We start from the raw sequence: 257,207 nt of genomic DNA, 5'->3' as shown, positions 1-257,207 counted from the left end.
AATCAGGGGTCTCAAACTTGAGCTGTGGGCCACTGCTGGCACTCATTGGATGGCCACTTTAGTGTTCAAGTAATACAAAAAAAACCCCAAACAAACAAACAAACAAGAAAACACCCGCCAAACTTTTTGAAAATGTGGTGTTTTATTTGCTTTTCTAAATTTTTTAAATAGTTTTATTTAAAAAGCAAAAATAGTTTTTTGCTTTTTAAATAACTTATTTTAACATTGCACTCAACAACCAACAAATCCTTCCCCCAAAAAATGTAACTTCATGGGCCAAATTGCATCATATTTCTTCAGGCCAAGTAAAGGTGATGTGGGCCACAAGTGGCCCCCACTCCGCACGTTTGAGACCCCTGGTTTACATGGACTAATCACAGAGCATGCCTGTTTTATGATTATGCTATGCTGCATACACAGTTTGTTATTAATATCAAGGGAAAACAGTCATTACACATTAAATAAATCTCTTTGCACTATGTGGCCAGTATGTTAAAGTGGAGCTAAAAGCAGACTCAGAGGAGAGAATAATAAAGATTTTAGTGAAGGTAGCTGGGTGAGCATCTGGCTGAATAGCAGGGTGTGTAAAGGAAAGGTTCCGACCTTATATTTCCAGTGATCCAGAGGAGAGCAGGGGCATAGGCATGTGAGAGCGGTGAGTTTGCAGGCTGACTTGGTGAATTTTGACAGCAGCGACCAGCATCTTGGTGATTGTACTGCAGGTGAGTTGAATCAGAGTCTTTGGCAAGAGAACTGAGGCACAAAGAGACGAAGGTAAGCACGAGGCAAAAAACATGAACAACAAGTAGCATGAAAGCCTGGTTACCACCGTGAGGTAGCTGACAAACTGGGAGAGTGAAGGGCTGAGCTTGTCTTAAATGTCATTCTGCTGATTGCCATTGATGGATCACTGGCTGCAGAAGACCACTGAGAAAGGCTGCAGCAACTGCTGCGACCCCACTCCAGTTCTGCCGGAGGTTTCTTCCTGTTAAAAGGAAGTTTTTCCTTCCCACTGTCGCCAAAGTGCTTGCTCATAGGGGGTCAGATGATTGTTTTTTTTTTTTTCTCTGTATGTATTATTGTAGGGGCTACTATACAATATAAAGCGCCTTGAGGCGACTGTTGTTGGGATTTGGCGCTGTATAAATAAAATTGAATTGAACTGAATTGAATTGGTGGGAGAAGCAGGTGAGAAAATAGGGCTACACCCTCATAGGTGGGCACAGGAAAACACAGTGCCCAAGTCAAAAAGACACCAGACACTCAGTTTTCTCTTGTTCCTTCCTTACCATTGCTAACTAACATATTAAATGTATTGCCAAGCAAACACTTGCAAATTAATGTCAGAGTTTCACCTCTGATACTGCTGGATAAACAGAAACTCACTCAGGAACGAGGTCACACAGAGCTCTGGTTTACACTCGCCGCGAGGGAAGCAGTTGTCTCCAGCCCACTTCAACTTGCTTCCCCCTGCAGGTTGCTGTTATTGTTTAAACACAGGAATATTCATAAAGCTTGTTGCTGTGTTAGCTAAGACAAATTACTATATATGTTTACAAAGTGTGCTGTGCAAGCGTGGTTATACGATGTGAGTGGTTATACGATGTGAGTGGTTATATGATGTGAGTGCAGCCCTCCCAGGATGTTGTTGTTATCTTGTCCTGCCAGGTGGTCGTGCACATACTCATATGCGTGGGTTACACAGGGAGCAAACAAAAGCATTCTAGCTTTTTAAATGGCAACACATTAACCCTAACATTTATAGTCTTCTATTCTTACTACAGCTTATCATTTGTCAGTGCTTCTCTTTACATTTCTGTCCTCATAATTGTGCTTATTTTTATTTATGTTGTGTTTGTCTCGTAAGTTTGTATGTTTATTACATATAACTGATGTGTAATTTCTTTTTAACACCCTTTAAATTGAAAAGCTAGATTAAAAATGAGCACATAGAAAGTATATTGTTACAGTTGTTTTTATGTTTAATGGGGTTTTTGCACATTTGTCGACCTCTGTGGGCAGCTAGAAAAATTGCATTTCTTTACAATGTTGTGAAACCTGTTGAACTTTACAGCTTTTTTGGACAAGTGTCAGGCAGTTATGTGCTATTCCTTAAGATATGTGCAAAAACAGACTCGCAGACTCTCACATTTAGAAGGGGTTTCTTCAGGGGGCGTATGTGATGTTTGATTTGGCAGATTTTTACACCAGATACCCTTTCTGACACAACCCTAAAGGGATTTGTGTTTTCTCTTTCAAAGCAAACACTGCTCCTGAACAACATGCTTGTAGTACGGGCTATTCTTTTGTAAAAAAAAAAAAAAAAAAATCTGTGTTATTCAAACACATCAAAACCATCAGATTCATGTGGTCACAGAGCAAGGTCATGATAAAAAAAAAGTAATGCTGATGGAAAATCAGAAACGGAAACAGTAAACAGGGACTAGATTACAGTTGCAGTATTTTCATGTTGTCCTACAATAAAGTGTTTTTATATATGTGACAATCACCATGTTATGCATGTAACCTATTGTATAAGATAAGATTGTGCCACTTGCTGTGTAAGATACAATAATTAGGATTAATGTGCGATGTTTGACCGTGTCATGACCTATTGTGATAAGAAAAAGCCAAAGGGTCCTGACTGGCCACTGGCCAGGACCTTGGCTGCTACCTGACCCTGCAGCTGTGTTTGGCTGGAGGACGGGTGGGAAAGTTACCCAGCAGCAGGGGGCGGGGATACTGGTACCTATATATAAGGACACCCTTTCTTCCTGCTGCTTCTTTCTGTCCATCTCTGTGTTGCTCTGCTGTCTGTGCTTAAGGCTGTACACCCCAGGGTTTTGCTTTGCTTGCTTTCTGCTATGTAATTCTCTTGCTAAATGTCTGTATGTATTTTTCCTGCTGTTCATGTGATTCAATGTATTAAACTCTGTTTCTTGAATTCTACTTTTTTCCAGATCATCTTTTTGAGTGCTTGATTTTAATTGGATCTAAAAAAAAGTTGGATCTCCACATCGTTGGTGGGATAAGGTTATCAGGATAGCTTCAAAATTTGCAACCACAGCTTGTCTGATTAGGTAGAGGATCAATAGGGTTCCCATAAAACAGGGGGACACTCCCATAGGGTTTAAAATCTTGGACTCTCCACCATTTGGTCTTAGAGCTGAAAAAGCTTCTCGGATGAGAGGTGAAACGTCTTCAGAAACCTAAAGAAGTCCAGACGCCTTTCTTTCCAAACTCCTTAGAGAATGCCCTGGATGACTGAGAGCCTTCACAGACAAAATAAACAGAAGGCAAATCAAAAGAAAACATCAACCCAAAACCATTAAAATAGTTATTGTTATATAAGTATTGAAGACATAAACAATCGCACTGGCGACCAAACCAACGAAACCAAAATCTAAGGAACATAACCAAACTGAGAGTATTTCATGAATTTAACATTCAAAAATACTTCTGTCATGGTCTCCGAGACTCTCACATATCCTGCCTTTTTCTCTCTCTTGTTTTTTTCAGTTTTTCTCTTGCACCTGTTTTTGTGGGCATTGTGTTTGTATTCATTGTATCTAACAAACCTGAAAATAAACCTACTTAACTTTTCCCAGTGATCAGCAACAACTTATCTTTATAAAGTTTCAGTCATTTTTGTTGTTTTTACAAAGGTTTGTTTTTTTTCAGTACTTGATGAGTATTTTATTTGAGCATATATAGTGTGATATAAAATAATAACTTCATAAAAATGGGTCTGCCCTAATTCAGTTTGAACATGTACTCACAGTTCCTGAAATCCTGTTGTAAAAAGAAGGAAGAAAGAAAAAAGAGAAGTGAGGAAGAGAAACTTTAAGGATAAAGGTCAGCTGAGACCATGGTGGAGAGAAGAGTGGTGAAAGACCACACAAAAGAGGTAAAAAAACAAACATTTAATGCTTTTTGTGGAAAATATATTTTAAAACACTAAATGAACAGCAGGATTATATAAACGTGTGAACTGTGTGAACTGGTCAAAAAACTTGATAGATGGAAGCCACTTTTTGAATTCATTAAATGATACAGATGACCTAAAGTTACATGGAATATGACAGAGAATATGCAGTAGTAACAGTTTGTGTGTGTTTACCATAAAAACTTTAGGGTAATGGTGTTGGCACAGTCGGTAAAATGAGTACATAACTATGGAATAACCAAGCACGCAACATCCTGTATTGCGATGTGTGATGTAAAATGTTGCATTTCCTTTGTTCTAATCTCTCTTTACTTCATTTGCTGCAATAAAGTTTGTCTCTGGAGGGACAGACTGAACGTGCTGATAATCAAGTCAGGATGTTTGTTCTGATCTGGGCAACTTTCCTTTTGCGTGTGTGTGCTGAAACAGGTTTGATTCTTCTTCTTTATATTCTTCTAATTCTGCTTTATTAGTGTTTTGTTTTATGCGGTTATGTGTGTGTGTGTGTGTGTGTGTGTGTGTGTGTGTGTGTGTGTGTGTGTGTGTGTGTGTGTGTAGAGTAAAAGTGTTTTTTTGACATGTAATCAGATTATAAGTATAAATTCATGTAACAGAATTTAGAGATCACATAAATTAATAAGATCACTGTCACCTGTTGACTTGTGCATTATACAACTATTCAGATGAACCAAATATTCTTTTCCTCTTTTTTTATCTCCTCCTTTGTATTAACAGGCACATCACAACAATGTAATGGAGAATACTGCATCACACTTAGTGAGAGACTAACAGCAGAGGCTGGACTCTGTGTTGTGATCCCATGTTCTTTCACTACTGGTTTTGGATTTACACCCAAACATATAGTTTGGTACAAATGTGGACCATATACAAGATGTGACTATGATTATGAAATAATATTTCACAGCAAAAACAATATCCCCGTTCGGTATGGCTTTGAAGGACGTGTGTCACTCTTAGAGCCTGATATAAGACAGAAGAACTGCAGCATCATCATTAATGATCTCAAAGAGTCTGATTCTGGATCGTATCGGATCAGAGTTAATGGTGAACTTTATCGGAGAGAAGATGGATTTGCATCTATTCAAAAGACAACTGTCTTAGTTGAAGGTACAAAAAACTGCATCAAAAAAGGATGTTGAGAATAAATCTTGGTTTTTGTGTTACTTTATTTATTAGTTTTTTTGTCTCAAGTATGAACTGATTTTGCACATTTATTTACCCCTGTGTGCTGTTAGAACAAAATACAAAGCTTTATGTTCCACATCTACCTGTTTAACATAATTTCCTATAATTTAAGCCAAAATATAAGTAGTTGATGAACTTCAGGCAGTTAACCAGATTATGCTAACGTTCTGTGTTTCCACTAGGTCTTAGTCAGAAACCCAGAGTTAAGATTCCCACACTGACAGAGGGACAGCAGGCGTCACTGACCTGTGTTGCTCCTGGTCTCTGCTCTGGATCTGTTCCTGAAATCACCTGGACATGGAGAGGAGCAGGAGGGACTGAATCTTACATTACAGGAAACAGCACTGCTTTCAGGACTAAAAATCTAACTGCTTTCACACAAAGACACATTTCAACTCTGACTTTCAACTCCTCTGCTGAACACCACAACACCAATGTCACCTGTAAAATCCGCTTCACTGGGGGAAAAACTACAGAGGGGGATTCAACTTTAAAAGTAAACTGTGAGTATTTTCACTATTTAATTGTGTATGATGAAATCTTTTGAAAGCAGTGTGCTCTCTTAGTCAACTGGTCTTGCAGGAAAGAGAAAAAGAGAAGCTTCATTATTGTGTAATTTGTATTTTTGTGTAACAGATGTGAAGGAAGTTAACGTCACTGGGGGCACAAATGTGAAGGAGGGTGAAACTCTGAATCTGACCTGCAGTGTTGAAAGTTTTCCTCCATCTCTGATTATGTGGTCTAAACTTGGTTCTGATATAACCCTGCACAATGACACTGGATCAGCCACACTCTCCATAATTAATGCTACAACTGAACATTCTGGACAGTACGTCTGTACAGCAAAACATATGAACAATACCCTGCAGGAAAATATCAATATAACAGTAATATGTAAGTAAACAACTTTGTGCTTTTAAACAGAGATTTTTTTTTCACTCAGGTATCTGAAAATATGAGTTCAGAGAAATTAAACAACTGTATTCAGACACTTTTAAATATGAAGCTGCCTCACATCTATGTGTTAAAGAGCCATTGGAAACCATTTCTTATATTTTAAAATAACAGGCACATTGTGCTTTGGATATAATGCTTGGCATTGCTGTCATAAGCTTCCAGCATCTATCTTAATGTCTTTCTTCATTGCTCATAACTTCCTGTCACAGACAGCAACACTGACATCTGCTAATGGTGGATGGTTTTGTCTGTCCTAACATTTAACTGACCTTGCACATAATAGAGTACAAATAATTAGTAAAACTGGCTAATATTTCTGAAGCCAACTAGCAAGGGCAACAACATTTATTATAGAGTCGACAAACAGAGATTTGTCACCTCGCCAACCGTCTGTGTACCTACATCCCAGATGTTTGGTTAACATGGCGCCAAATATCCCAATCAACTCGTTGTATGTGTCAGGGTTTCAGGTTTTCTTTTAATTTACCACCAGGCTGTTTTCTTTTCTTTTTTAAAAAAAATCTACAATAATTCTTTGTGATTTTTTTACCTCCTTAATAAACCGAATCTGTAGACAAGTACACTACTTTCCAGGGCGCACTGTGGAACACTTTATTATATGTTATGTGTAGGTCCTGTCTTGTTATATCCTGTATGTACCTAAATGTTGTGCATCTGCACTTTATTGTTGTCTATGTCTACGCATGGGACAGTGTGAAACGTAATTTCAATTCCTTTGTATGGCAAGTACATCTGAAGAAATTGACAAATAAAACTGACTTTGATACTTGATACTGTGCCACAGATAAAATAAAACTCGAGATCACTGGGAATATAACTGTTAATGAGGGAATCACAGACCTTTACAGTGAAAATTACACTGACCTGCACAACACTGCATCAGCTACATTTGTCATCCAGAATGTGATAAGAATATTGTGGACTGTACATTTGTACATCTGTACAGCAAAACATTTGAAGACAAATTTGTCTTTACCTGTTTGAATGGTTTTATGATGGTGGTTAGGATTACCATGGGGAACAACTAAACTATGTATTACTTTTTCCCTATTTATTTCAATTTGTTTCTTCCTTCTAAAAAAAACTACTGTAATGTGCCCCACAGATATAAGGACACCTCAAATCATTGGGAATACAATCATAAAGGAGGGAGATGTTCTGAATCTGACCTGCAGTGTTGAAAGTTTCCCTCCATCTCTGATTATGTGGTCTAAACTTGGTTCTGATATAACCCTGCACAATGACACTGGATCAGCCACACTCTCCATAATTAATGCTACAACTGGACATTCTGGACAGTACGTCTGTACGGCAAAACATATGAACAATACCCTGCAAGAAAACATCAACATAACAGTGATGTGTGAGTAAGCAATTTTATCCTTTAGACAGAGCTTTTATCCAGTCAGGTAAATAAAAATATCAGTTTAAAGAAATTAAACAACTGTATTCAGACACTTTTAAATATGCCAAGCTGCCTCAACATCTATGTATTAAATAGCCATTGGGAACCATTTCTTATTACTTAAAGAATAGTTGAAAGTAGTTGAAAGTAAAGAATACTGAAAGTTGTGGCACATTGTGCTTTGGATATAATGCTTAGCATTGCTGTCATCAGCATCTGCCATCTCCTGTCAAAGACAGCAACGCTGACATTTGCTAATGGTGGATGGCTTTGTCAGTCCTAACACTTAACTGACAGCACAGACCTTTACAATGAAACTGACCTGCACAATGACGCTGGATCAGCTACACTTGTCATCCCAAATATGATAAGAATATACTGGACAGTACATCTATACATCTGTACAGCAAAACATCTGGAGAAAAATTTGACTTTACCTGTTTGAATGGTTTTATGATGGTGGTTACCACGGGGAACAACTAAGCTGTGTATTATTTTTTCCCATTTTATTTCAATTATTTTCTTCATTCTGAAAAAAAAACTACTGTAATGTGCTCCACAGATATAAGGACACCTCAAATCACTGGGAACACAATCATAAAGGAGGGAGATGTTCTGAATCTGACCTGCAGTGTTGAAAGTTTTCCTCCAGCCCTTATCATGTGGAGAGATCTTAGCTCTAAAGCAAACAACAAACATAGTGGAGCTTACACTAACCTGCATAATGACACTGGCTCAGCTACACTTGTCATCCAGAATGTGACAGCAGAAGATTCTGGACAGTACATCTGCACAGCAACACATCCGGACACAACTGTAACATCATCTGTCAGTGTGATTGTGTCTTGTAAGTAGATAGCACTAGTGTTTAATGTGAAGTTCATATTTACACTTAAAATCATACCTTACATTGTTTATCTTTCTGATCATGTGTTTTCAGGGTTTTCAAAGATACAGAATGGCTCTGGATGTGTGCTTCAGGCAGAGGTTTTGACCTGTGTGTGTATCAGTGAAGGGTTTCCTTTACCTACCATCAAATGGCCGCTCCTAAAGAACCACAAAGAGTACTCTATCAAAACGACTGTGTCAAACCACACAGTCAACAGCACTGTCAGTCTAAATGTAAAAAACTATGGTAACAGCACTGTTGAATGTGTGAGCAACAATGAAAAGGGAGAAGCAAAAAAAAATCTCATGATTCAAAGTGTGTCCAATACAGTGGGTATGTATTTTCATTTTCATAAATGAGACCTTTGCATTTCTAAAATCATTAGAAAATTGACTGTATATAATTGAAAGCATCTGTTTCATGTTGTTCCATTTGAGTACAGCTCACTCACCAGTTTTGATCCTGGGATATCTGGAAATCATCATTGCCTTTTTGATTGGAGTAGTTCTTTCTGCAGTTGTTTGCTGTTTGATTAAAAAATGTTCAAGGTACGACACTTATTTTTTTATATTTTCCGTTTTTTTAAATAGATGTATTTACACTTGACTTTAATAATGTAAAACCCTTTTATTCAGAAAAAAAACAAAGAATTCTGGAAATTTGGATGAGACTTTGGAGATGGTAACAAGTCAAGACGATCCACAGGTATTTATGTTCATTTGGCTTTTTTTAAACATAATCATAAAGTATTTAATTGTGCACAAATTTCCTCAATACTGAAATATACATATTTAGTCTTTTGGTTTTCTATATAGTTTTAACGTACTAAAAGAGCTGCAAGGATAAACAAGTACTGGAGGTAGGTTACTGTGTATTCATGATGCCTTTGAACTACAGTCCAACCTCTATCAGTCTGTTTCATCAGCATTTGCTTAAGGAAAATATATCCAATAAAAGAGGACAGAGAAAAAGAAAACTCATCTTGCTTCAAAGTTTTGCAATTTTAAAGAAACAGGGAGAGGTCAGTACCAAAATTTAATTGGTTCTTTTCATAAGCCCACCCTTCATTTCTCCACCAAGTTTCATGATACCCAAAAGGGTAAGTTTTGCATAATCCTCCTAAATCACTGAAAACAGATAAATCAACATAATCCCAGTTATTCTGATTAAGATTATTTCATGAAAACACTGTGGACTATAACATAGGAATGCTGAACCACATATAGGTCCATAATTTGTTGGATAAAGACAGAATTTCTGTAGTTTTGCCTCCGTACACAGCCACATCGGATTGCTGCTATTTCAAACACCACCACTTAAACTTAATGGAAAAATGTAAGGAATGTGTAAGCATTGTGAAAAAGTAATTTAAGTTTGAATCCACCTGATTTTCAACCCACAGAAAAAAGAACTGCATGATTGCATGATTTTGACATAGCAGTATTGCAGATTTCCCAGATAGACACAATCTAATGTGCAATACTGGGTTTTTGGAGGCTGGTAATTGACTTGTATCATTTACGTTGTACCTAGCACATATATGATGGTCAAGAAACACAAGACAATCAGTCCGACCCACAAGAAGAAGTTGAAGATGAAGGTGTGGCAGCAGAGAAAGGCGTGCCTGAACTCAGCAGTGCTCCGCAAGAAGTGGAGTATGCAGACATTGATTTTTCCCTGTTGAAAAGAAACAGCAAGTCAGAGAGAAAGCAAGAAAGCACAAAGACGGAGTATGCTGAAATTAAGAAAGCAATAAAAGGCAAATGGGAAGATGAAATGGTGACGGGCGAGGAGGAGGAGATGATGACAGAGATGGACTTGAAACAGTCTGAACCAGAAAAGGAGAAAGAGGAAGACGAGCCAGTGTACTCCACTGTGAATGATATAATCGAAAAAATTTCCCTCGGATGAATGTTCTTTGATCTGATGGTTTTGTGTATGAATAATTCCACTTTGAACCATTTTCATCACACTGTGATCACCACACCTCTACATCTTAAAGTAGGGGCTATGCAAAATAAGGACTGGAGCTGGGACATCATTTTCTTAATCCCTCTGCTATTTTGCTGCCATGTTTTTGGTTTAATAACCTTTTCAGGTAACATTTTAAATGTTTTATAATGCAAGGGTAAGTGTGCCTCTTTGAACTGAACACATTTGCCTAACATGTAAAAGGTCCCCAGTCAGGACCAAGAGAAGATAGCAGGCACAAACCAAGCCTCAGGGCATCACAAGCTAGTGTACTCCTAGTTTACGTCCCAATCCCCATTAAATAGGAGTGTTATGCCTTAAAAATCATCAGGCATAAAATCTGAGCCAAATCATATCAGGTGTGGCAATACTAACTTACCTAGATTGTATAAGGATAAATACTTGCTTTAAACCTCCATCAGGTGAGCACTTTTTAATGGCCAATATTTTTCTCATTCTGGGAAAATGTTATTCAACAAATTCTTCCCGGGATGCTTTTCTCTCTGGACATTCTGTCATAGCTTAATGAGATTAATAATTTTGAGTATGAAACATACTCATCTACTGTAGGTTAAATGCAAATTTTAGATGTTTGATGTTGGAACAAATTTGTGTTTTCAACAGCGCCCTCACAGAATACTCATTGATAGTTTCAGCATGTAGACCTTGCTTTTTACTTTCTTTGATAGCAAAGTTTCTCCAGGGGAATTTAAGAGTGGTCAGAAGAATATTAGTTAACTTCATAAACTATAAATCAAAAAAGCAGCATTATTCTATGCATGCACACAGGTATGGCACCAATACGTTTTAAACAGTATCTGCTTATTTTTCTGTTTGTTTATATCGCTTTTTTCCCCCCTCTGCACATTTGCTACACTCACCAGCAGAGGGCAGAGTTAACCCTTAAGTCAAAGTGTATCTTGTGGTTGTGAGACTGTGAACCTGGTGCTTCTGCACTGACAGCTTGTATATTTTGTCTGGTCCTGCTTGGTGAGGTAAAAAAAAAAAAAAAAAAAAAAAAAGGTTAGATTTTCTACACCTCTGTTTCTCTATTTAAATTGTGTAAAACAAGCACATTTTAAACTGTTAAAATTCGGCCATATTTTACTCACCTGTTTTATATCATTTGTATTTTTTTCTGTGTGTCATTGTGTGGTGTAAATGTCTTCAACTTTTTTAATTTAAATAATTAATATCTAATTTAATTAGTAAATAATTAGTAAGCATGCACAAATCACACTTTGTATTTGTTTGATTCCTTATGTTGAGTTATGCTGGACTAATTCCTGACAGTGTCTGCAGAACACTCCACCAAGGTCCAACTGTCCAACTGTCATTGTGATCCACTGATCTAAGCAAAAGTAGTAAAGACACAAATACCATTGCAAATTCTAATACTACAAATTATTGCAATCATATTGCCTGCTGACTGTGGGTTAGTGGTAGTGATGGGCAAAGTGAGGCTTTGTGGAACACTGAATCAGTTGAAGCATTTAAGCAGGATTTGTATTGAGGATTAAAGATAATCTGACACCCATCTCCACAGTGACACACCACCCACTCTTTTGCTAATCATCACATTTTGGTAAAAGCTATCTGTGGCACAGACAAGCCCTGCACACACACACACACACACACAACGGCGCATACTCATTATTACCACATGTTTGGGTGGATGGATTTTTTTCCGTTCTGTTCCGTTCATTCACAGTAGCAATACTCCGGCACATGGGAGTTAGAGCTGAAAATTTGTGCCTGTTTAAGTTTTCTCCTTGAAAGCAGAGGCAGTTTCTCTTGAGATAATTTAATACATTTTCAGCACAATGCATTACTCTCTCTTTCTGTGCTTGTGGAAGTCATTGGAGTCAGCGGGGGAGCTGGTCCCAGGTAGGGACTACTTGCATGTCCCCACCCCAGGGAAAAGGGTAACATCTCCTGGGTCTAGGAGCCGATTGTCCCTCTGGGGGCGAGGGTACCTGGACCTGGGGTATAGAGTATGTTTGGGGTGTGTAAGGTGTCCATTTCTGTTTGTCTCCACGTTGGGTGAGTGCTGAGTATTTGCATATGTGTTCATTAGGGTGGGAATGCATGTTTGTGTCTGTGTGTGCCTGTTTGTCTGTGTCTATATCTATGTCTAAATCCTGTGGTAAATCATGTTGCTTCATTTTTTTTTTTTTTTTTTTTTGTGGAAATCAGGTCCTGTTTGATTATGGAATGATATGAGGCCTGAGTGAGGCAGGAAGATATTTTACTCAGAATTATGGAAGTTGAGTCATACTTAGAGCTGTCAGCAAATGACCACCAGATATTACAGCAAGAAGATGAAAGTTCAGGCAAAGGACAAAGCAGGTTTTGAGGAGCCTGAGAAGTCCATTATGGATAAAAGGAATTGTGTAAGCTAGCGCTCTGAAGTTATGGGATTTGGTTTGTAAAGCCCATACAGGACACCGGCCTGCGAAGGGAATCTTTCCATGGCAGCTTTGTTGAAATCTATTTAAGAGAGCTCTCACTTTCCAGAGGGCTTTATTATTTCCCCCCTTATCAGAGACATCAAGGTCATTTGTTACTTTGACAGGCTGCCAAATGCTGAAGAATCTGTCTCAACTTATTGACCTGCTACAACCAGGAACCATTAAATTTTAATCTACTGATGAATGTTTCAGTTCTACAATGTTTTCAGTTTTAATGTTGCTTTCAGAAATGAGCATCTCCCTCTTGTTTGTGTGCTCATTAGTTTTTTTTCTAAAACCTTGTTGCTTGTTTTATGTTTGAGATCAGAGGTCCACTTATTTGGTGGCTGTGGGCTGCATTTCCTGTTTTCATGTTTTATAAAATGAATAAATAAATAAATAAAATTTCAGGCCATTTGAAGAGTGGCATTAATGCTACTTTCCCCTCAGAAATGAGCACCACCCTCTGGTTTGTGTGCTCTGATATTTTTTTTCTAAAACCTGGTTGCCTGTTTTCTGTGTGGTGTAATCAGACGACTACATGTTTGGTGGTTGTGGTTGTGGGCAGCGTTGTCCTCTTTTCATTTTTCAACTAAAACAAATCAATAAAAACTCAACCCAATTTCAGTATGTTGAAATTGAATTCATAAAGACAGGACAAGCAGAATTTAACGTACTTTAGCATAGATATTTTGTGTGTGTGTGCATGTGTGTAAACTCAACTGAAAATTTGTGTGTTTCTTCTAAATATTGTAATGCCTAAAAATTTCAGCGCCTATAAAACAACAACGTGAAGTATGGACACTGTGAACATGTGAGGAAAAGTCCCACTTTTCACTACAACAGATGCTGAGTAAATGTTTTGTTTTGGAAGAGGTAAAATAACTGTACATTTATGAGATCCCACTAAATGAAAATTAAGACTCTTTTTGAAAAGAAAGCCCACGTGCTCTGGTACAAATGTGACCTCAATAGAAAAAGAAATGGTGGTTGACGTAGCGTTCTCAGACTCATGTCTCTGACAGAGAGGAAAAATGTATTGCTTGTTATTAAGAGGAAATAGGGCGACGTTAATAAAGTTATTGATACTCCAACAACTCGAATTAAAGTTTCACATAATGACATAATGTGACAAGAAGTTTTAGCTCTGCATCTAGTACCAAACCAAGAAAAAATAATCTCCAAGAGAGTACAAAAAAAACTTCCTGGGAACATGTTGAAGTGCAAAGAGAGGTAACAAAGGAGGAGGAGGAGGAAGAGAAGAAGAGTCAGTTCAAAGCAGACACGCTGCAGAGATCAGTGTGTGGACACAAGAGCTGGAGATTCACACAGAATGAGGGTAAAACACTTTTATCCCATTTTAAATTTCATTTCTTCTTAGTATTCTCTCTTCAGTACTATCATAAAAAAGTATTTCAGAATGAGCGGTGGATACTTAACTTAAGAAGTCCAGAGCTGGCAGCTTTTATTTAGTTATTTTTAACCTCTCCACACTCCAGATATGAAGAAGTGCTTTAAATTTTGATATTTCAAGATCCCAGTCAAGGTTATTGATTATATGTAACTACAGAAATAATACATATATCATTGTAATAACTTGGATTTATTTTATCATCCAGTGAACTTTCTGTGTGTTTGTGCTTTGGAAAGAGAGACTGTATCCTGTGGAGAGAAGCCGTGCTGTCTAAAGTGTCAAATCAGAATGTTAACTCTCATCTGGGTGATTCTGCTGTTCGCTGATAAAGGTATAGAAGGAAATTTTATTTAAATCTAAATTTACAAAGTGTAAAAAAAAAGGAAAGTAATGGTAATATGTCTTTTAACTTCTTTTTCATTGCATTGGTTATCTAAATAATACTGGCCATATATTACTCCAAATATCATTAACAATGGCAGCGAACTGCAGGCATTTGATTTTTCACAAACTCAGCAGACTCTCTCCTTGTTCGTCTCTTTTATTTTTGCATTTTCAGGTTTGACTAGGAGCACTCCTCCAGTCTGTACAAAGAGCAAAGACAATGTCACGTTAAGTCAAATAAATATAACAGCAGAGGCTGGACTATATGCAGTGTTACCATGTTCTTTTACTACAGACGATGGGTTTGATGCCAAAAGTATAACTTTGTACAAACATGGTAAAACAATATTTGACTCCAGTGATGATCAAAAAAACAACTCTGAGTTTCAAAGGCGAGTCTCACTACTGGAGTCTGACCTGAAGATGAAGAACTGCAGCGTCATCATTAATGACCTCACCGAGACAGACTCTGGATCATATCAAGTCAGAGTGTCTGATAACAAGACGGAGCATGGCTGCACATTGAAGTTCACAGTCACAGTTACAGGTATCAAATCTTACAGCAAATACCTTCAAATTCCTAATAGTGATAGCTTCACTAAATTATAGAAAGGTTTATTAACCACATCTGTGTCACGTCATGAGGACATTTTTGTTTTATAGTAGATGCTTCTATATTTAAATATGAAACTGAAACGGTTCTTAAATCATTACCACACAAAAAATGTTTTTTGTGAAAAAGATGCAGATTAAACAAATCTCACATAAATGATAGCTGTTGAATCTGCTTTTGTCAGGTATGAACTGATGTCTTAGTATACCTCAGTGGGGAGAGAGCTTATATTTGTCACAGAAAATCTTGTACTTAATACAGCCACTTTTATTCCAAATCCCAGGGGCCTCTTACATGCTGTGCTAGAATCCCATCTAGGAACCCTACATCAGATTCTGACTTGTTTAAGTCATCATTCATTTGTTTCTTCATTTTTCTGGCACATTTTTTCTTAGATCTTCAGGAACTAAAGATCAGTGGAAGTACAGTTGTGAAGAAGGGTGCTACCCTTAATCTAACTTGCAGTGCTGACAGTTTCATTGCATCTTCTATCAACTGGATTAAATCTGACTCCAACAAAAACTTGAACAGAAAAAATGAAAATAAAAACACAAAAGGCAATGGGTCAGCCTCGCTTACCATTTTTAATATGACACCAGAACTTTCTGGACAGTACAAGTGTATAGCAACACACAAGAACAAAAACATTACGAAAACCATTGATGTAAAATGTGAGTACATTTTTTCATATTTATTAATAATAAATAAAATCCTGTCCTACGCCATCAAGCTGAAGCCACATATGGAGGACATTTCTGTTCATGTGAGTTTACTGTGGATTTGACCTAATGTTGAGATTCTTTTTCAGTATTTGCAGCTGGTCCAAGAATTTTGAATAGCTCTGGGTGTGAGGTTCAATCAGAGGTCCTGAGCTGTATGTGCATCAGTGAGGAGTTTCCTCCACCCACCATAAAATGGCCACATTTAAAGAGCCACACTGAGTACTCTGTAACAACCAACGTGTCAAACGCCAGAGTCACCAGCACCATCACTGTGTTTCTAAAACACTATCACTACACCACTATTGAGTGTGTCACCAGTAAAGATAATGAGCATATAAAGAATGAAGGTAAGCAGTTAGAACTAAAGCAAACCACTTTTAAGACATTTCACTCCCTTTTTTAGGTTTTAGGCAATGTCTTGAACAAGAAACATAAGTGAGCACGTTTCACTCTTTTGATTTCAGATGTATTCAAACAAAGAAATGAAGAACCAAAAGTTAAGACTGCAGCATTGAGGGGGTTTCTGATTGGGGTCATTGTTTTAGCAATCATTGGTTTTTTGGTAACACGATGCTACAGGTACAATAACATTTTTAAATATACGTTTTTTATACTCTAACACTTTTTTGGTGTTAATCAGTGGATTTCTTTTTGTTTGTTTTTCAAGGATTCATGCTAATTCTAACATTAATCAATTAACCTGAACTTTTGTACATATCTTATAATATATCCCAGTATCCAGTTTTGCCTTCACTATTGTTAGCACCATTGTTACAAGCTCATCTTTACTTGCTCAATTTTTTCATAAAGTTTTAACTCATGTAAAAGCTTATAAAGGCAAGTTAATAATTGTCAATAAATTGTGATTCTTAACTAATCAGGACAATATACAAAAATAAAGCATTTTAAAAAATTACATGTAGGAATCAATATATTTTTTGTCTTTGAGGAACCAAAGTTATCACAGAAAACACTCAAATTATGTGAACTTCTTGGCTTTGGTGGGGTCTTCAGTAATTTTCATTTCTATTAATTAATTTCACTCCAGAAAAAATCAGAGTTCTGAAAACCTGTCTGAAGACCTGGACGTGGTGACCACTGACGCTGTTCCACTGGTAATGTAAATTCTTAGTCTGACATTATGTGAATATTACACTAGTATTGTATTAATTAAATGTTCGGTAAAATATAAAGCTATACTCTTTCTGTCATCTAATTACATTTTACAGTTCTCTGGTTTTTACTAGCTAACAAAGGGCCTGTGATTTCTGCAATTGTCTGACAGATGGATGCTGATAAAGCAGCAACAAATAATAGGATCCATGAACCAGGCAAAGTTAAAAGAGAAGCTGAGTCTACTGCATAATCAGTGCCCGTTAGTGATGTGGGACCAAAAGAGGTTGAGTACTCTGACACTGACTTCTCTGTGATAAAGAGGCATAGAAGATACAGGATACCAGAGAAATGGAGTATGCTAAAATTAAGACAAAGAAGAGAAAATGATGGGGTGTCTGCCTTTTTGTTTGATTATAGTTTTCTCTTGTTTTTCTTCGTTACCAACTCCTTTTTAGTGTCAAATAACTCAACGAACTAACGCATTAATGTTGTGGTTTGGCCACCCCTAGATGGGCCATAACAGGTGGACAGTGCCAGAAGGCTGATTGGTGTGATCAGTCCTCATATTTCAGTTGCCAGCTGGGACCAGAGAAAGGAAAGCTGCACTAGCAACAAGTCAGCTGAACAGCTGCACAGTGCAATTTTAAAAAGTTGCAGATGAAACGTAACCAGCCCTTTAACAGCCTGTACATGTGGGTCCTTTGTGTCACAGATTATTATTATTTTATTTTGGTTTTGCTTTGCTGCTGGTAAATTGCTTTAATAAAATATTCTGTTTAAGTTGTGGACATTCTCTTTTTAACCGTTTGTGAAACATTAAAGGTAAAATCCTGAGTATTAATCCATTCTACTGTGAATAGCTCTTACAGGTTACTTTAGCCCTTTAGAAATAACAGACTGTTGAGACCCTCTGTCCAGGCCCCTAAATTTAACCCAGTTAATTACCAGCTAAGTACACCGATCTAGAAGAGACCTGCCATTAACGGATGTGGCTGACGGCGGTTGGGCCTACAAGGCTATTCCTGTCCCTGGTTTTTCGAGACAAGCGGGGTAGAAAGTCTGATGATTTTGAGGCAGTTAGAACTGGGCGAATCGCCTCATCCACATTCGTTCTATCTAAGCTCTGTATCGACCGTTGGGTAACACTCATAGGTCAGACTGTAGGACTCTTTTAGCAGAGAGACAATTCAGGCTTCCTGTATTGGGTGCTGGTCCCACCAGATCGACGTCACCTCTTATGTTTCACTATATCTGTACTATGTCTGTAAAGTCTCATTGTTCGGTTTTGCATTTTTAAAAATACACTCACAATATACTCAGGAACAGAACTTTCTTTGTCAGCCAAGTCTTTTAGATAGCATTTGAGAGTGGGCAGAAGTCGTATCAGGTAACCTCATAAAGCTATAAAGCAGGAAAAGCAGCCTTATTCTATACATGCGCACAGGGATGAAATCTTTACTACTGATGAAGACAAACTGTATTTAGATTGAAACAAATGTGACCTTAAAATAATACAGTGTAAACAGGAACTTAGAGTGACTAAAATGATACTATATGGGGCAACACAGTAATCTTAATAATTGTCCAGAAACTTTTGAGAACACAGTGTAAATCCCCAAAATTTTGCAACCCAGCAACCTTAAAATCCCTCCCTAGCAAAGACAGAAGTTCTTTCAAATATCTGTGGCAGTTTCTCTTTTCATATTAATAAAACTCATAATTAAATATGTGGCTATTATTTTCTTTATTTAAGTGGCACCAAAAACAGAGCATTCACATAGATGCATGTATCACAGTGATATTAGATGATTGGGTCTAACTGAATCTGCAGAACTCCCAGAATCTTCCAAATATTTCAAAGCTTCACACTTGATACTAAAAATAATCCCTGACTTCATTGCTGTTAAAATGTCACATTAATGGTGGTTTTAGCTCTAAGTGTGGTGGCAGTGTAAGAGGAAATAATGGCGGGCAGAGTATAGAACAACTTCCTGGAAACACGTTAAAGATGCAAAGAGAAGTAAATTAAATAAATAACAGCAAAGGCTGGACTGCGTTGCTTTGTCACGTTCTATTATTACAGAAGATGGTTCTGATGTCATTTGACACAAAGATCATGGAAGCTCTAAGAAAGACCAACTCTGGATCATATCGAGTTATTATTGTTAGTAAGATGAAGAATGTCTGCATGTTGATTTCTGATGCAAACGTCACAGTTACAGAAATCAAAAACTTACTGCAATACTCCCAAAAAGTTGATTCTGAGAAACGTTTCATCGCCCATCCAAGTGACTTCTTTAGTCTCAGCTGACTGCAGTGTGGACCGCTGGTCATGACAATTTCCATATTAATGATCAAGAAACTGACCTCATATTTAGCAATGAGACGCTAAATGTTTTCTCTTATGTCTGTGTCATTCTGACTCGCTCTCTTCACGCCCAGATGATTTCAGGAGAATATCCAGAGCAGTGACCAGGAGCAGTTGAGGTATTGTTTCAAACTGTTTAAATATCTGTAGATTTAAAGACAAAGCTTCTACATAAATGCAGTTTCATGTTTGATCTGTATATTGTGGTATGAATTAGTATAATCTGCAGTTACTGTTCTCATGAGAACTAAAGTATATATTTATGTACTTCCTAAATAGACATCAGTATAGTTTCAGTCTGGCCAAACGTGTTCTCAGAGTTTACCACAGTAAGACACTATAACAGTCATCTGTAAATTCACACAATTTTTCTGTAGGTTGCAAAAGAAAACTTAAAGAAACTAAAACTACTGCAAGCACCTCTCCAGTGTTCTGTTTTTGTGGAGATGAGAAATAGCCTGAAGGCCTGAGCTGGACTTGTGCAATAGCAGGATTTCCAGGTGTCCAGCAGAACACTGGCATCCCTCAACAGAGAGGCACCAAATCTAGAAATAGCTGAAATTTTCTGTGGCCTCAAAGTACACAGCATGTTTACTAGGGTGGACAGAACACGGAGAAGGGAAACAGTGTTAAGAGGTGAACAACACTCAACATATGGACCAAGTCCTGAGCCTTGACCTTGACAGCTTCTGAAACTTGAAAACAAAAACAGTGAAGGTGTTCTCGTCCACTGTGGCACAATCAGAGGTGGCAAAAGTACAGAAATTCTTTAATTTGTAATATTACAGAATATAATATTAGTAAATGAGAAAATAAATGAATCTAAATTCTAATTAAAATTCTAATAAATGTACTCAGAATTAATCTGTTATTTAAAATATACATTTTCTGTTGCCTACATGCTGTTGGGTGACTTTGCCTCCACACCAAAAAGCTGAAAAAAACAGTCAGGGGTTAAAGTGAAATTTGGCAAGTGGGGGAACAGTACGATCTGTTGTAGTGGCTCAGTGTGGGTAAAATACTCACAACTCACAATAATTTCTAATGTGAGCTCGAGTAGATTTTCTAAATCTCCTGTTCTCACAGTTTACCACAGTAACAGACTATAGCAGTCATCTGTGAATTCACAAGATTTTAAAACTGAAGAATAGCTATTACAAGTATAATAATTATCACATTTACTTTGAACTTAGGATTTTATTGAAGTGATAAAACAAAAACTGTTACATGAAGCTACTGATTTTGCCTGATACAGTATACAGACATATGTGAAATGTACAGATGCTTTTTTTGCATACAAGAACGTCTCCACAAAGATTCACACAGTTTCACTTTGGTTATGCTTTTGTTGAAATTGGAGTTAATATGTAGATTTGTTACATTTATTACACAGTATAGTTGACAACTCAAAGTTTCCTTGTATTAAATGAAGTGGAGTAGCATAGCATTACATTAAGATTGCATGTCTTGATATCTTTAGCTAATCCCCACTAAGGACTGCCACTTACAAGGAGCCATCACATGAGAGTGTGTTTTATGAAAACCTCTTTGCCAGGATCTACATCTATATTAGAAACCCTGTTATTGTTTTATTTAGACTGCATTATACAGCACAGCCTAATATCTGAATAATTTTCCTTTTTTGTAAGTGCTGCAACAACACATGATCATCATTGTCCCTTTTTTCTGTCTTTATTTCAGCATATTCTGTTTCTCCTCTCCTTCCTGGTTTTTACTGCAAGACGTCATTGTCAACGTTCTCCACCTCTTTGGTGCCATGTCATCATCGGCACCAGCGATGCATTCTCACATGACCACGTTTCTTCTTCAGCTGCCTCTCGCTCATGGGTCCCATCTTATACTGTTGTTTGATCAGCATCCAGCTATCAGACACATTACAGGATAATTTGTCAGCTAATAAAAGTCAAGCATCTGTATAATTAAGCTACATGACAGAAGGCTAACTAATGATATGCATTACCATTGGTACTGCTTCAGTGGTCACAGTCTCCAGCTTTTCAGACCTCCTCCAGTTTTTTCTGAGAACAAATCAATTAATATGAATCCTTCTTGCAGAAGGTCCCAGAGCAGCTCACAGCAACAGCAGGTCATTCACATAAACTGAATGTTTTCTGTGATCACTCTGTTTTTGTTTTTTTCATTTTTCGGGGGAACAAATTATATCTTGAATCATAAATTCCAATTTATCCTTATATGTACATATGATATGTGCATTACTTATGTATACTGGTCCCATTAGGTAGGAATTACAGCATATTGGAAATGACAGATTGCCAAACTAACTATACATGATTAGCCCAAACATTATGACCAAATGAAGCATATAAACATTATGCTAACAATGGTGAAATCAAAAATCGGCATATATTAGAAAACGTGTGACTGACAGATGTCGTCCATAACTGGTGGAACATGGTGTGATATTTTAAAACCTGTTTCTTGTGGCTGCAAGCAAAGAACAGCATATAAAGCACACACACACACGCACACAGACATATACACATGCTGATATACACTCATCCCCCCTCCCCCTCCAAACGCGTTCGACGCTTATTCCCTTCCAATGCTGACGGTGGAGCATGGAGACCAGCACATAGGCTGCAGGCCCGGATGTACTGTCTACATTGGATGTCTCTCACCCTTTACCCATCCCTGTTGATTGTCATGTGTTTCTTTGGTGTATTAAGAGTTTTTTTTTTCATGTGCTATGTGCAGAGGTGTTTTTTTCTGTTCTCAAACTGATCTCCCTGTTGGAGCTCAGTCTGGGGGGAGTTATTTTTTTCTCCTTATCTTTCCTCATGTTGTGCTTTTCCATGTATACCTCTCTGACCTGTCTTCCCCATGTGATGTTTGTGTAATGTATGTATGGTCGGAGGGTAAGATGGCACCGCCATTGCGTGCAATAGGTCGGCAGCCTTAACATGAAATTTCCCCTTGTGGGACTAATAAAGGTATATCAAATCAATCAAATCAATCAAATCAAATCAAAAAGCAGCAACTGTCAAAATGTTTTGGTTCATCAGTTTTGTTATTATATTGTATTAAAATAAACCAATGTGTGGATGTTTATCGCTAAAAAAACTGCATTGTGATACAATGAAAGTGATCATTTGCATCAAATATATAGGAACATTTCTTTTTTGTAATATAATAGGATTGATGTTAGAACTAGATTAAATTCTTAGATTAAAATAATCTATATATTTAAAAAATAAAAAAAATAATCTTCGCATTCCAAAATTAAACTCTGAAATGTACCTGTTGGATTTTGTTACCAAAAAAGCAACGACTGCTGAAAGAATGATCCCAATAAAACAAATCAGAAAGCCCCTCAATGTTGCAGCGATAACTTTCGGGTCTTGTTTGTAAAGATCTGAAATCACAAGGTTGAAAAATGTTTTTTGCTTATGTTATATAAAACATGTAAAAACAGGAAGTGAATGTCTTACATTTTTTGATAGCTCTAGGATAGCAGATTTATAAATACTTACTAACTCCGTTTAACTTCTTTACTGTAATGCTGTGATTTAATTGTCCAATACTGTTACCGCTGACACATTCAATAGTGGAGTTGTCTTAAATTTGAGTATAGGGGAGATATTTCACTCGTAGATACTTACCGTTATTTTTTTCTTCAGGTGATGATGAATTAACATTGCACTCCTTTATTATAAGGCTGACATTTAATGAGGTATTTCTAATACTATTACTGCTGACACATTCAATAGTGGTGTTCTGACAGTGATCGTGGGACACAGTGATGGTGCTGGTGACTCTGGTGTTTGACACATTGGTTGTTACACAGTACTCAGTGTGGCTCTCCAAGTGTGGCCATTTGATGGTGGGTGAAGGAAACCCCTCACTGATACACACACAGGTCAAAACCTTTGACTGAGCACTACAATTAGAGTCATTCAAGATTCTTGGTGCATCTGCAAAAACAGAAGAAGAATCTCAGCATCAAACTTACAGTAAACTCATAGGAACATAAATAGTCTTAACACATCGCTTCAATATGAGAATATCTGATACTGAAGACACAACAATGCAATTAATATTACATTTACTTTCCACATTTTAATGAAAACTGTTTTTTCTTTTAAGTAAAAATGCAAATAATAGAGAGGATAAAATATAATGTCAGTTATGAAAGTTTTACACTTACAGTAATAACAACAATATTACTATAATTACTGCTACTACTACTAATACTGTAATAATGATAAAATATATTTTTGCTAAGAGTAATACTCACACTTGACATTAAGAGTTTTTGTCTCATTTGTTGTGACACTTTTGAAGGTGACCTTACAGGTGACCTGACCACCGTTGTGTTTAGCTTGAGCGTTAAAGGTCAGAGTTGACTTGAAATCAGTCTGATTCTTAGACTTGAATTCACTGTTGTTTTCTTTGATTTCAGATGGGTTTTGTCCTGATCCACTCCATATCCAGGTGATTGTGGATCCAGGGCAAAGAAGAGGAGTGCTGCACGTCAGTGTAGTCTGCTCTCCCTCTGTTATTTCAGGAATCTCTAGTGTGGGCCTTTCACTCAGCTCTAATAAGAGAGTATATGAAACAAGAAATTATAATCAGCATACAGAGCACTGCTAATTTAAAGTAGACATATGATACTTTGTTAGGTGTCTTAAATTGTAAAAAGTACAAGATAAGGCTGAAAAGTTCCAAGACAGATACAAGCTCTGTCCCCAGAGAGGTATACCCAAACATCAGTTTATGTCTGACCAAAGGAAAAGACTAAAGGACATTGAGCAGTTTCTGTTTTTTGTTTTCACTTTAGCTGACAAATCTGATGAATGGAAGACACAGGACCTTCATTACAGGAAGATGTTGTGCCTTTGTGTTAATCTGAGCATCATGTTTATTCACAAAAATCTTTGGAGTGGTAATGATTTAATAACCCTTAAACTCATGTTAAACAAACATGTACTAGTGCCATAATGCAGCTGTAGTTAATACATCTCATTGTAATTTAGTCAAGCTAACTCATTTAAATCAAACATGATAACATAGTGACTGTGCATGGAGTATCAGTGGTAGGTTTTGATACCTGTAACTGTGACTGTGACGTTTGCATCAGAAATCAATGTGCAGTGAGTCTCTGTCTTAACAACAACGTGATATGATCCAGAGTCCGACTTGGTGAGATTATTGATGATGATGCTGCAGTTCTTATTTTTCTGGTTAGGCTCCAACAGTGACACCCTCCCTTGAAACTCAGAGTCAGCTTCAGTATTGTTACTGAAGTCAAATATTGTTTTAGTTATGTTTCCATCATGTTTATACCAAGTTATATTTTCAACATCACCATCGTCTGTAGTAAAGAACATGGTAAAACAACACACAGTCCAGCCTGTGCTGATACATTTCTTTCACTTTGTGGGGTTCTGCTGTTGCTGTTTGGACACTGAGGAGTCCCAGAACCTGAACATGCAAAAAGAAAAGAGACAAACCAGAAGAGAAGATGCTGAGTTCATGAAAATAAAAATGATGGTAACCAACACCATCAGTTTACATCATTTACAATGTTTGTATTTAAAGATGCCTCTTTTACTTTACTTCTGCTGTTAACTGATATGACTTAGATAAGCGATGCAGTACACAGCTGTTGCTTCCCATTTTAATTTAGTAAATGACAATTTCAAACACCGCTGTCTTTGAAACTGCAGTTTTCCTTCTTTTGTAGTTTCCTTAAACTCATATATTGATGAAGATTGAAATAAAGTTTCCTTCTATACCTTTGTCAGCGAGGAGCAGAATCACCCAGATGAGAGTTAACATTCTGATTTGACAATTTAGACAGCACGGCTTCTCTCCACAGGATAGACGCTTTCTTTTCAAAGCACAAACACACAAAAGGTGCAGTAAAAATATAGAAAGTTCAGTGGCTGATAGAATCACATACAGGATATTACACTTACATATTTACTGCTTTAATATATTTCATGTGACCAATAAACTTGGCTGAGATCTTGAAATATCACAGTTTAAAGCATTTCTTGATATCTGTGCCATCGAGAGGCTAAAAATTATTAATGGAAATCTCCCAGCCTCAGACTTCTTCAGTTAAGTATACACCAATCATTTAAAACCATTTTTATGAAATTACTGAAGCAAGAATACTACAGAGAAAAATGGATGAAAGTGTTTTACCCTCACTCTGTGTGAATCTCCAGCTCTTGTTTCCACACACTGATCTCTGCAGACTGTCTGCTTTCAACTGACTCTTCTTCCTCCTCCTCCTCCTCCTCCTCCTCCTCCTTTGTTACTTCTCTTTGCACTTCAGCAAGTTTACAGGAAGTTTCGCTTTACTCTGCTGGCCATTATTTCCTCTTAGACTGCCACCACACTTACAGCTAAAACCTCCTATCACATTATGATGTTAATGTGAAACTTTAACAGCAGTGAAATCAGAGATAATCTTGAACCTGAGGTGCTAAGCTTTCAAATATTTGGATGTTCAAAATGGTTCAATTGTTTTACAAACAATCGCCTGACAATCATATATTGTAATGCATTGTAATATATAGATGCATGTTAATGCTCCGCTTTTTGGGGCCACTTTGATCTTTGAAATAACTTCTGTATTTGCAAGAGGAAGATTTGCTGTTTTTCAAAATGTTTGTACAAAAGAAGTCATTTAGATGAGTGATGAAATGTTTCTCTTACTGAAAACTGAAGGAGAAGCTGAACAGACTAAACTCTCTGGGATTTACACATTCTTATTAACATTATTAATAATGTTAATAATGATCACTTTATTCTCTCTAAGTTCCTGTTTAGACTTTACTGCTTTAAGATTACAATAATTTCTGTATAAATACAATTTGTCCTTGTCAGTTACTGACAGCACGAACTAATGAAACCTTCAGACAGTCCCACAGTGTGGGACTGTCTGAAGGTGCCAAAACCTTGCAGCACGGTGCCAAAACCTTGCAGCAGGCTCTGGATGCTGAGATGTAGACAGAGCGGGGCTCACAAGGGGGCCCTAGCCACCCTCAAAACTGGAACGAATGCAGGGGAATGCAGGGTCTGAACCGCCCTGGGAGCAGGAGCAGGAAGAGAGACATGTTCTCGGATGATCACAAGAGGAGAAAAACGATCATTTTCAGGAACATAAAAGTCCTTGATGAGAACCTCAGAGTACAATTGTTATGGAAGCAGGCTGATAATGAGCATTCTTCTGATAGTCCAGCACGGGTTCACAATAAACAGTATTAGATTTTTCTGGGCTGCGAACAGCAGTCTTTGCGTTCCACGGAGACGGTGGAAGCATGCATTGAACAATACAACTCTTATTTAAATTTGTTTGATGATCTGAATCATTTAAGTGTGACAAAAATACAGATAAAATTGGAAACCAGGAAAGCAGCAAACACTTTTTCACACCACTATACTTGAACGTTCACCTGAACGATGGACTGGAGGAGCAACAATGATGCTGTGTGTAAGCAGGGGATGAGCAGATTCTACTTTCTAATGAAGCCCAGATGCTTTAATGTGCCCAGAGAGTTGTTGGAGCTCTTCCATGCCATCTTCCTCTGCTTGTCCACCACTACCATGTCTGATTGGTTGATGTCATCCATGCAGAGGAGGTGGTTGATGATTGCTCTGTTCCGTTATTGCTGTGAAATATGTTTCCTTTCCGTTCCTGTTATAAACAGCTTTATGTTTTCCACTATTTACATACAGTATACTCATTAATTGTGCACAATATTTGACTTTTTTGTCAAATGGCATTTAAGAGTGGTCAGAAGCCATATTAGTTAACCACAAAGTGAAAAAGCTGCAACAGCTTTTTTGTTAAATACATTCGCACAGGTATGGCACCTATGTTTTTAAAATGGTATCTTCTTTATTTTCCTGTATATTACTCTTTGTTTATATTACTTATTAGCTGCTATTTTGTTTCCTATGTAAATTCTTCCACTCACCTGTAGGGGGCAGAGTAAACCATCTACAGCACAGTAGTCATATGGTGTGGTCCGAGCCTGGAGCCTCTGCACAGACAGGTGCTGTATACTATTATACAACCTTATGTAATACTATTACAAAAGTTAATACTATGCATAAATGAACCCATGCACCCATATTGGCACTGAGTGAGAAAAATTATACTTGTGTGTTAAAATAGACAATTTATCGTTGTCAAAATGTTCGCTTAATTTTCAATATAAGAGGCTGACAAATTCTACCCAATTAAACGTGATGACACCAGCTCATATATTACATTAAGCTATTCACACATTTATTAGAGGTTGCAAAACTTCACCACTGCATAGGTCAAAGGTAGCTGCTTGCACGAATGATCTGTGGGGTTATTTTTTTCGGTGCAGGCTTGTACAACCTGCCAAAGCTAATACATGAGCTGGAGAAGCTGAGGGACTATATTTTTCAAAGTTAGGCTTTCCGTCTTCCTATTTTTTTCTTTATTACAGTGGAAAGATGAGGCGATATGCAAATTTAATGATGAAAAAAAACACTTCAGGTACAATAGTTTATAGTATTTAGTGATATTTCTTTTGCATATTAAATGTTTTAGGTTGAGTTTCCCTTTATGATTCTGTTGAAGTTGTTCTATATGTCAGGGGTTACTTCCCCTTTTAGAAATGTACTGCATGAATACTCTTGACTTACAGTATCGCAGTGAGCAATATGTCACCCTTTGAAACAGAAAGCATGTTTGAAGGATATGTTAGTTACATCTTTCTTACCTCTGTCACACTGTGGGACTGTCTGAAGGTTTCATTAGTTCATGCTGTCAGTAACTGACAAGGACAAATTGTATTTATACAGAAATTATTGTAATCTTAAAGCAGTAAAGTCTAAACAGGAACTTAGAGAGAATAAAGTGATCATTATTAACATTATTAATAATGTTAATAAGAATGTGTAAATCCCAGAGAGTTTAGTCTGTTCAGCTTCTCCTTCAGTTTTCAGTAAGAGAAACATTTCATCACTCATCTAAATGACTTCTTTTGTACAAACATTTTGAAAAACAGCAAATCTTCCTCTTGCAAATACAGAAGTTATTTCAAAGATCAAAGTGGCCCCAAAAAGCGGATCATTAACATGCATCTATATATTACAATGCATTACAATATATGATTGTCAGGCGATTGTTTTTAAAACAATTGAACCATTTTGAACATCCAAATATTTGAAAGCTTAGCACCTCAGGTTCAAGATTATCTCTGATTTCACTGCTGTTAAAGTTTCACATTAACATCATAATGTGATAGGAGGTTTTAGCTGTAAGTGTGGTGGCAGTCTAAGAGGAAATAATGGCCAGCAGAGTAAAGCGAAACTTCCTGTAAACTTGCTGAAGTGCAAAGAGAAGTAACAAAGGAGGAGGAGGAGGAGGAAGAAGAGTCAGTTGAAAGCAGACAGTCTGCAGAGATCAGTGTGTGGAAACAAGAGCTGGAGATTCACACAGAGTGAGGGTAAAACACTTTCATCCATTTTTCTCTGTGGTATTCTTGCTTCAGTAATTTCATAAAAATGATTGTAAATGATTGGTGTATACTTACTGAAGAAGTCTGAGGCTGGGAGATTTCCATTAATAATTTTTAGCCTCTCGATGGCACAGATATCAAGAAATGCTTTAAACTGTGATATTTCAAGATCTCAGCCAAGTTTATTGGTCACATGAAATATATTAAAGCAGTAAATATGTAAGTGTAATATCCTGTATGTGATTCTATCAGCCACTGAACTTTCTATATTTTTACTGCATCTTTTGTGTGTTTGTGCTTTGAAAAGAAAGCGTCTATCCTGTGGAGAGAAGCCGTGCTGTCTGAATTGTCAAATCAGAATGTTAACTCTCATCTGGGTGATTCTGCTCCTCGCTGACAAAGGTATAGAAGGAAACTTTATTTCAATCTTCATCAATATATGAGTTTAAGGAAACTACAAAAAGAAGGAAAACTGCAGTTTCAAAGACAGCGGTGTTTGAAATTGTCATTTACTAAATTAAAAATGGGAAGCAACAGCTGTGTACTGCATCGCTTATCTAAGTCATATCAGTTAACAGCAGAAGTAAAGTAAAAGAGGCATCTTTAAATACAAACATTGTAAATGATGTAAACTGATGGTGTTGGTTACCATCATTTTTTATTTTCATGAACTCAGCATCTTCTCTTCTGGTTTGTCTCTTTTCTTTTTGCATGTTCAGGTTCTGGGACTCCTCAGTGTCCAAACAGCAACAGCAGAACCCCACAAAGTGAAAGAAATGTATCAGCACAGGCTGGACTGTGTGTTGTTTTACCATGTTCTTTTACTACAGACGATGGTGATGTTGAAAATATAACTTGGTATAAACATGATGGAAACATAACTAAAACAATATTTGACTTCAGTAACAATACGAAAGCTGACTCTGAGTTTCAAGGGAGGGTGTCACTGTTGGAGCCTAACCAGAAAAATAAGAACTGCAGCATCATCATCAATAATCTCACCAAGTCGGACTCTGGATCATATCACGTTGTTGTTAAGACAGAGACTCACTGCACATTGATTTCTGATGCAAACGTCACAGTCACAGTTACAGGTATCAAAACCTACCACTGATACTCCATGCACAGTCACTATGTTATCATGTTTGATTTAAATGAGTTAGCTTGACTAAATTACAATGAGATGTATTAACTACAGCTGCATTATGGCACTAGTACATGTTTGTTTAACATGAGTTTAAGGGTTATTAAATCATTACCACTCCAAAGATTTTTGTGAATAAACATGATGCTCAGATTAACACAAAGGCACAACATCTTCCTGTAATGAAGGTCCTGTGTCTTCCATTCATCAGATTTGTCAGCTAAAGTGAAAAACAAAAACAGAAACTGCTCAATGTCCTTTAGTCTTTTCCTTTGGTCAGACATAAACTGATGTTTGGGTATACCTCTCTGGGGACAGAGCTTGTATCTGTCTTGGAACTTTTCAGCCTTATCTTGTACTTTTTACAATTTAAGACACCTAACAAAGTATCATATGTCTACTTTAAATTAGCAGTGCTCTGTATGCTGATTATAATTTCTTGTTTCATATACTCTCTTATTAGAGCTGAGTGAAAGGCCCACACTGGAGATTCCTGAAATAACAGAGGGAGAGCAGACTACACTGACGTGCAGCACTCCTCTTCTTTGCCCTGGATCCACAATCACCTGGATATGGAGTGGATCAGGACAAAACCCATCTGAAATCAAAGAAAACAACAGTGAATTCAAGTCTAAGAATCAGACTGATTTCAAGTCAACTCTGACCTTTAACGCTTCGGCTAAACACAACGGTGGTCAGGTCACCTGTAAGGTCACCTTCAAAAGTGTCACAACAAATGAGACAAAAACTCTTAATGTCAAGTGTGAGTATTACTCTTAGCAAAAATATATTTTATCATTATTACAGTATTAGTAGTAGTAGCAGTAATTATAGTAATATTGTTGTTATTACTGTAAGTGTAAAACTTTCATAACTGACATTATATTTTATCCTCTCTTATTATTTGCATTTTTTACTTAAAAGAAAAACAGTTTTCATTAAAATGTGGAAAGTAAATGTAATATTAATTGCATTGTTGTGTCTTCAGTATCAGATATTCTCATATTGAAGCGATGTGTTAAGACTATTTATGTTCCTATGAGTTTACTGTAAGTTTGATGCTGAGATTCTTCTTCTGTTTTTGCAGATGCACCAAGAATCTTGAATGACTCTAATTGTAGTGCTCAGTCAAAGGTTTTGACCTGTGTGTGTATCAGTGAGGGGTTTCCTTCACCCACCATCAAATGGCCACACTTGGAGAGCCACACTGAGTACTGTGTAACAACCAATGTGTCAAACACCAGAGTCACCAGCACCATCACTGTGTCCCACGATCACTGTCAGAACACCACTATTGAATGTGTCAGCAGTAATAGTATTAGAAATACCTCATTAAATGTCAGCCTTATAATAAAGGAGTGCAATGTTAATTCATCATCACCTGAAGAAAAAAATAACGGTAAGTATCTACGAGTGAAATATCTCCCCTATACTCAAATTTAAGAAATTTCAATACCTGTTTTCAGCTTTAGGTAATCAGCGCGGTTTATCTCCTTTGATTTCAGACATATTCAAACAGTTTTTAACAATTATTCAAGAGCTGAAAGTCATCATTGCAGTGTTGACGGGGTTTGTGATTGGGATAATCCTTTCAACAATCATTGCTTGTTTGGTAACAAAATCTCGCAGGTAATATTACATCTATATGTTATTTTCTATTTTTAACATCAGTGTTTTTGTATATTTTATTTTATAAAAAGCAATATTATATTTTCTGAAATTTACATATTAATGCTCACCATTTTCCTGGTATAATCGAACGATTTCTGTTTGCACACATGTAAATTTCTATTAGCTCATTTTTATATAAAGTTTATTATATACTGTTAGAGGTCCTAAATGGTGACTTAAATTTTTATACCAGAACTTTCCACACATAAATCCCATTATATATGGGAAAGAACTGAAACACATATTGTAAAATATCAAAATTTTCAGATATTGTATTGTCACCATTATCATGCTGCAATCATTATTTACTTTTTGTGAGTTTTCATAAAGTTTTGGCTTATCTTACGTCATCAGCTTCTGAAAATTAAAACTGAGACACATGCCATTATATTTATATGTAAAGATAAAGTGCATTTTTTGATTCAAGACATTTTTTGGGCTTTTAACCTGAGAAAAACAATTTCTTCCCAGAAAAAAGTGGAAGAGGTCGGAAAATCCTTCTGAAAACCTGGAGATGGGGACTTCTGAAGCTGGTCCAACGGTAACTTAAATAACTAGTTAGCCTTTGGTAACATATCTGAATATCATATTTGTTTTATGATATTAGTTTGATTTTAATTATATTTTTGCTAAAATATTAAGCTTATTTGTTTTCTGTCATGTAACTACATTATTAAATTTTCAGTTTTTTATAAGCTGTTAAATTACCTGTAATTGCTGCCTTGTGCTTGGTAGATGGATGCTGATCAAGCAGCAACATATGATAGGATCCGTGAGCCAGAGGACGCTGAAGGAGAACCTGAGTCTGTTGCGCAATTGCCATCCAATGGAAACTGCAGAACAGAGGTGGAGTACTCTGACATTAACTTCTCTGCACTAAGACCCAAGAATCCTGAAGAGGCAGAAAACACGCAGGATGCCAGAGACACCGAGTATGCTGAAATTAAAAGAGAAGGACTGAGACAAGAAGACGCCCAAGAGGACAGTGAACTGTTGGAGGGCAATGAGGAGAATGAGTTGATGAGTAAAAAGGACAATGAGGAAGGTGAGGATGTGGCGCTGTATTCCAGTGTGGAGGAATTAATGGGTTAATTATGAGAGGTGTGAAATTTGGAGAGATTAACTGTGAAGCATCACACAACCATTACAAACAGAAGATACATGCATACTGCAATCAACGTATGCACTGAGAATTGTGTGTGCTGTGTTAGATGAGATGGCATTTCTGGGATTTTTCAATTACCAAAAATATAAGAATGTATGTAATATAAAAGGACAAACGCGTTTCCACAGGACTTACAAAAATGGTAAAAATATCAGGCTATGGTGTTTAATGTGGTCTAAACAGAATAATAGTGGGTCGACTAATCAGATCCAGGTGCTGACAAAAAGGTTTTCATGAAATATCCTCTCATGTGACAACTTCTATCTTTGGTATGTAAGTGGCAGTCGTTAGTGGAGACCTATGGTGGCTATGCAACTGTACTTATTTAATACAAGGAAATCTTCAGGTGTCAGCCATACTATGTAAATATTGTAATAAATCTTCATATTTACTTCACCTGTTCCACAAAAACATAACAAGGTGAAACTATTTAAATCATGGGTGTCAAACTCCAGTCCTCGAGGGCCGGCGTCCTGAAACGTTTCCATGTGTCCCTGCTGCAACACACCTGGATAACATTAGTAGGTCATTTGCGAGACTCTGTAGCGCTTGACTGCATGCTGAGATGGCAACCCCTAACCCAAGTCAAGTAAATGTAAATAAATGAAGTGAAAAATGTACGTGTAAAAGTTCTTTTATTGCACTGTGTTCATTCACTTATGAGCTGCTGTAACATGAATCAAATAGCTGAATTCCCACCTCAGCATGCTAATGACCTACTAATGTTATTCAGGAGTGTTGCAGCAGGAACACATAGAAAAGTTTCAGGACGCCGGCCCTCAAGGACTGGAGTTTGACACCTGTGGTTTAAATCATGAATATAAATCTTAAATCTTTGTGAAAAAGTTTTTGTATGCAAACAATATTCTTTACATTTTGCATATCTCTGTATGATACAATTAGCAGCTTCATGTAACAGTCAAACATTTCATCACATTAATAAAATTCAGTCATAAATAAGGTGAATGCAACTGAAATCACATTCAAGCTCAGAGTGAGAATTTATTCAGTTACATTATGAAGTTTGCCACAGTGGAGGAGGGGAGAGATCACCTTTGCTTTGTTTTAAACCATAAAAAGCTAAAGGAAAGCTCACCCTGGTAAAGCTTTTGTACAAATTCAGACCACGCATGGCATTTTCTAGTTTGACGCCTCTCAGTCTAAGGTTGTCTGTGTTCTGCTTCACTGCTGTAAATACTGCAATTGCAAAAGTCCAGCTCCACCCTTCAGGCTACTTCTCTACTCCACAAACACTGGACTAAGGGGGTCATAATATTTAGATTTCAGGTTTCTTTTACAGCTTAAAATTGTGTGACTTGACAATTGACTGTTATAGTCTCTTACAGTGTCAAAATGTGAGAACAGGAAGATTAGACCCAGTGAAAACAGAGTGATGCCTAATAAGGAAGGATATAAATGTATTCGCCTGTAACTGTTGTGAGAACAATAACTAGTTCATGAGTACTGTACATAGGTGACAGATGTAAGTAGATGAATGCTCAATCTTTGTGTTTGAATCTGCTGGTATTTAAAGCATGTGTTAAATAATATTGTTTTAATCATATATTTTTTAATATGGTTTTTATATATCAATAATCTCACACCATCGTACTTTAAACAGTATGCACTGTGTTGCACAAAGTAAAAAAAACAAGCCAGCTATTTCACAGTTTAAAGTGCTGATGCAAAGTGAAGATACGGTTGTTGTTGGTTGATTGGTTTCTCAGCATGACAACAATTTGTTTCTCCTGTTTTTAGCAACTGTTGCGTACTTCCCTTTTTTTTGAAAAAAAAAAGGTTTATGTCACTTATAGTCAGTGCTACAACAAAAATGCTTACTTTTTTAGTGCTCTTTGTTACATTTCTTTTTGGCATACTGTGATACCCTGAGATTGAGGAATTACTGTAATGTGAGGAGAAGAGCAGTTATACTCTGCAGTAAGTGTGTGTGCAGGTTTTGGTTTGTAAGTTTTTCAAACCTGCCGTTAAATTTTTTTTTTTTGGGGGTCCAAAATTGATTCCCATGAGGACCGCAGTAGTCAAATACTGTCACATCAGTATGGAAAATATGAATTTGTAACATCCTGTAGCGACATCTGTGTTAGGCCTGTTTCCTGTGCAGTTTGCTTCCTGTACATTTCTTGAGCATTCTTCTGTTAATAAAACTACTGAATTTTGAAAGGACAAAAAAAAAAAAAAAACTGCCCTCTTGTCTCTCCTGAGAACATTTCTCAACATTATTTCTCTTTCAGTACAATTTTGACCTCATCAGCACTGTTTTCAGAAATATGTAACACACTAAAATTACTTAAAAATTGCAGAGGTTATTTTCTTTTTTCTTGTTTTTGCTATTGACTATAGCACTTTAATTAACTGCTATTTAGTATAGCGGTTAATTAAAGTGCAACACTTTGCTCTTATATGCATATGTAAGAATGACATACTTCTTATTGCTGCAAATAGCATTTCCTCTTTCAGGGGTTAGGTAGAATTTCAGAAGCCTTGCCATCTTACATTTGAAGAAGTCTGTCAATAGTAAATACATTTCATGATATATTAACAACATTTTCAAGTCTTCTGTCCCTAATGTATCCTTCTTCTTGAACATTTGCCTTTTTGTTGAGATTTGGTGTTGAGTTCAGTGCATGGCTTCTCTGGAGGCAGCAGTGTGCAGTGTTGTTGGACTGCATTATATTATTACTGGACACTTCATGAAGTACACGTTGCTTTTGGATCAATCTTTTGATTTTGAAGTGTTGTACATTCAGAGATGTTCTTCTGCATACCTGGGTATAATGAGCAGTTATTTGAGCTACTGTTGCCTTTCTATTAGCTCAAAAAAGTGTGATCGCTGAGCTCTGACATCAGGCGAGGATGTTTTTAGCCACTTTCTGGATATTTTCTCTTTTTGAGACCATTTTTATGTATCTTTCTGTACACATTAAAGACTATAAATAGTGTAATTCAATCAGGAGCGTCCTTAAAAATGCTGAATAAATAAATTATAAAGATAGATAACTTTGTAGGGGTGTAGGGTGGGGTTATGTTAACCATAAATTAAAATTTGTCTTCAACATGGATGAAAATTGATAACAAGTCTCATAACTAGAAAACTATGATTCTTATAACTGTCTTAACGCTGTCTTTATATTTATATTTATGAGGAGTAAAAGCCAAACTCGTGTCTTGTGGAGGAAACCTGTCAGCGAGCAGGTTTAGTTCAGAGTGCGCCACCCCAATAACTGACTCAGACGTTTGCTCTATTTCTGCATCAGAAAACCCACAGTTTCCCTTATTTCACAGTTAACAAACTCAGGTTTGACTTAAACGTGCTTTCTGGAACAACAGGTCTGACTTTTAACGGCTTTGACACAGCACAAATGGCACTCAAACAGCTACACAGTGTGACAGCAAAAGTAGTCTGGACAGTGCATCTGCAAGTAAAACATAATGTTTTTCATCATGTAGCCTTAGCGCCGCATTTAAATATACAAGTTACTTTTACTTTAAATAAATAATATTGTGGTCACCTATTCTGCTCCATTACAACTCCACATATTTATTCTTGCAGTCTATTAGCATGAATCATACTATAACATAATCACTGTTTGTCATATAATGAGCTTTGATGCAGTGTTTAGAGCAAACATTTTCAGCTCCTTTCCCTTTAAGACTACCTGCCATTTACCGTAACCTTTTCTTTTCATCAACAACAGCTTTTAATAGTACGTCAGGACTCTTAGCAACAGAGCTGTGTGCAAGGCACACAGCTCTGTTGCATTCACATCATTATATATGATCAAGACTAGAGAAAAAAATGTGTGAATGTGTGTTTAGAGAAGTGTAAAGCCTGACATTGTGGCTCACAAGGATTGCTTGCACATAAGCTGACCTCATTATTTAATATTGATCATGTCTGATATCTATTTTGAACATTCACCATTGTGAGTCATTCTACATGACCAAAAACAAGGAAAAGCATCACAGGTCTGCTTTTGAGGTTTTATTTCCTTCTTCGGTTTCAAGCTGAATTTAACATTTTAATCTCATCTGTTACAAGCCCACTGAAAGTAGCCAGGGTGTTTATGTAACAATATATAAAGTCACATTTTTACAGATGTGCAGTAAGAGTAAAGACTATGAATACGGATGATTTCAAATGGAGATAAAACTGACTAGAAGAATGAAACCTGAGCAGTCACTCTAATAATGACTTGCACAACATACGTAGCTCTAAAGCAATATATCACAACCCAAATCTATGCATGTAAATGTCTCTTGAAAGGAGACTTATGGCTACCTCCGCCTTTGATGTTGTGATTCAGCGTGTTTGCACTGCAACCAAAGATTCTGCAAAGGCCTGACCTTTTTCTTCAAAATGCCACTATTAAGGAACTACACTCAATCTGCTGTAATTTCTGTCCTTCTTGAACCACGAGGTCAACAGCACCGTCATCCTTACTGTAAAAGATTAAAGCAGAACTTCTGCTGTATGTGTGAGTGGAAATGAAAAAGGGAGAAATAAAAGGGAACCTCACCACAAAAAAGTAGAAGAAGGCGGTCCCTCATCATCATTTCTAAATATATCTTCTTCTTTTTTTTTTACCACCACTGTTTCTTGACATTAGTTTGACAGTTTTTAAAATCTATATCTTTAAAAAGGAACAAACCTATTGTATGTAGAAGGAGAAGCACTTCAAAGGAAGAGGAAGAAGGTGATTAAAAAAGGATTCCATAAGTCTGTTCAAGTGTGACAATAATTAAGAAATGTTACTATGTTGTACTTTGACAGTTGTTGCTATAGTGTAGCTATATAAAGGAATACATTGCAAAGACAGAAATAAACAAACAACAAACTGATGACTTATGTCAAGAAGATTGCAGCAAAATGTGTTCCGTGTTATTAAAAGGCTGCTGTGGTATTTTACTCTATGTTGACATCTAGTGGCTTTATTAGGAAACTGTTGTAAACAGCAGTGCAGGAGCCTATGTGAGGGGTTTTAAATGTAGCAGGTGATGAACGGCTCACTATTTGTCACCTCTCAGGTGAATATGGCTGATTCAACTGAGAGGTGTATTAACAAATCACTTGCGGACTTCTCAAAAACTGATATCTCCTTGTTGATAAGCAAAGCAAGATACAGGAAAAAGACAATGGGCCAAAGAGAAGGACAATGGTGAAATTTAGAAAGGAGGCGCAAAGGAAAGACCAGAAGGAGATGGTGAAGAGGAGATCACAGGCGAGGATGAGGAAGTATTTTAACGCTATGGAGCAGTAAAGTGAGGTGAGGACAAAGTTAGTCACCTCAATTCAAATGACTGGGGTAGTTATAAAGCTTTCAATTTCAAATCTCATTTTGTTTAAGCCTACACAGTTTACACAGGATTGTCGCACTGTATCGGGGTCTATGCTGGACCTGAATATTAAAAAAAACACACAAAGTCCATGTTAAATATCTTAAACCTGAATTATTTCAAATGGGCAGCAGGGGCCAATTTGTGTGGTTGCAAAAAAGAAAAGATGTCCAGTTATTTAGAAGTCTATTTTCAGCAATATTTTTATTTAAATGGAAAAGACATAAGTCCGCAATCCATCTTCTTCTACTTCCACACCTATGACCAATTTAGAACCACCAATTAACCTAAAGCCTTGCATGACCTTAGACTGTAGGAGGAAGGGGAACATGCAGAACATGCAAACGCCACACAGAAAGGCCCCAGGCTGGTTTCAAACCTTGGATTTTTAGCTGGGAGACAACAGTGCTACTGAGAGCAGCACCGTGCTACCCTGTATGTCCTTTTTGTTAAGTACAAAGACACAGTAAAAAACTGTGGATTTATAATATAGAATTTCATTTCCTGCATATTTGCAGTTCTGTATTAAGATGGACTAGTGCACACTGTACAGGTCTGCATGAGCTGGCATATCATATCAAGACATAAGTAGCATGCAAGATCATACTGTGGTTCTAACCCTTTCACGCATAGTGGTCACTGCAGCTGACAGCTATTCAAAGGCTGTTTTTTTTGTAATTGCGTCAGTGTTGATACTTGGACATAAACCACTACATTGGACACTGATGTGTGACTCCATATCTTGCCACCCAGTCAAAACATATGTTGTCCACCTAAGAGGACATGTAAAAAACTCTTTGAAAAGTACGTTTAAAAAAAATGAAGTTCAAAAATGTTGTTTGCATGCCTAAAGATGAATAAAAATACTTAAGAAAAAAAATCCTGATTGAGGTTGTCTTAATGCATGCATGAAAGCGTTAAAAAGACTTTAAGCTTGACTAAGAAATGTATGTTTGATTAAAGTGAAGATCAAAGTTCATGTTCATGCACTATTTGTGCAGGGGGCTATTTTGAGAAATTTGCTTTTAATAGATAAGATCAATACCGCAGACACAGGCTCACGGCTTACGTGTGGTATTGCAGAGACAAAAGCTACTACTCTCTGTCTGTCTGCCCAAAGTTCAGGACTATAGCCACACATTTTGTTTTTTTAATCCACACAGAAACAGAAATGTAAAAAACAAACAAGAAACAACAAAAAAAACCGTAACACATTAACTACATCTTGCCCAAAGGTTTCCTAGCAACCTGGCTGTAATGTCAAGGTGTCACTGCACCCAGCCGTGACAGTAAGTTATGGTTGAGAAAGTCTGGTGTAGAAATAAAACAATTGTCCCCTGCTGTCAAATAGATGAGGAGTAACTCACAGATGAAACCTAAAATAACATCTGACGCTTAGCAGGTGTTAGTTATTTTGCATACAGGGTTCCTCTAAAAATAAGAAGGGGGAAACTCTGTAGCATTTTTCATGACTTTTGAACACGTAGCGCTGCATAGCTGTAACAGTTTTAATGGTTGTTCCTCTTTATTAGTAACGCCAAAAAAGAATTTAATAAATGAAAGAAAAATGAAACTGTCATGTTGCTCTTTCACTGTGTCAGCACTGATAAAGAAAGAAGCAGAGGTACAGAAACAGATGCTGAACTGTAGCATTACCATGAGGGCATCCCCATATCATTCAGGTGTTGTTCTATATACACTAAATGAATCTGCTGGGTTAGGGCTTAACCTCAGGTTTAATTTCCAGTCAGATCTCATAATCTGTATTAAAGACCACTATAGGGGAATATTCATAATCTTTATTATTAGTTTCTTAAGTGTAGGTTCAAACTGTGTTTTGCATAATGATGGTTTACTTTAGTCAAGGTCATGAACACAGTCATGTTACAGTGCAAAAGATTCAATCCCAATTCAAATATAGTTTATCGTTTTAAAATTTATGGCAATCAGTGGACTTTTGGTAGTATAACGTCGTCCTATTTTTTGCCTGACATAGGATTATAGCTGCGCAACAGTCCTGGGTCTTCTTTGACATATTTCTTTCAGAATATGATGCACAACTGCGCAACATGTTTGCAGCTGGTGAAACATCTGGACTGTTAGCAGGCCGGTTTTGCACCCAGAGTCTTTAGTAGTTTAGCATCGTCTTGCTAAAATATGCAAGGCTTTCCCTGAACAACACATTACATACATGGGAGCATTTGTTGCTCTAAAACCTGTGTATAAGTTTCAGCACTGATGGTACCTTTCTAGATGTACAAGCTGCCAATTCCACAGGCACTAATGTACCTCCATCCCATCAGAGATCCAGGCTTTTGAAGTGAGCACTAATAACAAGGTTGAGTGTCCTCTTTAGTATGCAGAAAGTATTATCCATTTTTTCTAAAAAAGAATTCTGAAATAGTTCCTACAGATATATCACATATATATGCATGTATAAAATATTAAGCTGTAATAAAGAAATTCTTGCCCAGATAACAGTAATTATTTGGACATTTTGCTTATTTTGAAATAAAAAATATTACGCCATAAATAAATCGCCATTACAAAGTAAGTTATACAGCTGTATCTCATTTATATTTGGGGAAATGCGTCTTTCTTCTAGCAGGCTAACATATGTTAGCCGCTGGCTTTGCACATTCTGTTTAATCATGTATGTGCTTTAAGTGATTTTGGATTAGGGCTGAGCTTACAGGATTAGAATGTTCCACTAGCTGGATGGACCCTTAAATAGCTCAACCTGAAGCTGTCAGTGCTTCAGAGCTGTAGGAGAATCGCTGTTTGACAGCAAAATATTTCAACGATAGGACCATTTCTGTTCCAGAGGTGCAGGTAGGTGTGTGTAGTATTGTTCAACGGAATTAACAGCAATGTATTTTTAACATTTCAGCATTTCTCTTCATCATTTTTATTCTGTTAAGTATTTATTTTTTTATACCTTTGTGGGCTTTCAACTGCTTATGAAAACAGATGAGATTTCCTGTCAGTGAAAACAATTTCCTGCATGTTTGTATATTGAACCATGAGAAAACAGAGGACTTATTTATTGATTATACCTTAAATTAATACTGTAGTGAAGATGGAAGAAAACATAAAACTGATGTTTTTAAATTATCAATACAAACTGTGTAAAGCTCTTTAGTAAGTCGTTTTCTCCTCCTTTCTGTTACCCCAAAGTTATTATTGTTTTTGATAAATCGTTGCTTTTTCAAAGCTACCCTTTATCAATTTGCCAGCTGTAATCATCTCTATTTTTATACTTTAGAAAGATAATAAAGTGTTTTAGAGCTGTATTTTTTTTTCTAATTGTACTTTTTGTCTTTCTTTAGCAATGGCTGATGTTTTCAGAGGCCTAAACCTCCTTGAAACCCTTAAGGAATCTATTGAGAGCAATAGGTTATCAGATGTTAAGGATGCAGTGGAAGACCTCCTTATCAGCAGGATCAATTTGGGTGTGGTGGGGGACCGTGGGGAAGAAAAGGCCTCCTTCATGAACTCCCTCCGTGGTCTCGGGGCTGACGATGAGGGAGCAGCTCCTTCTCCAGCCTCTGTTGCTCCAGAGGGTGTAGCAGGCTACCCTGACCCCAAACACCCTGACTTTCGCCTGTGGGACCTGCCACCTGTTCCAGACATATCTCCATTTGAACCAGAGGGCTACATGGATAGATACAAGTTCCTCCGCTACAATGCGGTCTTTATGACATCCACACAGACAGTCCAACCCAACAGTGTAGATGTTTTCTTGGAAGCCCTTTCCCTGCAGCGACAAACAGTGTATTTCATTCTCTTAGCTTCAGTTAAAGACTCAGAAAAGATCCTGGAAGAAAAAAAGAAAGCCAGTCTGGAAGTGCTGAAATCAAAGGGTATGGCACAGCCTAAAGTCTACCTGGTCGGACCAGCCGCCCTGGAGAGGTTCGACTTCCCTACTCTGTTAGCAGATATGAGTAATGATCTTCCAGAGATCCGAGCACACGCCCTTGTCTTAGCTCTACCAACACTCACCTCAGCTCTGGTCACTCAAAAAAAGGAAGCATTCAAAGCACTAGTATGGGCAGCTGCCTCACTGTCAGGTGGGCTATCAGCAATTCCTGTTCCCCTTGTTGCATCTATGGTGGACTCAAGTATAGGAGTGCGGATCTTGACCAAAGCACAGTTATCTCTTTGCCTGGATGATGAGTCTGTGGAGCGATTAGCCCGACAGCGAGGCATGGAACCTACAAAACTTAAAGAGTTACGAAACTGTGTGCTGTCAGTGGAGGTTAGCAAGGGTGAAGTGAAAAGGAGGTTGGCGGCAGCAGAGAAGGACTTGGCCACAGTTTCATCGAAGCTGCTGGAGATGGCGATGCCTAGAAATGCCCGTTCGGTCAGCCGCTCCTTTGCTGCTATGCTGAAGGCTTTAAACAGTGCTATTGATGAGATGGCAGCTGATGCTCAAAACATACTAGCGGCTGCTCATGCAAAGGGGAGATGAAGGCAAATTTTTTTTCTTTATGTTATGTTCAAAAGTGTATATTTTTCATTTATAATACAAAAGTACACTGTTAATACTATGTAAGCATAAATTCTACAAATAAACGCCAAGCACTTTAAGATTCTCTGTGCCTGTTATCAATAAATACTCAGAAAACAGAAGCTTTCACTTTTAATAACAATGCTTTAAATAGATGAAGTGGGAGGAACTGACTCTGTACTGTAACAAGCTTGTTGAAAATTTCACCTTCAGATTCTCCTCTAGCTTGACTAGGCATGCAAATATTTTCAAGATTTTAAGTCAACCGTGAAAACTTCCTTATTGCTACTTTAGAAGAGATCATGCATTCTACATACCCTAACTGGATCCTCTAAGGTAAGAAAAAGCTTATATTTGTACTCTTTGGTCTGAAAACCTCTTCCTTGTTCCTTTTAGTGCCTATTTCAAGTTGTCAGTAAGTATGTAATCGCTGTCTGTACAGATTCATCACCACTGCAATGGTTATTGTCTTTTTTTTTTCTTTTTATAGAAAAACTGAAGTTTTGAGTTGAATTATTTCTGATCTGGATTTCCAGTTTTCCCTGGAAACATTACCCTTTCATTGTTCTTTCTTCTTATGTGTGTGTAATGAATTGTTAAATGCATAAGTGACGCAAAAGTACTCTATCAATAAGCCAACAGCACTATAGTGATGATTTAAAAACTATTTTTTCTCCAAAGAACAAAATTAAAATTGCACTGCTGTAGGTGTGTGAAAAAATGACCTAAGTGTAACCATTTAATTAACTATAAGGTTTCAAGAAGCAACAGCTTTCTGAAAGCTGTAGCAAACAGGAACAAGAAAAGATCCTGTAGCTGATTTGCACTGAAAACAAAAAGCTACCTTGTTATAAGTTGTAAAGCTTACATTATGACTCAGTTGCATTACAAATATTCTTTGTTTTTTGTTGCAGAAATCAAGCTTTAGTTCTATGTGATAATGAAAGGTCACAGCTTTGGGTGGTTGATTTTGCTGTTTCTAATACAAAGTAGGTGTTTCATTACTCCATAATAAGTGCATTGTTTCCTTTTAACATCTGCATTAGGGTCACATTTATTAACGAACTTTCTCACTGGTTTTTGTCATCGCTATAGGGTTTTCTTGTGAAACTCATCCTAAAAATCCCTTCAAATTACAAGACTCTAACTTGACAGCTACAGAGGGGTCCTGCATTGAAATCAAATGCCAAGTCTTAAAATCTGTCACTGATGCTCAGGCATCCTGGTTTTGGATGAAGGATGCAGTTTGGATAAATGGGAGTTTTAGTGCCACTACTATTTTCAGTTCTTCTGAGTCAAAACATCCTGTCAATGCACACTTTGCAAAAAGGGTGAAATATGTCGGCTCTTTATCTACAAGTTGGAAAAATGCTCCTTCCCAATGGTGTAGTATATTGATTGACGACCTGAATAAAACTGACACTGGAAACTATTCTTTTAGATATGTAGGAACATCTCAAAATGATATTTGGACTACTCAACCATTTATGAACCTCACAGTCACAGGTAAGCGCAAAGATCAGAGTGCTGAAAGATATACCGTTTTCATATTAGATATTTTAAAGCAATTTGAAAGATACAAAAAACAATGCCTTTTTGTAACTGAAAAAATTGCAACATAGAAATGCGTACATAAAATCTGGTCAGAAAAAAAGTTATTTCACATATTTTATTTCATTAAGATGATAATAATGAACAACATCTTGTATGAGAACTCAATTTTCTGCACCTTATTGGCATTCTCCTTGGAAATATAAGTAAAGCGATCCCTTAGGTGTCATTCGCTTGAACATAGTACAAATAAACAATACAGCCATATGCATACTAGCCATATTTAGCTAACACCCGATATTCTAATCTTCATGAATTTTAACTAAGCTAGTGACATCAATGTATGATCCTTCAAGGAGCAGCCACATATTATTTGTTCCTAAAACAAACATATTTGTAGTGCTTGTATGTTATACTTTTAGATTTTATCACATTCCTGTTGTCTCTACATTTACATTTGCAGAAAATCCATGTCTGCTCACTTTTGAGGAACCAAAAAATGTGACTGAAAATGGCAATGTAACACTTACATGCTCCACATTAAGCTCCTGTACTTCAGGCCTAAAAATTGAAGGTCCTTCGGCATCACTTTCCCAAAGCAAATCAGAGAACCCTAAAAAGACCACACTGAGTTTTAAAGTCACTTGGGAGGATGATGGGCATATGTTTTCATGCCAAACAGAGAACAATACAGATCCATGTTTGATTCGGAGTATCAGCCTCACTGTAGGATGTAAGTTCATAACCGAAAGTTTATTAATGTCATTTCTACTGAAGTGTGGACCTAATTACTACTTTTGTAAAAGATATGAATGATGTTAAAGAGTCTGAGGACTAAGGGAGTAAAATTATTACATTACTTTATTACAAAAATTGGATTATTAAATAATACAAATTTGAACATTTTGTTAGCAGCCATTATTTCTCTTATAAAAAAATGAATCTGTGAAACATCTGTTACTACTGTGTCAGAGTCAGATTAGAAGAAAGTGATAAAAAAAATTAAATTGATTTAAACAGATCTGCCACCAGAAAATGATCTTGTTCTGCTGCAAGGTGAAAAATAGAAAAGTAGTGTGTTTCTGTTTTTTCTAACTCATTTCAGAAAACCTGAATTGGTACAGTGTCACACCTGCGTTGTAATAAATGTGATTAGGTATTTTCACCTTGCTGCATTTGTGAATATATGGATGTATCTGAAATCCAATACTTGTTCTATTCTGTATATTTCATTTGTATAAACAATCAACACACTGTGTACCTGTATACACACTATTTGCTAATCTGTATCGATTTGCCTTTTGAACAGATGCTCCCAAAGACATGTCTACAACTATAAGCTCTAACGTTGTAAAGGAAGGAACGTCTGTCAGTTTCACTTGCTCTGCTAAAGGCCAACCTGAGCCCACTTTTAAATGGACTAAAGATGGTCAAGATCTTGACTCAAATGCCAATTGGATGATCTCATCAATTAATGCATCACAGAGTGGATCATATACCTGTAAAGCTGAAAACAAACATGGGAGTAAAGAATCAGTGGTGACTGTCATGGTTATTTGTGAGTATTGTTTCACATTAATTATGTTAATCTATTCTTACAAATTTTTAGCAAATGTCATCATACCTGAAGGCCTTTTAATGGGTTTGTATCTCAGTGGTTTAAGCTTATGTTGGTGCAGTTTAAGATATTGTTGTTGTATTTGGCATAAGCCTTTATTTTTTATGAGAATCCTGTATTTTATCATTTTTTAGTTCTGATTTATCAGCCCAGTATTTTCAGCGCTGATTATTACAATGAATCAAACTTACCAAATACTGACATCTTCTGTTATAGATGCCCCTGATGTTGACATAGAGATTTCACAGGAGTCCAAAAGAAGTCCAAAAACGATTATACAAGGAGATAAAGTCACTTTTACATGTTCTGTTAAGAGAAGCTACCCAAAACCAGACTCTTTTACTTGGCAGAAAGACAAAACACATATTGATTCAAAACAGATAACTGTTGTTGAAAACATACAGCCAGAAGACAGCGGTAATTACACATGTAGTGCCCAGAACACTGTGGGCTCTGGATCAAAATCTCTTCAACTTACAGTAGAATGTAAGTTTTACACCTCTGTGTTCCATATATCTATGAACATAACAGAGAAGAAAAAAAAAAGATTAGTGCTGATGCTGTATTGACTGTTTCAGTATCAAAAATATTCCGAAAACTATTTATTGTTTTCCAGACAAACCAAGGAAAACCAACATTTCTATCCATCACACAAGTGTGAAAATTAATACAGCCGCCACATTCACTTGTTTAACTGATGCAAATCCAGCCCCTTCAAGATATTCCTGGTTTCATTATAAGCAGACTGACCTCTCCCAGAAGAAGATGCTCATGGTTTTCAAAGAAACTCTTCCCTTAGAAAAAGTAAAAAGAGCAGATGAAGGATGTTATATATGCAACGCGAGCAACAGCATTGACACAGGGGACACTAGTAAGCCCGTGTGCATACAAGTATTGTGTAAGTACTCTGCTGATATATTAAAGTTTCTCTGCGCTTTGTTTTAGAACAGATTCACTTTATCAATCAGTACCATCACAGAGAAAAAAATGCATACATGCTTTTTCAGATCAATGTGATTATTATTGTTGTAGCATAGTGTTAGATGAAGCTGCACTTGCCTAATGATAATTACTTAGTATGTTAACTGTCAAGCAAACTAGTCAGTGTTAACTTAGATATTTTAACCCAAGTAAAAGTTCAAATTTTACTTAAACTGCAACTTTTATACAAAGAAAATAAAAACATACTGCATCATTTAGTGAATGCTGGTTCAGAATAGAGCTGACATTCTGTTGGAGAGATCGTGGCTCAAGAGTTGGGAGTTCACCTTGTAATCAGAAGATTGCGGGTTCGAGCCCCGGCTTGGACAGTCTCGGTCGTTGTGTCCTTGGGCAAGACACTTCACCCATTGCCTACTGGTGGTGGTCAGAGTGCCCGGTGGCGCCAGTGTCCGGCAGCCTCGCCTCTGTCAGTGCGCCCCAGGGTGGCTGTGGCTACAATGTAGCTTGCCATCACCAGTGTGTGAATGGGTGTGTGAACGGGTGGATGACTGGTTGTGTAAAGCACTTTGGGGTCCTTATGGACTAGTAAAGAGCTATTCAAATACAGGATTTACCATTTAAGGACTGATCTTGTAATATCATTCAGCATGTTAAAAATGATGCTCACAGGTGCTTCCTCTCCACAGTTCCTCCCAATAATACCCATCTGTACATGACTGAGTTGGTCACTGAAGGCGAGCCTGTCGAAGTCAACTGCACTGCTGAAAGTTTCCCATTGCCAACTTTCACCCTGGCAAGATATTCTAAATCAAATTCTCAGAGTTTACCTTTAAACAACTCCTCCTACAAATTTAAGGCAACTTCAACAGACGCAGGCTTTTACACCTGCAATGCCTCAAACAGCGAAGGAAACCAGTGGAGCTCAAAAAAGCAACTGGTGGTGAGATGTAAGCAATTGAGTGATGCATGTCTTTGTCATATATATGTTACATCCAACACAATTATATTCTGATAATATTCAATCATCTAATAACTGGACAATAACTTAAACTGAAATGTAATTTTAGTACAATTTCTCAGGCAGTAAAGTTTAGCTGTTCCATACTTTCAAGCTCCTATTTTTTGTTTTTTTTTTTACAAAAGACACATCATCAGCTCAGGAAACAGTGTTCAAGGTTCAAGAAACGTGAGGCATTGTTGTAATATATTAACTACTGTTGTTTTTCTTTATTAGCAGGTTAGATTATTTTACTGCTGAATTTCGGCTATAATAGAATTTGAGTTGTAAATAATTTAAATATTAAGGTTATGCTTTCACAGAAAGACCTTGTGATTAAAAACAAACAAATAAAAATATCATCTCATTTCTTTGTTTATAATTTGCGTTAAATGCAGATAGCCCCAAAGAGGTGAAAATAAAAGCTCATCCTGATCTTATTGTAAAAGAGAATGAGTCATTAACACTGGATTGCAGTGCCAACTCGTACCCATCAGTAAGCTCCTTCACCTGGATGAAGATGATCGATGGGACGACGGAAACCACCATAAGCACTAGGACACAGCTCATTGTGAATTCTACCAGTGTCTCTGACAGCGGGAAGTACCACTGTACGGCCATAAATGAAATTGGAACTGGAAAATCAGAGCAAGTTGAAGTTAAAGTTAAGCGTGAGTACACTTGAATATTTCAGTCATTGTTTCTCACCAACAACAGAGTATTCACACGTCTGATACTTTGCTTTGTAATTATTTACTCTTTTCATCTAAACTTCAAATATGACATGGACTCTAACAAGTGGTTGATTTTACTGGTTTGATTTGAACATCTTTTAGTTTTTCATTCTGGGATAAGTAAAATGCTTTAGAAAGTTCATTCAGGTTGTGCCACATGTGCGCTTTGGACCAGCAGCTAAGGGACATGAGAAAGGAACATTTCTAACTCTAGATGAAGCAGCTTTGAATAGAGCAACTGTACACTATTTAGCTATTCTGTCTGATTTTGAAGTCATTATTTTGCGTTTCCTTTTCTTCTTTATTCCTCTGTTTAGATGGTCCAAAATTCACAAAGATTGAAAAAGTAAAGGAAGAAACGATTAATGATGTGACAACAGTGACCCTGAGGTGCATCAGTCAGTGCTATCCTGAAGTCACACAATATTCATGGTACCAGAGGATAAACAAAAAAGAGAGCAAAAATGTAGCAAACGAGAAGTATATTTCAGTAAGATCAGACCAGCCTGGGGAGTACTACTGCGTCGCAAAAAACGAGATTGGTGAAAGATCATCTGAGCCAATCAAGCTATTTGACGGTGAGTGAATTCCAAAGGCATGGACCCGTATCTCTACTGTGCATTATTTAATAAGCTCAACTTACTCATGTCCAGGTATTTACAAATCAGTGCCTATTATCCATCACCTACTCCTGCATAATGTCTGTGTAATCAAAGTAAACATGTGTCAGGTTACCCTTATTTGAAAAGTACATTTAAACAGAACAAAGAAAAAAAAATTATACACACAATGTGTGTATGCCCTTAAAAGTAACACTGCCCATTGAGCTGTCTTGGTGGAGGTTTGTGCTCTTTGGGTGCATTTTGTTCTTCTGTGCTATCTGTTCGCAAATCTTTCTATACAGGGAGTGCAGAATTATTAGGCAAATGAGTATTTTGTCCACATCATCCTCATGTTGTCTTACTCCAAGCTGTATAGGCTCGAAAGCCTACTACCAATTAAGCATATTAGGTGATGTGCATCTCTGTAATGAGAAGGGGTGTGGTCTAATGACATCAACACCCTATATCAGGTGTGCATAATTATTAGGCAACTTCCTTTCCTTTGGCAAAATGGGTCAAAAGAAGGACTTGACAGGCTCAGAAAAGTCAAAAATAGTGAGATATCTTGCAGAGGGATGCAGCAGTCTTAAAATTGCAAAGCTTCTGAAGCGTGATCATCGAACAATCAAGCGTTTCATTCAAAATAGTCAACAGGGTCGCAAGAAGCGTGTGGTGGAAAACCAAGGCGCAAAATAACTGCCCATGAACTGAGAAAAGTCAAGCGTGCAGCTGCCAAGATGCCACTTGCCACCAGTTTGGCCATATTTCAGAGCTGCAACATCACTGGAGTGCCCAAAAGCACAAGGTGTGCAATACTCAGAGACATGGCCAAGGTAAGAAAGGCTGAAAGCGACCACCACTGAACAAGACACACAAGCTGAAACGTCAAGACTGGGCCAAGAAATATCTCAAGACTGATTTTTCTAAGGTTTTATGGACTGATGAAATGAGAGTGAGTCTTGATGGGCCAGATGGATGGGCCCGTGGCTGGATTGGTAAAGGGCAGCGAGCTCCAGTCCGACTCAGGCGCCAGCAAGGTGGAGGTGGAGTACTGGTTTGGGCTGGTATCATCAAAGATGAGCTTGTGGGGCCTTTTCGGGTTGAGGATGGAGTCAAGCTCAACTCCCAGTCCTACTGCCAGTTTCTGGAAGACACCTTCTTCAAGCAGTGGTACAGGAAGAAGTCTGCATCCTTCAAGAAAAACATGATTTTCATGCAGGACAATGCTCCATCACGCGCGTCCAAGTACTCCACAGCATGGCTGGCAAGAAAGGGTATAAAAGAAGAGAAACTAATGACATGGCCTCCTTGTTCACCTGATCTGAACCCCATTGAGAACCTGTGGTCCATCATCAAATGTGAGATTTACAAGGAGGAAAACAGTACACCTCTCTGAACAGTGTCTGGGAGCTGTGTGGTTGCTGCTGCACGCAATGTTGATGGTGAACAGATCAAAACACTGTCAGAATCCATGGATGGCAGGCTTTTGAGTGTCCTTGCAAAGAAAGGTGGCTATATTGGTCGCTGATTTGTTTTGGTTTTGTTTTTGAATGTCAGAAATGTATATTTATGAATGTGGAGATGTTATATTGGTTTCACTGGTAAAATAAATAATTGAAATGGGTATATATTTGTTTTTGTTAAGTTGCCTACTAATTATGCACAGTAATAGTCACCTGCACACACAGATATCCCCTAAAACAGCTAAAACTAAAACAAACTAAAAACTACTTCCAAAAACATTCAGCTTTGATATTAATGAGTTTTTTGGGTTCACTGAGAACATGGTTGTTGTTCAATAATAAAATTATTCCTCAAAAATACAACTTGCCTAATAATTCTGCACTCCCTATATACTGATGTTCTGTCTCTTCTAACCACAGACACAGTTATGAAGATTGTGGAGGCCTGCTCGCTTTGTCTTATTTTTCTAATTGTATGCATACTCATCTTTTTGTACAGGTAATATACAAAGTAAATAACAAATAGTTTCCATTAGACAAACGTGTTCGGGTGATTGGCCTGTATGACTGCTCTTCTGCTCCTTTGTTTACAGACGCAGAAGGAACAATTTAATTCAACAAAGAACTACAAATGTGTGGTCCTGGAGTAGTTTTCTGGTATTAACTGATATGTTAAATCTTTTGAATTGTTAGTGAAATGAAACAAAAATGATGCATTTCCATCTGTAAACTTAATCAGGGTTCCTGGAATGGAGTCAGCAGGAGCAGCGGGAATCAGAGTGGTTTGGCCGAGCCGTTCAGGAGCAGAGATGACCTCTTGCTAGACCAGTCATGTCAACCAAATGCCCAACGACCCCAGCGTCATCCAGACAGCACGTAAGTCTGCAGCAGCTCGCACTGTCCAGCTCAGAACAAGGGACACATTGTTGGCAGGGGAGCTGGGTGCTGAAGCTCACTCTTTCATCAAAGCACCCATTTAACATCATTCAGTTATGAATGGCACACTGAGAGTCTGCTCAGCTTTTGAATGGTTCTGATTCTGAATGTGCATTTTTTATTTTTAACATCATTATTTTTTTACAGGACTGCATCCAACGTGAACACTGTTTACTCTGCTGTGAATCTGCCCAAAAGCAAACAGGTGATCCAATCATATCAGAGCAAGCTTAACAAAGACAAATCCATTTACAAATGAATAAATAAATGAAACTTTAATAGTGACAATATTAAAGTATAATGAAAGTATACTGAGAATTGGGTATATTTCAAAGATTGCTCATTGCTGTTTTACTGCACAGCCTCATTTCATTAAACAGACTTATAAAACACTGCACAACTGGAAAAATTAAATGTATATATTATATACATTTAAGTTAAACATATATTGTTAACTCTTAAATGTTATTAACTTCTAATTATGCCAGTGAAAAAACAACCTAATGTTTTATAAAAATCATTCAGACAAAATTCTAAAAGTAAAAATATAACTTGAAGCTGAAGCATAAATACTTGAACAAAATGTCTCAGTAACTGGCAAAAGATTGCAAAGAGGCTATTTGATTCTATTTTATTTGATCTTATTTTGTATTCATTTATTTATTTTTGTCTGCACACAGACAATGTAGGAAGGCAATAACCTTTATTAACCACTAAAAACATGTTTCCGTACTTTAGGGGCTCTGTAGAAAATAATAAAAGTCGAGTAGTTTGTAAAGTTTTATCTCCACTAATCCAGCCTTTGTATGCTGTCCCTTACTGTTAATATATATCTGTCAGTATAGTTATTAATTATGCTTCATTGTAAGGCATGAATGAACTGATTCAGTTGTTACTGTACATTCATTAACAAGCTCTCTCTGCATTTGCTCAGGCTGCCTCTGCACAAAACCCAATCAAAGGTGGAAACATGGGAAATGATTCTCTCAACTACGCTTCTGTGTTCTTTGTGAACAGAAAAAAGTGAGAATTCAGTTTTGCATATAAAAGGAGCCTAAATGATATTTTATTACATGACTTCTTTTATGACTATATGTTTTTCCCAGTGATCCAGAAGAGGATGCTGAGTACTCTGTGGTGTCAAAGCCAAAGAAGTCAAAAGTGGTAAGAAACTTCAAAACGCCTTTTTTTCATGTATCTCATTCGGTTTATTACCTTATTTCACTGTATTTGTATTGTATTTGTATATCATATACTCATTGTATATGATATACAAATACAAATAAAAATCATTGTAGCAAGGAAAATTAAGTTAAGGCAAAGTAAAGAATGAAAATGATCTTCAACAAGGGTTATTTTTGTACATCAAATCAAGACACTGTCAGAAATTATGACACCGTTTTGTCACTTTTTGTCATCTAGACAGAACAAGAAGGGCAGGAGGACTATGAGAACATCGGCGAAGAACTTCCACCCAAACCTCCATATACATATAACTTTGACTCAGACACAGATACCAGTGAAGATGAAGTAGAGGTCAACTATGCTCATGTGAACTTTAAACCAAAGTCTGGCCACCAGCGAGCAAAGAAAGACTCCAACAGCAGTGAAGATGAAACTCAGTACTCTCAGGTCAAAATTTGACTAAAAATGCTTTGATCCTATTCAGACATCTCTGCCAGTTTGTGCCATGGATGTTCTGAAATATATTTGCCAGGCTAACTATACTGAACAAGGCTTTCATCACTTGAGTGTTTCTTTTTTCCTTCCTGGGATATAATTTTAGCTTTCCTTTATGTATAGTAATAAGTCCCCACAAGTACACAAACCCATCTTTTTATCACAGATGTAAGACTGTTGGGGAAGTGTATATGGATAAGTTATAAAATGAAATGACTGCTGTTGTAAAATTGTGCTCCCATCCTCCTGCTGAGTTTTTTAATGTATATATCTGTACTTTACTGTATGCATAGTTCAATTTCATAACCTGCTTTGACACAAGCTGTTGTTTGATGGCAAACTTGACTGCAGGGTCAGTTACTTGTGTCTTTTAATCACATAATAATTACGCATTACAAAGTTGTCAATAAAAATAAGTGCCTAACAAGTTTTAGGTTGTACCTGCTTCTTACACACTGAACAAAGGGTTTTTTTCAGAATTACACAAAGGTTAGTCATAAGCATATAGTTAAAGATTCAACCTCAGCATACAGATATGTCTTTTTTCTGTCACGCAATTTTTACTAGTAAGACAGGAGAAGAATTTACAGACGAGGATCAAAACCAGGGCTGGAGGGAATGTCCAAACTCCTGAGCTTCTGCTGTCAATTCCTCTAAAGCTAAGTGACCACTTTTTCATTAACCCTTCCTATAAGTCCCTTAGCATCTTTCTCTTGTCCCAAATGAGCATCTGTAAGTGTTTCTTCTTACTTTGTATCTCCTCCATTGCTTAGTGCTTCTCGGCGGATCTCAGAATACACACCAGTCTTAGAGGCCAGGCCTTTGATCTCACCTTCCCCGAGCTTGCCCTCTGACCTGGCCTGAAGTTTAGCAAAGTCCACATCAGCATAATGGAGAGAGTCTTCCTGGTATTCTGCTGCTTCCTCCTCAAGAACTGCTTTATTGACATAAATCACATCTGCCTTTGAAGAGTTAGTCTACAGAGAAACCACAACAGTGTGTTTCAGTAACACAGAAAAGATGTTTTTTTCTCTTTCAATGATGAGGGTCACTTTAACTGCATTTTTTTAAGAAAATATGTTTTAGCATAATATATTCATTTTTACTATGCAAGAAAATGCTCATTTTATCATTCAAACAAGACACACTCTTAGCTCAGGGAGTCAGAATATGTTTTTGGGATCTAAAGAGCTTGGAAAGAAAGGCATCTGGACTTCTTTAAGTTTCTTGAAGACGTTTCACCTCTCATCCGTGAAGCTTCTTCAGTTCTTTCCAAGCTCTTTAGACTTGGTCTCTAGACTACAATGACCTGGATGAATGAGAACCTTCTCAGACAATATGTCTTGGGTTTTCTTTTGCTATTTGCTAATATTGTTTTGGTGTTTAAATCACACTGACACATTGGCATGTACACAGGAAGAGCTGGAGGCAAGCTCATTCTACCACAAGTGGGTTTTTTTTCCATCTAACCCATATATATGCAGCAACATAAACTCACCTCATTGGTGACTAAACAATCTGAAATATCCACAAGTCCCTTGTCAAGTGAAACGTTGTCCTTCCTTTTCCTGCAACATTGAAGCATGCTTTAGGAAAAATACTTTCTCCTGGAAAATTCCTTCCCACGAGGTTAAAAACTCTAAAAGTCATTATACCCCTTGATGTAGTTTTGATTTTGTCATAAAGTCATGCATTACACGTGTGTGGTTTCAACTTCAAGGTGGACATAGAAACTTTCTTTCAGCAGATAAACTTTCATCAGGAGGCTGTCTTGTTAGTAATGATTTGTGGCAGCTGTGGTTGCTCTATAATTAGCCAGCTTCTAAAAGGAACCTTGAAATCTGTCCGTTATATGCATTTTTGATTATATATGATGATCGTAACCTACTTTGAAAATGTCTGGTACCAGTGTTCTGTGTTCCTCACCTGTAAAGGCATATCAGTAGTGGTATGAAAATCAGCAACATCCCCAGTGCTCCCACTCCAGAGCCAATCAGCAAAGAAAGAGTATGGAGGACTTTAAAAAAAAAACAGTCATATCAATCACTAAAAGATGCAAATGACACAACAGAAAAGCCAAATATAAAGTGAAGCTTACAGATTTCTTTACCTAGCTGAGTTTCACTGGAGGATATATTGAAAGCCATACTATCAGACCCCAGGGAGTTGCTGCTCAGGCAGACCAGAGAGGGCATGTCTTGGCCCAGGTAGTACAGAGTGATGACACTCCTTGCGCTTGTGCTCCCCAGATTTACTTCCCGAATTGGGATATCAGCAGAGTGATTGACAAGCTCGCCAGCCAGCTGCCAAACCAGGGAGGGAAGCGGGTTCCCCTGAGTGTTACAGGTACATCGGATCTGGGACAAAATCTTGACACAGCGGGAAGAAAATAGGATCTCTGGAGCAACTGAGACAAAGAAGGTAATGGGTTAACAGAATAGGCTTATGGGCGTTTTTCTTGGGGAAACATAAAGGCGTCAAAGGAAAGAAAACAAGAAGAATAGTCTTACATGTGACATCAATGCTGACAGGCTCTGAGCATTCAGCTCCATGGATATTCAGAGCTTCACAGTGATATTGATCATCTGAGAGTTTTGTCACATTGAAGGTGAAGTCTTGCTCAAAGCCCACCGCTTCCTTTTTTCTTCCTGCCACCTGGAACCAGGTGAAGTTCACCGCTGCTGGATTGGCGATGCTTGTGCAAGTCAGAGTCACAGAGCTGCCATCCAGCACAGGACCAGAAGGATCAACAGACACTGAAGTGTTTTTAGGAGGATCTGCAAGGAAAATAATGTTCCTTGTTAGTAATGCATCCAAAGACTTTTTTAAAACTTCTGTGGGAATGCATATTCAGCCTTTCAGAAAATATATAAATTAGGATGCTCTGGTGCAAGTTTTAGGACAGAAAGTTATTAATTGATATACATAATACTTTTTTCTTATTCCATTGTTATTCATATTATTCCTTTTTGATAGAATTAAATGTGTTTTGCTTTGGGGCGCTTTTAATCATACTTTTCTGTGCTCTTACAGCTTGATGAGGACACAAATTAAACAAAACAGCTACACATACATTGAGACACTGGCACACATGTGGACACAGTGGAACTCAGTCATGATGGCCTCAGAAGGATTTTGAGGTTGTCACGCAATATGACAATGTGTTACTGTCCATAGCTCAGGCACTAGTGTTGCCCTGTTAACAAATCTTGGCCCCAGATCATGTTGGGTTGAGCACAGCTGGATATACAGTAGAGCCATATTCAGGACGTGAGCACACTGGAGACATACAGTTCTGTTGTTTGTTTTCGGTGTAAATCAATGTCTTTTCTGTGTTAAATTAGCTCACACTGAATGTCCAGCTGAATTGCTGCTGACGTTTCCTCTCCCAGATCATTTTTGGCTGTACAGTGGTAATCGCTGCTGTGGCTGGTGTCGGCACCGTCTATGACCAAGACTGGTCCGAGCTCCTTATCCATCTCATTATCTCTGTACCAGGTGTAGTTGGTCACTGGTGGGTTAGAGTGGCTCTTACAGATCAGAGAAACAGAGTTGCCCTCCAGAACTGGACCAGTGGGATCGATGATTACTGTTGTTTCCCTCGGGGAAACTGGAAAAACAAACGAGCATGGGTTCAGTCTATGCTGTGATCCAACATTTATAATCTGTCTTTATTGTTTCAGTGTCACTTACACTGTACGTCAATCTGAGTGACAGAAGAATTCTGGCTTCCATATCTGTTACTGACGCCACAAAAAAACTGACTGTCAATTTCTGACACTGTGGCTGAAAACCTCTTCTTTGATCCCATCACTGACACCTGATCTCCATTCACTTTGTACCAGGTGTAGCTGTCCACGGCTGGATTTGCATTAGTGTTGCAAGTCATGGTCACTGAGCTGCCTTCTTTTACAGGACCAGAGTAACTGACTGATGTGTTTTTTGGAGGATCTGAAAGATAATTATGAAATTGCAAATACACAATCTATCTGCACAGACGAATCATATATCAGATGATAAAATCATGTTATGGTATGAATGCAAACAACAAAAGAAAAAGTGATAAAAAATACTCACAAAGAACACTTAGCGTCAGAATTTTTTCATACAGAAGGTCACTTTTCCCAGCTTGTCGGTTATAGAGGGCAGTGCACGAAATCTTTTGTTCATTGTGAAGGTAAGAAGCAGTGAAGCTCATCACAGAGGTCGCAGGATTAGCTTCCACTGCCTCCTCTGTGTCACCTAAAGTGGGTGACCATGTCAGAAGTGGAGGAAGAATAGGACAGTGAGAAACAGCGGAGCAGGTCAATGTCACTGCAGTTTCTTCTTCTACCTCCAGGCTTGATGGAGTTATGGTAGGTTTAGGCAGTGAATCTGAAAAGTAGAACAATACAGAAATGACATAAGGAACTAAAATGTAGTAAGGATGTGACTATACGTGTACAATAGCAAGAGGACGGGACAAACTTTGAGTGGTGATGAGGACACTTGAAGGAAAGTTAAACTTCAAATCATTGTCACACTGCAGTCTGAAGTAATAGTTGTCATGGTGGCGTGCTGGCATATTGTTGAAGATGGTGGTGCAGTCTTTGTCATGCAGGATCCCAGTCAGGGTTCCTTGCTGGATATTTAAGCTTCCACTTGCACCGGTGAGGCTGGAATCAAACACCGGAGTTCTACTCCAACCTTTCTTCCAGATAGCTTTACATGAATCATCCAGGAATTCCTCCCATTCTGGGGGCAAGGTGAATCTGCAGCGGATCACCACACAGGATCCACTGAGTCCTTCTACAGTCTGAGACAAGAAGACTGCCCAGTTTTGGCATAAGCTACCTGAGTTGAAGCAGCAGAAATATGACATTAGCTAAGGTAAAGTAAACATTCTAATTACTGCCAGCGTAAAGGTTCTGCATTTGCATCTACATATGAGGAAAGACTGATACGTTCCTGGCAACATCACTGAAATTAAAATAACATACCTTGAAGTAGACTGCATATGAAGAAAACCTTTATAGAAACCATCATATTCGTCTGATGATCCAAGTGAGGTACTGGAAACAGAGCAATTTTATTGCTTGCTATAAATTTTTTTTGTATGGCTAACATTAAACATGAAAATGCAATTTAGTCTTTAGGACAAGCTGAGAGCTTTCATTCTACAAACTGCTGCTGTTATGCTAAAAAATAACTGAAATATTGTTTTAAGCCTACTTCATTGTTTCTTTATTTATTCTTTATTTGCATATGGTAATTTCCCTTTTTTTTTTTTTTTTTTTTTTTTTTTTTTTTTTTTTAAATGGTAACACATAACCTAAAAGGAGAAGGTAAAATAAAAATGCTCTATGATCTTATTCTTTCTCTTTATCCCAAATGGTATTTCATATAATATTCATTAAAGTAACAGTCCTACCTTAAAAGCCAACAGAAGTGTTCAGCATACAGTGTCTTTTCTGGAAAGAAAAAAAAAGTTTTAAAAAAATCATTTGAGGTCACAAATCCTGAGATCATTTTAAAGTATACAATGATAACATGAATATTAATAACGTTAAAATTAAGGCTTTACCAGCATTAAAGCATCAGTGGTAGTAATCCAACAAGTGAGTCATGCCAGACTGGCAGTGTGTCTGGATGTCGCGCTCAGCTCTTGTCAGATGTGCCCAGGGAGTGGCGTACAGCACAAGAGGGTTTTGATACTCTCTCTGTATTTCAGCTGTCTCAACCTAGTGCAGAATTGTGTACCAAAATCAGTATAAATCAAGGTGGAATAAAGAGAAACTCAAAATACACTTTGTTGGGTTCAGCTGCTCATTGCTTAATAACACAGATATCTAATCAGCCAGTCGCACGACAGCAAATAATGCATAATAATTCATTTGATCCCACTGAGAGCTTGGAATGGGGAAAAAAAGGTAAATTATGTAACTTTTAATTTGACATGATTGTGGCTGTGAGATGATCTGATGTTAATAATCTATGGCAAAAAGAATAAAGACAGTTCTAGCACACAAGTTCTTCCTGGTACTAGCAATGCGTACCTAATAAAAGGGCTGGTGAGCATACACAGTGATGTCCTGTGCAGGTAGAAAACTGATTTTCATATGTATACTGTATTGTTCTCTTATAAAAACGATTTATTATCCTACCTGTTACCAGAAGCAGAAGTCATCAGTGGACTCAGTGGTATTTATGGTTCTACTGGGGTTCAAAGGGAAAAATGAAAAGCTTTAAAGACAGCTTCAGAAAAAAAAGAGGGAACTTTATGTGGTTGTGCCGCTGATGTCAAAGGAAATGTCATCATACGTAAAAATGCCAGAGGAGCAGGAAATTGCACAAGGGACTTTGTTAATCAGATAAACTGTATTGCTAACAATAAGGGTTTGTTATGAGTTTGATCACAACTTGGACTTTCGATGGACACGTCAAACTGAAAAGGATGCTCAGCAGGTTAGAATGACTGAGGATGGAGCTGGAAAGGTACAAACAAAGGAAATCGAGTGTTTTGACAAGATTAAAGGATAAATTTAGAAAACGAGAGAGAGGAGGCTGGGTGGAGGATGGTTAGTGAATAAGGATGTGCAGAGGACTACTAGGGAGGAAATGAGGTTATGAAAAGGATGTTCATAACCTCAAATCAGTTATGAAGAGGATGAAGAGTGGAAAGGCAGACAGGCCACATGATACATATGCAGCTGTCTAGGAGAGAAGACATTGGACTTTTTAACCAGACTCTTTAACACAATCTTGGAAAGTGAGAGCATGTCTGAGGAATGGAGACGTACAGAGGTGATACTTTTCAAGAGCAAGGGTGATATACAAAACTGCAGTAACTACAAAATTCAGCAGGAGCAAGAAGTGTGTGGGCAAGGGAGACACGTGGAAAGCTCAACATGTAACGCGCAGAGGTACAACAACACAATTTTTGTTTGTTACATACACAGTACAACATATAGTGAACATGCAGTGAAATGCTTGTGTCCTGAACTACGGACAGGCTGCAGACGTAGCTGCACCACTCATGGCTGGTTTTTAGCATGGGGGGTCTAGCCAGGACCCTTACTGGATACCGAACTTGCGATTCCCACTCCAGAGGTGTGAAGTCTTACTACTACACTAGGTAGTGACGGTGAATGAGTTTTAAGTATCTGGGGTCAACCATCCAAAGTAACTGACAATGCAAAGGAGAGGTGAAGAAGAGAGGTGAAGTAGGTGGAGTTCAGTGTCAGGTAATGAGTCAAAGGGAAGGTTTACAAGTTGATAGCAAGACCTACTGTGTGGTTTGGAGACGGTGACACGGATGAAAAAACAGCAGGCTGAGCTGGAGGTGGCAGAATTGAAAATGCCAAGATTTTCACTGGGAGTGACCAGAATGGATATGACTAAAAACTAGAGTGAAAACTCAGGTTGAGCAGTATAGGGACAAAGGTAGAGATAGCTTAGACATTTCAACCTTACAGAGAAGTGATAGTCAATATCAGACGAAGGATGTTGTTGATGTAGTGAAGGAGGATAATGCAGAGGGTTGGAGTAACAGAGGAGGATGCCATGATCTGCTGTGGCAGCCATTAAAGGGAGCAGCCGAAAGAAGAAGATGGCAAACTGAATGATATCTGTAACTTCCACAATCATTCAGCAGAATTATTTATTATTGCAAATATCTCAAATAAAAATTTACTATGAATAAAAGCAGAGAAAACTTGATTTATTTTATGAATAAACTTTTAATAGTGCATAACGGTGTATGTCTTCATTTACTTGAAAATCAAACCCATAAAAATTTCTGAATAATAAATAATTTTAAAAATGTAATTTACAATGTCTCTTCAATAAAAACAGAAAAAAATTTGGACATTTTAATGGTAACATCTGACAATATAAAGCAATCCAACACAAATTACAGCACAAAACAGTCACAGTGTTTAACCTCAACGTGCCTCTGACAGTCTAATTTAAGTACACTTATTTTTGGACTGTTACAGTGGAATGCATAGTATTGCACAGGAGCTGTTATTAAGTTCACCACCTGTTAGTGTATTATTGCGTAGTGTACATCAGTCTTGTAATGCTGGATTGTGACCAGCAGGGGGAGGTAAAGCTCAACATAACACCTCCCAGTAACAGACACCCATTGTGCACGCTGCTCAGTGAAGCTACTTGTGGTTTGCAGCTGGTGAACCTCTGTCCCCATCAATCACTCTGTCAGTAACAGTTTCCACGACTCTGTTTAACCACATCTGTATCTCATGCACTTCATTCACATATTCATGAGTCCAGGTACCGAATGAGCTCCTGAGGTGGATCTTCAACAAGATCGGCCCTTAGACAGCAGAGAGGGAAACACAACCCCCCCTGCGCTGCCTGCTCAGAAGCAAGGATTTTAACTTCAAAAAGTTAATAACGACTATGCTCGTCTGTTGCTGTGACAATAACATCCATCCAGATCCGCATGGACACTGCACTGGAAGCCACCAGAAAGAACAGACGGTCATATGTCTTCACACAGAACGTCAGACTGGGCCGTGGTGACTGAAAGGAAGGCACAGACAATGATACCATCATCAGCTGATGAAGAAGCAGCTTTTTCAGCTCAGTGGTGATTTTTTTTTGTTTGTTTGTTTGTTTGTTTAAGATATACCAGTCAAAAAATGTGGACACCTTCTCATTTAATGTTTTTACTTTATTTTCGTGACTATTTACATTGTAGATTCTCACTGAAGGCATCAAAATTATGAATGAACACAATTATGTAGTAAGCAAAAAAGTGTTTTATGTTCTATATTCTTTACAATAGCCACTCTTTGCTTCGATTACTGCTTTGCAGACGTTGGGCTTTCTCTCAATGAGCTTCATGAGGTCGTCACCTGAAATGGTTTTCCAAAAGTCTTGAAGGAGTTCCCAGAGATGCCGAGCACTTGTTGGCCCTTTTGCCTTCACTCTGTCCATCTCATCCCAAAGCATCTCGACTGGGTTTAGGTCAGGTGACCTCCATGTTCACGGTCGGAATCATGCATGTAGAGACCATCCGTTCATCTTTTCTGCGTTGAACAAAGACACAGCGGGTGGAACCTAAGATCTCAAATTTGGACTCATCAGACCAAAGCACAGATTTCCACTGGTCTAATCTCCATTCCTTGTGTTTCTTGGTCCAAACAAATCTCTTCTGCTTTTTGCTTAGCAGATATTTGACCATAAAGGCCTGATTCGCGCAGTCTCCTCTGAACACTTGATGTAGAGATGTGTCTGCTACTGGAACTCTGTGTGGCATTTATCTGGGGTCTAATCTGAGGTGCTGTTAACTTGTGTTTTCTGAGGCTGGTGACTTGGGTGAATTTATCCTCAGCAGCACAGGTGACTCGTGGTCTTCCTTTCCTGCGACGGCCCTCATGCGAGCCAGTTTCATCGTAGTGCTTGATGTTTTTTGCGACTGCACTTGGGGACATTCAGTACATTCAGTTTGAGCAGTTTTCCAGACTGAATGGAAACTGGCTTACTTAGCTGATTGGTTCTCGCCATAATAAGATTCTAACAGTTGGCTGTCAGCTGTGTACCAACCTGACTACTGCACAACACAACTAATGGTCTCAACCCCATTAAGAAGGGCAAGAAATTCCACAAATGAACCCCGACAAGGCACACCTGTGAACTGAAAACCATTTCAGGTGATCATGAAGCTCAGTGAGAGAAGGTCAAGGGTTTGCAGCGCTGTCAACAAAGCAAAGAGTGGCTACTATCAAGAATCTAAAATATAAGACACATTTAGAGTTATTTATCATTTTTTTCTTTGCTACATAATTCCATTTATCGTGCTTCATATATTTGGTTCTTCAGTATGTATCTACAATGTAGCAGGTAGTAAAAATTAAGAAAAACCATTAAATGAGAAGGTGTGTCCAAACTTTTCACTGTATATATCCGAGTAGAACCTGCTGCCCAGCAGAACAAAATGTCTGGTAATAAGAGATTAATGTTATAATAATGTTTGTATTTTTTAACCATCTTTCTAATTTCTGTCTTGCAGCATTAATGTTGCCTCTATTTGTTGTGCAGACTGATAATCACCTGTTTCACACAACTATGAAAAGAACAGGATGTTCCGACCACAAACTATTTCCCTGAGGATTTTCTTTTCCTCATTTAGGCCCCTGTAAGAGGGTTGACACTATTACTTTCTTAGAAGACGCCAGTGAGCACCAAATAAAAGTTTTAGTAAGCAGCACTGTTACCAGCAACCTACCTTTGATTTCTAGTCTATTCAAATATGATGGTACATGTATCATGTCATATCATATAAACAAAACTATTTGGAAATTTAAGGTAGCAAAACAAATTCGCATTCAAACACAAATGTATATCTGTGATAGTCATCTTAATTCTGCTTGAGTTGTGTGTTTGTGTTAACTGTACGTTTCAGGAGAAAGAAAATATTTATTGGACTTTCTGTCTGCGCTATTGTAATATATTTAATAATGACTATAAATATTGGTCCTGGAAAACATTCTGTAAAGAGATTCTAGAAATAATTTTTGAAAGAGTTTTGGGGATTTATGACTGGATTACACATCAAGAGATACTTTAGAACCTCTCCAATACGAGTCCAGTGCAGTTTAAGCTACATTTACAAACTGTTATCCTTCTGATCCAAAGTCCGTGCTCAGGAACACATGAAAAACTTCACAGATTTATTTAAAGCCCAGCTGTGTAAAATGTGAGAACTCACAGAGGTGCCTGTTCGTAGATGGTCGTAGTAAACTTCCTCTATTGCTTGGAAATAAATGACTCCCTTTAGCTTCCTTTCATCACAGTCTGCAGCAAAGGGAGAGGCAAGAAAGGAACTTTAGAACATTAATATTGAATATTTAGGTCATGGTTAATAAAAAAAAAAAAAATCCCTTGTTCTTTCTACAAACCACAATAAAAAGTTTTTAAAAAATTATAAATTTTAAAAAATGTTTAGAATAAAACTTTGATGTGATGTAATCTTATAATAAGTCTGACAACCTCCTAGCGTGACAGAGAATGGTTCATTCAAACAAAGAGGCAAACACAGAGCCAGTGAGCACACCCCTCCAACCAGTCTAACCTGTATAGTAGGCTAGTCGTTTGTGGTCCATGTCAAACAGGAACCATCTCTTCTTCCAGGTTTTGACCCTCCCCCCTCGTTTGGTCAGGAAGCCCGCACAGCGTCGTGACGTCAGCCGCAGTTCCGTGCAGCCAGTCACTCCATGACCCAGAGACTCCACATGGGCCCTCAGGTCAAAGTTTGGAGAGAGGAAGAGGGGCAGGCTACGCTGCTGGAAGACAAATGGACTTTAAAGATGCTTGAAAAAAAAAAAAAAAAGTCAATTTACCATGGTAAACTGACCAGTTCCTATTGGTGTTTATAATGGTTACACTTGTTTTGGGTCCCCAAAACCCCAAGAATGAGTAGTTAAAAATGTAAATGTATAGGATGCTGGAAATAGGTTAGTTATAAAATCTGAAAAATGAAACAGAATAACAAGAAAACCGGTGACATAACCGTCAAAGATTGCATTGTCTTTTGGTACAGCCAAAGAAACATTCTGGGAAAAAAATTTGAACTGGTGAAGAAGATTTATCCATTCTTTTCTGCTTCTCCTTATCAGGATCACAGGGGAGCTGGAGCCTATCCCAGCTTTCATATGGCGACAGGCAGGGTATACTTTGACTGATGTACACCGGGCTAACACAGAGGACAGACAACCATTCGCACTCACATTCACACCTATGGGCAATTTAGAATCACCTGTTAACCTACCCCCATTAACTGCATGTCTCTGGACTTTGGGAAGGAGTCAGGGTACCCGGAGAAAACACACGCAAACACAGGGAGAACATGCAAAGTCCACACAGAAAGGCCCCAGCCCGTTGGTGGATTCTAACCTCTTGCTGTGAGGCAACAGTGCTCAAAACTAATCTAACAATCCCGCGTTACAGTTTCCTGGAAACTCATTGTATTGTGGGTAACGTCGGCATCATGTCTTGACAAGAACATCGAGAATCCATGGATTAAAAGGAGTACATATGCATGTCTGTTGCATTAGGTTGGATCATTTTATAAAAACAATAAAATATTTTTTCACTGACTTAAAGTTTGAATTTCATTCATACCTCAGAGGAGGTTGGGGAAGAGATGACCCTTTGTTGCTCTTCAGGTTCTGGCTCTGGTCTTTGTGGGGTCTCTGGTTCTGGTGGTTCTGTTCTGGAAGAGTTAAGCTCTCTTTGTCTTCTCTCCTCCAATAGCAATCGTCGCTGCTCTTCCTGAGTTCACACACACATCAAAACAAATTATTACCCAAACCATTTCCAAGGTAACACAGTAAGACGGAAGCGATACTGGTTTAACCCGCTGGAGGTATGCATCCAAAAGCATAAAGGAAACTGAAATCAGTGTTACACTCTAAATCCTTCCATTCCTTTTTTGAAATTCTCTGAAACTCTTAGTCATATGGCTGCACATTTTTTAGTCTCTCAACTGCCAGTGCTACAAACATGCATTACAAAAGTCCAAACATCTGCTGTCTACTTTCCTGGAGCTGAGTGGGCGTCAGTAATCAGACAGGCGTATCTAATTCAGTGTGTCGCTGATGATTAGAGGTGTCAGCGAGTGTTTCCCACAGCAGGTGACTCACCCGCTCTCTGAGCAGCCTCTCTCTCTCTGCTTTGGCTTCCCTCAGTTTCTTCTCAATCTCAATGAGATCCAAAAGGCATGGACTGTGAGAAAAAAGGAATAATATAATTGAGTGCAAAAGCCTTATACAGTTAGTTTAAATTTTTTTTAAAAATCATTATTCTTTAGAAAATAATCCAATTAGCTGCATTTGTTTAACAAGTTATCGGTAGGTGTCTGTGAAGGTTCTCAGTCATCCAGGTCATCGTAGTCAAAGGAATTTGCAAAGAAAAGCGTCTGGACTTCTTTAAGTTGCTTGAAGACGTTTCACCTCTCATCCGAGAAGCTTCTTCAGTTCTAAGGTCAAATGGCCGAGAGTCCCAGATTTAAACCCAGTGGGAGTATCCCCCCAAAGAGGGACAAAGGACCCCCTGGTGATCCTCTAATCACATCAAGCAACTTAAAGAAGTCCAGACGCTTTTCTTTGCAAAGTTATCGGTAGAATTAAATGGAAATATGAAGCATAATTAATCAGACTTAAGCTTATCATCAGCAAAGATTGAGTTAGTGTTTAACAGGATGTGACAATGCAAAAGGCCAAATCATGACATGTGCTACATCATGAAGTACTCCTGAAGCCCATCATGCAGTATGTCCAATACTATTCAATGAACAGACTTGTAACACCAGTGCAATCATCTCAACAGACACCTAACCTTATCTTATGCTGCTGCGCAAGCCCCATGTTCATTTGCAAATGTTTTATCGTTAACAGACAGCGCTACACCCCGTTTACTCCCAGTAACACAACACAGTACGCCTGCAACTGTTGCTGCTGTTATGTGCAAGTTCACAAAGTCCACACAGACTTGCTGACGTCGTTTGTTAGTAGGCCAAAAACATAAAACAATCTGGTCATTTTGGCCCAATCTGCAATCCATCCTCTGACCATTATTCCAACTGGAAAAATTTATAATGCATTTATAATAAAACTCCTCAACCAATTACTGAATCTAATATGGATAGAAAACAAAACAACAGCCGTGGGAAAATGGTTACTAGCAAAATGTGGTTGCTCCCACTTTGATTTTACACCCAACATGGTTTATATTGTGAGTTCATGCAATTTTGGCCTGATTAAGAGGGTTTCTTGTTGCACTTTGCTGCCACAATGTGTTTGAAAGTATCCTAATTTATCAAAAATGGTTTTATCTGCTATAGTAAAGACATAACAAACAGAAACTGTGGTCATGGAGCAACCTGATGCCAAGTGGTTATAGTGCCTTGTGTGTCTGGAAATATACTCGATGACCACAAACCAGGACCCACTAATTAATAGTGTCAAATTATATATATATATTTTTTTTATATTAAAAATGTGAATTATGGCACAAAAACCTTCACATGCTACATTTCTCCATTCAGTGGGCCCAAATAAAAGCAATTAAAATCCATTCTGGTTGCATGTAAATATAATTACCTAGTACATGAACTTTTAAAAATGCATTAAAGAGCCCAATTTGCTTTTTAAAAAGTGAAGACACTGACCTGGCAGCACGAGAGCTTGTTGTACTATTACATGGAGTTAGGACTCCACCACCATTGCTGGTCCCAGGTCTGTGCCCACTGCCGTGCCCACTGCCGTGCCCATTGCCGTGCCCATTGCCGTGCCCACTGCCGTGCCCACTGCCGTGCCCACTGCCGTGCCCATTGCTCAGTCTATGGGAAAGGACAGGGGATGTGAAAGCCTCTGGGGTCTGGCTGTCAGGATGCATCCTTACCAGCACTGAAAGTGGAAGGAAATAAAAAGAGACATGTGAGAACAACATGCATCAGTCAGCACAAATAGCTTTTTATAAGATTCGGCGTGAGAGAAATCCGTCATGTGGTATCAAAATGTTAACTCACTCATTTTATATTTTACATACAAGAAGAGTCAGTTATGATTTTCAGGAAGAGACTTAGAGGATTAAGAAGAAGAGCAAACTCCTGACAAGATGTGACATGACCCTGAAGATCCGGCTACTATTTAATGACAGATAGATGGGCATGTGAAAAACAGATACTACTGGGGAGATTTTAGGCTTAAGTATATGGGTGATTCTCAGGCTCATCTGGCCCGCACAGGCAAAACCAATGTAATAACGACCTGCCAACTCTACTGACACGCCTTTGATTTGACTAAAAGGGAGGGGACTGAGCAAACAGACCAGACAAAATGAGCACAAGGGTGCAGAGAGAACATGTTTATTGTTATATATCACAAACATCTCAGCCTGAGCAATCAGGAGGACAAAGCAAGATAGAAAAAGTGGACTCACCCTGTGCTGACACCGGCCTGTCGTTCAGTCTGTTATTGCGATGGGAGCTTCGTCTCCTGGGCAGACTGACACCTTCTTTGCTTGGATCCTAAAAAATAAAAAGACAGTGTACTTAAAGTACATTCAAAACACAGACACTGTCATCTCAGATCTTTCTGTTAGCTATCAGCACATGTTTTGGAAATCAGTAATTGAATTAAAGCACAAATGTCAACATCAGACCAAATGATGAGGTTAACTGTTGGAGAAACAAAAAAACACTGGGTTTTTTTTAGTCAAACAAAGTTGACTGTAATGACTGAAAATGATATCTGCAGCCTAATTTAAACTTGTGCTGAAACCTCTGTGACAAGCTGCATACCTGAGGAGGCTTGTGAACCGTCAGAGGAGAAAGTGACATCATGCAGGGAGCTGAGCTGGTGATGTCAGTCCAGTCGGTGAGCGGCGTCTTGTCTTTGCGAACCTGTTTGAAAGCCAGGTTTAAATCCCAAACTTCAGTAAAGCATCTGTGATCAACACTGACTACAGGGCACAAATACTATCTGTTCATTTTCACCAACTGTAACCGTAAAGCAAAACATATAGATTAAAGAAAAAAAAAAAAATCTCTACATACCACGTCTGCCTGAGAATTAAAACTTCCAGGAGGGATTGTAATGAGTTAAAAAATTATCACAGCTCCACTATCTTCCCCTCTAACCCTCCCTCTCCCTGCTTGACTCACAAACACATGAGCAATTCAGTCACTACATGCGGTCCACTGTTTAACCCTTGTCCGTCTCTTTCACTACTCAGCACATGCTGGCAGCAGAAGTGTGGCTGTTAAACATCTGCTGCACATACATGAGTGTTGTTTTCTCAGGGATTTGGTAAATATTCAAATGCTTTCTTGACACAATACGATCCAACTGTTTTCACAAATAAATATACAAATATACAAAGACACAAACAGCACAGAGCACTAAAATTCCCAACACATCTGTGACAAGCAAACCACATCCTGCATGCAGTCATATTAAAGTCATACACACTTGGTCATGTTGTCTGACATTGCCTTCTCCCTCTCTCCTCCTCTGTACTGCCACTCCCTTCTGCCCCCCCTTTTTCAGTCCCCTCTTTTATTTACAACAGCTGATGAACTTCACATTAATCCAGTTTCATGACGGACGCTATTTTAAAGCCCTTCAGCCACGCAAATCAACTCGAGTGCAGTCATTCTACTTACCACTCGCTGCAAGGATGTGAAACTTCTCCCAGCTTGCCTTCTCTCCCTCTCAGACATCCACACATTCACAACTGCAGCACCCTCCCTCACGTTGCTTACTCCTCCCCCTCTACCCCTTTCCCTCCCTCCTTCTTGCTCTCTCCCTTTCTCTCTCCCCTCCCGCTCACTCTCGCTTCCTCCCTCTGTTTGTCTCATTTTCCCTTTTACTCATCCGGATCTCGTCTCCTGCTCTTTTTTTTTTTTTTTTTTTACTGGTGCAATCATAACTCAGATTAAATGCAAGCCACTGACTGTGTGATAAAGCCACAGCATAGTTTAATGAGTCACTGAGTAAATCACACACTCTGGGGCAGAAAGTATTAATAATGAAAACACATAACACACGACGGTGTGGACTATACTCAAAGCTGGATAGATGTTTTATGAATCTGAACTAAAAAGAAAGAAACAGATCATGGACACATGTTAGACTTTCTGAAATCCTTCACTACTCACCACAAGTGATATGGATTCAGTTTAGTTTTGCTAGCAGTGCAACTCTGTTGCTCTTTGTTAAGTTAAGCTCAGATTGAATAAAAACATATTTATGCACTTAAGGAACTCTAACCAGTAATAGAGTTAATTTGTTTCTGGCTTTTAATACCTAACTAAATATAAAGGTTTATGCTACTGCAACAGCAGCATTTATCTGGAGTCAATCTTCTCTCTACATCACAAATAATATTGACTTTCGTGTAACTTTGTTTTTGTCTTTTTCGCCTCATGGTGTTAATGGTTGTTTTCTTTAATCTGCGAAATACTCTACTTCAATCACTAACTAGCCACCAACTTTCTCTGCTGCTTGTTTCTAAGGAGTTAATCCACAGTTTACCTAGGCTTTATTTAGTGCCTGCTGGGGCTTGAAATGGGGCTGATGAGAATAGTGCAAGTGAACCAAAAACTGCCTGAAAAGTGTAGTCTTTGTCTGTGAGCGGTGGAAGCCCAACTGTTAAGATGAATTTGTAGAAACTGTCAGGAGTAGATGTGGGTTTGAATTTCTACCTTTTAACAAGTCTGGGAGGTTTGGCAGTTGGCCCACCATCCATACAAATCTAGTAGACCAGTCGCATGTGAATGCCAATGTGGTAACCTATACAAATGCTATACAAATTCAGGGTAGTAGTGGGACACCTGCTCGGGGGTTACACCTTCCACCTCCTCAAACAGGTTTTAAAGCTATTTTTAGACCTTTTCAGACAGATAATGCGTATTGGCCTTATGTAAACAAGTACGTTATAATGAATAACCTGTTCATTTGCAGCAGTTAAAAGATATTAAAGCAATGAGGGGATCTGTAGGGTCATGTGATAGCTCTCTGCAGGTTTGTCACTATGAACACTATAAACTGAAATCTGCAGACAGATTCAGTGCTGCTTAAAAAAAACATTTAACTCATATCTGAACTCACTTCCTGGTTTACCTCATTTATTATACTTTGTATGACAAACACTCATTATTAGATTTCTTAATCAAGGACACTACACTGCTATAACACTAAAGTACATAATAAACCATGAAGTAAACTGCACAAGGACTGAGTTCAGAAGTCTAAAAATTCAGAATTATTATTGTAAATTTACCCTTTACACTGTTAGGTCCTCTAGGTGCCACTCCTGTCATCTCAGAACAGTAAACTAAGACTACAGTTCTCACAGCCTCACCAGAAGAAAAACAGAAGATCAGAAAACTGTTGCTGGCCTGATGGGTCTCGATTTCTGCTCAGATTGTGGGACGGTGGGATCAAAATTTGGTGTAAATAACATGAAAGCATGGATCCATCATGCATTGTATCAGTGGCTCCGGCTGCTGGTAGTGTAATAGTGTGAAATGTGCTGTAGCTATATGATGATGCCATCTCTATATGGGGTGTTTCAAGCACCTTGTTGAATCTATGCCACTGAGAATTAAAGGCATGATGATGTCAAATGTAAAAAACTCAAATACAGCCACCATCATTAGGAGGAGCTAGCTTCCTGCTGTTTCTTAACCAAATAATCAAATACTGCTTCCAACATATGAAACATCAAGAACAGATAAGACAAAAAAGAAATAAACAGATCGGCAGAACAGAAAAGTAACAGAACTAATAAATCACATCACAATAGAAACTACACCAGTTAAATAAAGACCAAAGGTTAGTAAAACCTACAGTTTGACAAATCCCACATACCATTTGAGTGTGTATGAGCTCCCTCTTCTCTTTCCTCAAGGCATTCATCTCTCTCTCTTTCTCCTTTTCCATGTCCCGCAGCTGTCTCTCTAACCGGTGGACCTGCTCCTGAAAATTCAGACAATCATTCCCATCAGTGCGAGCTGGCATATGGCTTCCGGTCCTCCGAGATAATGTCACGTGCTGTTGCTGATTCATGTAGCTGGCCTGAGTTTACTTAATCTTTTCATTATGCTGTGATGTAATATTGAGTAAATATCCCCCGATGTGACCGTGCATATGTCGCTGTGAATAAATACAGGTCACCAAGCTGAGTCGATCTCTTCAGCCGAGATGCGATGCAAATCAAATGGCCATTTTGCAAGTTAATGAGAGGCACAAGACTGACATAGGAGAGCAGGATTGGAGGAGCAACTCAAATGAATATAGGGCTGATATAAAATCACCACTTTAGGTCAGCAAGTGTGTCACAGTAAAAGAGAGTGAGAGATGTCATGTGCAGTGAGGCCACAGTGCAGCTGAGTCAACTAGCATCCCTCTCACACAATCCCAGCCTTCATCTCCGGGGCTGCGCTCCTCCTCCTACATTCTGAAGCTAATTGAGAAACAACTGAACATTATTTTCATCATCTATGTTTATGGAATTGTAAATGTTGGAGGAAGAACAGCTTTTTGGAACAGCCAGCATGAAAATGTAAGTTGAGACTACCGGTATACAAAAATTATAAGAGGAACTTATCATAATAACATACATTTGAGTTCACAAAAGGCTTTACTGACCCTTCACATGAGGGTTTGACCATTGCTTTTAAGTAACAAAACTATTAAGACTTTAAGTTTGGCACTCCTTTAGCTATCCTAGCATGTGTTAAAGACAAAAGAAGGGGTTTAATACATGTCATGTTTGGTTGGTTCACTTTGAAATATCTCAACAATTACTGACATGCAAACACAAATTTTCCCAAGAGCATTAATCCCTCTTTGGTGATCCTCTGACTTAGATTGTCAGCGATGTTGTTTTTGTGTCATTCTGTGCAATTGGTGCGTTTCTTCCCTTTTATAAAAAAATATTAGACATAATCTGTGAGAGAGTGAGACTATTCAGAGTACAGACTTCTAAATGAGGCATAAGATAGCCTAATCGTCAAGCACGATAACAAGTCAGGATGAGTTTTCAGTCAGTGTCATCATCAGGTTATATTACTAAACACATACTGGCTGCTAAACATCAGCATGAGATCATTACTGGGGTTTGAACATGTGAACAGGTAGCTCAGAATAAGCAGCACCCAACCATGATAGAAAAATGACCTGACAACACAGAAACAAATTGCACTAGGAATGTAAGGTGAAGTCCAGACTGCTGGTTTCCAAAGTTCAGTTACTGAATTAGAAATTAAAATAGTCCATAAATCAGAGTACACACGCCCAACCTGTCAGTTGAACAATTGAATTTAAATACAAGTGGCAACATGTTACAGATCTTTTGAAACTGCTATGGGAATCCTGATCTGCAGAGTTTTGTTGTTTTAATGTTGCTCAAGGGCAGGATAGCTAATCTCTTAAAAAATACCCTCACAGATAAGCATGCTTTCAAGCATTTTTAGTCGACAATATTATCTTTCAGTCACAATTGTGCAACCCTTCTTCTTCCATATCGCCTCATCTTGTTTAATCTTTCCAGACTCTCCTAATCGTCTCTCCACTTTGGCTTTCCATGTGTTTTGCTCTATAAGTTTTCACTCGTGGTGGCCTGATTAAGCTTCTTGCATAGCGCTGTGTGACATAATCAGGGTGACATTTTGAGGTAAAGAGTTCAAGCTTGTGCCAAAAGAAGGAGAGCAAGCCTTAAATCCGAAAAAAGAAGCATGAACTGTAACTGCAAAGAGAGGTTATGTGTACAGCAGAACAAGCCATCTAATGTGGTGATTGATTAATTTCACTTTTTAATGTGCAACAGCCCCGAAATGCTATACGAGTCAGATTTATCACTTTGTTGTTTGATGCCAACAACTCTGTGATTATTGTAGGAGGAGCACAAATTTGTGGTTCTTCCGTTCACTTTCTGGTCGGTCTTCACCTCATTTTAACTCTCAAAAAGAGGAAAACAGATTTCAGCAAAAGCTGGGAGCATGGTGCAACAAATTTTAGAAAAAAAAAAAAAAACAATCTTTATGTGTCTCTAAAAGAAGCATGAAGACTGTCCAGACTGTGATCAAAGAAAAATGTGACCTAATTCTATAGATCTTTTGCAAAACTGTTGTATTGGTTTATATTCAAGTTTTGCTTGTTCCTATCATTTCATCCACTTATTGTATGCACAAGTATGACACCACATGTCTGCACTGAAGTGGAATTTATGTGAGAGTAAACACTGAAACAAAGCACGTGACTCCCTGATAACACTTCAAGGAGCAGCTGTGTAACCGTCTCAAAAACTCTCTCAAAGACGCGCTGTTTACCTGTGCAACGTTGACCAAAAGCTTCTGGCATGAGATTTCCTTTTCAAGTTCTCCTTCACTCTCTCCCTCCTTGGATTTGCTCTCATCCTCTTCAACAATGCCAGTCTCTCGCTCCAGAAAATTAAACTCCCAATCCTCAAAGGCCCGAACTGATGCCTCCATCGCCTCCTTCTCCTGAAATGAAGACAAAAAAATATTGTGTAAATAAATGTGTTTTATGAGGTTACAATCATCTTTGACCTTTTTATTGTGAACTGCTTGCTAAAATGTGTCTTGTTCTGGAGCCTAAGAGAAGGTTTCTGAATGTAACACCCCCAAGAAATTTATGTGGGAACAATCAAAAGTGAATGGATGGAGGGGAGATACAAAACAATGCCTTTAGCACTCTAGTACAGCAATAACTATTGAATAAATTGACTGGTTGATTGATGGAAACATTCCATGGTTCTGTTTTATGCAGTCCAGCCACTGGTTTTTCTACTTATATGCTTAAAACAATAACCCTCCACACACAGGCACACATCCAGATGTTAGCACTGTTAGCACCCTGATTTAATACACCAATCAAGATTATGATAATAATAATAACATAAATAAGAGTGAACTCTTTACTGGATTTTTTTAGTGCAGATATACTGTATGAGTATTGATTTTGATCTTAAAAGGCTGATTCATTCTTTTACAGAGATATTTTTAACTTTGGCAAGCCTCGTTCCATCGTCACTTTACAAGACTAAAGAGGTTAATAGAGAGAAACCAATCGACAATGCTACACTTCCTTTGAGAAGTAGTTTAACACCTTTTATTACACAGCCAGTAATATCAAACTGACAATTGCTGGCACAATGCTGCTACTCATAAAAGCCAAATTAGCTTACTTATAATCTCCAGATTATTTGTATTTCTTTATTATCATTATCTCACGATACTTCTCAAACATCTTGTTGTGACTCTTTAGCGCACAATCAAAAGATTTGAGTACGTACTTATGTGGACAAAAGTTAACTGAACCTAAGAGCTTCATTATTCTCAAGGTTTGGCAACCGGAGGCACGCTTCCAGTACAAGCACAAAATTCAATGCTTCACTGCCTATTGAAACACTCAACAGCCTCATAACTGGAATGCCTGCTCTCTTGCTGCTGTGCAATACGTACTTAAGTCCTGTTTGTGTGCATGCATGCAGCTTTTTGTCTGTGAAGCAACTTGCGAAAAACCTGTTTTCTAGAAGCCCTTTCCAAATAAATCTGACAAGTTACCACAGAAAGGAACCGGCTACCGGACAACACTAAACCTGTCATTAAACAATGCGATTTAAACTAAAAGGTTTCTCATCTCGTTCTGTTACATTCACAGGAAAAACACACATCCTGTGTTTTGTTTAGGTGTGGGTAAACATTAGCACTTCAGGTTGAACAGGTACTGAACAATCACTCACTGTGTATTCAAGACAATATTATGTGCAAGACTCAGCGCTGTCAACGCACCTTGTATCTGACACACTGTGATATATCAAAACAGCACACCAAGCATTAGCTGCAGTTATGTTTTATCTAGATAGCTGCCATCGAGACACAATCATTAGGATGTTTCTGTATCTCTCTCAATTAAAAAAAAAAGGCAGGATTAGATATTTAAAACAGAAAATTGCTCAAGACTCAGATGTGTTTTTGGGTGGTACTGGAAATCTTGAGCATGCAGTTTTTAAAAATGATTTACAACCCACACCCTAAAGTAGGAAACAGACGTTTGATTACCACAACTTCAAGGAATCTTATCTGGCTAAAGCCTGCTGGTCAGTTTTGTGTTTGTGTTTAACATATTTTGAAGAATCATCATTGAAGATGAAACGATAATGATGCTGGCTCTGTTGGTTTTGCAGATGTTTTGATTGAAGAAAAAAGAAAAAGAACACTGTGGATCACCCAAATGAGTAACTGTAACTGTCATCCTCCACCCATGCTGAAAATGTCCTACTCGCCTTCTGCAGCTGCAGCATTAGCTGTTCTCGCTGACTTTCTGGCTGACTAGGGATCAGCTTCTCTTTCTCTTTGCACCTCCTCTTCAGCTCCTCCACCCTGCGTCGCTCCTCTTCCAGACTCTCTCGTTCCTGCATTTACAGACAGTTAGAAAAGAGCAAGGAAAAAACTGAATGCAAAACAAAAACTCTCCCTGAAAAGAAACAAGAGCAACAGGTCTATTAACCTTTGTTTACAATGAGGGCTGGATATATTTATCTTGAAAACATCTCACAGTGTTTGACATCTGACAGTCAATGCATGGGAGCCGACTTATCACTGACATGATCTTGTGTTGACTTTAGTTGCACATTACTGAGCCCACATGCCAGTTTCTTCAGGGGGTGGAAGCCCTACACTAAGAGACTCGAAGTGCAGGTGTGGCATTGGGGGTTAGGGGTTAAAAAAACCCAGAACATCTGTAAATTTTTAAGCAATGAAAAAGAAAAAAAAATACTAAAACTGTATTAGATAATATCACATGTATCTTTTACCTTTTGTCTGTCTGTGTGTTTGTGCTTCTCTCTTTGCTCGGCCTCCTGCTGTAGATCCTTCAGCTTCTGCGTGTGTTTGTGCAGCCGGTCCTTCTCTGTCTGCAGCTCTCCTTGTAGCAAAGCAATCTCCAGCTGCAGCTAAGAGGGTAGAAGACGCGACCGAGGTGAATCATACTGACCTGAACTTATGCAAGTCAGAGTTGTGCATTCCTTTATCGTGACTGTATTGGAGTTTAGAAACGGCGTTGCAATTTCAATGTGCATGCATCAGCAGAAACATCAAAACCACTTTTACAAGTTTCGCAATTGATCTGATAATTCCAAGTCAATTTTCTCAATCAAATGACTGGAACATGTTAACCCTATCAGCTCCTTAGCGACTTCATCTGGCAGTTTTTTGCATGGTAAAATAATGTTTTTGTCCAGATCATGTGACATGCTCACCTCAATGTTTAGCTCTTCCTTCTGCTGGTCGATCTCTGTGATTCGCTGTTGGAGCATGGAGGGTGATGGCAGGACCCTCAGTGAACCCACCTCCAACTTTTTAATGGAGGTCTGACAGAAAGCAGGAAAAAGAATGAGCAGACAGAGTGACCACATGCAAGCTGTTAGGCTGGGAAGGGCTCAGACCAGGAATGATGAATCATTGTTTTAACCAGGATTAAAAGGTCTAACAAACGACTACATCACCACCATAGGCAGCTTCCTCTCCCTCACCTTCTCGCTCTCTGCGCAGCTACTTTCTGTATCGGACTCTGCCCCTGAGGAGGCGGGACTCTGACCTTCAGTCATTCTGGTGATCCACGGAGGCCGCACACCCTGCTGCCACTGACTCCTGGAGTTTTCCATATTGTGTTGGGGCATTTCTATAGTCTGAAACAGAGGAGAGAGTAAATGAGAGCTGGAGAGCGTGGGGTTGGGGGGGGTTTCTGGTTGACTTTAGTGAATATTGTAGTAATCTAATCTGCTGCATGGCTGAAGGCGTGTGAGGGATCAGGTGACAATTTGCTGAGGGGATAGGATGGTTGAATAAAGCAGCATAAGCAGAGAAGTCCCCTCCAGCTTCCAGAAAACAGTCTGTGAAAACACCTTGCTTTGAAGAGTGGAAGTGAAAGAGCGGAGTTAATATCCTCTGTGCGTGGTGGTTTGTGGTTGGGTTTCAGGGTCTCTCTCTTAGCGAAGGACTATCAGTGTGTGTAGACACAAGCGTGATAAACAACAGTATGTTCTGCTGTAGCTTCAATGGCCATCGATTAGAGTCTATGAAAGGAGAAAGATCAGAAAAGGCTTTGAAGTACTGTTATATTGTACTTTATTATCTTCTCTGTCACATTCATGTGGATTTACTGAAGAAAATATTGTTATGTACAGAGCATATAATGTTCTACATCAAAGAGCTTAGGAACATGTCAGCCTAAAGGCCTACAATATCCTAATCTCTTCATTATGTTTTGTGCTTTCACCCTCATCTTTGTGGTTTCCCTCTCTCTCTACATACAAAAAAAAACTAGCAGAAACACCCATGTGTGCAGAGGCCAAAACAAATTTGTGGGAAAATACTTTTGATTGCTATTGTCCAACCTTTTCCCACCATCTCCTCTCGCCCTCTGTGCCCTCTTCCTTTCCCTCCATGCAGACCTTATTAGGTTGCAGGGAATGCACGCTGAGCAAAAGTAGAGATAAATTTAAGCCAAGATATGAGCGAGAGCTTCCAAACGACGACTGGCACACTGACATCCAGAGAGGGGGAAAAAAAAGCACTGGGGAGAGATGAAAAGGCATGGACAGAGAGGTACAGAGAACAGCAAGGGGGTGGCGCATCTCATTTCTAGTGACATAATGGATGGAAAAAAAGCTGATGTGTCCTACATGTGGCTATAGATTACAATAATGTTCATACAACATACGTGTTACTTCTTGACAGTGAAAAAGTGGAATTTGCACCTTTAAAATAAAGACTAGATCACTGTTTGTGACTCATCTACCTTTTTAAGAATGTGGTCTGTGGAGGAAACACAAATAAATGTAAGCGTTATCTTTTGATGGGGTATGTATACAGGGTATTTCCCTAAAATAAACTGAAACTGCACTTTCTGTTTCAGGAGTGATATTTTACCACTTCCGGTACCTAAAGGAGAAATGTGACTGATGACTATTAATGGTCTGTGACGTGTGTAATTTTCCCCATGCAGTCAGAGTTTACAGTATGACACTGATATACAGGCTCCCATGTGACAGAAGCTATTAAAAAGAATAATAATAACATACATTTTACATGAAAACAGAAAAACAAACAAATAAAAACACCAAGAACCAGCAGCACAATGAAAGGAGGTCCAGACAACTAAGCAGAGTAACAAAACTTTGACATAGATTGAAAGTTAATATTTTGTAATATTATCTGTATATGCTTGATTACACAAACATTTCTAATAAATTTATGTAACAATATCGAATCATTAAACTTTTTATTCACTAATGAAGTCATCTATTAAGATAGTGATTCAGCATTTGTCGGGACAGGATAACGGTGTCCTGGTACCCCCAGGACAAGGGTGGGTAAGAGTACTACAAACACCCAAAGGCTGACACTGGTCTGTAATCAAATCAGGCGGAATATGCTGGTGTCAGTGGCTGACATTTAGGTGCTGTGAAGAGCTAAAACAATTTAACATACTCAAGTTATTTTCAAAAATTTCTTACATGGTTCAGTATTAAATAACAGAAATATAATAATAATAACAATAATAATAATAATAATAATAATAATAATAAAAACATATTAGTTTTAGATTTTGGCCAAACTGTTGCTTTAAACATACGTATCAGCCTAGAATACCTACAAGCACCTATCACCATAATGCAGTCTTGCACAACACCTCATGTAAGACCTGATTGATGAAATGTTCATGAATAAAAACATCTGTAAAAAAAACCCTGAACATTAGAGGCACCATAAAAGAAATCAGTATCCTATATTATACTGGACTACATAAATTGTTTGGCCTCTAAATAGGAGTATACTGAAGTTTTTACAGAAAAAATGCAAGCCTTGTAAAGGAGCACTGACACTGAATTTTAAAAAAAGAATTAAGACAGGATGCTTTGTATCACAGTTCAGACAATTACAGTAACACACACACACACACAGAAAGTTAATGTGTAAAAAGTTGGGTCCTCGCTCTCTGACCTTCTGATGCCCAGTGAAAGCTGTTAATTTCAGGGAAAACAGGACAGGGAGAGTGTCACAGTGAGTTACATCATAATCCAAACAAACATTAGTGCAAGTGTTTGACCTCTAACTAAAGTCCAGCTAGATACCCTATCAATGCTACAGCCAAGACATACAGGAGTAAAGTCCAGGACTCCATGTTACCACGGTGGTTTGTATAAATGAAACAATCAAAAAGGCAAAAGAAACACTAATGAAACAAGACAGAGTGAGACAGCAAAAAAAAGGGGAGCAAAGTTCTGCCCGAAAGGCAGATCAAAGAACAAAGCAGAGTTTTGTGCCCAAAATAATTGGACTTGATTACGGGGAGGGGAGCGCCTCTGGAGAATAAGATGGCAGAGAGAGGGAGAACGACCGGAGATGCAGTTCAGGATTAAGTGGGATCGCGTGTGTATGTGTGAGTGTGTATGTGTGAGTGTGTGTGTGTGCGTGTTGTGTAAGGAATCCCCAGAGCAAAAACAAAAACATAAACCTCAGAAGTCAACCTGATCATATAAGGCAAATACGTTAACGTTTATCGGTGCCAATTATCAGTCACAGATCACTTATAACCAAAATCTGATTCACCACAACACAAACAGTGTAAAGGGGTTATGCCTGTTCGACAACATATCAAGCAGACATGAGAAAAATGCTGCTCGTGTCACTTCATCTCACACGGCATGTGTGTTCGCTTCAGAAAAGTTTTATCTTGCTCTTTTACTGTGATGCTTCTCACTTCGTTTGACCCCAGCTAATCCAAACAGAAGTGAGTCAGTATGTGGGTTTGTCTCCAAAAGTTGAATCTGTTCATCTGGACGTAGCGTTTTGTGGGAGAAACGTTTCGTCACTCATCCAAGTGAAATATGTGGGTTTGTGTCCCGATTAATGACTAACCAGCAAATTGGATTTTTTCTGGAACATTTCATTTGCTACCACTGTCTGAATTTGAAGAACTTATAGCAGTTTTGGTAGTGTCTGCGTTTCTGTGTGCTGGAAGCAGCTAACATAGCCTTGAGCTACAAGACTTAAGCAGAGATAAGGAGGTCACGGAAAACTGGTGAGCTCACACCTTTCCAATCCTGCACACCTTCAATCCCAACCAATGTTGACTCATAGCACATTACTTGAAGATATTTATTAGACTTTGCACAGCTCCCTCTGGAGCCAGAAAAGCTTTTATACAACTTGTCCGTGTATGCAGAAGCACTCCCAGAGAGCTGAGACCTTGCTGTGTAACAATCTGTGGAGTTTCTCATTAAGTCTGAAATCCTGAGCCAAGGTGACCTGATGATGCCATAAGTGCTGTTTTAATCAAACTGTAAATGAGTCAACGCTGATATTATATAATGTTAAAATCAACAGCGCTCCCCGTGACATGTAAATTTAAGAATAAAATGTATGCCTCTGACCCACTGGTGCAACAAACAAAGGCTAACCATATCTGAATTCAAATAACCTGTTCCTGAAATGCTGAAACTGGAATATTCTTTGTTTTGCTTATTCTTCAATTCAGCCGAGACTGGAGGCCACCCAGGGTTCTGCCCAAGATTTCTTCCTGTAAAAGGGATCCTCCCAACCCCACCACCAAAATAGGGATTAGCAAGATCCCCCTTGGAAGTTACACGTTCACTACGTATACACACAGTTTACACAAATGTACCACTTCATTAACAGCTCAGATTCCCCACATAAACTGAAACTTTAAGAACTGTAATACCTACAGCTTAATAAAACAGGGAGAGATATGTCTGTCAGTAAGACCCTCTACTATGTGCATGTGTGAGTGCAACATAATGACTGGCTTGTATGTTTCTGTTTCAGCTGTGGATCATATTTAGTAGCACTGCTGGATTTTCTCTCCATAATAATAATGTAAGATCTTTATATGACACATGTAAAGTGCCCTAAGTGAGTATTGTTATGAAGTGGAGCTTTATGGTTAAAACTGAGTGTAACAATTGAAAAGAAACTGAATGACGCTATCCCTCCCTCTCCTCCTTATTGGGGTTCAGGTGTATAAGCAGAGATGCCAAGACCTCCCTCTCTCCAGCCACCTCCTTTAAGTCATTCTAGGGTACACTGAGGCATTTCCAAGCATGCTGCGATACATAATCTCTCCACCATATCTTGTGTCTGTTCCAGGGCCTTCTGCCTGAATCAGACACATGCCCAAAACACCACACATAGGATGTGCCCAGCAGGCGTCCAAGTCAGATGTTTGAATTACCTCAACTAGTTCCTTTTGACATGGAGCAGTAGCAACTTTACCCTTTCCTAATGATCAAGCTCCATCCATTAATTACCATCTTATCATGGGGGAGCAGTTTGCGTACCTGCTTGATCCCAGGAGTTATGTTTTCTGGGGCAGTTTGCCCCCCAGTAAGGCCTAAATTGGTCCTAGGTGTGCCCAGACTAAGAGGCATTCACGAAAAAAAACACAACCTTAGGAAGAAATAGTCAAGGTCAACCGCTAATCGGCCTGCCATAGGGTTATCAGTGCCCCACCCCGGAGCCTCATGGACCTGGTTCAAGGGTGGGGTGCTTGCAGGAGAGTGGTTGTCAGGCCTTAGCCTATGGGGTCTCGCCAGGAACAGCACAAAAGCTGTGCACCCACCACTTGCACGAGGAACACGGAGCATGGAGCTGATAGCAGTTTGATTCCTTGTTGATGGCTCTAAGGAACTGAATACAGTATGCAGTGTGGAGGAAAACCCTTTTGTTTTTTCAGACTTTTGACTCTATACTCCGAGCTGTCTGTGACAGGTTTACAATTCATTCCAATAACACTCCAAAATGACCTTGTCCTCATCCGGACCCCTCATTAGTAAGTGGCTAACGAAAAGTGTGGGGATAACCACAGTGTACACAAAACCATAAAGTCAACACTGACAACAGCAATATTCCACTAGCTGTTCATGACAAAAGAGCTCTGACCATGGCATGCCCTGTGTGGGTGTGAATGCTGATTACAGCCTGTCACTGTGTGTTCAATGCAGGAGAGCTATAGAGAAAACATGTCACATGAGCCGCATGTGAGCTAAAGTGCCCTGTATAGAGCAGGGTAGCTTACAAAGCCAAATTAATCCACACGAGGAAGGCTTAGAGGTGAACTCACTCAGTTCATTCGTAATATTATAACAATGCAGGTCTGAGCAATAAAAGTGCAATCAGTTTCAAACTAATTTTACAGACATAGTTTAAAAAAAAGTGAGAAGCCAGATTCTTTTGAATGGGTAGGAGCTGACCCAGCAGTTAATATTTGCTCAGGCAAACAACATTTGTAGGGAATTTATAGGATTTTATATACTAAACTGGGTATGATCAAAACACCTAGCTATGCAAGTTTTTAGAGCAGAACAAAACAAATATCCCAGTAAAGTAACTAAAAACAGCTCCTCTTTATCGGCAACAGCTTTAAAATTTAAGCTCAAAAACGTCATCAATTCTGTCCATTTAAAGGATCAGTAATTTATGAAATCAGTTTGGCTTTCCAAAATATACATACAACTGCATGGTACTGCCCTGTACATTGGCATGACACAAATCAGAAGTGCATGTTCAATGGCGATGATAAAAGGCTTCTTCAGTTAGTTGCTGTCTCTCATCTATTGAAGGAATAACACCAAAACCAGCCATTAAGCCTTGCAACCTATTAGGACAAGTCAAATATTCTCTTTATTAGTCACAATTACAGATTGTGGCTTCCATCACACAGTCCAAATCACCAGACCTTATAGGGTTCTGCTCAATGGCAGGCCTGACATCATTACATCACTATTTTATTCATAGAAGGTTTCCAGAGAGCAAAAGTAAATTTCCTATTTTATTGTCAAAAATGCAAGCACAGAAGTCCCACTTTTTACCACTTCCTGGCACTGGCCCTGCTACACTCTCTGGCTCGCAGCAAAGGAAAAAAAACAACAACAAAAAAACCACTTAAAGTGATGGTCTCATTTTAGAAGAATGAATTTTGGTTGGAAAATCTTTTGTTTAGTGCTACAGTGCTGAGCCAGAGTGCAATAGGTACTGCTTTATATGTGTGCAATGCACATTTTAAATGTGCTATGCACACTAATTTAGCCTTCATGAAGCAGAGGAAAAAGTATTTCTGGACATTTGGGCCAAAAGCATACTGCAGTTTAACAGAGTGAACCCTGTGGATGACTCTGCAGCAATCTCTGGATCTGCTGCATGTGACTTCTGCTGGCTCAGCACAGAGGACCAGAAAGCTGTCATCGCAATACAAGTTTCTGAGCAGGAAGAGCAGGTGAAAGCAGTCCTGGCTGTCAGCCAGCTGTTAGTGTGGAGCTGTCTGTCCTGCCTGACACCTGGGTGGCAACGAATATAACAAAAGCGGTGATGCAGCTAAAACAACAACAACAACATAGACTTCTGCATCTGAATTATGTATTTCACTTATGAAAAATGGGCTGACTAGAGGAGAAAGAAAACTGGGAAAAGCAACTGTTACTGGAAATTTCACTGCAGAACCACTGTGTTGTTTACACATTCCAGTGGAAAAGTTCCTGACCAGCTAATGTCAGTTTTAGATATTTTTTAGTGATGGGAATGGGAACTTGACAAGTTGAAGATTTTTTTAAATCAGTTTCAGTCGTCATTCATACATTCCAGGTTGTGGGAGGCATCCTAGAGAATGAAATGCAAGGCTCTTCTCCAGAACTTGGCTTCAAGATCAGAAAAAAAACAAAGTAGAACAAACAGATAAGTGGTTTCTGTAGCCAAGTATGGGCACAATTTTAAATGCTTTAATCCAGTGCCAACACCATGACAAAGTATTGTTGTGAGTACTTCAAATACTGTGTTTGAGAGATATAAGATATCTAATATAAGCTCTCTAAAAACATAAAGGAATCTATCTAATATGAGAAATAAACAGACAAGATTATGAACTTAAATTCAGCTATTTTAGGCAACATTGTTTTGTTTTCTGAACTTTTATATGGGTTTTTTTTTTCTGCTTGTAATGAGTCCTAACTGAGCAGAAACATGGTAAATTATTTTAAATCAGGATACTATTCAGGGTTCAACATTATTCTTCTCACTTAAAGATAGTTTCAACAAGTCTAGCTCTATTCACCGAAATGCAACAGTTGAAATCAGCAGAAGGAGAGAGTACATTATAAGAAGTTGAAAAATATATTGATGCATCATCTTCAATGTAGTGCCGTTAGTTGGGCAATCAGTTGGTTCTAAGCTTTGGTAATTTACAATGAGTAAACAAAAGGAAAGTGAAAATCATGTGCCCAAAAGAATGTGGATTTTCCACTCTTCTCAGTTTTTAGAGTGTTTGTAAGGCTAAAACTTTACTGCAGAAACTGATGAAATTATGATTGTCATGTTACCCTTCTTTTAGCCAGACTTTAAAAAGATACCAGATTTTGGATTTTGAAACCCACGTGTCATGATGGCAGGAATCCTCATTTTCAAGATCCCGATTTTGTGATCACTGTCACACAGTGTATTAGAAGACGTTACTAATAACACCCATCGAGCTTTGTCGCTAGTTCACAGCTACACTCGGACTAAAATACTGTATATCACAAACAGAAAGCTCGCTTTCTCTTAGCCACACAGCCATCTAACTGTTGCATTAAGAAGACCCACACATTAGAAAGTCAAAGTATAAAGCAAATGCAGGCATTAAGGTATAATGTGAGAAAATCTCTCAAGGCCCTTGTGATTTATCTGCTACTGTGTTTCAGCTCCTGGCATCAAGGCAAGTTCAACTGTATTCACAGCAGTTCCTTTGGTCTGAGTAAACTTGTGGGAACTGTGATGCAAGAAGGAGTTATCCTTTAATGACTACCCGGGACACTGGGCTCAGACACAGATTTGTCAAATGTGCATTCAGACAAAACATGTGTGATTGAGACAGGGGAGTAAAAGCCAAAGGCAGAAGTCTCCAGACAACAAATCCTCACAATCCCACCTCAGCCCGCTCTCCGACCCAGTGTTTACTTTGAGTGCTGATGGAACGATAAAAGGGGAGGTATCCCCGGGTCGTTGTAAACAAAAGGGGGAAATTGATATAAACTCTGAGAAATTTGTCTCAGAAGATATTGCTGTGGATATTTTTACAGATAAGACATGAGTCAAAGCGTGGGATGAAACATTACGAAACATTATCATTTTATTATCACAGCCCAGGTTTCAAGCAGCAGTACAGTTTTGCTTTGTAAATGCATCCGACACGAGGAAGCTGTATTAATTCCTCTTTGGTTCTGAGTGAGACTATAAACTCTAGAGATGGTTGCTGGTAAGTTGGTAACAGCACAATAATGTCAGGATTCAGGTTTAAACACAGCTTGCTGTTTAAGGCTCTCTGCCAAGAGCAAAAACGGTGTGCTGGAGAGGTCTGCTGACTTGCTGCTAAACAACAAAAGCGATTCAAAAACAAAAATACGGTTCTTACCTGATAACGTGGTCCAACTTCAGCAAGACATGCGGGTCCTCTGACGAGTCATAGCATAGTGACAAAGGACTAAGTCGGAGGGGAAAACACGAGAGTTAAAAAAAAAAACAGCGAAGCGTCACTTCAGTAAACTTTTTTTTTAACGCCGTTTCACTTTCAGGTACTGTCAGCGTTACTTTGACCTCGCCAGCTGCTGCCTGTGTTAAACCGACGGGTCACTTTATCGCATTTTTCTGGTGTTTTATCTTCACCTGGTTTGATTCAGTCCCTTCCCAGCAAAAAGAAAAATAATGACAGATGAGCGCGAGCGGTTTGTCGGCACCAACAGGTGAAAGCACGCGGAGGAGGGCGACGACAGAGAAGGCGGATACCGACTAATTAAAGTGTTACGGCTAGCGGTAGTCACAAACCAGTATCCCTTTTGTCTCGACAGACCTCACACCCGGTTTCTGCGCTGTGGAGACCTCAGGGAGAGTTTCGTTCAAGTCTGGCACAGAAATGGGATTTCTATTCTGGGAACTGACGGGGTTTCTCATTGTGAAGTGATCTGGGCATGCTGCCAGACTCTGCGAAGTAAGAGACTACTTAAATACATTTGATGACATGCTCCTGTGGGAATAATATAATAATATACTGATACAGAAGAGGCTGAAACAACTGCAGAGGGTCCAACTTAGTTCTGAGAAGCATGGCCGGATTGACTTCCAAGGGGGGCCCTGGGTATGAAGTAGCAGTGGACACCAACTGGATTTGTCACAAAATTAATGAAACAACCAGTTTATTCTAATAATGTGTGCTTCTGAACAAAAGTTGTCCAAACTTGCCCCACGTAGTTTCGTTTAACTGAACACAAGTTTAATATCTATTGACTTGTCCAGGTACAGAGAGTGAAGAATTTCCCCTTTTGAAGAGTTGGGGTTTTTTTTACACCCTCTTAATAAAACTATCTGGTTGAGTTTTGTGCAGTTAAAGACCTTGGTACAATCTTGTGATACTTGGTTGGGTTCAGGAAAAAGGTCGTGGTTTGGGTAAAAATGCAATAGTCGCGTTTTTTTCTTTGGAAAGTTTTATTTTCTTGGTTGCCAGGGTGACACTAGCCCACTGCAGCAGACAAGAAATTTCACACTGAAGTGCATTAGTCTCAAAGTTGTGCTTAATGTAATGAAAAATAAAGGTGGCAGTTTATGTGCATGTACACGAATAAACAGATTGCTTTTTCACGATTGTTTTGAGACTTTGATGAACCTGCACACAGACGACAGATGATTCATGGGGTATGATAGCTAATAATTTTGCTTCATTTGATGCATAGTCCCAGCAAATTAATCAAATTATTTCAACCCAAATCATAAGGAGGGGTCTCTGGTCATCTCTACATTTTGGTAGCCTACCCTTGCAGGGTAGGGAAGGAAGGCTTCATTTTGTTGTAATATACCACAAAGACATAAAACCTCCATAAAGTGTCATCAGAAGCGTGTCGACAAACCACAGGGTTCTACATGATCTCGTAAAAGTTATTCTTCTGCTATTTAGATTTTAATAAGCAGAAGTTTATTAAAAAGAAGGACCTTGGGATGCCAATATGTTCTCCAGTAAAACAGATTTGGGGGTGTGTGGAACATAGAAATCATACAACACTAACACATAAACAGTTTAAAACTACATGTTGTTCACACTTTAAATTCCTAAAAAAGTTCCTGAAAATAGTAATACAGATACAAATGATGACGATCAAAACACAAAGGCTCAAAAACTTAACCTTGTGCTACAAAAAATAACCCCTTGACCTAAATCACTGAGCATATGCAATAAACAGTGCTGTAAGAGCACTACATATGTGCTTTCTGGCAGATTTCTACTCATCCTAGTAGAGACTGAAATACCATAAAATATTACATCTCTGACATGTTACTGTGATACAGTATGCTACTTGGTGAGCAGAAACTACTAAAATATCAATGTAAACACTCTAGTTACTTATAGAACATAAAATAGGACACTGAACTCTGGACCTACACACCACTGATTTACTTCAGCATGTTATATGGTGACTTTTCCCAGAGGCAAAATCCACTCCCTTCACTCTGAGGGCTTTATCACCCTGACTGGCCTCTTTACACTTCTTCTTGTGAATGAGCCGATGGTGTAATAGATTCTTTCCAGTGACATGTGGCTGTGTGAGAGAATGGGCAGCAGGTTAATAGTGACACAGTGTAAGTGGATTGAGAGGGAGCGATTAAAAAAAAAAAACCACTGGCTGGCAGATGGGCGACAAAGACTGGGTGAAAGGACAGCTGGCACATTGCGTCCCAGCAGCAAAAGAGCAAAGACAACATTTTACGTGGTAAAGTAACATACCGTCAGCCTGATGGCAACAACAGTCACATACACCTCCTGCTTTGAATAAAGAACAATGCAAGTGTCTGTCAGCGAGTACACGAGGTGAGGCAGAATAATAATAATGCTGTTTGTCTTAAAGGCTGACAGAAAGAGCTGTTAGATGGTGTGTGTGTGTGTGTGCACGTACGCTTGACAGTGTTAACTTGCATGAAATAAAGCAACACCCAGCAAAAGTAAAGTTTTCTCTAATCTACATGTTTTCCTTTAATATCAGGAACATCAATAGGAAGTGCAGATAAAGGGAATTGGATCCAACTCGTCAGATTAGTATAATGTAACAGGACCATATTTGGACTCTTATCATTAGATAGAACTATCTAATATCTTTTTATACGTCTATATGTCTCTGATTTTATTGTATTATTAACTCAAAGTAACAGGGTACTATGGTTCAGCGTTTAATCTGGATTGATCACACAACCTTAAATACCACACATGCTTCGTAATTCTCCTATCATTGCATCTTGTTTAGGTTATCTCTTTGTAAACAGACATCTCTGCACATGCTGCAATACAAATAGTGTTCTATTTGTATTATTGTATTATTAAGAAAAGTTTAAGGGCTATTCATGTGATTAAACTGCACTTCCATAAGGTAGAGGTACTCAAAAATGGTCAGACACACATTTTGAGTATTAGTCCCTATTATGGATTATGCAGATGTAACTAACGTTTCCATAATCTTACTCAAAGCATGTATAATATTGCATACAAGACCACTTGGGACAGATGATAGATGCCAATTGTTCACTTTACCAGGATGGTTGTCCTTCTTTAGCAGGCTATTTGAGAATTAAAATACAGTAGAACACCATTTTCATTCATCTTGAACTCTGTTTTGTTTAATGACGGTCTTTGAGTATGAAGCATTGATATGTTTTTCAGACTACTGCACATTAAAAGTGCCAAACCACTTAGAAATGCCAGACGTATCAACAATAACAATTCATCTTTACAAATAATACAGCTGTTGTGCACTTTCCTCGAGCTTCACACACGTTTTCTGTTAAATAGTTGTAGACAAACAATCATCATCATCGCAGTTGATTTTCAGACTTTCTCAGAGTTTAAAGATTCCATCCATAACTTCAGAAGAAACAATAGAAGATACAAATCACATGGAGAATTCTTTGAAATCCAGGCAACTGGAATGAAAAAAAAAAAAAAGGTGTGGGCACTTGAAAACAAACATTTTGACTCAGGCCCCCAGAGTCTCAGGATCACTCCTCAGATGATCACACAGCTTATTCCCACATGCGCAAGTTTCTGTGACTGAGTCAGAGGGCAGCACGCCCAAACAAACCTGTCATACTGGCTGATGATCTGTTAACTATGAGAACAGCTCGCACAGTCATTGGGAAATCTGGAAGCAGGTCTGATTCCTGGCATAAGCTCACTTTTTTATACCTTACTTAGATAATATTAAACGTTTAAAAATTAAAATTCCTGTTTGACATCTAAGAGATCACAAACAGATGGCAATGACAAGTTGTGCAAGGAAGACTTGCCTTTATTGATTGTGAATGCAAATAGTGTAGTTTTATTTTCCTGCTATGCAAAAAAAGCCATTGCCTGCAGAAGACTGAAAGAGTGTGTGTGCATGTGTGCGTGTCCTTGGCTAGGGGAGACCGGAATCACTGAAAAGGCCATGTGGAAGAACTCATTTGTCCCAGTTAAGCATTCATGAATACTAAACCAAACCTTGAATGGAACATTCCTACCCGAGTTTTCCTGCTCATAAATTTCCCTCCCAATTCACGATAACACATCTGAATGGACTACTTACATAAAAATGTAAACAACTTTACACCATTAACAAAGTATACTATTAGTGTTTTTAAAATGCATTCACAAACAGCTCAAATAAACATAAATATATTTTTTTAAATATAATCTCAGTGGCTTAACTATAAATTATCACAACAGTTCAAAAATTAACTTTTCCATTTACACAGGGAACCACCATAGATCACTTTATGATAAGCAGTTTTGATTAACAAGTAAATATCAATCATTTTGTAGTCGTGCATATGGCTTTATCACAAGCCTTTTTCATGCATTCAAACGTGGTGCAGTCCACAAACCAGATTAGCAGGCACTGAAATATCTGCAAAAGTAGAAGGAAAATATGTTTTTAGTAAATGTGACACAGCTCGTCAAACCATCTTCTTTGGCACATGACTTTGAATTGTGTTTACTAGCAGAGGTGATTGTTGGCTGAAGTGCTGATGCCACTGTCTTTCATACCTATTTTTTTAGGCTTAGGGAGGTTCAGGTTGTTCATGAGCTCCACAAACTCCTCCATGCTCTTAGTCAAGCGTGGGTTAAACTTGCGCTCCTCGCCCACTGTAGAAACCGTCTGACCTGAAACACAAAAACAGATACAGACCAGTGTGACATCTTTAGTCTTTGTGGTTCTTAATTCTGCCAGATGTTAAATCTGATAAATTAAAACATTTACAGAGAAACAATGTGCTTCTGATACACAACACAAGCACTGTAAAAACTTAGAAACAACATGTATACTACATCTGTACCAGTTCCTATGAGTGGGAAACTAATGGCCGATGTGGCAGAGCTTAAAATCTGTGCTGTTTAAAATTATTGACACCAGTGACTCTTAAGATATTATAAACATTTGCGTGTGTGTGTGTGTGTGTGTTTTCAGCCAACCTAAGTAGTCATGTGCTGGGTAGATGAGGCACTCATCAGGCAGGGTGAAGATTTTCTCATGGACTGAATGGTAGAGCTTTTCTGCACAACCTTTAGAAGAACGGTTTTAAATCAGACAATTGCAATGGAAAACATATGAAACACTGCCCCCTTGTGTTCATTTAGAAGAACCACAAGAGAGTGCATGCATACCCTGCTGGAAGTCTGTCCTGCCACAGCCTCTAATGAGGAGAGCGTCACCAGTGAAAGCCATAGTCTGATCCCCAGTTACCAGCGTTATACACCCGTCAGTGTGTCCTGGTGTCTCTTTCACAGTCAGAGACTAAAGAAGAGAAAATGTAAATATCAAATCAAAGCATGTCAAATCAGTTTTATCAAACAACTGTATACAACACCTACAAACACTATTATAAACAAAGAGTGGTTTTCTTCTTACGTGTCGTCCAAAGGGGATATTGTCTCCCTCTGTTAAGTGGATGTCAGCAGTGGCACCACTGAATTTGGAGATGGCACTCTTCAGTCCAGCCACTCTTTGCTTCATCAGGCCAGTGCTTGTTATGTGGTCTGCGTGGCAGTGGGTGTTAACTACCAGAAAAATCACTGCATTTATCACCAATTGAATGATTTAATATTGATTTTTGGTATAAATTATGAAATGTGTATATAGGTGAGACAGTCAATGTCCAGTTTATTAAGTACACTGGTTTCATCGCTCGTTATCGCTAATACCTAAGCAGCCAATCACATGGCAGAAAATTAATGCGTTTATATATGTAGGCATATTCAAGCCAACTTACTGGAATTCAGACTGAGCATCACAGTGGGGACCAAAGGTGATTTAGGTGACTTTGAATGCAATACGGTTGATCGTGCCACATGGGCTTGTCCACTACTCATTACAACCAAGTTATGTGGAAGATGTGGGGGAGATCATGGATGTACAGCTGACAAATCTGCAGCAACTGCGTGATCTTATCATGTAAATACAGATCAAAATCTCTGAGTTATGTTTCCAGCACCTTGTTGAATCCATCCCATTAAGAATTAAGGCAGTTCTGAAAGCTAAAAGGAGTCAGACATAGTACTAGCAATGTGTACCTAATAAACTGTCGAGTCAGCGTATACTTTAAGTTTGGCCTTTTTTAATTATTATTTTTAGACATATCCCTGCAGCCTTGTCTGCTATTGTCTACACTAAACAACGGTCACTGGGCAAGGAACGGACACAGTTATTTCTTGCTCACTGCCACAATACAGATTAATCTAATATTACATTTATGTTGCCCCTAATGTAAATGTATTTACAACGTGGAGAAGATAGGACACAGATTTCATAAAACTGTCATAATTTATCTTTTAACTCTACCCTGGGAAGGTAGATACCTGCCACTGTTAGATTGAGTCCAAGTTCCTTTATGAGCTTCAGGTCCCTGTCAATGGTCTCCAGCACAGGATCAATGATGACAGCCTCCTTGGTGTTCGTGTCTGCAAGCAGGTAGGTGTACGTGCTGCTCTCTGACTCAAACAGCTAAATGAAAAAAAAAAAAAAAAAACAGAAAATTGAAAGAAGCACAGGTGTGAGTCAGCAATAAACAATAACAGGAAAGGCACAGTAAACATCGTGTCCTCACCATACTTAGACAGGGTGTGTCTGAGACACCACAAAACATAGTAAGAGAGAGAACAGATCACGGTATGAACTACAGTCAACAGTCACTTTATTAGGTATATCTTGTTAGTAACACCCCCTTTTTGGCTTAAAAACTGCCTGAATCCTTTCTGGCATAGATTCCACAAGGTTCTAGAGATATATTGCACCATACTGACGTCATATCATCATAAATAACTGTAGATTTGTTGGCTGAACATTTGAAATTCGAATCTCCTATTTCACCACATCCCAAAGGTGCTCTACTGCATTGACATCTGGTGACTATGGAGTTTATCTGAGTACAGTAAGCTGATTTTCATGTTCAAGAAACCAGTTTAAGATGATATGAGCTTAGTGACATGCAGTGTTATCCTGCTGAAGTCAACCATCCAAGAATGAGTATGCTGTCGTCAAAGATGGATGGATAATGATGAACAACATAACTCAGGCAGCTGTGGTGTTTAAGCGATTCTTTTAATCGATGGTTTTGTGGGACAATCCATTTAAATCAGCTGTTTCTGTGACTTTCACATAAGCTTGTCTGCCACCAACAACCATGCCACATTTAAAGACACTTAGATCACCTTTCTGCCCCATTTTAATGCTCGGTTTTAACTTAAGCAGGTCATCTTGACGATCTACATACCTAAATGCACTGAGCTGCTGACATGTGATTAGCCGATTAGATATTTGTGTTTGTTCAACAAGCAGGGCTCCGTAAAGGGGCTGGTGAGTATCTCAGTAATCAATGCAAAATGTTTACTTCTTAAACATTTACCAAGTTACCCATTAGTTCTGCATTTATGACCATCTCAAAAGGAAATTGCAGTTGGCGACAGAATCACTTACTGATATACTTGCTCATTGTGATGTGTCTGGGCATATCACACAACAACTTCAACAATTGTTAAACAAGCAGGAGTTTTCTTTCTTGAAATGCCTTTTTTTAAAGATGGCATGTGATCATTTTATCAGTTGCTGTTTCAAATATTAGAATAAAAAAATGTAGGGTCATATGATGCAGCAATTTTCATCACATGATGCATGCACATGACGTATACTTCATTAAGCATTCCCATGCAAAGCTACTTTCTACATCTATATGTTTTTTAAGACACATACTTTGTGTCTTCAAAGTCCGTTTTGCAGATGTAGGTAGTAGGAATAGTGTAGCTATATGAATCATAAACCTGCTACCTATTTTTGTCACTTACTACAGATTAAGAGCAGTATATAAAGTCATTCAGATATCACACTGCTTCAGAGCAGGACCAGAAACAGTAACATAAAGCAATAGTAAATGTGGTTTTTAAAGGGGTCATTAAGTGATTTAAATATATCATGTATACTTTACACTGTAGCTCCACTACTTTTATTTAAGTAGATCTAACGCTTTTTTTAGCCATTATGGAAAAGAAACTTCTTCAAAACTTTTGGGACTTTTGATCAGCCGTCATTTCCATGTAATACCACTTTTATCAGGATGCAGGACACCACACAAGAGTCTGAAAATCCAAAATTTGTTTGGATAGACAGCTGAGCACAAAAATCCACCTGAACTTTAAAGGAATTAATGCAGAAAGGAACTTCATGGAAAGAAAACAAGATGCTAACGGCTAAAGCTACCGAGCTAACTTCCCACAACCGCTGGTACAAAAAAACTACAAGTACTCTTGCCTCTTTGTTACCACATGGTTGTAAACAAACAGGAGCAAGCCATCAAAATATGCCGACAGACTACCTGTCTGAAGAGGAGCCCTTCCGTCTTTGCCATCCTGGCTCAGTGCGATCAGCTGGTAACCCGTAGCGTCTGAAAAACAGTGCTTCAACCGGGACAGACGCATCTGTTTCGTTTCCTAATTCGAGTCCCCGGCATTTGTCCTGAGTCGTCCCAGGAATGTCAACAAGCCACACCCAACAACAATCGTGGAACACTGACCACACCCACCTACCTACTTACCTACTTCCCTAACATTGGTGGGTTTTGATATGGGCGACATAGGCCATTGCCCAGGGCGGAAGCGTGGTGGTGGCTGCATCATAGCATCGGCAAAAAAGTTGTTCGCACCCACGCTGCCCCGACATTATGTCAGCGCATTTTGGGGATTGCATGGGCACCGATCGGTTTTGCATTGCCCATTTGCGAAGAGTAAGGGCGCCCGCCATTTACGAGGTACGGCTGCTGCCAGCTGCACAGGGAGGAGAGGGGCGGGACGGCGGGGGATTCTCTGGTTGGCTGGAGCGGCACCTAATAACCAGCTCACAAAATAAAACTAAATAGCAACAAACCAACAAACTAGGGCTGTCCGCGTTAACGCCGTCATCACGATTAAACCAATCTACCATCTGGAGCGCAGAATGACTTAAAATCCCTGAAATGTCTCTGTCGACGCATTTCGGGCAGTTTGTCCATTCTGCGCTCCGCTCCAGATGGGTTGATTGCGTTAAAAATGTGTGAATAAGGGTGAAGCCTAAAGAAGCCATATTTAGTAAGAAATCTTTATGATTTTGGAGGTTTTAGTTTGTCAGTAGAACATGACTTGGCTAAAATGATTTTAAAAGTGAAACGTGTAGAGACTGCTTGTAAGTCACTAAGTGTTGGAGAATGAAAGGACAGCCAGAAAACTTAAAATAAATGAAATGTGAAATAATATTAATAATAATAATTAAATGGATTTTATTTAAAAGAATTTAAAACTTTAACAGACCCTGTTTACACAATAGTAGTCATAACAGGAACCAGTAAGGTGGCCACAGAATAGTTCATTAAATCCAGAAAGTCCAAGAGAGGCGTTTTCTTTTAGTATTTTAAAGGTAACACAAAGTGTAGATATGTGTGTCTATCACCAAGTTTGCATGAAAGAGACTCTAAAACATTTGTTGAAGGCTGATTTTAATATGTATGAGATTTTATTTTAAAGGTCTATAAAATGTGGTGCCATTTACACAATAACAGCTTTGTTTTAAAACTCCTTCACACACACCCATAGGATGAGCCATCATGAGCATTAAACTGAGAAAGTGTGGCATCACCACATACCTGTGGGGAACAGTTGCTATGAAAAACAAAATAATAGTAATTAAAAAATAATATTAAAAAAGTTTTTTTCTAAATTACTTAATGATTGAAATCCAACTGAACAACATGAAAAAGTACACCATCTTTCAATTCTAAGCTTTTACATATCACATTATAATTATCTGATCTCTAAGAGTTCATGAAAGTAGATGAAATATAACCTCAGATGATCAACACAACATGACATATCACTCAGTGTCATTATTTATTTAACAGAATCTAAACCAAGTTACAAAGTTTTCATAGTAAGCTGTTATTTCCTGCTATGCAAAAAAGACCTTTCCTGCACAGAAGCTTTCATGAATACTAACCTAACCTTGAGGAGAATGCTCCGATATGAACATTCCTGCTCATAAGTAATTCATAACAAATCATCTGAAAAATTTGCTTAGATTCAACAAACTCTATTAACGTTTTTTCTTACATAGAGATATTTAAAATGTATTGAAATAGCAATTCAAGTATATACCTTATATATATATACCACACAGAATCATTAAAAAGCGCTTTATAGTAAACATTTTGACCAATTTCCCCCAAAATAGAGATGCAAATGTTAATTACTCTACAATTATGTGTTTTCATTATTATCCTCTTGTCGAGCACATTCAGTCCACACTTTTAGTCTTGCAGTCCACAAACCAGATTAGCAGGCACTGCAGTTGCTGCAAAAAAATAAAAAATAAATAAAGTGCTTTTTTCTAGAAAACATAGTTGGTTGCAGAACTGTAAATATGATAGTTTATTTTTTTCTTACCCATTTTTTTGGGATTGGGGAGGTTCAGGTTGTTCATGATATCTGCAAACTCCTCCATGGTCTTTGTTAGGCGTGGATTAAACTTGCGCTCCTCGCCGACTGACGAAGCCATCCGACCTGAAACACAAAACAGATGGAGACCAGTGTTTCAGCCAGATGCTACACCCTGGACATGTTTCCAGCCCATTTCAGAGCTAGAAAAAAATTGAGCTGGGGCACAACAGCTGCCCTGTAAAAACTTAAAAATAGAACATACTATACAGATTGCAGAGCACCTGCACCGATTCCTGTCAGTGACTAATGAATTTAATTTCGCAATTCTATGCTTTTATATATGATGTAATACTTACTACAAAATACACAATAGTACTACATAAACCATTCCCTTAAGTGACTTTTTAACATGTATAAACATTTGGGGGTGTGTTTTCAGCCAACCTAAGTAGTCATGTGCTGGGTAGAGGAGGCACTCATCAGGCAGGGTGAAGATCTTCTCATGGACTGACTTGTAAAGCCTTTTGGCACAACCTTAAGTAAATAAGGCAAAGGTTAGACAACTGCAAAGGAAAACTGATATTGTACTCCCCCCTTTTCCAACAAGAATAAAAATCATAGAAATGCAAAATGAACAAAAACACAAGCATAAAGCAAAAGTATGCGTACCCTGCTGGAAGTCAGTCCTGCCACAGCCTCTAATGAGAAGAGCATCACCAGTGAAAGCCATAGTCTGATCCCCAGTTACCAGGGTTATACACCCATCAGTGTGTCCTGGTGTCTCTCTCACAATCAGGCACTAAAGGAAGGTAAAGAAGTGTCAAGGCATGTTAATTAAATAGGTTTTATCAAGCAAATGCAACAAAAGGTTTTAGGTATTTGCAAAATAACTGTAATAACTTTGTTTGCAATAACACGATATTGCAAACAAATAATGTTTTTCTTCTTACGTGTCTTCCAAAGGGGATCTTGTCTCCTTCTGTTAAGTGGATATCAGCAGATGCACCACTGAGTTTGGAGATGGCACTCTTCAGTCCAGGTACTCTTTTCTTCATTGGTCCTGTGCTTGTTATGTGGTCTGCATGGCAGTGGGTGTTAACTATCAGAAAAATAAAGATAATGTAGGTCAATATAAAGCTGGAGTATAATTGAGCCTTGTGGTACACCCTCCAATCAGTTTAGCGAGTAGGGGGTTGGACACTTTTTTCCTTTTCAGAACACCTTTGATTCCTCGTCACACAGATTCACCGAAGTGTAGAGATTTTGGTCCATGTATGTAGGCATTTCAGCATCACACCGTTACTGCAGATTTGTCAGCTACACATCCATGACGCTAATCTCCCATTTCACCACAGTCTATTGAATTAAGACCGAGTGACTGTGGAGGCCATTTGAGTACAGAAACCAGACTGATAAGATTTCAGCTTTGTGACTTGGCGTATTATGGTGATTGAAGCAGCCAGAAAATAGGTACACTGTGATCACAAAAAGATCGACATCAGTAACTCAGGTAGGCTGTGGGGTATAAACGATGCTTAGTTGGTAGTAACGGGCCGAAAGTGTGTCAAGAAACTATCACTCACACTACTATACCACCATCACCACCAGCCTGAACTTTTAATAATAGGTCGTTTGATTCATGTCGTTTATTTTGAACTAAACATTCAAATGCCACAGCAAGGTTTGTTCCAGTTTTCCATTGTCCAATTTTGGTGCAAATTATAGTCTCGGTTTATGTTCTTAGCTGACAGGACTGGCACATAGTGTGCTCGTCTGCTGCTGAAGCCCATATGCGTCAAGTTCGATATGTTCTACTCTTTTTGCGTAACTTGGTTGAAATGTGGTTGTTTGTTGCCTTCTCATCAGCCCAAAGGAATCACCTTTCCCCTTTTCTGATGCTTGGATTGAACTTCAGGAGGCTATCTTAATGATGTCTACATGCGTAAATGCATTGTTTTTAAATATGTGTATTTCCAATTTGGAAAGATATATGTATTACAATATCATTAGCAGGAGTCCTTTCATACAAATAGCACTACCTACACTTAACAACGTTTTTGGGTCAGAAATAAACAATCATTTCTGAACCAGGTAAAATATTTATGCTGCTCCTAATTTCTATTTACAGGCTGAGAAAGATGGGATTCTGTGTTAATTTATGTAGATACCTGCCACTGTCAGTTTGAGTCCAAGTTCGCTTACGAATTTCAGGTCCCTGTCAATGGTCTCCAGCACAGGATCAATAATGACAGCCTCCTTGGTGTCTGCGTCTGCCAGAAGGTAGGTATATGTGGAGCTCTCTGACTCAAACAGCTAAATGTTGGAGGGGAAGCACAAAGCAGCACTCAGCAATAACTAACAATAAATGGGAGTGGTAGTAAGGGTCACATTATTATCATTTCTCCTCACTTGTGTTTATAGATAACCTGTGCTTTGTGTGTCTACGTTAGACAAAGAGAGAAATTTTCACACGAATCTTGAAATACAGTATTGCACTTTGTACTCCACCACAATCAACAAATAATTTCTATTTTAGATTAAGATTATAAGCAGAGCATCAAGTAATTCAGATTTGTTCTTTCATCAACTTAAAAGTAAGTTAACAATATGATATGCATCTCTGAAGTGGATAATTTGAGCAGGTTTTCTTTCACTTAAGGTACTTTATGGTGATGCTTTTCAGACAAAAACACTTTTTATATTATGTTTTCTGCACTCCTACTTTCACTTTAGTAGAATATATAAACATATAATATATATAATATATAATATATAAACTTCCACCACTATGTAAACTGGTTAATCTAAACTCAACAATTTTGAACAATATTTCTTTTTTCAGGACAGATCGTTTTAAACAGGTGCAAAACATCCAAATATGAGGTGAACTTACCTGTCTGAAGAGGAGTCCCTTTACCATTGCCATCCTTGCACAGTATGAGCAGCTGGTAACCGGCAGCGTTTAAATTGGAACAAAGACACAAACTCTGGGTTGCTGTGTAAAGCATGACTATTTAAAACCCTAACCACACCTACCTGCCTACCTACATACCTGCCTACCTGCCTTGGTAACGCCCCCAAATTAGAATAATTTTTTAGAAGTCATCATGATCAAAAGGAAAAACATCATGTACTGCACACTATCTTTATGATCATCTTCAATAGTATTATTGTTAATAATATTACTGATAATAAGATAAAGAAGAATTTTAAACACTTTTAAGTGTTTTACTTTTATAAAAGTTAGACTTAGAAAAGTATGTTTGGTGTTAGAGCTTTTCCCCATATACATTTTTCAGTCACATTTCTCCTTATATTGGCTCTCTAATTAAACTAATTTTAATGTAAAGTCACTCAAGGTCACAGACCACTGCGGCTCGCCGTTTTATTGGGAACAACCGCAACCATCTATTTAACCTCCTAAGACCCGAACTCTTCCACGGCATGCATTTTTCATTTCTCTTTGATATTTGGGCATATTGGGGCCCAATGAATGTAAAAACAAAGAATTACCTTATTTTTTTTTACTTTATTTTTGTCTTTAAGAAAAATAAGAGCCACATAGGAGAATATTCGTTTAAAATTTTGATAGAACTGTAGCAGTATAATGTCCTCATAAGTGGATATCAGGCCCTTGTAGTGCCAAATTGAGTATTTTGGTCTAAATAACCCAAAATCCCAAGATGTGGACGCCAGGTCCTAGGAGGTTAATAATGCTCGTATCAGTACATCTTTTTTTTTTTTTTTTAGCTATTCACTGACTGTGAACTTGATCATAAATAGCATGCTCTGGGTCAAACAGAGATAATTTGACTTTTATTTCAGATCACACAGACACAATACTGAATCGTAAATTTTACAATATGCTACTCAAAAGCACATGTAATGTTGCATTCAACACACACTGAATGGACAGTAGAGAGAGGCGTTTGCTGAGCAGGCTGTTTGAGGATTGAAATACAGCTCTACACCATGTTCATTCAACTTGGAATTTATTTAATGACAGTATTTGGTGAATATGAGACATCCATATTCACTCATGTTTCAGGCTCTATTACAGTTGCTTTAAAAAATGTTACATATATTAAATGTAACTATGATATTCCATAAATGACTGGTAAATCTGCACTTTCTGCAAATAATCCATACAAGATTTTTATTCAGTACTTGCAGACTTCAAACCATCATCACCACAGGCATTCATCCATAGCAGCAAAAGACATAAAAAGTCTGAGTTAACCTGGCAGGTAGTGTTCCCCCATGAAGAGAAGACCAGAACTGATACATACAACTGATGTGGTGCTCTTTTAATCACAGGCAATAGTAAAATTTATATTCACATGAAATCACTTGTTTATGAACATTTTGATTCTGGCCCCCAAAAACCTCAGGCTCAAACTGTCACACAGCTGCAAGTCTGTGTGGCTGAGTCAAAGGGAAGCACTCTAAAACAAACCCGTCTTACTGGTTGAGGATCTGTTAAATACAAGAACAGCATGCCTGGGTCATTGCAGTCTGATTCCTTCTTTTAGAGCTAGAGTAAGTAATAATCATCATTTTCAACATATAAAAGGAACTTGTGAGTTCATAATGCTATGACATGTTGTGCAGTAACATCGTAGCTGTTATTGATTTTGAATGCAAACAGCATAAGTTTTATTTTCCTGCTATTAAAAGAGGCCACTGCTTGTGGCACTGTGAGTGTGTGAGGCCTGACTACACGACACAATTGTACCTTTTAAGCATTCAAAAATACTAAACTGAACCTTGAGTGTAACAATCCTATCCGAGCTTTCCTCTTCCTCCCCAAATTTACATATAATAACAAATCTGAATAAAGTCAACTTACTTTTAAATTTACACAGTCAACAAAAGAAACCATTACTGTTTTTTCATCAAATACAGATATTAATTATTTTGAATATCCAAAATAGAAGCAGATTTATTTCAAGTACAATCGATCAGTAGCTGCACTATAACAGCAATTAAAATATACCGTTTAGATTCAGACACAGAACCACAATAAAGCACTTTATGGCAAGCAGTTTGAATAATTCTGCTAAAAAGACACAGAATGTCTATCACTGTGCAATGATGTCATTATTATCGTCTTTCGTGCAGCACATTCAGACATGGTGCAGTCCACAAACCAGATTAGCAGGCACTGAAATATCTGCAACAGAACAAGGAAAACAATGTTTATGGTAAATGTGACGCCCAGCACGTAAAACCTGTGGTGACGTCTCATAGGCACGAGAACTAGAAATGTGTAGATGAGATGGTTAGTGAAAGGCTGTAGATACTATTTTTAAATACCTATTTTATCCGGCTTAGGGAGGTTCAGGTTGTTCATGATCTCCACAAACTCCTCCATGCTCTTAGTCAAGCGTGGGTTAAACTTGCGCTCCTCGCCCACTGTAGAAACTGTCTGACCTGAAACACAAAAACAGATGTGGACCAGTGTGACATCTTTAGTCTTCGTGGTCCTGATTTTTGTCACATGTTAAATCTAGTCAATGAAAACATTTATAGAGAAACAACGTGCTTCTGACACACAAAAGAAGCACTACAAAAACAACATGGATACAACATCTGTTCCAGCTCCTTTTAGTGGGAAATTAATAGCTTTAAGTTTTCAATGCTTTTAAGCACAAGCTTAAAATCTGTATTACATAAAAACACTCACACTAATGACTCTATAAAATACATAAATGTGTGTCTGCATGTGTTTCAGCCAACCTAAGTAGTCATGTGCTGGGTAGACGAGGCAGTGGTCAGGCAGGGTGTAGATTTTCTCCTGGATTGACTCGTAGAGCCTTTTGGCACAACCTTAAGAAATGTGAGAAAACTTAGAAAACTGCTCAAGACAATGGCTGTAATACTGCCCCCTTGTGTTCATACAGAAACACTACAAATGAAAATGAACAAAAACACAAGCATAAAGCAAAAAGAGTATGCGTACCCTGCTGGAAGTCAGTCCTGCCACAGCCTCTAATGAGAAGAGCATCACCAGTAAAAGCCATAGTCTGATCCCCAGTTACCAGCGTTATACACCCATCAGTGTGTCCTGGTGTCTCTCTCACAGTCAGAGACTGAAGAAGAGAAAAGACAAGTGTCATGTTAAATCAGTTTTATCAAGTAAGCAAAACCAAACAGGTATGCAACACCTACAAACACTCCATCATAAACAAAGAACTTTTTTTTGCCTTACATGTCTTCCAAAGGGGATCTTGTCTCCCTCTTTTAGGTGGATATCAGCAGATGCACCACTGAATTTGGAGATGGCACTCTTCAGTCCAGCAAGTCTTTTCTTCATTAGGCCAGTACTTGTTATGTGGTCTGCATGGCAGTGGGTGTTAACTTAAAAAACATAAAAAGAAAGTTGGAATACGAGTCAAGATTACTGTATATTTTAATTTGCATATAAGAAGAGTCAGTGGAACACAGATCACTGCAAAATTATTTCATAATATTTACTCTTAGGTATTATTATAATATAATATATACATATACATGCATACGTGTATGTATATATGTATGTATATATATACACATTAACGTATATTGGCTCAGGGACAGAGACTCAATTTCAATTTCCCCCAGAAAACAGACGTTTAAAAAGGGAAATACAAACAAACAAGTCCACTACTATATTTATTTTGGCCTCAAGGGTAATAATGAAGTATGTTTTCATAAAGTTCATTCAAGCTTTAAGTAGGGCTGATCTGAAAATGCATCTTAGTATCAGGGTTAGGAAGATGGGGCACATTTCCTTAAGTTGTTATGTTTTAACTAAACTTTGGGAAGGTGGATACCTGCCACTTTTAGACTGAGTCCAAGTTCCTTTATGAGTTCAAGATCCCTGTCAATGGTCTCCAGCACAGGATCGATGATGACAGCCTCCTTGGTGTCTGTGTCTGCCAGCAGGTAGGTGTACGTGCAGCTCTCTACTTCAAACAACTAAAGGAAGGGAGGAGGAAAAAAAGGTGAGTACACAGGTGTGACTCAGTAATAAATAAAAACAATAGCGCAAGGGTAACAAGGGTTACATACTCATTCATAGATAATGTTTGTAAGCGACCAAAAAACTGAAAGAAAGAACAGATTATAATATAGAGGTACTTGTTATCGTATAAAAACATCCGTATCAACTGTGTCAGGAAGCAAGAAAACATTAAGGGGTCATAAAAATGCCCCTAAAAGATTAGCTGTCAAGTTTTAGTATCCCCCATCCATCTAAATTTAAGACGAAACAAAACTGCGCACAGTTCAAAGGGTTGTTTGACTCGAAAATGAACCACATAATTCACCCAATAACCTAACTTGGTTGCGCATTAAAAGAACTAAAATTAAATGCTCCTTAACAGAAATATAACAATGAGCTAAATGCTACCTCACTTCCTACTTAACGCTGTAAAGACGGTTGCTAAAAATCCTAAAGAAAATGTCGTTTTCTTCCTGAAGACAGGAGGATCCAAACAGGCGCAAAATGACAAGGTATAATCATCTATAACCTACCCTACCTGTCTGAAGAAGAGTCCATCCGTCGTTGCTATCCTGGCGCAGTAGGATCTGCTGGTAACCCATAGCGGCTGAGCTCCAGTGCTCAAGCCGGGGCAGAAGCGCCTGCTCTGGGCTGCCGCGTAATTCAAGCCGTCAGCGTTTGTCCTGAGCCGTAGCGTCGAAGCCAGGGCCCGCTGAACGGGCTTCACTCTGCTTATTACCGAACACATAGTCGCCGATTTGTCCTGATTTGAACCTCTTGATAACGGGCAACACTACCGCACGTACGCGTAGGGTACCGCAGAGAGAGGCCGTGGGTAGTAGCACTATGAACTCTGTTACCTGCCGCTTATCACACTGTCTGTCAATCAGTCCTTGGAAAAACAACAAAGGGACTTCAGTGTCGTTTCGGAGCTCCACTGTCACCAGCTGCTTTTACGGGCTGGAGCCATGCCAACTTGTTTTGTTATTAAGCGGCAAATATGGGTAAGTGAAGCTGCCGGCTAACTTCCTGCACAGCTGAGTACCGTCTTCGCCTTCCTCGGTGAGACGCATGCGTCCTGGAATGAGGGACTGGCAATGTACACACCAACGTAGCAGCGGCCTACGTGACTATTGACATTTACGCTATCAGGCAAGTACACATCGTCCAAACACAACCTTGTATAAAACGCTCAGTCATCCGCTTTAGTGGAGTCATACACATGGAAAACAAACAACCAAAAAAAAAAGCTTTGTGATGAGCTACATGAAAACAGTATTTGCTCCCTTTGTCGATTTTTTTTTAGTCAAACTTGCATGTTTCATATGTAAATACAAAATCCATGTTTAACTGATGATTTCATTGGCAGAAAGAAATGCAATCAAGTGTTTATGATATCTGGCAATTAATCTTTTATATCACCATAGAAGAGTTTTGGCCCTCTCTTCTTTAAAGAATTGCTGTAGAAAGTGCTTAAGCATGAAGGGCTGGTTTAAAGTCATATCAAAGCACCAAAGTCCAGACAGTGACTAGGGCACTCAGGCTTGCTGGTGAGTTTCCGATTATTGCCCGATCATAACTCAAATGCCTTTGATCTTCAGGGCACGAAATGATTCCTTTAGGATCTTTTGGGAGAGAGCAGAATTCATTGTTCATGAATACTGGAAGTTCTCCAGGTGCTAAAGTAGTAAAACAGTCCCATAGCATCAAGCTACCACCACCATGTATGACTGTTGCTATGATGTTCTTTTTATGAAATGTTGTGTGAGTTTTGTGTCAGATGTAATGGGATTTGAACCTTCCAAAAATGTGTCTCAACAGTCGACAGAACATTTTCACAAAAGTCTTGGAGATATTCAAGATGTTTTTTGGGAGGGTTTTTGGTCAGCTGTGGTTTTTGCGTTGGAACTCTTTTTCCCACTCTCTTTTGTATTGTTGAACGATCAATCACTGACAATAACTGAGGCAAGCTCCTGACCTCATGAACAAGCTGCTGATGTACCTTTGGATTAATTTTGGCAAGTAGTTGGCTACATATGGCCCATAGACTCTAATGAGTTTGCAACTCCTGTTATAAGGCCACTGAACACACTTAAAGAGTATGAGAAACCCATTGAAAACATAATATAAGTTTTCAAAATGTAATTATTATTCATTTGTTTTGAAATAATGAATAATTGGTTTTATTTATAATATCTGGTTCATCTAGTCTTACTTGTCATACTAGTCTTTAGTACTAATAATTATATAACACAATCGAAGGAAAAATATCAGAAACTGTTTGGTTCTACAGTTTATCAGTACTTCAAATTTAGCTAACATAGGTTATCAGGTTATTTTCATCTAGTGTACCTTGAACCTGAAAAGTCGCACTAATCTATACACCAGCAATTAAATTTGGTGCACTTAGACACTAAAGAGGCGCCATGCACTGTGATAACTGTTAAAATTTGTGGTCAGCAGCCGCGATCAGACAGGTTATACAATCCCATTTTCACTTTGATTTATTTGTTGTTCTGTCAGCTACACTTTCATGCCAGTCCTGATAAATTTTTACAAATGTATCATTACTGGCAGTAAATTTCTACCACAGATAATAGTGACATTGTACACCAGTAAATTTCTACAACTGTCAATAGTGACAGTGCACGCTATTGTAGAATGAACAACACTGATAGGCAGATAGATACAAGTCGATCTTTATTGTCAGTTATCTCAGTGTCAGATTTTGAGGTGTTGAGGAAACAGCTGTGGTGGTCTCGGCCGAATCCTCTGCTTTATCCTACAACAAAAAATATTAAAACAACAAGGACAATTTGAAAAACTTTATTGTATATTTCGCAAATGACATTAATTTGTTATAATGCATTTTGGCTATGAAAAGTCCTGCAGGGTATAAAAAGTAATCATATTTCCTGCATTTTACTGATGTATTCTTTTACTAATGCATCTAGTTTGCCTCCATCCTTTAAAGAACTAATATGTATTGAAATGTTGGTTCTACAGTATAACCTTCAACAGGATTTAACATTTAACCTTTAAGTTTTTTTTTTCTTTTTTACTGCTGAAGTTTTATTATCTGCTATATAGCCAAACTGCTTATCTGTTAAGGGTCGTAGTTCAAAACGAAAATAGAAAAGCATTTTTAGATAGACCGTGACACAGATGCAGTAAATAAACTATCAGAACTTTGACTCTGAAACAGAGCGACAGATAAAGATAGCTTTTACATTTACAAGCGGTAAGGAAAAGTGCTTCCCATACCTATGTATCTATGTATCTTTCAATCCATTGAAGCAGTTCAGTTACTCTGCTGTAGACGCCTGGTTTATTAGGCCGTGCACATCCCTCTCCCCAACTCACCACGCCTGCCAGCTTCCAATCCCCTTTAGATGTCTTACACACAAGTGGTCCACCACTGTCCCCCTTAAGAGAAAATCATTTCACAAACAAAATTTGTGAACATCAAATGGGAGAAACCCAACTCTTGACAGATTGTAAAGTATATTTTAAAAGTATATAGCTTGTAAAATATATTTTATATTGTTCATGAACCTGTGCTAGGTTTGTGGAGAGGAGATTTCATCTCTGTGGGTGTGTACCTGGCAAGAGTCCACCCCTCCGTCCATGCTCCCAGCGCAAATCATTCGAGGAGTTATCAAGAGACCATAGACACTCAAGTCGGAGCAGATGGATTGAGCTATTACCTTAACATGAGCCTGCCTTAACTCTTCCGACACATAGCCTGACGAAAAATGAAATGAAAAAATCAGCAGCAAAAAGTGAATGAAAATAAGTTTGAAAGTTTCAGTTTCAAAAAATAATGAATGACGGGAAAAAGAAAAAAGACTTTCTTTTCATTCTTAACCTCCTAGGACCTGGTGTCCACATATGTGGACATCACATTTTGGGTTATTTAGACCAAAATACTCAATTTGGCACTACAAGGGCCTGATATCCACTCCATAATACTGCCACTGGTCTATCGAAATTTTAAACAAATATCCTCATTTGTGGCTCTCAATTTTCTTAGAAACAAAAATAAAGTAAAAAAAAAAAATCAGGTAATTCTTTGTTTTTACATTCATCGGGTCCCAATATGCCCAAATATCAAAGAGAAATCAAAAATGCATGTCGTGGAAGAGTTCGGGTCTTAGGAGTTTTTTATTTCGGATTTTTTTAATCTAGTAATTAAGTCTAACATCTTAGCTTCAATGAGGATACTGTACTGACAAATATGGCTCTTTAAAAAGTTTTTGCACTTCTGTTTCCAACTCTGAAACTATGATTTTGAGTTTTTGGAGGGTAAACATATAACAATAACTAGAAAACTATTTGAAGCTTAAATTATACTTGTGTTATCAAATCACTTTCTTTTAGAGACCAAAAGACCATAGCTCAGTTGTTAAGATCACAAACTGTAGCAAAAGTATCTGTCTTTCAGTGCAGTGCACCTTTGTTTTCATTTACGTATCCCCAGCCTGTGATCCAGCAGTCTGATCCACCAAGAAAGGACTCGGTTGGACTGGGTAAACAGACCGGTCGGACCCCACCTACAAAGAGCAGCAGTAAAGTGACAAAAGTTAGCTCTCTCTCATAGTTATGAAACCACATATTTCCTTTTTTTCCCCACCAACGTTTATGATTGTAATACATGTTTTTCTCTTGACTTAAAAGTAAGTTTCACTTCTTCTGTAGATTTGTTTTTTGTTAGGTGTTTAGTTCGTTCTTTCTTTTTTGTTTTAAGTTTTGGTAAAAATTAAATATTTGTTTTGGCAATATGACAGCGATTTCAATGATTAGTGCAGTAATGTAAGTGCCCCTAATCTCCCCTTCAAGCCCAAAAGGGAATACGCTTCTTGAAATATTTAATCTGTCCTGACGTTAATCATAATAAAAGTTTAAACAAGTGTCAGGTCACATTAAGTTCTTTTTACGAGTCAAATGTAAGTAAATACAGTTATAAAAGGAGTCGGTGAAACCATTGAGTAGATTGTGTGACATAAATCTGGCTAGTTTACATACATTTAACAAGTTACTAGACTCTAGCCTTCATTCAGTGTAAAGAAAAATAAATGATGTGGTTTTCTTTGCACTGATGAATGATAGCGTAATCTGTCTCTTACTTACTCGTCATGTCCATGTCAATTATGGTGCGCAACAGTCCCACGTCATAGTCATTGTCCTTAAAGTCAGGGTGGTAGAGGATCTGCAGTGCCCTGTAGTGTTGCCCCAGAGAGCTGTGTCCAATGCTTACAGTGCCTGCCACCACTGTCCAGTCAGCTACTTGAAGCATGTTATTTCTGCAGAAGAGTGACAGAAAAGTTTGTAGATAGAGTTCGGTTTAAGAAGCAATGTATGTGCCCGGTAATTTTCACAGATTTTTTTTTTCCATTTTTTTTTTCATAATACCACTACAACCTCCAGCATTATTACATTCACAGTTTAGGCCTCAGCCACAGCCAAATTACATGTATTTCTATTTTCACTTTAGCTTTGCAAACATTAGGAGCTGCTTTTGGTTTGTAGTTGTGCTCAGAAAATCTGCACCCATTGCTCATAATCCAAATTGAACACTCACGGAGAACAGAGAGCCCCTTTTACAAAGCTCCATCTGTGATGTGACCAATAAGCTCTTCTGCAAAAGGTGCAAAAAGGTGTTACTTCACCTTTTACCTGCCTTTGACTTGAACATAACAGGAACACAATGTTACCTTGGACTGAACAGGTGGTCGTGACTACAGCCTTTGCTAAGTGACTGTACCAGTAACTGAACTCGTAAACACTTTTTTTTCTTGTCATTTCTCATGTGTCTCTTACTCAACAAAGCAGTGTGCTGCAGTGATCACCCAACGAGGTGAGATGATGGCACCACCACAGACGTGTTTCCCCTTCCATTGCATGCTGACTTGCCAGCCCCACTCGTTCTTTGTAGCTAAGGTTCCTCCAACAATACGCTGATCTTTGCTGACCAGAACTGAGCAGTCTGGATATGAAGAACACAAAATCAAGCAAACAGACAATGAGAGCAAAGAAAATAAACTGCAAAAGCTCTTTAAAAAAAAAAAAAAAAAAAGATGATCATAAAGGTGGTTTAATTAATTTTAAGAATATTAGGTGTTTAATGTTAGAAATTATTATGGTAATATTCTAGTAAAACCTTTTCCATGAAAAGACTTAGAAAAGCACAGACATAACTGCCAGATTCTTGATGGATATGTAAGTAACATCTTTTGTTTGAGAGAGATAAGCAGTAAATTGGAGTGGCAGTGAAGATTGCCATCCTTGGAGCTTTGGAGACAAAAATGCATTAGTTACTATGAAATTTGCATTCTTTACCTGCAGTCATATTTCCTGTCTGGTTCACTGGATTCTTGGACAGAATGGGCCTCTGGGTTGGGACAGTGCAGCTCCCTTTCCCACCACAGAGAGGAGGTGATTCGCCCACCTCAGAGGGAAACAGCAAGAACTTAACTAATTTGAAGATAGAAAAAAAACCATTCAGATGACACAGTACAATGTCTCAAGTGGATAATGAAACACTAACATTAAAATCTCCTCATACTGAGATCAGTCTTAATAGCTGCTGGATTCAAATTTGGAACCTCAGCAAACCATTTTACTCTCTTTGCGTTTTTGTTTCACTTTTTCCAACAATGTAATTTATTTCCCAGAAGGAGGCTTCATAGAGGATTTAATAACTGGCGTACTGAATGTTCAGAACTAATTAACTTAGTTTTTTTTCCCTCATTTCATTTCCATTTAATCGTAATCAGAGAAACCTATTATGTATGCTCACCGATGTGTTACAGAAAGCAGTAAGGCTGAATGATATAATTGGGTTTTTATTACAATTATTTTACTAAAGTGGCATATTATGATGTAGGACATTCTAAGTTTTTGACTCTTTTTGCATCTGGCAAAAAGTCTGCAGACTTAAAACTAGATTTTCTTTTTGCAATAGGAGTGGTAACTGCATGATGAGATGAAATGAGGTTTGTTTTTTAAACACTAGAATTCAATGTGCTATTGATGTACTGGAGGTACCTTGCTTTTCAGAGTGGGTTACCTAAAAGAGCAGAAGCGATAATCACTTTTATGGTGACAAAGATTCCCACAAACATTAACAGGTCACGAGATGTACAGGCATGGGATCTTGCATCTGCAAACAAACAATAAATAACAAGAAATATTAAAACTTTGCAAGGAGCTCTAAGACATCCTGTCTTCATCAGCTTTCTTTATTGACTTGGCCAGTTGTAGTAAACCAAACTAACTGTGAGTATCAGTTTGGTTGTCATATCATCATACTTCAACAAATATGTGCATTTTGGAGATCTCTTTTAGATTTAATGATAACCATGCACATTTTCTTAACAACTGAGACTCCAAATGAGACTTGTAGGGGGCTGGAGTCTACAGGGTGGGCCATTTATATGGATACACCGTAATAAATGGGAATGGTTGGTGATATTAAAGTCCTGTTTGTGGCACATTAGTATATGTGAGGGGGCAAACTCCTCAAAATGGGTGGTGACCATGGTGGCCATTTAGAAGTCGGCCATCTTGGATACAACTTTTGTTTTTTCAATAGGAAGAGGGCCATGTGACACATCAAACTTATTGGTAATGTCACAAGAAAAACAATGGTGCGCTTGGTTTCAACGTAACTTTATTCTTTCATGAGTTATTTACAAGTTTCTGACCACTTATAAAATGTGTTCAATTTGCTACCCATTGTGTTGGATTGTCAATGCAACCCTCTTCTCCCACTCTTCACACACTGATAGCAACACCGCAGGAGAAATGCCAGCACAGGCATCCAGTATCCGTAGTTTCAGGTGCTGCACATCTCGTATCTTCACACCATAGACAATTGCCTTCAGATGACCCCGAAGATAAAAGTCTAAGGGGGTCAGATCGGGAGACCTTGGGGGCCATTCAACTGGCCCATGACGACCAATCCACTTTCCAGGAAACTGTTCATCTAGGAACGCTCGGACCTGGCGCCCATAATGTGGTGGTGCACCATCTTGCTGGAAAAACTCAGGGAACGTGCCAGCTTCAGTGCATAAAGAGGGAAACACATCATCATGTAGCAATTTCAAATATCCAGTGGCCTTGAGGTTTCCATTGATGAAGAATGGACCCACTATCGTTGTACCCCATATACCACACCAAACCATCACTTTTGTTGTTCCAACAATCTTGAGGAATCCATCCAATGTGGGTTAGTGTCAGACCAATAGCGGTGGTTTTGTTTGTTAACTTCACCATTCACATAAAAGTTTGCCTCATCACTGAACAAAATCTTCTGCGTGAACTGAGGGTCCTGTTCCAATTTTTGTTTTGCCCATTCTGCAAATTCTGTGCGCCAATCTGGGTCATCCTCGTTGAGATGCTGCAGTAGCTGGAGTTTGTAAGGGTGCCATTTGTGAGTAGCTAATATCCGCCGAAGGGATGTTCAACTAATGCCACTCTCCAGTGACATGCGGCGAGTGCTACACTGTGGGCTCTTGCTACGCTGTGGGCTCTTGCTGAATGAAGCTAGGACAGCCACTGATGTTTCTGCATTAGTGACAGTTTTCTTGCGTCCACATTTTGGCAAATCCAACACTGAACCAGTTTCACGAAACTTAGCAAGCAGTTTGCTAACTGTAGCATGGGAGATGGGTGGTCTCGTAGGGTGTCTTGCATTGAAATCTGCTGCAATGACCCGGTTACTGCGTTCACCAGATATCAACACAATTCCGATCCGCTCCTCACGTGTTAACCTCTTCGACATGTCAATGGCTGTGAACAAAGAGAACCTTGTAAATAACTCATGAAAGAATAAAGTTACGTTGAAACCAAGCACACCATTGTTTTTCTTGTGACATTACCAATAAGTTTGATGTATCACATGGCCCTCTTCCTATTGAAAAAACAAAAGTTGTATCCAAGATGGCCGACTTCTAAATGGCCACCATGGTCACCACCCATCTTGAGGAGTTTGCCCCCTCACATATACTAATGTGCCACAAACAGGACTTTAATATCACCAACCATTCCCATTTTATTATGGTGTATCCATATAAATGGCCCACCCTGTATATTAGCTATCACAGGGTGAAAGGCAGGCCACCAATCTGTCACAGGGTTAACTCAGAAAGACAATTTTAGAAACATCAGTTAGCTTTGGATGTCTTTGGACTGTAGAGGAAGCTGGAGGAAACCCATGCAGCCACAGGGAGAACGCACAAACTCCACCCAGAACCTGCCAGAGTATTCAAATCCAGGATCTTTTTGCTGTGAGGCAACAGTGCCACCCTATGATAATAACATATCTGGCATCATTTGACTATTATGTAAAACTGCTCTCTGTAATTTGAGTTGTATTGTTATTGTGAATATACAACCATCATTATTAAACATTTATTGAAATGTTGGTTCAGCCAGTCGAATCTGTTTTACTTGTCTTAAATGTTTTTGGCTGTGTAAATTCTTCTGTGTGTAACTTAATGTAGTGATGCATAAAGGTCGAGGATAGAAAACACTTGTGCTCAAAGCTGTGATTATAGGTTTGAACATACGGCAAACAGGTGGTGTACCCATATGTTTAGGCTACATTTACAGCTAAAGTACGAAGCAGTTAAACTATTTATAGTTTATTATTTAAGTGTGATATAAAACTTAAACCAGATGACGAGGGTGATCAGTGTGAAGGTGAATATGCATCTTTGGGACAAAAGTTCTGCTCAGACAACCTTAAAATCCTGAGGACAGAACACATCCATAATATGTGAAGCGTGAGTTGCATGAAATATAAGTAAGACAAAAAACAACAATGTTGAAATCAATTTTGTGCTTCACTGATACAGTCAAGATGGATTACTAGTGAAATGTGAAAACTCTCCCTGGTTTTTGATAAAAGCCTCCAAGCTGCGTTCGCATTGAACAAATGGTAACGTTTTGGCAACTAAATCATCAACTCCAGTAGATAATTTATGCTTTTTCTCCAAAGAAACCATTTTCTTGTTTAACATATATAACACTGTGATGCTGCCTACTGTAGTGTATTTGTAATACTATGATGACAGCACAGTATAAAAAATACAGACTGAAAAAGTCTGGCACAAGTTTTTTTTTTAAATTAAAATGGAAGAGAATGGAGAAGCTGATAAGCTGAGCTTATCTTCAACTATACATGCCTGAAGGGGAGACAAATGAGAGACTGAAACCCAAGCGATGAATTCTTTATAATTCTTTGCGAATCATGATCAGATAAAAAGATCAGATGATGGAGTAGGAAAAAAAAGGCAAAGAGCTGTTTAACATGCTGCATGGTACTCTGATTTACTAAAATATGTCATTTTTATTTTTAAAGTTTAATTGCAAGAAATTGCTGCATTATATATTCACAGCCTTGCCAAAAGCTAATGCCAGATAGCATAGATGCATAAATAATTAGTTATCAATACAACTGACAGCAGATTTAAAATTAGAAATGAGTTTTCATTTATTTTTATTTTTATTCTTATTTTTTATTTTCTTCTTTACTTTTTTCTTTTCTTTTCTTTTCTTTTCTTTTCTTTTCTTTTCTTTTCTTTTCTTTTCCTGCTTTCTATTTGCCAAAGGCAGTCCGAGAGAAAAAAAATCCAGTCACCACAGTAAGAGACCTTTAAACTATTTCATGCACAACGGCACCAAGGCCACTTTGAGGTCAAAAAGTGATAAAGAAAAAAGATTGCACAGGAGCAATAGCTCACATGTTATTACTGAGAATCTAAACAGCTGCCTCAGCAGTCTCTGTGTTAGAAAATCTATGTATCTCATCAAAGTTATAGTAAATTGCCAAATGACTGTGGATAGAAGCGGGAGCTGGAGTGAGAAACATATGTGCTATTTTTCAAAATCACATTAAGGCTGCTTCGTCAGGAGGGGTTCAGAGTATGCAAGAAGAAATTGCAGATACTTTGAGAAGTGAGAGAACAGTGTGCAATGGAAACACTGCTTTAAGGAGCACCACAGTTATTTGTTCTTAAGAAGAAAAATCTGGCAAGACAAGACAAAATAAAAGCTTGAATGGAACAGTGTATAACACCTTTGAAGAACCGGTGAGGCACATAATCACTGTATCATAGTGTGTGTGCAACTTTAGGTTCTAGTTAATGAATTTTGAACACATATATTATCCTCTAAATCAGCGAAATAGTCTCCTCACACACTTTATGATTTATAATAATTTTCACTTTTAACCTTTAGGATGTAAGATACATTCATGATTTATTCAACCGGTGTTTAACAGTCAATATGTGCAGTGCAGTGTTAATGTGTAGCTCATCGATGTGTTTGTCTTCAATCAATCTTCAAATGCAAAAAGATTTAACTATTTACTACAGAAATATAAGTGATGATTGATTAAATATTAGTTAATTACCAGTGCACTGGTAATTAAAAATGTCAATTATAATGACTAAGTCATCTTTTGGAATTCATACACTTTGCTAATAATATTGATTTAAATCAATTTCCTCCCATAAGTTACACCTCACGTGTAAATGGCATCTGACGCAAGTACTGTTCCTTGCGTCAATGTAAAGCTGCATCATTCAGTTTCATTTTGAACATATCTACTTATCTAACTTTTAGGTTTAAAGCAAATGGGTACAGTATATCTTCTAAAATGTCAAACTTTTCCGTATCTGACATGGTGGTATTTTTGTAAAATCTTTGTGTAAATTTGTCTAAAATGCTTTCAGGATTTAAGGAACAGTTTGTCTCCACTTTACAGCCTCCTGTGAACAAAATAAACTCTATGAAGTAATTTTCTTCAAGCTTGTGGAAGGAATAAATTGGCCTGCACAGAACCCTGATCCCAAAGAACCACTGAAACGTGACCAATCTTCTCTTGTAAGCAAAATGTATTTCTTCAGCTATTTTTGTGAAATTTATTTGAATTTGAGCACAAATGTGAAGACAATATAATAAAATAAAATACAACCACATACATTTCACTATCAGTGAACTTCTGATCCTGTGTCAGTTGGGCTCAACAATCTTATGAAATGCTTTCTCAGAAAAGGAGAGGCTGTTACACCAACAGATAAAGCCTGCTGCACCGCAAGTTTATAGATTGCATGTAACTGCAACGCTTAGCACTTATAGAAATGTTAGTTATGAGCAAAGCATGTTGGCCCCGTGTTTCAATGTGTGATTTTTCCTGGCACATAATCAAAACTGTACATTGAAGTAACGCCTTTAATTATTACCATACCTGGCACTCCACCATGTAGCTCTTTTGGAAACATGATACCTATTGATGTGTCCTGCAGCGGACCTCCATCTGTTTGAATCCTCTGCTGAACTTCTTGAGGATTATCACTACAAGGAGCTGCTGATGTCACATTTTTTTGATCTTGGGCTTCTGAGGACACTGAATGAGGAGGTGATGCTTCAAGAGGTTCTGGGGTTTCATCAGAAAAGGGCAGATCTTCTGGATGTGGGTTTCCATTAGTTGTGGGTTTAAACTGGGGCATGAGTGTGAGGACTGTAGAAGGGACCAAAGATGATATACTCAGTACTTCATGACTGATTGGACTTTGAAAAGATGTTGATGCCCAGTGCTGAGGTGATGAAAAGTTTGGTGTGTCCGCTTGATGACAAGAGCTGTTGCTGTCTTTCTGAGCCTGAAAATCCATACTTTTTAAGTCTTTTTGCAGACAAACACAGAAACCTTGGCTAAAGCCTGGAAAATGAACAAAGTTATGACAAAATGTGACCTTTGAATAATGCATCTTTAAGAAATACTCTGACATTCTGACCAATTTTGACTGCTAAAATTGACACATATTATAATGTATATTAGGTTTACAATGGGCAGTTAGACTGCAATATATACTGAAACTATTAATTATTGATCTAAAAACCACCGAAACGCAGGCATGGTGCGAGAAAAATACTAATTAATCCACAGAAAAGTTATTCAAAGTTATTCAAAATGCAAAGTAAGATCATAGCACTCTTAAAAATTAGTTATATTAAAAATATGAGTGGATGCAACTTTTCTGTGATAAATGTGTGCAAGAAAAGACACCTGTTACCCACATTGTTCATAACACAACAACTTCTGTGACTTTCTTGTGCGTCAGTCTCATTAACATATATTTTCAAGAGCGCTCACCTGAGTGTCACCCATGCAGATTTGCATGTATTGGCTTCATTTGTATGCATGGGATTATTTATCCACGCGCCTCCTCCACTTATTAAACCGGCTTGTACCACAGCCAGGAAAAGAAATGCATCACTGGGACACCGTCAGTGACAAGACTCCAAAGGTGCCTGCTGGCTCCTGTGCATCTTTAATCCAAAGATATCTGCTCTCCTACTGTGAATCCATCCTCTTCAGCTCACGCAGGTTACAGTTTGTCACTCCCGCTCTTGTGATTCTGCAGCTCACCTCGTCCTCCCACTTAATCCTTTCATTGTGTCACACCCTTCAGCACCTTTCTCTTTCTTCTTCCTCTCCTCTCTACTCTTCCACCTTCTCTAACTCAGGTTTTTCCTCTGGACAGAGCAGGTGAGGCTGCAGCAGTCAGGCCAGTAACAGATATGTTGTTGCTGGCAGTCTATGAAATATGCATGGGGATAATTGTGCGCTTAGGTCAGAGTTTAACAACAGAAGGTAATCTACATCATACCAATGAGCCTCTTTCACTCACAAGTAGGCCACTGTGTGAGTACAGACACAAAAACATAGTTCAGTTTCATGCAGATGAAGTAGATATGTATCTAAGAATAAAGGTCCCATGAATCTGAAGAGGCAGGATTGTTTCTGTGTGTCTTTTTGTGGTCACTCTTTTCAGTGGTATTTTGTTCATCCTATCAAATTACGGCGTGAGAGGGCGCAGAGTGGTGGCAGCGACAACTGACCCGTCGTAGTGTTACCTCACCTGTTCTAGGTTACACTGACTTTACTTCTGGGAGCAAACATGGAACATCGGCATTGGACACGTAGACACATAACGCCTCAGCCAATCATCAGGCTTGAATGTTTCACTAAAGAGAGGTAACAACTGAACAGTCATGCCATACAAAGTAATCATTTAGGTTAAAAAAAAACACAAATTCAAAATTCAATTAATAACTGTGCCGCTGTGGTTTTAATTGTATGAGTCTCAAAGATTTCAATTTGTGCATGTAAATGGAGAATCTCCCTCACATACAAAAGTTAGTGATCTATAAGGATCATGAATATTTCCGTCGGGACTGACATGTTTGACATATTTTGTAGCTATGTGGCTACCTTAGAAAAAACGGAAAAAAAGTAACAAAAGGAAGCAAACAATTTGTAAATTCAAAATATAGACCCTACAAAATACGATCCTCTTGAGATATCTTGTTTCTGTGTTATTTAGCTGAGCATACTGTCACTGCTTTCTCTACTGTTGGAGCAACTATTGTGAGTTTATTTTTTCATCAACTGTTTGTTTTATGTAATGTTTCATGGTTTGGTACTGCTTAGAAGCGCTTGCTTGTTGTAAATAGTTGGAGTAGTTTTATTGTAGTTTTTTGAGGAGCTTTAGTATCTCTGCCTGCTCATGAGACTGACAGGATGCATAAATAAATAAAGCATGCACACTTTGTTTGTTTCTGCATTCCCGTATCGCCTTATTTACTCCATACAACTCGCACCAATCTCAGCTTGTCAAACAGACATAGCTCTGCCAGCTTCACCTCCCAGGGGTATCAGTCAGAGGAGGAGTGAAGGAACTCGTGTTTGCCATCTTAGCAGTGGCCCTCGAGGTACAGCAGCATTTTCGACTTAATAGTATCATTTTTTTTATCCAGTGAAGAAAGACACATCAGCTATTTAAATGACAGAATGGCAGAGTTACTGTCAGGAAGCTGCAAGTCAAACACACAGTGTGTTAAACTTGGGTTTGTTTTTCTATGACTGCCAAACTCTGACAATTGGGATCTTGAAGCATTTCTTTTATTAACTACACGTAATTGCAGAGATACATGTATTTGTCATTTGTTTTCTAAATTTCTTACATTGAACACCGAAAATATTCACACAATGGATTTCCCTTCTTGGTATTATTGATTTAAAGGAACAGGATTGACTCTTGACTGGTCTTGACTTGAGGTGAAGGCCTATTTTGGAATGACGGTCAGCGAACAGGGGTCGTGGACTGTGACACCAACTATCAGTCGCCTACAATGCACCCTTAAGATCTGGTCCCAGGTTAATCTAAATGAGAAGTCCTGTTGCCTTCAACGAAACCAGTCATGAAAATGAGTCATTACAACTATCAGGCTATCAGAAGAATTCACAATATCCCATTTCAGGCCAGCTAACCTGCAGAGATTTCAGAAAGTTATAACCCAAGAAATACTTCATGCATGAACCTCCCTGAAAAAACTTTGTGGGGTTCAGAAGTTCTGGAAAGCAAACTGCTTTCTTCTTTTTCACCTCCTTTAACCCTTAGCACAAAGGACAACATGCATATTTCTTAAAATATCAAATGATCCATTCATTTTCTTGATCATTTGTCCAATTTGGGGTTTCACAGCATGGCACACCTTAGACAGATCACAAGTTTATCACAGGGCCAACACAGAGAGACGGACAACTATTCATGTTGACATTTACTCTTCCCAATTTAGAATCACCAATAAATCTAACATGCATGTGTTTGGACTGTAGTAGGAAGCTGGAGTACCTGGAGAGAGTCCACCCAGGCACAGTGAAAACAGGCAAATTGCACACCAAATGGCCCCAGCTGGCTGATGGATTTGAATCCAGAACCTGCCTGTTGAAAGTGATTAAACCAAGTGTTTCAGGGCAGAATGTGGGTGTGTTTGAGTTCAATCAATACTATAAAAGATATATTCTATGGATGGAAGTGCCAGGGAATCTTTTAAATAATACACAACTCTCCTAAATCTTTTGAGAAGAGGCAGTGCACACATATATGCAGGAAAATGTCCGTGCTGCTAGAAAACGGCTCATTCAAAATTCTCAGTGTGCCCTCACAGTCCTGTCTCACTACACAAGACTTTACACAGTCACCATCCCTGTGCCACTGACACAGGATGTAAGTTGTACTTTACAATCAAGTAGGGAAAGCACTTGCCTATACTGTGGAAGTGATTGTATTTTTTTCCACTGTAATTGGAAAAAAAAGAGTAGATTTTTCCATTGCATAAGATGGTAGTGATTTTAAAACAACACAAGTAATGAATGAAAATGATTTTTATTTGATTATTTGTACATCCCACAAAACTTTAAAGCGACTATTTACAACACTCACCTTTACATTTATAAGCTACTTATTTAGAGCAAGAACTGTACATATTAAAATGCATGAAAGCTGTCTTGACTGTTACTGCTCAATCGCCAAATCAATCATTGTTACACAATGCAACTTAATCGGGATTTTTTAAAAGAGGTATGAAATATTACTGATCGTTGGATGTCTGAGTTTTAAGCTGTTTTCCCCCCTTTCCCCTGACTTATTCCAGTCCTCTGGGAAAGACAAGCACATGTAAACTGATAAGGTGCTTTGTGTCAGTGATACAAGAGAATACAAGTACAAGTTAAGTCTTCCAGTAAATTGGAAAAACAGTCAAGTTTCTTTGAGTCCAACTTACGTTACGTTTTTGAGTCAAGCCGGTGCTCTGAGATTCCGCGTCCTCAGTAATTCTCTTGACAAGCGTATTATCTGTACAACACAGCACACGTCTTCTTTTCTTTGAATATCTCCCGCCTGTTTGTGTTTCGTGCACCTGTCTTCTACTTGTCACACGCTTTTTTGTGATTGCCTCCAAAGTTTCTTTCTTCAGTCTTGTGTAAGCTGTTGGTTGCATTTCTCTCGTCATTCACTTTCTGAAAAGTTTGTCCCACTTCAACTTATCAGCTGTCCGCTCTTTTGTCTCACTTCCCGTCTCTGCACATCAAACCTGCCACACTCTTCTTTATCTTTGCTTTTTACTCAGCTCTTTCTCACCTCAGACCTCAAATCGATGTCGGCCTTTTATTTATTTATTTTTTTTGGACAACTGACACTTCTCATCTCTTTGGCCTAGCAGTGCAGGATCTTGATGAAGGCTTTGCGAAATTCAATGTTGAAAGTGGTGTATATGACAGGGTTGACGGCACTATTGAGGTATCCCAGCCAGGTAACGGCGCTGTACAGAGAAGGTGAGATGCAGCAGCTTCTGCAGTGGGCCTTTAGTACATGGGTCAGAAAGAAAGGCAGCCAGCAGATAATGAACACACCTTTGAAAGAAAGACAAGATGGGGATTACGTCTTTGTGTGTGACAGAAATCATGCAAGGATGTAATTTATTAAATATCTTGTCTAATTGTACATTTGTAGTTTGCACACCCTCATAAAACCACCGAGTCAGTAAATACACAGACAGAAGATATCATCTATCCCAGTTTCAGAGTCAGAACCGCCAAGTCTTATAAATCACACAACAAATGAGCTTGGCGAGAAAAAATACAATCAAGTCAGAAGTCATAAATAATGAAGGCCGTAAAAACTGCTGCTGTGACTGTTAACATTTATCACTGTTTCTCCAACTGAAATAAGGAAAACTTGCTCCAAATTTACATTTAAAATCTTTCATCTGGAAAAAGCTAATTATTTTCAGCTATTCAGAATAGAGCCCTCAGGACACATTTCATCTAGATTTTTCTTCATTCTGCCAAAGGTGATTGCATTTCTTTTTACAATACAGAACTGGCTCAGGGGATTTACTGTACAGTAAACATCTACAGTCACCTTTTATATATTAAAAACATGTCATGATCGCTGGTTTTAACCTATATTTTTGGTTTAATTTTGAATGAGTCTTTTATTGTTCTCTGTATGCAATCTCACCAAACTGTTTTATACATTTTTGACTATGCTATTGTAAAAATACCAAAACAAGATGAAGGCATCTGGCAAATTTGATGATACATGGGACAAGCTACAATTTGACTAGCCTACAGCTAAGAGGCCACTCTCTTGTGGAGCCATCTCAGAAGACAGACACGTTGTCTGCTTTTAAAGATTAAGAAACTTTCCTTTTTCATAAAGTTTATAGTTAAAGCTCGATTAGATGTCCATGAATCTTCCTTTAGTTATGCTGCCATAGATTCAGACTGCTGCGGGACTTAATGTGATGCACTGAGCACTTCTTCTACTATCACCTCTTTTCACTCCCCACAAGTTTATATAGAAGCACACACATACATAGACCAAAAAAGACAACAAACAAACAAACAAACAAACAGGACAAAGCATGGAGACAAAGAACAAAGAAATATCATTAATCAATGTCATCATATTTTTGTCTAATCTCTCTCATAGTGAGTTTTGTCCTGTTTCTCTGTGTTTTACTTTTTCTCTTCTCATTAATCTCACTTGCTTGATTGTTGCGGTTTTCTACAGTACTAAATACCTTATAGTATGCATCGGCACTATATATATAAACCTTAATTAAATTAAATTAAATTAACTTTGTTCTGTGAGCTTAGATGTGTTCTGTGCCTTCACTAGATACAGAAGGATATCTTGAAAAACAATGTCATAGAGACTTAGGAGGTGTCTGGAGGTGGATTTCAGGTAGAAACACTTTGTGAATGCACCAGTGCACAGTGTGACAAACTACAAGTGAAGATTGAGCATGCACACATGGTGCAAAGAACACCTCATCAATAAGTCTGCGTTTCCCACTGCTTACCGAGCACAATAGCAAGCATCTGAGTCGCCTTCCTCTCCTTCTGCTGTGACAGCCTCCCTCTCACCCTTTCCTTGGTGATGCCCCATTTCTCTTTGCCTGCGCTGCGCTCCCTCCATCCCTCACGTCCCCTCATGCCATCCTCAAGGGTGGGAGGACGAGGTGTCAGAGCCGATCGTGTCACGGTTGAGGGGAGAACAGGAGCAGGTCCAACTGAGATGGACAGGGAGATCCGGGGTCGTCCAGATTTCGAAGAGGCCTGAGGAGGAGGGGGAGGAGCCAGACTCTGCTCATTCTGTGGCAGGAAATGACCTGGCTCCACTTCAAGAGGGTGAACCACCGCCTCTTTAACCAGGCTCTGTGTGAGAATTACATAAAAAATAACAATAAAAAGAGAATCTGTTTGGACTGAGTTCTCGCTTAGGTTATGACCCTCACCACTTTCTTGCGCTGTGGGGTTGCAGAGGCAGGTCTCAGGATCAGGGTGCACAGCTTCACATCTTCTGGTTGTGTGCACTTATTCTGAAATGGAAGAAAGCCATGTACATTGAAAAGAAAAGATAATGCAAAAAAGAACTGGAAACTGATAACTCAAAGTAAACTATATTTGCTGGTAGGACAAGAATCTAGTGTCATCTTATAGAAATTACACTGTGCATGAGATGAAGTGTGTATATCTGAAGTTACAAAAGTGGTTTTTGAAAAATCATGAAGATTGTTGTTGACTTCATCTAAACTTTCTATCTCGTTAAAATTGCAAAATGGCTAGAAGACAACTCAAACTTGACTCAAGCTTGATAAACATTAGTTTGGTATGAAATCTACCTTCCTGTGTCGGTGACCTTCTCCTGCTTCAGCCGCACCTTGCGCAAGCAAACCGTGTCTGCGTGGCGGTGCGGTGCGTCTGCCACGTTTGCGCAACACCAGGCAGATCTGCGCATACACCAGCAATGTTACAATGAAGGGAACGTAGAAGGAGGCCACAGATGAGTACACCACAAATGCCGGGTCTGCAAAGCTGCACGTGGTGCCTTCACGATTAGCTAATGGACAGCAGAAAAAAAGAAAAAGGGCAAAGAACGGATATAGTACAAAACCTTTAGGGATAATTGTAAGATTTATCTGTCTATGTGTAAAGTACAAAGTCAAAAGGCAAGAACCTAGAACCTAGGACTTAAACTGGTACAGCATTTAACTATTATCAGAGCAATTATAAAGATAAGTGAGATGGTATTCAAGTAATCCTAAATAGGAATCTATGGCTCTGCTACCCAAAAACTGATGAACAGTCCAACTCAGAAACATGAATCAGTTCTGTTGCACTGATGCACAGTTGAGGTTGGCGGTGGGCAAATCTACTCTATGATAATCATAGTAAAGATGTATGGAAGAGTACAACATATTCAATTATTCTGTAATAGATAGGTGCGAGTTCTCAGAAAGGGCTCACTGAAAGCAGCAGCATGCAGCAGCATGGTTAAGAGCTTGGAGGCGCTTACGACTGCAGTGAATGCTCAAACTAACACCTCTGAGCGTATGTTGGATTACATCAGGAACGAATCCACCCGAAACAACAACTCAGGGAGGAAGCTGGACTACATCTCGGATCAGTTGGCTGCGGTCGTGAGGTCTCAGGATCTGCTCTGTGAGCAACAGAGTGACAAGATCTCGGGATCGATGGCTAATAACATCTTGGAGAAACTCGAAGCTATAAAAAAGGAGATTGAGAGACCAGTGTCGGACTGCTAAAAAACAGCCTGAAATTCTTATGAGTTGTTTGCAAAAGAAAAATCACCATCATTATACGGCTACCCCTTCGGCGCCAGCTGCGGGCTCAAGGCTGGAGCCGATCAAAAACAATCCCTGATAACGACTATGTTGTGACTGTTCCTTCCCATCCCATGCAAGGCCACCTGAGTTGGCTGGAAGACTGTTTACTTAGCCTGGCAGGGCGAAGGACACTGTCTCAGCTTGACTCTGGACATACACACACAAATACACATACACTGATATGCACTCACTGATCCCCTTCCCCTCCCAACGTCTTCGAAGCTTACCTCCCCCATCAGGTGGACATCGGGTCAGCTGGAGGCGCAATTCTGCAGCGGTCCCAGATCAGATGTGCACATTGTGTTGATTGTGTCATATCCCCTACCCAACCCTGTGGCTTGTCATGTCTTTCATAATGTTGTGCTGTGGTGGTTCATGTGCTTTTTTTGTGCAGAGGAGTTTTTTTGTTTCCTGCTCCCGTGCTGTCCTACCATGGAGGCACAGCATGAGAGGAGGTCTCTTTTTTTCCTCTTGTACTCTCCCGCTGTTGTGTACATTTCGGTGTTCTTTCTGTAACGCTACCGATCTCCGACTTGTAACCCCAAGTGATGTCTGTAATGTATGTAAGGTCGGGGGGGGTCCCCATCTCACTGCAGGGCAACCTGCTAGCGACAAATAAAGCTGATTCTGATTCTGATTCTGATTAAAGGTGCTGTTAACTTTGGTCATCTGTTTCCACTCCTTGTCAGCTATAATAAACATCTGTTGAATTTACCATTAAACTCATTCATTTCTTCTTGATCTTCAAACCTTTTGGAGCGCTTTAAGAACACCATGTTAAAAATGTTAACTCATGAAGTGAAACGCTGTTTTCATTGGAGTTTCATCAAACCCACATTTGCAAGCCACCAATGATGCAACGTGATCCTTTACACACAAACGCTGGCGCTGGAACCGAATGAAAAGCAATGCACAGAGCACCTTTCAAATGCCGTGCTGTAATCTACGAGCAACACATTTCTGTGGAGAGAGAATATTTTTCACAGTTTGACTTACATCATTTGGTGTCTTGCTGCATTTGGACCCACAACTGAGGCTGCCGGATGGCTCTTGCTCACCCTCGCATTACTTTATGTTTTCCCACTTATTCTCAAGTGGCCGCCTTTGAGTTCAGTGCGAGTGCTTTGAAAGCTGAAGTCCCTCATCACCAACTCGTGCTCACTGCTTAGTGAGATGGACTAGACAGCACCAATTCCCAGTGTTTATAGATAAGGAGGTTGGGGTGTGCCTGTACCTAGAGGTGGAGCTGGACTATGCTTCTCTACCTCATAGCTGTCTCCAATAAGTTTAGCTGCTGGGCACCTTCCTTCTGCTACTACTGTGAGACAATTTTAGCCACTGATGATTCCAACATATGGAAATGTCACTGAATGCACAGCATATTATTTTTGTTTTTGAAAGATGAATAATCAAATTTAAGACAGTTTGGATAGACTGTGTTTGTATAAAAGAAGAAACAGTTCACTGAAAAAGTCAAAAAGTATCAGATGGCACTGTTACCAGTGTTGTTCAGCCCAAACAGTAAAGGGCAGGAGATGGCAAAAGAAAGGAACCACACAACCGAAATCATCACCGCCACCCTCCTCCTGGAGCTGTATCTGGTGTTGTAGAGCAACGGCATTGCCACCGCTGTATATCTGCAACAATACATACACACAGACACATTAGCACGCCTCCTACATGTTCACTTATGGTTCTTGTGTCTTGACATGCACGTCAATGCAGAGGAAACAATAGGTGCATTTCTGCACCTAATTAAACCATCCTGCATATTTCATAGTAAATGTGGAGCCCAGACAAACAAATTCACTTTTCTCATTAAAAACAAAAAACTAAAGCTATGAAAGCTTGTTTCACAGTCTAAAGGACACAAAATATAAAACTGCAAGCACATCAAAAACTATTTTGAATTGTTTCTTGTGAATGCAGCTCTTTAGTGTCTGAGCTACCTTAATCCCAAATGTGAGTACGGGGTCAAGTATAAAAACAGAGAGCCATCAAAGGATTTCTTTGTTGTTCAGATGTTATAATATAATACAGTATTCCAATGTCCCCAAAGAGGCACCGACAACATGAAGACAAGTCAAGGACAAAGAAGTGTCTTGCAGAGCTTGACATGGCTCTCCAACATTTGGCAACAACAAGATTTAAGATATAACAATATCACAAGTACTGTAATTTAGTGTGTTTGCATGCTAACAATTTCTACTTAGCACTACTGTGCTTTAAGGGTTTTAATGTATCATGACAATTGTAGTAAAACAAAGACTCTAGTGTAAAACTATAAGTGTAAAAAAACAGTTAAAAACCCCATTTTAGTTTACTGAAATTAAAAAAAGCAAAAATTATATGGGATACCTAAAATATGAAATAGTCTCTTGAGTTTTAGATTCCCAGTTTAGTCATTTATTTTGTCTGGCATGAGGAGCCATTAATAGTATTATATAGACTGGGGCGTCAACATGACTGTGGGTAAAGTATGTTACACAAAGCATTTTGTTTGGATGGTAATACCTAATCTTGCTCCTGATAAATACCCCCTGGATTATAATAAAAAACTGAACTGAGATTTAAATTAAAAGTTGTTCTTTAATATTATCCTTAAGTTCAATTTCAGAACATGAAGCCTGAAGTAAAATACTAAATAATGACTCCACACTAGCTGCACAAACATTATTTAGATTTGTCCTATTTCTTATTTTGCAAAATACACTGGATGAAGTTGCATAAAAAGTGCTAGAGTTCATTAAATCAAAGCACTTAACCTCAGCTCTGTGTCCTTGTAATGGGTCACTTTGGGGGCTTTAAGCCCTGACAGCTTTGCTACTGCATTATATATAAATTACTCTCTGTGGATTCAACAAAAACAATTTAGAGACTATCCTTAGATGCAATGACAAATTACACAAAACCAAAGTGGTGCAGTCTAAATGTGTTACTTTGTCGGAGGAATTAGGACCCAATTGCAGACTGTCTGCCCGCTGGGTGTCTGGCCACCTCTCGCCGGACCATTAAGAGGGCATCAGGTGGAACACTTAATCAGGTTTTTTTTATATGTTTAGAGATGACTGGAGCAGAAACAAGTTTTTATTTGGCTACTCAGTGACAGCTGGATGATGGCAATGCCTTTAGTTAAGTTTTTAGTGGGGTTTGTATAGGTAATGTATGTAAACGCATGCTCTTTGGTTAGCTTTTTTTGTGTAGCCCAGCCAAGACAAATAAAGGCCAAGATTAGGTGGAAGAAATACCATACTGATTTACTGTCATGTTAGTTGGTTAAAAATGTAATTTTAAGTAGTTTATAAAAGAATAACTTGTTCTCCTGCTGAAGGGGAATTCTCAAGAGGAAGATAAATTGTTAGAATGGAAGTGAGATGAGCTCAACAAATAAGAGGAGACACAAAGAGAAAAGAGAACAAACAACCAGTAAAGGTGATAATGTGAGAGTAATTTTTAGGCAAGCGTCCACCTGTCGATGCTGATGGCGCAGAGGTTGAGGATACTAGCTGTGCACATCATGACGTCCAGGGTGAGCAGGATGTCACAGTGGATGAGGCTGAATCGCCACTCTCCCACCACCTTCAACAAAGCAAATAAGTTTTACTCACTCATAACTCACTTTATTTTATTAACCTGGTGTCATGTTTTGTACATTTTTACTCATGTGCGGCAAATCAATATTAACCAGGCTGGTTCAAACTTTTGCTTCAAATATTTAATTTGTTTTTTAATAGTTTATTAAAGATCATTACTTCCTTTTGAAATTTAACTAAAAAGACTGTCAAAACGAAAAAGACAAAGGATTTGCCTTTACCCTAATAAATAATGCAGAAATAAGTATTTTGCACTATAACAGTGATTGCTGTGCACCAAGGGATTTTTAAAAAAAATCAAGTTAGTCCCTTGGATCTAAAAAACCAATCATGATTCTTGACTAAAACAGAGTAAAACAGTATTTATAATTACTAAATAATTAATCAGTAATATAATCAATAGCCAATCTGATATGTGACAAAAGTATGTGTTATTTAATAGCCAAAAATGCCGAAACACTCATTGATCCGATCTTTCTTTGAATAGTTTATAATAAAATAAAGATAAGTAACCGTGTAACATCACGCTGACTGGTCTGGTAAATGTGAGTGGGTATTTTTTTGTTGTTTGAAGTTCAAAAAGAGGACCCAACTACAGAACACAGAGGCAGCACCTACACAAACAAAAAGGATAACTTTAATTAAACTCAGGACAAACAAAGGGAGATGGTAGGACAGAAAGTGCCTGGAGAACTGATGACAACTAAGACAAATTTCAGAAGTCAAAAAGAAAAAAAAAGAATAATCAAGCAGAATAACTAACAGAAAGAAAGGAAAAAGAGAATAAAACAAAGGAAGCATAATAAGCAAAGACACACAAGGGAAGCTTTTTTTTTGTTTTGTTAATAAAACACGAAGGGCAAATCAAAACGCGAGAAGACCTGACAGGTTATTCCTAAACAATATTCACATTATTAATAAGTCATATTATTTTCTTGATTTCTATACAAAATTTATCCATGGTGTCATTCTGTTAACTTCATACTAATGAAGATGTATTTGTATTATTCATTTTCAACCAGCAGTCCACAAACCAAAGCTACGGAAATTACTATAAGATGCCAGACAAAATAGCATATGGGAAATTCTGGAAGGCTGGTTATCAGTCGGCTTATATTCTTCAGAAAAAACTAACTTTTCTGCTGATTATCTAATATATTATTGGTGTCATTTGTTTTGTGTTTGTTCAAAAAAGGCTGAAAACTACCAAACAGTCTTGATTTCCATTGCATCTAATGATTTGATTCTCTCTTTTTTTGTCTTTCTTCAGAACCACAAAACATAAAGCAGGAAAAGAAGGGAAAACAAACAGAAGTGCACACACACCTCCAGGTATACGCCCCAAGGCATGACCAGTGTGGCCAGCAGCAGGTCAGAAACAGCCAGTGAGACGATGAGGTAGTTGGTGGTGGTCTGCAGGGCACGTTCTCGCGACACCGCCACGCACACCAGCACATTACCAAACACCACGCAGAAGATCAGGAGGACTAACAGCACCGCATAGAAGTTGTATGGCGGAGACGAGGGTGATGCAGAGCTGGTGCAGTTGGAGGAAGTCAGCAAAGAGGAAGAGGATGTAGGGAAGGATAAAGGGGAGTACGAGGGGTCATTGGTGACATAGACAGAGAAATTATGTTCAAGGGAGGAGAGAGGGAAGGAGGGAGAGGAGGTGTCGTCTGACTTGTTGAGTAAAGTCATCTTGCTCCAGTGAACATGGTCAGGCTGAAAATTAATGACACAAAAAAGCAGGAGAAAAATAATTACTGTGGGGCCCTTCATGGCCCACTGTGCATTTGATTCAGTCTTTTAAAATAGATCCAAAGACGAGTGGCTACTTTTTCTGACAGGAAAGGAGAATGAGGGAAAGCTTATTATTGGAACTTTGTCTTTGGTCTCACCTCAGACAGACAGTTTTGTAACCACACAAAGGGCACAGAGTAGAGGAAAAGCATTGGAGGTAACAATACTACTCAGGTACACAGCAAAAGTCACCTGAGTTTATCTAAAACTCTCATGCTCTTAAACAACAGCAAGTCTGCAGCTGCCAGAGCAAAAACTAAAACTGTCGAGAGCAGATTATGGTCCGTGTTTTGGGTTATAAATCAGATGGAAGCCCCACGTTTTCACTAATTCTTTTATTTACAGCATGTTTTAAGTGTGATATAGATTCTCTGCTGGGGGTATATTTTTTATATGTGTAGCTTACTAAAACCACATGAAGCACAAACTGTGCATTGCATTGTCAGAGGAATGTGTTTAAATTAGTTTGATGCTGCAGAAACTGTATAAAATGTTAATGTACTTCATTCTAATCTGCTGCTTGAACTCTTTTACGCCACTGAAACTGCAACTATTGGAACACAGGATAATGTCTCTGTCAAATGATCCATGAATTCAGCTTTTAGATTGGTGCGTTGCTGCCAAAATGACACCTTTCATGTAAACGCATAGGGGAAATTAGACACGCACAAGTTAAAGCAGGTCATCTACTAATCGGGAGATCGATCGTTCAGTTCCTGCCTGCTCCAGTCTGCATGCAGTATGCTTGTGCAAGATACTGAACCACACGTTGCTCTCCAAACCATCCATCAGAGTATTTGCTAGAAAGCACTTTAGTGTAGAAAAAAAAGTGCTTGTGTGAATGAGGTATTTTGTTTAAAGCCTTTTTAGTAGAGGAGAGTGCTATATAAGAACCAGTCCACTTACCACTTACATGTGTAATGTAATACTGACTGGACATCCTGATACTCACTGACCAGCATGCTTCTGAATTAATGGCAAGACAAACACACTTCATATATAAACTATAATTGCACTGTGACAGCTTATAGCATTTATAAGCTGTATGGATGCTCATCACTGACTATCAGTATTCTGTTTGTTCTGACATGCCTTCCACCCATTAAAGATTTAACAAAGTCAGTCATATTTGATCAATTATGTATGTATTATCAGTGTTCAATACACAAAGGTTTTACCTACATAACCTGTCCATAGCATAAAAAGAATTACTGATGATAGGTCAGTGAGAGAAACACTAATCCACATGTGCAATGCATGCATTAGTGTGTTGGGTGAGCTGTGTGAAAACATTAGTTTATTAATTGCCTCGTTTTTGTTTGTATTTTTAGGATGCATTATTCACTGACTGCTCTCTATAAGCCATGCTCTCCCTTGGCGATATTGATGCACAGTGGTACTGTAATCCACAGCTAGTTGATGTAATTCAATTTGAAGGGTGAACTAAGGACGGTGCAATTCTTTTGACCAAAGGGCCATCAGGAGTAGGGTGTTTGTTCAAGCTGTCGCTCAAACCCAGTTTGTGGGCTGTACAGAATAATTCATGAGAAGTTGCCCAGAAATAAAGTAATGCTCCATATTTTTGGGGGGAAGAAATGTGGATTGTTGTCAGCATACAGATGAAGTGCTGAGAAATTGATTTTTGCTGCACAAGTTTTGCATCATAATGTTGCAATCTTTCTGTTATGAGAAAAAAAAAAAACCCTATCAATTAGGTTTCATGTGAAGACTTTATTCTAATGTAACACTGAAGCTGATGGCAGGCTATGTTCTGTAAAAAGATGCAAATGACAAGCATGTTCTTTAGGAATCTTTGTTTTTAGGGGAATCATTAGACTCAGCACCCCAGTATCCTGAAATGGCATGTAACACTCATTTGTGTGTCATTGAAAGAATTTATTGTTTGTCGCATGTGGTTTCCAACCCAGTAGTGTCGACTGATAACGATCTTAATCATGAGCCGCACCCTAATCCTTACCATAAAATGACATCTGAGATCTCAAAACATAGCCACGACTCATGAAACAGCAGGCTATTAGACACAGCAAATGAGCTTAAATGAATTTTAAACCCATTTGAAACAGAAAGAGAACTTTTTCTGTTGTTTTTGTTGCAGTTTGTTGCAGAAAAAAAATCTTAAAACCAATTCCAGAGGGTGAGAGAACAACCTTAGCTTTGTCATTTACTAAAACAGACAAATATTTAGCTTTAGACAAAAAAAGGAAAGCAATACGCTTAATCAATGAAAACATTAGTAACGACACATCTCATCTAAACCAGCCTTTTCTTTGAAACCTGCGATTAGTAACCTGGTACTGATGTCTTTTTGCAGAGAGGAGACATGATATAGATATATGAGAACTTCTCTTCCCCGCGCTTATAAGTCTTTGGCTCTCTTCTGTTACACTCAAACACAGAGGCTGTACGACAGCATGCAAAAAGCTGCATGAAATATTTATCGGCAACAGGAAGTTGAAACGGACTACTGAGTGGCAGCATCACAGTTTGAATTTTCCTGTTAGTCCAGAGGTCATGAATGAATTCAGTGAGACTTTTACCACCTTACCACCACCCGCTCCAGCATGTGCATTACATTACAATAACTGACTGAATCTGACCTCTACTCTGCATTGTTAATCAACCCATATCCTAGACAAGTTCAACTGAAATAATCAATAGACAAACTACTGGCAACAGCATCTAAAAACATTCTCATGTGTATTGATTTCACAAGATACAATCAGAGATCTATATAGCAAATTTCCAACCGCCTTGACAATATGGAACTACAGGGAGTGCAGAATTATTAGGCAAATGAGTATTTTGTCCACATCATCCTCTTCATGCATGTTGTCTTACTCCAAGCTGTATAGGCTCGAAAGCCTACTACCAATTAAGCATATTAGGTGATGTGCATCTCTGTAATGAGAAGGGGTGTGGTCTAATGACATCAACACCCTATATCAGGTGTGCATAATTATTAGGCAACTTCCTTTCCTTTGGCAAAATGGGTCAAAAGAAGGACTTGACAGGCTCAGAAAAGTCAAAAATAGTGAGATATCTTGCAGAGGGATGCAGCAGTCTTAAAATTGCAAAGCTTCTGAAGCGTGATCATCGAACAATCAAGCGTTTCATTCAAAATAGTCAACAGGGTCGCAAGAAGCGTGTGGAAAAACCAAGGCGCAAAATAACTGCCCATGAACTGAGAAAAGTCAAGCGTGCAGCTGCCAAGATGCCACTTGCCACCAGTTTGGCCATATTTCAGAGCTGCAACATCACTGGAGTGCCCAAAAGCACAAGGTGTGCAATACTCAGAGACATGGCCAAGGTAAGAAAGGCTGAAAGAGACCACCACTGAACAAGACACACAAGCTGAAACGTCAAGACTGAGCCAAGAAATATCTCAAGACTGATTTTTCTATGGTTTTATGGACTGATGAAATGAGAGTGAGTCTTGATGGGCCAGATGGATGGGCCCGTGGCTGGATTGGTAAAGGGCAGAGAGCTCCAGTCCGACTCAGACGCCAGCAAGGTGGAGGTAGAGTACTGGTTTGGGCTGGTATCATCAAAGATGAGCTTGTGGGGCCTTTTCGGGTTGAGGATGGAGTCAAGCTCAACTCCCAGTCCTACTGCCAGTTTCTGGAAGACACCTTCTTCAAGCAGTGGTACAGGAAGAAGTCTGCATCCTTCAAGAAAAACATGATTTTCATGCAGGACAATGCTCCATCACACGCGTCCAAGTACTCCACAGCGTGGCTGGCAAGAAAGGGCATAAAAGAAGAAAAACTAATGACATGGCCTCCTTGTTCACCTGATCTGAACCCCATTGAGAACCTGTGGTCCATCATCAAATGTGAGATTTACAAGGAGGGAAAACAGTACACCTCTCTGAACAGTGTCTGGGAGGCTGTGGTTGCTGCTGCACGCAATGTTGATGGTGAACAGATCAAAACACTGACAGAATCCATGGATGGCAGGCTTTTGAGTGTCTTTGCAAAGAAAGGTGGCTATATTGGTCGCTGATTTGTTTTTGTTTTGTTTTGAATGTCAGAAATGTATATTTGTGAATGTGGAGATGTTATATTGGTTTCACTGGTAAAAATAAATCATTGAAATGGGTATATATTTGTTTTTGTTAAGTTGCCTAATAATTATGCACAGTAATAGTCACCTGCACACACAGATATCCCCTAAAATAGCTCAAACTAAAACAAACTAAAAACTACTTCCAAAAACATTCAGCTTTGATATTAATGAGTTTTTTGGGTTCATTGAGAACATGGTTGTTGTTCAATAATAAAATTATTCCTCAAAAATACAACTTGCCTAATAATTCTGCACTCCCTGTAGTATAAAAGGTGGGTTTGGTGAGTAAATCTGATCAACGTTATCACCTTGAATTTAAATTTATGTCTTTTAGCCTTGATGTAGCCTAACTGGTGCAAGGGAGCCAGCCCAGGACAAGTCCAACATAGTATGTCACTGTAAAATGCATATTACAAACTAACCTTTTTAACCTGCACTAAACTGCTTAACACATATTTTATGCAAGCACAAAATTACGATATTATGATTCAGTTAGTTTTAAAACATTCAAGAAAACTTGATTCAGCAACACATAATGCATAGATCCAATATCTGATTTAAAAACTCCAAAATGAATAAGCACATGACATAGATTTAAAATTCCAGTTTATAAAATTGCAGTCCTTTCCTTTGAAAATAGTTTCATTTTCCTCCCCTGTCCTCTCTTACAATTTTCTGTATCACTCAGGGTTTCACAATAACATGTTTTTCCCACTCTGATTTCGCCTGCCACTTTAAAAAGATTATTCCATTCATGCTTCCACCTCTTCTGCCTATATACTGAAGTACCACAACCACAGGTTTATATCTGCATGATGTGTTCAAGGTGTAAGCAGGCCATGGGATGTCATTATTTTCTTATTACAGAGAAACTATCTCCATGCAGTCACTGGAAGCACATGAAAAATTCATTCATTCGACAGTATGTATTAGCCTGCCTATCAGATTTTATTGCTCATTAACTTAAATTGTCAGATTGATGTTCTGGATTGATCTGACCCATTGTAACCTCTGTATTTGTATATATAGTAAATACTGTAAAAAATGCAGAAAATCAAAATGTTATTTTTATTCAAGACAATTTGTAGACACAGCTGCAACATAAATTGTAATAAGATGATTGACAGATCATGTAAAAACTCTTTAGTTGCAATCTCACTTGCACACTAGAGAATCACTTGTTTCCAGTATAGATTCTTAGCCATTTTCCTTGACATCTTTACTTGTTTTTGAGCTCACTCTCTCAACACCAAACACTTAAAGCAAGAATATTTAATTAAAACATTTGTTTTTCAAAACTAAACAACTTTCCTGCAGTCATATTTGAGCAACTGTAATAAACCCAGCTCATCTCACCTCAGTCTCTTTCACAAATTAGTTTAAAAACATCAAAGAGCAAGATGCCCCAAGACAGAGTGCAAAACTAGGAAAAAGCTATTTGCCAGTGACGGCTGCAGTGCTTCAGTAAAGCTGCTGACGCACTGCAGTAATAAGAATGAGAAGATGAAGTCTTCAGACAGTGCTGTGGCATATTTTGCCCCAAGCAACTGATTGTTTATTTTATTTTATTTTTTCTTGAACTGAATTACAAAAGTTACATTCAACGTCGAATACTTTTAACACAAATTATCAAGAAAAAGATTTAACTTGCGAGGAATATTTCATGACTAACAATCACAACATAAACACTTCCCAGAAGCTTTATTCACAGAATTATCTCCTGTTTTTAAGCAAAGTAATTCTTGTTTTGCAATCCAAACACAAAGTGAGACCTTGGGCTAAAGATGCAGAAGAGTGTAAAGAATCAGCTATGTCGTTTTAAGAGAGGGAGTACATCACATTGATAGCTGGGAAAAATAATACCAAAGTTTAAAATGTTGCACCTACTGCAACAGGGTGGTGAAAAAAACAAGCCTCAAGGCCTAAAATCATAAGTAATGTGTGGTTGATGAAAACAGTGTTGCAAACATGAAAACTCCATGTGACCATGACAGACTCTTCTATAAACCCAGATAATGGCCTTTCATTAACTCTAACATGCCTATTCACTCAAAAATGTGTCTGGGCAAGACACACATATGTATTCATTCCGGGTTTTTCAATTAATGATGATAAGAAGATGTAATTATAAGAAATGTTTATTTTTAATTAATATCTTTGTGGAACAATCCCTATAAAGAACATTTAAGTCCAAAAACATGCCTATCTAAGAAAAACAACATAAAATTCAATAAAAGATTTATTTGCACAATTTAATGTTTTTATACACTTCTGAAAAGATTATTTTTATTCATTTTGTTATATTATTTATTTCAGTGTTTGTGAATACCACTGATTTCTCAACCACTTTCTCATAAAACAGTCAACTTCTGCAATGTGAACCTTAACAAGATATTAATTAATATGTTTACACAACACTGAAAAAAATACAAGCAGAATACAAAAGGAGAGCCTTAGTGGGTTAAAGTTATGAATAAGTAAGCCTATTTGGCTCTGTCTAGTACATGTTGTTTGACCTACTGCCAAACTAAAGTGATGCCTTGGGCAGATTTCAGTGATTGGAATTAAAAGGCCGCCATTAATCAGTGCATTAGTTTTACTTCACATTAAGGTGCAATCATCTCTGCTACCATAAACTCATTTTCACAAACAAAAGCAAACCATGCATACATAAGTACAGCAGCCTGGTTCCCTGAGATTCCCACTTAGTACAAGCTAAACAACTTCTGTGAATGGATGTTTGTATAACTTGCATATTTATCATCTTAAATTGAAATGATAAAGTAACTTCCCAGCTCATCACTTTGTCCCAGTGGTGTATATTTTCTCTGATTAATTTTATTTACACTCACTAGCCACTTTATTAGTGCAGCAATTCAAGTCCTCGTCCACACAGCTATGTAATCAGCCAATCACATGGCAGCAACTCGATGCATTTAGATATAGAAACTATGTCAATACACCCTGCTGAAGTTCAAACTGAGCATCTGAATGAGGAAGAAAGAGGGCTTTGAATGTGGAATGGGTTTTGGTCCCATATGGCCAAATAAATCAAGGGTTTCAGAAACTGCTGATCTACGGATATTTTCCTACACAACCATCTTTATACTTTCTAGAGAACAATCTGAAAAGAGAAAATATCCAATAAGGACAGTTCTCTGGGCAAAAACTCCTTGTTGATAACAGAGGTGAGATGAGAATAGATTGCTTTGAGCTGCGAAGAAGGCAACAGTAACCAATAACCAGTTGTTACAACCAAGGCACACAGAAGAGCAACAAATCTTGAAGCCCCAGCATACTAAGTATTGTTGTTGGCCAGGTCCATCTTCTGCTTCAAATAGGATAACATGCCATGTCACAAAGCTCAAATCCTCTCAAACTGGTTTCTTGAACATTACAATGGGTCCACTCAGATGGAAGATTCACATTATGGATCTGAAGCTGACAAATCTGCAACAACTGGGTAATGCCATCATCTCAATATGGACCAAAATCTCTGAGGAATGTTTTAAACACCTTGTTGAATCCTTACCACAAAAGATTAAGGTCATTACTAGTTATGTGTGCCTCAGAAAGTGTCCTGTGAGTGCATTTACTCACTATAAATGACAATTACAGCCAGAAAAGCCTCCATCCTCTTCTGCTAATCCAGTTCAGGGTCACAACTGAGCTAGAGCATATCCCAGGGTGAGAGGTGCCATACACTGTACAGATTACCAGTCTAACACAGAGAGACATTCACACCTACGGCCACTTTAGAATCAACAGTTAACCTTATGTGCACATCTTCGGACTGCTGGAGAAAACCGGAGTACCCGAAGAAACTCACACAGACACAGGGAGATGATCCAAACTCAACACAGCGAGGAATCCTGGAATCAAACCCAGGTTCATCTTGCTGTGAGGCAACGGTGCTAACCAGTGCGCCACCATGGCACCCTATTTTTTGACAAACATAGATGAGCAATGCCACAAAGCATTGAAAATGGAAATATTTTTAAAAAAGTGAAAAAGTGTAGAAAAAGTGGAAGGTGGTTTGCAATCCTTTGCAGTTAATATTTTTGTAGTAAAAGACGTCTTACTTGACTAACCTTAATACAATTAGGAGTATCACAACAAAAATTAAAGTTGTTTACAGATAAAAAGCTAAAAATGGGGTGGTTTTCAGATTTGTACCACAGAAGTATCTAATCCTGATTTTAGAATATGAGCGCATTTGTCAAAATGTAATGAGACGGTTATTTTCATGCAAGAAGCAACAAAGTGAGACACCCCAGATGTTTCTCGCTAAAAACACACGGCTGTGATTAAAGCAGCTGTTATGATGCAACACCTTTGACAGTGTTGCTCATTAAAACCTTGATTTGTGCAGATTCACATCCATGATGGGAACGAAAAGTCGAATCTGAGTCTGAGCAACATGAGAGCCATAACCCTCGCTCTCTCACATTCATAGAAAATTTTGTGAAAAAAAAAAATGGTTGCACTAAAAAGTCGGGTCATACATTTCAAATTCAGAAAGAAGCATCAAACAGGCACAATGTGCTTGGAGATAAAAACGTGTGAGGCCACTACATGTAAAATAAAACAAGAGCCAATTTAATAAGGGAAATGAATTCAAAATGTGATTAATCTCATTTATTAGTGAACTTAATTTAGTATTACTGTGGTGGTTTTTCAGCTGTTTTATTATGAACTATGACAAAGTAACCAGCTTCATCTCATCTGCCCCCAACCCAGCCTCGGGCTCTACATTTGGGCCATCATTTGCTTCAATGGACCACATGTTTAAACATTCATGAGTTAAAATGCATAATTAAACATGGATGGAAACCTGTTTTCCCATATGGTGCGATATAGGATGTAATGAGACTGATGTGAAAAGACATGAGTAAATTGATCCTGCAGTTTACATTTAGTTTAGTTTGACTCTAATTAACAGCGATAAATAAGCACTGGTAACAGATGTTATTTTTTTTTAATATTATGAACTAATGATACCCAATTGTTGCTGCAACAGTCAAGTTTGTAACTTCTAGTTGGACTATGTAATCAGATTGCAAGTAGCAGTTTTACTACATTTTCTAATCAGCTCACTCTTTCAAAACTGTGCTGGCGGATGCCCTTGTTGTCCCAACTCAGTAGCATTCACAAGCCTTTTTCTCTCTTATCTCCCTCTCCTCCTGCCCAATCTCCTGTTTCTCTTCCTCTGCTGGTTGCTCCTCTCTGGAGACACTTGACAGGTCTATTACATTCTTGGCCTTGTCTGCCCCCAATTCAACTGCAAAAAAAGGCGCATAGAAGAGAAAGAAAAAAAAATATGCGTTCAAATTTTCTCTCAGCTTTGCTAAGGCTGTGAGTTGGCCTGCTATAAATCTTTCATTTCTTTCACTGAGAGGGAGGAACGAGTCCCAGCCACTGGGAATGGTACGGATGTTCAGCTGCAGTATAATCAGCTCTCTGCTGAGATGAGGCCAGTAAATATTCAGCGTCTTAACCCTACTTCAGCTCCCAATTACTCCCTGAACTCCCTCGGCTCCTTTTTTCATATGTTTTTAACGAGCAGCTATTGACTTTTGGAAATAAATAAAAACAGAGCATGGTCCATTTGTGTATTTTGTTACACAGTGGAGAAAAAATAATCATTTTTAGTACTTAATTAAGCCACAGAAGACATATATATATATATATGGTGGGGGTTTTTTTTCAATTTGTTTGCTTGTTTAAGAACAAAACTCTAACTCTACTTAGAGAAGTCATTAGTATATTAGTGGTGCAATAGGGATTCACAGCCCCCTTATGGTAATATATGATCAGTCAGTAAGTACTCAATAAGTAATAAGAATCTTGTGTGTGGTTAGAAATACCAATAAATTGATTAACAAGTGGGAGAAGGAATCATTTGCACCAATGTGGCACATGAGAAGATGTGATCCCCAGGGTGACGCTCCACACCAAAAACAAACATCTTTTATTCAAGAAGCAATTCGACATCTTCTCCATCTTTTATTTAAAATGAGAAACTGCAGCGTTTGGAAGCCACTTCTAAGCGACTGCTGAGGATAAACAGTTTCAGTGTGAACATACTGATAACAGCATCCTCTCCATTTCGTTAAGAGTCAAAGTGAGCAATGATTTGTCACAGTGCCCATATGGCACAAACATTTAAAGTGTTAACAGAACCAGGGTTAGCTCCTGTTTACAGACTTAACCACATGTCCCCTGCCAAATCTACAAATTTTCACCATTCTAAAATGCACATTTGAGGGAATACAGCATTACTGAAACACATCCTTCAGCTGTTGAGAGAACTCCAAACAAATATAATGCCACTTTCCAACCACTAGAGGGTATCCCAAATGAGAACTTCACATATACAGTAAGATCTGTTTCTGCAATTCATGTGGAGACAAGTTGATTTTATTTCTGCAACACGCAAAGACTGACGTAAAAAAACTATAATAAATGAAAATATGGTAAAGTTGACAATCATGCTCAGGCTCTCCAATAACATAATCAAACTAAGGTGAGTAAATAGATTCATAATTTCAAGCAACCTATGGAAGAATAGTAACATAATAGGCTAAAATAAAATTACAAACATCTTACATATCTGAAAATACATCCACAGAAAAAAAGAACGTAAGCTATATAAAATGTACATACTGTTAATCATACAACTACTGGAATCTTTTTATAAGATTTTCTTTGACAGGATTATTATGGAACAGAGTGAATGAATATGTAGTTTTTGCCATCAGCATTATTATTTTTTTTAATAACAGAAACACGAAAACGTCAGTATATTTATGAAAAAAATAAAGCATTAAATGAGCAATAATACGAGACATACTATTTGAGGCATGCCTTCATTTTATTTTGAATTCCGGGTAATAAGCACTTATACACTCATATGACTCCAAACATGTATTAACCCCAAATCCAAGCAGTGATCACCCTGTCCCTACTGGCGTTCATCCGCACAACGAACTTGTCAATCTTGTATATTGGCACCAAGAAGAAAAAGCAAGAAAAATCACAGAAACGCGTTGAAGGCATGGCAACAAGTTCCCCTTAAGATGCTGCCAGTCCTATCTGAACTGACAGAGGTTTCTATATTTAAAAAAATAAATAAAACAAAAAAGAATAAATCTGCTTTTCAATTTGCTTTAAAGCGGTTACTTACCCTATGGTGCTTCAGATGCTCACATTTAGCTTCGCTCCCCTCTCAGGAACAGCACCGGCGAGAAATTGGCTGTCCGTCCGCGGCATCCAATCAACAATTTACGGCAGACCTCCCCCCAGATTGACCTCAGTCGGTGGGCGTAAACACCATCAGGGGTAAAGTCCCCCTCCTCTGTCGGGTCAGTGCTGCGGGGGTCTGACAGGAGATGGAGGAGGATGGAAACAGTTTGAGGAGAGAAGAGGAAGACGAAGAGGAGAGGAGGGGGTCGTGTAGGTTTTCACAGTTTCAGTTAAGAAATAAATCACAGAACCAACTTGCGCTCACAGCAGACAGACTGTAATTCCATTGGTTCAGGTTGATATTAGTGGGCGGAGCAAAACCCAAATCGCACCTCGTATTTATATTTCTGTTCTATGATTTTAACTGTGTGGTTTGTGCAATGTTGTTTTCTGCAACTGCATATTTTAGTTTACAGCATAGGGTAATTTTATTAATAATGAGTTACAGTATTTTAATATCATTCCTTCTAATATTTAGGTTCATCATTATAGGTACTTGGAGAAGATTACTTTGGTTTCTACTATCCCGACGATGAGACTGAATGTAGGTCAGGATGCAGAGTAGGTTAAGTGCATAGTTTATTTTTTTTAAATTTATTATTATGTTTCCATTAATTTATATTCACCACCCAGCCCTAAGAAAGAAAATGGTGAACACTACTGAACTAGAAATCAGGGTTATAATAGTACTATCCAGTGTTGGGTGGCATTACTCTTAGTTTGTTGTTATATTCTAAGCTCCTATTAAAAAGTACTTTATTCTATTCCAATTTTATTTTATTTATAACGGGTCAATTCACAATATTTGCCGCATGGTGTGTAATATAGATTATAGATTAAAGACCCTAAGCTATTAGAAAGAGAAGAAAAACTCAACAACCAAATGCCACCTCCCACGAGGAAGCATTTGGCAGCCGTGGTGAAGATAAAACTCCCTTTTAACAAGAAGAAACCTTCGGCAGAACCAGGCTCAGCGAGGGGCAGCCATCCACCATGACTGTTTGGAGGTGAGGGGAAAGAGAAGGAGAGCAGCAAGAGACATGACAAAAAGCACTCTATGGGAGAGAGAGTTCAATAATTACTAAAGATTAAATGCAAAATTGGTGAAGAAACACAAAGAGAGTGAAAAGAAATGCTTAGTCATGGGAAGTAAGCAGCAGTGGGATTCTTTACTGGTAAGAATAAGATCGTTCATTTACCTCATGAGAAACAGCTTCAGCCAAACAAAAAGCTCCTCCTCAGCAGGCCTTGCAACCAGTGTAATGGGAATACTTGCAGGTACTTCTTCATAACGTAAAGCTCTTTAACAGCCGAGAGACATTTTTTATAACCCCAGCACAGAATGATGTGAATACATCTGTCCTCTCTGCCTTCACATTAGTTGACCTGACTGACACAACCATACCTTCCAGTAGTACTAAAGTCTATCTTTTTATATTGTATTTATTATTTATGTGTACCAAGGACAAGAGACAGAAATACTGCATTTTTTTCTTTTGTCACAAGAAAAGAAATGTGGAAACATATTTAACAGAACTCATCTGAAAATGTAACTAAAACACGGATAACAGAATATTACCTGTTATAACAAAAAAATAATCTGAGTATTCAAATGCATTACTTTGGAACAGTGTTGAGTGTGGAACATTATACCAACTCTATTATATTTAGATGGAGAATTAGATAAGATCAACAAGAGCATCATATACTGGATGTCTTTTAAATATAAACTAATAACATCCTAAGCCAACAAAAACAGATAGGAACAGTAACTTCCTCGAGGTTGAGCAATCTCAAGTTCCTGGAACTGTTCCAAAAGAACAGAGTTCCTGGGCCAATTCCCTAAAAAAGAAAAAATGCCAGTAGAATCCCATAAAAAAGTGCCCAGTTTTAGAGCAGGACTAATTATGTTTGTTTTGTTTTAGCCTAATTCTTACAGCTAATGTCTGCTTTTATTACAAGTCCCCAAAAGCTGATTCTGCTCGTCTGGAAGTAGCCTTTTCAGTGGGAAAACGCTACGTCCAGAATCAACTTTTTGGGATTTCCTTACCTGGATCATTGTGCATCAAGACATTTTATTGAAGTGGGATTTTTCTTTTGTTTTTCTTTTTTATTATTATTATTTACTCTTTAACTCTTAAGGCTTAAACTTATGCTTTATCGCTGGATACTCTGAGTGAGAAGCAGTTTCCCATATAGGCCGATAGAACTAACTGGAGTCAACTAAACTGGGTCTCTCTTTTCTGTGTTTGTGTTTTTATGAAGTTATCTGACAAATAGCAAAGCATGCTTTGTTTTTAGTCGCAGAACAGCCTATCCAAGAAATCACTGCTTAAGTTTTGGTAAGTAAGGTATTGGAAAATATAAAATAAAAAATACTGGCCAATCTCCTTCCAGGAGGAAGAACTGAACCTCAGCAGCCTTCTTGAAATGCTATCTGCCAGTTATTGACATTTTTAAAAAATTAATTTACATTCAAAAATAAATAAATAACATTAATGATAACAAATGCACAAATACTGCATGCATAAAATAACCCATTACCTCTGATCTAATTTTCTTTCTTCAGGATCCTTTGAGTGTCGTGTCTCTTTCTTATAACATTTCTAATATGGTCACTTCTTGGTTTCATAAAATCAAAATGGTGACTGATGAAACGCGCTCAGCAAACCAATAAGTGACATCTGAATAACAAACTGTGGGACAGACTGGAGGAAATTACTAACTTGTGCAGAAGAACTCAATACTTTATTCAGTCAGCTGCTTTTCATAAATATGCATAATGCTATTTATAGGATCAAGTAAAAAGGTTTGATTCACTTTTTTGACATGTAAATGTTAATATGAAGCAATGAGTTGCCTTATATGAATGCTGATGAAATTCTGCTTTTCATTTATTGTGATGGATCACTTTTAATGATAGGTTTAAAAAAATGCTCCAGAGATTTGGAGTCGAACAGAAATAATAGAGTCCATATGGCAAATCTGATTTAAAAGTGCCATGCAGGAGAAACTGCCACAGCTGTCATGATAAAAAGAAATCACAGTGGAACCGTCCTTCAGGCTGGTGAGTCTTACTATCGCTGTGAGCTGGGAGGAAAGGGGAAAACCTGAGTGGAAAAAAATCTGATCTATGATCAAAATATAAATGACAAGTCAATAAGTTTTAACAAGAATGCGGAGCGGTTACCTAAAAGGATAAGTATATGGATCTATGAAGCAACACATCAATGAATCAATCATAAATACAATATCAAATATGCATATGGCTTTGACTGAAGTGACGCTCAGATCATGAATCAGCTGTCACCACCAGTGCAAAAAAGAAAGTAGTAGTACACTTCTTCAGGTACTGTCAGGTGCAGTTTTGAGATACTTGCACTTACATGAGTAACTTCATTTTATGCTTAGCCTCTTTAAGGATTAAAATAAACACAGAAGCACCAGGAGCAACATTAAAGTGACAGATGAATGAATGCATCACCAATTATAATAAACGAATATACACTCACCAGCCACTTTGTTAGGTACATCTTTCTGCTACTGGACTGGTGGACTCCCATTTGCCTTCAGGGCTGCCTTAACTCTTTGTGACAAAGACTCAATAAGGTGCTTGAAACATTTGTCACAGACTTAGACCCATATTGACATGATAGCATCACACAGCTGCTGCTAATTTGTTGGTGGCACATGCCAAAGGTGATCTACTGGATGGAAATCAGGTGACTGTGGAGGCCAGTTCAGTACAGTTAACTTGTCGTCATGTTCAACAAACCAGTGTGAGATGATCGGGGCATGGGGCATGCTGGAAGCAGCCATTAGAAGATAGGTACGCTGTAGTTATAAAGCACTGGACATCGTCAGCGGCAATACTGCAATACTCCGCCCATTCTCTTTAAACCCTGTAACACCTAGAAATGGTCATGTGGTCATCTCTGAAATACTCAGATCAGCCCATTTGACACCAAAAACCACGCCACATGCAAACTGACCTAAATGACTTTTATTCTCTATTCAGATTGAACTCTAATCAGGTCAGGATGACCTGTCAAATGTTTGTATTAACGAGAAGTTGAAATAGCCGGTAACAGTATGTTTGGACTTTGTACTCTAGCTTCCTCCAAATTAACAATCCACCCCAAAATTCTGACTAAAACAACTGGAATTAATATTTTATGAAAGTTTAACATTTTTAACGACCCATCAGTTCAAAACCTCAGCTAACTCATCGATAAGCAAACTTCCTGGAAGAGCTTTTCAACATCTTTTCTTTTTTTTCCCTTCTATTGAGTGAAATCTAATATATGAGAAATGCATTTTCTGTCGCTATTGTTGATAATCTGTCGATCACTCGGGAATTTGTTTCGTGTGTATGTGAATTAATCTTATTGGTTTAAGAATGATTTTGCCATAGTAAGATTGTTAAACAGTTATCTAAGAAAATTAATTAAAACAAATAGATTTTCAGGGCTCTAAAGAGAATGAAACAGCAGAAAGAGAAAGGTGAGAGAGAAAAGCAGGATATTTAGAGAAAAAACATCCATCCCCTTAAGCCAGTACTGCATGGCACAGATAAAGAGGACTAGGTCTATATAGTTAAACAATATTTGGCAGCCAGAGAAAAAAGTTTTTGTCAGGAAAAGTCATTGCCAAGATTCACAAGAGATATAAAAATGCTCATGGGAACGAATGGATTTGCCAGGAAGAAATCAAGGTGACAAGAGTAAGGTGGAAACCGCTATTTAACAAAGTCCACCTGTCAAATTTGACAGTTTAAAAGCAGCCAATCCTTCCCGCTGTCTCACAGACAGCTTTCCAGTGAAATATGACAAGTATTCAGTTGACGCCACTTGCTACCATAAATTTCACCACTTGGAGACCTAAATGCTTTTGACCTTGCAACTTTCTTTCTTTCCCGAGAAACAAATAAGTTCCTGCAACAAAGTTGTTGCAAGCGTCCCTGCTATGCTTCACACTTGGTGGTATGTGTGTGAATCCACCTTAGACAAGAAGTGTACGAGAAGACAATCCAATAGTTGGCCACTTTAAAAAAAAACAAAAAAACGCATCCTTGCTGAGAATCCAAACCTTTTCATCTTTCCTGCAGTGTCTCTCCCCTATAACCACCACTCCTTCCCCCGTCTCTCATGCACATAACATCTTTCTAATCCCCTTGACTGAGAGAGCACAAGACCCAGTGGCTCCAGGGCACAAAACAGGAGGAGAAGTAAATTAGAGAGGAGAGAGGACTAGAGATCAGAGAAGGAATGAAAAGGAAGAGTGCCTCTCGAGCTGCAAACACAAGCGAAGGCAGAGAAAGAAATGAGAGCAGCTCAGTGCAGAGACAGTTTGATTAATAAAAAGAAAAGAGAGCAAAGTTTTTAATTAAAAATCTTTTTTTTTTTTTATTTAGACAAAATACTTAGGTATTACAAGGAAAAAAAGTTTGAGACAGAGAACTGAACAAGCCACTTTGGACAAGCAGCAAAGGAGATGTTAAGCTGGACACTTGCACGTGAATTAATGAGAATCTTAAAAGGGACGCCAACACTGATGTCTGTTTTATGTCCTCAGCCAATGCTTCTTCTACAAACATGAATAAAACCAAATCCAAAACTCATTTATCAAACTTTAGCAAGACAAAGAAATTAATAATTTTATCACTTTTTTTTTTTTTAAATAAATCAAATAAAACGAAGAACAAAAATGTTCAGTTTCTTCTTTTTTGCCATGGCTGTAACCTTCCATAACTGACATCTTTCACCTGACTTTGGGTCGTTTTCATAATAGTCTTCACACTTACACAAATGGTGTATTATCAGTGCTGCTGGCTGTCAGGACAGGGTGATAACTCATTTCCAGACAGTGCCTGAGGTAGCCGAAGCGAGCAGCAACAAACTGCAGCACAGGAAGTGAGAAATTCAAACAAGTCCCGAGCCAGAGTGTGTGCTTCATTCACAAAGCCCAAGAGACTCAGCAGCACATGGATGATGATGATGATGGTGGAGATGATGAAATTGGTTCCTGGCCAAGCTGGGGCTAACGACCCTCGAGAGCAAAATCTAAAAATAAACCTATACTTAATCCTAACAATAACCTCAAGAAATAAACACTATGTAGTGGACAGTCTGCAGAGCATGGCTGAAAGTTGAAAACGTTTGCAGAGAAACCTGCTTGAGGTGGAGAAATTATATGAATATCAAATATGAAGTCCAATATAAAGGCATCAATAATAACAAACAGTTGACTTATTGCTCTTTCAAGGTGTAGCTATTTATCTGAAAAGGAAAATGTGTTTATGGCTTTCCCTGCTGCTCCTTCATCAGGATGAGGGGTGTGAGTGCGGCTGCACGCTGCATCCAGTGTATAGTTCAGGGGACGACGGTGTAGGGCTGATAGGGCAGCATCTTTTGTCGTGCACTGATTGCATAAATCCAATCCGGTTTGACAAAGTTCAGATTGGTGTTTTCCATCAGCGCCTGTGAGGAAGTCAGAGCAAAAGCAAGAAGCACAGTCATGTCACGTCATGTCCTGCTTGCATTACAAATGGTCAGACAGGCTGAGGTGTAAAGCCTTTAAAACCCTTCAAACTGTACCTAAGCTGCGAATTCAAAAGGCACGCAAATGGCTGGAAACCATAGTGACCTACACTTGAAAGGTACTCGTCCCCACTGCTGCTCAATTTTTCCTGGGAATGCTAAAGTGCTTCCCAGTTTGCTTCAGTGCTTTTATTTGATTACACCTTGCAAAATAGTAGGTGCATACTGTGTAAATGAAAAGGCCTCAGAACTCTGGGGCTGATAACGCTTGGAGTGGAAAATTCAAAGGGTATTTCCTCTCCCTTTCTTTTTTAGTTTTAGCTGTGCGCACTGTATAATAAAGCAACACTTGACACAAAGTTAAGTGAAGCAATTTCCTTTACAAAATTGTCTTGACTGTGGTAGTGAAAGATAAAAAGCTTACACACACAAGTACACCAAATATTAAATCTTTTTAAGCCCCTGTTAGACATGTTTATTTGGTTGTGGCTGCCAAAAACAACTTATTTTCAAAGAAAAGAGGGTTCGACTCACGTCTTCAAAGGAGTCGTGCCACCCTTCACTGGTCACCACGAACTGCACCTTCTCTGTCATGTAGTCCTCGATCACTCTGAAGCAAAGATAGGGACATAAATTACAGTTATAACTGCACTGATTATGTCTTTTTTGGTCCATTGGGAATAACCACTAAAAGTCTTTCTTACCCATTAAAGGCAACAATGTATCGTAACAGCAGTCGTCTGTCATTGTTGGGGAATTTACCATAGAGGAAAAAGTGCTTTCCGCTTAAGAAATCTAGAAGAGAAGACAAAGTGGGAAGCTAAAGATCAAGAAGAGTGGAACACAGTGTGTAGGATAATTGTGAGAAAAGAGGAGAAAACAATAAAGAAAGCAAAACACAAGCTGCCAGCAGCTGGATGGGAACTAATTGATGCATACCTGGGAGCTCGGGGATGGGATGATCCTCTTCAGCTTCAGCGTCTGTGTTTTCATCCGTCGACCCCCCGTACGGATCCTCGTCCTTCACCACCGTTCCTTCTGTTGCTGCTTTCTTCTGTTTTCTCTCCTCTTCCACCCTTTTACAAGGACAAACCTTTTTATCCTACATGTTAACAAGCCTGCTCTCAAAACATGTTTTTTTTCTTGGTATTGTGTGGCCACATTCTAGCAGGGGCCACAGATCTGCTGTCATTTTAGCAGTATCTCTTTTAAAGGCTAATGTGCCCAAAAGCAGTTTATTAAAGAGGCGTTCTGGTCAAGAATTTTATGTCTTCTCCCATAAACATCTTGAGGGAGCAGATAGACTTCCATTTTATTCAATAGTGTCTGTGTAGAAAGCTGGGAGCTGAATGGTGCTGGAAAAGTAGCATAAAGTGGGTTTTTACATTACATCACATGTTTTTACCGCAATGTCTGCAAAAACAATGCTGATTAGGTCAGTAACGCTGGAGGAAAATAGTAAAACTGCAGCTCATCATGACCTAAAAGACAATGAAATGCTCTGGAAATAGTAGGAGTCACTGGGAAAAACTGGCTCAGTGCGAAAGAAAACACGTTATTGTAAAATTATTAATCAAAATAAGACTCAAGCACCCTAACAATCAAATAAGAATTAGTTATCGAAGAATGAGTATTACAAACAGCATAATCAAAATGATTTGTCCTGTTTACCTCTGCAGCTCATCCTCTGTGTCCACTGCAGATTCATCATCATCGCCTCCTGGGAGAATGAGACATTATTTTTTTTTTAAGTGTGATTAAACTCACCAGGTTTGCCTGAAAATGTTGGTAACGAGTTTTATATTTAACTCAATTTTCCCTTCACTGGGTTCACCGACAACACAAAATACTGTGACCGCTCTATGACCCTAATCTTAAACTAATGAAATAATTAATCACACATCTGCTGCTTTAAATTCTGGTCACCTGGAGATGGAGATTTTTATGCTGCCATTATGTTTTCTACAATTCTCATCGAGCACAGATGGGAGCGAAAAAACACCAGGCGAATCTGCTTTTTAATGAGTACCCGAGTACCAAATTAAAGGTGAAACCAGCCAAGCCATTTCTGCCAAAAACACCTTCACAGCATCAATTTTTCAGTTCTCTTGCACCCCGCTGGAACGAAGTGCCATTCTTCCAAAAGATATTTTCTCATTTGGTGCTTTGGTGACGACTGGGTGGAAAGCTGTCTTACACTTGCAAAAGCCACAGCATGTGATTTTCATCATTTTTAGCCATTCGTCGACTCTCTGTATCACCGCAGAATAAAGGTCATCTGAGAACAAATCTGTGAGGTTAAGTGGACCAAGTAACGACCCCCTGACAGCACAAGCCATCAGATCCCATCAGATCCCTGTAGGATTCAGGTTTTTCCTTTAATTTGCACATCTGCCACCACCGTAAAATCCTGTGTTGTTGACGGGGAAAAGAGGTGGTGGTCTAATTAAAATGCCATCTGTCACCATGTATGCGTTTGGTGGGTCAGCCCTTGCTGTCTGTCCTCTCTGATGCACCTCAGCACTTTACTTCTGGCCCTCGTATTAACATAGAAATGAGAATCATGCTCAAGTCCCTTTATGGTGATTACATCTTGCCCCTGTTCTTTTTTTTCCCCCCACCTCAAAATGGATCTACAGTAAGTATGTTGTTCCTGTTCTTTTTATTTATTTATTTTTTTTAAAATGGCAGTGCTGCCATCTCATCCATTTCCAAGTGCTTTATAAAGGTTGTCCCTTTTGTCTAATCCCTGGGCTCTCAAATTGTCCCCTGGCCTCCTCTCTATCCATTCTGTCCTCTTCAGCTCACGTGCGACCCTCTTCTCCATCTCTAGTTATTTGAGCTAACAGAATGAATCATTTTCCATGAGTCTCAGCCACTTACGCTCAGCTCCCGGATCTTTTCAGTGCAGATATACAAATGAAGGTTTACTTGTTTATTCATTAAAATGAATTTAATTAACAAGTATGCTTTAAATTTAGGGTTCCAGACCTTTAGGTTTGTAGTTTCCTTCACTGTGATTGATTCTCACAGAGCAGTTTCCTGGCACAAATAAGTTTATGTAGATTCAAAAGGTCATGCAGCAAATAAAATTATTTTGGGGGATCCTGACATTATATATTCAAACTCTTTAAATTTTTAAAGAAAAAAGTGTTATTTTGTTTTTATTTAAATCTTATACAGCGTATGAACAGATGAGGAAACAAGGCTGTAAATAACCTAAAGCTTATATTGCTCGATAAGCAGACTCAAAGATACACTGACACAGGTCTGTGCATCACAGTCTAATGTTGGAAGAGAATACTTTCTTTTTCCTTTTTGCTTGTTTTTGGTTTTTGTTCCTATTACTGGCACTTGATTCAAACTGTAATTGCCTGTTTAACTCGGCTGTCATTTTTCAACTTCCTCCATTTCACCTGATCATTGAACCGACTGTCAACTTCCCATCCCCTGCCATTTCCTTCAGTCTATTTGTCTTGGGCAAACCTTGGCTCTAAGTCAGCTGAATAACATTAAAAAAAGGTTTTGCATTTCATTTTGTAGATGTTTCTGCAATAATGTGCTTTACTCTTGTCCCTATGACAGCCTTAAGAATAAAAGTTAAGCCGAAATACTGATGCTGGTAGAAATGTCAGGTAAAGTTCAGTCACATTTTCTTCTGAATTTTAATTCCCCTAAAAAGCGTTTGATGCCAACCTGGTTCATCCACATCAGTGGAGCCAGCATACTCATCATCTTCCTCCTCCTTCTGTGGCGTCTTTTTGGCCGTGACTTGTTTCTCTTTCTTCTGCGGTGTCTGCAAAACAGCAGAGAGCTTTAAACCTGACATTCGATTATATTTATAGGCTCACTTAAAAAAACAAAAACAAATTTACCTTTGTGTTCATTTCCTCTTCGCTTTCGTCGTCCACTTCCATTTCACTCTCTGAGCTCGATTCGGGTCCATCCATCAGATACCTGGAGGAAAAAAAAAACAAAACAGTGTCAGGATGATTAAAGACCAAAGAGTAAAATACCTTTGCTCAACATATCTTGTTCCCAATCAGCTCTACTTGTGCAATGACTCAAACTGCAACAATCCCTTGTCAGGTGAGAGTGGGGGGGAAAAAAAAAACAAAGTTCAACAAGATGGCGATATTTTTTAGCTGACAGATCAATGATCTAATGTTTAAAACATTACCACAGTCGGTGTATTATATACTTTGAAGTTTGCATAGTGGGAGAAATCTAGTTTTCTGCAGGAGGGACAGAAATACAAAAACTTCTGTCAACTCCCCAAAAAAACAAACAATAAATTTTCTGGGGGTGGAGTTTGGCCTTTTTTTTGTTTTTACCAATTACTCTCAGTCACAAGTGGTTCATCTGAAGCACTCAGTGAAAACAACTTCAGTTTTCAGTTTGAATTAAGGCAACCTATCTCACAAAGATAAGAGCTGGCAAAGTCAGAAATCACAGAAACTACTCATTTGTTCTTTAAAATCCATTCCTGCTTTATTTGTTTTTCTTTTAGTAAAACAATACAATAGTATAGTTTTTAACAATTACTACAGTGGCTGTTACATTTCTAAACTCTTTTAATCAGTATTAAAAAGGTTTAGTGTACTAGGATGTAATTATGGGACATAAGAGTTGAAACTGGTAAGAAAAGCTCTTTTAGTTTTGTTCTGACCTGCTATATTACTGTACAATATGGACTGTGGAGAAATGTACTATCAAAAAATCCACTTATCCGTGTGGAGCAATGAGGGAAAAAAGTTTAAATTAAATAGGGATCAATGGAGCCCTATTCCCAGTGGTCTGACAACTCCAGATTTGTCCTTTTTCAGAGTGATGGGGGGCATCAGGGTGAGGAGAGAGGTGGATGAAGTGCTGCACCCATCATATCTGATGCCTGCTGCACATGCCTGCAGGAGAAGTGTTATGATCTTTGGATGGTCAGGATAGGTTCAGCAAGATGTGCTAAAAAAATGAGTAGCTGACTAACTGACTATACTGAATGATCAGGTTTTTCCATCAATTGATTTTTTTTCTCCCCTTGAGGCATGGGTATATTCTAAGATAACAATGCCGGGATTCAATGGGCTTAGACTGTGAAAGAGCGCTTCAGGACCCATGAGACGTAATTTTCATGCACTGATTGACCACCACTGCATCTAGAGCTCAACCCCACTGAGACTGTTTGGGATGTGCTAGAAAGAATTTAAGCAGCGGTCCAACTCAGCATCAATACAAGATCTTTTATGAAAAATTAATGCAAGTTTGGATAAAAATAAATACTGAGAGTTGATCAAAGTGATGGCACAACATGTGTGCAATTATTTTGACCTTTTTTTTGGCTGGGCAGTGTAGGATGATTAGTCTAGATCAGTGTTTCCCAACCTTTGGGAACAAGCCATGTATTTCACATTAGAAAAATCACATGGCACACCACCAAACAAAAATGTCACAAAAAGCATATTGATCACTTTCCCCACACGCCAGGTATCGCGGAATTGACTTGGTTTGTCCCCAGTATACCTTTTTTGCCCTTTTCTGACCACTACTCATGCTAGGGCCTTCATCTGGGTCGCAATTTTCTCCACTTTTTCTTTCAAATATTTATCGAGTACTCTTACGCGCTAACTTGCAGCTTGTAATTTCTTCTTCATCTTCTTCTGTTGTACTGGTGGTTGAGAACCCACTTAATTGGAGCAAGAAGTTGCACTGCCCTCTAGTGGAAGAGAATGTAACTGCTCTGCCCATTACTCACACTGGTCGCTTACAGTACTAATCAGGTGGAACCAGATAATCTTTCACGGCACACCAACAGTGGTTGGGACACACTGGTCTAGATGTAAGCATATGTTGTTGTAGCGCAATAAAAATAAATCTACATAGCAATAGTTCGCTGTAAAAATTAAAGAACCACAGGAATGGATCAGTGATTAAGTCCACTTTTTTTAAACTTACATGTAATTAAAAATGTGATTTTAACACGTCAAAGCAAAATATATATCTCAACTCATGTCTCTACTTTTCATACCTACACAGAGCAAATTGATTCAGTGAGAAAACAAAGGAAATTACAAAGGATTACAGGCGAGTAAGAGTCGCACCAATCTCTGCTCTTCCATCTGTGCCACATCTACTGTAACACCAGGCAGACGACACTACAAACTACAAGGTTAATAAGTTTTCTCACTGAAACTCCAACCTTTCAACTCCGTTGTCATCATGAAAGGGACCAAACACACAGATGCAATCATGATTTTCTCCATCTTGTTATTGTGATGCTAAATGTCACTTCGATTGGCAGGGCAAAAGCTACCAAGAAAAATCCCCTCTTGGGCAAATATCAAGTACTGCCATAGCTATAATACTGCTAAAATTACTCCCAGTCAGACTCCTAAGAACAGTTGGATTAGTCTAAATTCCAATTTCTGTTTAACAGACTGGTAAAACGACCCTCTAGGGACATTTCTAAAAATTACTTCATTGTTAAAATGTTTTCTGAAAACTTTAAGAGATTGTACAGAGAATAAATAAGCTAAATGGTCCAATAAACTCCACCGAGAACACCTCACTGTGTGTAGTGATAATGACACTGAATGTGACATGTAGAAAAACAAGCAAGTAATGAGTAGAAAATCAGTCTTGCAGCTCTTGCACACACACGCACACACACACACACACACACGCACGCACGCACGCACACACACACACACACACACACACACACACACACACACACACACACACACACACACACACACACACACACACACACACACACACACACACACACAAGCAGAGGTATAAATAGGAAGCGTCCAGTGATAACGTTTTATTTCTCCCCACCTTTTCTACATTTTTCCTCAAGCCTTATAAATTCAGCTGGACTTTATTAACTTGGAAATGTGAAGTGCAGAGAGTTGAAATGCCACAGTTACTGTGTAATCGTTTCCACACATACCACAGGGAGATATTTTACTGACCTATGCTTACTTGTGTTATAAAACTCAGTGTCCAGAAAATTGGATAAAGAAAAAGAACAACGTGGGCAAAAGAAACAACTGAAAAACGGCTTCTTAAGATAGTGAGAGTTGTTGAGCAGCTCGATCTGCTCAGTAATGAACAGGTGATACATAACTTTACGTAACACAAAAAAGACACTTTTTAAAAAAAAAAAAATGCAGAAATAAATGTAAAAGAATAAACATTTATATTACTGACATAAATGAAATGACTTTTATGGAAGACTTATTTTTAAAAGAAAGAATATGTAGCTCAAGGTTTTTTTTTAATGAATTTATTTTTTTAACCGTCCAACAAAGTAGGTAAAATTCCCTCGACTATGAAAGCAATGCATAGCAAAAATATCAACTTCAATAGTTGCAGTCGGGGTTTCGAAAAGCGGCGTCAAAGGATTTATCATTCATCGCTCAAAGTTTTAAAAATAACAGACATATTTATTGGCCTCTACTTTTAGCCCAAGATTACACTCTGTCAATGTCAGCGTCTTTCAATGATGTCGTGTTAACAAAAACCGTTAAAGTCACAAAGAATGTTACAGAAATGCTGTTGATTTTTTTTCACCTTAAAGCTTCTCATCTGTGAGTCCTTAAATTTCTACAAATATTTTCTTTTAAATTCTGTAAATATTTTATTTTTGTTTGTTGATGGAAAAAAAGGTTTTCTGAAACGAAGAATATTTTTGTTAAACTAATTTTTAATAAATAAGTGACCTCACTTGATGTACTTTTACGCTTTTTGCAAAACGCCACGATGCAGTGAAGTGTTTGAAAGAGCATTGTGTTTTAACTTAATTAAAATGCATTCGTGTTGCTGTGCTGGCAGCAATATAGCAGCATTCTCCATGTCCTCCTTCAGATGTTGCTAAAAAGCACTGATTAATTGAGAAATATATTTACTCACTGGGTTCTTTTTTTTTATTGGATGCTATGGATCTAAATGTGCACCCTCTCCCCTCCTCCTCTGCCTGGATTCTCACTGATTGGGTAATGAATGTGCAGAAAGCATTTCTTGGGTGCTTAGCTGATGTCACAGTCTCATTAACATATACACGACATGGTCCGCATGCATGTCAGGAAACAACGAAGGTGAGCATTCGCCTTCAGACACTCGGTGTTTGCGTGCACGTTGGGAGCAACAGTTTGAGTGCGAGTGTGCGTATTTGTTTGGGTACTTGTCATCATCAAAGTAAGTGGTCCTTTTAATTACCCATAGCAGATGCAGCTTTTAAATAAAAGATACATCATCAAAGCCGCACACTCCACAGGCTGCACAATAGCGGAGCTGGGCAGGGGAATGGATTATTCTGACAACGGGAGAGGGGGAAGCAGACTGGGGGCGAGAGATCTTCCCTACTATCACAAATTGATATAGAAAGGGGAGCGTTAGGGCGAATGACGACACAGGCTGCAGTCAACTTTTCATTTGAATTTACTTTTGGAGAATCGTAAAATAAAGATCAGATTTTTCCACGTTGTGCCCTTCAGCAATATTTTATTTTAAAAAGCTTTCCTCAATCTCTCATTCTTCGCGTGCCTCATATGCAGACTGTAGCTGTCTAGAGAAATCTCATCACACTGCAACTCTGGCCACTTTCATTTACAGCTTTGAAGTTCGACATGAAAACTATCAGATTTCAGCGCACCTGTTTTATCTACGAGGTATGCCCTGCCGCATCACGGCGATGATCTCTGCGAACTGACAGTGACACCTACCCGATAGTCACACCTAATTATAAGCAAAGGAGGGCTCATTAATTACATCTGAGACATTCCCGAGTGCATTCCTGGGACGCAGACAGCGCTGAAATCTGACGCTTCTTTTCCATTATGGAGTCATTTCATTACTTCGTTACTTATATATTGTTATAACATATATGTAATTATAAAAACTCTCATGTCGTTGCAAACAAGGTTTGAGGCAAACATAAAGGTAATTAATGAGCTGACATTTTCAGTTTTAATGATGAAAGTGTTAAACTAAACTCACTGTGTAAATGTGCACTGGCACTCGTGCACAGTGTAAAAACAGGCAATGAATGTGAATCTTTGATTTAGAGTATCTGCAGGGTTTGAATGATTAGAAGGAGGGCATGTCTTTCTTCAGTGCTGATGACTATCATCAATCACCATGCAGATCCACAATTATTCAAGTACAAGATACGTTTTTAAATCATTCATTGATGCTGCCTGTGACAGAACCCTGAACACCCTTCCCTTGATGTCATTACTTTCCAAAGTAATGACATCTAGGGAAGGGTGAGGCAACTTAAAATTCTCTCTTCTGCAGCTCCAGTTCTGGATGTTGCAGCAGCAGTCAACTAGTCCTGATTTTGTGGAACAAAGCATCAGCCAAAGAAAAAGGACTATCAAATGATCACTTTTCTAAAAATACTGCTGCCAACTAAATATAAAATTTTATTTTATTTAAATTTATCTTCAGCCCTGCAATCCTTCTTCTTTGTGATGTTATTTTCTGAAAAGTCTGGACAGCTCAGAAAAAATATTTTGAATTCTTCACAATTATTGGATGTTCTTAGTTTTTATTATCATATAAGCAGTATAGCTAAAACAGTGGGTAACCAAGCAGGCTGCTTAAAGCACACTGGTGAATGCTAACGTAGCAGGCAGTGTTTGGGGAAACCCTCGTAAAGCAGATAGATGTGACGGCTGATGCAGAATCAGACACCAGATGAGGAAATAATCTGAGAAGTCTTCAACAGTTTGTTTCGTACCCACCGCTTGTTGTTTGGTGGTGAGTCTCATATTGTGTACGAAGAGTTAGACACAGATAAACGTAGGTCATTAAGAGTAGTCGTCCTTCTTTGTCAACCATAAAGTGTGTAGATAAACTCAGGCTGCAGTAAAGCGGCTGCAGAAAGGGAAGGGGGTCGGAAGTGTCTCTCTAACTATAACTGTACTGCCACTGGGTTGTTTAGGATATTATCACATGCCTGATATTGATGTGATATCAGGCACTGTGCACCCTAGACAGGTCCCAAGTCTGTTGCAGAGCCAACACAGAGAAAACTTTCCTCTTACATTCACACTGGCCAGTTTGGAACTGCTATTAAAGCTAACATGCACGTCTTTGGACTGAGGAAGGAAACCAGAGCACCCGAACATAACATGCAAACACTACACACCGAACCCCAAATGCTAATCCTCAGCCAGCCGGTGGATTTGAACCCAGGACCTTCTTTTTAGAATATCAGTTCTGCATTAAATATCGTGCTTATCATCAGTACTGCTATATTGCAACATACCTCTATTAGATATATACTATAGGGCAGCGGTCCCCAACCTTTTTTGCACCACGGGCCGGTTTATGTCCGACAATATTTTCACGGACCGGCCTTTAAGGTGTCACGGATAAATACAACAAAATAAAACCAGTACCAGTACCAAAAAAAGGAGATTTATTCATAACACACAGGAAAAGACCCAGGGAAACCGAGTTAATGACAAAACAATAAAAAAATAACGCTAAAAACCGATAAAAACACTGAAAACCATAAATTTCACCCGAGCCTCAACTCTCGTGGCCCGGTACCAAACGACCAACTTCTTGACTACATTTAAGATAAGACCCTTTAAAAAGGCAGAGCGGTTCAGTAAATTCACACAAAAAAAGCAGAAATGGAGTACACTATTCAGTGTTAGGGTCTCAGAAACCACCTTCCCATTGTTTTTAGCATAGTAACATTATTACTATACAACACAGGGATGAAGCTGATTCATTAGGAAGATGTACACAAAACTAGTTACAAATAACAGTAATTAAAATTAGTACAGCTTATAGAATACCAGGCTTCATATACTCTCATATGCCTGAGCTTAATGAGGTCAGTGACCCTGGATAACCGTGATTGCTTGTCTTCAAACCAGAGGCAATCACTGACAACGAAACAAGTATGAAAGAACTCCTTAAATTATAAGGCCCAGCTACATAAAGTAAAATGCAGTCCTATCCCAATTAATTTGGGCCATCCACTGCCTGAGATGAGCATTCAGCTCTATGTTACTCAGCACACACAGATTTGTGTGGAGCGATGACAGAAGGACCTTGATGCTGCTAAAGTTCCCCCTATAATGAGCCCTATAATTAGATAGCTGCTGGGGTTGGGTGGGTTGAATTTGTGATCACAGTAGGGATCATCTGCTCAAGGTTATAATGTTCTCTGCAGCAAGTGGGCAACACTGCTGTGAGGGGTGTATTTTGGGATGATTCAATCAATGAGTGTTTTGCATAGACTGTGTGGTGGAGAGATGCAGACGTGGCCTTAATCAGATGCGGATTCAGATGTTGGACACATGTTCCATGTTAGAACCCGGCTGTCACTGAGTGGAAGTGCCCTTTTAATCCAACTGGTTCCTGCAGTCAAGCTTGAGCATGTGTCTGTTATTAAAGTAAAATAATTTCTTTATATAATCCTTTGCATTTCACACTCACCTTTTGTAGGAGATTTTCTGCTTCCTCTTGTGGCAATCCAGCACCCAATCCTTGCGTACGATGATTCCACCCGCTGATTTCACCTGGCTGTACTTGGGGGTGTTAGCGAAGGCACAGCTGCAGATTAATGGGCCGAAAGAGATGCACGGACACACAGAGACACGTATGGTTACATCAGTAAAGAGACGCTAACAAGGGCAGGCTGTTCTGACAGCAGAGATCAAGATGCAATCAAACTGAATTACTGCGAGTGCTGACAGGACTTTTACACAAAACTCTGCTGTTTTTCAAAGATGATAATCGACATCACACACACACAGAAAACCATCTGAAACAATTACAACACAGATCTCTTGCAAGGCACGTTTGATATTTTGCTTAAAGATAACGTGATCTCTCTATTTACCGTGATTATTTTCAGAGATCATTATGATATTTCAGCTTGAACGTCTCAGTCAATATTCAATTTTAAAGCTATTTATGAAAAGCATAGCTTGAAAAAGTCTTCCTTCTGCTTATCTCCCTTCAATTTTATCATGTGCCAACTCTCTGCAGTTTCACCACATATTGATCTTTTGCCTTATCTGCAGCTCTTTTGCATTTGCTCATTTATCTCCACGCATTCTCTCGGTGAATGTTATATTTGTGAGCTGTCCTTGACACCAAAGGACGGCAGTAAACAATGTCCTTAACAGCATGAGCTGGTGTGGTAAAATAAAAGCCATATTTTATTAAAGCTGATGTTGTGTTGATGGTGACAACTAAACCCAACAACGCTGTAAATGAAGCGACATTAAATTTTGCACGGGGTTAGGAAAAAACACCCCAAATGCCCTTCGGAACAGTAGGTACTATAAATTTTTACTGTTCTAAAATCATAAAAAAAATAGCTGAGAAAATTGATATAACTTTAATGTCTGTCCATAAAGCATAAGACTAGAGGATAGAGCCTGCAGCTGTTAGCCCACCACAAAGACAGAAATGCCAATAAGTAATTCAGAAGTTTGGATAAGCAGGTTTTGTTAACCTTGAACAGTACCAGACTCCCCGTTTCCCACTTTCTGCTAATACACTCTAACCACCCGCAGGCTTTAGCTCCCCGTTCACTGAGCAGACACGGACAATGGAATAAATCTTTTCATCTAAAGTCTGTAGTATTAAATTCAAGTATTAAATTCAGGGGTGAATTAAACTTATGAATGCTAGATTATGCCAATCCCTTCCTTTCAGCAACTTACATAAGATGTGTGGCGTCAGGCGTCCAATCGGGTCGATACTTGGCTCCCATTTCCAGCGCTTTTTCCCTCAGCTCCCCTCTGAAGGGGTTCTGAAATCCACTGAGGACAAACACCACCCCCTCCATGAGCCGGGTGAATGGGACCTGCTGCTCTTCCTGGGATTTTGCCTTCTGTTTAGTTTTAGGCTCACTCTCCCTCTTCCTGTCAGCGGCTTTCTGAACTGGTGATGCTGTAGAGATTATTAGAAAACTCAAGGAAAGTTCTCCAAATGAATAAATAACTTGTTGCAAAGATTCGGAGACTGTGTTACCTTTGGCCGTGCTTGGGCTGGGTGTGCTGACTGGACTCGGCTTGTGTTTGGGGGTTGCAGCTTTACCCTCGGGTGAACCAGATGGACTTTTTTTCTTCGAGGGAGGAGGGCCGGGGGCAGACTGTCGCTCTTTGCTGAATTCAAATTTTCTTTTTGCTGGTGGCTAGAGGCGAAAATTCAGAGTTGAAATTACTATTTCATGCCTGACGTCCACTTACACCTTGTACCAGTCTGTATTATTACTATAGTCTATAGATAAAATCAATCACGTCATTGGGAAAGCAAAAGAATTATCATAGGATCTGTGGGAGAAGATAGTGGAACTTTATATAAAAGGGAATAGAGAATACCAATCAGCACTGTTCAAATTCTATTTAAGAAGTGGAAAATGAGGGATTGTGTTGAAACCAAACCATGTTTAGGAAGACCATCAAAAACATTCAGCCACAACTGCCAGGAAAATTGTTTGGGATACAAAGAAAAAACACAAATAACTTTAGCTGAGTGGTGTGGCTGCAAAATAAGGAGGCATTCGAAGAAAAATAGGCAGCATGGTCAAGACATTACTGTAGCAATGTCACAAAGCAGATGCTTACATTGTGCCTAACAGTAAAGAGAGAAACTTTGGATTGATGAGACCAGAACTGAAGCTTTTGGTCACAACCATAAACGCTACATTTGTAGAAGAGTCAACAAGCCTGTAATATAAAGTACCCCATTCCCGTGAAACACACAAGTGGATTGCTGGGGAAACTTTAAGCTACACAGGCGAAGGGAACATATTCAAAATTGATGGGAACATGAATGCAACATGTTACTGAGAAAAAAGTTGCAGTTATCAACCCAGAAGCTGCGCATAGGAAGTACATGGACATTCCAGCTTGACAAAGACATCAAAACATAACAAAAAATGATCCAAGGCCAAAAACAATCATACATTTTGCCACCATAGAATAAATTAAGAGCACAACTGTATCTATCCATCTATACTTAGTAGAAAATTGGAACCGTAAGAGGAATCACTGGGATAGCTTTCAGCTGGCTTTACTATGCACAGGCACGTGCAGCTCATCCCAGCAGGTGGTTTTTATTCGCTTTTCCTTTCAAAAGCCAAAGTGATATGTGGCTGTCATTTCCACGTGTCTGAGCCCCTCCTACTTTCCTTCTCAAGGTGTCCTCAGGCAAAATCACAATGGTGCATTTTCATGTGTGCCATGTGCACATGAAAAAAAAACAAAAACACATTATGTATTTTAGGATTTCTCGACAGTGAAGGTAAAAATTATAAAGAATTATGAGTATCAAATTTATTTCACAACAATTTCCTGTTTTTCAACCATATGGATTTGTCATGATAACAAACCAGGGAGCACACGTGTATTTCTCTTCCAGTCAAGCTACCTTAGCCAAATGTTACTTCAGTTTAAATATGTGCATTCACAAAGAAGTTCATATCAATGCCCACTGTGGGCCCAACTGATCTCAAGTCGGTTTCAAGTATTCTGCCATTCTTGCTATTGATTGAGACCCCAGAGGCTGTTCAGAGTGTGTTACAGGCTCATTACATTGTAATATTCACTGTGGAGGAGAAAGAAAGAACTAAGTCTTTGTTTTGGGGCCTCAAGTATGATACACAACGTTTCCATTGGCCTTACACCGAAACATGTGTATATTCAGGCGCTTTAGTTGTGATTCTGGGAACTTAATCACTTCTGTCACCAGCTGCTTCTCGCACACTGGTGATAAACAACAAGGGAATTACATCACACGCAGGTTCTTAAAAGGGAATGGCTGTGCCGGTAAAAAAGTTACGCTCCATCTCAGATTTCAGCTTTCCTTATCAATGAACCATGAGGACAGTGCATGTTTTCATGTGGGAAAACAACTCAATGAAACCAGGATCTTCAGCTGATGCAGTTCTGGGAAATGAGCTGCTCAGTAACAATGGTTCATCACCTGGCCTATTTTTACTTCAGTTATTAGGTCAAAAGCTTTGGTGGAAGTGAAACTCTTAAGTCTAAGAAGCACTTTGCCACAGGTATCCTGGGCTAACACAGGCAGCATTAAGCTGGTATGTTTTTCATTCTCATCGCAGCTCTCAAAGAGAAACTGTGTGAGCATGGGGACAACATGTAAACCCCATGCAGAAGCGACCTTTCTGGGTTTGAAACCAGAAACCTATTACTGTAAGGCAACATAGCTAACCACTGAGCCACCACGCTACAGTATCACACATGATACCACAGATCCCAAACCAACACAAACTATCCTGCCTCCACTTTCATGTGGTCTAAATATAGAGAAAACCCTCCTGCCCATGAAGTGGAGGACGGGGGTGTTTACTACCTGTGGTGAGGCAGAGGTGGAAGACGAGGCCTGGCCTGATGAGTGGGAGCTGCCGCTTGCTTGCAGAGCGGCAGCAGCGTAGCTTATCTTCTCACTCTGAGGAGACGCTACAGAGAGAGAGGTGCAGAGAGCAGGTTAAGAAAAAGAGCAGCCTGATAATAAAGAACGTCTTTGAAATCACTTCTTCGGAAACTAATTAGTGCTCTGTTGGGTTTTTATTATTCAACAAAATTACCGTTTTATTATCACAGTGAACATAAAGAATTTAATTGGCCTCCAGCAGCTGGTAAACTCAAATAATTGCATTTACCTTTGAGTGAAGTGCTGGACTTTGTAGCGTTCTCCCGACTGAAGAAGAGACTGCCAGGTTGAAGGCTGTGCCCGGATGAAGGAGACTCATCCTTCACCCTGAACTGTCCCAGCTTTGTCAGTTTCTGACAGGACAGAAGAAGGAAGAGTTCAGAGGCAATAAGGAAGATAGAGAGACAGTAGTGTGTTTTCCCCTAATACAGCAAAAAGGCTCTAACATGACAAATGGGTCCATGAGTAAGAAAGTTTTTCCCGGAGTAGATTAATATCCAGGAAGTGCTAAAACAAAGGCGTCAGGCATTTATGCTGAATTCCCACTACAGCGTAAACAAAAGTAAAAAAAGATAAATCAAGTAAAAATTCCTGTTCAAGTAAAAGAGTACCTCACCAAGCACATTTTGAATTTTACTATAACACAATCACAGGGATTATTATTTAAAAATTAAAAAGATGATGGCATTGAAAAAGTGCAGTTTCATACCACAGCTAATCCTCTATTTTGAAAGATAGAATGACCAGACTAGAATTTTTGTTCATTCAAAAACGAGTCAGCGAGCTCATAAACTCAAGTGTGAGGTTGAGACAGAGAAAGCCGTTGATGCAGCCTTCTATAGGCCTGGAAGTCTTTTTCAAAGCACGTCAGAATTTTTCCGATCCAAAAGCTATGTTCATATTTCTTACTGTCTATGAGTTAAATGGAATATTATAATAGAATATTAGGTTTTGTAAAGGGTAAAGTACAGTAGCTTGTCTGTGCACTGATGACCCCGTCACCGCTTATCCTTCCTTGGACAACTTTTGATAGATACTGACCCCTGCAGACTGGGAACACTCCACAGGAGATGTACCATCACCTTGTCAGACATCCCACTTGCTCATTTTTCCTCCGTTTAACACATCAACTTTGAGGGCAGAATGTTCACTTGCTCCCTAATACATCCCACCCACTAACATTTGCCATGATGAAGAGATAATCTGTCTTATTCACGTCACCTGTCAGAGGTCATACTATTTTTCCTGATTGGTGTCCGTGGTCTCAGTGGAGTACTTACTGGGGAGGAAGTTGGAGGAGGATCGTTTTTGTCAGGTGGTGAATGAAACTTAACAAAGGCAAGCCCATATGCAATATTCTATAAAGAGCAAAGACAGATTCACATTATATTTGCATCAAAGAGACACAATTCAAACTCCATTACAACTTCAAACAGCCTCAACAACAGGATACCTGAGACAAAGGATCTGGAAAGATGACCTCAGTGCTTATATTTCATTGCACAACAAAGTTACCATAACTGGAAAACCACACAGCGCTGTTGCTTGCAATTACGTTGCTTTCATTTGACGCTATGCACCAGGTCCCGTTCCACTACTGTATTCAGACATTGTCATCATTCCATAAACGGCTTCAGTCTTAAACATAGATACATTTGCTAATTACAAAGGGCTCGTCACATTACACGTCAAACACTCTTAGGCACTTACCTTGCTGTATGGCTGGCTACACACAATTTTCACTTTGTCCCACTTCTCCTGAGCTGTGCTCTTCTGCAGCTGGTTGGGCCCAAAGAAACGCACACGGTTCATGTTGGTGCCACTGCGGCTCTCCGTGGGGGACATGAAGGAAGACGTAACCAGGAGAACCTAAAACAGTGAGATTAAAATCAGACTGGATGAAATGAAGTCAATATAGCATTCAGGAAGTTAATTTAATATTTTTGTAAGAATACCTCATAGTCCTGATCTCTGACAGCTGAAGAATTCCCCACCAACACCTCAATGAAAGCTGAACCTTCATTTCCAATATCAATGCTGTGCACCTGCTCTTCCTTTTCAAACTGAGGAAAAAAGTAAAAGTTGCATGGTAATACTTCTCAAGGAAGCACAGGACACACTTCTAAAAGAGATTCTTAATCTCAAGAGCTGAGGTTAAATAAAGATTGAAAAAAAAAAAAACTATTCTAAGGCAGAAAGTAAAGCGAGAGAAGAATCAACACACAATCTACCCGAATTAATCTAAAACCATGTGGTACTGGCATTCAGCTCTCTGATCCCTGCACAATAAAGACAAATTCAGCTTTTTCGAGATAAATGGAAATATCACCAAATTTGTCTGTATGGTAAGAAAGACATGATTGATAACAAATAAAATGTTAAAAGTACCTGGATCTATCTGTATACGATTTTATTTGGTGATGTACCAGATAAACAGATAATTTAGAGCAACTTAGAGCACAACTTAGAGATTACTTAGATCATAACTTTAAATATGTTTGATCATCATTATCTAATAACAGTAGAAATAACTTTATTTAATAGCACCTTTCAAAACAAAGTTACAAACTGCTTCAATTCAGTTCAATTTGATACATACAGTGCCAAATCACAACAACCCTCACCTCAAGGTGTTTTATATTGTAAGGTAGATCCTTCAATAATACATACAGAGAAAAACCCAACAATCATATGACCCCTTATGAGCAAGCGTTTTAGTGACAGTGGGAAGGAAAAACTCCCTTTTAACAGGAACAAACCTCCAGCAGCCATCTGCCACCCCTCCCTTCTTCACAGGGCAAGATTGGAAAAAAGCTAAAATAAATGATTACTTGGAGAAAGTGATAAAACAATTATGAAGGACAACAAAGACATAACTGAAGGTGAGGGTACAGAAAGTATCTTTATAATATATGAGCACTTGAATACTTTTAAAAAGTAAAAACAGAGATTTGAAAGATGATTGCGAGCTTTCCAACTGATCTTTTCAAGGAGACTGTTCTCAGTCGTGATTGTGGGATTGGCAGCAGAGACAGCAGACCTCAGGTTATCCGCAGGGGCGGTGACACAAGGTCTGAAATTCACTTTATAATTATAATTTGTATGTAAACTTCTTTTAGTGGAAAGAAAGCAAATATAAAAACTTTGTTTAAATTCATTAGATTGTATGATTCTCCCAAAGTTACATGTGTGTGGTTTAGTGTTTGTGTTATGTGCCATCTAACTAATATCGTCAACGACACCTCACATGTTATTGAATTAGTTTGCTGTCACTTGAACACAAAAAACAAAAACAAAACAAACAAACCTGCAGAATGACTGATATCTGCTTCTCCCCGGGTCTGGCTGCTTTCCATTTTCTGTACGTGTCAGAGCTCAGCAGGTTGTCTGCCTTGTGTGTCTGTTTTTGTAACACAACATATGTGAGTATGAAGCAGCCTCACAGCTCAGCTTTCTTCATACAAATCTCACACAAGTAATACATCATACTGAACTTACAGAGTCCTCGGTGCTGCACGACACGACGTGCTTGAGTTTGATTTCTGGCATATCGTTGTTGTTACTGATGATCGTCAGGCTAAAAGCTGATCGATTAGTCCACTGATCAGTCACATAAACCAAACGGGCGCGTGCCTCCCCACGAAGCGATCGCAAACGGCTAACAAGTCATAAAACACATCCAGTTTCTCTCCACTGGAAGTGATTTAATCCTGAAAGTTTAATTTCTTATTAGTCAGATAAGCGGCTGACTAACATGTTAGCATGCTAACAAACAATAGGCAACTCTCCTTGATGGTTTTGGTGATTTTAGCACACCTAAAGGGCTGTTCCGCGTAAACTGTTCACAGCGTTATATGCATGACATATATCCGTTACTCTGCTGTTACAGAAAATTCATACTATAGATTTTGATTATGAGTTAAATGTGCGTGAAGGTGCACACATTTTCCCACCAAAAGCCTGTAAACGCCAGGATGTGACGTACCTTCCGACTAACAACTTTTCTATCCAATCAGAGCTTTATTTTCTTCTTCTATGATTGAATTGTTGTGTCACTGAGGTTTATATTGCCACCAGTCGGTCACCATGTGAAGAGACATTCAAACAGAGGACTTACTCTTGAAATCGTTTCAAATCTGGTGCAGTTAATCTCTTTTGTGACAAAATATACACTTTTAAACGTCGTGAGCAGATAGTTTAAGATCTCAGAGCAGGAAGAATGTACATTAGATTTCTGAATTCATAGTCTTTCAGCTGTCAGTGTTCGATAACACCATATCTCCAAAATTATGCATTACACCAGCAACAAAAAGAGCCCAATAATAGGTTTTTGTTTTTAAATTGAGAGTGCATCATAAATCAGCAATATACACATAATTACAGTAGTATAAAATTAGATAAGAAAGCTCTCGAAGATGTAATATAGGCAACGTTTGTACAGACCAGTGTAAATAAATGTGCACTGATTCAGTATGCATACAAAAAAAGTGAAGAAAAAAAGTTCACAATCAAACATGTAAATAAATTTGACTTTTCGAATAGATGAGCATGAAAGGAAGGATTCTCTGCATTATTCTTTTTGTTGTTTACAATTGAACTCTTGAAATACATATACTCAAGTGATGAACACTATGGGAAATTAGTTAAACAATAGCCATAAAGTAGGCATTAACGTTCTAAGACAAGAAAAACTTCCAGGTATGCTTAACACAACAGAGTCACTGCTGATGTAATGAATGTTATACATTTCATCACAGCTGGAGCAGCTCTTTGTCCTTCCAGAGAAACTTTAAAAGCTTCCTGAGGATCACTTTTGTGCTCCAGCTGCTTTTAGAAATGCAACTGACTGGTCTGGTCAGACTACATCAGATTTGAGGGTCTGTTTTCTTTTTTTCCTCAAGGGCTTCACAGATAAAATGATGAAAACTGTTTCATCAAACCTTTTCATCTCTCCCTTTTTTTTGAAGAGCAAAGAACATCTCTGTCACTCGATGGCAGAAATTGTTCAGTTTGGAAACTAGAAGAAAGATAGACCTACCACAGATCAGAGTGCATTGTTATCAAATGCAAATGACATATATATATACACGTATCGATTTGCACTGTATGCAATATCCTGAGAAATGGTAAAATGGTAAATGGCCTGCATTTGTATAGCGCTTTACTTAGTCCCTAAGGACCCCAAAGCGCTTTACACTACATTCAGTCATTCACCCATTCACGCACACATTCACACACTAAAGAGAACTAAAGAAACATTTGAATAACAACCAGTATTAATATAATGTACAATGTAACTGTAATTTAGCTTTGTGCTTAGAGAATCTCCAGGTAGATGCCCGTCTCTGCATCTTCCACAGCTGTACCCTGCACCTCTCTTACACCTCTGACTTCCTGACCAGCTTGTTGGTTAATTCCTCCACCTGGTCCAGGTCTTCGTCTCTCCCCACCCCTCCTGCCCACTGGACGGATCTAAAAAAGGAGAGCAGCTGTTGTCACTGGAAGAAATGATTTGGTATTTCCTCTGGACAAACTGTCCACTGAAAGATCAAGGTTATCAAATACCTGCTTAGTGCGGACAAAAAGAGGCGTGCAGTTCTGGTACACAAGCTGGTAGCTGCCATTGGTGTAAACATGAGTCACTTCTGTGCAGTTTATATAAAGAGGCATCCTGTCCTGATAAATTTCCAATCCTCCAGGGTACATGGTGGGATGTCTTCTTAGAATGTGCCTGAGAGAAGCAGAACAGGTATTCGATAGACTTGATAATTAGGCGTGACACAATCCAAGCAAACTTTTAACAGGAAGTGTTTCTGTACATACTTTCTAGCTCTCTTTTTGCAGTAGTAGACAAGAAGGGCCAGGAGGAATATGACCAGGACAACGGTGACAGCAGGTAAAATCAACCACAGGAAAAATGCTGTCTCTGTATGTGGACCACAAGAGCAGCAGAGGATCAGCATATAGTATCCCATCACTGGATTATATCAACTTCAAACTTCAGTGCAAACAAGAAAAATCAGATTTTCCAATCATAGCTCAAGAAAATTATTTGGTTTTCTTTGCAGCTTCTTTTCTTCTACTTGTGTTTTTAAGCTGCAGGCATGCTGCACAGAAGTTTCAGCACAAGCAAGACATCAGAGTGAATAAACAAGAGGCAGGGCTGTTGTCTTTCTTAGTATGAAAAAGCAGTGCTTTGAACACACCTTCTTCTCCCTGCAGCAAGACCAGCGAGTCGTTTCCCAGAGCGTTGAAAGCAAAGCAAATCACCTTCTGAGGTTTTTCCATCTGCCCTCTCAGAATAGCCGTTAGCACACTGGGCTCTGATGTTACAGACACGTTGTAATCTTGAGGTGGAACAGACCCATTAATGCTCCAGGTGATTGCAGGTTTGGGGTTGGAGTCGACTGAACACTGGCACACGACCTCTGAATCCTCTACAGTACAGGTGGAGGAGAGCTGGATGATGGCTGGCTTATCTGGAAGAGATAATACTGTCATTAGGTTCTCAATAATATTTATGAGGATATGTCTACACAAAACACAGGGTCTAAGGATTGAAAGGCAATTTTATAATTTTTTGAATGGGTTGCATGAGAAACTTGACACACATACTACTTGACATATGTAAAAACAACAGTTCATTCACTATTTATTGGCTGTGATTAGTGTCTTTACAGGCATTGCAGACTGTTTGGTCAGTGAAATCAAGTAGATGCCTGCAGAAGCTCCACATTTAACTCTGTGTAAGACAAACTCATTGGGATTTAATTGTCCTGTTTATCATCCAGTACACATAATAGTGCACTGAATGATAAACAGTTTTTTTTTGCCCTTTATTTTTGCTCTCAATGGCTGCTCTACAGTCTATCTACAGTTTGCTCAGATCTTCACACAACAAAAGCTTATTTTCTTTTGCTTTTCTCCTGGGAGAGTTCAAAGTTCAGATTTCAGTTTTTACTTGTCAGTTGGATTTGAATTATGCACCTGTAGTTGTTTTATTTTCCTTTTATTATCCCCCTCGTCTGTTTTTATCATGCTCATTTTTATACTTTTTGAACCTTGTTAATTTGATGCCAAATAAGTGCCTGGTTAAATCAAATCCTGTGGTTTGGTTAGTTGGATGCAACCTAACAACACGTATGTATGGAATGCAGAGAAGATCAAGAAGAGGTAGAATTACATTGTATATTAAGAGTTGTGGGCCGAGATTCTCCTCGGCCAATCAGGTTCTGAGCTGTGCACTGGACCCTCATATCTCGAGTCACGTTGTACAGCCGGACTGTGTGCGTTCGCTGATGGAGGTGCACAGTGCGGCCATGTTGACTATAGGACCAGTGGTACTCTGTTGCTGGAGGGTCAGCCTTACATGAGCACATCAGCAGTGCATTGCCCCCCTCCTTCACTGTCAGGGTCTGGACTTGAATCTTCACATCTTTCGGAGGAACTAAGAGCATAAAAGGCAAAAAGAAAGGTTTTAGCTTACTGACCCAAGAAACACAAATACACTAGTCAAATCTATACTTACACGTCACATGTAGGTCCTTCAAAGTGGATAGTGTTTTAGGGCCTGGGAAGATGACCTGACACCTGAGCTTGGACTTCACCTGGTGTGTTACAGTGAAGGTCAAAGAGGCCAGTAAAATCTTCCTGTGGGGATCTGGGTAGAGTGTCGTTACTTCCCCAGGTTCAGTTATGTTCTTCTGGGCTCCTCGCTCCCACCTCCACTGCAGATCAGGCAGTCTGGAGGGGCAGTGGTAGTTGACAGAGCAGTTCAGGGTGACCAGTTGTCCTTCTGTGGCTGACATGATGCCACTGATGACAGGAGCTTCAGGGGTGTCTGCCAAGAAGGAAAATCTCCATCATTATGGTTTTGACACTTTAGTGTATTAAAAACATAAAAATCATACAAGCAAAAAGACGAATTCCCTTACAACGACCATTAGTGCTCGAACTACTGAACAAGTCTACTCATATGTGATAGAAACAAGACTGTTTAATTAATAATCCCATATTTCTTCTTTTGTGTTTTTCCTGTACTTGATATTGATTCACCCCCAAACAGTTAGTCAGGCTTCTTCCTGTTAAACCGGAGTTTTTCCCTCCCAATCTCATGAAGTTCTTGCTAATATGGCGCTGTGTGATTGTCAGGGGCTTTTACCTTACAATATAAAGTGTGTTGAGGTGACTGTAGTTGTGAATTGGTGCTATATAAATAAAATTTGAATATTTATTTATAAATGTAAAGATAAAAAGAAATGCTTAATGGTCTTCCTGTAAATTTATTTTAGCTTTAAGAAAATATGTTTTCACGGGAAACATTTTAAAGTTTATTTAATAGTTAATCTGCTTGAGACACATATGCACTTCATGCAGCTTGTTTTTTTATATAACTTTTCATGCGGGGGATTGTCTGATTGTACTAATAATTCTTCTATGCAATATTTATCATGTGAAAAAAAATCAAAGTGTTTTAAAAAGTAGAAAAGAGGACATGCATTGTTTTCCTCACTCACAAATACGGTCCAGATTGAAGCTCCTTGGCTTCCCCCAGAGTGAGTCGCCCACTGTCTTCAGAGAAATTTCAAACACCTGGGGGTCATCCTCCCTGATCCTTTCGATTTTCACTGAGCAGTCGCCATCTGCGATTTTGCCAAAGAGGGATGCTCTGCCTTGGAAATCCCTGCTCACTTGGCCTTTGTCCTGGCTGTTAAAAGCAGTGCTCTGAAGAGGAAAAAAAGTGCCACCACCTCTGAACCTTAGCCGCACATCCACTCTCTGCTTCCTACCCCTGATAGGATGAGGCGTAAAGGAGCAGGGAATAACCACACAGGTGCCCACCAGAGCCTGGACACGGTCAGGGACTGAGGGTACAGGAGAGACGGCCTGCACCCCCCTCCACAATGTTGCTGTTGTATAGAAAGCACAGAAAATCATTTATCCAGCATTATTCGTCAGTAGATTAAACTTTACATCATTGAAACACAATAGTGATATTTCACAGTTTTATTATGACAACTAAAAAGCATAAGAGAATGTCTCAAGGACAGGGTTGATTAAAATATTTCATATATTTAATAAAGAAGCTGTAACAGCATTAATTCCTTGAGACTGTGTAGAAAGGTCATCTTAAAAGCTAAACTTTATATGACAAAAGGTTTGTACTATCTGGAAATCTTACAAATACCACACAGTTTTGCAACAGTTGTATATTTAGAAAGAGGAAGAGGGCAGCTGGAGTTTTAGCTCTGGAGTCAATCTACTATTCAGACTGCAAAAAATGTCTATTTTTTTTGTCATGAAAAATATTTGTTTTAAGTTATAAAAATGTAGAGCACTTTATTACAAAAATAAAATCTAATTTGTTAATATTTAATTTTCATCAGCACATAATATTTTGCAGAAAACATTCAAAGACAAAAAAAGTCAATAAAAACAAATCTCTTACATTGATTCTTCTCTTTAGGAGAAGCCAGTGGAATCCAGCATAGGGATTCATTAAATTACAACACATGACAAACGTCCTCCAAATGCAGCCAAAAATCAACTATGTTGAATTTTTGGAATTCCTTTTTTTTTAAAAGTAAGTTTAAAGTGTATTTAAAATGATCAATAATTTGTTTAATTACTTACCAAAAATCAGGGGACACACAAGGAAGACGGTGTCGGCCTGCATGTCTGCAGCCCTGCTCTGGTGGCACAGACAGGGAAGGATGAACAAAGGAGCAAAGAGGGGGAAGCTGGATTGTTTCATTATGCAACTGGTACTATGACTTCCTGTGATGTCCCCCTCAAACTTCCATTATCAAATGAATGTTTATTATATTTGTTTATTTTACCTTCACTTATCTTTGTGGCTCATAGTGTAATTAGAAAAACAAATAAATCATGGGATTATAACTTTAGAATATATAGACCTTATAAATGATCCAGAAATCACTGAAGTGCTGAAACTCTGAGTTTTTTTGCAAAGGAAAGAAAGACCTCAGCAAGCAACTATGAGACAGCACATGACAGTGAGTGAGTCACTCTCATGCTGTTGCCCAGTTCCTCAAAGGGACTAGCAACTCAAATCTGATACATTTCTGATTCCCTCTATCTATACGGACCAGCCAGACCACACTTTAGAAGTTGTGATTAAAAAAAGTGTGCGGAAAATAGAGGGGTTTGAATATTAACTTTTTAGTGACATATTTGCTATGCTGTTGACAGTAAATGTCAGCATGTGTGTAAGTAGGTCATCACGGATGAAGGGAAAAAGTGTAGTATTGAAACTTTATCAAGCTGAAGCACTTAAGTAAGAATTGTTTTCTCTACTATCATACATTATGAAATATGTTTCAAACTGAAGTAAACTGAATTTGGCATAAATGATTTTAGGGCACTTAGTCTTTATTTAACACCTTTTAAAATGATCTGACTGAATATATTAATATTAGCAATTTCATTTCCATGCAGTGTGTAGTGACAGAGCAGATATTCAACACAGACTACATGTGGAACAACTTCAATAACTTATTTTGATATTTTTTCCATCTTGTTGCAGTTATTGCCATTATCACCTTGAGAGAAATTTTTGTTCAGGCTCAAACAAAACCAAGTAATCAGAGTCAGGTACAAAGGCTTTAACTGCTTGAACTCTGGACCCTTTAAAGCTTGTTTGAATTGCTGCTTGCACCTCCCTGCTCCTTAAAACAGACTGCAAACTGCTTTCGTGCCAAAACTCAAGACTGCAATGGCAACACCAGATGTGGCTTAAAACCACGGCTTAATGTAAAGATCCTACAGTGCAGATATAAGGTATGTGTTGAGGATGGTAGTGTTTGTACAGAAATCCTTATTGTTGTGCAGTTTGGTATATGTGTGAGAACTGAAACATCAAAGTTTGGGTCTTCTCTTATCGTACCGAATGCAGTAACTATTCATTTAAAGCTTTGATTGTTTTTTCACTTGGCAGGTCAGCACTACTCTTAGAAGTTATGAGCCCAGCTCAGCAGCTGCTCCGTTCTCAGAGAGACTTATTGCTGAAGTGGACATGTGACCATCCAGCGCCCTTGCTGCGTTGGCTGCGTGATGCTGAGGTGCTTTCCTCTGCCTGCTACCTGTCTTTGCTGGAGAGGTCGCCTTCCAATGCTGTGGCGAAGGCACTGGAGACAGTGTGTGCCACAGAGGAGAGCAGCCAAAAGTTCCTGCAGGTGTTGAGGGAAGTGCAGGATTACTACTGCAGAGATCTGCAGGTCTGGGTTGAGAGACACTGCAGGAACGATGCAGTCACTAAATCAGCACCTGCACCTGTGAAAGTTGAAGGTGAGGCTGCTTTAATGTGCTGGTGGATGTTTTTACATAAACAAGTGTAACTGAAGTTAATGTTCTTTGCAACCTTGAGCTGAATGTGAGGAGCTGTTAATGGAAGACAACTTTTACAACCTATTGAGGGAAGACATGAAAGAAGATTAGATTCAGGGTACAATCAGCTTTGATGCCTCGCCAAGATTTTTTTTTTTTACTTTGGGGATGAAGGAGCTTTAAGAGATAATGGACATTGAGCTCAGCTATCATAAGTTAAAATGTGTCCGTGATTTGGGCCATGGAAATATCCCAACAATTATTTGACAGTTTTCAGTTTACTTAAAAAAAATTCCACCGCATTGGTAGATGCCATATTTGGATCAGGCATTCATAGTTCCCTGATGATGAGTCTCAGGGATATGAAAATGCTCAGTCAGCAGAGTCCCCTGTGAATCTGACGTTTTAAACAAATACATCTAAAATAACTATAAATTATTCTATGATTTCGACAGACAAGAAGTCTAAAAGCCCCATTGCGAAACTGTTTAAAGCAAAGAGCAAAGGATTCACCCTCACCACTGATGTTAACGGTATGAATTTATTGTTTCATCAAGAAAAAAATTGTATATAAATTATATAGTAGTAAAAGTTAATTTTGATATATTTTCTTTATAGATATAAGAGATAAATATTGTCCTGTTTTTTTTTTTACATTTATTGTTTATAGTTTCATTTTTATATGTAATATATATGTATGAATTTGAATATATGCATTGATTTACCGCTATACTTTAAATAAGGGTTATTCTGAACTGTTAATCACACAAACTACTTTACTGGAGTCTATAAAAAAGTATATAGAGCTGTAAATGAACATAATCAGTCCCTTTAAAATGCAAACTGACATTAGGCAAATGTAATTTTCCATGATTTGTTCCTGTGCTTGCAATCAAGTAAGGAAATCTGACTTTCATATTGCAGCTAAGGAAGAGCCAAAACCTTGCAGGAGTCTAAAGTTGGCCACCATCCGAGGTAGGCTGAAAATAGGTCAACTGAATTCAAGAAGCCACCATCTTTATCTTATAAAACACTGAAGAATAATGCAATTTGATTTTAAAAAATATCTTTATCTTCTATTCCAGTTTCAATTTCTGCCCATAAAACAACGTTACTGAAACGCACAGAGCAGTTAAAATGTTACTCAGAGGGAAACAGGGAGGCTTCAAACTCAGCTTCTCACATCGAGATCCGCTACACTGACCTTTTCGTGACAGAAGACAATGAGTTAATTGACAGTAGCCAACATGAGTACTTTGCCTTGGCGGGCAGACGTGCTCGCATCTATGTCCACCAGGACTGCCAGCGTATCCGGCCCGGCCATCTGTTGAGCCCCCAAGAAGCATTGGGACGAGCCCCTAAAAGGGTTAAAGTGAAGGGTATTGCAGGTATAGGAAAGAGTGTGGCAGTACAGAGGTTGGTCTACGAGTGGGCAATTGGGAAGAACATGCGTGAATTCACCTGCGTTTTTGACCTACGCTTCAGAGAGCTCAATCTAGTTGATAAACCACTGAGTTTACTGGAGCTGCTTGGACAACGGTTCCGATACCTGAAGGAGGCTCTACCTGACCTGCTCACATCACCAAGATCATTGCTTTTCATCTTAGATGGTTTAGATGAGTTTAAATTCCCTCTGGACTGGAACAGTCCAGACAAAAACATTGATGTAAAATCAAACGTACTGGTGTCAGAGCTGATGGTGGCTCTGATAAAAGGAAGCCTTCTTCCAGAGGCATCAGTCATAATTACAACAAGGCCATCTACAGAAGCTCCCAAGCGTTTCTTCCAGAGATGCTGTGTGGTGCTGGGATTTGAGGAGGACCAGGTGAAGGAATACACCGCCAAGTTTTACAAAGACAGTGAAGTTGCTCAAAAGGTGTATGATTACATTGTGAACAATGACAATCTATTTGTGCTTTCCTTCATCCCTCTTTATTGCTACATCATCTGTACCGCTATGGCTGAGTTCTTCTCTTCACAGCCTAACAGTGTTGGTGAATCAAAGTCTCTGGAGTTAAGCCCACCCAGAACAGTCAGCGAGGTTTATTTCTGCTATTTGTTTACAGCAGTCAAACACCATGGACTAAAAGGGAGGACAGAGAGAAGCACACCTAGATCAGAGGTTCTTAGCCTAGCTAAACAACAACTGATGAAACTGGGGAAAATGGCTTATGAAAACCTTCTACAGAAGAAGATATTGTTTGATAAAGCAGATTTGGAGAACTACGGTGTCACACCTGCTGATGTTCAGAGCACCTTTTTCTGTCATATCCTCCAGCCTATTAAAGAGGAGACAGTGGAGATGTTTTCTTTCTTCCACCTTACTGTTCAAGAACATCTGGCTGCCTTGTACTGTGCAATCAACCTCTCCAGCCAGGACGACATAATACAAGCTCTTGACTTTTGGTGCTTTGGGGTACGTCCATCGTCCTCTACTGCTGCACCCCTTCAAAATTTACTCCTTAGCATGGATAAGCTCGAAAGTCTCCAAATGTTCACACGTTTCTTCATGGGAATGCTGCGAGCACGGTTGTCAGGTCATTTAGAAGGTCTTGTTCATTCTCCCATCGAGCAAGAGGATAGCATCCCCAACAGGCTCGGTTTGTGGTTCCAAGATCAGTTTAAAACCAGGGAACTGGAAAACCAGGTAGCCCTAAATCTTCTCCACTGTCTGATGGAGTTCCACATGAAGGAAACCACTAGCATTGCAGCACCAGAGATCACAAAACTGAACTTGTTTAAAATGAAGCTCAGTGTTGTGGACTGTGCAGCGATACACTACGTGCTGCAGTTTTCCCCACACAAGCTGCAAGAGCTCAACTTGGGCTACTCTAACATTGGAAACCGAGGACTCAACAGACTGAGACCAATTCTACATCGATGTGAATCTCTCTAGTGAGTAGCTCATTTTATATTCACTTAAAAATATATACTGCAGTTAAAATAAAATAAAAATAAGTTGGGGTTTGAGCTTTGCAGCTGTTTGATGCCATTCTGTGGGGAGCTTGCATATTCCCCCTGTGTCTGCATGCTTCTCTCTATGTGTGTTAGCTCTGTGATGGATGTGAACCCTGCCTTCTGTTTAATGCATGCTGGGATGGACCCAAACCCCCTTACATGTAAGATGGCCAAAAACAATGTTAACCAAAAGTTTCTCTCTTTCAGTCTGAGATACAACTGCCTGGATAAGCAAGCAGCTATTTTAGAATCTGCCATTCTGAAATCAAATGAGTGCCAAGTGAAGAAGCTCTTGTAAGTCATTTAAAATATTCAACACTCATGTGAAAATTATTTTTTAGAACCTACAGTGTGTTACTGCCTTAAATGTTATGTTTTAGGCATAGAAATATTGCATAGCTGCATCGTGAAATGCAGGATGACTGGACTCAAATTCAGACTGGACAGTAAGTTAACAAAAACCAAGCCTTTATTAGAGGTGATCATATCCTAAACACAAACCTTACAGAAAAGAAGAGTGCTGGAGAAAAAACTGTGACCGCACCATGAACTAACAACACAGGGACAGTATGATGCGAAGGGAAACACGGGCATGGTTGGACACAGAAACAGGAGGAAAACTAAACATAGCTGAACATCACTGAGATAAACACAAGAGAGAGAATCTAATGAAGTATAACAGGATTTTAAAAAAGACTCAAAACTCTGGAAGGTACACGAAAAAACCTCCAAAACAAATCAGGAACTAAAACTTAGCTAGAAATAAATTAAAAACTAGGAACAATAATTAAACCCATCCATCCAGCTAATAAAGCCTACTAAATAACGATGCGCAGACAAGAGACATATACAGGGATACTGAAGGAGGCTTGGGAAATAAATGAAAATACAAAGAATCTGACAAAAATAAACTCCAGAGACTTACTTAGATTTGAAAAGTGGAAAAAACTAAAGGCCAAGCATCCAAAACACTAAAGGTGTAACTCAGAGGCAAGACTCAGGGGCCATGACAGGCTAATTAAAGATTAGCTTTATTTCTCAAACTCTTTTGCACATACACCCTACATATACATTAAATTCTAATGCAGAATTTAATATATTTAGTAATAGTGTGATTAATCAATTAATGTGTCCTGAACTCAGAAAACTAGCAGAGAATTAATGGAACCAAGCAACCAATTAAAACTTAATTGATTTAATCCAAGTTTTTTGGTTAAACTGATACTTTCCAATTATAGGATAATGACGCTTCTAGTGAGTAGTGTGAGATTTGTAGAGATCATGTTCAGATCACAAAAAATGCTTTTCCCCATGACTTTTCAAAACCTTGACATTTTTTGATATAAGCAGCACACACAGAATATGTTTCCTGCTTCCGTGTACAGTATGTGCGGCAACAACCTGGGTCCTGAGGGGGTTTTGGAGCTGTGGAATGCTTTGGAGCACAACAACACTGTGGAGGAACTTTATCTGGACATCACCGGCATCACAGAGAGAGGAACAGAAAACATTGTCAACTGTCTCAGCAAAAACACTTCTCTGAAGACACTGACGTAAGATTAAAAAATAAATCTGCATGTGTCCAATGCTCTCCATGTTATAGCACTGCCATCTGTAATTTGGATCCCTTTTTTTAATGATAGTTGTAAAAAGGCATGTCCAAAAATCTGTTAACCAGTGATTTCTTCATTGTACAGCATTGTTGGAAATGACATTGGAGCAACTGGGAGGAGAAGACTGAAGGAACTGGAGAAACGTCGCCCGGAACTCAGGATCATTGCAAACTTTGTGGACGACCTTGGGTTACTTCAGGCATACCTGGATTGGGTGGAGGAGATCCGAACTGACAGAGACCAGATGGACTCCGTCAAGAATGCGGATGCCCTGCAGTCAGTGCTGAGGGGGCTCCAGGTGGCAGGGACAGTGGAAAAGGGGGAGAATGCAGAGAAAGCCAAGGAGCTCCAAAAAAAGATTGAGGAGCTACTGAACTATTCTACAGAAGTGATTAGAGGAAAATGATCACACAGAAATGAACCATCCCAACCATTAAATCTTACGGTCTGACTTCAAGCTGTGAAAGTAGATCCTAAAAACCCAGACAGGTGTGTTAATAGCTTAAAGCCACCTTTAACACTGCTTAATCATCTGGAGAATTAATGATTTCAACTGAAAACATGCTTTAGATGTTTAAATTCATTGTCATTGAACCTGAGAGAATCTTTAATAGATTAGTATGTTCTTTGTGATGAACCTGTTATGACTGACAAAACTGTACCTGCACATTTTTAAATGGTCAAATGGACTCTAAATACAACTAATGCTATTATTAGTTACTATTTCAAGATTCACATAATTACAATGTTTTTTAAGTGTTTTAAGTGTCAATGTGATCATTTAGAAGTCAATTCTTTTCCAAACTCAGTTAGAATTAATAAATTAACACGCTGCCCTCTAGTGTCCACATGTTTTACACCAAAGAGAGATGAAATTCTTCAACATCACTGAAACTCTGAGCTGAAAGTAAAATTCAGCTCAAATGACAAATTTATTTAATGTTTCTGTAAATCTTTTTTTTTTACATATTAAAAAATATTTGTATTCATTTAAAAAAATAACAAGAGAATGAAAAGAAAGCAGAAAGCATTATTGTTTACAAGGTAACCCATCCATTCACTTTCTTTGTTGTTAAAATACAAATAAAAAACTTCATTTTCAAATAAAACTTCCAATTTTTCCATAATTTGTTGAACAAGAATTTTTGTATTTATGTCTCAACACACAATATTACTATTAGCTAATTGTCATAACAGTCAAAGTTAATTCAGCAATGAATTTTAATTGTGACTAGTTATTAGCTTATACATATGGAAGCCAGAAAACAAGTCATAATCATATCCATGACATTGCTGAACAATTAGAAGTCCCCAGCTCAGAGACAGCATATGAACACACTACCACCTAGTGTTAGGATAAGGGGTAGTTTCTAGTTTCCAGTTCTTAGTTTCTAGTTTCTGAGTTTTCTATTTAGTTTGTGTTTCTAAGTATACAGCAATAAAGCTGCCTCTTTTCATTCATCCTGTCGTGTTACGAGTCCTTTATTTGGGTCCTCATCCTGCCTGCCACACAGCTACACTTGACATAGTAGTAACATGCACCAAATAATGACAAGATAAGATATGATAAGATAAGATAAGGCTTTATTGATCCCACTTTGGGGAAATTTGTGTGTTACCTCAGCTCAGGTACAGATAGCAGAAGAAAAATACAAAAATACAAATAAAATACAAACAAATACAAAATAAGTAAGATAATACACTATATACAATGTGTATGGTAGATACACAGTATGTGATTATGAATAGAGGGTTGTGGAAATATGCAAGACATAAATTTAACTATTTTACCACTACTATTACTATGTAAGTAATAGATATCTATAGGTATCTATAAGTATAGACATGTACATGTTGTATTTTATTTGACTTTATGTTACTGAGTGAGAAACTTCTTGTTTAGTGTAATGCAGAGGAGAATTCTAACATAGCTATTGTTGACATAGCGGAAGCAGAAATTTTTTGACAGTTTGATATTACCATATTGTTGCTTTTCTCTGGAAAATATCAAGTAACTACTAAAAAAGATTAAGTTATTTAAACTAACCTCTGCTCCAGCTTACCACTCTCACCTATTCTGACAGAACCACTACTTGAACTGAATCTTGTAAACCCCAGTGTTTCCTTGGGCTCAAGTTTTTGCTGCTTTGAGTTTGTTTTTTAAAAAATTTTTTTTAATAAAACTTGTTGACTAGCACTCTGTTGGTTGTTGAGTTGTGCATTTTGAGTCCAAAAGTTGATTACCAGTCATAACTTTGACAGTAGTGTGTCTGAAAGACAGAAAGCAGAACTGCAATGACATTGAAAGAAATTGCAGCAGGAAAAACGTAATCTGATACTGTGGTTTTGTTTGAAAAAAATCTGACTCTGTCTGTGTTATTATGAATAGTCAGATTTTTTTCAAACAAAACCACAGTATCAGATTACGTTTTTCCTGCTGCAATTTCTTTCAATGTCATTGCAGTTCTGCTTTCTTTCTTTCATAATTGTCATCACAAGTTAATTCAACATTGAACTATAATTGTGACTTTGGATTTTAGTTGTGGCTGACTATATTTGTATTTCAGTGAACATTGACTATATAATAACTATATGGAAGCCGGAAAGCAAGCGATAAACATGGCCATGACATTGTAGAACAATGAAAACGCTCCTGCTCAGAGACAGGACAAACTAACCCCTGAAAACACTCCCACCTAGTGTCAAGTTGTGTAACTGCCAAAGATGAAAAACTACATTAAATTCAATTTCTGTAGGCTTTGATAGAAATTTATTTTTCTATTACATTACATTTTGTTCATGGCATCAGTTCCCAATTACAAGCCTCTAATACCCAAAATGATACACCGTACGTGCCCCAGCTCATTTAATACCTAGACTCTTCACAAAATATCTTAATACAATGAAGCCTAAATTGCCGCCACTGACAGGTCGGCACTGTAGTAGTAGCAAGTGTATTATTTTGCCTTTGTCTGCTGAGGGGGCAGCATCAGAGTCAGAGATGCCAGCAGCACCTCCAAAAGTTTGGAGGTGTTTGTGTCACTGAGGGAGAGGATGTAATGAGTAAACTTCACTTCATCAGGGACAACCCAACTTCATGGACAACAACTTCTGAGGCAGCAGATATCCTTTTTACTCAGACTGATTGAAGCTTGCTGTCATAGAGAATGCTTCAGGAAATCATTTCTATGGTTCTCTATAAAACTGTATAGTAACTCTTCATTTTGTGATATGAGAACACCCCTGTCAGGTATAGATTTTTGTATTATCATTGTGGCGTGACTGAGACACGGCGAGACCACAGATTTGGTGTTAGAGGCGTTTTATTTATTCTGGCTGTAGCTCTGGGCGGTCAGCCGCACATCACACCACAAAAACTCACACACAACAGCACAATTCCCCTCATGTAGGTTGGCGGGCGTAATTAGAGATGCTGCGCAAGTGCGTCCGCCCTCCCTGCACGGCACCGCAGACCACGCCCCACCACAGCCATATTTTTGAATTATATCTTTATGCAGCTGTTTTTCTTACATTTATATTGTACATATTATTTATTAATGAAATTTACACAACACCAGTCTCACTGTTACTGCTTTTAACTTTTAAGTTTCTTTTTTAGAAAATAGAAACATTACTCTATTCCTTTAGCCAAATAATACAATAAAGCCAAATAGTGAACATTATTACTAAGTGTATACAAATGATTACAGCACGTCCAGTGGTGCAAGATGTGTTGTGGAGATCATGGTCAAAAAAGAAGGTGATACTGTTAACAGCCACTTCTGGTAAAAGCATATCTAATATTCGCACTCATGCTTTTGTGTTATTTCCTCTTTTTACATCACTTCCTGAACAGTTCTTAAAAAACCTCACACCTGTGGAAATGACTTCTCTATGAAGCTCGCAACAATGTAAGTTTTTATATCTTAAATATAGAAGAAATATCTAAGTTTTATGCAAAGCTAACATTTCCATCTATGATTTTCTATCATTCTTTGATTCACTGCTATTTAGATTAAACATCATATTTGTCGAGAAAAAAGTTCCACAGGAAAAAGGTGAAGGATTTTCTTTTTCTCTCGTCTATCATGTTTATGAACATAACTTCTTGAAATAAGAGCTGTATGCTGGTATCTTACCAGATTCTTTGAAGCTGAATATTTATCCTTGTAATGACAGTAGTAGTAGTTACATGAGAACGCTGGGCTTTGCAAAATTACTATTACTCTCATAATCACATATTTTAAAGGTGATAATGAGCCCTGTGAGTGAGTGAATAATATTTGCTGTTATCTTGAGCTAACACACTAAATTTTTTCCCAAACATCATTTGAGCGCTTTAACAGAATACTTAAAAAAAATGTTTTTGTCACTTTTCACCATAACAGCTTGTCACTGGTAATGTTTAACAAATAATCATGTAAATTGTTTCATGTGCAAACTTCAGACTCCTTTAAACTTCACTTTTTTTGCAACAAAGATGGCTGCAACTCTGACTTTTCTTCTCATTAGTTCTCTGCTCTGCTGCAGGGTGAGTGAAGAAAGTCAGCATCACGTAAAAATTATTGTGTAAAGATGATTATTTAACATGAAACATCTACTAAACTACAAAGGGTGTCCATTTCTTAGATATTTAACAATAAAAATACTTGTATTTGTACCTGAATTAAACACTGAAGTCCTAGCAACAGTGATAACTCTGGATAAAGGCTACAGTAATTAAAACTGTACTGTTGCTGTAAATTACTGTTTCCATTTCTTTTTTATAATTCATTGTGTTGTGTTTCAGGTGCTCTGTGTGAAAGGTTCAACATCAAGATGCCACAGAATATAAATGTATTGAGAGGATCCTGTTTGACCATCCCCTGCTCCTTTGATGTAGAGAACAAGCATGAAAAAAACTTAGATGATTCATGTAAAGCATATTGGTGGTATTCATACAGTAAAAATACAAGACTATTTACAGCTCAAGAAATGACAGAAGACTTAACAAAGAAAGACTGCACCACAACTTTCAATCCTGCACATCTTCGTCAAAGAGATAAATATTACTTCAGCCTGGAGTGTAAATACAATATTTCACAAACTAGTGTAGATATTTCATTCATAGGTAAGTTTTGATATTCATATACAGATTATTCATATGAATAAAGGACACTTGTTAAGCTGACTTGACTAAATTGTGAATTCACTGGATTTTACACAGCATATAAAAACCTAGCAATTGCTGTTCATTTGTTTATTGACTGATCAGAATATGCCTTCCTACCAGATGATCCTCCCTCTCCGACTCTGACTCCATCCACACTGGAGGTGAAGGAAGGAACCTCAGTGAGTCTGACGTGCTCTGCTCCAGCTCCATGTTGGTCTCATCCTCCAGCTCTGACATGGACCCCTAACCTGGGTCAGAGTCAGGAGACACTACAGGAGAATCAGGACAAAACTAAAGTCAAGACCTCTGTTATGAATTTCACTGCTTCTCACCTCCATCATGGAAATAAAATCTCCTGCACTGCTGTCTACCAGAAACAACATGGCAGCCCTGATGTCACTGCTGAAAGTTTATTTGTCGTCTTCTCAAAAAAAAAAAAAAAAAAAAAACCCCCACAAAAAACAAACAGTAATAACCTATAAATAGTAGTAATGTATTTAGTAATAAATACAGTTACCTAGATGTGTTATTAATTTCTGCAAGACATCAGTAATATTAGAATAAAACAAAACTACATTTAGTCAGTCACATTTGACAGTTGCTTTTCAGTTTATAGTTTCAGTTTTTCACTTACTACATATTGTCATGTATTTTATCCATATTATCATATTTGTTTTGTGAATACACAAGCTTGTTTAAGCTTTTAAGTCATTCTGATGCTCAAACAGTAAAGCAGAATTATTTTTTAAAAAAAGTCTTTATTCAGTTTGAACTGTTATGTGATGTGTGAATGAGGCCCCAGATCCAGACTCATGCCACAGATAGTCAATGAAAAATGAACCCTTGTTCAGGTGTAGTAGAAAAATCCGAATGGTAGCCAATAAAGTCTTTGAATGCAACCCAGAACAAATGTGAGTGAAAACAACAGTGGGAAAACAAAGATTGAAACGTACAATGCACAAAGAATAGAGGGTAGACAGAGGCAATAAATGCACACTCAGCAAATATGGAGAATGAACACAACTGGGTAAAGTGGGACTGTAACTCAGGGGAGGTGAGGTTGGTTGGCTTTAGCTGGGTGACTTTAGCTGGATGGCTGGGAGGGGTGGCTGGGGTGGTGTCGCTGAGAAGGTAGAGCAGGTTATCTACTATTTGGAAGGTTGACATGCAGACTGGCGCCAATTTGCACACCACTATATCATCAGGCAAGGATAATTAGGTAATCTGTTTTCTTAAGATCTCAAAATTTTCTCTGTTATTTTAGTTAGCAAACAAAACAACTTTGGCATGTTGCATAAAGCGGTTTAAGTAGAGTAGAATAGTGGTATGTAAGAACCGGGGCATTTATCATTTCCAGGTGACCAAACTCTAAATAAGACAAAGAGAAAAAGAAGTATCAAAATAGATCATGAAATAACAAGTTCACCATCTGGCTGGAGCCTTTCTATGTGGAGTTTCTCTTCCCCCCACAGAGAGAGGAGGAATCACTGTCTGTGTCAGTGTACCCTGCCTCTTAGCAGCATTTGGGCTAGGCTCCAGCCCCCCTGGAAGATGAAGAATAGGTAGTTTTTGACACTCAGTAAAAAGAACTATAAAGTTGGTCAAGTGATTCTAAGTTTCATTGTTCAGTTAGTCCATATAAAGACAAAGAAAAATCATTTTTATTGGATATATCAGTCTTTAGAAAGAAAGGCCAAGTAAAGTAACTTCTTATTTTCACTCTTCAAATTTTCTTGATTGAAGAAAGAAAAGGGGTAAATTGGTGTGGTTTGGCGGGACGCATAGGCTTTTTCTAAGGATTTGCTGTTTTTTTCTAGTCCCTGAATATTTTTGTTTTCTTCTTTCTTCATATGCGATGAGAAATAAATTATTTTACCTCTCATCACAGCTTTCCCTGCTTCCCAGAGAACAGATGCTGATGTTCCAGGAATGTCATTATAGCCTAAATATAGACTCCATTCTTTTTTAAAGTATTTGATAAAGTCTTCATCTTTGAGTAGTGATATGTTAAGTCTCCAGTTTTTACTTGGTGTAGTGTTCTTCTTATGTATTAGTGTTAAAGATACAGGAGCAGGATCGCTGACAGCTATAGGATGAATCTCAGTGTCTGAGATGTCACTCAGCAGTGAGCGGCTGAGTAGGAGATAATCCAGACGAGAGTAGAAGTGATGGACATGTGAGAAGAAAGTATATTCCTTACGGTTGGGGTGAAGGGTGCGCCATGCATCGCAAAGACCAAAGTCGCTCATATACTGTTTAATTATACTAGTTCCTGCTGCACTGAGCCTATCCATTTCTTCAGTTAGCCCCAGGTTGAGGTCGCCCCCAAGAACAAGTGTGCATTCTAGGTGTTTGGAGAGTGTACTAAAAAATCAGTGGAAGAATGAGGGGTCATCAACATTTGGACCATATATACCTACAATACATAGCTTTTGGTTAAGTATAGATAGTTTAACCATTAGGAATCTACACTCTGGATCTATAACTGTGTCAAGTACTGTGAAATTAATATTTTTATGTATTAAAATTGCTACTCCCCTTTGTCTGTAATTATAACAGGCTGATAACACATTAGGAAACTCAGGTGTTTTAATTTCATTCAAATCAGTGACAGGCCTGTGAGTCTCTTGGAATAAAACAACGTCTGCCTGTAAGTTTTTAAGCTGCTTAAATATTTTTAACCTTTTTTCTCTGGAGCCAGCTCCGTACACATTCCATGTGATAAACCTTAGTGTGTCTCGCTGTGTGTCTCGCTTAGACGGTTGAGGAAAATGGAAACGGCTGAGGAAAATGGAAACGCATCACTTGTTTGTAAATGTGTGGCGGGAAGCTCCGTAGGTCTGACTATGTGTGTGTATATTAACTAATATGAACAAGTGTGTACACGTCTGAGTGTGTGTGTCCTATATCTGTGTGCACTGTGAGGCTGTTGTAAATGTGTTGCCTGTGTGATCGTGCAGAGTGTGTAGAAATAAAGGCTGTTGTTTGTGGATGAGTAGGAAAACAGGTGATCGATGCAGTGATAGAAAAGAGAAGCAAAGAAACCAAAGAGCAAGGTAAGCGACAAGAGAGAGAGGGGGAAAAAAGGTTTAGAAACCCCGCCTCTTGCCTCATCCCAGCTGTCATAGGGCAACAGGCGGGGCACACACTGGACAGATTGCCAGTCTGTTGCAGTGCCAACACAGAGAGACAGACAACCATTCAGACTAACATTCACACCTAAGAGCAGTTTTGAATTACCAATCAATCTAACTCCTCTAACTGCATGTCTTTGGACTGTGGGAGGAAGCCAGAGTACCCAGAGAGAACCAACGCAGACACAGGGAGAACATGCAAAGTTACTGTTAAAATACACATATACGACTTAATGATAGGCAGTGTAATACCCAACATACAGTGCACCACTAATCTGCATGTTTTATTCCTTATTTTTCAGATTCACCTAAAAACATCACAGTTTCAGTCAGTCCTTCTGGTCCAGTACCAGAGAACAGCAATGTGAGTCTGACCTGCAGCAGTAATTCCAACCCAGCAGTGAGGAACTACACCTGGTACAGAGCTGATGGAGACCAGGAGGCTTTTATTGGAACAGGAACCAGTTTAAACATTCAAGTCTTCAGAGACAGACGATCATTTTTCTGCAAGGCTGAAAATGAGATTGGAGTTGGATGTTCCAGCAGCATTCAAATAGATGTTCAGTGTAAATATCATATTTCACATCTGCTTTACATATCATCAGTATAACCCAGCATCAAAGATTCAGATCATTAGAACAAGGTTTATACACTATGTTTTTCCAATACTCAGCAAATAGAAACAGTATATTTTTTTAATAGAAAAAAGTATCAGCATTCTTAAATTGTAGTTTTGATACATAAATTAGACTTCATGAAACACACATTCATATCCATTATATACAACCAAGTGATTGTGTTATTGCACTTTCTTTAGATTCAACTAAAGTTCCACAGTTTTAGTCTGATCTAAATGATCTTAAACTCTTTAGTGTATGCACAACATTTCACTGTTTTACACTTTATTTTCAGAAGAGTTAGACAGTAGGTTAAAATAAGGTCCAAGCATTCTTGAGCTGTCATTCTTTGAAATTAATTTATAAGGCATTATGTCAGGAAATGCTATACCCAATGTACAATACACCACTAATTTTCATTAAAAACAATAATTTTTCCGAATTACCTAAAAACCTACTTCACTCAATTAAATGCCACCTAGCACTGCTCCGTCCACTGCACCACATCTGATGCAACCTCTCAGGTGAGGTTGGTCAGGGAGCTGGTCAGAAGTAAGAGTTCAGGAAACAGAGATACCACTGATCAACAAATCTGCGCTTTTACTGTTTTTAAGAGGGAGATCTTGCATAGCTATGATGCGTTGTTCCATTGCCAGATGTGCAACCTTTGTTCTCATGTAGTGTCCTATAAATTTCCAGTTATCAAATGTAATTATTTTTATCTATTCTCCACTGCCAAGAAGATGTAATGCATTTTTGGAATAAACTATCTAATCGTCTGAATGCCTTGTAGTGACAGATGAGCACAACAAATGATTTGAACTGCTCAATAGTTTGTATTTTATTGTTGTATTTCTTATTTCATAACATGTTAAATGTTTTCCACAGGTGCCAGGTCTCAACTGCAGGCAGGTTTAGCACTCCTATTGTAATAAAGGCAGAATGTAATAAAAATGTATATATCATTCAACAAGTTACTCATCCTATATTTAATAATGCAACCCCATAAATTGAGTTTTCATGTGAACTCTACATCATAACATGCATGTTAAACAAAGTCTATGATTACTCAGAACACAGGACAGTTGTACACACACCTGAGTCTACCTTAATGAAGCTCAGGCAGCAGCAAAATACCAGCATTTCCAATACAGTTTAATTTCAGTACATCAGAGGTTCTTGGTCTAATTTTGTTTTAAATTCATTTTAGTGCATAAGGTTTCCATCCTTGCTGTCATGGTCCTCAGTTTGGTGATTCAGTGTTTATGATTTTGATTATTAATATTCTTTATTTCAGTTGGTTTCTGGTTATACTTTAATGATTTTTAGATCTTATGTTTTGCACCGTGCCTCTGAGTGTTACATGTGAATTTACAGCCTTTGGTGTGTGACGGTGGGTGGTACGGTGATTTAGAAAGACATTTTTTAGTATGCATACTAAATCATTTGTTTTCTGAGAATTGATTACTTATTCTATACTAACCTATTCAGAAAGTCACAGGATCAAGACCAGCACAGTGAAAGATTGGAAGCCAAAGCTTAACACAGGTAGTACACCGCACATACAACATGAAATGGATGAAGAAGCGCTATTGTATTGGGTTAAAATGATGCCAGATTAGAATCAATGTTAATATTTTCAGTTTCAATATTATTTGTTAGTGTCATTTTAAGCTGGCATTGTTTTAACCCCATAACGGGGATGTAAAAAAAGACCTAGAATTATTAAGAATAATTTTTGTCTGCATTCTTCTGCAGATTTTTTTTCTCCTCAGTGCTCATGTAAAAGAACTGAAATGTGTGTTCAGTGTAAAGACCAAGTCACCAATCATCACTGTATTACTGTGAAAATCTTTAAACCTCTACAACACAGCCCTGCCCCAGGGCAACAACAAGTTTTTTTTTAAAGCCTAATGCCCAGTACATGCATCGTGGCACTGGCGTGTCCAGCGGGGTCACCCCCCCAACTAGACTGGCCACCCCAGGTGCCACCCCGAATCTAAAACAATAAAATTCAATCAAATATCAAATGTACGATTCTGTTTTCACAGTGAAGCTCAGCTATCCGAGTGTAAGTGAATGCAGTATCGGCTTCTGCACTATTAGCATCACGTTAGCAAAGGTAGGAGAGCCAAGCACGAAAGACAGCACCGCAGAAAAAAATTTTCAGCGAAAGAAAATGAGGAGAGAATAAATGTCCCTGTAAGTAATATTAAGTTTGTTGAGTTTAGTAAACTTCGGTTAAATTAGAATACCAAGGAAAAAATAACACTTAAAGCATTATTGCAACCGTCGAATATATCAGACAGTAGGCTACTGGGGGGAGCTAACATAAGAGTTATGAGTTATAAGATGTAATCCAAGTCGTAACATTGCTGTATGGAGCTGCAGATTTGGTTGCAGGTTAACATAGCTGGACTGACCATCGGGCATACCGGGCATTTGCCCGGTAGGACTGACCATCGGGCATACCGGGCATTTGCCCGGTGGGCTGATGACTTTTTTTTTCTTTTTTTTTTTGTAATGGCATGAACAATGAGAGGTGGTGGATTGTCCAGATGCTGGTCGATGTGTAAAACTAATTCAGTTTTTTTGGTGGTGGCTGTGGCGGAGCTTCCACAAAGGCCAGCTGGTGGATGAGGGAAGGGGAGGCAGGAGGAGGAGAGACCTGAGACGGCCGCCGGTCCGAGTGTCAGGTGAACTGAACTTCAGGTAAGAAGTTATGACCTGCAGTCTATCTGGGTCAGATATAAACCAAGTTTAGGTGGAGTTTATTTTCGTTGTGCTGACTTTTTACAGTCAGTTACAATAATTCGTACTGCGTGAGCTAGCATGACGGAGTTTCTATACAGCTGGGTGGGTGCTATGATGTTATTGATAGTGAACTTTATTCATAAGTTTAGTTAGTAGAGTTGTCAGCGGCTCCTTAAACATGGAATGGTCCCTCATTCAGAGAAAATATTACACGTTTCGTATTGAGCTGAGAAGAGACACAGTTTGTCCCGTACTTTAGCTATAATGAAAAAAAGACACAAATCTGGAGTTATTCTGTGTCTTTGCTGCACAGCTGCCTCTTCTTCTCTCATTCTCTCCCCCTCCCTCTCCTGTTCCTACTTCAATCATGAAACTGATCAATAATCAGCTGATTGGCTTTTCTCTCTTGTTTATTTAAGGCTCACTTTGCGCCAGAAAGAGGAAACCAGCGGTTGTCGCGCTAAACAACAGCAGCACGTTTAAGCTTGATCAGCTGTTGTTAGAATTTATTTAATATTAATTTCTAGTATCAGCTGATGTTTGCTGGAGCCACAGCCGTAAAAGCTGCTGGTCATGATATCGGTTTGGTTATATGGTGAGAGGGAAACATGAAGGTGAAACCAGGAGATGTCCTTACTGAATCATCAGAGCTGAACAGGTGATGGAGAAACAGGTTTACCTTTTAGGTGACATGAATGAGTTAAAGTTATGAACTGTTTCTGAGAGACAAATAACACCAGGATCCTTTTCTAAGTAGCTGACAGCTGGTAACTGTGCAGGGGCGGATCTAACAAAGTTATGCCAGGAGGCCAGGTAGGGCATTAACAGGGAGAGGGGGGCACAAAGAAATCACTGATTGTATCTCTTGTACTTTATCAACGCAGTATCCTAAAACTTTGCACCGTAGTGGTTAAAATCTCATTCTAATAAGAGTTAAAAGCGCATTCGGTTATTAGGTTTATAGGGTTATTGAATTATGGTTAACAGTTGGTAGAAATTTTTTTTTTAACATTATCTGCCAATTATATCTGCCACCCTTCTCCAAATCTGTGCCCCTACCGGGCCCCCCAACATAAAATTTCTAGACACGCCACTGCATCGTGGTGGGGGGCGGCATCACGGGCATCGGCAAAAGAAAAAAAAAATGCTGCCCTACATCAGCCAGCGCATATTAGGGATGGCATAGGCATCGATCGATTTTCTATCGCCCATTTGCTGGGAGTAAGGGCGTCCTCCATTTGCGAGGTGTACCTGCTGCTTGCGGCACAGGGAGGAGAGGGCGGGGGATTCTCTGGCTGGCTGGAGCAGCGTCTAATAACCAACTCGCAAGATAAAACAAAATAAAAACAAACCAACAACACGAAAACACCAGACATTATGATACAGACTTATAATTTACACCGAGTTTTTTCTATACACGAAAAGTGAGCGCGAGAGCCCTCGATGTGCTTGCTCGCTAGTAAAATAATAAATTAAAGTTTATTGTCATCTCCGCTACATACAGTCCAGTACATAGAGAGACGAGACAACGAGGCTCCAGTTACAGCAGTGCAAGTAAATGAACAATAAATATTTAAGAGTAAAAATATTAATATACACTTTACGACTAGGGGTAAAGGGATCAATAATAATTTAAAATGTATATTTTGTGTTTTGTTGATTTAAAGTCTCACACACAACCCGTTTTTAAAGTTTAAAAAAAGAGTAATATAATATTAATTAGTCAGTGGCAATTGTTGATTTGTCCTGTTCTCATTGTATGATGAATTATGATGTCTGTTTAGTAGCCGTTTCCATACTATGCATACTCTCTCTCTCTCTCTTCATATGTGTGTGTGTGTGGGGGGAGTGTTCGCCCAGGGCGCCAAACAGGCTTGGACCGCCACTGAGTACATGTGAAATTATTACAACCAATCAGAGTGTTTGGGAAAGTAGCAAATTTCGGTCCAGTAAGAGGTTTGACTCAAGCATCAATCAAGATTTGAAGGCTGGGCATCCTTTTCTGACACATGGTCATAGTACCGCATGGTGTGAGAAGAAGGTAAGAATGGTTGTCCTAGTAATCAAATAGTAAACAGACTGGTTCTTATATGGCGCTTTTCTACTCTTCGAGCGCTTTACACAACTTGTGCATTCACCAATTGATGACCTGCTCTACCTCCTGAGCTACAGCCACCATTATCATCATAATCATTATTTAGAATGACATAAACTGGAAATCAAAAAATATATGTGAGTGTAAGAAGATGTAGAGAGGGTTTTTGTCAAGTTTTTTTTTTTTTTATTTTACATTGCCAGAAATCCAGTTTTTCTTTTGGCCACTTTTGAGGGAGATTTTGATAACAATGTGTCTGTATGTAATTATTTGTTCATGCATTTCTACAAAAAAAAATTCTACACATTTCACACGCTGCTGATGTGATGCCTCTTGTACAGTGGGAAGCCATCAAAACCTTTCTACATTTCACGACGACAGCTGCCGGCTACAAAGGACAGGATGAAGCTGGAACAGCTTAATATCAAATAAACAATGTATGGATGAGCAAATGGTGCCATTTAAGGGCAAGAGCAAATTCAAGAAGTACCGACCCAGTAAATTAAGAAAACGCGGTTTCAACATATTATTCCTTGAAATAACACTGCGAATTGTACGAGCGGCAACAGGCGGCGCTTTCCCTCTTGAAAGCTCTGGGGGGTCCTTGGAGGCGCCGCACTCCTCCACCTGCTGCCCGCCTGCACCCGAACCTCCGCAGGGGAGAGTAATAATAATAATCCCTCCTAAACTTTTCTTCTGATTCTCACAACATGAGGATCAATATAACATGTGTTGGGAAATCAGTTTTACCCCGGTTCTTTTTATTCCTCGGGCCTCCAGAGATGCACCTGACCCAGTAGTCATTTTTACAAAATCTTTATTCATCTTCATTTAAGCATGCACTTCTAGAAGGGAAGACAAGGCCAGTATCCCTCTGCAACAATCTTCACCTCTTTGTTAGTTACACCCAGCTTTATAAAAGTGACCCCATCATAAAACCCCCCGGTGTGCTGCAAACTCTGTGTCTGTGTCTATGTGCACAAGCACGTGAGTGCCTGTGTGTGCGCGTACCCGTGTGTATGTGTGAGTGCACGTGAGTGAGTGTGCATATAGGTGTGGGAGTATATCAGTTAAAACACTGTGGGTGTGTGTCTCTTCCTAGGGGCCATAAAAACCATCTCCCTTCCAGACCACAGTTACCAAGTTACAAATGTTGAAACCCCCACCTTGGTATGCCCTGAGGAATTTCCACTTAACATTAACTTCTTTCTGTCTTAGTTTCACAGTTCAAACTGGGGAGGGGGTCTCCTAAGATCTACTCCTAAGTTCATGACACATTCAGGCCTTTATTTATATCCAGGGCAGTGTCAGTGTCTCTACAATAATTCTACATTCTATCTAACACATTTCTAAACTCTAAAACAAGCTAAACATTTCTACACATGATATTAGACATTTCCAATCTAAGCCTGTATCAAGTCATATATGTCAATATGTTTTAAAAAAACATATTCAGTTCTTCACATTTCTGGAAGTTTTCCAGATGTTTTTATTGTTTTCTAATAGTAGTGTAATGGTGTCTCAGTTAATCATTTTCTCTGTTGTTTTATACTATTGTTGCACAGAAATATCTTGGATTATATCTGAAATATATATATATTTTTAGGCAATAAAATGGCCCAAAATGAGTCATAATATGATGTTGAGTGATTTTCAACATGTACCATCAAAATGTGTGCAGTAGGGGATTAAATCATCTTACAAAATTGCTTTGTTAAGACATTAAGATCATTTGGCTTCAACACAGTACGTAATTTTACATATTGTTTGAGTATTTGTCACTGAGATCAAATATGCTGTGTAATTAATGCTGCAGCTTTAAGGCAGGGATGACTCCGGGAGTTGCTTTCTCAATACATGTGCTTTATTTCACAATTAGATCAATGACAAAAACATACAGCAGCTCCTCTTCAACTCCTAGCCCTTGGCTGCGGTGGAAAAAGAACAACTCCAATCCCCTTCAAGGAACATATGTACAAAAGAGTTTTTCTGACACACCAATGGGGCGTTCAATGCCGTCATATAAATATGAGTACTCTGGCAGAATAACAGTTCAAATGAAAAATACACCAGAACAAACAAGCAAAAAAACTGTGGGGTACCTTTGAACCAATGAACAAAGTATAACAATTTATACTTTTTAACATAACCCGACCCTGTCAATATGTGTATCTCTCACATTAACACTGTTACTGTTTTTAACTTTCAGTTTCTTGTTTAGAAAATAGAAACATTACTGTAATAGAGTGAATTGTTGCCCCCCAGTGGTAAAATACAGAAGTGCCTGTTACAGGGCTAGTTCTTGGTTAACCAACATATAACAACAAAAGGGTAGTTTGTGCACAGCTAAAAAAACAACAAGTTAGTGTGTGATGTCTTGCTGTTCAATAAACCACCTATCCACGTCCTTCTGTACTGATCTTTGCAAAGACCCTAATCCAGAATATCACAATTACTTTATTCCTTCAGCCAATTACTACAAAGCCAAATAGTGAACATTATTAGGTACTAAGCGAATAGAAATGCTTACAGCACATTCAGTGGTGCAAGACGTGTTGTGGAGATCATGTTCAAAAAAGAAGGTGGTACTGTTAACAGCTACTTCTGGTAAAAGCATATCTAATATTAACACTCGTACTTTTGTGTTATTTCCTCTTTTTACATCGCTTCCTGAACAGTTCTTAAAAAACCTCACATATGTAGAAATGACTTCTCTATGAAACTCGTAAGAATGTAAGTTTTTATATCTTAAATATGAGAGAAATATCAAAGTTTTATGCAAAGCTAACATTTCTATCATTCTTTGATTCACTGTGATTTAGATTAAACATCATATTTGTCGAGGAAAAAGTTCCACAGGAAAAAGGTGAAGGATTTTCTTTTTCTCTCGTCTATCATGTTTATGAACATAACTTTTTGAAATAAGAGCTGTACGCTGGTATCTTACCAGATTTTTTGAGGTTGAATAATTATCCTCGTAGTGACAGTAGTTACATGCGAATGCTGGGCTTTGCAAAATTACCATTACTGTCATAGTCACATATTATAAAGAGAATAATGAGCCCTGTTACTGAGTGTAAAATATGTGCTGTATCACACTGTTATGTAGAGCTAACGCGCTAAAAATATTCTCAAAGATCATTTGAGAGTTTTAACATAATACATTAAAAAAAAAGATTACTTCACTTTTCACCATAACAGCTTTTCACTGGTAATGTTTAACAAATAATCATGTAAATTGTTTCATGTGCAAACTTCAGACTCCTTTAAACTTCACTTTTTTGTAAGAAGATGGCTGGAACTCTGACTTTTCTTCTCATTAGTTCTCTGCTGCAGGGTGAGTGAAAGAAAATCAGCATTACGTAAAGATTATTGTGCAAAGATGATTATTTAACATGAAACATCTACTAAACTACAAATGGTGTCCATTTATTAGATATTTAACAGTAAAAATATTTAGCATTTGTACCTGAATTAAACACTGAAGTCCTAGCAGCAGTGATAACTCTGGATAAAGGCTACTATAATTAAAACTACTGTTGCTGTAACTTACTGTTTGCATTTCTTTTTTACAATTCATTGTGTTGTATTTCAGATGCACTGTGTGGAACGTTCAACATCAGTATGCCACAGAATATAAATGTTTTGAGAGGATCCTGTGTGACCATCCCCTGCTCCTTTGATGTAGAAAGCAGATTTGAAGATAACTTAGATGATACATGCAAAGCATATTGGAGCGATTCACCTTTATTTAGCAGTAGAAATGCAAAACTAAAGCCAACTAAAGAAATGACAGGAGACTTAAAAAAGAAAGACTGCACCACAACTTTCAATAATGCAGATTTTCTTCAAAGTACTAAATATTACTTCAGACTGGAGTGTAATAATGCACTGAAATACATTTTTTCACAAGCTGGTGTAGATATTTCATTCATAGGTAAGTTTTTATATCCATATAAAGATAATTCATGTGAATAAATGACACTTGTCAAGCTGCTTTGACTTCATTGTGAATCCGCTGGATTCTACTCAGCATATAAAAACCTGAAAGGAATTGGTGCTCATTTGTTTATTGACTGATGAAAATATTTCTTCCCACCAGATGTTCCTCCTTCACCGACTCTGACTCCATCCACACTGGAGGTGAAGGAGGGAACCTCAGTGAGTCTGACGTGCTCTGCTCCAGCTCCATGTTGGTCTCATCCTCCAGCTCTGACATGGAGCCCTAACCTGGGTCAGAGTCAGGAGACACTGCAGGAGAATCAGGACAAAACTAAAGTCAAGACCTCTGTTATGAATTTCACTGCTTCTCACCTCCATCATGGAAATAAAATCTCCTGCACTGCTGTTTACCAGAAACAAGATGGCAGCCCTGATGTCACTGCTGAAACAAGTTTAACTCCTGATATTTCAAGTGAGTTTATTTGTCCTCTACCATAAATAATGTCACTGCTATTGACTTACTTTTCTTGACTTTGTTCAAATTAGAAATAAAACAGCTCGTAACGTAATGATTTTAGTTATTCTGCAGTCATGACTCCTCTGGGATTTGCAAAACATAATGGAAGACTTAAGCTCCTAAATGTTGATAAATATACAAACTTTTCCTTTTAAATTGATTTCCTTGATGTATGATTGTCTTAATGATTAAAGTGAACTGCAGGTCTTCTTTTCTGAGAATACATGACCTAAAATTTCCAGTGAAACATACAATTTCCAAGCAATATTGTTTACTTCTGTAGGAACTCTCTAATACTGGCTTAGAATAAAACAATGCTACATGTAATGAGTCACATTTGACAATTTTTTAAAGTTTAAACTACAATTTTTATTTGTTGTCATATTAACATATAGGGTTTTTGGACATTTTTTATTAGTTATTTCACTTTACGCATGTGTTTGTATACGTTTTTAATTTCACTCTGGTGCTCAAACTGGAAAGTAGAATTGCAGAGCAGTTTTCCTTTTGTCACTTGGCTTTATGGTCTGTAATGGCATGTTCCATTAACAATTCAGTCAGAATGCAAAAGAAGCTGTGATGTCTGTCTTTCATAATATTAAAGTGAACAAATTACCTTTCAATTTCGTTAATATTCCTACTTTATTGTGTACATACCTGACTATTATCCAAACAGAATTCTATTAGTATGATTGAATGGGGACACTGTGTACTGTGTAGAGTTTGCATGTTCTTGCTGTCTGATTGGGTTCTGTCAGGGCACTCTGGCTTCCTCCCACAGTTCAGAGACGTGCACAGGGTTTGGTTAACTAGTGATTGTAAACTGCCCGGACTTGAGTATATGAGTGTGAATGGATATCTGTCTCTATATGTTAGTTCAGCAACAGATTAGCGACTGGTGCAGGGTGTATCTTGCCTCCTGCCACATGCCAACTGGGACATGTTCCAGCTCCCTAGCAACCCTGAACTGGAGAAGCAGAAAAAATGGAATCGACTGCAGTACAATATACCAATGATTGTAATGACATTAAAAACAGTATCTGTTTCAGGTGGAACGTGGGGAATCAAGATGCCACAGAATATAAATGTCATGAGTGGAACCTGTGTGACCATCCCCTGCTTCTTTGATGTAGCCAGCAATCACAAAATTAACTTAGATGATACATGCAAAGCATATTGGAGTGATTCACTTCCATTTAATAGTGGAAATGCAAAACTAAAACCAACTAAAGACATGACAGGAGACTTAACAAAGAAAGACTGCACCACAACTTTCAATAATGCAAGTCTTCTTCAAAGAAGTAAATATTACTTCAGACTGGAGTGTGATAATGCACTGAAATACACTTTTACACAAGCTGGTGTAGATATTTCATTCATAGGTAAGTTTTTATATCCATATAAAGACAATTCATGTGAATAAATGACACTAGTCAAGCTGCTTTGACTTTGACATTGTGAATTTATTGGATTTTACAAATTAATTGCTGCTCATTTGATTATTGACTGATGAAAATATTTCTTCCCACCACACGATCCTCCTTCACCGACTCTGATTCCATCCCCACTGGAGGTGAAGGAGGGAGCCTCAGTTAGTCTGACGTGCTCTGCTCCAGCTCCAGCTCCATGTTGGTCTCATCCTCCAGCTCTGACATGGAGCCCTAACCTGGGTCAGAGTCAGGAGACACTGCAGGAGAATCAGGACAAAACTAAAGTCAGGACCTCTGTTATGAATTTCACTGCTTCTCACCTCCATCATGGAAATAAAATCTCCTGTACTGCTGTCTACCAGAAACAAGATGGTAGCCCTGATGTCACTGCTGAAACAAGTTTAACTCCTGATATTTCATGTGAGTTCATTTTTTCTCTTCTCAAATGAAATAAATAGTAATAACATATAAATAGTAGTAATGTCTTTAGTAATAAATGCAGTTATCTAGATCTGTTATTTATTCTCTCTAAGACTAAAACTACATTTAGTCACTCACATTTGACAGTTGCTTTTCACTTTAGTTTTCAGTTTCAGAGTTTCACTTACTATAGATTATCATGTATTTTCCCCAAGTTATGACATTTGTTTTGTGAAGACACAACCAGTAAAGCAGAATTATTAATATATATATATATATCCATATAACTGTTATGTGATGTGAGAATGAGGCCCCAGTTCCAGATGCCACAGATAGTAAATAAAAAAATAACCTTTGTTCAGGAAAAATACTTTGTAGCAGAAAAATCCAGATGGTAGCCGATAGTCTTTGAATGCAAACCAGGACAAATGTGAGTGAAAACAACAGTGAGAAAACAAATATTCAACAGTCCAATGCAACAAAGAAATGTGGGTAGATAGAGGCAACAAATACACACTCAGTAAATATGGATAATGAACACAACTGGGTAAAGTGGGACTGTAGCTCAGGGCTGGTGAGGTTGGTTGGCTTTAGCTTAGGAGGGGTGGCTCGGGTGGGTGTAGCTCAGGGCTGTGCAGAGATGTTTAAAGGAGCGGGTGCTCAAAGTTAAAAAGGGGCACATAGAACCAGACTGAAGCCACACCCACCAACCATCAGGAATCTAATATGGAACATCATCATACTATATCACTGTCATCAGGTGGGGACAGTGCAAAGAATAAAACTGTGAGAAATAAACTAGGCTCTGCCTGTGAATCACTCTTTGACCCTCTTCCATCTCCTCATCTCATCTATCACTCTCCACTTGCTGTCCATCTGACAACCAGGCACACTTTGCTATTGCATTAATCTATTATTTAATTATCCACACTTAACAACTCTTGCACCTAATCTATAATAAAGTAACGATAGAAAAATGTTATAGAACCAAGACATTGTGTTTATTATTGTTTTTATACTTGAATACCTTTGCAATGGAACAACTGGTACATGTGTTATTGATACTTGTGCTCTTTTTAATGTAGCTGATGAGAGATCCACTGTCTCACACAACTCCTTTTAACACTGTTTCCTCCTCATGTCCTTACAGGGCATGTCTGGACAATATCATATCATGAGTTATAATTTAAAAAATCTATACTCATATATATTATATAATCCAGCTCTAGTAGCTTATACTAAATGCCACTTTCCCATGGTAATACACTTTTCCATTATTTAGACATTTCTAGTTATCTACAGTTAGATCCTTGATAGCCAATCATTTTAGCACAGACTAAATATATCTCCATTTAGAACAAAACAATCTTAAGCAGTAAAACAAGACAATCTTTGCAGTGTGATTTACTGAAATAAAAATAAAAAGTCTGCACTGTCTGTGTTGGGCAATACATTATGTAGATCTCTTTTGTGCACAGGTTAAGACTATTTCAAAAGCAATAAAATGCTGCTGATATCAATAAGTACTGCAAGTAAGTATTTTCAGAAAGGAATTTCAAGAACATTCAAGTCTTCAGAGACAGACGGACATTTTTCTGCAAGGCTGAAAATGAGCTCGGACTCGAACATTCTAATCTGATTCAGCTTGAGATTCTTTGTATGTATCTCAAAATTAAATTATACTTTTTCTCAGAAATTGTAACAACACCTTAGTGTTTTCCATTTTTCTGACATTTCTGGTTATCTCCAGTAAGAATCCTTGATAGCCAATCATTTTAGCACAGATTAGCACAGACTAAAAATATCCCCATTCATAACAAAACAACCTTCGGCAGTAAAACAAAACAATCTTTGCAGTGTTATTTTCTGAAATAAAAATAAAAGGTCTGCACATACTTTAATAGTCTGTGTTAGGCAATAGATTGTGTAGATCTGTTTTTTGCACAGGTTAAAGCTATTTCAAGAGCAATAAAACACTCCTGATATTGATAAGTATTGCAAGTATGTTCAGAAAGGACTTCAGTTTAAGACATGACCATTTTTACACACAGCATTTTACCGGACACTTTCTCAGTTCATATTTTTAGTAATTTTTGCAAATATTTTTCAATCATCAAGGTTGTTTTGACTGACTCCTCTCCCTTTCTTTCAATGACAGTTCTTCCACAGATCCTGTTTTCATCAGATTGTGTTAGAACTGCAAGTCAGGTTAACTGTTCCTGTGACACTGAGGGAAACCCTTCCCCTGCTGTACAGTGGCATTTGAACGGGGAACCTGTCAATCAGTCTGGTGGATTTGAAATATTCAGTGAGACTCTAAACATCACAGTTCACAGGAGCTCCTTCATTCTGAGTCAACCACAAGTGAAGCATTTTTCCACCCTGCTCTGCCGTAGCTTCAACTCGCTGGGATCTGCCAGTCAACTATTTTATATGAGCAAGTTTAAAAGCTCTGCAGAATTTCAAGGTTTGTATTTGGTGCAATTGTAAATACTCTTGTTTAACCCACATACATAATGCAGTGGAGATCAAGGAGATTTGTTGCCTTAGTCAATGATATCCTGTGCTCTACAAAACCAGTGAAGAGATATTGTCAGGATTGTTTTTTTGTAAATTTTAGTATTCATTTGCAATAAATTTACTGTCAATAACTTTAGGAATTCCACTAATCCACATGAGCAGTTAGTGTGTTGGGTTAATCCAGCTACAGTACACTCACTACCAGTTTCATAAAATATGTAATGTTTTGTTTTCCTGAATGCTCAGGACCAGCAAACTGCCACAAACATCTGCTTCTACAAACATGGTCACAATTACTGACGGTCATTAAATGAAGTGTGAATGTTTAATAATCAAGTGCTTGATTATCAGCATTATAAAGAAAAAAATGTATTAGCATTCTTAAACTGTTGTTTTAATACAACAATCAGACTTAATGAAATACATGTCAGTATCCAATATATACAACCAAGTGATTGTGTTATTGCACTTTTTTTACATTCAAGTAAAATACCACACTTTTGTCTGATCTAAATGATTTTAAATAGTTCTTTAGTTTATGCATAACATTTCACATGCATAACCCTTTTTTATGCAGAAGAGGCAGTAGGCCAAAATAAGGTCCAAGCATTCTTAAGATGTCATCTTTTTAAATAAATTTATAAGGCTTTATGTCAGGAAGTGCAATACCCATACTCATTCTTTAGATTCACCTAAAAACATCACAGTTTCAGTCCTTCTGGTCCAGTACCAGAGAACAGCAATGTGAGTCTAACATGCAGCAGTAATGCCAACCCAGCAGTGAGGAACTACATCTGGTACAGAGCTGATGGAGACCAGGAGACTTTGTTTGAAACAGGAACTAGTTTAAACACTGTAGCCTCTAAATCTAGTCAGGTATTGTTTTGCCAGGCTGAAAACAAGATTGGATTTGCACGTTCTAATCTGACTCAAGTCCAGTGTATGTATCACATTATTAGGCATTTCTATTCATCCAGAATTTTAGCAACACATAATCCACCTCTCATATAAAATTCACCTCTAATAATTCATAATTCATAATTCACCTCTCTTATACTCTACTATAGTGAATGCCACCGTCCCTTGCTAGTAGCCTATTTCATTTCTGGGTATCTGGTGTAAGTATCACAGCTCACCAAAGACTATAGCACGGATGATTTTAATGTCTCAACCACACTAATAAAACACATTCCTATTTATAACACCACAACTTAAATCAGAAAAACAAGACAATATGGTTTACATCATTGCAATGGGGTTGTCCCAAATAAATATAAAAAGGCTGGATATACTTCAGTAAATACAATGATGCGTAGTACAGTATGTAAATTGTTCACTTTGGTTTATGAGCACCTTCACTGGCATGTTACCAGTTGTTGTGTTGACATGCTGACATGCTGTAGTACTAACACATATAACAGATATACTAAATTAATGCATTAATTATGCATTAAAGTTGATGCTACCAGTGTGCAAGATTTTGTCAAGGGCCATCATAGTCAACAGGGTCTCAAGTGTACTCATAAATATTATTAATTATGGTCAAAAAACAAACAAGCAAAGAAGTTGACAGTGATCAGATTTGTTCTGTTGGAGCTGATCCATGTCATGATACCAGAATAATTACTTGTAACTTAAGTATAAGTTGAGTAGGAATATAATGTCCATGGCATTATTTCTCATGGCAGGGTCTGAAATGCACTGTGGACTTTACAGTGGAGTCGTTCCTTGGGTCCTCGCTGGCGTGTTTTTCAGTGTCAGTGTCATCTGTGCGGCATGCCTTTGGTATGTTAGTATGTTCACAATGGAAAGTCTGCTGATGTTTTTTATAGCATGCTTTCAAATAATTCATTTGTTTCTTTTGTTTTGCAGCAAAGTACAAAAGAATGTGAAGCCAAAAGAAGAGGACAGAACTTATATGTCACTGAGCGGTAGAACTGTCAGCTCTTCAGAGTATGATGTCATTAACACAGCTCCAAAGAGTCAGTGACGCTGACCTTGAAAATGATCCAGTATATAAGATTTTTTTCTTAAGATTGTAAGATTTTGCTGTATTTTTTGTTTGGCAGTTAAATAATACTAATGTGAAACAAAATCAGTTATCTGTTATACTAGTCTTTATTGAAATGCATTGAATAACCACTGTGTAGCTAACCAACCTAGCCTAATAGCATGCTTTATGTGATGGAATCACTTTAAAGGGGTGTGGTGAAAGCAGAAGGTGAATGAGCATTCGAGGAGTTGATAGTGGAGAGATGCCAAGCACTCTTACTTCACAGTTGTATTATAGCTTTTACACTCTGACAACTTTTGGCTGATTTAAACAACTCAGTAGTCAACTACTATTTACTGGGACAAAATAGCCTCCAGCCATCTGCTCAGTACAGTCTACTGAACAGAACTTTTCACTCAATTAAATGCCACCTAGCACTGCTCCGTCCACTGCACCACGTCTGATGCAACCTCTCAGGTGGTCAGAAGTAAGAGTAAGTAAGAGTTCAGGAAACAGAGATACCACTGATCTGTGCTTTTTCTGTTTTTAAGAGGGAGATCTTGCATAGCTATGAGGCATTGTTCCATTGCTAGATGTGTAATCTTTGTAATCTCCTGTACTATATGAGAGTGTCCTGTAAATTTCCAGTTATCAAATGTAATTGTTTCTATCTATTCTCCACAGCCAAGAAGATGTAATGCATTTTTGGAATAAACTATCTAATCGTCTGAATGCCTTGTAGTGACAGGTGAGCACAACAAATGATTTGAACTGCTCAATAGTTTGTATTTTAATGTTGTATTTCTTATTTCATAACATGTTAAATGCTTTCCATGGGCGCCAGGTCTGAACTGCAGGCAGCAATAATAATAAAGGCAGAATGTAATAAAAATGTATATATCATTCAACAAGTTACTCATCCTATATTTAATAATGCAACCCCATAAAGTGAGTTTTCATATGAACTCTACATCATAACATGCATGTTAAACAAAGTCCATGATTACTCAGAACACAGGACAGTTGTACACACACCTGAGTCTACCTTAATGAAGCTCAGGCAGCAGCAAAATACCAGCATTTCCAATACAGTTTAATTTCAGTACATCAGAGGTTCTTGCTCTAATTTTTGTTTGTTTTAAATTCATTTTAGTGCATAAGGTTTCCATCCTTGCTGTCATGGTCCTCAGTTTGGTGATTCAGTGTTTATGTTTTTGATTATTAATATTCTTTATTTCAGTTAGTTTCTGGTTATACTTTAATGATTTTTAGATCTTGTGTTTTGCACCGTGCCTCCTGAGTGTTACATGTGAATTTACAGCCTCTGGTGTGTGACTGTATGTGGCAGGGTGATTTAGAAAGACATTTTTTAGTATGCATACTAAATCATTTGTTTTCTGAGAATTGATTACTTCTTCAATACTAATCTATTCAGAAAGTCACAGGATCAAGACCAGCACGGTGAGAGAGTGGAAGCCAAAGCTTAACAAGAGCAATTTGGCATGCAGATGAGGGGAAGCCAGGAATTGAACCACCAACCTTCTGATCAGTTGATGACCTGCTCTACCTCCTGAGCCACAGCCACCACTGCCATCATAATCATTATTTAGAATGACATAAACCGCAAATCAAAAAATATATGTGAGTGTAAGAAGATGTAGAGAGGGTTTTTGTCAGGTTTTATGAAGGTTTTTTTTATTTTACATCGTCAGAAATCCAGTTTTTCTTTTGGACACTTTTGAGGGAGATTTTGATAACAATGTGTCTGTATGTAATTATTTGTTCATGTATTACTACAAAAAATTGTACACATTTCACACGCTGCTGATGTGATGCCTCTTGTACAGCGGGAAGCCATCAAAACCTTTCTCCATTTCACGACGAAAGATGCCGGCCACAAAGGACAGAATGAAGCTGGAACAGCTTAATATCAAAGAAACATTGTATGGATGAGCAAATGGTGCCATTTAAGGGCAAGAGCAAATTCAAGAAGTATCGACCCAGTAAATCAAGAAAACGCGGTTTCTAAATATTATTTCTTGAAATAACACTGCGAATTGTACGAGCAGCTTTCCTTCTTGGAGGCTCTGGGGGGTCCTTGGAGGCACCGCACTCCTCCACCTGCTGCCCGCCTGCACCCGAACCTCCGCAGGGGAGAGTGGACGTCTCTAGCCGATCTTCGGCCGTTTAGTCTTCCGCCTCACCCCTCGCCGCTCCCCCGCCTGCCTCCTCATCAACCATGTGTCCCATCACCTCCGCTTGTTCACAGAGGAGGCAGTCCTGGTGGCCGGCCTCCAGATCAGCTCTGTCCCCGCTGCTGACCACTTGCCCGCCCTCCTGAACTGTTTCGTCTTTGCAGCTGGCTATGCGGCCTCCCTCCTAAACTTTTCTTCTGATTCTCACAACATGAGAATCAATATAACATGATATTGGACATTTCCAATCTAAGCCTGTATCAAGTCACATATGTCAATATGGTTTTAAATTTTTTTTTCAATTCTTCACAATTCGGGAAGATTTCCAGATGTTTTTATTGCTTTCTAATAGTTGTGTAATGGTGTCTGAGTTAATCATTTTCTCTGTCGTTTTATACTATTGTTGCACAACAAATATCTTGGATTATATCTGAAATATATTTATTTTTAGGCAATAAAATGGCCCAAAATGAGTCATAATATGATGTTGATCTACCATCAAAACGTGTACGGTAGGGTGTTAAATCATTTTACAAAAGTGCTTTGTTAAGACAGTGAGTTCATGTGGCTTCAACACATTACATAATTTTACATATTGTTTGACTTTTTGACCCTGAGATCAAATATGTTGTATAGTTTACACTGTTACTCTACACATTAACAAACATTACTCTACTTTATTCCTTCAGCCAAATAATACAATAAAGCCAAATAGTGAACATTATTACTAAGTGTATACAAATGATTACAGCACATTCAGTGGTGCAAGATGTGTTGTGGAGATCGTGGTCAAAAAAGAAGGTGGTACTGTTAACAGCTACTTCTGGTAAAAGCATATGTAATATTCACACTCATACTTTTGTGTTATTTCCTCTTTTTACATCACTTCCTGAACAGTTCTTAAAAAACCTCATATATGTAGAAATGACTTCTCTATGAAACTCGTAAGAATGTAAGTTTTTATATCTTAAATATGAGAGAAATATCAAAGTTTTATGCAAAGCTAACATTTCTATCATTCTTTGATTCACTGCGATTTAGATTAAACATCATATTTGTCGAGGAAAAAATTCCACAGGAAAAAGGTGAAGGGTTTTCTTTATCTCTCGTCCATCATGTTTATGAACATAACTTTTTGAAATAAGAGCTGTATGCTGGTATCTTAGCAGATTTTTTGAGGCTGAATAATTATCCTAGTAGTGACAGTAGTTACATGGAAACGCTGGGCTTTGGAAAATGACCATTACTGTCATAATCACATATTTTAAAGGTGATAATGAGCCCTGTTACTGAGTGAAAAATATGTGCTGTATCACACTGTTATCTTGAGCTAATGCACTAAAAATATTCTCAAAGATCATTGGAGAGTTTTAACAGAATACATTGAAAAAAATTTTTTACTTCACTTTTCACCATAACAGCTTTTCACTGGTAATGTTTAACAAATAATCATGTAAATTGTTTCATGTGCAAACTTCAGACTCCTTTAAACTTCACTTTTTTGTAAGAAGATGGCTGGAACTCTGACTTTTCTTCTCATTAGTTCTCTGCTGCAGGGTGAGTGAGAAAAAATCAGCATCACGTAAAGATTATTGTGTAAAGATGATTATTTAACATGAAACATCTACTAAACTACAAAGGGTGTCCATTTATTAGATATTTAACAGTAAAAATATTTAGCATTTGTACCTGAATTAAACACTGAAGTCCTAGCGACAGTGATAACTCTGGATAAAGGCTACAATAATTAAAAACTGTACTGTTGCTGTAAATTACTGTTTCCATTTCTTCTTTACAATTCATTGTGTTGTGTTTCAGGTGCACTGTGTGAAACGTTCAACATCAATATGCCACAGAATATAAATGTTTTGAGAGGATCCTGTGTGACCATCCCCTGCTCCTTTGATGTAGAGAGCAAGTTTGAAGATAACTTAGATGATACATGTAAAGCATATTGGAGTGATTCACCTTCATTTAACAGTGAAAATGCAAAACTAAAGCCAACTAAAGAAATGACAGGAGACTTAACAAAGAAAGACTGCACCACAACTTTCAATAATGCAAGTCTTCTTCAAAGAAGTAAATATTACTTCAGACTGGAGTGTAATAATGCACTGAAATGCACTTTTACACAAGTTGGTGTAGATATTTCATTCATAGGTAAGATTTTATATCCATATAAAGATAATTCATATGAATAAATGACACTAATCAAGCTGCTTTGACTTGATTGTGAATTCAATAGATTTTACACAGCATATAAAATCCTAAAATGAATTACTGCTCATTTGTTTATGGACTGATCTTTTTGCCAGATGTTCCTCCCTCTCTGACTCTGACTCCATCCACATTGGAGGTGGAGGAGGGAACCTCAGTGAGTCTGACGTGCTCTGCTCCAGCTCCATGTTGGTCTCATCCTCCAGCTCTGACATGGAGCCCTAACCTGGGTCAGAGTCAGGAGACACTGCAGGAGAATCAGGACAAAACTAAAGTCAAGACTTCTGTTATGAGTTTCACTGCTTCTCACCTCCATCATGGAAATAAAATCTCCTGCACTGCTGTCTACCAGAAACAAGATGGTAGCCCTGATGTCACTGCTGAAACAAGTTTAACTCCTGATATTTCAAGTGAGTTTATTTGTCCTCTACTATAAATAATGTCACTGCTATTGACTTACTTTTCTTGACTTTGTTCAAATTAGACATAAAACAGCTCGTAACGTAATGATTTTAGTTATTCTGCAGTCATGACTTCTATGGAACTTTCAAAACATAATGGAAAACTTAAGCTCCGACATGTTGATAAATATACAAACTTTTCCTTTTAAATTGATTTCCTTGATGTATGATTGTCTTAATGATTAAAGTGAACTGCAGGTCTTCTTTTCTGAGAATATATGACCTAAAATTTCCAGTGAAACATACAATTTCCAAGCAATATTGTTTACTTCTGTAGGAACTCTCTAATACTGGCTTAGAATAAAACAATGCTACATGTAATGAGTCACATTTGACAATTTTTTAAAGTTTGAACTACAATTTTTATTTGTTGTCATATTAACATGTAGGTTTTTTTGAAATTATTTATTAGTTATTTCACTTTACTCATGTGTTTGTATACGTTTTTAATTTCACTCTGGTGCTCAAACTGGAAAGTAGAATTGCAGAGCAGTTTTCCTTTTGTCACTTGGCTTTATGGTCTGTAATGGCATGTTCCATTAACAATTCAGTCAGAATGCAAAAGAAGCTGTGATGTCTGTCTTTCATAATATTAAAGTGAACAAATTACCTTTCAATTTCGTTAATATTCTTATTTTATTGTGTACATACCTGACTATTATCAAAATAGAATTCTATTAGTATGATTGAATGGGGACACTGTGTACTGTGTGGAGTTTGCATGTTCTTGCTGTCTGATTGGGTTCTGTCAGGGCACTCTGGCTTCCTCCCACAGTTCAGAGACGTGCACAGGGTTTGGTTAACTAGTGATTGTAAACTGCCCGGAGTTGAGTATGTGAGTGTGAATGGATATCTGTCTCTATATGTTAGTTCAGCAACAGATTAGCGACTGGTGCAGGGTGTATCCTGCCTCCTGCCACATGCCAACTGGGAGAAGCTCAGCTCCCTAGCAACCCTGAACTGGAGAAGCAGAAAAAATTTAATCGATTGTAGTACAATATACGAATTACTGTAATGGAATTAAAAGCTGTCTGTGTTTCAGGTGGAACGTGGGGAATCAAGATGCCACAGAATATAAATGTCGTGAGTGGAACCTGTGTGACCATCCCCTGCTTCTTTGATGTAGCCAGAAATCACAAAATTAACTTAGATCATACATGTGAAGCATATTGGGTCAGTGGAGCTTGTGGAATTAAAGAAATTGTTTTACTGCTACAATATATTTAATAGCATTAGCATCGCATTAATAATATCACATATAGCTTTAAGACGGCGTGGAGACATTTAAACATACTGACACCATATTTATCTTTATTACAGGTGCAGTTATAATCATTTTTATATTGTTATATCTCTATACACACATTGCAGTTCTGTGCTTACAAAAGAGTTGAAGCTCCCCCAGGTAATTAAAGGTCAAAAGCTTCGTTCGGCGCGAGGTCCGGACGATCCATTGGATAAGAGGCTGGGAGCTGAAGAAAGATCGCACACATGCTTACAAAACACATATATATATATACCACATATAACCTAGAAACAGACCTGAGCAGAGGCCTGAATGTATTCAGCAAACATGTTGCACTAGAGTTTACTTGACAATAGGTGACAGAAGGAGAGGACCAGCCCATGGGGACCTCAAAGGCCTGAGACCATTGCTTTATTTGGAAGAAGATGCCAGAAAGAGGAACTCCTGTGTCTGCATTTATCTCTTAAAATATATCACTGTCTGTAAAAGAGGCAAATAATGTTCTTAAGATGCAAATTATGTGCTTGTAAACGCATGAGGGGGCGTCATAATACCCTGATATTATAAAAGCAATCTGAAGTGTATTTTGGGTGGAGATCCATACTGATTATCTCCCCGCGCGTGTGCTCAAATAAAATCATTGTTTTGACCCAACCCTTCTGGACTTTTCTGGTTTTGTACTCTTCCTCAATATTTGATACCCGTAACATTTTGGGGGCTCGTTCGGTTATTGAGGGGAGTTTTGGACGTCCGAGGGGGGTCACACAGACTACCCGGTGATCGAACTGAGTGGACAACGGGCAGCCCATATAAAAAGGTATGCACTACCTATTGAATTATTCCAAAGTGTGCCAAATTGAATATTTTACACTGACTCAGCTTATGCTTTTGGGGCAGCTCACGTGGAACTTGCTCAATGGAAGAGAGCAGGTTTCAGAACGGCAACCAATGCCCCAATATGCCATAAGAAGGAAATGGAGGAACTGGAAAAGGCTCTGAATGACCCAGACGAGGTAAGTATCATAAAATGCAAAGGACACTCTCAGGAAACCACAATGGTGGCCAAAGGGAACCAGAAAGCAGATGAAGCCGCAAAAGAAGCTGCAGGTTACAAAGGACGAAGGCAAATGGTGGAAGTTACTGCTGAGGAGGAACCAAGCACCGATGTGTTGGAGGAAGCCAGACAGGCTCAGGAAGAAGCTGCCCAAGAGGAAAAGGAGGTGTGGCAGAACCGAGGAGCCCGGAAAGAAGGAGGTCTGTGGCGAGGACCCCACGGGCGACCGGTTCTGACAGCTAAGCTGGCTGAAAAAAAGGTAAGTGAGGCGCATGGGCTTGGCCATGTAGGAGTAACACAGATGGAGAGAAACTTGTGTCACTGGTGGCACCCTGATTTGAGAGACATGATAAAGGAGAAAGCCAGAACGTGTCTAATTTGGGGGGCACACAATCCAAAGCCAGCGGTGAAGCCAGAAGCAGGTAAGTTCCTCATGCCAGAGAGGCCCGGAGAAGAAATCGTGATTGACTTCACCGACATGATCGATCCAGGACCGGGAGGAGTCAGGTATTTGTTGGTGTGTGTGGATGCTCTGACCGGATGGCCAGAGGCATGGGTGACCAAACGAGAGGACGCGAAGAGTGTCATCAAGTGTCTAATCAACCACTACATACCAAGGCATGGGTTTCCCAAGAGAATTAGATCAGATAATGGGACCCATTTTAGGAATCAAGATCTAGCAGAGGTGGAGAAAATGCACGGTGGCACGGTGGTTAGCACTGTTGCCGCACAGCAAGAAGGTCCTGAGTTCAATTCCATCATCAGGCCGGGGTCTTTCTGTGTGGAGTTTGCATGTTCTCCCCGTGTTTGCGTGGGTTCTCTCCGGGTACTCCGGCTTCCTACCACCGTCCAAAGACATGCAGCTTGTGGGGATAGGTTAATTGGATAATCCAAATTACCACTAGGTGTAAATATGTGAGTGCGAATGGTTGTCTGTCCCTGTGTGTTAGCCCTGCGACAGACTGGCGACCTGTCCAGGGCGTACCCCGCCTCTCGCCCTATGACAGCTGGGATAGGCTCCAGCGCCCCCCGCGACCCTGAAAAGGATAAGCGGAAGCGAATGGATGGATGGATGTTTCACTAGAGTTTACTTGACAACAGGTGACACAAGGAGAGGACCAGCCCATGGGGACCTCAAAGGCCTGAGACCATTGCCTTATTTGGAAGAAGATGCCAGAAAGAGGAACTCCTGTGTCTGCATTTATCTCTTAAAATATATCACTGTCTGTAAAAGAGGCAAATAATGTTCTTAAGATGCAAATTATGTGCTTGTAAACGCATGAGGGGGCGTCATAATACCCTGATATTATAAAAGCAATCTGAAGTGTATTTTGGGTGGAGATCCATACTGATTATCTCCCTGCGCGTGTGCTCAAATAAAATCATTGTTTTGACCCAACCCTTCTGGACTTTTCTGGTTTTGTACTCTTCCTCAATATTTGATACCCGTAACAAGCTGCAAAACTAATTGCAACTAAAGAAATGAGAGGAGACTTAACAAAGAAAGACTGCACCACAACTTTCAATAATGCAAATCTTCTTCAAAGAAGTAAATATTACTTCAGACTGGAGTGTAATAATGCACTGAAATACACTTTTACACAAGCTGGTGTAGATATTTCATTCATAGGTAAGTTTTTATATCCATATAAAGACAATTCATGTGAATAAATGACACTAGTCAAGCTGCTTTGACTTTGACATTATGAATTTATTGGATTTTACACAGCAAAAAAATCCTGAAATTAATTACTGCTTATTTCTTTACTGACTGATGAAAATATTTCTTCCCACCACAAGATCCTCCTTCACCGACTCTGATTCCATCCACACTGGAGGTGAAGGAGGGAGATTTGGTGAGTGTGGCGTGCTCTGCTCCAGCTCCAGCTCCATGTTGGTCTCATCCTCCAGCTCTGACATGAACCCCTAACCTGGGTCAGACTCAGGAGACACTGCAGGAGAATCAGGACAAAACTAAAGTCAAGACTTCTGTTATGAGTTTCACTGCTTCTCACCTCCATCATGGAAATAAAATCTCCTGCACTGCTGCCTACCAGAAACAAGATGGCAGCCCTGATGTCACTGCTGAAACAAGTTTAACTCCTGATATTTCATGTGAGTTTATTTTTTCTCTTTTCAAATAAAATAAATAGTAATAACGTATAAATAGTAGTAATGTATTTAGTAATAAATACTGTTACCTAGATCTGTTATTTTTTCTCTCTAAGACTCATAATAAAACAAAACTACATTTAGTCACTCACATTTGACAGTTGCTTTTCAGTTTACAGTTTACAGTTTCAGAGTTTCACTTACTATATATTATCATGTATTTTCCCCAAGTTATGATATTTCTTTTGTGAATAAAAAAACAGTAATGCAGAATTATTAAAAAAAAAAAAAAATCAGATAACTGTTATGTGATGTGTGAATGAGGCCCCAGTTCCAGACTCAGGCCACAGATAGTAAATAAAAAATTAACCTTTGTTCAGGAAAAATACTTTGCAGGAGAAAAATCCAAATGGTAGCCGATAGGGTCTTTGAATGCAAACCAGGACAAATGTGAGTGAAAATAGCAGTGGGAAAACGAATATTCAACAGTGCAATGCAACAAAGAAATGTGGGTAGATAGAGGCAATAAATACACACTCAGTAAATATGGATAATGAACACAACTGGGTAAAGTGGGACTGTAGCTCAGGGCTGGTGAGGTTGGTTGGCTTTAGCTCAGGAGTGGTGGCTGGGGTGGGTGTAGCTCAGGGCTGTGCAGAGATGTTTAAAGGGACGGGCACTCAAAGTTAAAAAGGGGCACATAGAACCAGACTGAAGCCACACCCACACTCATCAAGAATCTAATATGGAACTTCATCATACTATATCACTGTCATCAGGTGGGGACAGTGCAAAGCAAACTTAGCCCATGTTTTACCTGATGGGTAAAATGTTGCTGTTGAGGGGTTGCTGCTGCTCCTGCTGCTGATAGTGCTGGAGGGCAGGGCTGTGTTGATCTGTAAAAAGTCCATAGGAGAGATGGTAGCTGATTAAACAAGTGTTATGAGATAATGATAGAATGCAAAGATTGGCGACAGTGCTTGGAACCATAAGGCAACAAAACTTTGAGAAATAAACTAGGCTCTGTCTGTGAATCACTCTTTGCCTCTCTTCCATCTCCTCATCTCATCCATCACTCTCCACTTGCTGTCCATCTGACAACAAGGCACACTTCACTATTGCATTAATCTATTATTTAATTATCCACACTTAACAACTCTTGCACCTAATCTATAATAAAGTAATGTTAGAAAAATATTATAGAACCAAAACATTGTGTTTATTATTGTTTTTATACTTGAATACCTTTGCAATGGAACAACTGGTACATGTGTTATTGATAGCTGTGCTCTTTTTAATCTAGCTGGTGAGAGATCCACTCTCGCATCATGGTGCTGATCCAGAATACTTCCCTTATTATTTATTTCTAGTGCTATAATAATAAAGTGATGAAAATAAACAAATTAAGTAATAAACATAAAATAATGTATTTATGAGGATTCAATTTGTTTGACTGTACACGACGGGCAGAAAGCTTATTAAATGTTTAAACTGTAAAGATACAATAATTTTGCTGCTGTAAAATCAGCATTTTGTCATATTTGAAATGTAAATCTAATATATTTTGTTTCTTAATGTATTTTCTTTAATAACATAGGATGTGTTTTTAAAAAATCATAATTATAATAATCCATAATTATTTAGAAATGCGTATTAGATCATTTTCAGTGAAATAGAAGCCCTCCAGGAAGGCAGCAAAAGTCCTGTAACTTACTTTAAAACTAAATATGTTCCCTAAAACGGTGGACAGAGCTACAGACCCTTACCCAGTTAGCTAGCAGCTTTCACCAGCACTACTTGTGCAGTTAATAAAAGGACAGGTAATGTTTGCCGCGCTGTTGCACACACAGCACGCTCATCTGTTTCAATTTGTCAGTTGTCACAAGACAGCTTTCCTACATGTAATAATAAGCTAATACTCCTGTGTGCTATAGACTATGTGTACGCATACTAGGTGTACGCTGTACACCTACTTAGTGGTTTTTTGTTGCATCAGTCTGCGTCTCCCAATTAATTTGTTTCTCCTACAGCTCCGCACATGGCAAGCCATTTCAGCCAAATATCGTGAGTTTTCTAACACGTCTGGTTAAGAAATGGCGTAAAAAACGCTGTTTAACACCATGGCGAAGGCCCTGCATAATTTCAAGAAAACAGCGTTTTAAACGCCTTCACAGCTGACACTGAAGGCCGGGAAAAACGCAGTTTTTAATCTGTCTTTGAATGTCATTTTCTGCTGAGCTGCGTTGAAAGACAGGTAAAAAGTGTGTTTTTTTTTCCGCCCCTCAGAAGGGGCGTTCAAGGTGCCACTTCCTGGTGTAAAATACGGCGTTCTGTCAGGTCAACTCCGTTTTTCACGGCATTCTGAATTATTAAATAGTGTTTTTTATGGCATTTCTTAACCAGACATGTTAGAAAACTCGCGATATTTGGCTGAAATGGCTTGTCATATGGGCGCTGCTCAGAAAGCAAAAAAATGTGCATCCTCTTTGCGAGCTCTTTCCCGGCTCGTAACGAGCGTGCTCTGCCATCAGGGGCGATCATTGGTTAATGGTAGTCATGTGACTGATGCAAGCCAGATGTTTTATTTAGCTAAACTGTGATTAATAGTTAAATATCATTGTTGAGGGGCACAGCCGGGACTCCGCACGCACACACACATTAAAAAAAATTGCCTCAAGAAAAGGGCATTTGTACAGTGGCCCCTAGAGACAAAGCACTTGCAAACTCCAAAACACTTGCAAACTCCAAAAGCACTTGCAAAATCCAAAACACTTGCAAACTCCAAAGCACTTGCAAACTCCAAAACACTTGCAAACCCCAAAGCACTTGCAAACTCCAAAACACTTGCGAACTCCAAAGCACTTGCGAACTCCAAAGCACTTGCGAACTCCAAAAGCACTTGCAAAATCCAAAACACTTGCAAACTCCAAAGCACTTGCAAACTCCAAAACACTTGCAAACCCCAAAGCACTTGCAAACTCCAAAACACTTGCAAACCCAAAGCACTTGCAAACCCAAAGCACTTGCAAAATCCAAAACACTTGCAAACTCCAAAACACTTGCAAACCCAAAGCACTTGCAAACCCAAAACACAACGGAAGTGCTCCAGGACGCTAGGGGCAGTGTTGAGCTTTTGTTACCTAGTAACTACACAAGCCATGAAGTACCAATGACCGACGCGCTTCCCAGGTTGCCTAGCAACCATGATACTAACCGCTGGAAACGTGTCATACAACTTTGTTTGACAGAAATGAAAGAGAACATATTTTGTTCATTTGTTTGTTTGTTTCTACAAGAGCTTTGCATGATTTGATAAGTATCTGAGGCTGAGACCACAGGACAGTAAAACATGATTTTTGGGCTTCATTTCTGTACTGAACAGTCATTTAAGATTAGTTAGTAAATAACAATTTGCTAATGTTGTTCATGAGACTAAAGTCATATCACTTTGGTAATGTAAATATTATATGGCCAATATTATAGTTATTATATTAATCATTATTAGTTATTACGGCAGTTAACATGAACTCTGTGTTAAATACTGAGCTTACAGATTCAAGTTGCAGTTATTTATATGTCTTATCACCTTAAATGTTCACTCAAAGACAAGTATCTTTGATAGTGCATATATATATATATATATATATATATATATAGATATATATAGGTGTATCATATATAAGAGACAAATGTTGTTCCTTCAGTATGTTGGCATTACTAAATTTGGCTCATTGCTTACATATATTTATAAAAAGAAAATGTACGAGCTGTGATAACTGTTTCTGATAAAATGAAGAGTAGACTGATATATGAAATATTCCTTTATTGTGTGAGAAAATCAGACCATGTCATAACTGCTTTAAGTCATACAGAATAGATATCAGAGCCTTAAACAGGCGGACTTCTGCTAAATGGGTCAAACTGGGCAGAAAGTCTACAAACACATAACATCCTTATAGAATATGATGTAACACTATAGATCAAGTTACCTCAGAATATATAAAGCATATAAACAATTACAGCAATATGATGCAACAAACACAGCAGTGCTACTAATCCAAAATACTCAAAGCTTCATAGAACTGAAACAAACATTTATTTTTAGCTCCATTCTGCTGCTGATACATACTTTAGGTTTCTGAACATTAAACTTGTTGCTGCCTTTCATAGTGTGTAACCTGAAGGCCCTGAGTACTTTCTCCCACACTGAAAACACTGGAATGATAACATTATTTGAAGGTTACCTAATAAGACTGATTCAGGACAGACATTAGTTATGTTAAACTTTTCTACCAGTCCTTCACAAACAGGGAACAGTCTGTCTATTCTCTCCATCTGTCAGCTGCTGCTGGCTCTTCCTCCTCCTCTTCCTCACACACGGCTGAGTTTGTCCTGGTGGATCATCAGGGGTGCAAAGGCTCACAGATGATGTGCAGCAGTGGGTCCCTCAGTCTGTCCTCACTCTGGACACTTGCAGTTGTCACACAAGGAAATCAAATGTGTGATAAGCTGCAGGATTTAAACACAAGTGTAACTTATAAACACATGTTCATACTTTTATTCTACAATCAGAGAGAAAGAAACAGAGAGAGAGTGCAGGACAGACAGACAGGTGACAGTCTCAGGTGTATACACTGCTACAAAACAACAAAGAGAAGGAAGATTTAGCGTTTGTGTTATTACGAGTGCTAAACAAGAGGAGTTCCCAGATGGTCCAGTGGACACGTGTGACTCCTGTGATTAAAGCATCTTTCTTTCAGTTTAACGAGTGAACCGTCAGCTCGTTCAAAGACACGTTAAAGTCCATTTGGCTCGACACCACCAAACAGAGGCAACAATAAAACATAGCTGACATTAACAGTGCAGTGAATCCTGCTTGTGCCGTGATATTCAGGACTGCAAACCGAGCAGCATCACTGACTTTCAGCTTGTTGTGTTTGTGGATATATGACTGACTTTAATTATCCATGAAATCATCACATTCTCTGTAAGATTAAAGTCGACCATTGAACGGCGAATATTTTTAAGTAAAGGCTTTAAAACCAAGCTAATGTCACATAACTTTCCCGACATGTGTCCAACAGTAATGTTTTAATGTTCTTCATTATAAAAACATTTGCGCATAAATAAGTGACATAATATTCAGTACTTACTTCTGAAAGTTTACTCTTCGGCCGCTCGGCTTCCGCCGTTTTTTCGGCAAAATTATCCACACCACCGCCGCGCTATGAAATCTGGGGTATGTTGGGCCATGAAGGCTACACCGACCCATCCTTAAAATTCAGGGAAATTAAGGACGCATTTGAGGGCCGCATTTGGAGCAGCCTTTGAATTGGGACAGCCTTCGTCGTGTCGCTGTGATGTAATCGGCCTTAAAATGCGGCCTACAGCCCAAATCCGGTCATTGGTACTTCATGGCTTGTGTAGTTACTAGGTAACAAAAGCTCAACACTGCCCCTAGCGTCCTGGAGCACTTCCGTTGTGTTTTGGAGTTTGCAAGTGCTTTGGAGTTTGCAAGTGTTTTGGAGTTTGCAAGTGCTTTGGAGTTTGCAAGTGCTTTGGAGTTTGCAAGTGTTTTGGAGTTTGCAAGTGCTTTGGAGTTTGCAAGTGTTTTGGAGTTTGCAAGTGTTTTGGAGTTTGTACGTGCTTTGTCTCTAGGGGCCACCGTACATTTGGGACACCCATCAGGAAAGGGGAAGGTGCTCAAGCCGCCCCTCGCACGTGCCTGGTGTAGCTGAGAAGGCAGAGCAGGTTATCTAGTATTTGGAAGGTTGGCATGCAGACTGGAGCCAATTTACACACCAAATATCCTCGGGTAACGATATTTAGCTAAGCTGTTATCAGATGAACATAAAACTTTCTCTGTTATTTCAGTTAGAAAACACTTAAACATAAATTAGGTGAATGGATGAGGCGTGTTGTATAAAGCGGTTTAAGTAGAGTAGAATAGTGGTATGAAAGAACCGGGGCACTTATCATTTCCAGGTGACCAAACTCTAAAAAGGACAAAGAGGAAAAGAAGTATCACAATAGATCAAGGGTAGGGAACGTTAGTCCTCGAGAGCCGGTGTCCTGCAGGTTTTAGATCTCACCCTGGGTCACCATACCTGAATCAAATGATTAGTTCATCACCAGGCCTCTGGAGAACTTCAAGACATGTTGAGGAGCTAATTTAGCCTTTTAAATCAGCTGTGTTGGATCAAGGACACATCTAAAACCTGCAGGACACCGGCTCTCGAGGCCTGGAGTTCCCTACCCCTGCAATAGATCATGAAATAACAAGTCCACCATCTGGCTGGAGCCTTTCTATGTGGTGTTTCTCTTCCCACCCACAGAAGGAGGGGTAGGTTTACTGGAGACTCAAAATTGCCCACAGGAGAGAATCACTGTCTGTGTCAGTGTACCCTGCCTCTCACCCAGTGGCATTTGGGCTAGGCTCCAGCCCCTGTGGAAGATGATGAATGGGTAATTTTTGACACTCAGTAAAAAGAACTAGAACTATAAAGTTGGTCAAGTGACTGTAAGTTGCATGGTTCAGTCAGTCAATATAAAGACAAAGAAAAATCATTTTTATTGGATACATCAGTCTTTAGAAAGAAAGGGCTAAAGAAACTTCTTACTATCACTCTACAAATTTTCTTGATTAAAAAAAAATGTGTAAATTGGTGTGGTTTGCTCCCTTCTCTCCTGTTTGGTATTAGATGTGTATGAGTTATTAATTTAATGGGAAAAAATATATATTTTAAAGGCATTGTACCCAACTTATAAACACTACTTCTTCTGCAAGGAAAACTGTCTTAACATTTCAGTTTGTATGTTTCTTTGCTCATTTTTCAGATTCACCTAAAAACATCACAGTTTCAGTCAGTCCTTCTGGTCCAGTACCGGAGAACAGCAATGTGAGTCTGACCTGTAGCAGTAATGCCAACCCAGCAGTGAGGAACTACACCTGGTACAGAGCTGATGGAGAGCGGGAGACGTTTATTGGAACAGGAACCAGTTTGAAGATTCAAGTCTTCAGAGACAGACGGTCATTTTTCTGTAACGCTGAAAATGAGATTGGAGTTGGACGTTCCAGCAGCATTCAAATTGATGTTCAGTGTAAATATCATATTTCACATCTGCTTTACATATCATCAGTATAACCCAAAATCAAAGATTCTAATCATTAGAACAAGTTTTATACACTATGTTTTTCCAATATTTAGCAAATAGAAACAGTATATTCTTTTAAATTAAAAAAAGTATCAGCATTCTTAAACTGTTGTTTTAATTCATAAATCAGACTTCATGAAATACACATTAATATCCATTATATACAGCCAAGTGACTGTGTTATTGCACTTTTTTTTTGCATTCAACTAAAATACCACAGTTTTAGTCTGATCTAAATGATCTTAAATAACTCTTTAGTTTATGCATAACATTTCACTGTTTTACACTTTATTTTCAGAAGAGTTAGGCAGTAGGCTAAAATAAGGTCCTAGCATTCTTAAGATGTCATCTTTTTAAATAAATTTATAAGGCTTTATGATGGGTAGTGTAATACCCAATGTACAATACACAACTAATTTTCAAGTTTTAATATTTGTTCTTTAGATTCACCTAAAAACATCACCGTTTCAGTCAGTCCTTCTGGTCCAGTACCAGAGAACAGCAATGTGACTCTGACCTGCAGCAGTAATGCCAACCCAGCAGTGAGGAACTACACCTGGTACAGAGCTGATGGAGACCAGGAGACTTTAATTGGAACAGGAGCCAGTTTAAACATTCAAGTCTTCAGAGACAGACGGACATTTTTCTGCAACGCTGAAAATGAGATTGGAGTCGAACGTTCTAATCTGACTCAGCTTGAGATTCATTGTATGTATCTCAAAATTAAATTATACTATTTTTGTTAGAAATTGTAACAACACATTGGTGTTTTCCATTTTTCTGACATTTCTGGTTATCTCCAGTAAGAATCCTTGATAGCCAAACATTGTAGCACAGATTATCACAGACTAAAAATATCCCCATTCATAACAAAACAACCTTAAGCAGTAAAACAAAAAAATCTTTGCAGTGTGATTTTCTGAAATAAATATAAAAAGTCTGCACATACTTTAATAAAGTCTGTGTTGGGCAATACATTATGTAGATCTGTTTTTTGCACAGGTTAAAACTATTTCAAAAGCAATGAAACACTCCTGATAATGATAAGTATTGCAAGCAAGTATGTTCAGAAAGGACTTCAGTTTGAGACATGACCATCTTTACACACAGCAGTTTACCGGTCACTTTGTCAGTTCATTTTTTTAGTAATTTTTGCAAATATTTTTCAATCATCAAGGTTATTTTGACTGACTCCTCTCCCTTTCTTTCAATGACAGTTCTTCCACAGATCCTGTTTTCATCAGATTGTGTTAAAACTGCAAGTCAGGTTAACTGTTCCTGTGACACTGAGGGAAACCCTTCCCCTGCTGTACAGTGGCATTTGAATGGGGAACCTGTCAATCACTCTGGTGAATTTGAAATATTCAGTGAGACTCTAAACATCACAGTTCACAGGAGCTCCTTCATTCTGAGTCAACCACAAGTGAAGCATTTTTCCACCCTGCTCTGCCGTAGCTTCAACTCGCTGGGATCTGCCAGTCAACAATTTTGTATGAGCAAGTTTAAAAGCTCTGCAGAACCTCAAGGCTTGTATTTGGTGCAATTGTAAATACTCTTGTTTAACCCACATACATAATGCAGTGGAGAACAAGGAGATTTGTTGCCTTAGTCAATGATATCCTGTGCTCTACAAAGCCAGTTAAGAGATATTGTCAGGATTGTTTTTGGTAAATTTTCGTATTCATTTGCAATAAATTTACTGTCAATAACTTTAGGAATTCCACTAATCCACACAAGCAGTTAGGGTTGGGTTAATCCAGCTACAGTACACTCACTACCAGTTTCATAAAATATGTAATGTTTTGCAGTACATTTATTTCATTGGTGTTGTGCTAACACACTCCTGAATGCTCAGACCAGCAAACTGCCACAAACATCTGCTTCTACAAACATGGTCACAATTACTGATGGTCATTTTAATAAAGTGTGAATGTTTAATAATCAAGTGCTTGATTATCAGCATTATAAAGAAAAAATGTATTAGCATTCTTAAACTGTTGTTTTAATACAACAATCAGACTTAATGAAATACATGTCAATATCCAATATATACAACCAAGTGATTGTGTTATTGCACTATTTTTTTACATTCAAGTAAAATACCACACTTTTGTCTGATCTAAATGATTTTAAATAGCTCTTTAGTTTATGCATAACATTTCACATGCATAACCCTTTTTTATGCAGAAGAGGCAGTAGGCTAAAATAAGGTCCAAGCATTCTTAAGATGTCATCTTTTTAAATAAATTTATAAGGCTTTATGTCAGGAAGTGCAATACCCATACTCATTCTTTAGATTCACCTAAAAACATCACAGTTTCAGTCAGTCCTTCTGGTCCAGTACCAGAGAACAGCAATGTGAGTCTAACCTGTAGCAGTAATGCCAACCCAGCAGTGAGGAACTACACCTGGTACAGAGCTGATGGAGACCAGGAGACTTTATTTGGAACAGGAACCAGTTTAAACACTGTAGCCTCTAAATTCAGTCGGGTTTTTTTTTTTGCCAGGCTGAAAACAAGATTGGATTTGCACGTTCTAATCTGACTCAAGTCAAAGTTCAGTTTTTGTATCACATTATTAGGCATTTGTATTCATCCAGAATTTTAACAACACATAATCCACCTCTCATATAATAATTCATAATTCACCTCTCTTATACTCTACAACTACTATACTGAATGCCACTGTCCCTTGCTAGTAGCCTATTTAATTTTTCTGACATTTTTGGGTATCTAGTGTAAGTATTACAGCTAGCCAAACATTATAGCACAGATCATTTTAATGTCTCAACCACACTAATAAAACACATTCCTATTTATAACACCACAACTTAAATCAGAAAAACAAGACAATATGGTTTACATCATTGCAATGGGGTTGTCCCAAATAAATATAAAAAGGCTGGATATATTTCAGTAAATACAATGATGCGTAGTACAGTATGTAAATTGTTCACTTTGGTTTATGAGCACCTTCACTCACATGTTACCAGTTGTTGTGTTGTTACATTGTTTGTCTAAGTGTTCTAAACTTTATTCAGTGGTGCTTTGACTGATCCTCTCACAGTGGTAACTGAGTGGGCTACCTGTCAATCAGTCTCATAAATTTGAAAAATGTGTCCTTCCATTTTCTTCTGGTTATCAAACTCTGCAGTCTGTCACTGGGCAAACACAGAGAGAAAAAGTGATTCACACTCACATCTATGGTTAATATAGAATCACCAGTTAACCTAACCTCACAAATTAAAGAAAAAGGAATCAAGACTGGCTTACCACTCTACAATTTGTAGAGTATTAAATCTCTTAAAACAGTCTGACTATACTGTTTAAAACTTTGTTTAAGACACTAGAGTATGCTGTTCATTTGGTCCACTACCAGCAAACACCAATGTGACTCTGACATGCCGTAGTAGTAATGACAACTCAGCGGTCAGAATGAACAAAGACTAAGATACTTTGATGGGAGACAGATATACTTTATAAATTAAAGCATGAAAGTTGATGCTACCAGTGTGCAAAATTTTGTCAAGGGCCATGATATTCAACAGGGTCTCAAGTGTACTCATAAATATTATTAATTATGGTAAAAAAAATAACATGTTTTTTGTCCTTAAAGTTTAAGCTCACTATAAACAACAATATCCAACATTTCTGATCCAGTTCAAATTGATAGGGATCAGATTTGTTCTGTTGGAGCTGATCCATGTCATGATGCTAGAATAATTACTTGTAACTTAAGTATTAGTTGATTAGGAATATAATGTCCATGGCATTATTTCTCATGGCAGGGTCTGAAATGTACTATGGACTTTACAGTGGAGTCGTTCCTTGGGTCCTCGCTGGTGTGTTTTTCAGTGTCAGTGTCATCTGTGCGGCATACTTTCAAATAATTCATTTGTTTCTTTTTTTGCAGCAAACTACGAAAGAATGTGAAGCCAAAAGAAGAGGACAGAACTTATATGTCACTGAGTGGTAGAAACGTCAGCTCTTCAGAGTATGATGTCATTAACACAGCTCCTTAGAGTCAGTGGCGCTGACCTTGAGGGAGCTATGCAAGAGGGAGATCTTGCATAGCTATGATGCGTTGTTCCATTGCCAGACATGCAACCTTTGTAATCTCATGTACTATATGAGAGTGTCCTGTAAATTTCCAGTTATCAAATGTAATTGTTTCTATCTATTCTCCACAGCCAAGAAGATGTAATGCATTTTTGGAATAAACTCGTCTGAATGCCTTGTAGTGACAGATGAGCACAACAAATGATTTTTACTGCTCAATAGTTTGTGTTTTATTGTTGTATTTCTTATTTCATAACACGTTAAATGTTTTCCATGGGTGCCAGGTCTGAACTGCAGGCATGTTTAGCACTCCTATTGTAATAAAGGCAGAATGTAATAAAAATGCATTGCCGGCAATAAGTCGGACTCGTTCCCGGTGGGTGATGGGCTCCGCCAGGGCTGCCCTTTGTCACCGGTTCTGTTCATAATTTTTATGGACAGGATTTCTAGGCACAGCCAAGTGGCGGAGGGCTTTCGCTTCGGTGGCCTCAGAATCTCATCTCTGCTTTTTGCGGATGATGTGGTTCTGATGGCTTCATCGGGTGAGGGCCTCCAGCTCGCACTGGAACGGTTCGCAGCCGAGTGTGAAGCAGCGGGAATGAGGATCAGCACCTCAAAATCTGAGGCCATGGTTCTCAGCCGGAAAAGGGTGGAGTGCCCACTCCGGGTCGGGGATGAGTTCCTGCCCCAAGTGGAGGAGTTCAAGTATCTCGGGGTCTTGTTCGCGAGTGATGGGAGAAGGGAGCCGGAGATCGACAGATGGATTGGTGCTGCGGCTGCAGTGATGCGGACGCTGCACCGGTCCGTCGTGGTGAAGAGAGAGCTGAGTGTAAAAGCGAAGCTCTCAATTTACCGGTCGATCTACGTCCCGCACATACAACATGAAATGGATGAAGAAGGACTATTGTATTGGGTTAAAATAATGCCAGATTAGAATCAATGTTAATATTTTTAGTTTCAATATTATTTGTCATTGTCATTTTAAGCTGGCATCGTTTTAACCCCATAACAGGGATACAAAAAAAACCCTCCTAATTATTAAGAATAATTTTTGTCTGCATTATTCTGCAGATTCGTTTTCTCCTCAGTGCTCATGTAAAAGAACTGAAATTTGTGTTCAGTGTAAAGACATCTCTATCACTGACTTTTATCAAAGAACTCCAAGTCACCAATCATCACTGTATTATTGTGAAAATCTTTAACCCTCTACAACACACCCCTGCCCCAGGGTTTTTTTTTTTAAACCTAATGCCCAGTACATGTGAAATTATTCCAACCAATCAGAGTGTTTGGCAAAGTATCAAACTTCAGTCAAGTAAGAGGTTTGAGTCAAGCATCAATCAAGCATGATTTGAAGGCGGGGCATCCTTTTCTGACACATGGTCATAGGACCGCATGGTGTGAGAAGAAGGTAAGAATGGTTGTCCTAGTAATCATTATTTAGAATGACATAAACTGCAAATCAAAAATACATGTGAGTGTAAGAAGATGTATAGAGGGTTTTTATCAGGTTTTATGAAGTTTTTTTTTATTTTTACTTCGTCAAAAATCCAGTTTTTCTTTTGGCCACTTTTGGGGGGGTGGTTGATAACAATGTGTCTGTATGTAAATATTTATTCATGTATTTGTACAAAAAAAAAGTTCACATTTCACATGCTGCTGATGTGATGCCTCTTGTACAGTGGGAAGACATCAAAACTTTTCTCCATTTCACGACAACAGCTGCCAGGCCAAAAGGGACAGGATGAAGCTGGAACAGCTTCCTATCAAAGAGACATTGTATGGATGAGCAAATGGTGCCATTTAAGGGCAAGAGCAAATTCAAGCAGTACCGACCCAGTAAATCCAGAAAACGCGGTTTCAAACTATTATTTCTTGAACTAATAGGGGGTGGCTGTAGCTCAGGTGGCAGAGCAGGTCAGCCACTAATCAGAAGATCGGTGGTTCGATCCCAGGCTGCTTCCTGGCTGCATGCCAAATATCCTTGGGCAAGATACTAAACCCATGTTTGCCTACTGGTGGTGGTCAGAGGGCCCGGTGGCGCCAGTGTCCGGCAGCCTCGCCTCTGTCAGTGCGCCCCAGGACAGCTGTGGCTACAACGTAGCTTGCCATTGCCAGTGTGTGAATGTGTGTGTGAATGGGTGAATGACTGAATGTAGTGTAAAGCGCTTTGGGGTCCTTAGGGACTGAGTAAAGCGCTATACAATTACCATAACACTTCGAATTGTATGAGCGCAGCAGGCAGCGTTTTCCCTCTTGGAGGCTCTGGGGGGGTCCTTGGAGGTGCTGCACTCCTCCACCTACTGCCCGCCTGCACTCGAGCCTCCGCAGGGGGGATCTTCGGCTGTTCAGTCTTCCGCCTCTCCCCCGCCTGCCTCCTCATAAAACAGGTGTCCCATCACCCCCGCCTGTTCACAGAGGAGGCAGGAGTGGTGGCCGGCCTCCAGATCGGCTCTGTCGCTGCTGCTGACCACTTACCTGCCCTCCTGAACTGTTTCGTCTTTGCAGCTGGCTATGCGGCCTCCCTCCTAAGCTTTTCTTCTGATTCTCATAACATGAGAATCAATATAACATGATATTGGACATTTCCAATCTAAGCCTGTATCAAGTCATATATGTCAATATGTTTCAAAATTTTTTTCAATTCTGCACATTTCGGGAAGATTTCCAGATGTTTTTATTGCTTTCTAATAGTTGTGCAATGGTGTCTGAGTTCATCATTTTCTCTGTCGTGTTATACATGCACAAAAAATATCTTGGATTACATCTGAAATATCATTTTTTAGGCAATAAAATGGCCCAAAATGAGTCATAATATGATGTTGAGTAATTTTCAACATGTACCATCAAAATGTGTACAGCAGGGGGATAAATCATCTTATAAAAGTGCTTTGTTAAGACATTAAGTTCTTTTGGCGTCAACACAGTACATAATTTTACATATTGTTTGACTTTTTGACCCTGAGATCAAATATGTTGTGTAGTTCACACTGTTACTGTTTTTAACTTTCAGTTTCTTGTTTAGAAAATAGAAACATTACTCTACTTTATTCCTTCAGCCAAATAATATAAAGCCAAATAGTGAACATTATTACTAAGTGAATAGAAATGCTTACAGCACATTCAGTGGTGCAAGATGTGTTGTGGAGATCATGGTCAAAAAAGAAGGTGGTACTGTTAACAGCCACTTCTGGTAAAAGCATATCTAATATTCACACTCATACTTTTGTGTTATTTCCTCTTTTTACATCACTTCCTGAACAGTTCTTAAAAAACCTTACATATGTGGAAATGACTTCTCTATGAAGCTTGTAAGAATGTAAGTTTTTATATCTTAAATATGAAAGAAATATCAAAGTTTTATGCAAAGATAACATTTCTATCATTCTTGGATTCACTGCGATTTAGATTAAACATCATATTTGTCGAGGAAAAAGTTCCACAGGAAAAAGGTGAAGGATTTTCTTTTTCTCTCGTCTATCATGTTTATGAACATAACTTTTTGAAATAAGAGCTGTATGCTGGTATCTTAGCAGATTTTTTGAAGCTGAATATTTATCCTAGTAGTGACAGTAGTTACATGGGAACGCTGGGCTTTGCAAAATGACCATTACTGTCATTGTCACATATTTTAAAGGTGATAATGAGCCCTGTTACTGAGTGAAAAATATGTGCTGTATCACACTGTTATCTTGAGCTAACGCACGAAAAATATTCTCAAACATCATTTGAGAGTTTTAACAAAATACTTTAAAAAGTTATTTACTTCACTTTTCACCATAACAGCTTGTCACTGGTAATGTTTAACAAATAATCATGTAAATTGTTTCATGTGCAAACTTCAGACTCCTTTAAACTTCACTTTTTTGCAACAAAGATGGCTGCAACTCTGACTTTTCTTCTCATTAGTTCTCTGCTGCAGGGTGAGTGAAAAAAATCAGCATCACGTAAAGATTATTGTGTAAAGATGATTATTTAACATGAAACATCTACTAAACTACAAAGGGTGTCCATTTATTAGATATTTAACAGTAAAAATATTTAGCATTTGTCCCTGAATTAAACACTGAAGTCCTAGTAACAGTGATAACTCTGGATAAAGGCTACAATAATTAAAAACTGTACTGTTGCTGTAAATTACTGTTTCCATTTCTCTTTTAAAAATCATTGTGTTGTGTTTCAGGTGCACTGTGTGGAACGTTCAACGTCAGTATGCCACAGAATATAAATGTTTTGAGAGGATCCTGTGTGACCATCCCCTGCTCCTTTGATGTAGACAGCAGATTTGAAAAATACTTAGATGATACATGTAAAGCATATTGGAATGATTCACCTTCATTTACCAGTGAAAATGCAAAACTAAAGCCAACTAAAGAAATAACAGGAGACTTAACAAAGAAAGACTGCACCACAACTTTCAATAATGCAAGTCTTCTTCAAAGAAGTAAATACTACTTCAGACTGGAGTGTGATAATGCACTGAAATACAGTTTTAAACAAGCTGGTGTAGATATTTCATTAATAGGTAAGTTTTTATATCCATATATAGACAATTCATGTGAATAAATGACACTAGTCAAGCTGCTTTGACTTGATTGTGAATTCAATAGATTTTACACAGCATATAAAAACCTAAAATGAATTACTGCTCATTTGTTTATTGACTGATCTTTTTGCCAGATGATCCTCCCTCTCTGACTCTGACTCCATCCACACTGGAGGTGAAGGAGGGAACCTCAGTGAGTCTGACGTGCTCTGCTCCAGCTCCATGTTGGTCTCATCCTCCAGCTCTGACATGGAGCCCTAACCTGGGTCAGAGTCAGGAGACACTGCAGGAGAATCAGGACAAAACTAAAGTCAAGACTTCTGTTATGAGTTTCACTGCTTCTCACCTTCATCATGGAAATAAAATCTCCTGCACTGCTGTCTACCAGAAACAAGATGGCAGCCCTGATGTCACTGCTGAAACAAGTTTAACTCCTGATATTTCATGTGAGTTTATTTTTTCTCTTTTCAAATAAAATAAATAGTAATAACGTATAAATAGTAATAATGTATTTAGTAATAAATACTGTTACCTAGATCTGTTATTTTTTCTCTCTAAGACTCATAATAAAACAAAACTACATTTAGTCACTCACATTTGACAGTTGCTTTTCAGTTTACAGTTTACAGTTTCAGAGTTTCACTTAGTATATATTATCATGTATTTTCCCCAAGTTATGATATTTGTTTTGTGAATAAAAAACCAGTAATGCAGAATTATAAAAAAAAAAAAAAATTCAGATAACTGTTATGTGATGTGTGAATGAGGTCCCAGTTCCAGATTCAGGCCACAGATAGTAAATAAAAAATTAACCTTTGTTCAGGAAAAATACTTTGCAGCAGAAAAATCCAAATGGTGGCCGGTAAGTTCTTTGAATGCAAACCAGGACAAATGTGAGTGAAAATAGCAGTGGGAAAACGAATATTCAACAGTGCAATGCAACAAAGAAATGTGGGTAGATAGAGGCAATAAATACACACTCAGTAAATATGGATAATGAACACAACTGGGTAAAGTGGGACTGTAGCTCAGGGGAGTTGAGATTGGTTGGCTTTAGCTCAGGAGTGGTGGCTGGGGTGGGTGTAGCTCAGGGCTGTGCAGAGACGTTTAAAGGGGCGGGGCCTCAAAGTTAAAAAGGGGCACATAGAACCAGACTGAAGCCACACCCACACTCATCAAGAATCTAATATGGAACTTCATCATACCATATCACTGTCATCAGGTGGGGACAGTGCAAAGCAAACTTAGCCCATGTTTTACCTGATGGGTAAAATGTTGCTGTTCAGGGGGGTTGCTGCTGCTCCTGCTGCTGATAGTGCTGGAGGGCAGGGCTGTGTTGATCTGAGACTGTAAAAAGTCCATAGGAGAGATGGTAACTGATTGAACAAGTGTTATGAGATAATAATAAAATGCAAAGATTGGCGACAGCGCTTGGAACCATAAGGCAACAAAACTGTGAGAAATAAACTAGGCTCTGTCTGTGAATCACTCTTTGCCTCTCTTCCATCTCCTCATCTCATCTATTACTCTCCACTTGCTGTCCATCTGACAACAAGGCACACTTCACTATTGCATTAATCTATTATTTAATTATCCACACTTAACAACTCTTGCACCTAATCTATAATAAAGTAATGTTAGAAAAATATTACAGAACCAAAACATTGTGTTTATTATTGTTTTTATACTTGAATACCTTTGCAATGGAACAACTGGTACATGTGTTATTGATACCTGTGCACTTTTTAATCTAGCTGGTGAGAGATCCACTCTCACATCATGGTGCTGATCCAGAATACTTCCCTTATTATTTATTCCTAGTGCTATAATAATAAAGTGATGAAAATAAACAAATTAAGTAATAAACATAAAATAATGTATTTATGAGGATTCAATTTGTTTGACTGTACACTCTGTGCAGGCAGAAAGCTTATTAAATGTTTAAACTGTAAAGATACAATAATTTTGCTGCTGTAAAATCAGCATTTTGTCATATTTGAAATGTAAATCTAATATATTTTGTTTAATGTATTAATGTATTTTCTTTGATAACATAGGATGTGTTTTTAAAAAATCATTACAATAATCCATAATTATTTGGATATGCGTATTAGATCATTTTCAGTGAAATATAAGCCCTCCAAGAAGGCAGCAAAAGCCCTGTAACTTAAATATGTTCCCTAAAACGGTGGACAGAGCTACAGACCCTTACCCAGTTAGCTAGCAGCTTTCACCAGCACTACTTGTGCAGTTAATAAAAGGACAGGTAATGTTTGTCGCGCTGTTGCACACACAGCACGCTCATCTGTTTCAATTTGTCAGTTGTCACAAGACAACTTTCCTACATGTAATAATAAGTTAATACTCCTGTGTGCTATAGACTATGTGTACGCCTTGTACGCATACTAGGTGTACGCTGTACACCTACTTACTGGTTTTTGTTGCATCAGTCTGCGTCTCCCAATTAATTTGTTTCTCCTACAGCTCTGCATATGGCAAGCCATTTCAGCCAAATATCGTGAGTTTTATAATACGTCTGGTTAAGAAATGGTGTAAAAAATGCTGTTTAACGCCATGGGGAAGGCCCTGCATAATTTCAAGAAAACAGCGTTTTAAACGCCTTCACGGCTGACACTGAATGCCGGAAAAAAAACATAGTTTTTTAATCTGTCTTTGACAGGTAAAAAGTGCGTTTTGTTCCGCCCCTCAGAAGGGACGTTCAAGGCGCCACTTCCTGGTGTAAAATACGGCGTTCTGTCAGGTCAACGCCATTTGTCAAGGCATTCTGAATTAATAAACAGTGTTTCTTAACCAGACGTGTTAGAAAACTTGCGATATTTGACTGAAATGGTTTGCCATATTGGCGCTGCTCAGACAGCAAAAAAATGTGCGTCTTCTTTACAAGCTCGTTCGCAGCTCGTAACCAACGTGCTCTGCCATCAGGGGCGATCATTGGTTAATGGTGGTCATGTGACTGATGCAAGCCAGATGTTTTATTTAGCTAAACTGTGATTAATAGTTAAATATCATTGTTGAGGGACACAGGCGGGACTCCGCACGCACACACATTAAAAAAAGTTGCCTCAAGAAAAGGGCATTTGGGACACTCATCAGGAAAGGGGCAGGTACTCAAGCCCTGCCTCGCACGTGCCTGGTGTAGCTCAGAAGGTAGAGCAGGTTATCTAATATTTGGAAGGTTGGCATGCAGACTGGAGCCAATTTGCACACCAAATATCCTCGGGTAACGATATTTAGATAAGCTGTTATCCGATGAACACAACACTTTCTCTGTTATTTTAGTTAGAAAACACTTAAACATAAATTAGGGGAATGGATGAGGCGTGTTATATAAAGCTGTTTAAGTAGATTAGAATAGTGGTATGCAAGAACCGGGGCATTTATCATTTCCAGGTGACCAACCTTTAAATAAGACAAAGAGATTAAAAATGATTAAAAATCCCAGTCTGCAATTAATACAATACAAAATACTACATAGAGTGCATTATACTGGTCATCGGATGTTCAAGATGGGCTTTACATCTTCCAACAACTGCTCACACTGTCAAGGCAATACACCAGACAATTACATCCACGCTCTTTGGTTCTGTCCACCAGTGCAGAAGTTTTGGCGTGAGATATGTGAAGACTTATCAAAGTGTCTGAAATGTAACATTCCAGCCTCCCCTTTAGTGTGCTTGCTGAGCAACTTGGATGAGGTCACTGCAGAAATAAACACAGCCCACATTGTTTTTACAGCCCTATGCATTGCCAAGAAAACGGTCCTCCTTAACTGGAAAAATAAAATAATCTTAATTCTAATCAATATAAAACCATCTAATAGATCACATTAGTCTTGATACAGCCTCTGCCACCACATTTGATCAATCCCTTTGGGCTCCTTTGATCGGCTTCATCACCTAGTGGGGGTGGGGGGTCATGGTTTGGTCCTGCCTTCGCTATTGTGGTTGATGTGGAGGTTGGGATGGGCTTAGGGCACCAGGAGAACCCCTAGAGACGTTATCCTGGAGGGCTCAACCGGGGGTTGTGGTCATAACCTGGTTAGTGGCTCTGGTCGCTCTTAGAGGGTGTTCTCTTCGTGGCTGCGTGCAGCGGGCTGGGGATGGTCTGTACTGGCGGACGAGGTTACTGGCCTGGTGGCCTGGCTGCCTCTGAGTGGATCCGGGGCAGGCGGGGGCTTGGGGTTCGGGGTGCTTCGTCTCAGTGATGGGGCTCTGGCTGGGCCTTGGGGCTTCGGTCCTCGCCGGTGTGTCGCCGAGGTTGTGGGCGGGTGGGTGCGCGGGGCTCAGCCCTGGCGCAGGGGCCTCTGGTGCATCGGCCTAACTGGGGGCTCTTCAACTGGCAGGGAGGTTGTTCCATCCTTGCAGAAGTCCACTCTGCAGGTGGGGAGAGACACAGGAGAGGTGGAGAATAAACCTAACCTGGGTGTCTGTTGTCTTGTGTAGTCTGGAGATGATTGAATGTTGGGGTGGGTATAGTTTCCTCTGCGGTGGGGTGGGGTGGGCTTCCCAGGTCCTGTGGGGCTTAGCGGCGCTGCTGCCATAGGCCCCGGTCTGGATGGGCCTGGGCTCCCTTGCCTTGGTGGGTACTAGAGGACGGGGGTGCCTACTGGGGTCAGCGGGGAGTTGGCCCTAAGGAGGGGCATCTTGCCCTCCTTCTTTTCCTCCCCATCCCCGGCTGCCTCCTTCTTCCCCGCTCCACCACACCCACCCACACAGGTAGGGCCTTGGGGTGTGGGTGTGTCACCAGGGTGCAGGGGAGGCATCCCCCCCCTCTGTCCCCTTCTGGCCACCTGTGCCTCAATTTTATTTCACAACTTAGACATCCACATTATTCACACTCTCATAACACACACACACATATATATATATATATATAGGGCCTTGAGGGTGACCACGTTAACGGCATCCAGAGGACGGTTTGGGTATTCAACCCTACCTCTGGCGCCGGTGCCCACCTCTCAATTTTAAGTCCATGTAGACATTGAGGGTTCTCGGGAGGGGCCGTGCTAACACCTGCTGCTCTCTGGCAGCAGCACCATGCCCTCCCTTGTTTTAAATGCACTTTAGAACAACACGCAGCAACACTACACATGAGCGGGAGGAGGGAGGTATGGGGTCTTCACACACCCCGTTCTCTACTAGCCATCGGGCGGGGGCTGGGAGGAGGTGTTGGCTGTCCGATTGGCCTCCCTGCTGCTGCGGAGCCTGGGCGGTCTGCTTGCCTCCACCCCGGGGAAAGGGTCACATCTCTTGGGTCTGGTGCCGTTTCCCCTCTGGGGCGAGGGTACCTGGACCCGGGGCATAGAGTATGTTTGGGGAGTATGATTGTGTGTACATGTCTATGTATGTCTATCCTTACGTTGGGTGAGTGCTGAGTGTTTGTATATGTGTGCATGAGGGTGGGAAAGCATGTTTATGTCTGTGTGTGCCTGTTTGTCTGTGTCTATATGTCAGGTCGGGTCTTAGACTCCACCTCCTGGGTACTCCCAGGCCCTCCAAGTGTGGAGGCTATCTCCCCTCACCACACTCCCTGCTGGTAACTGATGCCCTCAGGGGTTGGTGCATTGGTGGTTCTTGGTGTCCGGGCTGGGCGCTCAGGTATGCACCAGCTCACTCCCGGTGGCTACTTGGCGGGGCCTGGTGCCTATCGCCGGTCAGGCCTCTTCCGGGCAAAGGGGCCTCGGCCTCCGGCCTCGGGGCCTGCAACTCGGTTCACTCTGGCACAGCTGGCTGCTGGCAGAGCCGGCGGGCACGCCAGTGCAGCCCCTCTGGCTTCTGCTCCGTGGCTACTGGGTGACCCCTCGTCTGGGGATCTCCTCAGCCCTTCCCAGGAGGGTGGCACGGATGCCCTCCGGTGGTACTCCTTGGGCTCGCACTCTGGGGCCTCTGGATGTCTGGAGCCTGGATCTCCTCCATGCCTGCTTCATGCCCTGGGGACGGGGCTATGGGCCCACACCCTCTAGCAGACTGTTACATGGGGAAACCTTTTTGTATACAAGCGCGTTGATCCACACAGGTGTGCACACGGGTGTTCACTGTTCGTGAGACATAAACTACACCTTTCTTAGCTGCTACTTCAAAGCACATTGTGCGCTGTCTGTCCTGCGTGCTGCACAACAACTTTCAATATTTAGTATTTACTGCTGTTCACACTTAGCTAGATTAACGTGATGGTGTTGTGTTTAGTATGTTGCTTTGTCTTTGTTTGGTTTTTTTTGCTTGTCTTCTCTTCTTTTTCTCTCAACGGGTGATCCAGGAGATTTTTTTTTTTTTCTCTTTGTCTTTGTAAGTGCCCTTTCTCACTGTCCCTTTTCCTTCTGTTTTTCTTTTCCTTCCTCTCTTTCTTTCTCCCTTTCCTATCCCCCAGTCATGTCTGTCCCATCTGTAACAACTGAAAATAAAATAAATAATAACAACAAAGTTTGATCAAATGGACCAATACGGCAATGCCATGATGATCCATTTGGCAAAATAAATCCATTTGGTATCCTTGTTGGTCTTCAGACAACAATTCTGACGGCTAAAGAACCAAATGGGACAGACAAAAAAAAAAAAAAAAAAAAAAAAAAAGAATAGTGGTATGAAAGAACTGGGGCTTTTATCATTTCCAGGTGACCAAACTCTAAATAAGACAAAGAGAAAAAGAAGTATTAAAATAGATCATGAAATAACAAGTCCACCATCTGGCTGGAGCCTTTCTATGTGGTGTTTCTCTTCCCACCCACAGAAGGAGGGGTGGGTTTACTGGAGATTCTAAATTCCCCACAGGAGAGAATCACTGTCTGTGTCAGTGTACCCTGCCTCTCACCCAGTGGCATTTGGGCTAGGTGTTACGGTCCTGAGTCTGTGGACTCAGTGTTTTTCTGTTTGTATTAGTTTTCCTTGATTTCATGATGTGTTTTGATTTCTGTCGCTAGTATCCCTAGTTCCTTGGCATTTCTTGTGTTCTAGTTCTTAGGCTGTGGTTCTGTGTTACTTCTGTTCAGTTTCCTGTTTTACTTTGAAAGTCTGTGTACTATGTCAGTGTGTTGAGTTTTGCCTCCCCTTGTCTTGTCATGTCTGAGTCCCAGCTGTGCTCTCCTCCTGTTTCACATTCCCTAATTTCCTCAGTAGGTATTTAAGCCCTGTGTTTTTTCCCTGCCAGTTGTTGCGTCCTCCACGTTCGTTGTGTGTGTATTCATTGTCGTCTACCTTCAGCATCTCCAGTCTAGTTAGTTTAAGTTGTTGTTTATGTATGGCCAAGCGTGACTCACCACCAAATAAAGCTGCCGTTTAAGTTAATGTTTTGTCTCCGAGTCCTGCACGTGGGTCCAGCCACTGACAGCCACACAACTCACCGTGACACTAGGCTCCAACGCCCCTGGAAGATGATGAATGGCTAGTTTTTGACACTCAGTAAAAAGAACTATAAAGTTGGTGAAGTGACTGTAAGACAAAGAAAAATCATTTTTATTGGATACATCAGTCTTTAGAAAGAAAGGGCCAAAGCAACTTCTTACTATCACTCTACAAATTTTCTTGATTAAAGAAAAAAACATGTAAATTGGTGCGGTTTGCTCCCTTCTCTCCTGTTTGGTGTTAGATATGTATGAGTTATTAATTTAATGGGAAAAAATATATATTTTAAAGGTACCCAACTTATAAACACTACTTCTGCAAGGAAAACTGTCTTAACATTTCAGTTTGTATGTTTCTTTGCTCATTTTTCAGATTCACCTAAAAATATCACAGTTTCAGTCAGTCCTTCTGGTCCAGTACCAGAGAACAGCAATGTGAGTCTGACCTGTAGCAGTAATGCCAACCCAGCAGTGAGGAACTACACCTGGTACAGAGCTGATGGAGACCAGGAGACATTTATTGGGACAGGAACCAGTTTAAACATTCAAGTCTCCAGAGACACACAGTCATTTTTCTGCAACGCTGAAAATGAGATTGGAGTTGGACGTTCCAGCAGCATTCAAATAGATGTTCAGTGTAAATATCACATTTCACATCTGCTTTACATATCACCAGTATAACCCAGCATCAAAGATTTAGAGAATTAACTGGAATTTACACACTGGGGTTTTTGAATAGTCATCAAATAAAAAAGCAATGCATTTTTGCACAAAAAGTATCAGCATTCTTAAACTGTTTCAGTGTACAAAAGTCTTTGCTTGTCTAGTCACACACATATAACTAAATGTGACATCTGATTCTCAATTAATAGGGTTATATGATATGATGTCGCCCAACTCTTTGTAGCTATAATAGTTTCAACTCTTCTGGGAAGACTGTAACAGGGCAAGAGCCTTGGCACACGCTGGACAGATTGCATGTCTGTCGCAGTCCCAACACAGAGACACAGACGACCATTCGTAGTAACATTCACACCTATGAGCAATTTAGAATTACCAATTAATCTAACTCCTCTAACTGCATGTCTTTGGACTGTGTGAGGAAGCCAGAGTACTTGGAGAGAACCAACGCAGACACATGGAGAACATCCACAGTCACTGTTAAAATACACATATACGACTTAAGGATAGGCAGTGTAATACCCAACATACAGTGCACTACTAATCTGCATGTTTGATTCCTTATTTTTCAGATTCACCTAAAAACATCACAGTTTCAGTCAGTCCTTCTGGTCCAGTACCAGAGAACAGCAATGTGAGTCTGACCTGTAGCAGTAATGCCAACCCAGCAGTGAGGAACTACACCTGGTACAGAGCTGATGGAGACCACGAGTCGCTTATTGGCACAGGAACCAGTTTAAACATTAAAGTCTCCAGAGACAGACGGACATTTTTCTGTAACGCTGAAAATGAGATTGGAGTTGGACGTTCCAGCAGCATTCAAATAGATGTTCAGTGTAAATATCACATTTCACATCTGCTTTACATATCATCAGTATAACCAAGCATCAAAGATTTAGATCATTAGAACAGAGTTTATACACTATGTTTTTCGAATACTCAGCAAATAGAAACAGTGATTTTTTTTATAAAGAAAAAAGTATCAGCATTCTTAAACTGTTGTTTTAATACATAAATCAGACTTCATGAAACACACATTCACATCCATTATATACAGCCAAGTGATTGTGTTATTGCACTTTCTTTAGATTCAAATAAATACCACAGTTTTGTCTGATCTAAATGATCTTAAACTCTTTAGTGTATGCATAACATTTCACTGTTTTACACTTTATTTTCAGAAGAGTTAGACAGTAGGTTAAAATAACGTCCAAGCATTCTTTAGCTGTCATTCTTTTAAATTAATTTATCAGGCGTTATGACAGGCAGTGTAATACCCAATGTACAATACACCACTAATTTTCATGTTTTAATACTCATTTTTCAGATTCACCTAAAAACATCACAGTTTCAGTCAGTCCTTCTGGTCCAGTACCAGAGAACAGCAATGTGAGTCTGACCTGTAGCAGTAATGCCAACCCAGCAGTGAGGAACTACACCTGGTACAGAGCTGATGGAGACCAGGAGACGCTTATCGGAACAGGAACCAGTTTAAACATTCAAGTCTTGAGAAACAGATGGACGTTTTTCTGCAAGGCTGAAAATGAGATTGGAGTTGGACGTTCCAGCAGCATTCAAATAGATGTTCAGTGTAAATATCACATTTCACATCTGCTTTACATATCATCAGTATAACCCAGCATCAAAGATTTAGATAATTAGAACAAGGTTTATACACTATGTTTTTCAAATACTCAGCAAATAGAAACAGTGAATTTTTTTAATAGAAAAAAAGTATCAGGATTCTTAAACTGTTGTTTAATACATAAATTAGATTTCATGAAACAAACATTCACATCCATTATATACAGCCAAGTGATTGTGTTATTGCAATTTCTTTAGATTCAACTAAAATACCACAGTTTTGTCTGATCTAAATGATCTTAAATAACTCTTTAGTGTATGCATAACATTTCACTGTTTTACACTTTATTTTCAGAAGAGTTAGACAGTAGGTTAAAATAATGTCCAAGCATTCTTTAGCTGTCATTCGTTTAAATTAATTTATCAGGCTTTATGACAGGTAGTGTAATACCCAATGTACAATACACCACTAATTTTCATGTTTTAATACTCATTCTTTAGATTCACCTAAAAACATCACAGTTTCAGTCAGTCCTTCTGGTCCAGTACCAGAGAACAGCAATGTGAGTCTGACCTGCAGCAGTAATGCCAACCCAGCAGTGAGGAACTACACCTGGTACAGAGCTGATGGAGACCAGGAGACTTTAATTGGAACAGGAACCAGTTTAAACACTGTAGCCTCTAAATTCATTCGGGTTTTTTTTTTTTTTTTTTTTGCCAGGCTGAAAACAAGATTGGATTTGCACGTTCTAATCTGACTCAAGTCAAAGTTCAGTGTATGTATCACATTATTAGGCATTTCTATTCATCCAGAATTTTAACAACACATAATCCACCTCTCATATAATAATTCATAATTCATAATTCACCTCTCTTATACTCTACAACTACTATACTGAATGCCACTGTCCCTTGCTAGAAGCCTATTTAATTTTTCTGACATTTCTGGGTACCTAGTGTAAGTATTACAGCTAGCCAAACATTATAGCACAGATCATTTTAATGTCTCGACCACACTAATAAAACACATTCCTATTTATAACACCACAAATTAAATCAGAAAAACAAGACAATATGGTGTACATCATTACAATCGGGTTGTCCCAAATAAATAAAAAAAGGCTGGATATACTTCAGTAAATACAATGATGCGTAGTACAGTATGTAAATTGTTCACTTTGGTTTATGAGCACCTTCACTCACATGTTACCAGTTGTTGTGTTGTTACATCGTTTGTCTAATTGTTCTAAACTGTATTCAATGGTGCTTTGACTGATCCTCTCACAGTGGTAACTGAGTGGGCTACCTGTCAATCAGTCTCATAAATTTGAAAAATGTGTCCTTCCATTTTCTTCTGGTTATCAAATTCAGCAGTCTGTGACTGGGCAAACACAGAGAGAAAAAGTGATTCACACTCACATCTATGGTTAATATAGAATCACCAGTAAATCTAACCTCACAAATTAAAGAAAAAGGAATCAAGACTGGCTTACCACTCTACAATTTGTAGAGTATTAAATCTCTTAAAACAGTCTGACTATACTGTTTAAAACTTTGTTTAAGACACTAGAGTATGCTGTTCATTTGGTCCACTACCAGCAAACACCAGCGGTCAGAATGAACAAAGACTAAGATACTTTGATAGGAGACAGATATACTTTATAAATTAAAGCATTAAAGTTGATGCTACCAGTGTGCAAAATTTTGTCAAGGGCCATGATATTCAACAGGGTCTCAAGTGTACTCATAAATATTATTAATTATGCTAAAAAAAAATAACATGTTTTTTATCCTTAATGTTTAAGCTCACTATAAACAACAATATCCAACATTTCTGATCCAGTTCAAATTGAAGTTGATCAGATTTGTTCTGTTGGAGCTGATCCATGTCATGATGCTAGAATAATTACTTGTAACTTAAGTATTAGTTGATTAGGAATATAATGTCTATAGCTTTCTCCATGGCATTATTTCTCATTGCAGGGTCTGAAATCTATTATGGACTTTACAGTGGAGTCGTTCGTTGGGTCCTCGCTGGTGTGTTTTTCAGTGTCAGTGTCATCTGTGCGGCATGCCTTTGGTAAGTTAGTATGTTCACAATGGAAAGCCTACTGATGTTTTTTATAGCATGCTTTCAAATAATTCATTTGTTTCTTTTTTGCAGCAAACTACGAAAGAATGTGAAGCCAAAAGAAGAGGACAGAACTTATATGACACTGAGCGGTAGAACCGTCAGCTCTTCAGAGTATGATGTCATTAACACAGCTCCAAAGAGTCAGTGACGCTGACCTTGAAAATGATCCAATAGATAAGATTTTTTCCTTAAGATTGTAAGATTTTGCTGTATTTTTTGTGAAAAAAAATCAGTTATCTGTTATACTTGTCTTTATTGAAATGCACTGAATAACCACTGTGCTAACCAACCTAGCCTAATAGCATGCTTTAAGTGATGGAATCACTTTAAATGGGTGTGGTGAGAGCAGAGGGTGAATGATAATTCTAGGAGTTGATAGTGGAGAGATGCCAAGCACTCTTACTTCACAGTTCTATTACAGCTTTTACGCTCTGACAACTTTTGGCTGATTTAAACATCTTGGTAGTCGACTACTATCTACTGGGACAAAATAGCCTCCAGCCATCTGCTCAGTACAGCAGTACTCTGTGCGGAACCTCTGGTTCTGCACAGAGAGCCTACTTCATTTAATTAAATGCCATCTAGCACTGCTCCATCCACTGCACCACATCTGATGCAACCTCTCAGGTGAGGTTGGTCAGGGAGCTGGTCAGAAGTAAGAGTTCAGGAAACAGAGATACCACTGATCAACAAATCTGCGCTTTTACTGTTTTTAAGAGGGAGATCTTGCATAGCTATGATGCATTGTTCCATTGCCAGATGTGCAACCTTTGTAATCTCATGTACTATATGAGAGTGTCCTGTAAATTTCCAGTTATCAAATGTAATTGTTTCTATCTATTCTCCACTGCCAAGAAGATGTAATGCATTTTTGGAATAAACTATCTAATCGTCTGAATGCCTTGTAGTGACAGATGAGCACAACAAATGATTTTAACGGCTCAATAGTTTGTGTTTTATTGTTGTATTTCTTATTTCATAACATGTTAAATGTTTTCCATGGGCGCCAGGTCTGAACTGCAGGCAGGTTTAGCACTCCTGTTGTAATAAAGGCAGAATGTAATAAAAATGTATATATCATTCAACAAGTTACTCATCCTATATTTAATAATGCAACCCCATAAAGTGAGTTTTCATATGAACTCTACATCATAACATGCATGTTAAACAAAGTCTATGATTACTCAGAACACAGGACAGTTGTACACACACCTGAGTCTACCTTGAAGGAGCTCAGGCAGCAGCAAAATACCAACATTTCCAATACAATTTAATTTCAGTACATCAGAGGTTCTTGCTCTAATTTTTGTTTGTTTTAAATTCATTTTAGTGCATAAGGTTTCCATCCTTACTGTCATGGTCCTGTGTCTGGGGACTCAGTGTTTATGTTTTTGATTATTAATATTCTGTATTTCAGTTGGTTTCTGGTTATACTTTAATGATTTTTAGATCTTATGTTTTGCACCGTGCCTCCTGAGTGTTACATGTGAATTTACAGCCTTTGGTGTGTGACGGTGGGTGGTACGGTGTTTTAGAAAGACATTTTTTAGTATGCATACTAAATCATTTGTTTTCTGAGCATAGATTACTTATTCTATACTAATCTATTCAGAAAGTCACAGGATCAAGACCAGCACGGTGAAAGATTGGAAGCCAAAGGTTAACACAGGTAGTACACCGCACATACAACATGAAATGGATGAAGAAGGGCTATTGTATTGGGTTAAAATGATGCCAGATTAGAATCAATGTTAATATTTTCAGTTTCAATATTATTTGTCGGTGTCATTTTAAGCTGGCATTGTTTTAACCCCATAAGGGGGATATAAAAAAGACCTCCTAATTATTAAGAATAATTTTTGTCTGCATTATTCTGCAGATTCGTTTTCTCCTCAGTGCTCATGTAAAAGAACTGAAATGTGTGTTCAGTGTAAAGACATCTCTATCACAGACTTTTATCAAAGAACTCCAAGTCACCAATCATCCCTGTATTCCTGTGAAAATCTTTAACCCTCTACAACACAGCCCTGCCCCAGGGCAACAACAAGTTTTTTTTTTAAACCTAATGCCCAGTACATGTGAAATTACTCCAACCAATCAGAGTGTTTGGGAAAGTATCAAATTTCAGTAAGAGGTTTGAGTCAAGCATCAATCAAGCATGATTTGAAGACAGGGCATCCTTTTCTGACACATGCTCATAGGACCGCATGGTGTGAGAAGAAGGTAAGAATGGTTGTCCTAGTAATCATTATTTAGAATGACATAAACTGCAAATCAAAAATACATGTGAGTGTAAGAAGATGGAGAGAGGGTTTTTATCAGGTTTTATGAAGTTTTTTTTTAATTTTTACTCCGTCAAAAATCCAGTTTTTCTTTTGGACACTTTTGGGGGGGGGGGGGGGATAACAATGTGTCTGTATGTAAATATTTATTCATATATTTGTACAAAAAAAAAATATCTACACATTTCATATGCTGCTGATGTGATGCCTCTTGTACAGTGGGAAGCCATCAAAACTTTTCTCCATTTCACGACGACAGCTGCTGGCCACAAAGGACAGGCTGATGCTGGAACAGCTTCCTATCAAAGACACATTGTATGGATGAGCAAATGGTGCCATTTAAGGGCAAGAGCAAATTCAAGCAGTACCGACCCAGTAAATCCAGAAAACGCGGTTTCAAACTATTATTTCTTGAAATAACACTTCGAATTGAATGAGCGCAGCAGGCAGCGCTTTCCCTCTTGGAGGCTGGGGGGTCCTTGGAGGCGCCGCACTCCTCCAACTGCTGCCTGCCTGCACTCGAGCCTCCGCAGGGGGGAGTGGGCGTCTCTAGCCGATCTTCGGCTGTTCAGTCTTCCGCCTCTGCCCCGCCTGCCTCCTCATAAAACAGGTGTCCCATCACCCCCGCCTGTTCGCAGAGGAGGCAGGAGTGGTGGCCGGCCTCCAGATCAGCTCTGTCACCGCTGTTGACCACTTACCTGCCCTCCTGAACTGTTTCGTCTTTGCAGCTGGCTATGCGGCCTCCCTCCTAAACTTTTCTTCTGATTCTCACAACACGAGAATCCATATAACATGATATTGGACATTTCCAATCTAAGCCTGTATCAAGTCATATATGTCAATATGATTCAAAAAATTTTTCAATTCTGCACATTTGGGGAAGATTTCCAGATGTTTTTATTGCTTTCTAATAGTTGTGCAATGGTGTCTGAGTTAATCATTTTCTCTGTCGTGTAATACTATTGTTGCACAAAAAATATCTTGGATTACATCTGAAATATAATTTTCTAGGCAATAAAATGGCCCAAAATGAGTCATAATATGATGTTGAGTAATTTTCAACATGTACCATCAAAATGTGTACAGTAGGGGGATAAATCATCTTATAAAAGTGCTTTGTTAAGACATTAAGTTCTTTTGGCGTCAACACAGTACATAATTTTACATATTGTTTGACTTTTTGACCCTGAGATGAAATATGTTGTGTAGTTCACACTGTTACTGTTTCTAACTTTCAGTTTCTTGTTTAGAAAATAGAAACATTACTCTACTTTATTCCTTCTGCCAAATAATACAAAGCCAAATAGTGAACATTATTACTAAGTGAATACAAATGCTTACAGCACATTCAGTGGTGCAAGATGTGTTGTGGAGATCGTGGTCAAAAAAGAAGGTGGTACTGTTAACAGCCACTTCTGGTAAAAGCATATCTAATATTCAAACTCATACTTTTGTGTTATTTCCTCTTTTTACATCACTTCCTGAATAGTTCTTAAAAAACCTCACATATGTCTATGAAGCTCGCAAGAATGTAAGTTTTTATATCTTAAATATGAAAAATTTTATGCAAAGATAACATTTCTATCATTCTTTGATTCACTGCTATTTAGATTAAACATCATATTTGTCGAGGAAAAAGTTCAACAGGAAAAAGGTGAAGGATTTTCTTTTTCTCTCGTCTATCATGTTTATGAACATAACTTTTTGAAATAAGAGCTGTATGCTGGTATCTTAGCAGATCTTTTGAAGCTGAATATTTATCCTAGTAGTGACAGTAGTTACACGGGAACGCTGGGCTTTGCAAAATTGCCATTACTGTCATTGTCACATATTTTAAAGGTGATAATGAGCCCTGTTACTGAGTGAAAAATATGTGCTGTATCACACTGTTATCTTGAGCTAAGGCGCTAAAAATATTCTCAAAGATCATTTGAGAGTTTTAACAGAATACTTTGAAAAATTAATTACATCACTTTTCACCATAAAAGCATTTCACTGGTAATGTTTAACAAATAATCATATAAATTGTTTCATGTGCAAACTTCAGACTCCTTTAAACTTCACTTTTTTGCAACAAAGATGGCTGCAACTCTGACTTTTCTTCTCATTAGTTCTCTGCTGCAGGGTGAGTGAAAAAAAAATCAGCATCACGTAAAGATTATTGTGTAAATATTACTATTTAACATGAAACATCTACTAAACTACAAAAGGTGTCCATTTCTTAGATATTTAACAGTAAAAATATTTTTATTTGTACCTGATAAACACTGAAGTCCTAGCGACAGTGATAACTCTGGATAAAGGCTACAATAATTAAAAACTGTACTGTTGCTGTAAATTACTGTTTCCATTTCTCTTTTAAAAATCATTGTGTTGTGTTTCAGGTGCTCTGTGTGAAAAGTGGCCAGTCAATATGCCACAGAATATAAATGTCATGAGTGGAACCTGTGTGACCATCCCCTGCTCCTTTGATGTAGACAGCACATTTAAAAACAACTTAGATGATACATGTAAAGCATATTGGAGTGATGAACCTTCATTTAAAAGTGAAAATGCAAAAGTAAAGCCAACTAAAGACATGACAGGAGATCTAACAAAGAAAGACTGCACCACAACTTTCAATAATGCAAGTCTTCTTCAAAGAAGTAAATATTACTTCAGACTGGAGTGTGATAATGCACTGAAATACAGTTTTACACAAACTGGTGTAAATATTTCATCCATAGGTAAGTTTTTATATCCATATATAGACAATTCATGTGAATAAATGACACTAGTCAAGCTGCTTTGACTTGATTGTGAATTCAATAGATTTTACACAGCATATAAAAACCTGAAATGAATTACTCCTCATTTCTTTATGGACTGATCTTTTTGCCAGATGTTCCTCTCTCTCTGACTCTGACTCCATCCACACTGGAGGTGAAGGAGGGAACCTCAGTGAGTCTGACGTGCTCTGCTCCAGCTCCATGTTGGTCTCATCCTCCAGCTCTGACATGGACCCCTAACCTGGGTCAGAGTCAGGAGACACTGCAGGAGAATCAGGACAAAACTAAAGTCAAGACTTCTGTTATGAATTTCACTGCTTCTCACCTCCATCATGGAAATAAAATCTCCTGCACTGCTGTCTACAGGAAACAAGATGGTAGCCCTGATGTCACTGCTGAAACAAGTTTAACTCCTGATATTTCAGGTAAGTTTATTTGTTCTCTTCTCAAATGAAAAAAATAGTAATAATGTATAAATAGTAGTAATGTATTTAGTAATAAATACTGTTACCTAGATCTGTTATTTATTCTCTCTAAGACTTAGAATAAAACAAAACTACATTTAGTCACTCACATTTGACAGTTGCTTTTCAGTTTACAGTTTCAGAGTTTCACTTAATATATATTATCATGTATTTTCCCCAAGTTATGATATTTGTTTTGTGAATAGACAACCAGTAATGCAGAATTATAAAAAAAAAAAAAAAAAATTCAGATAACTGTTATGTGATGTGTGAATGAGGCCCCAGTTCCAGCCTCAGGCCACAGATAGTAAATAAAAAATTAACCTTTGTTCAGGAAAAATACTTTGTAGCAGAAAAATCCAAATGGTAGCTGATAAGGTCTTTGAATGCAAACCAGGACAAACGTGAGTGAAAGTAGCAGTGGGAAAACGAATATTCAACAGTGCAATGCAACAAAGAAATGTGGGTAGATAGAGGCAATAAATACACACTCAGTAAATATGGATAATGAACACAACTGGGTAAAGTGGGACTGTAGCTCAGGGGAGTTGAGATTGGTTGGCTTTAGTTCAGGAGTGGTGGCTGGGGTGGGTGTAGCTCAGGGCTGTGCAGAGATGTTTAAATGGGTGGGTGCTCAAAGTTAAAAAGGGGCACATAGAACCAGACTGAAGCCACACCCTCCAGGAAGGCAGGAAAAGTCCTGTAACTTACTTTAATTTACTTTTAATAATAAGCTAATACTCCTGTGTGCTATAGACCAGCGGTCCCCAATCCCCGGGCCTCGGACCGGTACCGGTCCGTGAGTCGTTTGTTACCGGGCCGCGAGAGTTGAGGCTCAGGTGTGAAATGTATGGTTTTCATGGTTTTGATCGGTTTTCAGCATTATTTTGTTATCTTTTTTTATCGTTAACTCGGTTTTTCTGGGTCTTTTCACGTATGTTATGAATAAATCTTCTTTCTTTTGGTACCGGTACTATTTTTATTTTATTATTTATGTATTTATCCGCGACACCTTAAAGGCCGGTCCGTCAAAATATTGTCTGGCATAAACCGGTCCATGAGGCAAAAAAGGTTGGGGACCGCTGCTAGGTGTACGCTGTACACCTAGTTACTGGTTTTTGTTGCATCAGTCTGCGTCTCCCAATTAATTTGTTTCTCCTACAGCTCTGCGTATGGCAAGCCATTTTAGCCAAATATCGTGAGTTTTCTAACACGTCTGGTTAAGAAATGGCTTAAAAAACGCCTGTGATTAATAGTTAAATATCATTGTTGAGGGGCACAGGTGGGACTCCGCACGCACACACACATTAAAAAAAAATTGCCTCAAGAAAAGGGCATTTGGGACACCCATCAGGAAAGGGGCAGGTGCTCAAGCCCTGCCTCGCACATGTCTGGTGTAGCTGAGAAGGCAGAGCAGGTTATCTAGTACTATTTGGAAGGTTGGCATGCAGACTGGAGCCAATTTGCACACCAAATATCCTCGGGTAACGATATTTAGATAAGCTGTTATCCGATGAACACAACACTTTCTCTGTTATTTTAGTTAGAAAACACTTAAACATAAATTAGGTGAATGGATGAGGCGTGTTGTATAAAGCTGTTTAAGTAGAGTAGAATAGTGAGTAAGAACCGGGGCACTTATCATTTCCAGGTGACCAAACTCTAAATAAGACAAAGAGAAAAAGAAGTATCAAAATAGATCATGAAATAACAAGTTCACCATCTGGCCGGAGCCTTTCTATGTGGTGTTTCTCTTCCCACCCACAGATGGAGGGGTGGGTTTACTGGAGATTCTAAATTCCCCACAGGAGAGAATCATTGTCTGTGTCAGTGTACCCTGCCTCTCACCCAGTGGCATTTGGGCTAGGCTCCAACGCCCCTGGAAGATGATGAATGGGTAGTTTTTGACACTCAGTAAAAAGTTGGTGACTGTAAGTTGCATGGTTCAGTCAGACAATATAAAGACAAAGAAAATCAGAATCATTTTTATTGGATACATCAGTCTTTAGAAAGAAAGGGCCAAGTAAAGCAACTTCTTACTATCACTCTACAAATTTTCTTGATTAAAGAAAAAATGTGTAAATTGGTGTGGTTTGGTCCCTTCTCTCCTGTTTGGTGTTAGATGTGTATGAGTTATTAATTTAATGGGAAAAAATATATATTTTAAAGGTACCCAACTTATAAACACTACTTCTGCAAGGAAAACTGTCTTAACATTTCAGTTTGTATGTCTCTTTGCTCATTTTTCAGATTCACCTAAAAACATCGCAGTTTCAGTCAGTCCTTCTGGTCCAGTACCAGAGAACAGCAATGTGAGTCTGACCTGTAGCAGTAATGCCAACCCAGCAGTGAGGAACTACACCTGGTACAGAGCTGATGGAGACCAGGAGACGCTTATTGGCACAGGAACCAGTTTAAACATTCAAGTCTCCAGAGACAGACGGACATTTTTCTGTAACGCTGAAAATAAGATTGGAGTTGGACGTTCCAGCAGCGTTCAAATAGATGTTCAGTGTAAATATCACATTTCACATCTGCTTTACGTATCATCAGTATAACCCAGCATCAAAGATTCAGATCATTAGAACTGGAATATACATGCTTGGCTTTTTGAATAGTCATCAAATAAAAAAACAATGCATTTTTGCAGAAAAAAGTATCAGCATTCCTAAACTGTTGTTTCATTACACAAAAGTCTTTGCTTGTCTGGTCACAGTGTTGGGCAGTAACGGAATAAATGTACTGGTGTTACGTATTTAAATTACAAAATATGAGTAACTGTCTTCCGTTACAGTTACCGTTTAAAAAGGTGGTATTCCAAATACAGTTACTTTGTTGAAATAAACGGATTACATGGCGGTCTTTTCGTGTTTCATATGTTAGGCTGTCCCCTCTCTATTTTCGGTAATTCCACGCTGGTGGAAACCCAAACAAAACACACATTAAGAGGCTCTAATGCCTGTGTCTCAATCTCGCGGCCCATGTCACCTCTACTTGCAGCCCGCATAATGACGTGACAAAATATTTTTTAAAATTTATTGTTCAAAAAATTATTTAATATAAAGGCAATATGAGCAGAGTGTTACATGCATAGCCCTGAAGAATATAGCCTCATGGGCAGTGCAGCCCAGTTGTAAGTAAGCTGCTAAGATTCGACTGTACACTGTTTTCGTGATTTTCTCTGAAACAATAAGTTCTGTTGGAGCAGCCTGTCAATGCCTCTCTCTGTCTCTCACTGGCAAAGTTGACCCAGACAACAAAGTAAAGCTAGCTTTCAGTTACGAGCCCGACACGGAACCAACGTATTAGCCAGAGGTCCCTTTACTACATTTTGGAGCCGTGGACCTGTTTTATATACACGCGGAATAGTTTTCTATACGAGAAAGCTGCCAAAAGTGCAGCCTTACCTAATGTCCACCCTACTGTTACTCATTTTATATTAAGATTTAAAAATATCTAGTTGGTATTGGTATGGCGAGTATCTGTCAGTAATAGTAATAAATCCCACAGCATCAGTACATTCATGTAGTTGTAAAATGCATGATAATATATTAAGTAATCCAAAGTATTCAGAATACGTTACGTATATGTAACATTAAGTAACAGAATATGTTACAAAATACATTTTGGGGCATGTATTCTGTAATGTGTAGTGGAATACATTTTAAAAGTAACCTTCCCAACTCTGTCTGGTCACACACATATAACTAAAAGTGACATCTGATTCTCAGTTTATAGGGTTATATGATATGATGTCGGCCAACTCTTTGTTGCTATAATAGTTTCAACTCTTCTGGGAAGATTTTCCACCAGGTTTAGAAGTGTGTTTATGACTATCCCAGCTGTCACAGGGCAAGAGCAGGAGCACACCCTGGACAGATCACCAGTCTGTCGCAGTGCCAACACAGAGAGACAGACAACCATTCAGACTAACATTCACACCTAAGAGCAATTTAGAATTACCAATTTATCTAACTCCTCTAACTGCATGTCTTTGGACTATGGGAGGAAGCCCGAGTACTCGGAGAGAACCAACGCAGACACATGGAGAACATCCACAGTCACTGTTAAAATACACATATACGACTTAATGATAGGCAGTGTAATACCCAACATACAGTGCACCACTAATCTGCATGTTTGATTCCTTATTTTTTAGATTCACCTAAAAACATCACAGTTTCAGTCAGTCCTTCTGGTCCAGTACCAGAGAACAGCAATGTGAGTCTGACCTGTAGCAGTAATGCCAACCCAGCAGTGAGGAACTACACCTGGTACAGAGCTGATGGAGACCAGGAGACGCTTATTGGAACAGGAACCAGTTTGAACATTCAAGTCTCCAGAGACAGACGGACATTTTTCTGCAAGGCTGAAAATGAGATTGGAGTTGGACGTTCCAGCAGCATTCAAACAGATGTTCAGTGTAAATATCACATTTCACATCTGCTTTACATATCATCAGTATAACCCAGCATCAAAGATTCAGATCATTAGAACAAGGTTTATACACCATGTTTTCCAATACTCAGCAAATAGAAACAACGTGTTTTTTTTAAATAGAAAAAAGTATCAGCATTCTTAAACTGTTGTTTTAATACATAAATCAGACTTCATGAAATACACATTAATATCGTTTGTCACGAGCACAGGAGGAACTCAGACGCAGACTGGAATCACAGAAATTGGTTAGTTTATTTTCTCGCACTGAGTGCAACTATATACAGGTGAAGGGAAAGGGGGTTGGGGTCTCCAGGGGTCACGAAGGCAGTTAGGGCAAAACCCAAGCGGGTTATTCACACACAGGGCTTCTCCTCCCAGGGATTTCCCTTCACGCTCACACCACACCGACTTACCACACTCACTACAGACCAGTAGCAGCAGGTCCTCAGGCTGGGCATGCAGAGTGAGGGTTACACGGTAACCCAGCGACGAGGCATTTCCAGCAGCTGCCTTAAGTAGTGAGTGCTGATCACAGATGATTGTTTGCAGGTGCGGAAGCCAGGGGCGGGAGTCCACAATGAACTCCGCCCTGGTAGCGCACAGAGCGCAAGAGGGCAGCGAGAGGGGACAAAATAGACAAAAACACTTGTAGCCACCATGAGTCAGCCGAACAGGCACAGGGACAATGACATTCATTATATACAACCAAGTGATTGTGTTATTGCTCTTTTTTTTAGATTCAACTAAACTACCACAGTTTTCATCTGATCTAAATGATCTGAAATAGCTTTTTAGTGTTTGCATAACATTTGACATGCATAACCCATTTTTATTTTCAGATGAGTTAGGCAGTAGGCTAAAATAAGGTGCAGGCATTCTTAAGATGTCATCTTTTTAAATAAATTGATCAGGCTTTATGACAGGTAGTGTAATACCCAATGTACAGCACACCACTAATTTTCATTTTTCAATACCCATTCTTTAGATTCACCTAAAAACATCACAGTTTCAGTCAGTCCTTCTGGTCCAGTACCAGAGAACAGCAATGTGAGTCTGACCTGCAGCAGTAATGCCAACCCAGCAGTGAGGAACTACACCTGGTACAGAGCTGATGGAGACCAGGAGACGCTTATTGGAACAGGAACCAGTTTAAACATTCAAGTCTCCAGAGACAGACGGACATTTTTCTGCAAGGCTGAAAATGAGATTGGAGTTGGACGTTCCAGCAGCATTCAAATAGATGTTCAGTGTAAATATCACATTTCACATCTGCTTTACATATCATCAGTATAACCCAGCATCAAAGATTTAGATCATTAGAACAGAGTTTTATACACTATGTTTTTCCAATACTAAGCACATAGAAACAGTGTGTTTTGTTGTAAATAGAAAAAAAGTATCAGCATTCTTAAACTGTTGTTTTAATACATAAATCAGACTTCGTGAATTACACGTTAATATCCGTTACATACAAGTGACTGTGTTATTGCTCTTTTTTTGGAGTCAACTAAAATACCACAGTTTTCGTCTGATCTAAATGATTTTAAATAGCATTTCAGTGTGTGAGCAACATTTCATTGTTTTACACTTTATTTTCAGAAGAGTTAAGCAGTAGGCTAAAATACGGTCGTAGCATTCTTAAGATGTCATCTTTATGATGGGTAGTGTAATACCCAATGTACAATATACAACTAATTTTCAAGTTTTAATATTTATTCTTTAGATTCACCTAAAAACATCACAGTTTCAGTCAGTCCTTCTGGTCCAGTACCAGCGAACAGCAATGTGACTCTGACCTGCAGCAGTAATGCCAACCCAGCAGTGAGGAACTACACCTGGTACAGAGCTGATGGAGACCAGGAGACTTTAATTGGAACAGGAACCAGTTTAAACATTCAAGTCTTCAGAGACAGACGGACATTTTTCTGCAAGGCTGAAAATGAGCTTGGAGTCGAACGTTCTAATCTGACTCAGCTTGAGATTCATTGTATGTATCTCAAAATTAAATTATACTATTTTTGTTAGAAATTGTAACAACACATTGGTGTTTTCCATTTTGACATTCTGACATTTCTGGTTATCTCCAGTAAGCATCCTTGATAGCCAAAAATTTTAGCACAGACTAAAAATATCCCCATTCATAACAAAACAACCTTAAGCAGTAAAACAAAACAATCTTTGCAGTGTGATTTTCTGAAATAAATATAAAAAGTCTGCACATACTTTAATAAAGTCTGTGTTGGGCAATACATTATGTAGATCTGTTTTCTGCACAGGTTAAAACTATTTCAAAAGCAATGAAACACTCCTGATAATGATAAGTATTGCAAGTAAGTATGTTCAGAAAGGACTTCAGTTTGAGACATGACCATCTTTACTCACAGCAGTTTACCGGTCACTTTGTCAGTTCATTTTTTTTTTAGTAATTTTTGCAAATATTTTTCAATCATCAAGGTTGTTTTGACTGACTCCTCTCCCTTTCTTTCAATGACAGTTCTTCCACAGATCCTGTTTTCATCAGATTGTGTTAAAACTGCAAGTCAGGTTAACTGTTCCTGTGACACTGAGGGAAACCCTTCCCCTGCTGTACAGTGGCATTTGAATGGGGAACCTGTCAATCACTCTGGTGAATTTGAAATATTCAGTGAGACTCTAAACATCACAGTTCACAGGAGCTCCTTCATTCTGAGTCAACCACAAGTGAAGCATTTTTCCACCCTGCTCTGCCGTAGCTTCAACTCGCTGGGATCTGCCAGTCAACAATTTTGTATGAGCAAGTTTAAAAGCTCTGCAGAACCTCAAGGTTTGTATTTGGTGCAACTGTAAATATTCTTGTTTAACCCACATACATAATGCAGTGGAGATCAAGGAGATTTGTTGCCTTAGTCAATGATATCCTGTGCTCTACAAAGCCAGTTAAGCGATACTGTCAGGATTTTTTCTCCTAAATTTTCATATTCATTTACAATAAATTTACTGTCAATAACTTTAGGAATTCCACTAATCCACACAAGCAGTTAGTGTGTTGGGTTAATCCAGCTACAGTACACTCACTACCAGTTTCATAAAATATGTAATGTTTTGCAGTACATTTATCTCATTGGTGTTGTGCTAACACACTCCTGAATGCTCAGACCAGCAAACTGCCACAAACATCTGCTTTTATAAACATGGTCACAGTTACTGATGGTCATTTTAATAAAGTGTGAATGTTTAATAATCAAGTGCTTGATTATCAGCATCTGGCTGCTACGTATCCTTGTGATTCCTATGGAAGCAGTAAGAGTGCACAGTTTTAACACACTGCTTCTGAAATTTGAATTAGTTTTTGTTCATTAATGACAGAGTATACCATTTTATGTTTTGTAGTTCAGCTGAGGCTGTAGACCTGGTGAAGAGCAGGTGATTTTCAAAAAAAAGTTATCCAATATTTAAAACCTTGGAATTTGAAATAAGTTTGTTTCACCACATTGATAATTTTATGAGTAATATGGCTAATTAAAAAAACAAAAATATTATGTATATCATGCACAGAATTAACAACTAACTAGGGTGATTTTTTTTTTTTTTTTTTTTTTTTTTTTACATGGTTTATTTTTATATTTATTTTTGTTTTTGCTTTTTTAGGTTCAGTTCTGTATCCAGCGATCGTCTTCACTCTTGTAGTGTTACTATTAGCACTAATGTGTGTTCTGCTGTTTGTTATCAGGTATGTACACAATTTGGTCCTTAAAATTGTTCAAACTACCCACTGAGTTTACTATTTACTAAGTTGTATTTGGCCTGATTTTCTCTGATCTTTAACTGAATACTGATACTTGTGCAACTACTGTGTATATTCATGCTTGATCCATCAGAAAACATACTCAACATTGGTAACACTACTGACTAACTTTAACATCAGTCTGAGCTGTTTATTAACAATTTATATAATGTCAGTGTTTGTTATTTTTAGACATGTTTTCATTTTCAAGACCTCTGTTTGTGAACATTCAGATTAGTTTTCAGCTGGCCAGCTATAATACACCACTATATTTCATCATGAGCTTATCCTGTGAACTAAAAAGTGAGCAGTGAAAAACTAAAGAGTAGGAATTGTAAAAATATATATTTGATATTTGATATTTGGTATATATTCTTTATTTTTCAGGACTCAGACAAATCACTGTAAGCTGAAAGTTGGGTTAATAGATGAAAACAACACAGTTGCGATTATTCAGCCTCCAACTGAAGAAGGAAATGAGGTACTTTAACTTTATTTTTAAAGCTTTTTTAAAGGTCTGATACTTTTACATTTACACAAGAATGAATAGATGATCTTCACCGGAATGTTCACTGAAATTTACTATGCAATTTTAGGTGCCAAACACAACAGAAGAGAGCATTTATGCAAATGCTGAAAGGTTGAGAGAGGCAGGCATTGTTGACCCTACAGGAGTTGCTGAGCCAAGCAGCACCAACTTGCCAAGCGCTGAGCCAGCGGGTGCAGAAGGAGGAAGCAAAAACTCTGAGAACAAAGGCGACAAGTGTGAAGTCATTTACTCTAGTGTGAACTGGAAGACCAAGAGCAAGAAAAAAAAGGAAGAAACCTCTGTGGACTTGAATTCACCTGGTAGCTCTTATCTGGAGGAGGAGAAGTGCATTGTGGGAATTAACAGAAATTTTGTGAGCAATGCACTAGAGATGGGAGGCCTGTATGATGAAGTGGGGTTTAAGAATGTAAAAAAGGAAGTGGAGTGTGAATATGCCCAGGTAAAATTTAAAGACAAGACTAAAATGCAAAAGTAGTAAACTTCTGTTTTGTTGAGCTTACTGCTAAAAACATAGCTGCCCAGCTGTACATGTGTTGCTCGCTGCATTTAGTCACACTATGACAAAAACATTTAAGATAGGAATAGAAATACAATTACATACCCTTTATTGATGGGCCTTTGAATAGTTACTAAGAAATATTTTTTGTTGTGTAAATATACCATTGCTTAACTATACCTGTGCTAGACCCACTCATTTGTAGTTCCACTGAATATCATTTGTTGGTAAAAGAGCAAAAAGACCAGACTTTTTATTAATAAGGTGTTTTTTTAATTAAAACTTTTGTATGTCATGCGATGACATTGTGTCATCATTCTGTCTCAAAAAAAAAAAGTCTGAGACATAATAAACAAAATTATATATGATAAACCATGAGGAGAAGTGCGAGGATCGGCAGACACTTTGACATGAAACTGTAGGAAAGACAGAATTATCACTCACAGCAGCTGTGGTATTGTGTACAAATTGTTTGTATATTTACAAAATATTGCATAAAAGTGTATCTAGTTGGTTTTGTTCTTTTTGTATGCTCCATATTAACATCTTTTAGGCAAGCTTAACATAATTCCACTGGCTAGCTGCATATTATATTGTATCATTTAGGGCCTAAATCCTTAACATAGTACAGCATCTTAGATGCATCTAATGTTTGAGGCCATGCTTTAAAATTGAATGTACAACAAATATTAAAGAACTTTAATCTTCCTTCTTTCGTCCTGTCTTTCTTATATCTTCTTTCAGATAGTGTTGCATATTGACATTAAATACAGCAGCTGTAGCTTTAACTAGCAGACAATGTGACAAATTGTGCCAACAGAATTTGCATGTATGGTGATGTTTTCAGGTGCTTGAAAAGTTGCATTTGGAATTACCTAACTCTTTAACTTCTTTGTGTAAAAAAAAAAAGGGACTGAAACAGACAAATTAATGATGAATGTTTGTTATGAGTAAAAGGAAAAACAAAGGTTCCCATCATGTTTAATGCCGTAAACAGCACGTTCAGACACAAGATATACTGCAGAGATGAGAGTGAGAAAATAAGGTGGTACTGTTTATGGCCACTTCTGGTAATGTTTCTTAACATTCACACTTTTTGTGTGAGTTCCTCCTATCACTTTTTCAAACACCTATTTAAAAATGTAACCTCACTTTGCCCATGCACTCATCATGGGCATGAACATTATGGTAATTCTGGGCATTTTAATGATTTCTGTGAATTGTTCTTTTTCCAGGGTGGAACAATTGTACAGCATACATATTTAATAACTTTTAAAGAACAAAAATGGGTGCCCAAGATGAAATTTATTTTGGATCTTCTCAAATCCACACATGGTCCAAAGCATAGTGTGAGGGACGAGGCACCTCAGTCCCTAAATATTTACTGTGTAAATGCTTACACAGTAAATATTCAGAAAAAGTGGGTTTTATTTACACACAAAATGAAAAAATATACAAAATGAACTAACAATACTTAAACAAAACTTAAGCCAAAAACAGCAACTTGCAAACAAAACTAACCTAACCCACAAGAAACAAAGGGGACCTAAATCCTGGCTGATCAGACCAAGTTGACACATAAGGATGTATTAACACCAAACAAACAAAGCAATGCTTAGTTTAATAATCACTTTAATTAAATAATATCCAAAAGAATACTAAGTGAACAGACAATTCATAAATCAAAGAAAAAGCACAACATTAAAAATAATTTATATATTGCAACCCATGAAGGAGCTGCACATGGTATGGCCCAATAAACTCTTCCCATATATAACACAGCTTTTGCCCAACTTCAGAGTTGTGAGGCTGCAGGTGTGGCCATCACACATACATAGAGACTAGAAACATATGCGCTTGCTCACTTAAATATTTTAACAAGTGGTCCTGAAGGCCTATTATCTCATCAATCATGATAAATGATGAGAACTGGTAGTTTCTCTTACTGGTATAAAATGATTTATTGGACTGGTTAATAGTCAGAACAATTGGAAAGTCCAATTGAGCAACTCAGTGACAATTCAAGAAGAAGAACTGTAG

General features: G+C 38.6%; 21 protein-coding genes and 4 long non-coding RNA genes across 49 annotated transcripts; 14 read left to right on the top strand and 11 right to left on the bottom strand.

The window, feature by feature from the left end:
- Positions 1–3,269: 3,269 nt before the first annotated feature.
- Positions 3,270–11,427, top strand: LOC116325111 (sialic acid-binding Ig-like lectin 10). 4 transcript variants are annotated; one of them, XM_039620148.1, is made up of 13 exons: positions 3,271–3,665; positions 3,782–3,907; positions 4,278–4,375; positions 4,682–5,074; positions 5,335–5,655; positions 5,789–6,046; positions 7,236–7,493; positions 8,098–8,382; positions 8,476–8,757; positions 8,867–8,972; positions 9,060–9,129; positions 9,240–9,283; positions 9,958–10,088. In XM_039620148.1, exons 3-12 carry the CDS (start codon positions 4,324–4,326, stop codon positions 9,243–9,245), a joined length of 2,031 nt encoding a protein of 676 aa, XP_039476082.1. In that variant the 5' UTR covers positions 3,271–3,665; positions 3,782–3,907; positions 4,278–4,323; the 3' UTR covers positions 9,246–9,283; positions 9,958–10,088. The 4 variants fall into 4 exon arrangements, with proteins under 4 accessions (XP_039476081.1, XP_039476082.1, XP_031601787.2 ...); XM_039620147.1 differs by lacking the exon at positions 9,240–9,283 and having other exon boundaries at positions 3,270–3,665; positions 9,350–10,095; XM_039620146.1 differs by lacking the exon at positions 9,240–9,283 and having other exon boundaries at positions 3,273–3,665; positions 9,958–11,427.
- Positions 11,428–14,139: 2,712 nt separating this feature from the next.
- Positions 14,140–17,827, top strand: LOC120442809 (nectin-4-like). Its single transcript, XM_039620090.1, has 8 exons — positions 14,140–14,184; positions 14,465–14,590; positions 14,819–15,190; positions 15,652–15,927; positions 16,065–16,325; positions 16,443–16,557; positions 17,027–17,093; positions 17,264–17,827. Exons 2-8 carry the CDS (start codon positions 14,548–14,550, stop codon positions 17,342–17,344), a joined length of 1,215 nt encoding a protein of 404 aa, XP_039476024.1. The 5' UTR covers positions 14,140–14,184; positions 14,465–14,547; the 3' UTR covers positions 17,345–17,827.
- A 2,863-nt stretch (positions 17,828–20,690) lies between these two features.
- Positions 20,691–23,823, bottom strand: LOC120442772. 2 transcript variants are annotated; one of them, XR_005614915.1, is made up of 5 exons: positions 23,739–23,823; positions 23,104–23,415; positions 22,742–22,856; positions 21,444–21,501; positions 20,691–21,345 (listed from the first exon to the last, which is right to left on the bottom strand). It is a non-coding gene; the product is annotated as an uncharacterized LOC120442772 (long non-coding RNA). The 2 variants fall into 2 exon arrangements; XR_005614914.1 differs by having other exon boundaries at positions 22,742–23,415.
- Positions 23,824–24,822: 999 nt separating this feature from the next.
- LOC116325123 lies at positions 24,823–25,732 on the bottom strand. Its single transcript, XR_005614801.1, has 3 exons — positions 25,655–25,732; positions 25,240–25,334; positions 24,823–24,925 (listed from the first exon to the last, which is right to left on the bottom strand). It is a non-coding gene; the product is annotated as an uncharacterized LOC116325123 (long non-coding RNA).
- A 3,134-nt stretch (positions 25,733–28,866) lies between these two features.
- LOC116325113 (sialic acid-binding Ig-like lectin 12) lies at positions 28,867–34,913 on the top strand. Of its 2 annotated transcripts, none has more exons than XM_031745928.2 (8): positions 28,867–28,944; positions 29,264–29,358; positions 29,676–30,050; positions 30,564–30,863; positions 31,188–31,499; positions 31,606–31,729; positions 32,243–32,312; positions 32,507–34,913. In XM_031745928.2, exons 2-8 carry the CDS (start codon positions 29,316–29,318, stop codon positions 32,861–32,863), a joined length of 1,581 nt encoding a protein of 526 aa, XP_031601788.1. In that variant the 5' UTR covers positions 28,867–28,944; positions 29,264–29,315; the 3' UTR covers positions 32,864–34,913. The 2 variants fall into 2 exon arrangements, with proteins under 2 accessions (XP_031601788.1, XP_039475020.1); XM_039619086.1 differs by having other exon boundaries at positions 28,901–28,944; positions 29,268–29,358.
- A 6,709-nt stretch (positions 34,914–41,622) lies between these two features.
- On the top strand, positions 41,623–42,762 carry irgq2 (immunity-related GTPase family, q2). Its single transcript, XM_031745937.1, has one exon. The coding sequence runs from the start codon at positions 41,623–41,625 to the stop codon at positions 42,760–42,762; it is 1,140 nt and encodes a 379-aa protein (XP_031601797.1).
- Positions 42,763–43,049: 287 nt separating this feature from the next.
- On the top strand, positions 43,050–54,054 carry si:dkey-24p1.1 (uncharacterized protein LOC556718 homolog). Of its 3 annotated transcripts, XM_031745930.2 has the most exons (17): positions 43,058–43,137; positions 43,716–43,790; positions 43,897–44,307; positions 44,816–45,085; positions 45,662–45,910; positions 46,187–46,456; positions 46,587–46,868; positions 47,599–47,859; positions 48,308–48,580; positions 48,961–49,221; positions 51,129–51,207; positions 51,302–51,365; positions 51,448–51,584; positions 51,792–51,849; positions 52,579–52,667; positions 52,751–52,808; positions 53,067–54,054. In XM_031745930.2, the coding sequence occupies exons 2-17, from the start codon at positions 43,742–43,744 to the stop codon at positions 53,286–53,288; spliced, it is 3,033 nt and encodes a 1,010-aa protein (XP_031601790.1). In that variant the 5' UTR covers positions 43,058–43,137; positions 43,716–43,741; the 3' UTR covers positions 53,289–54,054. The 3 variants fall into 3 exon arrangements, with proteins under 3 accessions (XP_039476124.1, XP_031601790.1, XP_039476125.1); XM_039620191.1 differs by lacking the exons at positions 43,716–43,790; positions 43,897–44,307; positions 44,816–45,085 and having other exon boundaries at positions 43,110–43,137; positions 53,067–54,051; XM_039620190.1 differs by lacking the exons at positions 51,792–51,849; positions 52,579–52,667; positions 52,751–52,808; positions 53,067–54,054 and having other exon boundaries at positions 43,050–43,137; positions 51,129–51,181; positions 51,448–51,582.
- LOC116325116 (myelin-associated glycoprotein-like) lies at positions 54,048–59,545 on the bottom strand. 2 transcript variants are annotated; one of them, XM_031745932.2, is made up of 13 exons: positions 59,468–59,545; positions 58,888–59,044; positions 58,735–58,774; positions 58,304–58,375; positions 57,792–58,157; positions 57,402–57,698; positions 57,018–57,275; positions 56,674–56,934; positions 55,835–56,101; positions 55,435–55,731; positions 55,251–55,341; positions 54,823–54,892; positions 54,048–54,301 (listed from the first exon to the last, which is right to left on the bottom strand). In XM_031745932.2, exons 4-13 carry the CDS (start codon positions 58,347–58,349, stop codon positions 54,071–54,073), a joined length of 2,184 nt encoding a protein of 727 aa, XP_031601792.1. In that variant the 5' UTR covers positions 58,350–58,375; positions 58,735–58,774; positions 58,888–59,044; positions 59,468–59,545; the 3' UTR covers positions 54,048–54,070. The 2 variants fall into 2 exon arrangements, with proteins under 2 accessions (XP_031601792.1, XP_039476126.1); XM_039620192.1 differs by having other exon boundaries at positions 58,304–58,774.
- A 1,616-nt stretch (positions 59,546–61,161) lies between these two features.
- On the bottom strand, positions 61,162–86,759 carry phldb3 (pleckstrin homology-like domain, family B, member 3). 6 transcript variants are annotated; one of them, XM_031745910.2, is made up of 17 exons: positions 86,575–86,759; positions 86,324–86,392; positions 78,258–78,339; positions 77,394–77,549; positions 77,121–77,231; positions 76,677–76,814; positions 76,146–76,274; positions 74,167–74,340; positions 71,705–71,812; positions 68,632–68,733; positions 68,271–68,358; positions 67,498–67,735; positions 65,972–66,053; positions 65,451–65,600; positions 64,402–64,612; positions 64,039–64,124; positions 61,162–61,847 (listed from the first exon to the last, which is right to left on the bottom strand). In XM_031745910.2, the coding sequence occupies exons 3-17, from the start codon at positions 78,306–78,308 to the stop codon at positions 61,713–61,715; spliced, it is 1,959 nt and encodes a 652-aa protein (XP_031601770.2). In that variant the 5' UTR covers positions 78,309–78,339; positions 86,324–86,392; positions 86,575–86,759; the 3' UTR covers positions 61,162–61,712. The 6 variants fall into 6 exon arrangements, with proteins under 6 accessions (XP_031601770.2, XP_031601768.2, XP_031601771.2 ...); XM_031745908.2 differs by having other exon boundaries at positions 64,402–64,609; positions 86,324–86,759; XM_031745911.2 differs by lacking the exon at positions 78,258–78,339 and adding an exon at positions 77,766–77,936 and having other exon boundaries at positions 86,324–86,759.
- Positions 86,760–89,537: 2,778 nt separating this feature from the next.
- ethe1 (ETHE1 persulfide dioxygenase) lies at positions 89,538–95,124 on the bottom strand. Its single transcript, XM_039620096.1, has 7 exons — positions 94,789–95,124; positions 92,780–92,924; positions 91,833–91,981; positions 91,589–91,718; positions 91,397–91,486; positions 90,971–91,087; positions 89,538–90,830 (listed from the first exon to the last, which is right to left on the bottom strand). Exons 1-7 carry the CDS (start codon positions 94,819–94,821, stop codon positions 90,784–90,786), a joined length of 711 nt encoding a protein of 236 aa, XP_039476030.1. The 5' UTR covers positions 94,822–95,124; the 3' UTR covers positions 89,538–90,783.
- LOC120442814 lies at positions 95,098–99,131 on the top strand. Its single transcript, XR_005614947.1, has 3 exons — positions 95,098–95,220; positions 97,841–97,916; positions 99,089–99,131. It is a non-coding gene; the product is annotated as an uncharacterized LOC120442814 (long non-coding RNA).
- LOC116325138 (persulfide dioxygenase ETHE1, mitochondrial-like) lies at positions 95,729–99,855 on the bottom strand. 2 transcript variants are annotated; one of them, XM_031745956.2, is made up of 7 exons: positions 99,771–99,855; positions 99,046–99,190; positions 97,828–97,976; positions 97,547–97,676; positions 97,322–97,411; positions 96,884–97,000; positions 95,729–96,791 (listed from the first exon to the last, which is right to left on the bottom strand). In XM_031745956.2, the coding sequence occupies exons 1-7, from the start codon at positions 99,801–99,803 to the stop codon at positions 96,748–96,750; spliced, it is 708 nt and encodes a 235-aa protein (XP_031601816.1). In that variant the 5' UTR covers positions 99,804–99,855; the 3' UTR covers positions 95,729–96,747. The 2 variants fall into 2 exon arrangements, with proteins under 2 accessions (XP_031601816.1, XP_031601817.1); XM_031745957.2 differs by lacking the exon at positions 99,046–99,190 and having other exon boundaries at positions 99,771–99,849.
- An 816-nt stretch (positions 99,856–100,671) lies between these two features.
- LOC116325105 (persulfide dioxygenase ETHE1, mitochondrial-like) lies at positions 100,672–104,949 on the bottom strand. Its single transcript, XM_031745918.2, has 7 exons — positions 104,401–104,949; positions 103,693–103,837; positions 103,089–103,237; positions 102,840–102,969; positions 102,617–102,706; positions 102,194–102,310; positions 100,672–102,050 (listed from the first exon to the last, which is right to left on the bottom strand). Exons 1-7 carry the CDS (start codon positions 104,608–104,610, stop codon positions 102,004–102,006), a joined length of 888 nt encoding a protein of 295 aa, XP_031601778.2. The 5' UTR covers positions 104,611–104,949; the 3' UTR covers positions 100,672–102,003.
- Positions 104,950–106,545: 1,596 nt separating this feature from the next.
- Positions 106,546–116,208, bottom strand: LOC116325119 (transmembrane protease serine 6-like). Its single transcript, XM_039619325.1, has 9 exons — positions 116,119–116,208; positions 110,932–111,024; positions 110,202–110,336; positions 109,683–109,848; positions 108,993–109,165; positions 108,317–108,415; positions 107,465–107,607; positions 107,127–107,288; positions 106,546–106,644 (listed from the first exon to the last, which is right to left on the bottom strand). Exons 1-8 carry the CDS (start codon positions 116,150–116,152, stop codon positions 107,127–107,129), a joined length of 1,005 nt encoding a protein of 334 aa, XP_039475259.1. The 5' UTR covers positions 116,153–116,208; the 3' UTR covers positions 106,546–106,644.
- Positions 116,209–120,096: 3,888 nt separating this feature from the next.
- On the bottom strand, positions 120,097–141,407 carry drd2l (dopamine receptor D2 like). Of its 2 annotated transcripts, XM_039619011.1 has the most exons (9): positions 141,078–141,407; positions 138,989–139,172; positions 129,332–129,727; positions 127,882–127,991; positions 125,913–126,049; positions 123,408–123,625; positions 123,021–123,104; positions 122,586–122,940; positions 120,097–121,128 (listed from the first exon to the last, which is right to left on the bottom strand). In XM_039619011.1, exons 2-9 carry the CDS (start codon positions 139,037–139,039, stop codon positions 120,932–120,934), a joined length of 1,548 nt encoding a protein of 515 aa, XP_039474945.1. In that variant the 5' UTR covers positions 139,040–139,172; positions 141,078–141,407; the 3' UTR covers positions 120,097–120,931. The 2 variants fall into 2 exon arrangements, with proteins under 2 accessions (XP_039474945.1, XP_031601777.1); XM_031745917.2 differs by lacking the exon at positions 138,989–139,172.
- Positions 141,408–146,514: 5,107 nt separating this feature from the next.
- On the bottom strand, positions 146,515–167,142 carry xrcc1 (X-ray repair complementing defective repair in Chinese hamster cells 1). Its single transcript, XM_031745946.2, has 17 exons — positions 166,612–167,142; positions 166,421–166,513; positions 165,069–165,176; positions 164,824–164,982; positions 164,394–164,471; positions 163,343–163,466; positions 163,033–163,139; positions 160,687–160,849; positions 160,377–160,605; positions 159,139–159,255; positions 151,551–151,632; positions 151,372–151,471; positions 149,347–149,395; positions 148,615–148,751; positions 148,380–148,470; positions 148,210–148,285; positions 146,515–147,615 (listed from the first exon to the last, which is right to left on the bottom strand). The coding sequence occupies exons 1-17, from the start codon at positions 166,660–166,662 to the stop codon at positions 147,508–147,510; spliced, it is 1,872 nt and encodes a 623-aa protein (XP_031601806.1). The 5' UTR covers positions 166,663–167,142; the 3' UTR covers positions 146,515–147,507.
- A 120-nt stretch (positions 167,143–167,262) lies between these two features.
- Positions 167,263–172,815, bottom strand: LOC120442580 (myelin-associated glycoprotein). The gene is made up of 8 exons (XM_039619271.1): positions 172,747–172,815; positions 171,630–172,022; positions 170,642–170,953; positions 170,297–170,560; positions 169,320–169,592; positions 168,937–169,039; positions 168,679–168,844; positions 167,263–168,585 (listed from the first exon to the last, which is right to left on the bottom strand). The coding sequence occupies exons 1-8, from the start codon at positions 172,787–172,789 to the stop codon at positions 168,430–168,432; spliced, it is 1,710 nt and encodes a 569-aa protein (XP_039475205.1). The 5' UTR covers positions 172,790–172,815; the 3' UTR covers positions 167,263–168,429.
- A 992-nt stretch (positions 172,816–173,807) lies between these two features.
- Positions 173,808–180,068, top strand: LOC120442775 (NLR family CARD domain-containing protein 3-like). The gene is made up of 8 exons (XM_039620017.1): positions 173,808–173,913; positions 174,071–174,420; positions 174,915–174,992; positions 175,384–175,434; positions 175,545–177,354; positions 177,625–177,711; positions 178,803–178,970; positions 179,115–180,068. The coding sequence occupies exons 2-8, from the start codon at positions 174,093–174,095 to the stop codon at positions 179,434–179,436; spliced, it is 2,844 nt and encodes a 947-aa protein (XP_039475951.1). The 5' UTR covers positions 173,808–173,913; positions 174,071–174,092; the 3' UTR covers positions 179,437–180,068.
- A 2,706-nt stretch (positions 180,069–182,774) lies between these two features.
- LOC120442726 (myelin-associated glycoprotein-like) lies at positions 182,775–184,995 on the top strand. The gene is made up of 5 exons (XM_039619871.1): positions 182,775–182,790; positions 182,887–182,941; positions 183,045–183,088; positions 183,820–184,140; positions 184,303–184,995. The coding sequence occupies exons 1-5, from the start codon at positions 182,775–182,777 to the stop codon at positions 184,662–184,664; spliced, it is 798 nt and encodes a 265-aa protein (XP_039475805.1). The 3' UTR covers positions 184,665–184,995.
- Positions 184,996–195,405: 10,410 nt separating this feature from the next.
- On the top strand, positions 195,406–197,900 carry LOC120442545. The gene is made up of 5 exons (XR_005614762.1): positions 195,406–195,515; positions 195,605–195,648; positions 196,043–196,119; positions 196,378–196,719; positions 196,885–197,900. It is a non-coding gene; the product is annotated as an uncharacterized LOC120442545 (long non-coding RNA).
- A 281-nt stretch (positions 197,901–198,181) lies between these two features.
- LOC116325118 (protein amalgam-like) lies at positions 198,182–203,503 on the top strand. The gene is made up of 6 exons (XM_039619870.1): positions 198,182–198,259; positions 198,815–199,091; positions 201,250–201,577; positions 202,319–202,487; positions 203,300–203,396; positions 203,484–203,503. Exons 1-6 carry the CDS (start codon positions 198,182–198,184, stop codon positions 203,501–203,503), a joined length of 969 nt encoding a protein of 322 aa, XP_039475804.1.
- A 3,252-nt stretch (positions 203,504–206,755) lies between these two features.
- LOC120442831 (sialic acid-binding Ig-like lectin 14) lies at positions 206,756–210,365 on the top strand. Its single transcript, XM_039620140.1, has 6 exons — positions 206,756–206,884; positions 207,280–207,356; positions 207,618–207,959; positions 208,115–208,426; positions 209,520–209,650; positions 209,798–210,365. Exons 2-6 carry the CDS (start codon positions 207,311–207,313, stop codon positions 209,807–209,809), a joined length of 843 nt encoding a protein of 280 aa, XP_039476074.1. The 5' UTR covers positions 206,756–206,884; positions 207,280–207,310; the 3' UTR covers positions 209,810–210,365.
- A 2,360-nt stretch (positions 210,366–212,725) lies between these two features.
- LOC120442822 (B-cell receptor CD22-like) lies at positions 212,726–221,631 on the top strand. 2 transcript variants are annotated; one of them, XM_039620109.1, is made up of 4 exons: positions 212,726–212,892; positions 219,727–219,990; positions 220,489–220,752; positions 221,047–221,074. In XM_039620109.1, exons 1-4 carry the CDS (start codon positions 212,772–212,774, stop codon positions 221,049–221,051), a joined length of 654 nt encoding a protein of 217 aa, XP_039476043.1. In that variant the 5' UTR covers positions 212,726–212,771; the 3' UTR covers positions 221,052–221,074. The 2 variants fall into 2 exon arrangements, 1 of the variants encoding a protein (XP_039476043.1); XR_005614954.1 differs by lacking the exons at positions 212,726–212,892; positions 221,047–221,074 and adding exons at positions 218,578–218,704; positions 221,262–221,631.
- Positions 221,632–225,382: 3,751 nt separating this feature from the next.
- Positions 225,383–241,452, top strand: LOC120442562 (B-cell receptor CD22-like). 8 transcript variants are annotated; one of them, XM_039619211.1, is made up of 13 exons: positions 225,383–225,513; positions 227,367–227,421; positions 227,511–227,554; positions 227,948–228,025; positions 228,286–228,627; positions 228,783–229,094; positions 236,379–236,642; positions 237,259–237,522; positions 238,014–238,277; positions 238,772–238,833; positions 238,992–239,046; positions 240,254–240,350; positions 240,435–241,452. In XM_039619211.1, exons 2-13 carry the CDS (start codon positions 227,405–227,407, stop codon positions 240,550–240,552), a joined length of 1,917 nt encoding a protein of 638 aa, XP_039475145.1. In that variant the 5' UTR covers positions 225,383–225,513; positions 227,367–227,404; the 3' UTR covers positions 240,553–241,452. The 8 variants fall into 8 exon arrangements, 6 of the variants coding, with proteins under 6 accessions (XP_039475145.1, XP_039475144.1, XP_039475148.1 ...); XR_005614769.1 differs by lacking the exons at positions 225,383–225,513; positions 227,367–227,421 and having other exon boundaries at positions 227,423–227,554; positions 238,772–238,886; positions 240,435–240,468; XM_039619210.1 differs by lacking the exons at positions 225,383–225,513; positions 227,367–227,421 and having other exon boundaries at positions 227,423–227,554.
- A 2,701-nt stretch (positions 241,453–244,153) lies between these two features.
- Positions 244,154–255,862, top strand: LOC116334094 (sialic acid-binding Ig-like lectin 10). Of its 2 annotated transcripts, XM_039619146.1 has the most exons (13): positions 244,154–244,217; positions 244,297–244,340; positions 244,734–244,811; positions 245,071–245,412; positions 245,568–245,879; positions 248,169–248,432; positions 250,078–250,341; positions 251,344–251,607; positions 252,082–252,345; positions 252,853–253,161; positions 253,986–254,067; positions 254,509–254,602; positions 254,718–255,862. In XM_039619146.1, the coding sequence occupies exons 1-13, from the start codon at positions 244,195–244,197 to the stop codon at positions 255,144–255,146; spliced, it is 2,769 nt and encodes a 922-aa protein (XP_039475080.1). In that variant the 5' UTR covers positions 244,154–244,194; the 3' UTR covers positions 255,147–255,862. The 2 variants fall into 2 exon arrangements, with proteins under 2 accessions (XP_039475080.1, XP_031613280.2); XM_031757420.2 differs by lacking the exon at positions 244,297–244,340 and having other exon boundaries at positions 244,177–244,217.
- Positions 255,863–257,207: the final 1,345 nt, after the last annotated feature.

This window comes from Oreochromis aureus, linkage group 11 (assembly GCF_013358895.1).
Source record: "Oreochromis aureus strain Israel breed Guangdong linkage group 11, ZZ_aureus, whole genome shotgun sequence".
In the NCBI taxonomy this organism is placed as follows: Eukaryota; Metazoa; Chordata; class Actinopteri; order Cichliformes; family Cichlidae; genus Oreochromis; species Oreochromis aureus.
This window is presented reverse-complemented; position numbering and strand designations above follow the sequence as displayed.

What these genes read in the sequence shown, in the direction of transcription:
- LOC116325111 (XM_039620146.1), top strand. Translation starts at nt 4,324, where the DNA reads ATGTTTGTTCTGATCTGGGCAACTTTCCTTTTGCGTGTGTGTGCTGAA. An exon ending in TGTCAGTGTGATTGTGTCTT is followed by an intron (nt 8,383 to 8,475) that starts GTAAGTAGATAG and finishes ATGTGTTTTCAG; the next exon opens with GGTTTTCAAAGATACAGAAT. An exon ending in AAGTGTGTCCAATACAGTGG is followed by an intron (nt 8,758 to 8,866) that starts GTATGTATTTTC and finishes ATTTGAGTACAG; the next exon opens with CTCACTCACCAGTTTTGATC.
- LOC120442809 (XM_039620090.1), top strand. Translation starts at nt 14,548, where the DNA reads ATGTTAACTCTCATCTGGGTGATTCTGCTGTTCGCTGATAAAG. An exon ending in TCTGCTGTTCGCTGATAAAG is followed by an intron (nt 14,591 to 14,818) that starts GTATAGAAGGAA and finishes TTGCATTTTCAG; the next exon opens with GTTTGACTAGGAGCACTCCT. An exon ending in TTGGTAACACGATGCTACAG is followed by an intron (nt 16,558 to 17,026) that starts GTACAATAACAT and finishes ATTTCACTCCAG; the next exon opens with AAAAAATCAGAGTTCTGAAA.
- LOC116325113 (XM_031745928.2), top strand. Translation starts at nt 29,316, where the DNA reads ATGTTAACTCTCATCTGGGTGATTCTGCTCCTCGCTGACAAAG. An exon ending in ACCTGAAGAAAAAAATAACG is followed by an intron (nt 31,500 to 31,605) that starts GTAAGTATCTAC and finishes CTTTGATTTCAG; the next exon opens with ACATATTCAAACAGTTTTTA. An exon ending in TTGGTAACAAAATCTCGCAG is followed by an intron (nt 31,730 to 32,242) that starts GTAATATTACAT and finishes ATTTCTTCCCAG; the next exon opens with AAAAAAGTGGAAGAGGTCGG.
- irgq2 (XM_031745937.1), top strand. Translation starts at nt 41,623, where the DNA reads ATGGCTGATGTTTTCAGAGGCCTAAACCTCCTTGAAACCCTTAAGGAA.
- si:dkey-24p1.1 (XM_031745930.2), top strand. Translation starts at nt 43,742, where the DNA reads ATGAAAGGTCACAGCTTTGGGTGGTTGATTTTGCTGTTTCTAATACAA. An exon ending in GGTGACTGTCATGGTTATTT is followed by an intron (nt 45,911 to 46,186) that starts GTGAGTATTGTT and finishes CTTCTGTTATAG; the next exon opens with ATGCCCCTGATGTTGACATA. An exon ending in TTCTTTGTGAACAGAAAAAA is followed by an intron (nt 52,668 to 52,750) that starts GTGAGAATTCAG and finishes TGTTTTTCCCAG; the next exon opens with TGATCCAGAAGAGGATGCTG.
- LOC116325116 (XM_039620192.1), bottom strand. Translation starts at nt 58,430, where the DNA reads ATGTTAGCCATACAAAAAAAATTTATAGCAAGCAATAAAATTGCTCTG. An exon ending in TCTGACGCTAAGTGTTCTTT is followed by an intron (nt 57,276 to 57,401) that starts GTGAGTATTTTT and finishes ATTATCTTTCAG; the next exon opens with ATCCTCCAAAAAACACATCA. An exon ending in ATTGTTTAGTCACCAATGAG is followed by an intron (nt 54,302 to 54,822) that starts GTGAGTTTATGT and finishes GTTTCTCTGTAG; the next exon opens with ACTAACTCTTCAAAGGCAGA.
- phldb3 (XM_031745910.2), bottom strand. Translation starts at nt 78,308, where the DNA reads ATGGAGGGAAAGGAAGAGGGCACAGAGGGCGAGAGGAGATGGTGGGAA. An exon ending in AGGAAGAGCTAAACATTGAG is followed by an intron (nt 76,815 to 77,120) that starts GTGAGCATGTCA and finishes CTACCCTCTTAG; the next exon opens with CTGCAGCTGGAGATTGCTTT. An exon ending in CGGTTCACAAGCCTCCTCAG is followed by an intron (nt 68,359 to 68,631) that starts GTATGCAGCTTG and finishes TTTATTTTTTAG; the next exon opens with GATCCAAGCAAAGAAGGTGT.
- ethe1 (XM_039620096.1), bottom strand. Translation starts at nt 94,821, where the DNA reads ATGGCAAAGACGGAAGGGCTCCTCTTCAGACAG. An exon ending in CAGGACAGACTTCCAGCAGG is followed by an intron (nt 91,487 to 91,588) that starts GTATGCATGCAC and finishes GTTCTTCTAAAG; the next exon opens with GTTGTGCAGAAAAGCTCTAC. An exon ending in CCCTAAGCCTAAAAAAATAG is followed by an intron (nt 90,831 to 90,970) that starts GTATGAAAGACA and finishes CTACTTTTGCAG; the next exon opens with ATATTTCAGTGCCTGCTAAT.
- LOC116325138 (XM_031745956.2), bottom strand. Translation starts at nt 99,803, where the DNA reads ATGGCAATGGTAAAGGGACTCCTCTTCAGACAG. An exon ending in ACTCAAACTGACAGTGGCAG is followed by an intron (nt 97,977 to 99,045) that starts GTATCTACATAA and finishes TTTTTCTGATAG; the next exon opens with TTAACACCCACTGCCATGCA. An exon ending in CCCCAATCCCAAAAAAATGG is followed by an intron (nt 96,792 to 96,883) that starts GTAAGAAAAAAA and finishes ATTTTTTTGCAG; the next exon opens with CAACTGCAGTGCCTGCTAAT.
- LOC116325105 (XM_031745918.2), bottom strand. Translation starts at nt 104,610, where the DNA reads ATGTGTTCGGTAATAAGCAGAGTGAAGCCCGTTCAGCGGGCCCTGGCT. An exon ending in CAGGACTGACTTCCAGCAGG is followed by an intron (nt 102,707 to 102,839) that starts GTACGCATACTC and finishes ACATTTCTTAAG; the next exon opens with GTTGTGCCAAAAGGCTCTAC. An exon ending in CCCAGCACATGACTACTTAG is followed by an intron (nt 102,311 to 102,616) that starts GTTGGCTGAAAC and finishes TTTGTGTTTCAG; the next exon opens with GTCAGACAGTTTCTACAGTG.
- LOC116325119 (XM_039619325.1), bottom strand. Translation starts at nt 116,152, where the DNA reads ATGTTTCCAAAAGAGCTACATGGTGGAGTGCCAG. An exon ending in ATACGTAAATGAAAACAAAG is followed by an intron (nt 107,608 to 108,316) that starts GTGCACTGCACT and finishes ATTTTTCGTCAG; the next exon opens with GCTATGTGTCGGAAGAGTTA. An exon ending in GAGGGGTGGACTCTTGCCAG is followed by an intron (nt 107,289 to 107,464) that starts GTACACACCCAC and finishes TTTTCTCTTAAG; the next exon opens with GGGGACAGTGGTGGACCACT.
- drd2l (XM_039619011.1), bottom strand. Translation starts at nt 139,039, where the DNA reads ATGCTACTGAGTTGGGACAACAAGGGCATCCGCCAGCACAGTTTTGAA. An exon ending in TGCGCCATCAGCATCGACAG is followed by an intron (nt 126,050 to 127,881) that starts GTGGACGCTTGC and finishes GTATTGTTGCAG; the next exon opens with ATATACAGCGGTGGCAATGC. An exon ending in GTTTGGGCTGAACAACACTG is followed by an intron (nt 123,626 to 125,912) that starts GTAACAGTGCCA and finishes GCTGTCCATTAG; the next exon opens with CTAATCGTGAAGGCACCACG.
- xrcc1 (XM_031745946.2), bottom strand. Translation starts at nt 166,662, where the DNA reads ATGCCAGAAATCAAACTCAAGCACGTCGTGTCGTGCAGCACCGAGGAC. An exon ending in CGTGCAGCACCGAGGACTCT is followed by an intron (nt 166,514 to 166,611) that starts GTAAGTTCAGTA and finishes TTACAAAAACAG; the next exon opens with ACACACAAGGCAGACAACCT. An exon ending in GTAGCCAGCCATACAGCAAG is followed by an intron (nt 164,472 to 164,823) that starts GTAAGTGCCTAA and finishes TGCTCTTTATAG; the next exon opens with AATATTGCATATGGGCTTGC.
- LOC120442580 (XM_039619271.1), bottom strand. Translation starts at nt 172,789, where the DNA reads ATGCAGGCCGACACCGTCTTCCTTGTGTGTCCCCTGATTTTTG. An exon ending in TGTGTGTCCCCTGATTTTTG is followed by an intron (nt 172,023 to 172,746) that starts GTAAGTAATTAA and finishes TCTATACAACAG; the next exon opens with CAACATTGTGGAGGGGGGTG. An exon ending in CACAACTCTTAATATACAAT is followed by an intron (nt 169,593 to 170,296) that starts GTAATTCTACCT and finishes TATCTCTTCCAG; the next exon opens with ATAAGCCAGCCATCATCCAG.
- LOC120442775 (XM_039620017.1), top strand. Translation starts at nt 174,093, where the DNA reads ATGAGCCCAGCTCAGCAGCTGCTCCGTTCTCAGAGAGACTTATTGCTG. An exon ending in AAAGTTGGCCACCATCCGAG is followed by an intron (nt 175,435 to 175,544) that starts GTAGGCTGAAAA and finishes CTTCTATTCCAG; the next exon opens with TTTCAATTTCTGCCCATAAA. An exon ending in TGCCAAGTGAAGAAGCTCTT is followed by an intron (nt 177,712 to 178,802) that starts GTAAGTCATTTA and finishes TTCCGTGTACAG; the next exon opens with TATGTGCGGCAACAACCTGG.
- LOC120442726 (XM_039619871.1), top strand. An exon ending in TCTATGAAGCTCGCAACAAT is followed by an intron (nt 182,942 to 183,044) that starts GTAAGTTTTTAT and finishes ACTGCTATTTAG; the next exon opens with ATTAAACATCATATTTGTCG. An exon ending in AAAAGTTCCACAGGAAAAAG is followed by an intron (nt 183,089 to 183,819) that starts GTGAAGGATTTT and finishes GTTGTGTTTCAG; the next exon opens with GTGCTCTGTGTGAAAGGTTC.
- LOC116325118 (XM_039619870.1), top strand. Translation starts at nt 198,182, where the DNA reads ATGTTCCAGCTCCCTAGCAACCCTGAACTGGAGAAGCAGAAAAAATGG. An exon ending in GGTTTGTATTTGGTGCAATT is followed by an intron (nt 201,578 to 202,318) that starts GTAAATACTCTT and finishes AAAACATCACAG; the next exon opens with TTTCAGTCCTTCTGGTCCAG. An exon ending in ATCTGTGCGGCATGCCTTTG is followed by an intron (nt 203,397 to 203,483) that starts GTATGTTAGTAT and finishes TTTGTTTTGCAG; the next exon opens with CAAAGTACAAAAGAATGTGA.
- LOC120442831 (XM_039620140.1), top strand. Translation starts at nt 207,311, where the DNA reads ATGGCTGGAACTCTGACTTTTCTTCTCATTAGTTCTCTGCTGCAGG. An exon ending in CATTAGTTCTCTGCTGCAGG is followed by an intron (nt 207,357 to 207,617) that starts GTGAGTGAGAAA and finishes GTTGTGTTTCAG; the next exon opens with GTGCACTGTGTGAAACGTTC. An exon ending in TTTAACTCCTGATATTTCAA is followed by an intron (nt 208,427 to 209,519) that starts GTGAGTTTATTT and finishes TCTGTGTTTCAG; the next exon opens with GTGGAACGTGGGGAATCAAG.
- LOC120442822 (XM_039620109.1), top strand. Translation starts at nt 212,772, where the DNA reads ATGAGTTTCACTGCTTCTCACCTCCATCATGGAAATAAAATCTCCTGC. An exon ending in TTTAACTCCTGATATTTCAT is followed by an intron (nt 212,893 to 219,726) that starts GTGAGTTTATTT and finishes CTCATTTTTCAG; the next exon opens with ATTCACCTAAAAACATCACA. An exon ending in CATTCAAATTGATGTTCAGT is followed by an intron (nt 219,991 to 220,488) that starts GTAAATATCATA and finishes TTTGTTCTTTAG; the next exon opens with ATTCACCTAAAAACATCACC.
- LOC120442562 (XM_039619210.1), top strand. Translation starts at nt 227,443, where the DNA reads ATGAAAGAAATATCAAAGTTTTATGCAAAGATAACATTTCTATCATTC. An exon ending in AAAAGTTCCACAGGAAAAAG is followed by an intron (nt 227,555 to 227,947) that starts GTGAAGGATTTT and finishes TGCAAACTTCAG; the next exon opens with ACTCCTTTAAACTTCACTTT. An exon ending in CATTCAAATAGATGTTCAGT is followed by an intron (nt 236,643 to 237,258) that starts GTAAATATCACA and finishes CTTATTTTTCAG; the next exon opens with ATTCACCTAAAAACATCACA.
- LOC116334094 (XM_039619146.1), top strand. Translation starts at nt 244,195, where the DNA reads ATGTCTATGAAGCTCGCAAGAAT. An exon ending in CATTCAAATAGATGTTCAGT is followed by an intron (nt 251,608 to 252,081) that starts GTAAATATCACA and finishes TTTATTCTTTAG; the next exon opens with ATTCACCTAAAAACATCACA. An exon ending in AAGCTCTGCAGAACCTCAAG is followed by an intron (nt 253,162 to 253,985) that starts GTTTGTATTTGG and finishes TTGCTTTTTTAG; the next exon opens with GTTCAGTTCTGTATCCAGCG.